Raw genomic sequence first — 286,354 nt, 5'->3', positions numbered from 1 at the left:
GGAAGCATACAGGCAACCAGTGCAGCTTGCGAAGCGGGGCATCACATGTCAAGCCATGCCCATTGCTGCTCACATTGCTGTCTTCTGGACCAGCTGAAGCTACTGGGTGGTCTTCAAGGACAGCCTCATGTACAGGATATTGCAGCAATCAAGCCATGAAGTGACAAAGGTGTGAGAGAGATCTGGAGGGCCTGTCCAGGAAGGGGTACAGCTGGTGCACCACACAGAGCTGTGCAAAGGCCCTCTTGGCCACAGCTGCCACCTGCTCTTTGAGCAGGATTGTAAGTCCAAGAGGAACCCTGGATTGCACACCAATGGGGAAGTTGTTAGCAGATTGCTAGGAAAGCCTTTGGCCCAGGAGAGATCAGAAAAGTCACACACCAGGCATTTCTATAAAAATAATTTTATTTACAGAAAGCAAACATATTTACAGGCTCTCAGTGAGAGCTGCTTAACTCTCTACATGCCTACACAGAAGGGAAACTGAAACTAAAACAAGTTCAGGCAAGTTCCTCCCTTAGGCAATGCAACCATTAACATGTGAAAAGGGGACAATTAAATCCAACCTCTTCACCCAGCCAAAATGATTAGTTACCATAGTAACCTTAATCTGTAGTAGAAAACATATTAACAGAAGTGCCCCCCAAGGTCAAAGTTGGAATACCCCCAGATCTGGGTGGTCCAAACACGCACGGCCACTCGGTCTTGGAAGGATTGAGTTGGAGGTGGCTCCTCCGCACCTGCTGCACCTGCTGCACAGCCTCCAGGCACTGGGAGAGAAGCTCGGAAGCCTCACTGGGCTGGTCCGGAGTCAAAAGATATAACTGGGTATCATCAGGGAACTGATGGTACCGAACCCCAAACCGGCTGATGACCTCATCTCGTGGTTTCTTTCTTTCCTTTTCTTTCCTTTTTATTCTAATTTTCCCTTAAATTGTAGCTTGGAGTAGATTTTTATTGTTTTCCACAGTTCTTCCCACCGGTCCACCATAATGACCTCTCTCAAATTTTGCATCCATTTTATTATACGGTTTTTAATTTGTTTTCTCTCGGTATGCTATTTCAGCCACAGTTTATAAATAGGTCCTAGTAAATGACCTTGGTTTTGTATAAGTTTTATTAGAAGTTGTAGAGAGAACATAAAAACTAACACAAACTAATACAGAATAAAGAAAACAAAAAGAGAAAAAAGAAAGAAGATAAGGGTGCAGGGAAAAAAAGATAGAATAGAAAGAAAAACGTCTGGTGGACGTTGTCACGCCCAGGGGTCTTTGGGAGGGGGAGACGTTCTTGGATGGCTCCGCTATGATTGACATTCTTCCTCTCTCTGCGGAGATGGCATATTTTAAAATTTTCTGATTTTATAACTTTGTGACAATCTTTTAATAATCACTTTATCTCTTTGTAATGATTGTTTTTATTTATTCATTCACGGTTTTTGTCTTACTGTTGTATGGCCGCCCAGACTCGCCTGGTGTGAGATGGGCGGCCCCATAAATGGGAGTGATAAATGAATAAATAAGTAATAAATGATCTTGGCTTTGTACAAGCATTTCAAATCTTGTCAGCTTTCTCAAAGAGCCTCCTTTTTTTGACTTTTGACTTCTTTGTCTTGCCGGATATTTGTAGAGGCGCCAGCCCCGTGGTGCAGGGGATTCTTTGGGGAAGTGGTACGGACGAGCGCCGTACAGACTGGCTGTATTATTATCCCTGTGCTTCGGGGGGGGGGGTTGTTATAAAACCATTAACAAACGTACTTATGACTAGGCTTACACAAGACCGTATCTCTGCCTCTGTCTCATTCCCATGCCAACTATCATGGCGTGTTGCCTGAGCCACTGTCTTTCGCCACCTTTAAGCCACCTGCAGTTGCTGCCTTTCCAAAAGGCCGCTGAAGGGCGGGCCTGGCAGTGCCTCGGTTGGGGCGATGGGAGGAAGGGAAGGTGCACCACCAGGTGCTGGCTGGCTGGGGCTCCTCTGCATTGCTGCTGGAGTGGTGAAGTTGTTGAGCTCGGCTTCTGCCTTCGGTTTATCTGCTGCTGGTGGGGTGAGGTCCAAACCTGGGCCTCCCTCACCTCCGATGCCTCTGGAGCTGATGCTGGATGGCGGGTGCTTCTTAATCGGTACCCAATTTGATTGCCCCGGGCTCCAAAGGTCACCCCAAAGCATGGGACCCCGGACCCCTGGATCTTTGATTCCCTACAAGGGTTGGGGAGACGTTTTATTTTGAAAAAATATCCAGGATACAAAGTGAAAGAAATATAGATGGGATGTTTTCTATAGCTATTTTCTTGTTCTCTATTAACGACATAGAATAAAATCCAATGCTTTGCTACTGTTACTATACTGTACTCTATCGCTCCTGTACTGTTACTTCTCTACTACTGTTATAGGTATACTATTACTGTTTTCTCCTCCTATTACTAGCACAGAGCAGTGTTTTGCCCTTGCAGACCTTGGGCTGGCTTTAAATCCCCCCTCTCTCTCTGGGCATTTCTTCTAGTGTTTTTTTTTCTTACTGGGCAGCATGTAAAGTGCTGGCACCTTCTCAACGTTGGGCTTGGCTGTGCCTCTTCTTCCTCCGGACCCTTCAGTCCCTGTGAAGGAGAAACTCCTCCTCCTTGGCGGCTTTCTGTTCCTTGCTGCTGCAAAACGCCTGTGTCTCCTCCCGCCTCGTCCTCCACCTGCCTTCAGGTTGCAGCATTTATAGGCCACCCTGCTGTGCTGGCACTGGGGAGGGGGCTCCGACAGGAGGGGAGGGAGGCAGCCCAGGGGCCTTCAATTGGTCACCAACAGGCTGCAAAAGCCCAAAGTCACTCCATCTTGCCAGGGTTGAGTCAAAGTCAGTCCCTCCCCATCCAGACCCTCACAGCCTCCAGGCACTTGGTTGATACGGTGACAGCCTCACCTGCGCAGCCAGGGGTGGAGGTGTATAACTGGGAACACTGATGATACCACACCCTGTGCTCTCAGATGACTGTGCCCAGCAGTTTCATGTTAACATTAAAGAGGAGAGGAGAGAGCCCTGAACCCTGAGGCACCCTGTGTTGCAGGGGCCTAGGGCTTGACCTCCCCCCCCCCCAACCAACACTGACTGAAACTGGCCACAGAGAAAGGAGAACCACCGCAAAATAGTGCCTCGCACTCCCAGCCCTTGACGCAAGCTCAGAAAGATACCAAGCTCAATGGCATCAAAAGCCACCAGGAGGGCCAGGGTGGACACACCAACCCATCCTGAGCCCTTTAGAGGTTATCCATGGGTGTCACCAATGCCATCTCAGTGCTGTACCCCAGCCTGAACCCAGGCCGAAAAGTGTCCGGATAGTCTGCTCCATCCAGCGTCCTCTGGAGCCAAGTGCCAACTGCCCTTTCCACAGCCTTCCCCAGAGAGGACTCAAGTTGTCTAACACGGCTGGGTCCAAGGATGGCCTCTTGAGAAGGGGGTGTACCACTGCCTCCTTTGAGGTGGGCAGTATCACCACCCCCACCCCCACCCCCACCCCTGCAAAGAGGCATTCACCACTGCTTGGACCCAACTGCATGCCACCTCCCAGGAGGCCTTGACCAACCAGGAAGGGCGCAGGTCCAGAACACAGATGGCCGAGCTCACAGCCAGGAGGATCCTGTCCACTTCTTCAGGACCAAGCAGTGCAGGCTCCTCCCAAATAACAGCACTCGGATGTTCCTCAATCACTGCCACAGGGTCCGTCCAGCCAGAGTCCAGCTCTGAGCCCAGTTGAGTGACTTTAACAGATGCCGAGAATATCCCTCACAGAAGCCCTGTAAGAGCTTCCCTAGCTGCTCCTTGTGTGGGAGGAGGTAGAACCTCCAGGAAACAGAACCTCTGCTTGGAACCTCCAGGGAAAATAACCATTCCAAATTGTCAAAAGCCTTTTTGTGTGTCTGAAAACATGACTGCTGCTTTGTTTTCTTAGTGTGGATGTATTCTACTGTATTTATAATAATTGAACTGTTGCCCATCATCTTCTACCAACTGCAAATCCATCTGGTAGTGGTAGGGTCTACCCCACATTATTCTACTTTACCAAGAAGTAGGCTGTGGTCTACTTTATCAAATGCCTTACTGAAATCTAAGTATACTATATCCACAGCATTTCCTTGATCCACTAATTTAGCCACTTTATCAAAGAAGGCAATAAGCTTTGTTTGGCATGACCTGTTCTTAACAAACCCATGCTGGCTTCCAGTAATCACCTTGTTCATTTCTAGGTGCTCACAAACCTGCTGCTTGATTTCCTTTTCCAGGATTTTCCCAGGTATTGAGGTCAATCTGATCGGTCTGTAGTTTCCCGGATCGACTTTTTTCCCCTTTTTAGAGACTGGAACCACCTCAGCTCTTTCGCAGTCCTCTGGCAGCTCCCCTGTGCTCCAGGAGCTCTCAAAGATTTCATTTGGTGGTTCCGAGATCACATCCAGCAGCTCCTTCAGTGCCCTGGGATGTAAGCTGTTTGGTCCAGGAGACCTGAACTCGTTCAAAGCAGCAAGGTGTTCTCCTACCAATTCCTAACCTAGTATAGTTTAGTATTGATTAGCCATTAGGCCATGTCAAAGTACAGGATATAAAACATAAAACATCAATAAGACTGCATGTAAAAATAGAATAAAAGAAACAAATTAGATAGGAAAAGGAATCAAAATACAAAACGTATTTCTGAATCACCCCTGCAATTTACCCCAATCAGGCTCACATATGCAGATCTCAACTGAACTGTTTTATTCAAATAAAGGGCCATGAATTCTGACCACACATGAAATATGTTGTTTTAATATAAAGATCCCAGTAGGTTGTTCATCAAAGGTGTGGTCCTAGATACCGATCTCTCTGTTTCTTATACAATTGACATTAAAAAAAATACATGTGTTCAGTCTTCTGTCTCTGGAGCTCCGCAAATGCAAGTACGTTCCTTACAGGGGACTTGGTTAAATCTTCCGTATTCAACCATTGTGTCCAGCTGCTCGGATCTTGCTCAGGTAAATACAGCCCTAAGATGTTTAGGCATTTCTGTGTTTAGATACTTTGGAGGGTATGTTTATAGTGGCTCATCCATTTCAGTGTGCTGGCCTTGCTAAGGATGGCTACATCTGTCTATGCTATGGAAACTGACAGACTCCCAAAATTGTGTCTGTTAGAACAGACAAAATCTCAACCACAGAATTCTTGGATTGTTCAACTGACAACTTATATTAAGAGCTCCCTGTCTCTTGTACAACTGGAGAACAAGCTAAAAAGATTGCTGCACAATTCCTTACCTATTTTGACCTGTATTCCTCTTCTGTCTTCCATGGTGCTGCTTTTGACTAGTTTCCTTTTGTGTAAAGACAGAGGCAGAAATAGAATTAAGCAGTTCTGCCTTTTCCCTGCTGCCCATCACCTTCTTGCCATCTTCTCCCACTGGTGGACCAACCACTTCCTTGACTTTCCTCCTCCTCCTTACGTATTAAAAGAAACTTCCTTGTTATTTTTGGCATTTTTGCTTCCTTGAGTCCAGTATCTCCTGTACTTCAAAATGCTGTTGGTTGTCTATCATGATGGGTGGAGGCGGGGTTTCCTCTGTGTGCCATTTGGATGGGCTTGTTGGTTTCAGCAGGGCACAGTGGAATACCGGATGGACCCGTCGTAAGTTGTGAGGCAGTTCCAGCTTGAATGTGACTGGGTTGATTACTTCTGTGATTTTAAAGGGTCCGATGAATTTCGGTGCCAGTTTCTTTGAGGGTTGTGAGGTCTTTATGAACTTAGTGGAGAGGTAGACCCTATCTCCCACTTTGTAGTTCGGTGCCTCCGCCCTGTGATTATCCGCAAATTTCTTGTACGTGGTTTGGGCGTCTGTGAGGGCTGTTTGGATGATTGGCCAAGTAGTTGCCAGTTGTGCCGCCCAGTCGTCTGGTGAGCAGGGTGGGGCATCTGATTGCAGTAGTTCTGGTATCGGTACAAAGTCCCTTCCATAGACCACCTTAAATGTGGTGTGGCCAGTGCTCTGGTGTACTGCATTGTTATAGGCTACCTCTGCAAAAGGTGGTAGGTCGACCCAGTTGTCTTGTTGGTAATTTATGAATGCCCTCAGGAACTGTTCAAGGGTTGAGTTTAGGATCTCTGTAGATCTGTCTGTGTGTGGGTGCCACACAGTGGACAGTGCCTGTCTGGTGCCAATGAGTTTTAAAAATTCCCTCCAAAATTTTGACGTGAACTGTGTGCCCCTATCGGTCACCAACCAACAGGGGGCGCCGTGGAGTCTGTATATGTGTGTCAGGAACAGGCGTGCCAGTTGTTGCGCGGTGGGGATGGTCGCGCAAGGGATAAAGTGTGCCTGTTTTGAAAAGTAGTCTTTTACCACCCAGATGACTGTTTTCCTTTGGCTGGGTGGGAGGTCTACAATAAAATCCATGGAAATTTCCTCCCAGGGGTGAGAGGGGCTGGCTACTGGCTGCAGCAGCCCTTGAGGTTTCCCCCCCTTCCGTTTGGAGGTGGCACATGTGGGGCAGGTGGCGACGTCTTTAATGTTTTTTCTCAGAGTTGGCCACCAAAATTGCCGTCTTGTTAGATGTAGGGTTTTTACGAACCCAAAATGCCCCGCAGTCTTGTCATTGTGTGAGCGGTTTAAAACTTCCCCCCGTAATGACTCTGGTACGTACAAGACTTTCTCTTTCCAGGCTAGGCTGTCCTTGATAGATACATGGTGTCGGTTGTTTTGTAACCATGTATCTGTTTGTAGTGCTTGTGCGAGTTTTTGTTGCCAGTTTGGTGACATTGAACGGCGGCTCCGTTCGTTTTCTGGCGTTCGTGTTGGCGTGCGCTGATTCCTTGTCTGGCTGCGCGTGACAGCTGGGCAACACAGTTGTTTGTTGGTCCATACCGTCCCCACGATGTCTGAGGCTTGCGTGTCGTCCTGTGGCCGTCGGGAGAGGGCATCCGCCAGGAAGTTCTTCCTACCCGGTATAAATTTCAGCCTGAAATTGAACCGGCTGAAGAACTGTGCCCAGCGCACCTGCTTCGGGCTGAGGCGTTTAGGCGTGCTGAGAGCCTCCAGGTTCTTGTGGTCTGTCCAGACCTCGAAGGGGCAGGCCGCCCCTTCCAGCAGGTGCCTCCATGTTTCCAGAGCTGCTTTCACTGCAAACGCCTCCTTTTCCCATATGTGCCATCTCCACTCCGTTTCGGAGAATTTGCGGGAAAGGTGTGCGCAGGGTTTCAGCTGGTTGTCAGAGTCCCTTTGTAGCAGGAGAGCTCCGATGGAGAAGTCAGAGGCGTCTACCTGCACCACGAAGGGCTTGGTGGGGTCGGGGTGTTGTAATACTGGCTCAGATGTGAACCGGTGTTTTAGTCTCTCAAACGCCGTTTGGCAGTCAGCTGTCCAGTTTAGCAGCGCCCCTGGGTTTCTCGATTTGCGAGTGTCCCCCAAGCCCTTGGTCTTTAGGAGGTTGGTCAGGGGCAATACAATCTCCGCCATGAACCCCCGGTAAAAGTTCGTGAATCCGAGGAAACTCTAAAGTTGTCTCCTCGTGCGTGGGTGCTCCCACGCCAGTATTGCTTGGACCTTGCTCGGGTCCATTTCAATTGCTTTTGCCGAAATCCTGTGCCCTAAATAGTCAATTTGTTGCTTGTGGAACTTGCACTTGGAGAGCTTGGCAAACAGCTCTGCCTTGCGAAGTTTCCTGAGCACTTCCCTTAACAACCATTCATGCTCCCTCTCTGTTTCAGTGTATATTAATACATCATCGAGGTAAACCAGCACCCCCTTAAAAAGGTGGTCGCGCAGGACCTCGTTGATTAATTGCATAAATACACCCAGTGCCCCTGCCAGTCCAAAAGGCAGCACCTTGTATTGAAACGACCCCAATGGGCAGTTGAAGGCCGTTTTCCACTCATCCCCCTCCCGTATCCTTATGCGGTAATAGGCTTCCCTTAGGTCTAGTTTAGAGAATACCTTGCCCTTTGCCAGGTGGGACAATATGTCCTTTATTAGGGGCAGTGGGCTTTTATTGGATACAGATGCAGCGTTCAGGCGTTCAGGTAATCTGTGCAGAGCTGCAGTGACCCGTCCTTTTTCTCGTGAAAGAGGACCGGCGCTCCTACTGGGGAGTTTGCAGGCTCGATAAAACCCCTCGCCAAGTTCTTATCTATAAAGTCCCTTAACGCTGCCAGCTCCCTCAGGGTCATTGCGTATATTTTGGGTTTGGGTAGGGGCACCCCCGGGACCAGTTCGATGGAGCAGTCTGTTTTTCTGTGAGGGGGGAGTCTGTCCGCTTCCTTCTCGCAGAAGATGTCTGCAAAGTCCGCGTAGTTTGGTGGCAGGCCATCTGGCAACGTCGTCTCTCTGTGCTCCGAGGTCGTCGTTGCCCTTCCCATTGCTGCCCGGGGGATCCTGTCCCCTGTGGGTGCTTGGTAGCTCCCGTCAGCAAACTTGATCTCTCTGGTTTTCCAGTTGATGACTGGGTTATGCTGCACGAGCCACGGGATCCCTAGTATCAGTAGGGGTTGCCCCACTGGTGCCACGATGAAAGCCAAATTTTCCTTGTGGCTGCCGAGCCTTAGAGCGGTTTCGCCGGCGTATTGGGTGACCGGGCCCCGTCCCGCTGCTGATCCATCAAGCTGTGTAAACACCAAATGGTGCTGAAGTGGATAGCAGCGGAGGTTCAGCGTGGCTACCAGGTCCGGGTGCATTAAGCTTTTTGAGCAGCCTGAATCAATCAGTGCCCAGACCTTTTCAGTCTTTTCCCCATGGGTGAGGGTGACACGGACATAGAGGGTGGGGCATTCTTCATTCACCGCTCTGTCGGTGCGCCTGTTGCACTTTTCCACCTGTCCTTTGGCGCCCATTAGGCCAGGTGGCTGGCGCTTCCCGTCGGCTCGTCGGGATTGCTTCCCTCCTCCTCTGAGCTGTAGGGGAACTGTCTGGCTCGATACTCCCCCCTCGCTGCCGGTCGCTTTCTTGGCGCTGGGGTTGGTGCGGCTGGTGCCCTCCGCGTGTTCTCTCTGGGTGTCTGTTTGGGGCAGGCTGCCGCCTTATGGTTGTCCTTGCCGCACGTGAAGCACTGCCCCTTTGCGAATCGCCGGTCCCGTTCCTCTTTCCATGGTTGGGATCTTGCCTTCCCTGGCCTTGCAGCTGTCCGTGATGGTCTCACTGCCTCCGCCTGCTGTGCTTCCCTCTGGGCTTGGCGGAACGTGTCGTGGGCGTCCTCTGCTTCCCATGCCAGCTGGATCCACTCGGTCAGGGAGTTGGGGTTGTTGCGACAGAGTGCCCACCGGAGCATGTTCAAGTTAAGTCCTTCTTTGAATTTCTCAATCAGGGTCGATTGAGACCAGACTTCCACTTTTCCGGCCAGGGCTTGGAATTCCATGGCATACTCTTGCTGAAGACCCTTCTCCAGTTGACTGCACGTCTTCTTCCAGGGGATGGTATGAAATTGGTTGTTCAGCTCCAGTGGCAGGGACAGTCTTCTCCAAGTGACCTGCAGCCACCCTTCCTCCTCTTGTTGTTTATTTGTTCAGTCGCTTCCGACTCTTCGTGACTTCATGGACCAGCCCACACCAGAGCTTCCTGTTGGTCGTCACCGCCTTCCTTATGGTCCAGCTCTCGCAGCCATATGTTACTACGGGGAACACCATTGCTTTAACTATGCGGGCCTTTGTTGTCAGTGTGATGTCTCTGCTCTTAACTATTTTATCGAGATTGGTCATTGCTCTTCTCCCAAGGATTAAGCGTCTTCTGATTTCCTGACTGCAGTCAGCATCTGCAGTAATCTTTGCACCTAGAAATACAAAGTCTGTCACTGCCTCTACATTTTCTCCCTCTATTTGCCAGCTACCAATCAAGCTGGTTGCCATAATCTTGGTTTTTTTGAGGTTTAGCTGCAGGCCAGATTTTGCACCTTTCACCTTCGTCATGAGGCTCCTCGGTTCCTCCTCGCTTTCAGCCATCAAAGTGGTGTCATCTGCATATCTGAGATTGTTAATGTTTCTTCCAGCAATTTTAACTCCAGCCTTGGATTCCTCAAGCCCAGCATGTCGCATGATGTGTTCTGCGTACAAGCTGAATAGGTAGGGTGAGAGTATACAGCCCTGCCATACTCCTTTCCCAATCTTAAACCAGTCCGTTGTTCCGTGGTCTGTTCTTACTGCTGCTACTTGGTCGTTATACAGATTCTTCAGGAGGCAGACAAGATGACTTGGTATCCCCATACCACCAAGAACTTGCCACAATTTGTTATGGTCCACCCCTCCTCCTCTAGGGGTCCATTTTTCCTGATTGTTGCATCTTCCTTCCTGTGTTCAGTTTGTAGACGGACCTCTGTCTTTTCCAGAAATTCCTCATTTTCAGGGATGAGTCTCAGAGTGGCAGGAATACAGACATCACACACACCTTGCAGATCACCACAGTGCAAGCTTCTTTCTCCATGACTTTATTACCCTTAAGGGTTGTGTAGATCCAGATAGATGTTCCCTTGCAGACTCCGATTTGATTCTTAACTGTAAGATTCCACTAGCTTGATCCTATGAGACCAAGTCCAACTTCTCTGTTGCTCGCAGTGAGCTCCGCTTCACTCTCCCAGATTCCTCTGGTGGTATGCAAACGCTCCCAGTGGGGCAGTGGAAGGTGTTTTCTTCCAGGGGATTTTCCAGAAGATTTTCTAATGTCAGAACAAGATATTAGAATGAGAACTAGGATCAGAACAAGATCATCTGCAAATGCCCTTAATTTATAAGTCTCCTTTTAACTTTCACTCCAGAAATTCTGTCATCCTGTCTCATATCCCTAGCGAGAACCTCCAATGCTAAAATAACCAATAATGGGGAGAGTGGGCATCCTTGTCTTGTCCTCCTTCAAAGAAGCGGAAGCACAATCTGTTTAGCTGGAGCCATTTAGCAAGCCAAAACGGGTCAGGCTGAGCATCCAAGTGCCTGTTGAACACACCCAATAGCTCAAGGAACTTGCCTGTTTTCCCAGGCCTTAGTAGTTGGAGTCCCCTCAACAGAATTTGGCATGGTGGTCCTCTGCATACATCTAATAACGTAACGGCTTATGCCTGGAATCCAGGTCATCTCATAAGCAAATGGCTTTGTCTTCAGTGTGTCTCACACGTGGGATGTGCAAGCTGTTGTGGGTGCAACTGCTTTCTATCCTGGGTCGTAACATACTAACCTGTTGTATCCTGCAGCTACTAGGAACACAGCTTAGAGCTCTAGGGAGAACATTCAACCAGGCCCTGAGACAAATAACTGGAAAGTACAATACCAAGTTAAGTAAGGGCAAGACAGAAATGTAACCCAGAGAGGTAGGCATGGGGTCAAGTAACCCAGAGTGTCCCAGCTGGTAGCAGGTAATAAGCTTGGAAGGGTCTGAAACTACCATTGTCTCTAGCAAATGCCTTATTTCCTTGCTGTCTTGAAGCTGGGCCAGCTGGTGCTTGCCAACACAACGTGGCTATCTCTTCAGACAAGCTTTTCCCCCAGCTTCATCCCCATTGCCACTCCAGCTTTTGCTCTGTGTTCCAGGGTAGGGCTTAAATTGGGTCTTCCTGGATTCTAGGGTAGCAAGTCATGTTCCCACCAAGGTCATCAGGGAACCCGTTCAAACTTCCTAGGTGTCCATAAGCATGTATTACATAGCAAGCTAAACGAATTGGGAGGTTGGGTGTGAGATGTCATAGGTTCATAAAACTGATTGTCCAGTTTAGGAATTTGCCCATGATCAAATGAGCTTATAACTACAACTGATATCCATAGTCAAAATCCCATTGGGCCAAGCCACTGGCCTTGTCATTTCCATTGCTTGAACTACCTAAGCTTAATAAGGCGTCTGTTAAGTTAGCATGTGGCTACGATGCTCCAACATCAAAGCTTCCTTTGTAATGCTGTGAATGCGCAAGAGGTCTGCCTTCCCTACCCAACTGAATTTTTTGCAAAAGGAGCTGGCGAATATTTGAGCTGTATCCCTCACATCAGAACTTCCCTTTTATTGGAAAAACAAAGGTCTGCCTTGTAAAGTGCAGGTTGCCTGCCTTGTTGTGCATCCCAGATGAGTCCTGAACAAAGACATTCAAGGGAAGGAGACACTTCCTATCTTTTCCTAGTCCTGTGGAACTCAAGGATTTCTTGCTGCAGCTTCATCCCACTGGATTTAAGGTGGGAGCAGCCCTTTAACTTTACAGAAGAGGGTTGCAAAGTTAGACTCTGCAGGCCTCTCAGAATGAATGGGGAGTACAGAAGAGAGAAGCCTTCCATCACAAAGTGCTGATTGGGCTGACAAAAGTCTAGATGGTTTGGTATCATCGGAGTTTTACCATGTGGAGCGTATGGAGAGTACATGACAAGAGAAAAGGCAAATATATACACACCGTCGACACAACCATGTACAAAACTTCTGCAGGGAGACAGCAGTAGCCCCCTAACTGGATGTCCAGCTCAGCTATCCAGGTGATCGCTTCTGGTGTTGCTTCGCGCAGATCTTCTGAGGAGCCGGGGAACGCACGTCGTGGGCAGTTGGGCACAATGTGTTCAAGCGTTTGCATATCGGCACCACAGTCGCAACAAGGAGAATCTTTCCAGCCCCATTGGAAAGTGTCACATCTGATTCTGTTCAATTTCGTCCAGCCAGAGCGAGGCAGGTTAAAGCCAGAAGCTTTGGAAGAGGGATCACTAATGAGCAAGCCGCGATGCGGCAACCTGGACCATTCCTCTCTCCAGGCATTCTTGGGGTTGAACTGGATAGATGTTAGATGCACGGTTGTTTTCCAAGCGGGCCTATTGGATTTCAGTCTTGTGGTGGTCTGTGCAATATCCTGATGGATAGGAAGGGCCTTGTCGTTCAACATCCTTGACCATGGCCGGGCGGGGGGTTGTTGTCTTCCGATGTGAGGTGGTGAAATATTGCTGAGTACTGGTAGCCAGTACACATGGGAGTATACATGTGTACATGTGAGAGTACAGTATACACATGAGTCTTAAACCTGTAATTATTATTGGTCCTGTTCTATGGTCCACTGTTTGGAAAGACCAGGAGATGAGTATCCAAGATAATAACTCCCCGGCTATGGAATTCCCTTCACCAAAAATTAACTCAGCTCTCCTCTTCCATTCCTTTAGGGCCCTTCAAGATGGCGACGGTTGTAGCCACACCTTTGCAGTTGTGGGGCAGCTCACGGGGTCTTCTTACATTTACCGCTTGACGTCCCAGCCACTGAATTCCGCTCCTCCCTGACTCTGCCTGTTGAGTTGCATTATTTATTTAAAATTGTGTGAATCCAAATCATTCTGGGTCCCAGCAGCTGACAGCAAGATAAAACACATAAAATCTCCATAATAAGAAAACGGGGAGAAAAGATTAAAAACAATCAAGCAGCGGTGAGGTTTTGGGCTAAATGGCCGTGATCCAGTTTTCTGGTGTCCTGACGTTTTGCCAGCAGCTGTGGCTGGCATCCTCAGAGGCAGAGTGAGCTACTTCTGGACTGGGTCTGGCTGGGTCTTGTTTTTGAACCTGGCCAGCTGACCTCTGATTGGTCCATGTCATGGGATCCAAGAAAGCTGGTTTCTCATTGGTTCTTTGTGTAGGCAAACTTGTGGTTGATCTATTTTTGAGAAATCCAATGGAACGGTCTTTGAGCCAGGATACGGCTCAGTGTTCTTTCTGGTGGGGCTGCTGCAGATTTGTTGCTGTTGATTAGTTAAAGCCTGTTTAATCTTAGTGTGGTGGAAAGCTGGATTCCATGCTTTGTTGACTGTCAAGCTCTTCTTCTTCCTGTTGAAGTTGTTGGAATGTTACGGATCTCAGTGGCCTCTGTGTAGCTGCATGTGATGGTTTGATGTGGTTGCCAGTACCTGTGTGTCTTCGAATAGGACCTTGTGTCCAGTATGAAGCCAAGCATGTTCCACTGCTGTCCTGGACAGCAATGACTCTCACGTTCTTCCAGCCAAGCATTAATACTGCATTTTGTGGTTCCAATGTCTACCTGTCCACAACTGCAGGAGATGCAGTAGACCTCTGACGACGAGAGTGGATTTCTGCCATGCTTGGGTAACCGAATGATGTCTTGAATCTTCTTTGTTGGCTTGAAGGCTGTGTTTCTCTGATTGTTTTCCAGTGCAGTCTGGAACTTTCTCAGCATAGGATAGAAGCATCCTTCCTGTTGGAGGTGGTTTGTTTTTGGACGGATCTTTATCGTCGTTGGATTGCATTGCCCACCAGCCGAGTACCCATTAGCTTGGAGAGCGTTATCCAGATGCCTTCACTCGTCTGCTGATCTTTCAGGCTCGCAGATGCATCAGTGATATTGAGGATGCTTCTCTTCTGGCAGGGTTGATGGTTGAAACCTTGTCTAGATAGCGATCCATGTGTGTTGGCTTTCAATGTTTGTTTATTTGTTCGTTTGTTTGTCATATTTCTTTACTGCCCATATCGTAATAATGACTCTGGGCGGTTTACAAACAGATAAAAATAGAAAAATAACATAGAGTTAAGGTAAAACAATATAAATATATATATAGGCAGTGCAAAATATAAAATATAAAATTCAAGATGGTGAATCACAGTGTTATCATTGGCCACATCAAGGTGCCAACCACCCCCAAGATCGGCTATCCCCCTTCCCGCCCCAAGCAAGGTGGCACAGCCAGGTCTTAACCCCCTTCCAGAAGGCCAAGAGAGTGGGGGCCTGCCTTGCCTCCGGGGATCACTTGTTCCAGGGGGTGGGGGCCACAGCAGAGAAGGCCCTCCTCCGGGACCCTGCCAATCAACGATCTCTCATGGGCAGGGTCCATAACATACCCTCTCTGCTTGACCAGGTGGGACCGGTCGATGTGACGGAGGTGAGTGAGGCAGTCCCTCGGGTAGCCTGGACCCCTGCCATGTAGGAGATACGTATACTGCATGCCCTTGTTGCTGATACTACGAAGCCACTTGGCGAGGGTATTGTTTCCTCCCTGATGGCTCATCTGGGGCTGTTCCTCCTTCTGGAGAGGATGTGCTCCAGACTGCTTCCTTCCTTCCTGACTTTTGGTTGTATCTTTTAAATGACACGTACACTGGATTTATCTCTGTGTGCCTGTTGATGGCTGATTTGCCAGAATGCCAGTTTTCCTTAGTGTTTTTGGCCCTGGCTTGGCCCAGAATGTCACCACTTCCCCAGCTGAAATTGTAGCTGAATTTGTCTACATCTTTGAGAGATTAAGGAATTTTCATCCTTCCTTCTGGCAGACAGTTAATGTTCGTGGATGCATTTGGCCAGCTGTCTGTGCGTCTGTCCTCTGCAGCGGCTGTTGCAGTCCTTAGACTGCACCTTGTAGATGACTCCTGATTTTTCTTCATCGGTTATTGAGTCTTTGGGTTCGCGGAAGATGTTTCGGAGGGATTTTGTTGGTTTGTGTGCGATGCCAAGTGATGCCAAGTGGCGCTAGGAGTCTGTTGGTTGTCCTGGACACGTTTTTGATGTATGGGAGCATTATCCTTTTCATACGTTGTAGTGCTTGCATTGTGGCAAGTTGTGCAGTCAGTACTTTATGATGAAATTGCATGGGTATCTGTTGTCCTGGAAGACATTGTATAGGTGATGTGTTTCCTCCTCTTGGTATTATGGGTTAGCACAGCATGGTTTGTGCTCATCTGAACCATGTTCTTAGGCAGCTTCTCTTGCAAGCAGATGGGTTGTTGCTTTGGTAGTGAAGCGCTCAGTGCAACTTGGGTCTCTAATTTGCCCTTGTTTGCTCTGCTGACGGGGATATCCAGGAACGTTAGTGTGTTGTTGTTTTCTTCTTCTTTTGTACGTTTTCTTCCTTTAAACATGTTGATTGTCTCATGTGTCTTCTCTGATTTTTCCTTCTTAATTCTAATGGTCTCATCTAAATAGCGGATCCGGACGTTTGGTTGTATATGTGGGAGTGCGTCTAGACATTGCATCGTGGTCTTGGCTATGAATCCTGAGAGGGGTGATCCCATGGACTATTGGTGCATTTGTCCATCAAACAAAATGGGTGGTGAGGCAAAGGTCAATGAGCTCCATGGGTCTGGGTATTTCAGTCTTAGTGTTTTCTGTTAAGTTGGCTCTATTGTGCAGTAATGCTGCAGTTGGGTTCTTTTGCTACTTCTGGATCTATAGACCTGAAGAGCGCTGTCACATCAGATGAAGCCATAATTTCATCCTTGATTAATCCTATTCCTCGGTCCTTGATTGTGTATATTTTTTCAAATAATTTTATTAAGAATTATAAATGAGAAGAATAAAAGCCAATACTGGCTACAAAAAGTACAAACAGAAAAATACAAGAGAAAAGGTTAAAGTGGGGAGAAAAATAGAAAAAGGAAAAGAAAAAATAAATAACTTCCCTCTTCATCCCAGCAAGTGAAGACAATCTTAATAGCTTATCACCATCTCTGAATACAACATAATCTCTCTCCACCCCAAAGCTCATCTATTGAGTAAAAAAGCAAAATCCAAATGCTTCGTCCATCATTCTTCGTCAGCAAAAGTTCAGTAACGGCAACCAGTTAGAACTATTTTTCTCTTTTAGCCCTGATCAAATAAGCCAACCTTATATTCCTTCCCTGAGTTTCTAAAAATATATTTTAACCCCTTCAAAAAGAGTCCCGGAGCTAGTTTTCTGTTCATCTGTGTTTCGAGCCAAAAATCTTTCAGAACTTTAAAGTATTTCTTTTGTAACCCAGTAATATAAAAAATACAAATCAAACTGTTATTTCAAACTAAATATGCAACGTACTTACAGGGGATAAATTCTATTACGCATTCAGTTTAAAAACCTTTGGAGTTACAATACATATCTTTTCCTAGTAGTCTGTAACATTCTTAAAAAAAACCCAAGAAATATCCCATAGGGTTTATCTTGAGCTGCTCAGTTTGCGGTTTCGTTTTTCTTTCATCTTGCCTTGATGTTGTCTTGATGGTCTAATGGCTCCTTGAAGCTATCAGTGATGTGCTGTCTTCTTTCCCACCACCTGCCTGCCGATATTTGCATGGGTCACTTTCAGAGAAACTGCTCTTTCTTTTTTTCCCTCACTGCTGGGATAGAATCCTCACATCATACCTGGAATCACATGGACCACTTGGGTGCGCTGCATTATGGCTCAGAAATGATGGCACCCTTATTGAAGGCGGTTGCAGGTGTTTTTTTCCTGGCAAGCCCAAGGAGAGCCCTTGGTGGAGATTTCCAGTTGAACTGAACTGCGGCTGCTTTGATTCCAACAGCTGTTTCTTCCGGACGGTGGGTGTATCCATCCTTGGAGAGAAATTTGGTGATAGATGGGTGGATGTTGAGGCTTGCCTTGAGAATTTAATACACGTCCACGTCAGTTATTTGCCCCTCAAGAAAGGGCTGGAAAGGGAAGATTGAAATCCCTTGAGATCAGAAGGGCCGGAATGGGAAAATGCAGGCTGGGAAGGAGGATGTATCTCCATCAATGTATTGAGTAGCATGACATCTGTGGAGGCTGGGGTGCCATGGACTGGAAAGGAAGCAGAAATGTGAGAGCTGTGGCTCGTGACTAGGAAGAGTCCGTTGATGCAGAAAAGTGCACATTAGAGCTGACTTGGAAATTTGTACAGCAGTGGGAAATTGTGGGTTGTGTGTATGTGTGTGTGCAGCTCTGCCCTGCTTGCCTAGTTTCCTAATGTCTGTCTGTCTGTTCATTCATTCATTCATTCATTCATTCAATTTATATAGCCACCCATCTCACATTTGTGACTCGGGGTGGCTTACAAGATTAAAACACAAATGATATCAGAAACTCAGAATTGGAATCCCTCGAGGACAGGACCCGCCACATGCCAGACCTGATGGGAGCGGTAGATGTGATGGGAAGAGGCAGTCGCTCAAATGGCCCATTCCAAGGCTGCGCAGGGTTTTATGGGTCATTACCAGAACCCTGAACTGAACCCGGAAGCAAAGCGGCAACCCATGTAGCTTGCGGAGCAGAGGCGTAACATGTGCAGAACTAGCTTCCAGATGCTCTCCAAGGGCATGTCCCACGTAGGGCGCATTACGGTAATCCACTCGAGAGGGGATCAGGGCACGAGTGACTGCGCAGAGCCTCCTGATCCAGGGAGGGGTGCAACTGACGCACCCCTGAAGGCCCTCTCAGCCACAGCTGCCACCTGCTCCTTGAGTGGGAGTTGTGAGTCCAGGAGGACCCTCAGATCATGCCCTGGGTCTTTCTGAGGCAGCGCCACCCACCCAGAACCAAAGGTGGAAAACCTCCGGCACCAGAGGCCCAAACACCCAAAGCCGTTCAGTCTTGCCTGGGTTGAGCCAAAGCCAATTGCGTCCTGTCCCTGCATAAATCAAATAAATAAATAACTTGCAACTAACTAATCTGCTAAAACTTATTTAGCAGGGGTGTTCGTAACTATTAATCCTAAGTATAGTGGAAAGAGTGGGGCTTGTAAACTGGCATCCAGAAGCCCTCCCCCGCTATAAAACTGGATATGGAGTTTGTCATCAGAGACGCAGAAGCCCACCCCCAGGACACGCGGAGGGGCAGCGCCTGTGAAATGACGTCTTAGATCACAATTCAGCCAGGCTAATATATCTCCCGATCGAAGAGAATCTCTGTAGCTCAGGGTTGAACTGGGGAGCCCTGGGTGCTCTCTGAGCCTGGTTGTTTCCTTGCAGACATTTCATTGCCAGACTCGGCAACAGCTTCAGTGCGAGGAGGGAGGGGGCCTTGCTCTCAGTTTATAAACCGTGGCTTGCCCTGCTTGTGTTGGTGGGGGGGTTGTTCTCTTCTTGGGAGTTCTTTAATTGGGCTGTTGTTTGCTGCTGGGTTGATTGCCTGAGTTAATAGTTCCTTGATTAGGGTGTATTGTGCTGTTTGGTGGGTCATCTGGTGTTAATCCTAGTGTTGAGAGTGTAAATGTTGTTTACCTCTATGTGTCTGTTGATGGCTGCTTTGTCTGAGTGCCAGGCTTCCAGGAATTCCCCAGCGCTCAGTTTCCCAGTTGAAACTTTGGTTGAGTCTGTCCGTGTGCTGTGAGATTAAGGAGTTCTCATCGTGTCTTCTGACTGCCAGTTGTGTTTGTGGATGCCTCTGCTAGTCTTCTGCCTGTCTGTCCTACGTAGTGGCTGTTACAGTCTTTGCACTGTATGTTGTAAATAACTCCTGTTTTTTCCTCTTGGGCTCTTGGGTCTTTTGGGTTGCTTAAGGTGTTTTGAAGAGTTTTAGTTGGTTTATGTGCTACGGTGATGCCGTGCGGTTGTAACAGTCTGTTGGTGGTTTCTGAGATGTTTCTGATGTATGGCAGCGTTATCCTTTCCGTATCTTCTGTTGGTTGGGTTGCAGTGGGTTGGGTGGTGAGGCACTTTTTGATGAAGTTGAGCAGGTATCCATTTTGTTGGAAGATGCTGTACAGATGATCTTTTCCCTTTTTCTGGTGTTCTGGGCTGCTGCAGTGTGTAAGTGCTCGTCTGAATAATGTTCTTACACAGCTTCTCTTGTGGGAGGTTGGATTGTTACTTCAGTAGTGGAGCACTTGGCTGGTGTGGGTAGCTCTCCGGTAGACTTGTGTTTCTAACTTGCCATCATTTCCTCTACTGATGAGGATATCCAGGAATGGTAGTGAGCTGTTGTTTTCTTCCTCCCTTGTGAATTTTATTCCATTAAAGATGTTATTGATGGTCTTGTGGGTTTCTTCCAGTTGTTTCTTTTGTATTATGACAAAGGTGTCATCTGCATACCAGATCCATACTTTGGGTTGTATGTGTGGGAGTGCTGTCCTTTCCAGACGCTGCATTACGATCCCTGCTGTAAGTCCTGAGATCGGTGATCCCTGGGTGTTCCTCTGATCTGTTGGCATATTTCTCCATCAAACTGAAAGTAGGTCGTAAGGCAGAGGCTGATGAGGTCCATGATCCCGGGCATTTCCATTTTGGTGTACTTGGCCAGGTCTGGCGAGTTGCAAGTTGCGCAGAACTGCAGCCATGGATTCTTTCGCTCGTGCCGGGTCCATGGAAGTGAAGAGCGCTGTAACGTCAAGTGATACCATGATCTCATCTTCTTCTATTTTTATGTTTTGGATTTTCTGGAGGCACTGCAGTGGGGAGTTTGTCGGGGTTTGAGCATACAACGCGTCGTGGCACTCCGTGAGCGATGCACGAACAAATAAACAGTCCACAGTCTATCGCAGAAAAACCACTATATACAGACTTGACTGTGCGATATATCACAATCAATCTACAGACCTTACAACCACTACTACGACACCCCAGCAACCAATACCCATGGTGCACTGTTCCTGATACATCCCTGAGTGCCGTGTCATGCCACACCTCACAGGTGTGGGCGCTGAGCTGATAAGGCAGGCAGCCCAGCTGTGCCCCATGCACACAGACAGAAAACACCATACGGAGTACACCCTGACACCCCTCCTTACTTTTGCTCTGTGTGCATACATAGTATCAGACCCAAACGTATACGCATGGCCCGATGCTTTTGCCTGGTTAGGGATTAGTCGTCATGTCCACTACGTTCTGCTCTGATGCACAATATCTTAAATTTATCGAGCCCTTTTTCACTGCTTGCCGTACGTTACAGTACCCAATGTCTACATGTCTGCACCTTGTGTGCACCCTGTCGTTTGTAGCCCTGGCTATACATGTTTGGGAATCCTCATGGACTGTGACAGGCACGTCCATGGGTATATCTAGATCCCTGAACAATTGTGTACACCATATTAAATCGTTACAAACATCAGACAACGCAGCGTATTTGGACGCTGCCACTGCTCCCTGTTTTCTCGCTTCCCAGCGTATCACTGATCCGGCATATGTTGCCACTAGTCCACATGTGGATTTCCTATCCGTGACATGGCCGGCCCAATCGCTAGCCACACAACCCTCAGCTGTTCCACATGCCTTTGGCAGTCAATCTAAACCCTGCCTCTGTGGTCCCCTTTAAGTGGCGGAACACACATTTTAGTGCCTGCCGGTTGTCTTGTGTAGGCTTAGAAACGGCTCTACTCAGAACGCTTACTGTGTTTGCCATGTCCGGCCTGGACCTCTGGGCGATGTGTAGCAAAGGACCCACAGCAGAACGGTAGGCGCCTGGCCTATCACACTCTGTGCTGTCCGTATTTGTTTGATATTTTTCTACCGTAGGTGTTTTAACGGTTTTACATTTAGTCATATTATGTTCCTCTAGTAATTTTATAATTTTCTCTGACTAAGGATAAAATCACCATCCTTTGTCCTCCAAATCTCTACACCTAAGTAGTCTTTTACTTCGCCTAGGTTTTTCCATTGGAGCTTCTTGTCTAACGTGCTTGCAAATTCCTGTACCTGCTCCCTGGATGGAGCTGTTAGACAAGTATAATCAATGATACAGAGAATACCCTGACAGAGTTGATCAAATGTTCACTCTCCTCTGTGAGGTGCCTGAGTTTCTTTGTAAGCTCTTTAGCTCTGTTATATGTGGGCGTCCCTGGTACGGATACAGTGGGCCAAAGTGGTGTGCCCGGCTGGTGTATCTTGGGGCGTCCGGGGAAGCGTGGGAGGACGGGTCCACTGCTTTTCATCCACCTCTGTTCTTCTTGTGTAATTTGGCCTTTCTTGGTGAGGCTGTTGAGAATTCTCTTGGCCTGGTTGTCTGGTTTCTGTATGGGACTGGTGTTCACCGGGGTGTAGGTTTCTTTGGCCTTTTGTACACACTGTGATCTGTCCATAATGACGGTGGTGCGACCTTTGTCTGCTGGGAGGATGACGATGGTTTGGTCCACCTTTAGGTGTTTGCGGGCTGCTCCATCCTCTGCTATGAGCAGGTCTTGATTCTGTGTCTTTCTGGTCTGTGGTATGATGGTCTGTCTTACGTCCTCTTGGGTTTCTGTAGTGAGTCCTGTAGTTTTAAATGCTGCTTCTAGAGCTGCGACGAATTCTAGTTTATTTGCATCTTCTGTGTTGTAGTTCAGGCCTCTCTGTAGGATATTGTGTTCTGCAGTGGATAGTGTGCGGCTGGACATGTTGACCACCCACTCTGGTTCTGGTGCCTCTTTGTTTCTGGGATTCAGTTTAAGTAGTTTAGTTTGGAGCTTGGTTTTCCTTTTTTTTGGCTTGTCTCAGTGATGTGGTCTTGACTGTAGTCAGCATGTTGATGTGTTCAGGAGTCATAGTTTGTTCTAGTTGTTCTTTCAGGTGGTCTGTGGTGTGTTGATATTTGTTCAATCTGAGATGGGCATCCATGATCATCAGCCGTATCATTTTTCACCCACTTTGTTGCGCTATCTTCCATCCAGCTGTGCAGTTGATTGGAGGTTTGTATCTGACACGGGAGGGCAGGGCGTTCTGTCACAGGCATTCGTGCAGAAAGAACAGCTGTTCTTTGGTAAAAGTTTGCCTACCTGCAGATTTCTGCAAAACCGTCTTCCACCAGGCACCAGCAGCACACAATGATAGACAGCTTTTTTTACATACTTTTTTAACCTGGATCACTGTGGCTCAGCTTTCTGTAAGTGAGCGCACCTGCTGCCTGACCTTAGAGCATGCAGGCGCTTAATTAACAAGGCCGATTGCTTTGTGACCTACCCCTGTCAGAAGAATGCACCAACATGGTTCTCCCTCTGGGGCTGCTCAGAGGCAGCAGGAGAGACCCCGCTCAGCCCCTGAGAGGTTTTGCAGAGGGAGACGCACAGGCAGGACGCTGTGGGGCTGGAAGAGACGGGCGAGCTGTTGGCGATGCGGGCTCTTCCTGTGGAAGCTCGGGGACTGCAAAACCTGCGCATCGCCCCATCCTCCACGCGTGGGGGTTGGGAGCCCAGCAGCGTATCCTTCCTGCCCAACGGAGGCTGGGAATTGCCTGGCCAGGCAAAGCCATTGTTGCACAACATTCAAATGGCTTCATCTGAAAAAGGTTTTCCTGGAGTAAAAGCACAAAGAATAAGAAAAAAGTATCTTGCCACCAAGTAGCTAAAATTGTTCACCAAGCATAAAGGATAGAGGAACGGGGGGGGGGGGGGGGGGGAATTTCTACTCCTCCAAAGCAACTAATCTCACAGCTGTTACCAAAATCTGTCTTTTGAAATAGCTCATTCTGAATCACTGCAGTGTTTTTTCTTGGAAAAAAGGCAATATAGACCTTCATTTTTATGCCATAAAATTGAAAGAAAAAATTATGGTATTTCTAGCCTCAGACTCTGGATAACAATATGAAGGATACTGCTTCAAATGAATGTGTTTGTTGCCCGTATTGCAATTAGGTTGATATAATTGATTAATTGCCATCCATAAAGGGTTCTGGGTAGATATGTAATAGATTTGGCCTCCTGATGACAGAAGGTATTTAACACACACAAAAACATGTTCTGAGTACCACTGAGCTTCATTAAAAGTTAGCTAAATGGCCTGGAGTACAGGCCCTTTAGTTGAAAAAGCGGATTATATTAAAAGTTCAACAAACTGTTAACAGCTAAAATGAGCCTATTTTGTCATCAGATTGCTCTCTATAAAAAAAAGTAGCAAAGTGCACACTTAAGGTGTAGAGAAAAATTTAAGAGCACTAAAATATGAGCAAAATGTCTTAAAAATCCAGTACATGATTCTCTAAATAAATTGTCAGAAACCAATAGACAATAAAGGCTACGGTTACCCAGCTCCAAAACCATTTAAATAATAATTAAAAAAAAAAAAACCTATTGGGACCACTGACTAAATTGAGTTTACAGAAATTGTCTTTGTTAAACGGTTAGCTTCACAACTCTGCAAAAATGGGTTAGTACCCTACAGAAGTCACATATTTATCACACAGCATGTTTGTTGTTGTTTATTCGTTTAGTCGCTTCCGACTCTTCGTGACTTCATGGACCAGCCCACGCCAGAGCTTCCTGTCGGTCGTCAACACCCCCAGCTCCCCCAGGGATGAGTCCGTCACCTCTAGAATATCATCCATCCACCTTGCCCTTGGTCGGCCCCTCTTCCTTTTGCCCTCCACTCTCCCCAGCATCAGCATCTTCTCCAGGGTGTCCTGTCTTCTCATGATGTGGCCAAAGTATTTCAGTTTTGCCTTTAATATCATTCCCTCAAGTGAGCAGTCTGGCTTTATTTCCTGGAGGATGGACTGGTTGGATCTTCTTGCAGTCCAAGGCACTCTCAGAATTTTCCTCCAACACCACAGTTCAAAAGCATCGATCTTCCTTCGCTCAGCCTTCCTTATGGTCCAGCTCTCGCAGCCATATGTTACTACAGGGAACACCATTGCTTTAACTATGCGGGCCTTTGTTGTCAGTGTGATGTCTCTGCTCTTAACTATTTTATCGAGATTTGTCATTGCTCTTCTTCCAAGGATTAAGCGTCTTCTGATTTCCTGACTGCAGTCAGCATCTGCAGTCATCTTCGCACCTAGGAATATAAAGTCTTTCACTGCTTCTACATTTTCTCCCTCTATTTGCCAGTTATCAATTAAGCTGGTTGCCATAATCTTGGTTTTTTTGAGGTTTAGCTGCAAGCCAGCTTTTGCACTTTCTTCTTTCACCTTCATCATAAGGCTCCTCAGTTCCTCTTCACTTTCAGCCATCAAAGTGGTATCATCTGCATATCTGAGATTGTTAATGTTTCTTCCAGAGATTTTAACTCCAGCCTTGGATTCCTCAAGGCCAGCTTGTCGCATGATGTGTTCTGCATACAAGTTGAATAGGTAGGGTGAGAGTATACAGCCCTGCCGTACTCCTTTCCCAATCTTAAACCAGTCTGTTGTTCCGTGGTCTGTTCTTACTGTTGCTACTTGGTCGTTATACAGATTCTTCAGGAGGCATACAAGGTGACTTGGTATCCCCATACCACTAAGAACTTGCCACAATTTGTTATTGTTTCAAATTCCAATGTCTCGTTTCAAGTTTTACAAAGTTCAAGAAATGTGATTACAGTATTGCTTCAGTTACCATGATCAGAAACACGGCACGCAACAGCAATCTGGAATGGCCTTGGAACGGGGAGCGGTCCCACCCACCTTGCATTTCCCCACACCATTTTAGAAAGTGCACACCCCTGCACATCAGGACGGAAGTCTTTGTCGTAATTATACCTCTCCCTATATCCTCCTGGCATTCAGCGCATGATCTGGAGTCTGTGACTGCATACGAGCTGCAACGTGCGCATCAGAATCCCAACACGTGGAAGCCACAGCAGCGTGAGGTTGAGAGCTTTGTCTCAAGTTTACCTCGAGGCAAGAACTGCCCTCGGCCAGAGGCTCTTCCTACTTGGTGATCCCAGGTTATGACCAAGACCAGGTCGTTACTGTGGTCTGCCTGGGGTTATGGGCTTTGAACAGCCACGCTAAACAGAACTGGTAGACCAACTGTCCGCCCATCCCGTTTACTCCAGCAGCGTTGCCCTCTTCCTCGAGGAGTGCCAAATAATATTTGACTTTTTTTTTTAACATCATACAGGGGTAACTTTGATTCCATCCATCACATCTGGACTTCATAGCTTATAAAGCCACTTAGGATATCTTTAGGGGAAAGGAGGTGGTTTTTCCGTGAGGCTGGTTCGTGTGTGACCGGACACTCAAGGGCGCTTTTCTGTAATTAGGCTCACCAATCTCTGCGGCATCGGCCCGTTAGGAGATTATGGCAGGCGATGTCAGCAGCGTTTCTGCAGCAAAGAACAGTAGAAAAAATACAAGAGGAACAAATGCCAGAATGCAGTGAAATTAATACTGCAATTCTGGAGATTGAGTATAAACGTAAACTGGAAATCAGTGCTTTAAACACTACAGAATGAATGTTGGTGGAGAGAGATCGGTTACTTCTTTTCTGTTGTTTGTTTTTATTTTCGTACTGTATAAATTAAAAATGAAGAAGAAAATTACAGTGTAAGTATGAGAAATAGAAGGAATAGAAGTGCAGAACAGAAGTAAAAAAAGAAATACAAACATATATAGACATTTACAGTAACAAAGCGACTTCCGACTTCCTTTATAAAGGATACATACAAAAAACCTTTCACACAACCCTTGTTTAACTTCATATTATTGCTTCTACTTTTCCTGATCATCTAGGACTATGACTAATTGAATCATATGTTACTATTTGACTATGTTCAGTTTCATAGTCAGTGAATGGCTTCCAGCCTTGCTTAAGTTTTATCCGTGTTTTTTCTTTTGTAACAGCCGTCCGTTTTGCCGTTCCCGCTAATTCCAAACGCTTAACTGACCACTCCTCAGCTGTGGGTAATGCCTGGTCCTTCCAATGTTGGGCCAAAGCAGCCTCGCAGCCGTTGACATATAAAGAAGTGAAGTGCCACGCGCTTTTTCTGGGTGAGCGTCCATCATCCCCAATAAGATGATTTCTGGTCTCAGTTGAATGCCCGTTTTTAGAATCTTTTGAAGTTTTATATCCATCCACTATTCTTTAACTTTCTTACCAAAGGTGGTCGAAGGTTCCTTCATGTCTTTCAGATTTCCAGCAGACATTTGATACTCCTTTATTCATTCATTCATTCATTCATTCATTCATTCATTCATTCAAATTTCTGCCACTGCCCATCTGCCCCCACAAGAGGGACTCTGGGCAGTTTACAATAAAAGTGATCAATTAAAACAGTAACCATAAAATATAGATACAAGTACACAAAATATAACTGCAGTTATCAAATATAAATATAAGAATAAGAATAAAACCCAAGTGGCAGATGATCTAACTCAGTTCACATGTGTGAGGAGCACTCTAAGGCGCCAGCCGTCCCCACGCGGAGCTACTCGCTGCCCCGCCCCGAGCGAGATGGCCGAGCCAGGTCTTCAGGCTCCTCCGGAAGGTCAGGAGCGAAGGGGCCAACCCCACCCCCGGGGGCAGCATGTTCTGGAGGGCGGGCGCCACTGCAGAGAGGCCCGCCTCCTGGACCCCGCCAGGCGGAATTCTCTTACTGATGGGGTCCGTAGCATGCCCTTTGTACGTTTTAGAAAGTTTGTCTGGTGTCAGATACCACCTATACATCATCTTATAGAAATTTTCTTTAAGGTTATAGCATACTGTAAATTTAAGACCCTTTAACCACATATTTTCCCATTGTTCAAGTTCAATGTAATATTGAAAAATGTTCACCCATTTTACCATACAACCTTTTACTAGTTCCTCTTCCGTTTCCAATGTTAACAATAATTTATACATTTTGGTTATAAGATCATCATTGTTTGAACATAATTCGGTTTCAAATACAGTTTTATCTCTTTCAAATTCATACAATTTCTTACCAGTTTTAAATCTTTGTTAGTTGCATATATAGAAGCCAACGGCACTTGAAACCTTGTGCGGTCAAATCTCTAGTTTTCAATCTAATGTCCCCTTGATGATAGTCCAACAAATCCTTATATCTTATAGTTACCCATCATCTCTTTTCTGTGATAGGCTTCTTGTGGGGATGCCCACAGAGGTAGCTTGGGACGTATTCTGGGTTTATATTTATTTATTTATTTTATTTATTGTATTTTTACACCACCCGTCTCAAAATGACTCTGGGCGGTTTACGAAAAATTTAAAATAGTTGAAAATCAATTAAAAAGATACATTATAAAAATATAAATATGCAAATACAATAAAAATTCTAAAATGTAAAATATATAAACCCAAGATGGCTAAATTGCAGTCTTGTTAAAATTTCCTGAGGCTGCATCAGGGTGCCAGCCGCCCCCATGACAAACTATCCGAATTAGTTATTCCGAATTCTTAAGATGGCACGCCGAATACAGTGATTTCTAAAGTAGATATTAGTTAGTCCTGAACTCCTCTATTCCAAGAACAGGATCCCAGAGTTACGATTCTGGAATGGTAGCCAGCTCCCTCCCCTGCTCCCTGCCATGCTCTTCAGTTCAGGATGGGCATTTGGGGTTGTTAGGGATACAGGTGGGGTCAATAACTGGGCATTTATCTGGGCAGCAGGCTAACCTACCTTTCCTTCCTTCCTTCCTTCCTTCCTTCCATCTTTCTGTCTGTCTGTCTTTCTTGGGGCATCAACCTGTCTGGAATCTTTGAGGGGCTGAATGACACAAGGCATGCAAAGAACTCCTCATTAACCTCTCATTTTTATTAGTTACAATAAAGGAACCCTTGACTCCATGCTAGAAAAATGAGCTTATTTCTTTATTTAAAAGATTTATATGGCTGCCCATGTTACACAATCTAACCCCGGGCAGCTTACAACAATCAAACCCACTTAATATATTTAATTATGCAAGCACCACTGCCCCCCCACCAAGTTCAAAACCATCACACTCAGACCAGGCACCCTCACAATTGCACACCCGTTGCACAGCTGGTGGGCTTAACTCTCATCCCAAGGTCCGGCTTTTTGGAGGAACCAGCTTTTTCTCCTTCCAGTCCTCCTGGGTTTCCCTCTGTTCACTCTGCAGCTGATCACCAGCCCTCTGCTGCCAACTTGATGCCACCAGGGGAAAGTGAGGACAGGGCAAAATCTGTTCACTCACATATTATGTAGAACAAGTATACTGGGACTGATTTGGACACTTTGTCTTAGTTTTGCATTTCAATGCAAACTTTCCTAATTTTGCACTTTCCAATCAGTGCATTAGCTGAAAATCAGTTACCTTTTGAGAAGTGCAGTTACATGACTTTTTGGTTGCAGTTGTCCCAGCAACAAAAATAAGGAATGGAGAACAAAGCAAGGGAAAATGACAAGAAAAGCTTCCCTCCCTTTGGGCTTTGGACCTGAGCCTGGGTGTCCGATAACCCCCAATTCAGGCTGTAAAGGGTCTCAGCCTTCTCAGCAGGGCTGCCCTGAAATCCATTCTGCTCTGTTGCTGAAATTCTGTTGCTCTGTGTTCCTCCGCCCATTTAGCAAGGTGGTTCTCGTTTCTAAATGAAAGCAGCAGAGCTCAGGAAAGCCATCCGTCCAAATGACAAGCCGGCTTTCAGGGCAGGAGTGGCCGTTGCTCCAAAGTGGTGATGTGGGTGTTTTCCCGGTTGCTGTCCTTGTCCTCTTGGTTCAGGTGTGTCCTCCAGGGCACCAGGTGCAGGTTATCGCTGCTTATCTGAAGTCCTTCTATTCATCTGTATATGAGTCCATGGGTGTGGGTGCTTTGGGTGCTTGGTTTAAGCGTTGATTTGATTATCTGCTTCCTTTCTTTCTTAATGATCATGATCCACGTTGTGAGGCTCTTTGTGCCTTGCAACGGGGTCATGACAGGAATGCAGTAATGTGTTGCCCTGAAGTCTGCAGAAGAGAATCCAATGGAGGCTCAAAAAATAACTGTGTTAACCAATATTAAGCAGTAGCTAACTTACTTGAAGGATAGCAGCACAGGTAGTCCTCAACTTACGACCATTCGCTAGTGACTGTTCAAAGTTACAACTGTGCTGAAAAAAGTGACTTGTGACCAGTCCTTGCACTTTTGACCATCACAGCGTCCCTGCAGTCACATGATCAAAAGTCAGGCCCATGGCAACCAGCATGTAATTATGAGGGTTGCAGTGTCCCAGGGTCATGTGATCACCATTTGCGACCTTCCCAGCCACCTTCAGACAAGCAAAGTCGATGGGGGAGCTGGTTTCGCTTAATGACCATGTGATTCACTTAATGACCACAGTGATTCACTTAACAGCTGTGGCAAAAAAGGTCGTAAAATTGGGCCTGACTCACTTAACGACTGCCTTGCTTAGCAACAGAAGTTCCAGTCCCAATTGTGGTCATAAGTCAAGGACTACCTGTAATAGGTAACGTCAGTAATGGATTGCTTTGAAACAATTTCAACTTACTAAGAAGTTTTGATCTCAAGAGAGCCCCTTAAAACTTCCCTGCCTTCTTTCGGGAACCCTGGCCAAACTATCCTTCGAGCCAAGCTGGTCTGCCGAAATCTTCTCGGATGTCTCCTGAGAGATTTCTTGGGGACCACATGGCCGCAGTTGGCTATTGGCTTCTGAGGTATTTTCTGGACTTCCCATTTTGACTTTCCATTTTTTGGATTTCCTTGTGGTCCCCTCCCAATATAGAGCAGGGTTGAGCGATCAAAGTCTGGTAGGCCTGGCCGCCTGCTGGGGTGGTCCCCTTACAGCTCTTAGTTTGCCTCCCAGAGCCCCAGAGCATTCACTTGCCAGCCTGAAGGTAGCTTTGAAGACTCTGCGCTGCTCTGCACGTCTGGCCTTCCTGAACTGCCATCTCAGATTAGGGTCCCTGCAGGGTGAGGTCAGAAGGGTCCAGATGCTGGCCGCTGCAGTGCGGTTGCAGGGCCGCCGGTTTCTTGGGTGCATCAGGGCCACCATCTCGACTTTTTTGACTGTACCCTGCAGACATCCCATCTCAGATTATTTTCTTTACTTCTACAGGTCTAAGGATCATATCATAAACAGCACGCAGACGCTGAATTAGGAAAACAGGTTCTGGGTTTATTTAGATAGTTACCATCCAGGAAAGAGCCTAGCGTAGCGTTGTCACAGATTCAAATATATTACCTTGTTCCCGCCAATGTTCCTCCCCCCCACCATTGCTCCGCCCTCTTTCCCGGATTTCCTTATTTGGGTATGGTCAAGCCGTGACTGCGCATGTCCCGACCTCTCCCTACTTGTTCCTGCATTGCTCGTTGTCGGGACAATGGTGTTGATGGTCGAGTGCCAGCTCAGCCCAGCTAAGGTAATTCCAGGCTATTGCTTTCTTTTGTCCTGCTAACTACTTCTCCCTTTTTTCTTCATCACTGAGGCTTCCTTTTGTCATGTGGGCGCTGCCATGCTTTGCCCCATGGCAGTGCACTCGTGACATACCACCCTCCCCCAATAGAAAGATGAGGGTGGGGGGGAGGAGAGGGGGGGTCCCAAAGGAGGGGAAAGTTCTTTAAACTGCGGGTTTGGCGGGGTATGCGTCGTGGAAAGCGTGGACTAAGTCGGGGGCTCACACATCGCGAGCTGCTACCCATTCGGGTTGGGGAAAGTGTCGCCATTTTATTAGGTATTGGAGGGTACCCCTGTACTTGCGGGAGTCCAGTACCTCTTTTACCTCGAAATGCTGCTGCTGATCAATCATGATGGGCACTGGGGTTGGTTCTTGCGGGTGCCACCACGAGTGTTGGATTGCTGGCTTGAGGAGGCTGCAGTGGAATACTGGGTGCAGCCGTTTTAGGTTGTGCGGGAGGTCTAGTTTTACAGTGACCGGGTTTACGATTCCTGTGATGGGGAACGGGCCTATGAACTTTGGTGCCAGCTTTTTGGAAGGTTGGGTGGACTTAATAAATTTCGTGGAGAGGTATACCAAGTCCCCTATTTGGAAAGTCGGCTGTTTGGGTCTGCGTTTGTCGGCGTGCAGCTTGTATGCGGCTTGCGCTTCCCTGAGTGCATCTTTGATGACTGGCCAGGACTCTGCGATCTTTGCGCCCCATTCTCCAGCGCCTACTGCTGCCTCTGGTGGCTGTGGGAGTTCGGGGATGGGGACGAAGTCTCTGCCCGAGACCACAGCGAATGGGGTTTTCCCCGTGCTTTGATGGACGGCGTTGTTATACACCGTCTCTGCGAGTGGAAGGAGCTCGACCCAGTCGGATTGCTGGTAGTTCACATATGCACATAGGAATTGTTCGAGTGTCGAGTTAAGAACCTCGGTTGTGCCATCTCCCACAGGGAGATTTGCTGTTGTAAGGGCCTGTTTGGTACCGATGAGTTTTAGAAAGGCTCTCCAAAATCGGGAGGTGAAGTTTGACCCCCTATCTGTGAGTATACGGGATGGGCAGCCGTGCAGTCGGTGCACGTGGGTCAAGAATAACTTTGCCAATTGCTGTGCCGTTGGGACGGAAGTGCAGGGCACGAAGTGCGCCTGTTTAGAGAAGAAGTCTTTGACGACCCAGATGACCGTCTTCTTTTGGCTCGGTGGCAAGTCTACGATGAAATCCATGGAGATTTCGTCCCATGGTCGGGCGGGGCTAGCTACTGGCTGCAGTAGTCCCTGGGGTTTTCCCGGCAGTCGTTTGGTCGCCGCGCAAACAGGGCAGGACTTTATGTATTCCTTGACATCTTTCCGCATCGACGGCCACCAGAATTGGCGCCGGAGTAAATGGAGGGTCTTAAGGTATCCAAAGTGTCCGGCCTGCTTGCTATCATGCGAACGGCTAAGCACTGTCGCCCGCTGTGGGTCCGGGACGTACAGCCGCTGTCCGACCCATGCGAGGCCCTGTGCCATTGCCACTTCCCGGGGTCGCCAGGAGCCATGGGTCTGATGTCAGTGCAGACGCAAATTCCGCCTGAAGCCCCCCCAGCTCCTGTGCGCGCCTGCGGCCCGGGCCAAGCGGCTCTGCCGGTGTTTGTGCGGCGTGAGAGTTGGCCCGATCTGCGGCGCGGCTTCTGGTAGTTGCTGTCAAGCCCAGTTGGGATGCGGAAAAGACCGTTCCCATGACTTCAGGGGTGGGCTCGTCATCTTGGGGGAGTCGAGAGAGTGCGTCGGCTAGGAAGTTCTTCTTCCCCGGGATGTATTTCAACGTAAAGTTGAACCGGCTAAAGAATTGTGCCCAGCGGATTTGCTTTGGGTTTAGGCGTCAGTGCACCCGAAGGGCTTCCAAGTTCCTATGGTCCGTCCATACCTCGAAGGGGTGGGTTGCCCCCTCCAGGAAATGGTGCCAATGGTCTAGAGCTGTTTTCATGGCGAAAGCCTCCTTCTGCCAAATGTGCCAGCGCCGCTCCATCTCGGAAAATTTCCTAGACAAGTATGCTCAGGGTTTGAGGGCTCCGGCGGCGTCTCTTTGGAGGAGGATGGCTCCAATGGAGAAGTCGGAGGCATCTACCTGCACTACGAATTCCTTTTCGGGGTCCGGGTGGGCCAAAATGGGTTCGGACGTGAATAGGGTTTTCAAGCAGTCAAATGCTGCCTGACACTCAGGGGTCCAGTTGAGCACCGCCCCCGGGTTTTTCACTCTGCGGGTCTCTCCCGTGGCTTGCGTGCATAACAAATCCGTGAGTGGCAGTGCAATTTCAGAAAACCCCGGTATGAAATTTCTGTAATGGTTGGCGAATCCTAAAAAGGATTGTAATTGTCTGCGCTTTCGGGGCCTTTCCCATTCGAGGATGGCCCAGACCTTGCCCGGGTCCATCTCCACCCCCTGTACAGAGATCCTGTAGCCCAAGTAATCTATGCTAGACTTGTGGAACTCGCATTTTGAGAGCTTAACGTATAGTTTAGTGTCTCTGAGTTTAGCAAGTACTCGTCGCACTAGCTCTACATGATCCCTTTCGTTCTCCGAATAGATTAGAATATCGTCAAAGCACACAAGCACGCCTTTGAACAAAAAGTCATGTAACACTTGGTTAATAAGTTGCATGAATACTCCCGGGGCTCCTGCTAGGTCGAATGGCAGGACTTTGTATTGAAAAGAGCCCAAGGGGCAGTTAAAATCCGTTTTCCATTCGTTGCCCGCTCTAATCCGCACCCGGTAGTATGCCTCCCTCACATCTAATTTGGAGAAAACCTTCCCCGTGCATAGGTGAGCCAACAATTGCTTCGCCAGAGGCGTTGCATACTTATTACAGATAGATACAGCATTCAAATTTCCATAGTCCGTGCAAAGTCGTAGAGTCCCATCCTTCTTATTGCGGAAAAGTACAGGCGCACCGACCGGGGAGTTTGCCGGTTCGATGAAGCCCCGTGCGAGATTTTTGTCAATAAATTCCCGCAAAGCCGTCATTTTGCGCAAACATTGCATACGCTTTTGGCCTTGGGAGGTGGACATCAGGGAGGAATTCAATACGACAGTCAGTTTTCCTGTGGGGGGGTAATTCGTCGGCTTCTTCCACCCCAAATACGTCTGCCAGGTCGGCATACTGTGCTGGCAATTCCTCCAGTGGGGAGTCCTCTCCTGGAGGTTGAACGATTTCCCCCCTCCCCACCAATACAGCTGAGTCCTTGATCTCAGTCGGCGCTTGGTATGTCCCGTCGGTAAACCCGATCAATCGGGCCTTCCAATCGATGTGGGGTTTTTTACGGGTTAGCCATGTGATGCCCAGTACGACCATGGGCCGGCTTACCGGGGCGACCACAAATTGTATGGCTTCTCGGTGTATGCCGAGTCGAAGGGTGACTACCCCTGTCCCCAGAGTTGCCGGTCCCCCCCCCCCCCGCTGTGGAACCGTCTAGTTGCTAGAAGTCCAGTGGTTCCGGGAGGGGAAAGTGAGGTAACTTCAATGCCGCAACTATGGAGGGGTGGATTAGATTTCTGGAACAACCAGAGTCTACAATGGCCCCTACTGTGACGGTCTGGCCCCCAAAAGTCAGTTCAACAATGATTTTGAGGATCGGAACGTATTTACTCACGTTGCTGGTCCTGCGTATCTTCTCTTCCACCTGCCCCTCCGCGCCGTTCAGAATAGGTGGAAATCGTTTCCCGCCAGCTGCATTGGCGAATCAAAGGCGTCCTCCTCAAAGTAAGAGTCCTCAGTCATGGTTGTGGCGGCGACTTTCCCAACAAGTATTCGCGGCCGGGGTTGAGGTTTGGAGACTGGTTTGGGCGACGCCTTGGGCGGTTGATTCCTCGTCCGAGGTTCGCTGCAGTCCGCCGCTCTGTGGCCCTCTCTGCCACATTTAAGGCATAGCCCTCGGGTCAGCCGCCGGTGCCGTCCGTCGTCCCAGATCGTTCTTGGTGGTGGTGTTGGTCTTCTTTCACAGGTGGCCATCTCGTCGCTCCAGGTTGCCATATGGAAGACGTCCTTGGCATTCTCAGTCTTCCCGGCTAGTCATATCCATTCGTTTAGCGAGTCCGAGTTGTCCCTATACACTGCCCGCTGCAGGATATCGCGGTTCAGGCCCCGTTTAAATAAGTCAGTCAGTGTAGCCTCTCCCCATTCCGGGACTTTTCCGGCTAGCACTTTGAATTGCAGCGCGTATTCTGCTACGGACTTCTGTCCCTGTTTGAGTCCCGTAAGAGCAACTTTGGCCTTGTCCTTAGCTAGTGGGTCTTCAAAGTATTCTCTCAGTGTCGTTAGAAAGGCCTCGCAACTAGCCAGGGCTGGGTCCCTAGAGTCCAGCATCTGTACATACCAGTCTGCGGCCCTGCCCCTCAGTTTGGTGGCCATGTCCGAGGCTATCACTCTCTCAGAGGTAAAGTGATGGCCCTGTTGTAGCACATAGTCTCTCGCGTTTGCTAGAAAGAAGGAGAGGTTTGCCGGCTCACCGTCAAACTTCACGCCAAAGTCTTTTGCGACTTCGCCTCTTGGAGCGTTTCTCGGGCGCGCTTGAGCCGGGGTAGACGCGGCCGGAAGGTGTGCGCGCTGGTCTGCTACGAAGTCTTGCACCATCCCTCGGAGCCAGCGATTGGTGAGGTGAGTCGCCGTTGGGCCCCCTTGGTCCTGCTGCCGCTACGTTCGTCGCGATGTCACAGAGTGCCTGCGCCATGGATTGCATCGTGGTTTCGATCGACCTTATTCGGGTCTCGATCCCTTGGCACCAGTCTCTCTGTGCTTCTGCTGCCTGCTGCTCCATCTGTCGTTTAGTGAGCACTTTCTCTGATGTTCCGACAGAGTGGAGATGTTCCACTTCACAGGGTGACTCTGGTTGGGGTTCGGAGACGTCCCATTCCGGGGTGTCCGGCTCGCCAAGCACCACTTCTAGGTCCTCCAGCTGTATGGAGTCTTCTTCGTTGTGGCATTGTGCCGTTGCTGTTAGGGACCACACAGGTGTAGCCATCGCTAGCTTAATCTCTCGCAAAAAAAATTTTTTCTTGGTAGAGGCTAGCGGATTTGGAAGTGACTCTCGGCTTTATGTAAGGATCGTCTTATCATAAACAGCACGCATATGCTGAATTAGGAAAACAGGTTCTGGGTTTATTTAGATAGTTACCATCCAGGAAAGAGCCGAGAGTAGCGTAGCGTTGTCACAGATTCAAATATATTACCTTGTTCCCGCCAATGTTCCTCCCCCCCACCATTGCTCTGCCCTCTTTCCCGGATTTCCTTATTTGGGTATGGTCGAGCCATGACTGCGCATGTCTCAACCTCGCCCTACTTGTTCCTGCCTTACTCGTTGTCGGGACAGTGGTGTTGATGGTCGAGTGCCAGCTCAGCCTAGCTAGGGTATTTCCAGGCTATTGCTTTCTTTTGTCCTGCTAACTACTTCTCCCTTTTTTCTTTGTCACTGAGGCTTCCTTTTGTCATGTGGGCGCTGCCATGCTTTGCCCCATGGCAGTGCACTCGTGACAGCAGGATCTCTGTAGTGACTGCAGTTTTCTCTCTGCTATTTTTAGTTTCTGCAAGTTTAAACTGGCACTTCTTATTCATTATTTTAGCGTTTTTTAACAGCTTTTTTTTAACCGAGGTGAGAGGTGACTAATGAGTGTCGCAAGCAAATGAATCAAGCGTAATTGTTGTCTGTGTTCCTCGCCTTTCGCTTAGAGAGGTGGCTGGCTGCATAGAATGCCCTTTCACCAGTGATCCATACTCTTTTAATTTAATTTTTTCATCAAGTACTCTGCTGATTCCACTGGATTCTGTATTAGTAAAATTAAATCACTGGCAAAGGCCCTTGACTTAAATGCTTCCTTTTTAATTTTTAACCCCTTTATTCTCTCATCTTCCCGAATATCCCTATTAAGAACCACCAAAGCTAAAATAAGCAACAGAGGTGATAATGGGCATCCTTGTCTAGTACCTTTTTCAATCTTGCAAGCTTCTGTCATTTCATCGTTCACTATTATGTTAGCTCTCTGTGATGTGTAAATTGACCTAATTCCCCTTATAAATGATGTTCCAAAGTCCATACTCTCCAATACTTTAAGCATAAAAATCCAATTTAAATTATCAAATGCTTTCTCCGCATCTAGAAAAATAAGAGCCATTTGACAATCATTGTGGTATTGTAAGTATTCTATGGTACATCTACTACAATTCTTAAGTTACCTTTTATTTGTCTTCCAGGTAAAAATCCCCATTGGTCCTGATAAGTAATCCTGATAAGTAATCCTGTAGGATTACTTTTAACCTTTCTGCTAATACCGATGTAAATATTTTATAGTCATTATTTAGCAATGAAATTGGTCTATAATTTGTGATCATGGAGGGGTCTTGTCCTTCTTTTAATATCAGGCTAATATTTGCTTCCTTCCATGTATCAGGCGTTGGTGATCCCAACAAAATTGAATTCATTAACTCCTTAAAAGATCCAATAATCTGCTCACTAAAACATCTATAATACTTTGCAGAAAGTCCATTGGGTCCTGGTGTTTTTCCTAACTTAAGTTTCTTTATAGCTTCTAAGATTTCCAAATCTGTTACAGGGTTATTTAATATTAATCTTTGATTTTCTGAGCGTTTTGGCAATTTTTGGTTTACTACATACTCCTCAATTTTCTCCACAGAAATTTCCTGTCTTTGATATAATTTGTGAAAAAAAGTTATGAAATGGTTTTTTGATTTTTTTATTTTCCACTAATTCTTCATTACCTTCCTTAATCTTAACAATCATTTTCTTTTCCCTTTCTTTCCTTAATTTATATGCCAGCCACCTTCCAGGTTTATTGGCCTGTTCAGAATGTTTCTGCTTAACATACTGCAACTTCTTTTCAATTTCTTTTGTCATTAGCGTTGAAGTTTGCTGATGTAATAATTTAAGCTGATGGAGAACCTTGTTATCAAATCCTTTTTCTTGGAATTCCCTTTCCTTTAATTTAATCTGCTCCATAACTAGGCTGACCATATTTCCTTGAGACAAAAATGGGAGATTGGGATGGCAAAATGTGATGGGGTTAAAAACGGGAGATTGGGATGGCAAAATGGGGCAGGGCTGAGCAATGGGCTGGATCGGCAGGCAGGACCTTCTCCGCTTTTCTCTGGGTGGGAATCTCCAGATTCGTTTGTGAGAGGCAAGCCTGGGCTAGGTATATTCTTCAAACATAACCTTAATCCAGTCCCCCTCCCCTGACCCTCAACTAGTTTGTTTTCTAGTATTCATAATTTAATATAATTTGTGTCCAATTGGACTTTAATTTAATTTAATTTCCGCTTTAAATCTCCTTCTAATACCTTGACCTTAAGCAGAGAGAAGCAAACAGTAATGGCGTTTCTACACAGTTCAAATTAAATCGCTCCCTACTCAAATCATATAAACCTTTAAGTTACTTGAAAGACTCAATATAAAAACCTTGAAATAATGCGCAACTCCCCAAGAGAAATTACTTTCTATAACAACGGATAGTCTCTTCCAGTTCCACAATTAAGTTAGTTCATAATTAATTTGAGGTGAAGTGGCTGAACGTAATGTCCTTGAACAGAGAACTACACACACGGCTTCTACCTGCTGATACTCGTGCCTCCCAGCTGGCTCTCCCGTTCTCCACTTTTCTTGGGCTGGGAATCTCCAGATTCCTTCGTTTGCGAGAGGCAAGGCTGGGCTGGAGAGTCGAGTGAACGGTTGTCCCCGACAAGCCATTCCTCCTCCGGCTGTGCTTTTACGTTCTTTTCTTGCTGCCCTTTCAAGGCAGGAGCCAATCAGCTCGCCCCGTGATCACCGCCTCTCAGCCGATCATGTTTTTTCCTTTTTAGGTTTCCCACCAGGTTGAGCTCTGCAGCTCCCCCCCCCCCCCATTTCTGCTGAGCTCCCCCTCCTTCCACTCAAAGTCAGACTGCCTTCTGACAGGTTTGCAGGAACTTTCAAATTTTTAAGTAAGGTTTTTAAGAAAACGGGACAAAATGGACATTTATATTAAAACGATGGGACTGTCTGGAAGTGTTAAATGGGACTGTCCCATTCAAAACGGGACGTATGGTCAGCCTATCCATAACCCTTTGTATATTCTGTTGAAATTTTTTCCTTATACTTCTATTATGATATATCAATTGCCCTCTCATGACTGCCTTGCTTGTATCCCAAACTGTTTTTAAATCAACTTCATTATTCAAATTTATCTAAAAAGACTCTTTTAATTTACTTTTACAGTCCTCTAGGACTTCTTCTTTTCTCAAGAGATTTTCATTTAATCTCCACTGGAGTGTTCCTAGCGGTTTCTTAATTACAACATTTACAGGATTGTGGTCTGAAAATGTTCTAGGTAGAATGGCAACTTTCAAAAACTTTCAAAATCGCCGAACCGCGTTGTCTCGGTGTTTGCCAGTTGTCCAGAAGGCACAGTGAGCAATTTGTTGCTTGCTTCTTTCCCGGAGCTTGCTTCGACTTCGGAAGTAAATTTAATTTCCTCAGACTCCAAATACCCGCCGCGTTGTGGGTCCCAGCTAATAAGCTCCACTTAGCTCTGCTAAGACCGTACGCCCGCCATTGGTCCTCAACCGGAAGTCCCTAATATCCCTCTGTGGTTATCTCCTCAAGAGGCATTTACAAGGCGAGAAAGTGTGGGTGAAGAAAAATGGTTACGGTATAAAGACTAATTTCTGAGGAGAGGAAACGGGTACTGAATTCGAGAGAAAAGTTAGAGACAGAAGGTCATGTATGTCACTCGTTTAATTACAGGCAACTGTTTGAACGTTTTAATTCAGATAAAAAGAGCTTTAGATTTGTAAATGAAGTATCAATTTTGGAGAAACAATTATGTTTGAATTGTCAGAGTAGCGCTAGCATCGCAATCCACAAGTGGTGCAGGAAGAAATTAGCCTGGAGCCTGTTACTTCAACTGTTTACAGACTTTGCTATACACTTCTATATACAAGCCAATTCTTACCAGCAATATTTATTTATTTATCTATCTATATTTCAAATTTCCATCACTGCCCATCTCCCCCAAAAAGGGAACTCTGGGCAGTTTACAATCAAAATTAAAACACATAAATTACAATATAAATAACTCTATAAAAATAAAATAAATATAGAATATAAAATATAAAATATAAAATCCAGCAGTGTGGATCTTGTTTGTTGGGGAGAGATTATAGAATAGCCACCCCCAAGATGAACTGGTGCCCCTCCCACCCCAAGCGAGGCGGCAAACCAGGTTTTTAGGTTCTTCCGGAAGGTCGGGAGCGAAGGGGCCTGCCTCACCTCCGGGGGCAGAATATTCCAGAGGGCGGGTGCCACTGCAGAGAAGGCCCGCCTCCTGGACCCCGCCAGGTGGAATTCCTATACAGCAATATCCTTCTAGAAAGACCTACAACACACAGTAACACCCAACACCACCTAACAATACCCCCGCAAGCGTATGTTCCTCTGACGCTGCTTACGTACATTGATATGTGCTGAGTCATTTACAGACACAGTACAGGTGCTAGCAATTAGCTCTCAGGGGCCTTATTCAAACAGTAAAATTATCTACACATTGGGTATACCCTGACAATCAACATATTATAACCGAAATGTATAAGTTGCTACTACAAATGAACCAGGAAGATGAACAAGTTAAGGAGCGCGTGGTAAAGTGGGCCAGAAACTTTGGGCATAACATCATGTTGAACCAATGGGAAAAAATGTGGTCGAAAGGATTAAATTTTACGTTAAGTTATAATTTAAAAGAAAACTTTTGTAAAATGATGTTCCGTTGGTATTTGACACTTGATAAATTATCAAAAATTTATAAAAATGTTTCAAATATATGTTGGAAATTGTCAGGGTCAGCCTCGCTCCGAATAAGTCACGGACTCACTTAATAGGAATTAAGGATTTCCGGTTTATTGGAACGGAATGCTTGACAGAACGAAAAACGGGAATGGAGGCGTGGTGGCATGGTGTCCTGTTTATACCCCCTTGCCGGACCCCGTGCTCCTCCACCCTCCATTGTCCCCATTCCCCTGACCGGACGGGGGATTTAGATGTTGATGGGATTTGTGATGGTTGTTTGGGCGTTTTCCCGGCTGCCGTCTTTGTCCTATTGGTGCAGGTGCGTCCTCTGGGGCACAAGGCGTGAGTCCTTCTGTGTCATCGATGCTTATCTGAATTACCTTGTGATGTCCTTCTATTAAGCTGTAGATCAGTTCATGGGTGTGGTTGCTTGGGCGATTAGTTGAGCATTGATTTGATTGTATCCTTCCTCTCTTTCCTGATGATCATGATCCACGTTGTGAGGCTCTTGTGTGCCTTGCAACGGGGTCATGACAGAAATGCTCTCAGGAATGGGAACATTTTATCATCTGTGGTGGACCTGCAGAAAAGTGAAAAAATTTTGGAAACAGATCCATACAGGAATTCAGAATATATTAAAAACTAGGATAACAAAAAAACCAGAACTGTTCTTATTAGGCATTATGGATGGAGAACTGGAGAAAAATCATGGGAATCTGCTTTTATATATGACCACGGCTGCCAGAATGTGGTGTGCTTAATGTTGGAAAGCTCCATGAATCCCATCAATGGAGGACTGGACAAGCAACCTACTGGACTTAGCTCAAGTGGCTAAACTAATGGATTCGCTAAGAGACAAAAATACTGTTAGCTTCAAGGAAACATGGGAACCATTTGTGGACTATTTGTTAGAGACTAAAAAAGATGAAGTAATAACTATGGGTTTTTCACAATAAGAACTATATTGTATAGAAATAATGGAGATTTATATATGGATTTAGTAGTAAGAGAGTAAGGTATTATAAATTTAGATAGTTCTATACCTCGGCTAGGCGGAAGTCACTTTTTTTTAAATAAAAGTAAGTTATATATCTTGTTTTTTTTTTCCTTGTGTATGTTTTCTTCTTTAATAATGGTGTATTGAAGATCGATGTGGTTTTTATATTTTTTTTGTTGAGTTATATTTAAAATACTTTGTTCCTTTTTTTCTTTTTTCTTATTATCTGTTTGGTTCATGTTTGTGTATTTTATTTCTTGAAAATAATGAAGTTTATTTTTAATTTTTTTTTTAAAAAAGAATGCCCTTTCGCCCAGACCCTTGCGTGCCATTGCTGGTGGGGAATTGTGGTCGTCTTCTCATTCTTCCATAATAATTTGCGCAACTTCAAAGCGCTGCGAAACTTGTTCCGTCTGATGCATCAACGTGCAGTGGACACGTTTTGCTCCCAGTCCTCCCTTGCTTCAGAAATCGAAGGACCCAGGAGCATTATTTAGATTAGGCAACTGCTGCTTCTGATGAAATGTTAGGATATTAGGGGAAAGCACTGATCTTAGCTAGGCTTTCTTAAAGGAGCTGGTGCTATGGCAAGACGATTAGGCTGGATAATTGAAATCAGTGTTAGCAACTCTTAAAGTTGCTAAGCTTGAGAGACACGGGTCCAGCCTCTGCTTAGACATGTCTCTTGCTTTTACGAAGCCCTTTTTGTTTTTTCCTAAGACTGCAGAAAAAGTAACTTTGCGATCCAGCCTCGCATTGATGACCTTTGCAGGTCTGTAAAGCAAAGGAAACCTGAAGTCAGGTCATAAGCACAGTTGCAGTTAGCGGCCGCTTCGCTTGACGACTGAGTTGCGGGTCCCAATTGTGGTCGCTAAATGAGGACTAACTGTAAAAACCAGTGGGATGGGTTGGGGTAAGAGAGTGATTGGGAGGGTGCATCCATAGCCAAGAGTGGACTTGAATCCGGGTCTCTCCAGTTCTACACCGGCCCTTTAACCAGTGTGCCATCCTGGACCGTCAGAAGAAGCAGTATCAAGGGCCGGTGCCAGGCTCCAACAATGCCAAGTTGGGGAGAGGGGGCCTGAGTTCCCAAGCCATCCCAGGTGAGGAAGGTTCCTCCAGAAGAACCCCCTGCCGATCCTCAGTACTACGTCTGAAACTGGGCTGTGAGCAGAGGGGGAGAGCCAAGCAGAGGGCGAGGTGTGCGATCACCCTGAGAAAGCTCAGCTGTTCTCCACGGAAGACCGTGTGGAATCCCAAGGGAGCAGGAAGCTCCAAGAGGCTGGCACCACCCTGCACTACCCTGTCCTCCTCCCCGCCATTTCCTGGTCCTCCAGCATCAGCTGGTACAGCACTAAATTCTCAGAAGGGCCCATCTAGCAATTGCCGCAACCTTTTTCCAGCCAGGTCTCACAGCTACACACCAGACTGGTCCTGCTGCAATCATAGAATAGAATCACAGAGTCACAGAATCAGAGAATCCTAGGGTTGGAAGGGACCTTGGAGGTCTTCTAGTCCAACCCCTGCCCAGGCCCAAGGCAGAAGTCTTAACACCATCTCAGACCAACGGTTGTCCCAGCTTTCCTTGAAAACCTCCAGCAACAGAGCACCCACCACTCCGGGAGGCCGGCCGTTCTGCTGCTTGAGAGTTCTCTCTGTCCGGAAATCCCTCCTTGTGCCCAGGCTGGGTCTCCCTCTGAGGAGCCCACACCCACGGCTCCTTGTCCTGCCCTCAAGTCAACGCCCTGTCACGGTGTCAGGGTAGCCTTACTTCGAATAAGACACGGACTCACTTAGAGGGTCTAAGGATTTCCGGGTTTATTGAAGCAGAATGCATACGGAGAAAAAGACGGGAATGCGGGCGTGGTAGCAGGGTACCCAATTTATACCCTGGTGGTGGACCTTGTCCTCGTCCACCCCCCATTGTTCCCCAAGCCGGGTCCGGATGGGTGATTTGAATTGGTATGGGTCTGACGATGGGCGATTCGGGTGATCTCCGATGGTTTCCTTTGTCTCTTTGCCTTCGTCCGGTGTAGGTGCGTCCCCCGGGGTAATGTGTGGGAGTTTCCCTGATCTGTTAATGGTTTCCATGTCCTGTCCAAGGTGCGCTTCTATTGTCCTGGTGATTGTTTTAGGAGTTTGGGTGCTTAAGGGATGATGTGTGTGTTTAAAGGATAATGGTTATCCCTTCCTCTTTCCTGATGGGCATGTTCCCTGTTGTGATGCACTTATGCCTTGCAACGGGAAACATGACACACGGGTTCTTTTGTACCCAGGGTTGATTATTCAGTCTCAAACGAAGGTCCCCCAATAAAGAACTGCACACACAAAGATTTTAGATCTCTCCTTATATGTTGGGGAGGGGGGTATTTTTACTTATAAACAATTATTTACAGTAGAAAAGTGTATTCTATCTATCTACGTGGCTACTAATACAATCCTAGTTTATAACTAGCCATCCTATATTCCTAAAAGACTTACACCACGTAACTATTCCTACCCTTATCTAATACATGTATGAAACTAACTATGCCTACATTACTATTTCTACCACAAACTAACACTGCTGCTACCACCCCTAGTATACAGAGCTCCCTTAAAAGGGCAGCTTTCTCACTTGGCCCTCTCCAGACATTTGCTGCAAGACTTCGCTGCTGCTTGCCTTTTCCACCGGATCTGCCACGTCTCTTTGGGAAAGCAAATGCCTTTTAATTCCTTTTAATTCCCTTGGTTGCTGCCTTTCTCCTGCTCTGGCTGCCAGCTGCAAACTCCAGATCTCCACTCAGGCTCGGCTCGGCTCGCTGCCGCCTCATTCCTTCCCCCAGCTGTTCCAGAGGAAGGCTTTTTAACAGTCTCACTGCCATCCTTACGCTAAGCTTGAAGTACAGGGGAGGATGGTGCTCCCCGGTGCCTGTAATCTTCCTACAGTTTGTCCTTTTGCACGCCCCTTCCCTGGGGCAGCCCTTCGAGTATGGGAAGGCGGCCACCACGTCTCCCCTCGGTCTTCTCTTCGTTAAGCTAAAGATACCCGGTTCCCTTAGCCGTTCTTCATGGGATTTGGCCTCCAGACCCCTTATCGTTTTTGTTGCCCTTCCCTGCCCTCTTTCTAGGGCCTCAGCATCCTTTTTGTACTGTGGTGAAATCACGGAGGAGGGAGTCTTGTTTGGAAGCCAACCAGTGTTGAAGAACATCAGCACTAGGCCTAAAATGGGAACGTCTCCTTGGAGAAGCTCAGCTCCTGGCGACAGCCGGGGTCCAACCATGCAGGTTGCTTAGCCAGGGTAGGGAAGTGATTTGCCATGCCCTCCTTCTGATTTTCTTTTCTTCTCTTGTTTTACTACTAAAGGCCTGGGCTGCTCTGAGGGTCTCCCATCCAAGAACTAACCAAGTCCAAGCCTGCTTAAGTTTGCAAGACCATCCAAGGGCTGTAGACATCACAGACTTAGAGCAACCCAGTAGGACATTAAGAGGATGAACGATCAGGAGGAGGAGGAGGAGGACAAACTGATGCAAAAGACTTCGTTTTTCTTTTTAAAGTGGTCCACCCCCACCCCCACCCCCAGGCATCTCCCCCTCTGGGGAGCTGCAGAGGTTGTTGGTTGTGGCTCTCAAGGGTCAGGCGCCTTTGCTGCCCAGTCTCTGGGGTTTTAAATGTCCCACCAGCTTCCTCCTCTTCCATAGCTTCCTACCAGTGGTCTCCACTGCATCGATTGCTGGGCGGAACAGATGAAGAACCTAAAAGGGTCCATTCACACAACACACTTCATCAGGCTAGGTAAAGACTTAACGGATGCATTCACACCACATGCATTCACACCCGGTGAGATGAGTGTTACCCTCCTTTAGGATTTTGGTGGCTTAGTGTGTTGCGCAAACCCAGGCCTCTTGGTGAGCATATGCTGGAATGTGCTGGGCAATAGAATGTGGGAAGGCAGAAATGGGGAAAATGTGCTACAGGAATGCAGCTAAACCCAGAAGGAGCCAATTTGGTTGGAGATTTTAACAAATCAGCATGGCTCCATTAGTATGCAAATGAGTTTGTCCCATTATGCAACTCTCCATGCTTGTTAGAGGAAGCTGTTTGTTGCCACTCCCACTTCCTCTCTCTCTCTCTTTCTCCTTCACCATCAGGGAAGAAGCATATTTTGCTTTTCTCTCCATCCTGGGCCTAAAGCCATGTGCTTGCCCCTCTCTACACACAGCTCTTAGCAGATATAGGGCTAAGAGTTCATTAAGTTTAGGGAAAGAACAGAAGAAACAAGGAACTTCATTTTTTCAACGAACATGGATGTAACTGAACCAAGAATAAAGTCAGTAAGATTCTTTTTACTTATCTTAAACCTACTTTGTCTGTGTAATTCGTTATGCTTGGGAGGGCTAAGTGCATAAATCTGTGGTTGTCCACAACAGAAACCTGTGGTTCTTTAATGTACTCATTAAGCTATTTAAGATAATATTCTCTTTCTGTGTGCAGCTTCTCCGCTGTGTTAAGCTCTGCACAATTCAGTGGTCCTAGCTGTCCACTAATGGCTTCAAATTCAAGGGGGGAAACCCCTGCTCCCTGTCTGGCAACTGGCTGACCCCTCCAGGGGGCAGCCAAGGCTGGGAGTTCAGGAAACAGGTTGGCAAGATTGCTGCCTTTGAATGATGCCTTTGGCTGTGACCCTTGACTCTTCCCCATTAGTCCACACCTCTGCCCAATCATGGCATGTAATACTGGGGGGAGGGGGGAATAACACCCACAATTAAGTGACCCCCCTCCCTTGAGCAGGCTTATTGTGTTGCTGTGACTGCATTCTGCCTCAGCCTGTTACACAGTCCTGTGGGGGAGCAGAGCCACCCACCCCTCTGCCTCCCCTAAGCCAGATCCCATCCTTGGCAACTCTGCCTTCACCAGGGGCTTTATCCTCCCCACCGTGACCATCTACAGTTAGGAGAGTTGAGCCGCTTCAGACCACAGATGTCTGCTGTGATCCAAGTTGATGTTTGTCAATTCCTCAGAGGGTGGGTTTAACAACTGCAAAATCTGTGGAGCTCCCTGATTCCAAGGACTTTATCCATGCCCTGCCCCACCCTGCCCCTCTCCTCCTACCCATCTAGTGTTTATGCCATCAGCTCTTTTGGTGTTTGACTTTTATTTATTTGGCTGCGGCGTGGGTGGTGGTTATTGATTTTCGGCATTGGCTGTCCTCCAGACCAGCTGTGGGCCACCATGCTGGATGTCACCGCCAGAATCTCAGATGCTGGTGGGCAGAGCTCCCTGGCCTTCTTTTCCTGCAGCCAGGGGGGGAGGCCCAGGGGCACGAGGCCATCAAGTCCACAGGGCTGCATGTGCAGAGCTCTGTTGTGGACAACCACATGAAGGATCCGGAGTTGACTTGGAGGACCAGGTGCCCTCCCTCCCTCCTTCTCTTCCCACCCTCTCTCTTCTCCTCTGGGTTGTTTTCGGCTATGCAAGAGCAGAATTGTCAAGTTCTGAGAAATGAAAAGATGCAAATGCTTTGATAGTTATAAAAAAATGAGAAACATATGTTAGCCAATGGAAGATTTGGGGTTCTTCAATCAGCATCCCCTTTGACTAGAACTGGGACTTGGCCTAAGAGGCTAAAGACTTACAAAATCCTGAGGGGCTCTGTATTTTTGGTCCTGTTCCTAAGAGTCAGCTAGGGTGTTCATTGTGAATCTTTAAGGAAGGACATAATTAGCCCCTACTAATCTAGATCACATGTTTATTTTCTGACAGTGTTGGGGTGCTTCTTTATTAGTAAATCCATGGCTGAAATGAAAGATGGGCTAATTTGATCTGCAAAGCTGCTTAATGCTGAGTTATTTGAATATCTAGTTCAGCATTTGCCAACTAGTGACCTGGGTTGAGCTTCAGTTGCCAAAATCTAGTAGTCTGTCAAAGAGGGTGTGGATTTTAGGAGTTGCAGTCAAAGAGATATGAAGGGCATCAGATTAGAAGTTGGCCAGCCCAATATTTCCTTCTTTGATTTGCACGGTGGACCGAAGTCTCTGGCAGAATCTTTTTCACAACACCTGTTACGGGGCCTCTGTAGAAACTCATAAGCAAGTGAGAATTTGCTCTGGAGGAATAAATATTATGGTAATATTAATTACAGTATCTTCCCTTAAGTGATTTGATTTTAATTAAACATCATCTTCCCAATTTTGTTCCATTAAAAATATTATTATGTATTATAACAGAAGAAAAACATGCGTGCGGTGGTTTTAACAATATAATGTGACATCAGAGTCAACCATCATGATAAGAAAAATAAAATTAGGTTACAAATAGAATAGCTCCGAAAATGTGACCATATTGCTTCTTCCGTAGCCTTTGTTGAAAAACAGCACCGAGAAACAAGAACAATTCACTGTGGAACCAGGCGCTAAGTTCTCTTTTATTTATCTATCTATCTATCTATGACATTTCTCCACCACCCATCTCAACAGTGACTCTGGGTGGTTGCAGATCTCTCGGCTGGATGGCTGAGCGGGCTGGAGGTGTCTGCCGTGGGCGCCCTTCTTGCGGCTGCTGGTGCCACTTCTGCCGCCACTCCCCTTATCTTTTGACCCTGTGTCCGGCTGAGTTGTGCCCCCACTTGTGGCGTAAGGACTGTTCCCCCTGATGGAGGGTGCAGTGTGTCCGCATGTGGGCCTTCTCAGCAGTGGCTCCACAGATTGGGCATGTGTACTTGCGCAAGATGGGGCACCACAATCTTCGAGTGGTGCTGGAAGGAATCAGCTTGAGATTGGTTCTGAAACTATTTACAGTCTTTCCTCTATACAGCAACATACAAGCTCATTCTTACACAGCAAATATACGCGGCAAGTTCCTTCACACAGTAACACAGTAACACTCAACTCCACCTAACACTACCCCCAACACAGTAGTGTTCATCCATGCTGCTTATGTATACAATGTTATGTGCTGAGGCACCCTTCAGGTGCTGGCAATCACATCTCGGGACCCTTCCACGCTGATTACTCACTGCTCTCAGCTGTGCAACAGCCTTGGCATTATCCCATTCACACAGTAGGATTCCTTATACCCGCAGTATACCCCGACACCACCCCGTTGGCTCTTTGCAATTGGTGGGAAGAATAGATGCCCTTGGCTGTTGTCGTTTATTCACTCAGTTGCTTCCGACTCTTCGTGGCTTCATGGACAAGCCCACACCAGAGCTTCCTGTCGGTCGTCGCCACCCCCGGCTCCCCCAGGGTTAGGGTTAGGGTTAGGGTTGGCATCTGAGTTGAAGCTGACAAAAGCCACTCCAGGCCAGACAGCTTCTTTCCATCAGTCCCTGTGCCTGAAAGTTTACACTTCTCGGGATCCTGACAGATTACACATCCTGGGGATATAGCCAAGAACAGCATTTGCATCTTTAAGACCAAGCGATGTCTTAGCTGTCTAAGTCCCAGTCTCATTAACAAAACAGTTCAGTTCAGCTGAAAATGTGGCAGTGATAGGGCAGTTCCAACCCCCAGCACTTCATATTGCAAGCCCTGAATCGTCTTCCCATCAGCAAGAAAATTGCAGCAAGCTCTGATTAAACTTTCTCTGATATGCCCAACACATGTCAGGAAAGAATTTAGCTGAACTGACCTTATTTTAAGATCATAGGAAATCCATTTCATCTAACTCAACGCAACCCTCCACTGGTTTTCCAGGATAGAGTATGCAGCTCTGTCAGGGCAGCCACACTCTAAATAAAACACAGACTCACTTAGAGGGTCTAAGGACTTCTGGCTTTATTAGAACGGAGTGCGTGCAAAGAAAAAGACAGGAATCCTTATGTGTTGACAGGGTGCCCTGTTTATACTTTGTTGGTGGACATTGTGCTTCTCCACCCTCGAGCCAGGACCGGATGGGTGCTTGGGACTGTGATGCGTCAGCTGATGGGCAATTCCGGCGATCTCCTTTGTCTCCCTGCCTTCGTCCGGACGAGGTGCGTGCCCTGGGGAAAGGGGATGGCGTTCCCCCGATCCTCTGATGGGTGTTGAGTCCGGTCCGAGGGGCGCTCCCATTGTGTTGGAGATTCCTCTATGGATATGGGTGCTTGAGGGATAAGTGAGTGCATCCCCTGGGGAAATGGGAAGGCGTCCCCCCTATCTCTTGATGGGTGCCCATTCTGGTCTAGGGGCTTTTCTATTATGTTTGTGATCCCCTTCTGGATATGGGTGCTTGGGGGATATGTGAGTGATTAAGGGATTACGCTTATCCCTTCCTCTTACCTAATGTGCATGTTCCCCGTTGTGATGCACAATTGCCTTGCAACGGGGAACATGACAAGCTCTCTATTATGGCAATTTCACCCACTTCCTTCAACTTCTTATGAAAAGGGGTTGCATGCTTAAGATAGTTCTTCTAAAACCGTGTTACTTCTGGGAGCGTCTTCTTCGCGGTCTGCAGCCCATGGAATCTGATGGAATTTGCCTGCAGGGAAAGGCAGCTGTGAGTGTGCACCTCCGGAGAGACCGTGGGGCTGTGACCTGGAGCAGGACATCCTCAGTAGTGGTCCCCTTGCTCTGGAACAGGGGTCAGGTTGCCCTTTCACTTTGCCTCCAGGAAACTAGGAAGGGAGTCCTCTTCTGCTGTGCATTCAGACAGGAAAGTTTTAATTAGGAGAGCAACTTACTCTATTTTATTGTTGGATTGGTTTTATGGAGGTTTTAGCTCTGGATATTGGAAGCCACCTACAGAGGCACAAGCAGATGGCATACAAATATTGTTACTCGTTCAATAAAATAAATACATAGGACCTGCACCCACTGTGGAATGCTGGATCACACAGACATCCTTCTGATCCAGCATCCTGTTTCTCACAAGCAGGAGCCAGGGTGTGATAGGCCCCCCCTTCCTTGATTCCAGAGGCCAACAGCTGTGTTAGACATTTTGGTTCTGTTTTGTTTTATTTTATTTATTTATTCACCTAATTTATTCTCGCCCATCTCCTCCCGTCAGGGGACTCTGGGCGGTTTACAGTAATCAATTAAAACAACAATCATAAAAAATCCACAATATAAAATTACAATAATAAATAATATAAATAAGAGTAAAAAAAAAGTCCAAGTGGCAAAAGAACCTAAAGCAGTCCAAGTGTGGGAGGAGTGGTCTATAGCAGCCATCCCCATGTAGATCTATGGCCCTCTCCGCCTCAAGCGGAGTTGTAAGTCACCAAGAGTCAGAATAGCATTCAGTAGCATATACATTTAAATGATGATAACAGCAACAACCACAATCCCACTCACCCCACAATATTATTTTACAAGTTTTATGTGTGTTCTTTGGGGGGAAAATCTTGTCTTTCATTCTGCCAGCTACAGTTTTCATCCCGGCTACAGGTCTGGGGATGCCAAACAACCCTGTCACCTGAGAGATTCATGTAGGCCTGGATTAGGGCTGTGCAACTTCAAAAAAGTATCCAGAAGTGGGTCAGATGCTGTGTAAGCACAGGACCGCTCTGCTATACAGCCTGACTTTTGGGAAGATGCTTTAACATACCATAGAGGTATTGCACATGAGCATGTCTGCCTTCTGAAGCCCTTTTTGCAAATCATTTTCAAACCACGCCCAGCCCTGCTGTGGACAGCCTTATTCATCCCTGATTTATCTAACCCTTCCCACACAAACTTATTTTAAAGTCACCTAATTTGGGAGCTGTCTTAGCTGTCCTTTCCTGGGGAAGCAAATGAGGTGATGTGTGAAGGTGCCCTTTGGTGTGTCCTGGATCTGCCACCAACTGGCTTCACTGGAGGGGCCCAAGTGTCCCACCACAAGACAGGTAGAAAAACCTTTCTCCCTCTCCCCTTCCCTGTCATGACCCCGTTGCAAGGCACAAAGAGCCTCACAACGTGGATCATGATAATTAAGAAAGAGAGGAAGCAGATAACCAAATCAACGCTTAAACCAAGCACCCAAAGCACCCACACCCATGGACTCATATGCAGATGAATAGACGGACTTCAGATAAGCAGCGATAACCCGCACCTGGTGCCCTGGAGGACACACCTGAACCAAGAGGACAAGGACAGCAACCGGGAAAACACCCACACAGCCATCAAGAAACCCATCAAGGGGAATGGGGACAATGGAGGGTGGAGAAGCACGGGACCCCGCAAGAGGGGTATAAACAGGGCACCTCACCACCGCACCCCCATTCCTGTTTTTCTCTCTGTCAGTACAGTTTCAATACACCGGAAATCCTTAATCCCTATTAAGTGAGTCTGTGTCTTATTCGGAGCAAGGCTGGCCCTGACATTCCCCCTGCATCTGATCTGGCACCAGTGCATTTTAAGTCTCTGTGCTTTTATTGCCCTTGAAAGCATGAAGCCTTTGGTGTTCCACTGTCCTTGAGATAGTCAGGGTGGACACAGCAGGATGGGACTAGAAGGTCCAGCAGGCAGAGAAGTAGAAATTGGAGAGGGAGATCAGCCGAAGGAAGGGGACACCAGAGAACAGCGTAAAAGAGCATCTTTGGCCAATTCCGGAGAGCCTCAATGCTTTACTACAGACTGTCCATGTGTCTTTTGATGCTAAGATTGCTGAGGCAGGAACTGTTTAATGGTGTAACAAATGTCTGTTGGAAATGTTTGCAGGGTGAAGGAAACCTTTATCATCTTTGGTGGACCTGTGAAAGGGCTAAAAAAATTTGGGATCAGATATGCATTACTATTCAAAAGATTCTTAAAGTGAACATACAAAAAAAACCAGAACTGTTCTTACTGGGTTTGATGGAGAAGTTTCTGGGGAAACAACATGGATTTTTGCTTTTGTATATGATTACTGCCGCAAGGATATCATATGCGCAACGATGGAAAGATCCACAAATACCTACAGTGGAAGAATGGATTATTAAATTAATGGGCCTGGCTCGAATGGCGAAGTAAACAGTGCTGATAAGAGATAATGCTGTTTCTGGATTTGTTCCTATCTGGCAATTTCTTTTAGATTACTTGCTTGTGTTGGAAAAAAACAAAGTTTTGATCGTGGGTTTCAGTGATTAGATGGTTTGTTTTGATAGAAATGTTAATACGTTTAATTGATGGTAAGAGATTGCATCTTTAATTGTATCTATATCTGCATTGGAGGAAGCCGGAAGTCATTTTCTGTTTCTACCTTCCATCTATTTTCACTTTTATAGTTCTTTCCTTTTTTCTTTAATTCTATCTTTACTGTCCTCTCCATTTTGTATTTTAATTATACTTTGAAATATAATACGGTTCTTTAAAAGAGAGAGAGAGAGAGAGAAAGGAACTGTCCAGGAAGCATAGGCAGGAATTGGGGTGGATGTCATTGGCAGGGGTTGAACTTTCTATTGAAACCTTTGGCTGCAGGTGTTTGCATTATTCCAAGGAATGCATTTGGAGAAAGCAGGAGTTGTGGAGTTGAAGACCTAAAGAAATGTGGGCAAAATCTGGCCTTCTGCAGGTGGCTGAAACCGCTGCATCACCTCCACCCCCTGCCCGCCCCCCCTCAACACACCGGCTCCTCTTTTCCTTCTGCATTTTAAAGGAACGGTGCTCCAGGCTGTGCAGCATTTCTCAGTTGCTTGCTAATTCATGAAACTGCTCTAATCTCCCTAAGATTAGGAGTGTAATTAATAATAATTATTGCTACATTAGTCTTCTGCTAGCTGGGATAATTCCCAGCAATTCAGACAAGAATTTGCCTCTGAAGTCGCCAGGCAGAACCAGCAAACAGAAAAAGAGCCACTCTAGCCAATAGCCTCGGTGCTCAGCACCTTCAGTTTGATAATTCGCCGATGAGAGGTTTCCATCTATTTGGTGTATCTAACGTTGGCCTGGAAAGAATTTAGCTGTCGCTGAATTAGGGCAGCCTTCTCAAGTTGATCCTCTCTCAAAATACTGAGATCACAATTCCCAGAATTCTCAGGCTGCATTCCTTATACACTTTCTTGGCAACCTCTCCTTGCAGATGTGGCAAGAGGAGGACCAAAATTTGGGAAGCGTCTGGTAGCACCTTTGAGACTACCAATTTTATTTAAGGTATGCATCTGATGAAATCAGGGGTAGCTCACAGAAGCTTATGCCTCAAATAAATCAAATGTCCCCAGGATCATGGGGCCCAAATACCCACAGCCAGCTGGCCTTGTTAGGCTTGAGACTGAGTCTGTTCCTCCCCACCCAGACCAGCACAGCTTCCAGATGCTAGGACAGGACATTGCTCGGAAGACCAGGGTTGAGACGTGTAGCTGGGAGTCACCAGCATACGTTGACAATGAACCCCAAACCAAAATATGACTTTGCCCACCAGTTCCATATAGGTAGGGGTAAAAGCCCTGAGCCCCAAGGTATCCCACATTTGAGCGGCTGGGGGCTCAACCTTTCTCCCACATCGGTACTGACTAGAACTAATCACAGCGGAAGCCGGATTCTTGGGTAGCCAGCTCAGCCTTCCCTCCTTCCGAGGTTGGCAAAACGAGCACCCGGCTTGCTTGCTGGGGAAGGCGACAACCGGGGAAGGCAACGGCAAACCACCCCGGTCTATAGTCTGCCGAGAAAGCGTCGCAAAAGCAGCGTCCCCCCAGAGGGTCAGACGTGACTCGGTGCTGGCACAGGGGACCTTCCACCTTTCACAATCACAGAGAAAGGAGGGGGACCACCATAACATGGTGCTCACCACTTCCGATCTAAAAGGATACCATGACTGAAAGTACCTAAAACTCTACGAAACACCAAGATGGGCCCTCCCCCATCTTGACACCACCGAAGGCCACCAACGCGCACGGTCAGGGCTATCTCCGTACCGTACCCTGATCTGAAACCGGTCCAGATAACGTTTCCCCAGGATCATCCTCCTCTCCTCTTCCTGCTCCTCCTCCTCCTCTTCTTGATACTAGCATATCTTTACTGCTGCGTCAAGTCTGGCAGATGAAGATTTCTCAACTGCTTTAATTAAGAGTTCTGATAAAAGTGTAGAGAGCAAGATACGTAACTGAATGTAGTTGCCAGCCCATTTAGGAAACACTTGGCAGAGCCTTTGGAACGTCTGTGCAAAGAACGTACCTCCAGAGAAAGCTGAACTGGTGCAGGGGCCTGGCTGCTGGTCCCCCGCTGCGCCGGATCGATGGCTGTGTGTAGCCTTACGAGGCAAAACGCATCTGTTTTTCCTCCCTCCCTCCTGAAGGATGTGCTACACGTGCAGCCCCTAGGATTTTCTGACAAGTGGATGAGCTCCCCAGTGCTATTTCTGGTGCAGCGTTTGACGAAAGTGAGGATAAATTGCCTTCCTGGTCAACAACTTCAGTTTCTTCCTCTGATGTCGGTCGGGGGGTTGAACAGTTGGGTAACAACGGGCCAAGTTTTAACTTCATCCATCTCCATAAAGGCAAAATGCTTTGTGCTGGTGAACCTTCTTAGGTTAGTAGTGTTTAAATCCGAAGAAGATAGCTGCAAATTTCGTTAAATTTTCAGCATGTTTTTGAATCTCAGTGTCCGTATTAAAATGAGCGTTAAGTGTCCTCCTTCCTTGAAGCAACTGGGGTGTCCTACACAGGTGTAAGATCTAACCAATAGGGACCTTACACATTAAAGATGACATAGGGTCAAGGCACAATCCAGCATTTTTAAGACCAATTTTCTCCATTTTGATAGCGATGTCATCCCTGGTTCAGGTGATAATCCGGGTCTCTGGCAGAAAATGCATCTTTTTCATCTTCCTCTTCAATAGCTGCTGGCAGAATGGGATGAACCTCAAACTGGAATTCTTTGTTCTAGATAAGAATATTCTTTAAGCCTGGTTCTAGTTCCTTCAGATCCTGAAATTCTTCCTGGGACTGTGTGGACTGCAACGCAGCACTCCTGAGTTCCAAGCCTATTGCAGCCTTAGCTCACGCTTCCTTTTGAAGAACGAAGCTCAGTCGGAGGCAGACGATGGAGGAACTGTAGCCGTCTTCTCATCAGGCCTTCCCACAATGGATGCTGAACACGATGGAGACTTGGACTCTCCCCACCTCTGCTTCTACTTCCATCTCCACCACCAGTCAGGTGGAGCCCAGGATCTTCAGGGCTCCAGGAGATGCCAGGCCTCCCAGGGGTCAGTCAGTGCCGTGCTGGCCAAAGACACACACCCAAACAGCCACCCACGTTAACGAACAGCAAATAAAAAAATAAAAGCAGTAATGCCATGCTTGCAGCCTCGAGTCCCTCATAGCCAGCAGTAGCTTCCAGATGCCATGAAGGAAACAGCAAAACAAGCCAAGCAGCACTGCCCTCCTTCCCTTTCTTCAACCTTCCACCTTTTAGGGGCCCAGCAAAAATGTCCTCCTTTCAGCCAATTTTTCTTCGAAGCAGCAGCCCCTGCTTTGACCCTGCTCCAGTGGGAGGAGGGGTTGGACTAAGACTTGGTGGGCTCCAACCATGACTTCCGACGTTGCCCAGTTGCGAATAGCTTTTCACTTCAAAGCAGTCTCTCTTCTGCACCTGCCTATGGAGCCAAGTGCATAGACTGATTTTTGCAAGCAAAGCAGCTCCAGTTTCAATAAGCACTTCTAGCGTGCAGGAGGATTACGTCCCAGGCCCATTTCAAAGATCATCCCTCCGTGCACTGGAATTCAGGGGCCCGAGTGCCAAGACGGAAGGCAATTCAAGGTGTGGTCAATAGCATGCCCGGCTTTTGAGGTCTTTCTGCTGCTGCTTCAGCAGGGAAGGGAGGAGGCAGAGAGGGTAGACCCCCTTCAAAGGCGTCCCCTGACGCTGCTTTTCAGCCAGCTTGGCAGTTATTAATGCCTCCGCTCGGGAGTGACGGTTCAGCCACACAGCTTCATCCATCATTTATGGGCCATTTCAGCTGGCTGCAAAGAGCGCAGCACATGGCCACCTCCCCAGCAGGGACGTTCTCTGCCTCAGCCAAGCATCAATGCTCCCAAAGGGCTCCAGTTCTGGGTCATGCTGGGGAAGGGCGGGAAAAACTCCAGCAGCAAAGGGTTTTGTTTATGTGTTTTATCGGGATGCTTTCAAGTCCTTCTGGCTGGCATGGAGTCCAAGGGAAGGAAGCAATCCTATTTTTCCTGCTTCAGGACCTCAGAGATGCTCAACAACAGTCTTGCAAAGTAGGCCACTAGAACTATCTCTGTTCTGCCCATCTGAGACCAAGGGAATGGCTGGTGGTTTTGCTGACTCTTAGCTAAGCACCCTGGGTGCTCAGATCCCCTGGTTTCCAGTGTAAGCGAATTTGACTTATTTAACAATCTAGGGTTAAGCAAACTATGACTTAGCATAGAATCCCAGAATCATAGAACTGGGAGAGGCTGTCAGGTCCAACCCCTGCTCAGGGCAGGAGTCCCAATTCATGCATGCTCAAAAGGTGACTGTCCGGGGCAGTGTTTCTTTCTCAGATTTGGTGACTTTAAGACATGTGGAATTCTGGGAGTTGAAGTCCACATGTCTTAAAGCTGCTGAGGTTGAGAAACACTGGCCCAGCCTCTGCTTCTCTAAAACCCACCATTGATCCGCTCTTACTTTTACGAAGCATTTTTTCCCCCTATCACTCCATTGGAATCTGCGCACCAGGAACTTAAATCATTAGCATTATTTATTAGGTTTATTAGAGCCGGATTCTACTCCAAAAGACTCGGGGCAGCTAGCAACACATCAAATGCACGGTTAAAACCATTGAACGTATAACAACAAAACAGAACAGCCCGGACAAGAAAAAACAGCCAGAACAGTCAAAAAACACAACAGGGGCTTCTCCGTCTGGCGCTCTGGAACAACAGAGGTTTTCTTAGTCGTCTTCTGTGGGACGTCGTCTGAGCATTTGAATGGTGTGACAGCGTTGAAAATAGGTGCTTTCCTTGAGACCATTTCCAGGGAGCCCTGTCCAGTGGGAGCATTGTGGGCAGGGAGAAAGTTCAGGAGGTGCAGCATTTCCAACGTTGTTGGTTTCTCAAAGCTCAGCAGAACCCTTGCCATGAAGAGGCTGCACCTGCTGCGGGCTGTCTGCACAAGGCAGCTTCATCCAGGGAGGGTGTGTGTGTGTGTGTGTGTGTGTGTGTGTGAAGGGCATTCCCTTGCTTTTCCCTGGCCCTTGCACTGACCTACTTAAATCGCATTAAGACATAATTAAGCACCATAATTTATGCTCTGGGACCACTGAGCCTCCCTTTAAATGTTGCAGCCATGTGTCCTTTTCGACTTCAGGCCAAGGACAGAAGCCGAAACGGCCTTGCTTTTATTCACCCGCAAGCGTTTCTGCTCCCAACGAAGAGCAGACCTGCTTTAAATCAACGATACCGCGCTTCCCTTCTTGTTCTGCCAGCGATGTGGTGAGTGTCTAGACTGGCTGGCATCTTCCCAGTTGGCCTATGGTTAGAGAAATTTGACAGCCTTCTCAGTACTGCGTTGGCGTCTCTTGAATTTCTTCCAGGATGCTGACCCAAGGAGGACACATCTTTATGGAGTGCCCATTTGCCTGGCAAGATCTTCTCCGAAGTGTGCATCCTTGGTAAAAGGAAAGGGATCCTGACTCCATGAGGAAGCTCCCCAAGAAGTAGGTGGTGCTTTTGTGCACTTTTGTTTGTTTGTTTGTTTGTTTATTTATTTTCCATGGCCAGGGCAGGTTGTTGTCATTTGGCAATGGTGGTTCTTGTGTTCTGATGAACTGTCACCCGAGGAGTTCCATTAGGCCACTTCAGGAATTCCGTATCTATGGGCAGACAAAGGCACGTGAGAAGGTCACTGGGGCAAGGTCCATCCTGGTGAAAATGCCACTACAGTGTAGCTGGGGAGTTACTATGAGATGTAGCTTGTGGTTCAGGAACTAGGAAGTTGCCATCATGGCTACTAGCCCCTGAGGGCCTTGACCTCGATACATTTCTCCAGTCTCTTTTGGACACCATCTAACTGTGGGCATCACCACTGGCAGCAAATTCCATGGCTGGATTCTGTTTTGTGCAGAGGAGGACTTCCTGTTGACCTGCCCCCAAGGTGCGAGCCACATGGATCCCTGGGGGGTTATCATTCCAGAGAGAAGGCACCATGACATTCTTCCTGGGTCCTGATAGATGCCATTGTTTGACTGAGGTGCATTGACCCTGCCCAATCTTCCCAAAGGGACAGAAACCATGGGAGATAGATGGTCCTTCAATTAACCAGCCCCTAGGCCAAGAAGGGCTTGTAGATGAGACCCAGCCCCTCGAATTGCACAGGAAGACCACCCGCAACATGTCCAGCTCACAAAGCAAAGGTGTCCAATGGGTGCATCTTAGCATGCCCAGCACTGCCCAAGCTGCTGCATTCTGGACCAGCTGCAGCTTCCAGCTGGTTTTCATTTCCATAAATCAAAACCTGGCCCTTCCCCTTCCCCATTAGGCCTCATGAGCGTTAAAATCCCAATTCAGAAGAAGGTTTTAAGGTGCTTCCTCAAACTCAGGACTGCCGGGGCCAGGTTTTATTGATTGGTAACTGGTTGAAAAACTGAAAATGAAGAGTAGGAATACACGGACAATTTCTTAATGGGGGGAAGTAAGAATTAGAGTCTCCCAAGGTCTGTGCCCAGCACAAATCCTCTTCTCTTGGGGCAAGCAAGGAGCTGGCCAAGATGAAACAAAACTCTCCAGAAGACTCTCTCCAAACCGGGTGAATCATCAACTGACTGGCAGATGCAACTTGATTTAAGGACATGTAAACTTGATTTAAGGACGTGTAAACTGATGTGCAGGGATGCGGTGGCTCTGCGGGTTAAACTGCTGAGCTTGCTGATCGGAAGGTTGGCGGTTTGAATCCGCGTGACGGGGTGAGCTCCCAGCTCCTGCCAACCTAGCAGTTCGAAAGCATGCAAATGTGAGTCGATTAATAGGCACCGCTTCGGCGGGCAGGTAACGGCGTTCCGTTTAGTCATGCCAGCCACATGACCACGGAAGTGTCTACGGACAAACGCTGGCTCTTCGGCTGTGAAACAGAGATGAGTACCGCCCCTAGGGTTGGACACGACTGGACTTAATGTCAAGGGAAACCTTTACTTGTCATGAGTACTGATGGCGAGCAGGAGGGGGCCCCCATCCAGGGTGGAAAATGCATGCGTAGTACTGAGGAATTAAGCAGCCATTCAAAGAGACACAGATCAGGCCCGCCTTAGCTTTTGGGGTTTATATGTCTGGGTTTTTCCCACGCTTCTTCAGTTTGTTAGGATTCTGTTTTATGTAGCAGTAATAAACACTAGAGACCTACTCCTCGTCTCAGCGTGATTTCTGACTGTTAGGACATTACTAAACTGTTGCGCACTGAGGCCAAATGCCCCACCTTCACTCAGGAGGTCCGAGTTGCCTGTAATGCCCCAGGAACAAGGTCTCGGGCTTACAGCGGAGAGCGTAGTGCAGGGGTCAACCCAGCGCATCCTCTAGATGTCTCCAGAAGAATCATCCACATCCTTTGCCCATGTGCTGTGGGAGAAGGTGAATGTCCTGCTAGGGATCCTTAGGAAAGGCCCTGAAAATAGGCCTGCCACAGCTGTAATGGCCTGATGCAAAGCGATGGTGAATCTGCACCCGAATATGGGGCGCAGTTCTGGCTGTCCCATTTGGAAAAGGATATAATGGAGTGAAAAAAGTACAGAGGGGGACAAGCAAAACCTGCCCTACAGTCTGAAGCTGGATCAATCAGGGAGGGGGGCATATCTGAGATGTATCAGATCAGGGCCAGATTAAGGGATTTGGAAGCTTAATGAAAGACCAGATTTAGAGGTGCCCTCTAAATGCAGCCCAGAATTAATGGGATAGAGCAGTGTTTCTCAGCCTTGGCCACTTGAAGATGGGTGGACTGCAGCTCCCAGAATTCCCGAGCCAGCCTTGCTGGCTGGGGAATTCTGGGAGTTGAAGTCCACCCATCTTCAAGTGGCCAAGGCTGAGAAACCTCTCCAGCACTGCTGCTTATTCCAGAAGAGGCTCTTGATGTCGCCACCGCTACTTCAGACCAGCAAGCCCCTCAGATTTTAACAATGAGCACCCAGACATCCTCCTCGTACAGCCACATGTTTGGCAGTGGCAGCCGGCCCAGCAGTAGTCACTCTGTAACTGCTACCCCCCACTACTCACTGGGTAGTTCCATCTGGCCGAGCCCCACCTTCCTGGTCTCGTCCTCTCCTGGTGGCATCTATGCCTCCAAAGCCGTGCGGGTGCGCAGCAGACTCCCACAGATGCATCTCAGCGGCAATGTCCTGGGGGCTGATGCCATTAACACGGAGTTCAAGGCGAACCGCGCCAACAAGAAGGCCGAGCTGCAGGAGCTGAATGACCGCCTTGCCAACTGCATCGACAAGGTGGCTTCCTCAAGCAGCAGAACAAGATCCTGCTGGCCGAGCTCAAGCAGCTCACGGGCAAAGGCGCCTCCCACCTGGCCAACATCTACAAGGAGGAGATGCGTGAGCGGCACCAGCAGGTGGGCCAGCTCACCAACAACAAGCCACGCATGGAAGTGGAACGTGGCAACCTGGCCGAGGACATTCTGCACCTCTGGGAGAAACTTCAGGATGAGATACTTCAGAGGAAAGAAGCTGAGAGCACCCTATGGCCTTTCAGGCAGGAAGTTGACAATGCGTCCTTGGTCCGTCTGGATCTTGAACACAAAGCTGAATCCCTGCAAGAAGAAATTGCCTTCTTGAAGAAACTTCATGATGAGGAAATCTGTGAGCTGCAAGCTCAAATCCAGGATCAGCATATCCAGATTGACACGGATGCTGCCAAGCCTGATCCCGCTGCTGCCCTGCGTGATGTACGTCAACAGTACGAAAGTGTTGCTACAGAGAACCTTCAGGAAGCTGAGGAGTGGGACAAATCCAGACCTGCAGGTCTGTCTGAAGCAGCCAACAGGAACAACAATGTCCTGCACCAGGCCAGGCAAGAAGCCAGTGAGCGCCACAGGCCGATTCAGGCTCTCACCTGCAAAGTGGATGCCCTTAAAGGAACTAATGAGTCTTTGGAACGCCAGATGGGTGAGATGGAGGATAACTCTGGGCCTGAAGCTGCCAGCTACCAAGACAGTGCTGCCCGGCCTCAGGAGGAAATTCGGAACGTGAAAGAAGAAATGGCTCGCCGTCTCCGCGGGTACCGAGATCTGCTAAATGTAAAGATGGCTCTTGATACTGAAATTGCCACTTCCAGGAAACTGCTGGAGGGAGAGGAGAGCAGAGCTGGTGTGCCAATTCCAAATTTTGCTTCCCTGATGTCATGCGCTGCCTACCACTGAGTGAAACACAGACACTGATTCAGGGAAGAGCAGGTTCAGGTTTATTTCAGCGTAGTGCTAGACGAGAAAAAAGCTGAGAGTGAAGGGAGCGCGCCGGTGCGGGGTTTAAATAGCTTTGGGTTGTGTCATCCCCCCCCAGTCCTGCATGCTTCCTTGCCGGTAGGTGAAGGGTTGCAGGGCCCCTGCTGGTGCCCCGGGCTTCGCCCATAATCGGTTTCTTTCTCCGGCCGGTGATTGCTGTCAGCTGGGCGATCTCCGTTGCGCTTCGCTGACAGCTTCAGGTGTGCCTCGTGATCCGCCCTGTCTTTGTCTTTCCTTCTTCCTCTTTTGTGTTCTGATGGCTGGGTCATCCGGCCGGGGTCATTCCCTTCTCCTCGGAGTCTGTGTCTGTTGTTGTGCGTGCTTTGCTTATCTTAAATCCCTTCCTCTGCTTCCTAGGTATTGTCATGTGTGCCATTGTGCTGATGCCTTCAGCTCAACAGTACTCATGACATACTGCCCCCCATTCGAATAGTAGCCCCCCCCCCCGGCATTCCGGTTTTCCCCGGGAGAGCTGTCAAAAAATTTTTTTGTTTTTTGTTTGTTTGTTTCTTTGTTTTTCCCGCCGGAGTGTTTTCGCCCCTCCCCCTGCTCCGCCCTCTACCTCGTGTCCATCTTTTGGGTGTGTTCCGAGTGCGCATGCCTCGCCCACACCCTGGGAGTGCGCATGCCTCGACCACACCCTGCTTGTTCGTGCTCAGTTCATCGTGGGTGGAGGCATGGCTGGTCGGGTGCTTTTCAGCTCCAGGTAGGAACCTTATCTTTTTGTCTTGTCATGTGTGCATCCTGGGCGTTTTGCCCCCTGGCGATGCACTTGTGACCAATCGTCTCTCCCTAGTGGGCCCGGGGACGGGGGGAGGGTGAGTCCTGGGGGGGAGGAGGTCTACTCAAGTCGCGGGCTTGGGGGACCCTTTCCCCTGGGGGCGCGGCGGGTGGGAGGGGTGAGGCCCGAGGGGGGAAGGATGTTCAAGGGGCCGGTTCGGCTTGGCGCCCCTTTGGCTTGTCGGGGTACGTCCTGTGGAATGCCCGGGTCAGGTCTGGTGCCTTGACGTGTTGCGCCGCCACCCATTCTGGGTGGGGGAAGTGTTTCCACTTCACTAGGTAGTGTAGTGTTCCCCGTTGACGGCGAGAGTCGAGTATTTCTCTTACTTCGAAATGTTGTTGGCCGTCGATCATCACTGGGGAGGGCAGCGGCGTGCTTGGGTGCCATCGAGAGGTGGTTGCAGGTTTCAGGAGGCTGCTGTGGAATACCGGGTGGAGTCTCCTTAGACTGTGCGGCAGGTCCAGGTGTACTGCCACCGGGTTCACTATCTGTGTCACTCGAAGCGGCCCCATATACTTAGGCCCCAGTTTCTTCGAGGGTTGAGGTGATTTCATGAATTTGGTGGATAGGTAGACCATATCCCCAGCCTGGAACGTCGGTTGCTGGCGCCGGTGCTTGTCGGCCTGTTCTTTGTAGGCCGCCTGTGCTTCCTTCAGCGCTGCCGTGATTATTGGCCACGATTCCGCTATCTTCCGTCCCCAGTCACTAGCGTCCACTTGGGGTCCCGGGGGTTGCGGTAGCTCCGGTATGGGTACGAAGTCGCGCCCAGAGACTACTTCGAACGGGGTTTTCCCTGTGCTCGTGTGGACGGCGTTATTGTATGCGACTTCTGCGAACGGAAGCAGTTCGACCCAGTCGTCTTGGTGGTAGTTGGTGTATGAGCATATGAATTGTTCCAGGGTGGCATTGAGGATCTCTGTGGCTCCGTCCATCTGGGGATGCCAGGCCGTGGATAGGGCTTGTTGGGTCCCAGTCAGTTTTAGGAAGGCCCGCCAGAATTTCGAGGTGAATTGTGTGCCTCTGTCGGTCACCACGCATGCGGGACATCCGTGTAACCTGTACACGTGTATAAGGAAGGGTTTGGCCAGTTGCTGGGCGGACGGGACCGATGAGCAGGGGATGAAGTGGGCCTGTTTCGAAAAGTAGTCTTTCACCACCCAAATGGTCGTTTTCTTCTGGCTGGGTGGGAGATCTACTATAAAATCCATGGAGATTTCCTCCCATGGGCGGGAGGGCTCCGCCACCGTTTGTAGAAGTCCCGGGGGCTTACCTGGTGCCCGTTTGGCCATGGCGCATGTCGGGCAGGACGCTACATAGGCCTTCACGTCCCGTCTCAGCGCGGGCCACCAGAATTGTCGTCGTGTTAGATGCAGGGTCTTTAGGAACCTGAAGTGTCCCGCTTGCTTGATGTCGTGTGATCTGCGCAAGATCGCCTGGCGTTGCAAGTCTGGGACATATATTCTGCCTTCCCCCCATGCTAGGTCCTGTGCCATCGTCACCTTACCGGGGTTTGCTAGTAGCCAGGGGTCAGTTTTGAGGGCGGCGGTGAGGTCCGCGCGTATACCTCCTGGCAGTCGCGGGTGGCGCCGTCTGGTCGCTGGTTGGCCTGCCGTCGGTTGCAACGTGGGTTGGGCTGCTTCTGAGCGCCGCTCCGGGTGGTCACAGCCATCCCCAGCTGGGAGGCGGATAGGACCATCCCGATCATATCTGGGACGGGCTCTTCGTCTTGGGGCAGTCGGGAGAGGGCGTCAGCCAGGAAGTTCTTTTTGCCCGGCATGAACTTCAGTTGAAAGTTAAAGCGGCTGAAGAATTGGGCCCATCTGACCTGTTTCGGGCTGAGGCGTCTGGGCGTCCGGAGGGCCTCGAGGTTCCAGTGGTCTGTCCAGACCTCGAATGGTTGGGTGGCTCCTTCCAGTAGATGCCTCCATGTTTCTAGCGCCGATTTTACTGCAAACGCTTCCTTCTCCCACACGTGCCAGCGCCTTTCCGTCTCCGAGAATTTCCTTGACAGGTAGGCGCATGGCTTCAGGATTCCTGTGGGGTCCTTTTGGAGTAGTATGGCCCCCAGGGAGAAGTCTGAGGCGTTGGCTTGGACCATGAACGGCCGTTCTGGGTCCGGATGCGCGAGGATTGGCTCCGTGGTGAACAGCGCTTTCAGCCTGTTGAATGCTGTTTGACATGCGGGAGTCCAATTTAGTACTGTCCCTGGGTTCTTGGCGCGCCGTGTGTCCCCCACTCCTTTAGGTTTGAGGAGGTCTGTTAGGGGGAGGGCTATCTCCGCGAACCCCCGTGCGAATGACCTGTAGAAATTCGCGAAGCCAAGGAAGCTTTGGAGTTGGCGCCTGTTACGTGGGCGTTCCCAATTCACCACCGCCTCAACTTTTGCGGGGTCCATTTCTATGCCTTCCCCGGAGATTCGGTACCCTAGGTAGTCTAGGCGTGCTTTATGGAATTCGCACTTTGAGGGTTTGGCATAGAGTTTCGCCCTTTTTAGCTTCTCGAGGACCTGTCTGACTAGGGTTACGTGTTCCTTGTGCGTCTGGGTGTAGATGAGGACGTCATCTATGTAGACCAGGACTTCTTTGAACAGGTGTTCATGCAGTACCTCATTGATGAGCTGCATGAACACTCCCGGGGCCCCTGCTAGTCCGAATGGCAGCACTTTGTACTGAAAGGCGCCTAGGGGGCAGTTGAATGCAGTTTGTCTTTCACGAGGGGTAGGGGGTATTTATTGGATAGGGACGCTGCGTTGAGGCCCCGGTAGTCGGTGCAGAGCCGTAGGGTGCCGTCTTTTTTCTCCTGGAATAAGACGGGCGCTCCGACCGGTGAGCATGCCAGCTCTATGAAGCCCCTATCCAGGTTTTTATCGAGGGTTGTCATCTCCTTCGGGGTCATCGAGTAAATCTTCGGCCTGGGTAAGGGGACATCGGGAAGCAGCTCAATCCTACAGTCCGTCTTGCGGTGGGGGGGGTAGTTGATCTGCCTCCTCTTCTCCGAAGCCCTCTGAGAAGTCAGCGTATTGCTCAGGTAGGTCTTCTGGGGTAGCTATGTTGTCCTGGGCTGCCGCCTCTGCCCGTCCCACTGTGGGGTTGATCCTGCCCGCCGGAACTGGCGCCCGGTACGCGCCGTTGTCGAATTGGAAGGTGCGGGTCTTCCAGTTAATGCGTGGGTTGTTAGTCGCGAGCCATGGTATTCCCAAGACTACGATGGGCCGCCCTATGTGGGTTACCACAAACGATGTTCATTCGGTGTGGGTGCCCATTTGTAGGGTGACCGGCTCGGTCTGCATCGTGGCTGGTTTCCCTCCCGCTGTTGAGCCATCCAGCTGGTGGAATGCCAGCGGCGTGGGGAGGGGGAGGCAAGGTAGGTCAAGCTTGGCGACTATGTCGGGGTGGATCAGGTTCTTGGAGCACCCCGAGTCCACTAGTGCCGCGGCTGTGGTGGCTCTGTTGCCAACGGAGAGCCTGATTGCCCCCATTATTATGGGGCTTTCGTCGCTCTGTCTATGTGTTTCGCGCCCCTGTCCCACCACCTGCCTCGCGGCGCGTTTTAAGGCAGGCGGGGAGCATTTCCCGCCGGCTGGTCTGGGCCTTCGGGGTCCTCCCCCCCCAAGTAAGCATCCCAGCCTTCGTCTGGTGTCGCTGTGGCTCCGGTCATCCGGCGGTGGGGGGGCGGCGGTGGGTTGGTTGGTTTGAGCGTCGTTTTCAGTGCGGGTTTGGGAGCGCTAGTTAGTGTTCGGTTGGAGAAGCAATCCGCCGTTTTGTGCCCCATTTTTCCGCACTTCCCGCAGGGCCCGCGAGTAAACTTCTTCTTTTGATGCGTGGGACCAGCTGGCCCCAAGTGTGGCGCGGGTACCTTTGGGCTGGTGTTTGTTTTGTCCTCTGTCGTCGCCATTAGGAAAGTGCGGTGCGCGTGTTCCGCTCTCCCCGCGAGGTGGATCCAGCCTTGCAGAGTCTCCGGGTCGTCCCGGTAGAGTGCCCATTGGAGTACCTCGCGGTTGAGGCCCCTTTTGAACATTTCTAGCAGGGTAGTCTCGGACCAGTCGTTGATCTTCCCTGCGAGGGCTTTAAATTCGAGGGCATAGTCCGGGACAGTTCGTGCGCCCTGTTTGAGGCCTTGGAGCGCACTTTTAACCCTCTCCTTGGCTAGCGGGTCCTCAAAGTAGTGCTTCATCTCAGTGATGAAGGCGTGGAAGTCAGAGAGGGCGGGGGAGTTGGACTCGTACATTTGGACGTACCAGTCCGCCACCCTGTCTTGTAGTTTGATCGCCACGGCTGCGATCTTGTCCGCTTCTGAGTTAAAGGAGTGTCCGTGCCGCCCCATGAACTCCCTGGTGTTTGTGATGAAAAATGACAGTTTCGCGGGGTTCCCGTCGAAGAAAATGGGGAAGTCCTTTGGGGCCCGGGTGTTCGGTGAGTCCCCTCTTCTCGCTTCCCGACCCATGGCTGCGTCCACCTGGGACGCTTGCTGGTTAGCATTCGGCCTATGGGGGTGCCAAGACCCGCTCGGGGTTTGGATTGGGGTGTGTACCTGCACGGGAACGTAGTTGTGAGGCATGGAGGACATCAGCGACTGCAGCATGGTCCCGAGGTCCCTTAGTTGGGCCTCCATGGCCGCGAGTCTGGCTTGCGTTTCTCGGTCCGAGATCCGCGCCGCAGCTGTGATCGGACCTGTCGGTGTTTCCGCAAGGTTGAGCCACAGGTGGGGTTCAGGCGTTCCCGTCCGCTGGTCAGCTTCCTCGATTTGGAAGTGAATCGGCTGGTTTGCCTCTCCATCCTCCACCGTGCTTGCTGCAGTTGGGCTGAAGCTCCACGCCTGTGGCTGGGGTGCGATGTGGGGCGGGGAGGTCTCCGCAGGTCTCGGGAGGTATGTTGCTCCCTCCCGTGGCCGGGACGCCTCTTCTTCCCTCCGGGGTTGGAGCTGAGGCTCAGGGTGGGCCGGGAGGGTGTCCGTGGCTCCTGGGGTCCGCGTTGCCTCTGGCCTCGGTCGGTCCTCCTCCGCTTCTCGCCGGGCGGCTCGCCTGTCCTGGCCGCGACGCATCGGCTCCATCGCCCTCCGCTCGTGTTCTTCTCACTGTCTGTTCCTCCCGCGGCTTGTTGTTGTCCGGTGGGGCTTGGCGAGGCTGAGTTTATGACTCTCAGCTTTATGTCATGCGCTGCCTACCGCTGAGTGAAACACAGACACTGATTCAGGGAAGAGCAGGTTCAGGTTTATTTCAGTGTAGTGCTTGACGAGAAAAAAGCTGAGAGTGAAGGGAACGCGCCGGTGCGGGGTTTAAATAGCCCGCGCCGGTCAGCGCCCCCCCACTTTGGGTTGTGTCATCCCCCCCCAGTCCTGCATGCTTCCTTGCCGGTAGGTGAAGGGTTGCAGGGCCCCTGCTGGTGCCCCGGGCTTCGCCCATAATCGGTTTCTTTCTCCGGCCGGTGATTGCTGTCAGCTGGGCGATCTCCGTTGCGCTTCGCTGACAGCTTCAGGTGTGCCTCGTGATCCGCCCTGTCTTTGTCTTTCCTTCTTCCTCTTTTGTGTTCTGATGGCTGGGTCATCCGGCTGGGGTCATTCCCTTCTCCTCGGGGTCTGCGTCTGTTGTTGTGCGTGCTTTGCTTATCTTAAATCCCTTCCTCTGCTTCCTAGGTATTGTCATGTGTGCCGTTGTGCTGATGCCTTCAGCTCAACGGTACTCATGACACCTGAACCTGAGAAACAAATCTTGAGTCTATCCCGGGGGACACTCCCTCAAAGAGGACACTAGAGATGGCCAAGAAACTCGAGATGGCCACCTAATCAATGGCCCTTCTCATCACAATGACCTGGAACGAGGAGTGAGAGGAATGCATCTGGTGCAGAAGCAAAAGGAGCTTTTACCAGCAACGCTAAACAAACACAGCTTTCAAGGGGTGGTGTGCAAAATGTTTCAAGCTTGAAACACCCCCCTTAGGAAAGGGCCACTTTGATTTGGGGACACTTCCAGGGTGCTCAAAACAGCATCAGGACACTTCCAGTAAGGTCAGAAGCATCTGCTTTGAGGTTGAGACAGATGTTTCGAACTTGAGGCAGGGCTTTTCAGGTTTGAAACAGTTTGCACACTTGCAGTTTCAAGTGCCTTTCTCCGTGGTTTTTCCAAGAATGCCAGGTGGCTATGATAGAAATGGGTCTTTGATCTTGAGAATTGATTCTTTCTTGATGGATTAGGAGGACTACGGGAAAGAGGGTTTAGTTGAGATAACTGTCTTATACTTCAGTACTGTTTTTTAAGTTTCTGTATTCAATTAAATTACTTTTTTCAGCAAAAAGGCTGAGAAACACTGGATAGGTGGATTCCTGCAAAACGAGATGTTAAAATGGTTTATCTAAACTGGAATACCTAGAGAAGCTGAAGTAAACATGAAAGATGTCTCTAGAAGAAACATCCACATCGTTAAGCTTTTATTTTTCAAAAACCATATTCTGCTTCTTCACAGAGAGACGAAATTCTCTCAGCAGAGAAAGAAACTGCTTTTATTTTTGAAATGCTCTTTTCCTTCTTTTCTGTTCTGCAGCTTGCAGTCCATTCATGAGGGCTCAAAGTGCCAGCAATGGGACTGACAGCCCAGGATATTTCTGGGCAGGGGAGGGTCAAAAAAGTCAAGAGGGGAGCTGCGACTAAGTGATCGAACTCCTTCCCCTTTTTACATGTGTTCCATATGTAAGACTGCATGTTACGTGGGTGATACATGTAAAAAAACTGTAAAACATGTAAAAAAAATCAAGAGGAAACCTGTGATCACATAGCCACAACCTTCCTCTTGATTTTTTTGACACCCCCACTGCACCCCGTACGCAGATTCCCCTTGCTGCGGCAGGAGGGCTACTTGTTCCTCACCCCTTGTTAGAACTCCAGTAGGGTTTGAGGAGTTTCAGCATTGCAAGAGTCACTCTGTGGGAGCTGCTGAAACAGGCATGGACGGAAAAGTCCCAAGTTTCAATATGGGAGCTTTTTTATTCAAAACATGCCTCAGCACCAACCAACTGCTACCGAACTGCTCTGGACTTTGCCTCCTAACACAAAGAAAACCGAAAAGCAAATAATCCATCACGGCTTTGAGAAATATTTGTCTTGGGGCCCTCAGTTATTAACCTGCGTGGATTTGCATAATTGTGTTGGTGTAATTATTACACAGGCCTTGATTTGGCTGCTAAGAGGGAGGGGCAGATCATGTATGGGGGGGTTGAAGAACGTCAAGGAGCTTCTGGAGGACAATCCAGAGAAAGGTCTGAGGGTGGTGCGTACCAGGTGTGGTTTCTGAAGATTGAGGGAAACGGGGAAGAAAATGCAGCAACAGCACCATATTCTGAGGTCTACCAGATCCTAAAGGGAAAAAAAAGCAGTTTATGGAGGAACAATCAATTTGTAACTGTCTTTATTGTCAGTCCCAAATACTCTACAACAAGGCAGGTTCAAATGGGTGCAAGTGACAATCTGATCTCACTCTGCCCCAAAGCCACACACTGTGGCATGTTACAGACCTCTGTCACTGGTTCTTTTTAAACTATACCCAGTCAGATTGACTCAGATTCAAAGGGTCCCCCAAAAGCACTGGACTCCAGACGCCTGGATTTTTATAGCTCCCTGTAAGGGTTGGGGAGATGTTTTACGTATTTTGAAAAAAGAAAACTATCCAAGATAGAAAAGTGAAATATACATTTTTGTGTGAGTTCTTTCTATGGCTGTTTTCTTATCCTACACTCTGTTTCTATTACTAACGATACTGTACAATTTTCTCTATTCATTATTTATTTTGTCAAATTTTATCACCGCCCATCTCCCCCCTAAGGAGGGACTCTGGGCGGTTTACAATAGAAACAAAGTTTAAAATTCAATGCAAACTATAAATTATACAATAAAGATAAATATGAATAAAAGATAAAAAGATAAAATGCAATAAAATCCAGATGGCAGAAGATTCTACACCAGTCCATGAATATGAAGGGGCCATTCTAGGGCGCCAGCCATCCCCAGGAATGACTATTCCCCTTCCCGCTCCAGACGTGCTGGCAAAACCAGGTCTTCAATTTTTTTACGGAAGTCCAGGAGAGAAGGGGCCTGTCTCACCTCTGGAAGTAAGATGTTCCACAGGGCAGGAGCTACTGCAGAGAAGGCCTGCTGTAATGATTGCCTATCCCAATAGACTCAGACTCACAAGCAGGTACTTAATGATATCTGATTTATTAGAAGAATAGTATGCAAATACAGAGAAAGCTGAGAATGAGTAAAAGCGCGCCAAATACAAACTAAAAACCCTCGGCTCAAAACGTAATCCCTCCCCTCCCCCTGCCGTTGCAAACTCCCCCCCCCCCCCCCCCAGGTGCTGGTAACCGTTTCTGCTGATGTCCTGGGAAAGAAACCTTGAACACACGAGATAACCCAAACACATTCCAAACCAGCAGCCAACAGATAACAACCCCACAAGATGGAATCCTACTCCCTTCCCAGATGAAACACGTGTCAGTGAAATGATATGCGAAACGTTACGATGTACCAGCAACGTTGGAACAGCGAACATGACACCTGCTTCCTGGACCCCACCAGATGGAATTCTCTTACTGACAGGTCCGTAGCATGCCCTCTCTGCATGACCGGGAAGGATGGGTCGATATTATGGGGATGAGACGTCCCGCAGATAGCCTGGCCCCATGCCATGTAGGGCTTTAAAGGTGATAACTAACACCTTGAATTGGACCTGGAAGCAGACTGGAACCCGGTGCAGCTCATGCAGCAAGGGTGTTATATGTGCCGACCTAGGGACACCTAAAATTGCCCAAGCGGCTGTGTTCTGGACCAGCTGAAGCTTCTGGATACTCTTCGAGGGTAGCCCCATGTAAAGCACACTACAGTAGTCTATATGGGAGATGACCAGGGCATGAGTGACCATTTGAAGGGCCTCTTGATCCAGGGAAGGGCGTAACTGGCACACAACATGAAGATGGGCAAAGGCCCTCCTGGCCACAGCTGCCACCTGCTCTTTGAGCAGGAGTTGTGAGTCCAGGAGGGCCCCCAGGTTCTGCACCAGGTCTGAATGGGGCAGTCTGACCCCATCCAGAACCAGAGATGGTGAGTTCACAGATGCCAAGGAGCCCCCACCCCACAGCCACTCCGTCTTAGCAGGGCTCAGCTGAAGCCTGCTGTTCCCTATCCAGACCCTCACAGCCCCCAGGCACTGAGAGAGAATAGTCACAGCATCACTTACCTCACCTGGGATGGAGATGTATAACTGGTGACGGATGATCTCACCCAGCGGTTTCATGGAGATGTTGAAGAGGAGCGGAGAGAGAACCGAGCCCTGCGGCACCCCGCAATGGAGGGGTTGAGGGGTGGATCTCTCCTCTCCTATCACCACTGACTGGGACAGGCCCTGGAGTGGTGCAAAACCACATCACCCACCCCCAACTCCCTGAGCCGCCCCAAAAGGAGACCATGGTCGATGGTATCGAAGGCCGCTGAGAGGTCAAGGAGAGCAAGGATGGGCGCACTCCCTCCATCCCACTCCCGCCAGAGGTCATCCATAAGTGTGGCCAATGCTGTTTCCATCCCATAACCGGGCCTGAAACCTGACTGAGAGGGGTGCAGATAATCCGTTCCATCCAGGACCCTCTGGAGCTGCAGCACCACCACTTTCTCAACCACCTTCCCCAAAAAGGGGAGGTGGGAGACAGGGCGGAAACTGCCCAGAACAGGAGGGTCCAGGGATGGCTTTTTGAGGAGGGGGCGTGCTGGTGTGGGTTGTATTGCACGTGCAGAGTATCAGAAAGCATGCTGGCGTTAGAGACCAGCAACGACGCCAGGCGTTGCACCAAATCAGTTGTAGTTGTATTAGTTGGATACAGATGATATTCACAGTTCTCTTCCAGATCCCTGGAAGAGCTAGGCATACAAAAATTAAAAAATAGGTACAAACAGATAGTTTCTTACAGTTCTAAAAAATTCTCAGATCCTTTGCCATCTATCTTAAAGAACCCCACACAGAGCATTTTTCTTAGCATGTACAGGAACTTGAAAAAGCGCTGCAAAACCGTCTTCCACCAGGCACCAGCAGCACACAATGATAGCTTTTTTTACATACTTTTTTAACCTGGATCACTGTGGCTCAGCTTTCTGTAAGTGAGCACACCTGCTGCCTGACCTTAGAGCGTGCAGGCGCTTAATTAACAAGGCCGATTGCTTTGTGACCTACCCCTGTCAGAAGAATGCACCAACACCCCTCTTACTATGCTAAAGGGGAAGTCCCAAACCTATTTTTTCAGTTAATTCCTTGTATTTTATTGCAACAAGTGGTTTAGTAAGAATATCAGCAATCACGTCTTTTGAATCACAATACTTCAAAATGATTTCACCTTTTGTTATTAAATCTTTGACATGATGATATCGTGCTGAATCCTGTTTCTACAACCCTCGGACTGTGCCATATGGATACAGCCCAGATTACCTTCGAAAACAGTTATAGGCTGGTGCAATTCATGCAAGTTTCAAAATCAGGTCATTGCTTATCTGACGTAAGTAATAATCATCAACATACAAACACAAATATACAAAACTTTGCTTATCTTTCTTGACATAAACACATGGATCTGCTTTCCCTTTTCCAAAACCAAAACACTGCAGTGTTTCATCTAATTTCAGGATCCAGCAGTGAGCTGCCTGTTTTAGACCATAAGTTGATTTTTGTAGTTCACATACTAAATTTTTACCTTGTTCAAAACCAGGTGGTTGTTGCATGTATAATTTTTTGTCTAATTGACCATATAAAAACACAGTTTGAATATCATAATGATGAACTGACATCTTTTTAAGTGCAGCAACTTTCAACAACAACCTGATTGATTCACCCTTTGTAACAGGTGCAAATGTTTTGTCAAAATCTAAATGCTTTCTTTGAGAAAACCCTTTAGCAACTAACCTTGCTTGGTATTTTTGAATGTTCCCACTAGCATCTTTTTTTAGTTCAAAAACCCATCTACAACCCAGACAATGTTTGTTGGTAGGTAGATTAACTAATTTCCAAGTTTTATATTCTTTCATGGAATTTAATTCCTGCTGCTCTAGCTTGTCTTTGGTTGGATTCGGTCCTTGTCTTCCTCCAGAGGTGCTCCAGGCATCTCTTAATCCTCTTCAGAACCCGCAGCTCCTCTGTAAACCACGGGGAGTGCCGGGTTTGATGGGACAAGAGAGGTCACATGGGCGCAATCCTGTCCAAGGCTCCGGCCGCCTCCCTATTCCAGGCAGCAGCCAGGGCCTCCGCTGGACCGTGCAGCAGATCCTCGGGTATGACCCCAGCTCCCCCTGGAACCCTGCCGGGTCCATCAGTCACCATCAGGTGGCTGGAGATTGAGGCCGGGGTGCTTTTGCATCGGGACCCCTGCGGTGGAAAATCTACTCTTAGGAGGGCTCCGTTGTTGCCGAGGAGTGGCAAAACCCATGTCTGCTTCTGATTTTCTCGACAGCCAAAGTCTCTTTGGAAGACCAAAAGCAAAAGGTGCTGCACAGGGTACTGGCGGGAACAAGCTGGAAGAGAAAGGGGGGTTCCTGTCCGGGCTGGCTGCATCACCCAAAAAGAAGGAGGCAGTACGACAAGACATGCTGGGGGCATCCAAAATGTCGCTTCTAGAGCCCTGCCTTGACCGTTGCAATGGCTGGCCGGCCCACATCACCCCAGAGGACTCTCCATTCGTTCCATTTCTCTGAAATGCCAAAGACGGACTTGCGGGTGGGGGCTCCTGAGTCCTGATGAAAGGGGAGGAGCGAGGTTCAGATCTAGGCACTGACCTGGCTAAGGCCCAAGCAAGAAGCAGGCCTCGTGAGTGAGTCAGTGGGCTTTTGGATTTGGACCTGGATTGACTCATGGAGTTAAAAGGAAAAATGGAAAACAATTTTTAAGGAAACTCATTAAAAGGGAAAAGGACATAGATGCCTGGACAAAATCGCCCATTACCTTACCCCAAACTGCCAGGGGCTCCAAAAAGCCCCCTCCGCCCCAGCCTGGGAGCAAAGCCAGGCCTTCAAACTCTCGCCAGGAGGGAGCCGTACGAACCTCCTGGGGAAGGGGTTCCAGAGGGCAGGGGCCTCGAGGGAGGGAAGGTGTCCTTCTGGGCCCCCACTGATGAAAGAAAGGCCCCCTGTGCAGCACCGAGTCAGGTCTGAGCCTCTGAGGGGACGCCGCTTTCACGACATGTTCTTGGCAGACTATAGCGGGGTGGTCTGCTGTTGCCTTCCCCGGTCGTCTCCTTCCCCAGCAAGCTGGGTGCTCATTTTACCGACCTCGGAAGGATGGGAGGCTGAGTCGACCTGAGCCGGCTCCCCGAGAATCCAGCTTCCGCTGGGATCAAACTCAGGTCGTGGGAAGAGTTTCGGTTGAAATACTGCCGCCTGCCACTCTGCGCCACACGAAGCTCTAAATCTGTTCAATTGTGTCTGATTCTTGGAGACTGCCTGGACAAGTCCCCACAGTTTTCTTGGCCAGTGTAATGGTTGCCTATCCCAAACACTCAGACTCACAAGAGGTTACTTAAATGAAATCTGATTTATTAGGGAAATTATGGCAGATACAGAGAAAGCTGAGAATGACTAAAAGCGCACCAAATACAAACTAAAAACCCTCAGCTCCAAACGTAATCCCTCCCCCCTACCGCCATGGCAACCACCCCCCTCCCAGGTGCTGGTAACCGTTTTCCACACATCCTGGGAAAGCAACCTTGAACACATGAGATAACCCAAACACATTCCAACCCAGCGGCCAACAGATAACAACTCCCTGACGAGGAATCCTCCTCTCTGCCGAGATCAAACATGTATCAGGCAAATGACATGCAAAACGTTACGATGTATCAAGCACATTGAAACGGTGAACATGACAGCCAGGTTTTTCAGAAGTGGTTTGCCGTTGCCTTCCCCAGTCATCACCTTCCCCAGCAAGCTGGGTGCTCATTTTACCGACCTCGGAAGGCTGGAAGGCTGAGTCGACCTGAGCCGGCTCCCCGAGAGAGAATCCGGCTTCCGCTGGATTGAACATGGGTCGCGGGGAGAGTTTCGGTTGCAGTGCTGCCGCCTGCCACTCTTCACCACACGAGGCATAGGGCCCCCACTGATGACATTATTTAGTGGAGGGGACCCAAGGTGTCTCACGGAGTTGACGGGCGTAGGCTTTGCCCTCCAAAACATTTGGGCACAGTTTCAAATCTTGGCTAAAGAGTAGAAAAGGAAGGAGAGGGTGCCAAAAGTCCTCACAAGTTGGCCAGGGACCAGAGTCCTGAGAATAGATAGATCAATACAGCCAAAGCCAACTGTCATCTTCCCTCTAGCAGGATTTTTGCACCCTGAAGAGCTGCGGAGCGAGCAGAAATCCAACAGAGGTGGGGTGTCCCCAGCTGTGCACACCAAGGGAAGACGCACCTGCTGGTTCAGGTCTTGAAACAGTCAGGAAAAGAGTTTGGATCAGACCTGGTAAACAAGTGCCGTGGAAGCCCACATTTGGTTTCACTCCGTTCTTTGTCTCACTGGAGCAGGAAAACAGGAAGCCGAATGAAAGCAACAAGGCTTGTCTCTTTTTTAATCATAGCAGAATGGAATATGTTTATTTACACAATATTTGAGCACAAACACTGACACAAATGAGCATCTGTTAGCACTAGACATGTTTACAGAATAATAACAATGCTATACAGTTTATTTTTCCTTTAAAATAATTTCATGTTAACTAATACGAAGAGAGGAAATGGATGTTGTCTAATAAAAGCTATGGTGCTCCCTCCCTCCCTCTTTCTTTCTCTTCCCATCCCCTTCCTTCCTTCCGGAATTTCAGACAATATAAACAAAGTCTAAACAAACGAAGACAAATTAAAAGAATCCATATAGTAAAATAGAAATAAGTAAACAAGGGGTCTAAAATGTCATGGAGATTAAAGTTTTCCATTATGTCATTCATTACTCATGTGTTACAGAATATATTATATTGCTTTAAAAGGCTGAGAATCTCTTTTTAGCCTGAAACTAAGAACCATGATAGGAACCATGGTTAACACAGTCAAAATCACTGTTGTAATAGAGTGAATCAATACTGAAGATCTATTCTAATTAGAATATCCCATGAAATTAAAATATAGAATCTATGCATAGAAAAAGTCAAACGTCGGTTGAGATACCAACCCACAAATTAAGTTATAGCCCAGGAATGGCTTCCAGTTAGAACCACGTTCTTTGTCAGGTTTACTTTTAAGACACGGACCGCTCAGCCCACCTTCCCTTAAGTTCCAGGAGAAGACAGATACAGAGGTTACATTACGTCATGCCCCCACGTACGGGGTTTTACAAGACTTCATCCCACTCTTGGAGGGGGGGATTTCCCCGTTTTTACACAGTGTGTATCCTGTGTGGTATCTTTCAGTTACATTGACCACCAGGAGGCCCCACATGGCCAGTTTCATCCTTTAATGGGACTCTTCAGACGTGGGTAGCCAGACGTGCTTTGTTGTTGTTTATTCGTTTAGTCGCTTCCGACTCTTCGTGACTTCATGGACCAGCCCACGCCAGAGCTTCCTGTCGGTCGTCAACACCCCCAGCTCCCCCAGGGACGAGTCCGTCACCTCTAGAATATCATCCATCCATCTTGCCCTTGGTCGGCCCCTCTTCCTTTTGCCTTCCACTCTCCCTAGCATCAGCATCTTCTCCAGGGTGTCCTGTCTTCTCATTATGTGGCCAAAGTATTTCAGTTTTGCCTTTAATATCATTCCCTCAAGTGAGCAGTCTGGCTTGATTTCCTGGAGGATGGACTGGTTGGATCTTCTTGCAGTCCAAGGCACACTCAGAATTTTCCTCCAACACCACAGTTCAAAAGCATCGATCTTCCTTCGCTCAGCCTTCCTTATGGTCCAGCTCTCGCAGCCATATGTTACTACAGGGAACACCATTGCTTTGACTATGCGGGCCTTTGTTGTCAGTGTGATGTCTCTGCTCTTAACTATTTTATCGAGATTTGTCATTGCTCTTCTTCCAAGGATTAAGCGTCTTCTGATTTCCTGACTGCAGTCAGCATCTGCAGTAATCTTCGCACCTAGGAATACAAAGTCTTTCACTGCTTCTACATTTTCTCCCTCTATTTGCCAGTTATCAATCAAGCTGGTTGCCATAATCTTGGTTTTTTTGAGGTTTAGCTGCAAACCAGCTTTTGCACTTTCTTCTTTCACCTTCATCATAAGGCTCCTCAGTTCCTCTTCACTTTCAGCCATCAAAGTGGTATCATCTGCATATCTGAGATTGTTAATGTTTCTTCCAGAGATTTTAACTCCAGCCTTGGATTCCTCAAGGCCAGCTTGTCGCATGATGTGTTCTGCATACAAGTTGAATAGGTAGGGTGAGAGTATACAGCCCTGCCGTACTCCTTTCCCAATCTTAAACCAGTCTGTTGTTCCGTGGTCTGTTCTTACTGTTGCTACTTGGTCGTTATACAGATTCTTCAGGAGGCATACAAGATGACTTGGTATCCCCATACCACTAAGAACTTGCCACAATTTGTTATGGTCCACACAGTCAAAGGCTTTAGAATAGTCAATAAAACAGAAATAGATGTTTTTCTGAAACTCCCTGGCTTTTTCCATTATCCAGCGGATGTTGGCAATTTGGTCTCTAGTTCCTCTGCCTTTTCTAAACCCAGCTTGTACGTCTGGCAATTCTCGCTCCATGAACTGCTGAAGTCTACCTTGCAGGATCTTGAGCATTACCTTACTGGCATGTGAAATGAGTGCCACTGTTCGATAGTTTGAACATTCTTTAGTGTTTCCCTTTTTTGGTATGGGGATATAAGTTGATTTTTTCCAGTCTGATGGCCATTCTTGTGTTTTCCAAATTTGCTGGCATATAGCATGCATTACCTTGACAGCATCATCTTGCAAGATTTTGAACAGTTCAGCTGGGATGCTGTCGTCTCCTGTTGCCTTGTTATTAGCAATGCTTCTTAAGGCCCATTCAACCTCACTCTTCAGGATGTCTGGCTCTAGCTCACCGACCACACTGTCAAAGCTATCCCCGATATTGTTATCCTTCCTATACAGGTTTTCTGTATATTCTTGCCACCTTTTCTTGATCTCTTCTTCTTCTGTTAGGTCCTTGCCATCTTTGTTTTGATCATACCCATTTTTGCCTGGAATTTACCTCCAATGTTTCTAATTTTCTGGAAGAGGTCTCTTGTCCTTCCTATTCTATTGTCTTCTTCCACTTCCGCGCATTGCTTGTTTAAAAATAATTCCTTATCTCTTCTGGCTAACCTCTGGAATTTTGCATGTAATTGGGCATATCTCCCCCTATCACTGTTGCCTTTTGCTTTCCTTCTTTCTTGGGCTACTTCTAGTGTCTCAGCAGACAGCCATTTTGCCTTCTTGGTTTTCTCTTTCTTTGGGATGTATTTTGTTGCCGCCTCCTGAACAATGCTGCCAACTTCTGTCCAGAGTTCTTCCGGGACCCTATCTACTAAGTCCAGTCCCTTAAATCTATTCTTCACCTCCACTGCATATTCCTTAGGAATATTAGTGAGCTCATATCTAGCTGATCTGTGGGTCTTCCCTAATCTCTTTAGTCTGATCCTAAATTGTGCAAGAAGAAGTTCGTGATCTGAACTACAGTCAGCTCCAGGCCTTGTTTTTACCGACTGTACAGATGTCCGTCACCTTTGGCTGCAAAGGATGTAATCAATCTGATTTCGGTGTTGTCCATCTGGTGAAGTCCATGTATAAAGCCGTCTCTTAGGTTGTTGGAAGAGAGTGTTTGTTATGCAGAGTGAATTGTCTTGGCAAAATTCTATCAGCCTGTGTCCTGCTTCGTTTTGTTCTCCCAGGCCATACTTACCTGTAATTCGAGGTGTCATTTGACTGCCCACCTTAGCATTCCAGTCTCCTGTGATGAAAATAACATCTCTTTTAGGCATGTTGTCCAGTAGGTGCTGCAGATCCTCATAGAACTGCTCTACTTCAGCTTCTTCAGCATTTGTGGTTGGGGCGTATATTTGGATCACTGTGATGTTAGATGGCTTGCCCTGAATTCGAATTGAGATCATTCTATCATTTTTTGGGTTGTATCCAAGCACTGCTTTAGCCACTTTACTATTAATTATGAAGGCTACTCCATTTCTTCTGTGGTCCTCTTGTCCACAGTAGTAAATCTGGTGGTCATTTGATGTGAAGTGGCCCATTCCAGTCCATTTCAGTTCACTGACGCCCAGAATGTCTATCTTTAATCTTGACATCTCACCAATAACCACATCCAATTTGCCCTGGCTCATGGATCTTACATTCCAGGTTCCAATGGTGTGTTGATCCTTAGAACATCGGATTCGCCGTTCACCACCAGCACCGTCGGCCGCTAGCCGTCCTTTCGGCTTTGAGCTAGCTGCGTCATCACGTCTGGGGCTAGTTGAGCTCATCCTCTGTTCCTCCCCAGTAGCATTTTGACCATCTTCCGACCTGGGGGTCTCATCTTCCGATGGTATACCGACATATCTCTGGTTGTACTGATCCATTTAGTTTTCACGGCAAGAATACTGAGGTGGGTTGCCATTACCTTCCCCAGGGATCGCATTTAGTCTGACCTCTCTGTCACGACCTTCCCGTCTTGGGTGGCCCTTCACGGTTTAGCTCATGGCATCATTGAGGTGCTCAAGCTCCAGCACCACCACAAGGTAACGATCCTTTGCTGAAGAGACGTGCTACGAGGATGCAATTATGCTGGCCATCGAAGCAGACTCCCATCTCGGGGTTAGCCCTTCTTCCAAGGAAGGCATCAAACCGCCTGTCCAGTAAGAAGCCCATAAATGTTCTTAGGTATAATGTTCCTATACAAAGTAGGTGCTGTGGGCTTTGACCGTACGTTCCTCGGGGATGTCCCACTTTGGCAGTCAGACGCGTTACAGGGGGAGGCCTCTTCTTGCTAGCCCAGCCCCAAGGAGAGGTACCCCATCCCATTCCAGGGTGGAGCCACTCAAGAATAGGAGGCCTCCCCTCTCCTTATTTCCCAGGAAGTGTGGAGCAAATATGTCACTCCCCAGGTCTTCCTTTAAACCTCCAGTTTCATAAGCAGCACCTTCACACATGTGTTAAATTATAGCAATGAATTCATCTTCACTTCCAGTGGTGGCTTCACCAAAAATGATCACAGTAATCTTAGAAATAAATACATAGGAAGCTACTTTAGACTGGGGGGGTGGGGTAGTGCTTTTCCCCTAGCTCCCTCTCTAAGGAGGCTTGCAGGAATCCTAAGGAGGATTGCAGGAGGGAGGCTGTTCCCCTGCCTAATGGCTCTCACAATCAGGAAATCCCCCCCCCCCCCGATGCTGAGTTTGGGTCTCCCTCTGCGCAGGCAGCTTCCACCCGTCAGTGGTGTCATCCTACCTTCGGGCACCGAATCCCCCCCCCCGCTTCCCCGGGACTGCCCCTCCAGCACAGAAAGCCTGCTCTCCGGTCCCCCTCCGCCTTCTCTCCTTCAGGCTGGACAGACCCCGTCCCTTTCCGCCTTCTCGCCGTTCTCCTCTGTGCCCTTCTCGGACCGTTCAGCACCCTTTTGCCTGCTCGCGACCAGAACTGGACCCAGCGTCCCAGGTGTGGTCTGACCGGTGCACCATAATGCAGACTGTCACTTCCTGTGATCTTGACATTATTCTCCTGTGGATGCAGCCCAAGATTGCACTGGCTTCTTTGGCTGCTGCAGCACACTGTCGGCTCATGCTTAATCTGTGCTCTTCCAAGACACCCAGATCCTTCTCACAAGCACCACTGCCGAGCCAGGTGTCACCAATCTTGTACCTGTGTGTCTGGTGTTTCCTAGCTAAGTGCAGAACCTTACAGTTCTCACCATTGAACAAGGTTGTGATGAATAGGGTCTAATATTCAAGTCTATCAAGATGCTTTTGAATGCTGATTGTCTTCTGAGATGTTAGCAATCCCTCCCACAATCATTTTGTGTCATCTGAAGACTTGCTGGACACCCCTTCTGTCCCCTTGTGTCATTTAATAGAAGAGAATCTCTGTAGCTCAGGGTTGAAGCGTGAAATCCTTGGTGCTCTCTGAACTTGGTTGTTTGCCACCACCACCCCAAAACTGGCAGGGCAAGCGACTGTATATAAACAGGGAGCAAACCCCACACTCACCGGCACTGATGATGTTCCAACAGAAGAGAACCTCTGTGGCTCTGGGTTGGACTGTGGCACCCTGGGTGCTCTCTGAGCTGGGTGGCTGGCCTGCAGACGTTTCGTTGCCCGACTAGGCAGCACCCTCAGTGCGGGTGAGGGTGGGGTGTGCTCCCTGTTCATATAAGGTAGCTTGCCCTGCCAGTGTTGGGGGGGGTGGATTTTCTACTTGGTAGTTCCTTGATTAGGGTATTGTTTTCTGCTTGTTTGGTGTTAATCCCAGCTTATCTGGGTGTTGATAGCTGTCATGCGCTGCCTGCCGCCAAGTAAAACACAGACACTGATTTCAGGGAAGAGCAGGTTCCGGTTTATTACAGCGTAGTGCTAGACGCGAAAAAAGCTGAGAGTGAAGGGAGCGCGCCGGTGCGGGGTTTAAATAGCCCGCACCGGTCAGCGCCCCTCCTACGTCGGTTTGCGTCATCCCCCCTTTGTCCTGCATGCTTCCGTGCCGGTAGGTGAAGGATTGCGGGGCCCCTGCTGGTGCCCCGGGCTTGCCCATGATCGGTTCCTTTCTCCGGCCGGTGATTGCTGTCAGCTGGGCGATCTCCGTTGTGCTATGCTGACAGCTTCAGGTGTGCCTTGTGACCCGCCCTGTCTTTTGTCTTTCCTTCCTCTTCTTTTGTGACTCGATGGCTGGGTCGTCCGGCCGGGGACCTTCCCTTCTCCTCGGGGTCTGTGTCTTTTGTTGTGCGTGCTTTGCTTATCCTAAATCCCTTCCCCTGCTTGATAGGTATTGTCATGTGTGCCGTTGTGCTGATGCCTTCAGCTCAACGGCACTCATGACATACTGCCCCCCGTTCGAATAGTGCCCCCCCCCCAGGCATTCCGGCTTTTGCCGGGAGAGCTGTCAAAAATTATTTTTTTTTTTAATCTCCCGCCGGAGTGTTTGCGCCCCTCCCCTTGCTCCGCCCTCTGCCTCGTGTCCATCTTTGCGGTGTGTGTCGAGTGCGCATGCCCCACCCACACCCTGGGAGTGCGCATGCCTCGACCACACCCTGCTGGTTTGGGCTCAGTCCATCGTAGGTAGAGGCGTGGCTGGTTGGGTGCTTCTCAGCTCCAGGTAGGACCCTTATCTTTTTGTGTTTGAGTCCGGATTTGTCATGTGTGCATCCTGGGCGTTTGCCCCCTGGCGATGCACTTGTGACTAATCGCCTCTCCCTAGTGGGCCCGGGGTGGGGGGAGGGTGAGTCCCGGGGGGGAGGAGGTCTACTCAAGTCGCGGGCTTGGGAGGCCCTTTCCCCTGGGGGCGTGGCGGGGGGGGAGGCCCGAGAGGAGAGGGTGTTCAAGGGCCCGGTTCGGCTTGGCGCCCCTGTGGCTTGTCGGGGTATGACCTGTGGAATGCCCGGGTCAGGTCTGGCGCCTTGACGTGTTGTGCCGCCACCCATTCTGGGTGGGGGAAGTGTTTCCACCTCACCAGGTAGTGTAGCGTTCCCTATTGACGGCGCGAGTCGAGTATTTCTCTTACTTCGAAGTGTTGGCCGTCAATCATCACCGGGGAGGGCCGCGGCGTGCTTGGGTGCCATCGAGAGGTGGTTGCAGGTTTCAGGAGGCTCGTGTGAAATACCGGGTGGAGTCTCCTTAGGTTGTGCGGCAGGTCCAGGCGTACCGCCACTGGGTTCACCATCTGTGTTACTCGAAGCGGCCCGATATACTTAGGCCCCAGTTTCTTCGAGGGTTGAGGTGATTTCAGGAATTTGGTGGATAGGTAGACCATGTCCCCTGCCTGGAACGTTGGTTGCTGGCGCCGGTGCTTGTCGGCCTGTTCTTTGTAGGCCGCCTGTGCTTCCTTCAGCGCTGCCGTGATTATTGGCCACGATTCCGCTATCTTCCGTCCCCAGTCGCTAGCGTCCACTTGGGGTTCCGGGGGTTGCGGTAGCTCCAGTATAGGTACGAAGTCGCGGCCGGAGACTACTTCGAACGGGGTTTTCCCCGTGCTCGTGTGGACGGCATTATTGTATGCGACTTCTGTGAACGGGAGCAGGTCGACCCAGTCGTCTTGATGGTAGTTGGTGTATGAGCGTATGAATTGTTCCAGGGTGGCATTGAGGATCTCTGTGGCTCTGTCCGTCTGGGGATGCCAGGCCGTGGATAGGGCTTGTTGGGTCCCAGTCAGTTTTAGGAAGGCCCGCCAGAATTTTGAGGTGAATTGTGTGCCCGTCGGTCACCACGCGTGCAGGACATCCGTGTAACCTGTACACGTGTATAAGGAAGAGTTTGGCCAGTTGCGGGGCGGACGGGACCGATGAGCAGGGGATGATGTGGGCCTGTTTCGAAAAGTAGTCTTTCACCACCCAAATGGTCGTTTTCTTCTGGCTGGGTGGGAGATCTACTATAAAATCCATGGAGATCTCCTCCCATGGGCGGGAGGGCTCCGCCACCGTTTGTAGGAGTCCCTGAGGCTTGCCTGGTGCCTGTTTGGCCGTGGCGCATGTCGGGCAGGACGCTACGTAGGCCTTCACGTCCCGTCTCAGCGCGGGCCACCAGAATTGTCGCCGAGTTAAATGCAGGGTCTTTAGGAACCCGAAGTGTCCCGCTTGCTTGCTGTCATGCGATCTACGCAAGATCGCCTGGCGTTGCGAGTCCAGGACATATATTCTGCCTTCCCCCCATGCTAGGTCCTGTGCCATCGTCACCTTGTCGGGGTTTGCTCGTAGCCAGGGGTCGGTTTTGAGGGCGGCGGTGAGGTCCGCGCGTATATCTCCTGGCAGTTGTGGGTGGCGCCGTCTGGTCACTGGTTGCCCCGCCGTCGGTTGCGACGTGGGGTTGGGCTGCTTCTGTGCGCTGCTCCGGGTGGTCACAGCCATCCCCAGCTGGGAGGTGGATAGGACCGTCCCGATCATGTCTGGGACGGGCTCTTCATCTTGGGGCAGTCGGGAGAGGGCGTCAGCCAGGAAGTTCTTTTTGCCCGGCAGGAACTTCAGCTGAAAGTTAAAGCGGCTGAAGAATTGGGCCCATCTGACCTGTTTCGGGCTGAGGCGTCTGGGCGTCCGGAGGGCCTCGAGGTTCTGGTGGTCTGTCCAGACCTCGAATGGTTGGGTGGCTCCTTCTAGTAGATGCCTCCATGTTTATAGCGCCGATTTTATGGCGAAGGCTTCCTTCTCCCACACGTGCCAGTGCCTTTCCGTCTCAGAGAATTTCCTCGACAGGTAGGCACATGGCTTCAGGAGTCCTGTGGGGTCCTTTTGGAGTAGTATGGCCCCCAGGGAGAAGTCTGAGGCGTCGGCTTGGACCACGAACGGCCGTTCTGGGTCCGGGTGCGCGAGGATTGGCTCTGTGGTGAACAGCGCTTTCAGCTTGTTGAATGCGGTTTGACACGCGGGAGTCCAATTTAGTACCGTCCCTGGGTTCTTGGCGCGCCGTGTGTCCCCCACTCCTTTCGTTTTGAGGAGGTCTGTTAGGGGGAGGGCTATCTCCGCGAACCCCTGTGCGAATGACCTGTAAAAATTTGTGAAGCCGAGGAAACTTTGGAGTTGGCGTCTGTTACGTGGGCATTCCCAGTTCACCACCGCCTCGACTTTTGCGGGGTCCATTTCCACGCCTTCCCCGGAGATTCGGTACCCCAGGTAGTCTAGGCGTGCTTTGTGGAATTCGCACTTTGAGGGTTTGGCGTATAGTTTTGCCCTTTTTAGCTTCTCGAGGACTTGTCTGACTAGGGTGACGTGTTCCTCGTGCGTCTGGGTGTAGATGAGGATGTCATCTATGTAGACCAGGACCCCTTTGAACAGGTGTTCATGCAGTACCTCATTGATGAGCTGCATGAACACTCCCGGGGCCCCTGCTAGTCCAAATGGCAGCACTTTGTACTGAAAGGCGCCTAGGGGGCAGTTGAACGCAGTTTTCCATTCGTCCCCCTCTCTGATCCGGATTCTGTAGTACGCCTCGCGAAGGTCCAGCTTGGAAAATACTCTACCCGTGGCCAGGTGAGCGAGCATGTCCTTCACGAGGGGCAAGGGGTATTTGTTGGATAGGGATGCTGCGTTGAGACCCCGGTAGTCTGTGCAGAGCCGCAGGGTGCCGTCTTTTTTCTCCCGGAATAAGACGGGCGCTCCGACCGGTGAGCATGCCAGCTCTATGAAGCCCCTTTCCAGGTTTTTATCAATGAACTCCCAGAGGGTTGTCATCTACTTCGGGGTCATCGAGTAAATCTTCGGCCTGGGTAAGGGGACATCGGGAAGCAGCTCAATCCTACAGTCCGTCTTGCGGTGGGGGGGTAGTTGATCCGCCTCCGCTTCCCCGAAGACCTCTGAGAAGTCAGCGTATTGCTCGGGTAGGTCTTCTCGGGTAGTTGAGTTGTCCTGGGCTGCCGCCTCTGCCCGTCCCACTGTGGGGTTGATCCTGCCCGCCGTAACTGGCGCCCGGTACGAGCCGTCGTCGAATTGGAAGGTGCGGGTCTTCCAGTTGATGCGGGGGTTGTTCGTTGCGAGCCATGGTATTCCCAAGACTACGATGGGCCGCCCTATGTGGGTCACCACGAACAATGTTCGTTCGGTGTGGGTGCCCATTTGGAGGGTGACCGGCTCGGTCTGCATCGTGGCTGGTTTCCCTCCTGCTGTTGAGCCGTCCAGCTGGTGGAATGCCAGCGGCGTGGGGAGGGGGCGGCAAGGTAGGTTGAGCTTGGCGACTATGTCTGGGTGGATCAGGTTCTTGGAGCACCCTGAGTCCACTAGTGCCGCGGCCGTGGTGGCTCTGTTGCCCACGTAGAGCCTGATTGCCCCCATTATTGTGGGGCTTTCATCGCTCTGTCTGTGTGTTTCGCGCCCCGGTCCCACCACCTGCCTTTCGGCGCGTTTTAACGCAGGTGGGGGGCGTTTCCCGCCGGCTGGTCTGGGCCTTCGGCGTTCTCTCCCCCCAGGTAGGCGTCCCAACCTTCGTCCGGTGTCGCTGTGGCTCCGGTCATCCGGCGGTGAGGGGGCGGTGGTGGGTTGGTTGGTTTGAGGGTTGGTCTCAGTGCGGGTTTGGGAGCGCTAGCTAGTGTTCGGTTGGCGAAGCAATCCGCCGTTTTGTGCCCCATTTTTCCGCACTTCCCACAGGGCCCTCGATTAAACCTCCGCTTTTGATACGTGGGACCGGCCGGCCCCAAGTGAGGTGCGGGTACCTTTGGGCTAGTGTGTGTTTCGTCCGCTGTCGTCGCCATTAGAAAAGTGTGGTGCGCGTGTTCCGCTCTCCCCGCGAGGCAGATCCAGCCTTGCAGAGTCTCCGGGTCGTCCCGGTAGAGTGCCCATTGGAGTACCTCGCGGTTGAGGCCCCTTTTGAACATTTCTAGCAGGGTGGTCTCAGACCAATCGTTGATCTTCCCTGTGAGGGCTTTAAATTCGAGGGCGTAGTCCGGGACAGTTCGTGCGCCCTGTTTGAGGCCTTGGAGCGCGCTTTTAACCCTTTCTTTGGCTAGCGGATCCTCGAAGTAGTGCTTCATCTCCGTGATGAAGGCGTGGAAGTCGGAGAGGGCGGGGGAGTTGGACTCGTACATTTGGACGTACCAGTCCGCCGCCCTGTCTTGTAGCTTGATCGCCACGGCTGTGATCTTGTCCGCTTCACAGTTAAAGAAGTGTCCGTGCCGCCCCATGAACTCCCTGGCGTTCGTGATGAAGAACGACAGTTTTGCGGGGTCTCCATTAAAGAAAATGGGGAAGTCCTTTGGGGCCTGGGCGTTCGGTGAGTCCCCTCTTCTCGCTTCCCGGCCCGTGGCTTCGTCCGCCTGGGGCGCTTGCTGGGTAGCATTTCACCTATGGGGGTGCGACGACCCGCTCGGGGTGTGGATCGGGGTGTGTACCTGCACGGGAACGTCGTTGTGAAGCGTGGGGGACATTAGTGACTGCAGCATGGTCCTGAGGTCCCTTAGCTGGGCCTCCATGGCCGCGAGCCTGGCTTGCGTTTCCCCGTCCGGGATTCGCGCCGCGGCTGGGGTCAGATCTGTCGGTGTTTCCGCAGGGTTGAGCCGCCGGTGGGGTTCGGGCGTTCCCGTCCGCTGGTCCGCTTCCTTGATTTGGGGGTGCATTGGCTGGGTTGCCTCTTCGTCCTCCACCGTGCTTGCTGCGGTTGGGCTGACACTCCATGCCTGTGGCTGGGGTGCGATGTGGGGCGGGGAGGTCTCCGCGGGTCTCGGGAGGTATGTTGCTCTCTCCCGTGGCCGGGCCGCCTCCGCCTCCGCCTTCCTCTTGGGTTGGAGCTGAGGCTCGGGGTGGGCCGGGAGGGTGTCCGTGGCTCCTGGGGTCCGTGGTGCCTCTGGCCTCGATCGGTCCTCCTCCGCTCCTCGCCGTGCGGTTCGCCTGTCCTGGCCGCGACGCGTCGGCCCCATCGCTCGTGGTCCTCTCGCCGTCTATTCCTCCCGCGGACTTGTTGTTGTCCGGTGGGGCTTGGCGAGGCTGAGTTTGTGACTCTCAGCTTTATGTCATGCGCTGCCTGCCGCCAAGTAAAACACAGACACTGATTTCAGGGAAGAGCAGGTTCCGGTTTATTACAGCATAGTGCTAGACGCGAAAAAAGCTGAGAGTGAAGGGAGCGCGCCGGTGCGGGGTTTAAATAGCCCGCGCCGGTCAGCGCCCCTCCTACGTCGGTTTGCGTCATCCCCCCTTTGTCCTGCATGCTTCCGTGCCGGTAGGTGAAGGGTTGCGGGGCCCCTGCTGGTGCCCCAGGCTTGCCCATGATCGGTTCCTTTCTCCGGCCGGTGATTGCTGTCAGCTGGGCGATCTCCGTTGCGCTATGCTGACAGCTTCAGGTGTGCCTTGTGACCCGCCCTGTCTTTTGTATTTCCTTCCTCTTCTTTTGTGACTCGATGGCTGGGTCGTCCGGCCGGGGACCTTCCCTTCTCCTTGGGGTCTGTGTCTTTTGTTGTGCGTGCTTTGCTTATCCTAAATCCCTTCCACTGCTTGATAGGTATTGTCATGTGTGCCATTGTGCTGATGCCTTCAGCTCAACGGCACTCATGACAATAGCTGGCAAGGATGTGTTCTGTCTTTTTGTTTCCTTCTTAGCTTTTTTATTGTCTCTTTTGAATGGGGTGTAAATGTTGTTTATCTCTAGGTGTGTATTGATGGCTTTTAAGAAAATGTTGAAGAGCACTGGGCCCAGGACAGATCCCTGAGTTACCCCATTCATGGTTCCCTCCCTGTAAGCATAGATCCATTAAGGACCATGCATTGGGGATGGTTATTCACATGCATCCATCTGGTAGTGGGACCATCCATCCCACATTGCTTCATTTTATCAAGAAGCAGGAGAAAAGTCTTGGAATGGAGAACTGAGCAGTGGGGGTGTGCACAAAACATGATTTGTTTGGAGCCACCATTACAACAAGGCAAGTTCTCCATATTCCCTGGGAACAAGGCTCAAAATAGCTTGAATATTTTCCTCTACCCTTCCAACAAAATGCTCAGCACCTACACTTCATGTCATGCCTGGAACATCTGAAACAGATTTTTCTGAAACTGAAGTGGCCCCCTTTGAGGTTGCTTCTGATACTTCAACAGGCAGAACCCCACTACAAAATGGACCAGCTGTCCCCCACCCCCAGGAAGACAGCTCCCCAAATGCCCACCTTTTGTTTTGAACTCAACATTCAATATGCCCATTTTGAGGTCAACACATTTCAGAACTGAAATGTTTTCTCCACCTTTAATAAGCAGAGCTGCAGAAATAAAAATCTTTCTTCTAAATCAGAGTCCTTGAACTGGAGCAATACATTCCTCTGGAGGGGATCCTGCTGCATTTCAAACTGTCTTCTAAATCAAAGCTCCCTGCTCCCGGTGGGAAGCAGACGCCTTTGGCATCAGAAGCAGCTCTGCCAGTCCGCCACCTGACATCAAGCTGAGACACCCTTGGCCAAGGGAGGTGGCGAGGGCATGGCTTTCCAGCCGCTGGTTTCTTTGCCCCACTGCCAGACAGACAGCCTGGATCAAGAATCAAAATCTGAAGACTGGAAGAACCCAGGACATACTGTAATTAGATATTTAAAAATTCAGCCAGGTTGATATTTAAGGACTGAAGAAAGGGACAGGACCAGGGGGAAAATGGTGGATGGTAACCCTAATAAATCTGAATCATGGCACTGAGAAAAGAAACCAAGTAAGTTCTTGGTCAACCCTGAAAACTGACAAAATGTGGTACCCACTGAAACTGCCCCAACATTATGAGGCCAAGATCCCTGCAAGCTCAGTCTCGCTCCCTTTGCTGACCAAAGCCACACACGGCCAGCTGCGGGGATGTTTGAAGGGGCCAGCTTTGAGCTGCCCCCCTCAGGGAACTCTCCTTTGTTCAGACCCAGGCAAATTTCACCTGGGCTGCGGAGTCTTGCCATTGCTAGGTGACAAGCAAGAATTAGTCCGCACATTATTTCAAACTGCAAGTCAGAGAGCTTGGAACCATCATTCCTTTGGCCAATTAAATTATCGGCCATGAATTATTCAGAGGGCCATATGGATGATAAATAGACGTGGAAGAAACTTGCTGCACCTGTGGCCATGTTAGCAAATGTTGGAAATAAAGCCAAGTCCCTCCCCTCTCCCCCCCTTACACCCACACACACATTCAGATGTCTTTAACACCCCTTTGACATTAATGCAGAGTTGAGTCTTGGCAATAGGGAGACAGAAGCTCCAGGGGAGATGCAGCAGCCCCCCCTTGATTTGACGAAGGTCCTGGGGACATCAACATGCACACCTCAGTCGGTGTATAAGAAGACCTTGGCAGACCAGGCTGAAGGCCTCCCCAGCCTTTCCCACCACCAGCAGCCAGTTGCTTGAAGAGATTAGCAAATGGGGCACAAAGGGAATCCCACCTGCCTTTCTGATGCGCTTGTTCAGGGACCAGCTGCCTCTGGAAGAGATGGGGTGGCATAAAGAGAGATTGGCAGAGGGCAGGGCAGGCTGGAATGTCATGATCCATACATGGATACAGGGGTGGGGGGTGGGCTACAAGGAGGACTAACATCATCAGGACAAGGAACTTGGTACTTGTGGAAATTCTCTGATGTCCAAACATTTTGAGATTTGCTGGAGCCAATAGATCTGGAAACAGCAAAACAATCCCAACCAGAAGAGAGCAAAATCGACAAGTAGGAAAGGCAGGAAACTGTTTGAGGTGCTGATACAAAACCTCCGGTTAGGTCTTCACGCAACTTCAGAAGAGGAGAAATAAAAACTTCAACCCATCTCCTGAGACTGCCAGATGAGTCTTGGGCTTGGGTCTCAGGCCCCATAGAAGGAGAATGAGCAAGCCAGAGCCCAACGCAGGATTCGTACTCAACTTTCGGGGACGCTTTCCACTGGCCGTCCTTGGCCACGACGAGGTGGAAGCCGGTTTCTGCTTCTCTTCTTCCCTCCATGAGCATGCGGTGGGGGGTAGGGGGGATTGCAGGGTGCTGAGCCATCATGCCCCACTTCTGACTAGATTTGCAGAAGAAAACTTTTATTGGTTGAAGAAGGTGGCCCTCCAGATACTCCAATGAGGAGTCATGAAAGCCTTACTGTAATGATTGCCTATTCTAGAACACCATCAGACTCATGAGCAGGATCACAAAGATATCTGATTTATTAAAGAATAGTATGCAGGATCACAGAGAAAGCTGAGAATGGAAAAAGCACGCCAAATGCAAACTAAAAACCCTCGGTACAAATGAGATCCCTCCCCCCGTAGAATCTTCCCAAGCTCACAATCCCAGGTGCTCCTAACGGCTTCTGATGGTCCGCAGGAAAAGTCCTTGAGCCGAGCACATAACCCAAACACACTCCATTGAAACAAACACAGATACAGAGCTTGGCACAAGGTTTCACAGCAGCTCCCTCCCAAACAGAAACGCACGTCAGCACCATGGCATGTGAAACGTTACGATGTACAGTGCACATTGAAACAGTGAACATGACACTTACAAGATCAAAACCAGCACTTCGAATTGCAGTCAGAAGTTAACAAGAAGTCAGTGCAGGGCCCAACACATAATTGTAACACGCTCACATTTCCAAGTACTCCTACATTTTGGACGAAGTGAAGCTTCTGGCTGGTCTTCAAAGGCTGCCCCATGTGAACTGCTGTAGTCCAGACAAATAGTGATGAAGCCATAAGTTGCTGTTGGAAGGCCCTCATCATTCATATAGGGCTGCAACTGTTACGCCAGTCGAAGCTGAGCAAGGCCCCCTCCTGACTATAACCTCCCACCTGGCCATCCAGCAGGACCTGTGACTCCAGGATGCCTCCCAACCTGCTTCTTTAGGGGCAATGGCACCCCATCAAGAGACAACATCGGAGACGTCAAGAACCTCAATAAACCACCAACAACTCCATCTTGCTTGGGATCAACTTCAGCCTATTTTGTCCCATCCAGACCCCCACAGCCTCCAACCCCTGGGTCAAAACAATGACCGCATCTCCTGTGTGGCCTGAGGGTGCCATCAGCATTTTGATGAGTCTGTAGCTGAACTGATGGCTGCCAGTTTCATGTGAACCTTGAAAGGCAGGGGAGAAAAGACCAAACCTGGCAGGGCCCTACAAGGGAATGACCATTGGTGGATCCCACCTCTCCCCACCCACCCGAGGAAGGGGCAGAACCCTTGCAAAACAGTTCCTCCCATCTCTAACTCCTGCAGATGGTCTGGGAGGGTATGATGGGAAATGGTATCGAAAGCCCCCGGGAGCTCTCAAAGGGCCAGAAGAGAGGCACTTCCTCCATCCAGGTCACCACTAAGGTCATCCAGCAGAGTGGCCAAGATGGTCCTGGTCTCACATCCAGGTCTGAATCCTGACTGAAAGGGGTCCAGAAAAATCTGCTTCTCCTCAGATACTTGGCAGATGTACACCGACCACGGTCTTAACCACCTTCTCTGACAAGGGAAGGTCAGGGATACGGCAACAGTTGCAAAATACAGATGGATCCAGGGAGGAATTCTGCTTCAAGCACCAGGCAGCTTGGGGAAATCCCACTTCTGGGGTGCCCTCCTTTCTGGCCCTGGCCTGATTGGCTCTCCGGGATGCTGGCAGCTCTAAGTCAACATTTAGGGAGAAGATGACATTTGTCTTTTGAAAAACATCTGCAGCAATCGAACACCCACCTCCTGTACAGCTTGAGGCATTTCTTTGCAACCAGCTGGTTTAAAGCAAAAGGCGATTCCCTGGCCACCGAAAGAACCACCACCCAGACTGCTCTGGACCGAGCCCTGTCGTGGGTGGTGCCTCAGTTTCTGCACAGAGAGGGACGAATTGTAGGACCTGCACGCAGAAGGCTGCAGAGGCAGCCCTGGTTGGTTGACTGACTGACTGACTGAGTCATTCATCCATTTATATAGCCGCCTCTCTCACTACAGTGACTCTGGGCAAGGAACAATGTTTAAACTGAAGCCACAATATAACACCTTAAGACATACCAGGCTAAACCTATAATGCCAAACGAAAATGACGCTGAGAGTCAAAAGCAATGGAAGGCTTGTGGTTTAACAGATGTAGAAGCTACGGAGCAAGCTTCTGAACTCAACAGAGTTCTTTGGGCTGAAAATTTCCACAGGGCCCGGGAGCTCTTCCTACAGGAGGCCCTTTCTTGGCTGTGAGGCCTCTTGCCTTGGAGAGGGCAAGGGCAGCGGCCACTGACTGTCTGTCTGGATCGCTGCCAGGAAACACAGGGCTGAAACAGCTGCCCTCTTCCTCCCTAAAGCTGCCCTGGGCTTTCCTGGCAACCCACCCAAGGTGAGGCTGGCCACCCCAGGAAAGGGACTCTGCTCAGCCCTGGATGCAGGCGCCCCACATCACCTCGCCCCCTCCTCACTCGCCAAAGTAGGCAGCATCTGGACATTGGGGGTGCTGCCCGGCACCCACCAGCAGCTGCCAAGGCCTCTGGACCCCCTTCCCCAGCTGCACTCAGTGGCAGGGCATGTCCAAAGGCACCCCACGTCCCGGGGTGACTTTGGGCCAATCCCTCTGTCTCTCCCTCAGCCTAGCCTACCCCACAGGACTGGTTTGGGGAGACAAATAGGAGGACGGAGCATTATGTATGCTACTTGTCTACAAAAGGTGGGGTATAAATCAAATAAATACATCTATAAATCAGTCCTTCAAAATGATCCTTAAATGCTACATTTTAATGGAAACCCTTTGGGAATAAACCTTGAAAGGCTGGGTTCACCCAACCTGGTTTCTGAACGGCCCCCCTTTGCTGGATGCAGGCAACACATCAGCTAGCTGGGGCTGGGAGGGTGGCTTTTTCTCAGCCCTGCAAAGCCAGAAATACGCTGCTGCCCCCCCCACCCCCCGCAAGCAACTGAGAGTGTGCAGGGAGGAAGGAAGGGGGGAAGACGAGCCAGGGAGGTAAGAGACTGCAGGCTCACAAAGATAATCTGACAAGACAGGGAGATCTGAAAGCTCGGAGGGAAAAAAATGTTAAAAGCGGCAGATTAAAGTCTCCTTTGGAGAGGAACTTCAGCAAAGGATCGTTACCTTGTCGTGGTGCTGGAGCTTGAGCACCTCAATGATGCCATGAGCTAAACCGTGAAGGGCCACCCAAGACGGGAAGGTCGTGACAGAGAGGTCAGACTAAATGCGATCCCTGGGGAAGGTAATGGCAACCCACCCCAGTATTCTTGCCCTGAAAACTAAATGGATCAGTACAACCAGAGATACGTTGGTATACCATCGGAAGATGAGACCCCCAGGTCGGAAGATGGTCAAAATGCTACTGGGGAGGAACAGAGGATGAGTTCAACTAGCCCCAGACGTGATGACGCAGCTAGCTCAAAGCCGAAAGGACGGCTAGCGGCCGACGGTGCTGGTGGTGAACGGCGAATCCGATGTTCTAAGGATCGACACACCACTGGAACCTGGAATGTAAGATCTATGAGCCAGGGCGAATTGGATGTGGTTCTTGGTGAGATGTCAAGGTTAAAGTTAGACATTCTGGGCGTCAGTGAACTGAAATGGACTGGAATGGGCCACTTCACATCAAACGACCACCAGATCTACTACTGTGGACAAGAGGACCACAGAAGAAATGGAGTAGCCTTCATAATTAATAGTAAAGTGGCTAAAGCAGTGCTTGGATACAATCCAAAAAACGATAGAATGATCTCAATTCGAATTCAGGGCAAGCCATCTAACATCACAGTGATCCAAATATACGCCCCAACCACAGATGCTGAAGAAGCTGAAGTAGAGCAGTTCTATGAGGATCTGCAGCACCTGCTGGACAACACGCCTAAAAGAGATGTTATTTTCATCACGGGAGACTGGAATGCTAAGGTGGGCAGTCAAATGACACCTGGAATTACAGGTAAGCATGGCCTGGGAGAACAAAACGAAGCAGGACATAGGCTGATAGAATTTTGCCAAGACAACTCACTCTGCATAACAAACACTCTCTTCCAGCAACCTAAGAGACGGCTTTGTACATGGACTTCCCCAGATGGACAACACTGAAATCAGATTGACTACATCCTTTGCAGCCAAAGGTGGCGGACATCTGTACAGTCGGTAAAAACAAGACCTGGAGCTGACTGTAGTTCAGATCACGAACTTCTTCTTGCACAATTTAGGATCAGACTAAAGAGATTAGGGAAGACCCACAGATCAGCTAGATATGAGCTCACTAATATTCCTAAGGAATATGCAGTGGAGGTGAAGAATCGATTTAAGGGACTGGACTTAGTAGATAGGGTCCCGGAAGAACTATGGACAGAAGTCCGCAACATTGTTCAGGAGGCGGCAACAAAATACATCCCAAAGAAAGAGAAAACCAAGAAGGCAAAATGGCTGTCTGCTGAGACACTAGAAGTAGCCCAAGAAAGAAGGAAAGCAAAAGGCAACAGTGATAGGGGGAGATATGCCCAATTAAATGCAAAATTCCAGAGGTTAGCCAGAAGAGATAAGGAATTATTTTTAAACAAGCAATGCGCGGAAGTGGAAGAAGACAATAGAATAGGAAGGACAAGAGACCTCTTTCAGAAAATTAGAAACATTGGAGGTAAATTCCAGGCAAAAATGGGTATGATCAAAAACAAAGATGGCAAGGACCTAACAGAAGAAGAAGAGATCAAGAAAAGGTGGCAAGAATATACAGAAAACCTGTATAGGAAGGATAACAATATCGGGGATAGCTTTGACAGTGTGGTCGGTGAGCTAGAGCCAGACATCCTGAAGAGTGAGGTTGAGTGGGCCTTAAGAAGCATTGCTAATAACAAGGCAACAGGAGACGACGGCATCCCAGCTGAACTGTTCAAAATCTTGCAAGATGATGCTGTCAAGGTAATGCATGCTATATGCCAGCAAATTTGGAAAACACAAGAATGGCCATCAGACTGGAAAAAATCAACTTATATCCCCATACCAAAAAAGGGAAACACTAAAGAATGTTCAAACTATCGAACAGTGGCACTCATTTCACATGCCAGTAAGGTAATGCTCAAGATCCTGCAAGGTAGACTTCAGCAGTTCATGGAGCGAGAATTGCCAGATGCACAAGCTGGGTTTAGAAAAGGCAGAGGAACTAGAGACCAAATTGCCAATATCCGCTGGATAATGGAAAAAGCCAGGGAGTTTCAGAAAAACATCTATTTCTGTTTTCTTGACTATTCTAAAGCCTTTGACTGTGTGGACCATAACAAATTGTGGCAAGTTCTTAGTGGTATGGGGATACCAAGTCATCTTGTATGCCTCCTGAAGAATCTGTATAACGACCAAGTAGCAACAGTAAGAACAGACCACGGAACAACAGACTGGTTTAAGATTGGGAAAGGAGTACGGCAGGGCTGTATACTCTCACCCTACCTATTCAACTTGTATGCAGAACACATCATGCGACAAGCTGGCCTTGAGGAATCCAAGGCTGGAGTTAAAATCGCTGGAAGAAACATTAACAATCTCAGATATGCAGATGATACCACTTTGATGGCTGAAAGTGAAGAGGAACTGAGGAGCCTTATGATGAAGGTGAAAGAAGAAAGTGCAAAAGCTGGCTTGCAGCTAAACCTCAAAAAAACCAAGATTATGGCAACCAGCTTGATTGATAACTGGCACATAGAGGGAGAAAATGTAGAAGCAGTGAAAGACTTTGTATTCCTAGGTGCGAAGATTACTGCAGATGCTGACTGCAGTCAGGAAATCAGAAGACGCTTAATCCTTGGAAGAAGAGCAATGACAAATCTCGATAAAATAGTTAAGAGCAGAGACATCACACTGACAACAAAGGCCCGCATAGTTAAAGCAATGGTGTTCCCTGTAGTAACATATGGCTGCGAGAGCTGGACCATAAGGAAGGCTGAGAGAAGGAAGATCGATGCTTTTGAACTGTGGTGCTGGAGGAAAATCCTGAGAGTGCCTTGGACTGCAAGAAGATCCAACCAGTCCATCCTCCAGGAAATAAAGCCAGACTGCTCACTTGAGGGAATGATATTAAAGGCAAAACTGAAATACTTTGGCCACATAATGAGAAGACAGGACACCCTGGAGAAGATGCTGATGCTGGGGAGAGTGGAGGGCAAAAGGGAGAGGGGCCGACCAAGGGCAGGGTGGATGGGTGACGTTCTAGAGGTGACGGACTCGTCCCTGGGGGAGCTGGGGGTGTTGACGATCGACAGGGAGCTCTGGCGTGGGCTGGTCCGTGAAGCCACGAAGAGTCGGAAGCGACCGAACGAATAAACAACAACAATTGGAGAGGAAAGGTAACAAGCGTGCCAGAGAGAAGAGACGCTGCCGGGGAAGGGAAGCCGGTTTCCGAAGGCCCTTTGGTCCGTAACTGCCGTCGAAGCAGAAGTGGGCGGAGGGGGGGGGCGGGAGGGGGCGGGGGGCGAGGAGGAGGAAGGCGGCGCCGCCTTGACTGCCCGGGGCAAGGTCCCTCCCGCCCCCGCGCTTCCCTCCCGCGGAGCCCCAGCGCCCAGCGCCCAGCCCGGGGGTGGGGAAGGAAACGCGCTGGGCTGGGGAAGCGGGAGCCCCGCGGGCAGGGAAGACCCCCACCCAGCCCTTGCCCCAGGGCAGAGCTGGCATCCAGGCCGACCCAGAGGCTCCGGACCGCCGAAGGGCGGAGGCTGCGGGAAAGCAGCAGCCTGGCCTCCGGGAGGCGGTCCCGGGCGACCCTCTGCCCTGCTGGGGGCGCGGGGAGAGTAGGGGACGGGGCAGGCTTCTTCGGAGTCGGTCCCGGATGCCCCCTTCGCCTTCCGCGGCGCCCGGCGCGCTTCTGGCCTCGGGGATCTGTAGCGCCGCGGCGCGGCGGCGGAAGGGCGAGGTGGGGACACCTGCCGCTCCCGGAGTGGGCTCCAACTGCTGGACCCCGGCGGAGACCCCCGGAGGGCGGCAAGGAGCGGGGTTCTCGCCCGCTCTTTCCCTCTCCCGCCATCTGGTGGAGGCTCTGGGTGGTGTAGCCCAGGCCCAGCAGCTGCAGCGGGAGGATCTCCTGGAGATGAGATGAAGAGGAGGGGAGGAGAGAAGAGAAGAGAACTTTTACTGTCATCCCAAAGTGTACACTGGCTCCAGGAAATTCCTTCTAATGCTGCCTTTCTCAACCTTGGCAACTTGAAAGTGTGTGGACTTCAACTCCCAGAATTCCCTAGCCAGGTGGCTGAGGAATTCTGGGAATTGAAGTCCACGTATCTTCACGTTGCCAAGATTGATAACGCTGCTCTAATGGAAAGATTCCCTCTCTGTCAGTGGAAGAGGGGGGATGATGGCTAAATAAATTATCAGTGCACGCAAAAGGCCCGACAGATGCCTCAGGATTGTGCGGTGGCAGCAGCATTCACATCTGGACTTGTGTGTTTTCCAGTACACACACAGTGATGGAATAATTCCCTGGTGGGAGAATTTGGGAAGTACAGAATGCTGAGTCTGCTCCAGTGCTTCCTTGTGGAATGTAGAAGGGTAGGTCTTCAGGGAGAGAGAAATCATAGGCTTAAAAGAAAGTGACAGAAAGTCCCGTTAGCCTGTGGTAGCCAAGCATCAGGAGTCTGCTTTTTTGGCTGTTTTCTATTAAAAGGCCTCAGCTTTCGCAAATTGCAGCTTACGTCTTTTAATATAGTCGGAAAAGGTGTTACAGACTCCTTTTACATCAGGTGTGGTTTCTCTCCTTTAAAGGTAAAAAGGGTACTAACTGTGCTTGAAATGGGATGGATCCACACACATACAGGGGGTGGGATATGCAGGCAAATTCCAGGAAGGTTTCTCAGTGCAGGGATTGGAAACATGAACCAACTGGGTGGCAAGACAATTCTCCAACACGCCTGGGCTGAATCGGTTGGGCTTTATTTTTATGTCACGCGTCTTCCACAGGGAATCATAATTGACACCTCCTCACAAGCTCTGCTGGTGGTACAAGGCTCCAGACTCCACCCGAGCAGAAATGCAGAGCGTCCGTGCAGAAATAGGATTGGGGGAAGCTGCGGGATGGGCTCTGAATGCGGACTGAAATGCTGTGAGCCAGATTGGCGGCTGCAAGCCAGACACCCCCACACACACCAGCCTTCTGCTTCTGTGAGCTTCATTCTGCTCTGGCCTTTTGCGGGTGGCAGAACTGCATCCCCTCCTATGGTTGGGAGGGGGCCCTTAGCCCATCCCCTGCTCCAAGCAGGAAGACAAATGCAACATCCCAGGCAGAGATGGGACATGTGATTCACCTCCAATGGAGGAACACCCCCCCCCCTTCAAACAGGCCATTACTCTCAGAGGAAGCCAGCTGGAAAGGAGGTTTAAAATGGAAAAGGATCATTTGCGTATGGAGATGCTAAGGGACGGACAAGTATATTTCGTAAAGGGGCTGGAAAAAGAGGGAGAAATGTGCAAACATTTTCCTTTTCGCCCTTGCTGGGTTGCAGCTGGACTTGACCCCCCCATCCCAGGGTTGCTCTGCCGGTAGTTCGCAGCACATATAAACATGGGAGGCAGATAAATCGTTCATTTGCAACACTGGGATTTTGCATCTCTTAACGGCCCATTAATATTTACAGAGTCTGTGTTTTATTAAGGGGGACGTGGGCAGTCCCCAATGCACGTGGCACAAAATGTATGAAAGAGCAGCCACGGGGCAGGAGTGGGGTGCAACTGCAGCCCCACTGGCAATAGGAGAACCCTGCCCTGGCAGCCGGACCGGCATTCAGATTGTGAGTCTTTGTGGGACACAGCAGACAGCCGGCTGCCTGCAGCAGGTGCCGGAGAAGCCAGCTGAGGAAGGGCCCCATCCTGGGCAAGCAGCTGGCCCCAGGACACCCCAGCGGTTGCCACAGCCAAGCAGAGGTGGCTCAGTTTGGGTCCTGTGTTTGGCCCATTTAAGAGTGGCTGCCGGCAGCTGACCCCTCCTGGAGAACACCTCAGCAGCCTCAGACCTCTGTGGCAGTGTCCTTCTCCCTCCTGACTCACATCTCTTTGACTCAGCCTGGTGCACAAAGTCTCCTTGGGGTTCGATTCTTGGATGGTGGGGTTCACGTTGGCACCTTGGGCCCGGGCTCCGACTGGCTCGCGACTAAACCCTCAAGGCCAGTCCCTCCACTGCATCTCTTCCAGGGCAAGCCTGTGCTTCCGTGGGCGATTCCCTGCCGCCTTCGTGTGGGGCTCCCTGCTACCCACCAGTAAACCCCTTGTAAATCAAGCCAGCGTGCACTTGCTGAGTCTGAGAGAGGATGTGCGCCCTTCTAAGCCTCTCCAGCTGATTTCCTGTCTCAGGACAGAGTCACCTTCCTTGCTGCACAAGCTTTGCTACCCACAGCAAGGGGTGCTGGTGTGGTGTGTCTGAAGGAGTGCTGTGAAGCACCCCTGTTCCTGAGCTTCGCAAGAAAGGCACTCGTTCAGCTAGGTGTTAATGGCACATTTTTATGGGGAGTGAGTGCTTGCAAAGAACCGCCCGAGACGATAATAAACGGCAGAGCTCATGAAATGGATGCCTCATACATATCTAATCAGATCCTGATTGGAAATGCTGGAGTTCACCTGGGCACACACCCTCCAGGCAGGAAGAAATGCGGGGACAGAGGGGTGCTGCTACATCCTCTGGAACCCCAGACCGAACAGCCCTGCGCAGTTAGGCTTTCCTGCCCTGAGGGAAGACTGCCTTCTGCTCTGCTGCAAAATGGAGTGAGAGAAAAGAACAGCCCATCTGCCAACTTGGATGGGAATGGAAATGCTCCAGGCAGGTCCAGTTTCCCACTTTAAACCGCAGAAAGGAAGGTGTGGGGCGCCCTTTCCACAGCCCCGCACACTTACTCGGGAATCAGGACTGTGGTGGTGTGGGGAAAAAAGTCATGTGTTTTTTTTAAAAAAACAGGAATCCGTAAAGGCGCTCCTGTCATCCTTGACTTGGTGGACCCTCAAAGGTTTTAAAGCCGTAAAGCAAAAATACTGTGCGGACCCCAGCCAGGATGGCTGTGTTCATGCAGCACACCAAGCCCTGATTACTGGTAAAGGCCTAGCATGTTTCTCAAGCTCGGCAGCTTGAGGATGTGTGGACTTCAACTCCCAGAATTCCCCAGCCAGCAAGGCTGGCTGGGGAATTCTGGGAGTTGAAGTCCACACATCTTCAAGCTGCTGAGGTTGAGAAACAGTGGCCTAGCAGATGCTGCACCTCGACAGGGCTAATCTCAGTTCGTTTGGGGAGCAGCATCTTCGCACCACCCAGAGTTCACCCAGCCATCTGCTTTGTCTCTCCCTAGAAATGGCATCGTCCTGTAGGACAGCCATCCTTGGGGTGTGGGGGGGAAGGAGTGGTCCCTCTGAAGCCTCTCTGGTGCAGCTGCAAACTGGCCAGGAGGCTCCTGCCCAGCACTGCTGGCATCCCCCACCCCCAGCCACCTCCCCTCCCACTGCCTGCTGTTTGCCAGCCGCAGGCTGCGAGCTGCATAGATCTGGACAGGAGCATTTATGAGGCTGACTCGCTGCCAAGTCTCAAGTCTGGAACAGGAGGCAATTTAAAAGCTGTCCTTTTTTGCAGGGATTATGGCTTTGTTATCAAGGCAGAAGCGGCTCTGCTGGGTGGGGGGGGTGGAGGGAGAGGGGAGCCAAGTCAGCTGAGCAAATTCCAGCAGAGTGAATGGTCCCATTTGTCCCGAACAGGTATCAGGGTGAGGGACTCTGCCCTTCCCCAGGATTTCCTGAGTGCCCCTTCAGGCAACAGGGGTTGCCTGCACTGATTGGTCTTGCCATCTGAGGTCAAGTTGGGCTGCTGTGAAGCTGGGCTGTTTGGGATGGATTGCTCTTTCTCAACCTTGGCACCTTTAAGATGTGTAGACTTCAACTCCCAGAATTCCCCAGCCAGCAAAGCTGGCTGGGGAATTCTGGGAGTTGAAGTCCACACATCTTGAAGGTGCCAAGGTTGAGAAACACTGGGTTGGATCATGGTGCAGGATGGATTGTGCCATTTTTTTTGTCTAGAAACGCTCAGAATTCTGGTGTCTGGATACATCTCAACCGAGCCTGCTCTCTGTGTTGCCTTTTCTTGCATTTTTGTCAACAGAGTGGAGTCTCTTTTTTTAAAACAAACAACAAACAAACCCAGGACCTCGTTAAATGCATTGATATTTGCTTTGCTTTCTTCAGTTCCCCCCTCCCTTGTGTATCAGCTGCATTTTGCCTTTGAGTGTTGGTGAGCAGATTTGCAGACATGATATTTAACAGTTGCATTGTGTGTGTGTGTGTGCCCGTGCGTGTGTGATTAATAGTCTCCAGTGTGTACCAGTCTGGAGCATTTCTCTGTCCTTTCACTGGGACCTTGATCTAGCAGATGGAGCGCGTGCATTCGTCTAAGATGACACTTTCTCCTACGTGCCATTCTAGCTTATAAATATTCAAGTCACTGCAAAGGAGTTATTTGATCTGGGATGTCAAATCCTCCAACTCATCAAGCTGGTAAGATTCTGATCTCTTCTCTCTGGGGCTCCTGGGTCTTCTCTTGCCTGTCCTACAGGACATCTGCAAGCCATGGGCCATAGAGGAAGGATCCAGCATCACAGCAGTTCCCAGCACCAGATGTGTCCCTATAACAACTGCCCAAATTCCCATCTAGTAGCTCCAACACATCTGGATGATGCTGGTTTGGAGGCAGCACAACCTCTCAGCACAATTAGATGGCAAGAGAGAGTGTTCTCAAGGTTGGTTTGATCACCTGGGAAAGACCAAGGAAAAAAATGACTGTTCTGTGGGTCATGGTGGCCTTTGGCAGCTGCTGCCTTGTAATGTATGGAGGTGGTGTTTGTTCTGCCTCTGGAGCTGGGATCACATCTCATGAGGCTAGGCTAACAAGAGTTTGTGGTTCAGTGAGTTGCAGGAACCCAGCTGCAGTCTTAGCATGTGTTGTCAACTAGGCCATCGTAGGCTTTGTTTCTTGGCAGTGAGTGTTATGTAAACACAAGCCACAGTGTTTGGAGAACCAAGTAGAAGATTTAGCGTGTTTCAGTATCCTAGCCTTCAGCTGACCAGGGCCTCATTCTCCAAAGCTTAAATGACCCAGTCGGGAGGCCTCTGGAGAGCCTGCTCACATTGGCTGACTCCTTTTCCTTTTCCCAAAGCCTCAGAAAGAGTTTGACAGGGACCTGTGTTTGTCCTCACAACTTCTGACTTGAAGTGCTGACAACAAGGAGCAAAAATGACTGCTGCACAATCTCCTCCCTGCCCATCTCCATGCCAAAGGGAGAAAGGAAAATAAAGCCCAGACAGCTAAGCTCTTGGCCTACCTCTTCACCCAGTGCAGAGAAAGACACATCTCTGGTCAATGTCATTCCTGCTTGCTCTGCCTGGGCTGCTGGGAGGGAGCTGCAAAGCCATAAAGCCACCATTCCCATTGCAAGTCCTGAAACCCAGGAACCAGGAGAAGGAGGGAAACAAGAGCTTCCTCCAATGAGAAGAATATGGAATCATAAAGTTGAAAGAGACCAAATGGTCAATATATAGGAGCCATAAAAGGTAGTTTTGCAAGGTTTTGACTACACTGAAGCTCAGCAAGAAACAGATTGGTTCAGCTCTCTAACCCTCATGGAATAAAGAGGTCCTGAGCTGCTTTCTATCAGGCACATAAACCATTTGTGACAGTGCCCTAGATTAATGGTTAAGCTGTATCTACTAGGTCATGGGAGCAGTGAGACAGGACATTCACAGATGAGACCCTCACGCAGGGACATCTGCAGGGTATGGACCAAAAGAGTCAGAAGGGTGACCACAGTGCTCTGCCCATTCTTTACCTGAGTCACACACCACACCCTGCTGCAGGCACCTTGCTAGAAGGGTCTACAGAGGGGGTCAAAACTGTCAAGATGGCAGCTGTCTCCAAAGCCCCGACCCTTTTTTGCACATGTTGGTCGCCAACTTGACTTTTTCACCCTCTCCCCCCCGCCCATGGATACCGCTGCCAAGATCTTCCCTGGAGACTTTTCCTTTGGTGCCCCCAAGAAAGAGGGAAAGGAGTGTCATGAGTAAGGATGGCGAGCAGGGGGCTCCCATCCAGGCTGTAAAGCGCATACGTAGCACTGAGGAATTGGGCAGCCATTCAAAGAGACACAGATTGGGACCGCCTTAACCTTTGGGGTTTATAGGTCGGGGTTTTTCCCACGCTTCTTCAGTTTGTTAGGATTTTCTGTCTAATGTAGAGTAATAAACACCAGAGACCTACTCCTCGTCTCGGCGTGGATCCTGGCTGTTAGGACAAGGAGGGCGGTCAGGGGCGAGAGTCCCTTTCCGTGGTGATTCGCAACACCCTTGCCAGATTCACCTGATATCTTCATCATCTGAGGTCATTTTTTAAAAATGTGGGCTTTTAAAAAACCATTTCAGTGTTTTTAGAACATTATTGTTTTATTGCTACTTTATTGCTTCGATTTTGGGGGTTGTTTATTGCCCTTTTTAATGCGCTACCTGCTTTTAATCTTGCCTGTTCTGCAGTTCTTACGTCTGTTTTTATATTGCTTTACCTTTTTATAATGTGTTTTCACAGACTGGAGAACTGCTGCTCCTGGGAGGTGTGAATGTACAATCACAGACTGATCCATCAAAATTAACCAGAAGATATCAACCTTGCTGTGGCTTCCCTGCCCCCCTTTCCTCTTTCTGCCACTTCCTTGCCATTAGCAGATCTAAAATTTAATGAGGCCAAGTCCAGACTCTGTTGTCATTGCATGGCTCAGTGCCAACCCAGCAGACCGCCTTCAGTCAACGAGGGCCACCACCCCCAGAACGCTGCCAGTCCCGGTCACCGATCCCTCTCCAGCCTCAGTGGGGTCCCCGTGCTGGAAGGATGGTCCTGTGGCAGAAGCTGCCCCTTGTCATAGGCAGGGGGTGGGCAGGCTGCCCTCCCCTCGTAGGCCCCCAGGCAGCGGGTGGGGAGCTAAGGATTCCTGCTGATGGCATTTCAGATTTGGGCTAGTGAGGAATTGTGCAAATGCAGCCCTTCTCCTCCTCTAAATAAAACAGGGGCTCGCTGTGGGACCTGGAGTGAGGCGGCTTCAGAAATGGGCCAGAGGCGTGATGGGTCTGAGGGAGGCTCAGAACCCCAGGGCAACTGGGGAGGGAGGGCGAATGCCGCATCACTCCCCCAATACCCCCAGGCCTGGTCAGCTGCCATACACTTTACTCGCCTTCTTGGATGGAGTCAGAAATTTGGGGAGAGTATTCCTTTTATACCAGCAGGGATAAAGATGGCTTGAGCCTGTTTCACTCATGGACTCACGAGTTGTGCTTCTGGGCAAGGGGACAAGGCCTCACTCAGTTGCTGCTGGGCGTCCAGGTGAGGACATCCTCTGGGGGGGCGGTCAAGATGGCATCTGTTTGATCAAAGCCCTGCCCCTTTTTAATGTGCTTCGATGTGTGCATAATGTAAAAAAGGAAGGCTTTGATCACATGACCATAAGCCACCATCTTGACTTTTTTGACCCCCACCCCATGGGCACCCCTGGGCCCAGGTTGCCATTTGTTTCAACTGCTTTGAACCACCAACTTTGGCTCTTTTTACTGCTTAGAGCAGTGTTTCTCAACCTTGGCAGCTTTATGATGGGTGGACTTCATCTCCCAGATTTCCCCAGCCAGGGGAATTCTGGGAGTTGAAGTCCATCCATTGTAAAGTTGCCAAGGTTGAGAAACACTGGCTTAGACAGAGGCAAGATTAGATGATAGATAGATGATAGATAGATAGAGATCGATAGATTGATATAGATAGATGATAGATGATGATTGAGATGAGAGGGAGAGAGAGAGATGGTGATTGATAAGATCTATCTATCTATCTATCTATCTATCTATCTATCTATCATCATTAATCTGTGCAAAACTGAATTTGACAAAACCATTGGGCTCCCTGCAAATTAAATCCATGTTTCTTTATTTGGACGTTGGATTTCCAAGGTGATTTTCAAACAGCTTCAGATATAAATGGCAGAACATAAGCTTCTGGCCTCTCTAAAGCAAAACATTTTATCCTCCAGAATCCGTCTGGGGGCAGATATAATCGTCTGGGTCAAGCAACCAGAGGAGAACACCCGTTTCTGGCCCTGGAGGGACATTTCAGGGAAACGGCTTCCCTGTTTTACTGCAAACTATCTGGTTGGAGACGTGAAAGGCAAGCGGGTGCCTGAAAGGGCTCTTCCCCTTCAGCCGGATTCCAGCTGGCCCAGGCTGGGCAGGAGGGTCAAAGCCACTGAGATGGCAGCCACAACCGTGTGGTCAAGGCTCTGCTCAAAAGGCAACGTGCAGCGTTAATGTAGAACAGGAATGCTTAAAAACCATGTGAATTAAAATGTTAGGAATACGAAAAGGTCTTAGTCAGGGTTAGGCACCGCATTGGTAGCCATGAAGATGCCAAGCAGGCTCCCCTGGGGTGGGTCTTCCACAAAGGAGGCAGCACATGCTGGCTGAGGATTATGGGCACTGAAGTCCTGGCCATCTGGCAAGCAGTAGGAAGGGAGAAGGGGTTATAAACCATGGGAATACATCCAACGGTCCCAGGATCTCAGCCAATAAATACTCTGGTATCAATAAAAAGCACTGTGCTCAGCAGAAGACCTTGAGTCCCAGGAAGGACCAAGAGATTTGGGTATGTCTAAGTCCCAGCCCAGGGATGTTATCCAGAAGAGGGCTGTGGGGTCTTTAATATGAAAACCAATTCCATATCTGAAGCATTTTGTACTCTAAAGTGGGATTATTGCTATAATTACAACACCTTTGTTCTAAAATGACTCTTTTAAATACATGGAAATTGCAGGTATCTACCTCTACATCCTTGGCCCAGCCCAACAAGGAGGTCCCGATATACTTAAAGGAAAAAGGTATGCTCAGACTGACCCATTGATGGGTCAGTGCTGCTGGGAGCAGAGCAGAGCAGTGTCTGTCCCCTGGCAAGAAAGGGCACCAGTTGCAGCAGGAGGGCACACTCAGGCAGGTTGTACAGAGAAGGCAAACTGCATTTATGGGAATTTTCCCTAGGTCAAAGCAAACACCTCACTGCAGAAGCCAGGCTGACAACAGGGAATAAATATTTTTCCGGCATTGCTACTCAGAGGCCATGTGTCACCCTTGTGGAGCTGGAAATCACCTGCATCCTTTCAGTCTAGCTGCAAGGATGTCCACAGGGTGTGGTCAAAAGAGTTCAGATGGTGGCCAGTTAGAATGAAGTTGTTAAACGGGCGACACACATAAAAAGTGGGTGGAGCTTTGATTGCTCTGTTGCGGCCCTGTGGACACCCCTGATGGTGTCTGAAGGTGCTCCTTTTCCTGCTGTTCATGTTCAGAGCCACACGTGCCGGGGTGGGAACAAAACCCCAGGTAGACGTTGGCAAGCTTTTTTGTGCAGCTTTGTTCCTCGAAAGATGCCTCCTGAATACTGAAAAGGAAAGGTCTGCAGAAGTACGTACAGTATCCCCATGAAACGCCATCTGATCTGGTCCAGGCAGAGACCTCTGGGTGCCGCGGCAGTTGGGCAAGCAGATGCCCCCTGCTGAGGGCTGGAGGGCAGCCCGCCTGGATTCTTCTAGCTCCTCCATGTGACCCTCTCCTCGGCTTGGCATGCCAGCCAGGTTCCCCAAAGGAAGGGGAAGCACCTGCAACGAGATGACTTTGAGAATTTGCAAGGGGCGGCTTGTAGCCCGCCAGGGAAGCTTTAATGCGCTTAATTAGCTGGCTGGTGGCCAGGCGGTGTCTGGTAGGGAAAGCATCATTCAGCTGATAAAGAGCTGTCACCCGCAGTTCCTCCGCTGGACTCGCCACCTGGGGAGGGAGCTGTAACTTTCCCCGTAACCCCAGAGGGGCGGGGAAGGGGGTCCAGGAGGAGAGGCTCAGCAAGCAGGGCCCAGGTGCCTGGACCCGTTCGGGAAGCCCTAGGATTTGCCTTTGCATTGGATTGCCCCGGGGGGATCGTGCTCAGACTGCAAAGGGCTAGGGTGGCATGGAGGGCATGGCCCAGGGGTGGAAGGAGTCTTCTCAAGGAAGATAAAGTTGAGCCCTTTCAAGTGGAGAATGGGGGGGGGGGGCAGCAGCCTTTTTAGCCCCGCCCCCCTGCCCCGTTGGGCATCATTCAGACCTATGATCATTTAATCCACCCTGGTGTGTCACTGGGAAAAGGGTCAGGCTGGATCTTGGCAAGGCAAGGGGCACCTTGTCCCTCAACTCAGTAGAGATCAGCAAAGGCTCTGGGCCCAGCTGATCTCACGTCCATTGCTCCACCGCACAAGTTGATTGTGAACACAACATAGATTGCTCTGAATTCCTTGGAGGAAGGGCGGAGTCGAAAAAGACATAAAACCACCCATCCATGCAACTTCTTTAATATTTTTCCTTCGCTTTCTTTTCTTCAAGTGGCCTGCTGGTGGATTTGGCCCAGACTTCAAGCCATGATCAGCCAATTCACATTGACTGAAAAATGCTTGCAGCTCTTTCTTTTAAAACTTGAATGAACCTGATGCTTGGTTGGTTTTCAGCTCTGGAAAGATTGGATCATTTTGATAACCTTGCCTTGACCTCAGTATAAAGCAGTTCCTTATGTTCCCACAATACTCCAGATCCTCAGCTCAGGTTAACAAAGCACAGGGATGCGATGTGCAGGCAAAGATGGCATCCTAAGGCTTCTTTCTCATCACGGCCAGGCTCAAGCCACGCACCAAGAGCATTACAAGCTTCCCAGAGACTGTGTTCACACAACTCATTTAACCAGACAGTTGAAGATCTGGCAACTGTATTTTTCCAGCATATTAAACCTGGTTAGGGTTAACCTTGCTTACGGGTTTCCTGGCACTGGGTGTCATGCAAACCCATTTCACCACTTTACGGTATACTGAATTGGCATATCCGGAAAATGGCTTAACTCCGTCAACAGGTTAAATGTGCTCATGCTGGATGAACCTACTGGTGGTTTGATGTGTTGTGTGAATCCAGAACTGAGCTGGTTAATTTGGTAACTAAATTAAGCATGTTGTGTGAGCAGAATGACGGAAAATATTCATCACGATGCTTCACTATGCCGTTAATTGTCAGTGGAGGAAAAGGTGTTCTGCCTTTTCAGATTGAGGGTCTGTTCCTTGGTGTTGCCTCTGAGAGGCCACAGAGGGCCCAAAGGAGGCTTGTCCTTTCCAAAGCTGCTAAATTTGCCCTCTACGAAGGATCATTTGCTTCTCCATGCTCTGCTTTAGCCTGAAAATTGTCCTGTCGCCACTGATTGTGTCAGGTTCTCATTCATTCTATTCCAAAAGCAGATTTCTGCAGCTTGCTGCAACTTCTTGGTGCCCTCCTTCCCCAAAGCTTGTTCTCAGTCCTCCCAGTTCAAGGGAGTGGGATTCTTGGACTTCTGCTCCTTTCAGCTGGGATCCATCCATCAGTTTGAACAGACCTGGAAAATGAGCATGTGGAGTCCCTCCAAAGGGGGCTGTGCCCAACCGAGGCATCTTAAAAGAGATACAAAATGCTTGAGGAGAACAAGTTCTCTTGCCTCTTCCCTGCCTTGCACAAAGAGTAATGGACGCTTGATACTTCCTTCCAAATATATTTTCCAAGAGGAAAATTCTGAAGGTTTGTGCTCCAGCATTTTGGGGATCATTGATTTTGAACTTTGGTGTTGGAGAAGACTCCTGAGAATACCATGGACAGCCAGGAAAACAAACCAATGGATCCTCAAACAAATCAGCCCAGAGGTTTCACGTGAGGCACCAATGACCAGGCCCAAACAATCCACTTCGGACACACTGTGCGAAGACCCAGCTCTCTGGAGAAGGCTCGGATGCTGGGAAGGGTGGAAGGAAAGAGAAGAAGAGGATGGTCAGCAGCAAAGGGGATGGAATGCATTACAGTAATGATGGGGGCGCCATTGAAGACCTGAAAGACCAGGCTGGAGGCTGATCTTCCTGGAGAAAGTCTGTGTGGTCACTAAGAGTTGACAATGACTTGATGGCACATAATCAATCAATCAAGTTATTACTGTTGAATAATAATATTTGTGATATTGTTGTTGTTGCTGTTGTTATTACTATTACTACCTAAAAATCTTGGCAATAGCATCTACTTCTATATCATTTAATTACACTGCACTGTCAGATGACACCTGGAATACTGTGTCCCGTTCTGGTCACCAGAATACAAGGAGGACGTTGAGGAAGTAGAAAGAGGGCAGAGAAGAGCAGCAAAGATGGGGAGGGGCCGGGATGCTCAACCCTGTGAAGATCAGTTAAGAGCTGGGGGTGTTTAGGCTAAAGAAGGGAAGACTGAGGGGAGACATGAGAGCACACAGGTCTTCCAATACCCGAAGGGCTGTTAGAGGGGAAAGGGCAAGGATTTATTCTCCACACATCCAAGGGTAAGGCAGGAACAAACAGCTGGAAGCTCTACAGGGGGAGATCCAAACTCAAAATCAGGAGGAATTTCCTGGTCATGAAAGCTATTAAGCAGTGGGCCTGCCTGTCTCCTGGAGTCAGGGGGCTCCATGACCGGAGGTTTTCAAGCCAAGGTTGGATAGCCCTGTGCCCAGGAAGAAATGAGGATTCCTGCCCTGGGCAGGGGGTTGGACTAGATGACTTCCGAGATCCCATCCAACCCTAGGATTCTGTACCCACCTCTAGAGAATAGCACCAACTGGTCCTTTCAGATCTTCTGACATCTTTCTGTTGGTGCTTCCTTAAGAATGATGACATTTTGGGGGGAAGGAGGAGGAGCAGCAGCAGCAGCAGCAAAATGTCCAGCTGCCGTGAGTGTGGTTTTGTTTTTGCAATCCTCCAGCATAATCGAGAAGAAAGCAGATAAACATTTTACTGGTTTTTGTTACCTGCTTTTCACCGTAATAGTGCTAATCCCAGTATCACCCCTTGCCTCCACCCCAGTCTCTCTAGTTTGCAACAACCCTATGAAATAGGCTTGGCTGGGAGAGCGGTTTGGCTGCCAAGCTGACCCTGGATCTTCCAGCAAAGGTTTCACTCCAGCGTGCCAGCCTCAGCCCCGAGAAGAACACACACCCCTCCCCAGGAAAGCCAGAGCCCACTGGCACTCCCAGAAGGAAACGCCTCCCAGCCACATGCTGGGGTTCTTTGGCTGAGGATCTGGGAAGCCGTTGGCATTTCCCAGTCTCAGGGTGGGGGCGAACTGGGGAGGGCTTAGACCAGCTGTGGGGACACCACCCCAGCATCTGCCATTGCCCTGGGCTCTGGGCTGGGAGGTACCCGCCGCCCAGGTACTTCCTTTGGACCCATGCCCCACTGCCTTCTGGGCAACTGAGCGCTTCAGGAAAAAATCCAGTTCATCCCTATGGCTGTCCAAAGCATGCCCCAAAGGAGGCCCCCTGACATTCCCATGTGAAAGGTGAAAGGTGCCAGCACTGAGTCACGTCTGACCCTCTGGGGGGATGCTGCTTTTGCGACGCTTTCTTGGCAGACTATAGACCGGGGTGGTTTGCCGTTGCCTTCCCCAGCCGTCTCCTTCCCCAGCAAGCTGGGTGCTCATTTTGCCAACCTCGGAAGGAGGGAAGGCTGAGTTGACCTGAGCCAGCTACCTGAGAGAGAATCCAGCTCCCGCTGGGATCGAACCTGGGTCATGGGGAGAGTTTCGGTTGCAGTACTGCCGCCTACCCCTCTGCGCCACACGAGGCTGTCGACATTCCCGTAGTTCCTGTTAATTAACGTCCCTGTGGACAGAGAGCATCCTCCTAATCTAAGTACCTTTTCAATAAGCATTTGCCTTAAATGCAATAAACTCAACAGTGAGTCAAAACCGATGGTCCAGGACGTGGCCAACTGGACCAAAATAAATAAAAGTTCGGCATCGCTGAGCCGTGTGGCAGGACAGCCTGCGCTGGCCACTGGGGCTCTTTAAAAAAAATGTTGCAGTGCCATAATTTATATTTAAAATGACAGGCAGCCTTTCCTTCTCTTCGTACACCTTGTCCAAAGCCTCTGAATCCTCGGCTGGCTGGAAGCCGCTGCCAAGGAAGACTTACACCACAGCAGAGGGACCTTTTTAACCGCATGAATGATGGCTGTGTGCAAAGCTGCCCCGACTGAAGCGCTGTGAACAGATTTTGAACACTGTAATTTCAGCAGGCTCGTTTTTCAGTCTGCGTGGTTTCAAGAACTGCAAGATCAGAGTGGGTGGAAGCCCTTGCAAAAAAAAAAGGCAAAGTAAAATGAAAGCCAGGATTTAAAGTATCTTGTAGGTTATGCTGGGGATGTGGAGGTTTATTCATGTATTTCACTTATTTAGTCATTGCTTCAATTTACACCCACTTTTCCATTCAACTAGACAGTCCAGGCAGCAAGTAACATTTCTAAAATGCCAAAAAAAGCACAAAAAAGCAAAATAAAATTGAAAAATAAGAGACGTTCTTAACTCCTAAAATAGTTAACTTTTAAAGATCTGGCCAGAGAGGAAGGTTTTCCTGCTTTCCTAAAGGCAGAGGCCGTGTCTCAGTGGGTTACAGCATCTGTCTGATCTGGTCTGAGCAGAGAAGCTGGGCAGAATCAGGCTTGTTTTGGACCCGGATGGGACACCACAGATCTCCAGACCAGGAAGTTAGGAAGCGAAACCTCTGAATGGCAGACAGACTGTATCTGTAGACCGCCGTCCAAAGCTAGCTTGGGGTTGCAACGCAGGAGAAGGCTACCTGGGGCACCGAGATGTGAGCATCTTTGCGCCTGGTCTCCCAAAGGGGAGTGAGCGGCTGCAGCCCTCTCAAGGAGCAGAAGCCGGCCTGCCCCGCAGCTCCTTCCGTCTGGGGCCACCAGCATGTGGGATTTCAGCCCCTGAGATCTGCCCCACAGCAACCTTCGGCCTGGCCTCAACCATCCAAGAAGTGCCCGGTTTTGATGAGCGAACTGCCCTGAATGGTGAGGCAAAAAAGGGAAGTTGTGCCCTGCCAGCTTCTGAAATGGAAGCTGCTTGGACCCCTGGGCCTTTGGTTTGGGGAGGACAAGAAAGGGGGGCAAGAGGGACAGTCATCTGCTTCATTGGCTGGAGCATTTATTCCGTTTTCCTTCAGGGAACTCAAGATGGCCAATAATGAGCTGAAATACAAATTCCTGGAAAAACCTTTTAGAATAATAAATTCAGGCGTAATAAGGCAGGGGGGAGCATAGTTGAGATAGAACGTAAAGTATCTATTTAAAAAGAATTCAAGCAGGTCCCTATGACAAAGGAGTCCTGGGGGGGCAAAAGAGTCAAGATGGCTTTGGTCGGTGGCAACGGCCATCTTGGATTCCCTCCCTCCAGACACCCTGATCCAATCTTCAGAGATCCCCTCTGCCTAAGCAACTCACCAGCCCCCTCCCCACATCTTCTCTGGCCATGGGCACGCAACAAGCTTCACTGGCTGGGCGAAAGAGCTAAGGGCTGCAAGTGCGTAGCCTCAGTCAGGCTGTGCTTCGCCAGCAACTGTGTGGAGCAAACACCCCGACGGTCCAGTGGAAATGCCTGTCCCCTTTTGCTGATAAGAGCCTACTTACACACTTGTCTGCTGTGTGAAATTGTGTGTGAACTACTTGTAAGCATAGATGTCTGGTACCAGTCCCAGCGACATGCTGTGCATCATGGTGTTAGCACAAAATGATGCAAATTACACAATTTGCAGTGATGTCATGATACATGCAACATCACACAGGCACCCAAATGCCCAGGCTCTCCTTTCAAAAGGCACCTGAGAAATTTAAGTGGGCCAGGGGAAAGGCTCGGCAGCGTATCTCCCTCCACCCAGGTATTGTGGCTTGATCTCAGCCTAGTGGAGTGTTGTGTGAATGCAGCCACACGGGGAAAAGCCTTAGGAAGATTTTCAGCCTTTTGTACAAACCCATTCTGTCAGAGCAGCTCAATCTTTTCTGAGCCAGCTTTTTCACATGTGCAAACAGCCGTTTATTGCAGGAAATGATTCTAATGCGAGGTTAATTGGAGTGAGGTGCTCTTAGTGACAAAAGAGTCTGAGTTTTTCCTCCCCACCCCTTTTTTTTAGCCAGGGCTGGTTCCCAGTAGTGCCCCCGCCCGCAGCAAAAAGGACCGCAACGTCCTGCTGTTCCGATTCAGGCCAACTTTCACACTCTGCTTCCATATTACAAAGGAAGTTCAATCCTCCAAAAGCAAATCTGTTTTATTTTTAAAGATAACACCTTTATTATGTATTTATTATAGTCAGATAATAATTTAATATTTTATAATAATAATTGTTATGCAGAGATGACCAGTTCCCCCGTCCAGGTAACAGAGCGAAGAGTTTTGCTGTTTTAAAATGTTAATGGAGTCCTGGCGGAATATATATTCAATGAATCTTGACGGCATCCATACTCAGTTGAATATACATTCCCTTTCACATGGGTGTGCGTACGTGTGTGTGTGTGTGTGTGTGTGTACACTGGACTCTGCCCCATAGCAGGAGGCACAGCCCCTCATCCTGCACGGAGGGAGGGTCGCCTGTGGAATCTTGGCCGTTCCAGGGGGCTCCGGCCTCGCTCGGGTGGCTGGCGGGCAGGTGGCGGTGGGCAGGTGGCAGAGAGACGTTGTCGGCCGGGAGGGCAGTGGGCGCGCCACTCGGCTATGTGGAGTCCTGGTTGACGACTTTGCCTCCGTTCATGGTGGGCGTCCCCGAACTCTTCCGGGAGCGTCCTTGCTTCTCTCCGATTTCATGCAGGGAGGGCTCTCTGTACATGCACACTGCAGGGTGGGGGGAGAGAGAGGGAGCTGTCACCGCAGGGCACCCCCCAGCCCCACGGTGTGCCCACAGAGCAACCTGGCGCCCCAGCACTGGCGGATGGGACGGCCAATGCTCAGCGGCCCCCACCCCGTCCCCCCAAGCGGACTGGAATGGGACTAGGCCCCCTTCCTTCTTTAAAGCTCTCCCAAATGGCTTGGGATTGTACTGATAAAAGTTCAGCCACGCTGGCCTTGAAATTCAGCAACACCATTCCGGGCCTTTGGTTCATGGGAGAACTGGGTGGGCTGGTTGGTTCAGCTCCCCCCCGCCCATAAACCAGCTGAGTCTTTCTATCCCTGTCCTTGTCTCAAAGAACAGGTTGCCCTGCTTTGGTGCCCCCCGGGGCCTTTTCTTTTGGCACCCTACCCACTGACTGCTTCCCTCCCAAGGGTTCCCCCTTCATCCCATTTCTCGGCCTCTCGCCTTCCACCCAAAGCCCCCAGGTCACTCCAGCCTGCAGCCCCCCCGGAAGCAGGGATACCCGTCTCTCTCAGCCACTGCCCCCCAGCCCTGCCCTGCTTTGGGGTGCCTTGGGGAATGCTGCCCAGTCTGGGGGCTCTGCAGACCCGACGGAGGCTCCTGAGCCAGAGTCTGCACTGGCCTTGATGCCACCTTCCAGGGCTCACCAAGACCTTCCCCGACTGGGAAGCCGCAGGAAGGGTGAGGGCAATGGGACGTTCTGGAGCCCCCCCCCAGCCAGTGTGTGTGTGTGTGTGTGTGTGTGTGTGTGTGTGTGTGTGTGTGTGTGTGTCAAAGCTCAGACCAGAACTGCTGCCACTGCTTCCAAGCCCTGGGGCAGGCGAGGGGCAGCATTCACGATCACCCGCCTTTTCTGCTCCCCAAATGGAGCTGCCAATTTCCTGTGCCCAGGCAGACGGTTGCTGCGGGAGAATCAACGCTGTTGCCCAACAAACGTGAAACGCCCGCGCCGCTGGGCAGCTCCTTTGCTCGACCAGCGCCCCTTCCCCGCGTGGCTTGGGCGGACCAAGACGCAGCCCCCCCCCCCCCGAGCCCTACTTCAGGATGAGCAGGCCCAACGCCCCTTCCAATCTCTCGATGGGATCTTCCTTGGGGAGGGGCCGGGTTGTTCCTCCTGCTTTCAGTCTCTGGAGCTGCTTCCTTCATTCGCACAACCCACCAAGCTGGTTAGCTTCCGTGGCCTAGCAGGATGGAAGAACCCGGTCCCTCCGGTTAGTTTATGACTCAGCACCCTGGGCAAGCGGAGCAGACAGAGCAGCTCAAAATGGGTGAGCGAGGGAGGACTGAGTGGCTAAACCTTCAACCTTCTGACTGGCTTCACAGATCAAACGTGCCTCAATGGGGTTGCTTGGTTTTGCTTTACTGCAGTGTAATTCCAAACATTATGGTGTATTCAGCAAGCCATGATTAAGACAAACCTGGCTTGGCACAATCCTAGGATGTCTCCAGAAGAGCATCATTTCTGCCCTGCTTGATTCCTTTTGGCAGACGATGGGGCATATTTTCAGGCTTGGTAAATGCAACAAATAAGTTCTAGCAGAAGAGAATCTCTGTAGCTCAGGGTTGGACTGTGGCGTCCTTGGGGCTCTCTGAGCTGGGTGGTTTTCTTGCAGATGTTTAACTACCCAATAAGGTAACATTGTCAGGGCGAGGGTGGGGTTCCTACAGAAAAGAAGGGCCTCTTTGCACAACATGCTGACAACCCAATTTTTTGAGTTCCCCATATGTGTTGAGCCATAAGCTAATAACAGGGGTTGAGGCCACGTTAACACACCAGGCTGAAATGTGGCTGGCTAGTTTGTGGTATTGTGTGAACATAGGCTGTGCAGTCAGTTTATGTGGTGGTGCCTCCTAGGCACATCTAGAAAGCTCTCTGGTGTTCTGGGTTCAAGGTTCAAGATGCCTTTGGGCATTGTTCAACTGGCAATCCCATTACTAGCCAGTTACCAAGAAGTGCATTTAGTTAGAGTCTGCAAGTCTTAGAAAGAAACTGGCATTTTGACGTTCTGAGGTTGTGGGTCTGGCGACAGTGATATTCTGGTTTACTTTTGGTCCTATTTCTACACAATAACTGTAATAGCTGATGCTGTTGGACAGGGAGTTTAATTCCTCCTTATCACCAATAATAAATGTTGTGTTCAGTTGCCAATGACAAAGTGCATTTGATGGCTGTGTTCGCACACCACACTTCGCCTTGTTGGTTAAAAATACAACAGTTCCAGCCATGCAACTTGCTAGTTTTAATTAATCTTGCTTTGTTTTCTTGTCTCTCACATTTTGTGGGAACCCAGCCCATTCTTTAGGCTACCGTTCAATACACTGTGCAAAGGCAGAAAACAGGTTCTTTCAGTCACCGGATTGGGTGCTGTGTGAATGCAATCCATATTGATTGAGGAAGGATAGAGGCTTCTTTGCGATGGAAAGTGTGAGGCCCTTTTTCCCTGACTGGATCAGCCCTGAGATCAATTCAGGATCCCTTGTAGGAGGAATGCGATCGGTGTGGCCTCTGTTATTGCATCAGTTTACAGCTTGTTCAACTAAGTAAACATCAGCCATGCCCTGCTGGATGGGACCCCTGGCCCACCTCGCCCAGCAGCCTGTTCTCCCAGTGGCCCACCAACTGCCCGAGGAAGCCCACCGGTCTCCCAGCAGATGGCCTTCAGGGGCAGCCCCGTGCCACCAAGGCTACGAGCCACGGATCCCCAGGGCTTCCAGAAAGTGCTCCAGCCCTTTTTGGAGGCCAGTCAAGCTCGTAGCCAGCATCACACCTCATGGCAGCCATTTCCAAAGTTTGCTCGCTTGTAAAGAATGTATTTCCTTTTGTCTGGCCTGATCCTCGCAGGATTCCTCGTCACTGGGTGACCTCTGGTTCTAGTACTCGAGGAAGAGGAAACGGCTTCTCCTTGATCCACACCGTGCATGATTTTGTGCGCCTCCATCCCGCCCCCCCTCGCTCGCCTCCTTTCCAGACGAAAAGGCCCCCGGCGCCACACCCTCTCCTCAGAAGGAAGCCGCTGCAGCCTCTCAGTCACCTGAGTTGGACAATCAATAAATACCCAATTTAGCTGTTCATCTCTCAGATCTGAAAGCACTGAATTTTATAATTGGGACTTATTTCCTGACAGTTTATTGACCTTCAACAATCCCTAAAATTTTATTTTCAATTTAAGACATAAACTACCATGTTTCTCTACATGCTCTTTCCAACCACCCTGCCTTGAGCCTAATTTGGGGTGGGAGGGGTTCGGAGCTTGTATCTATAAAAACGAGGGGGGGGGTCAGCCGCTCCTCCTCCGGCTGGGCGACTACAGCGCCGTTAATCTGGTTACTGGATTAACCTGTTCTCTGGATATGCACTGAACCACAAATTGCCAAGAGCCTCTGGATTATAAATACACGAATTTGTCCTTGGTTCAACCTCAGAGGCCAATTTGACGGTCTGCGGATTCTCCCACTGAGCTCGAGGAGACGGACATGCGGGCTTCACGACTGCAAGAGCAAGCCAGCCCCGCTCTCTCTTCTGCATCTGCCACGGAACCACGCTTTAAAAAAAAACCTGGCCTGACCCACACCTCAAAAGCTTCCACACGTTCGTGATTTCCAGACTGGTGCCCTGAAAGCAATCATATGCAGGGCTTTTTTTTAATGTACGGGTGCATTATTTCCCCACCGTCCTGGGTCAGCAGCACCCGCTATTCCGGAGGAGGGTGCAATTCCTTGGGGGAGGGTGCCTGCAGGTCCAGGGTTGTGCCACCCAGAGTTAAATCAGAGAGGTGCCCACAAAGAAGCTGGCTCTGGAAGGGCTCATCAATTTCCCTACTGAGTAGGAGAGGGGCACCGAGTGGGAGCCCCTGGATCAGCCCAGGGTCCCCAAGAGCTGGGCAGCCCAGCCTTGAGAGAAGGTGGCCGAGGGCCCTTGCCAAGGACCCGAAGGGGCGTGGTAGAGGAAAAGGGTCAGGACCTCTCTTTCCTTCTGCAGAGAGGGACGCGGCACAAGGGGAGGCTGAGTGCCACGGAGGAAGGGCAGGGCGCTGTGGGACCGGAGGGGCGAGAGGCTCCCGTTTGCTGGATGTGTTCAAGCAGCAGGGTTGCACTTAAGTGAATTCCTGCACTGAGCAGGGGCAGACTTGATAGCCTCAAGGACGCCTCTCAGTCTCATTATTCTGCCAGTCCCCCCCAATCTTTGGGCGCGCAGCCAGGGATGCCCCCTTTGACCAGCCACTTCCAACCAGCTGTGCCTGTTTTGATATCCTTTCCTTTAACTCCTGGTGCTCAGCGGAAAACCTTGCAAATTGCATTAGTCATCCTTTGCGAGCGTACCCCAGCCATGAATTAGGTGAAGGTCCAAGGCTAGGCGCTGGGGACGCCTTAAGGGCAGTTTAAAAGCTCCTGATGTGGCAGGTGGGGAGGAATGGGAAACCAGTGGTTTTCCTCCTTTTCTGCAGCCAAGCCCAGGGCTGCTTTTTTGCACAGCACAAGGCAGCTCATCTCATCTCAGCTGGAAGGAGGAAGGAGGGAGGGAGGAAGGAAGGATCATTCTTCAGAAGCAGCTGACAGGCTGGCAGCTTCCCAGAGTTGAGTTTGATGCTCTTTGGGAAGACAATGGGCATCCAATGTTTGGCAATCAGCTCTCAGGGTTTCCAGCAAAAACAGCTGCAGTAAAGCCAATGGTCATTTGGGACCTTACATACTAACAAGGGTTCATCACATATGCCTTTTGTGGATTGCAGTCAACAGGACTTTCCATTAGCGTTTTGTCCTGAGAAAGGAGTATTAGTATGCAAAAAGGTAAGATTCCCTCCGGTCAAGCTCAATTTCTGCTGACTTCGTAGAAACTGCAGGTAGTTGTCTTGGTACTATCTCCTTTTGAGGTTTTTTTTAACCTCTTAATCTACTCTACACTCTAGGATTTCCTGGTGGTCTCCCATCCACAGACTTGGCACTCCAAAGTGCTTTAATCACTAGAAGTTTTAACACCACCCATCGTGGGTTCAGCAAAGATTAAGGTTCCTTAACTCACTCCCACTCGAATGCTCGCATCCGGTGGCACCGAGTTTATGGTTCTGATTCCTTTTCTTGGTTCTTTGCCTTTCCCCCTGAGCAACAGCAGTTGGTACCCGTCTGCCAGTTCCCCTGGCAGGATTAGACCTTGTGCAACCTCAGCCTGGGTCCCAAGAAATTCAGCAACAACACACACGATACTCAAGGTGTTGCAAGATGCCAAGAACTGTCTCCTCTTCCTTTGTTGTTCTCTATTGTGTTTTCTCACTCGCTGCTGAATCTGAGTTTCCATGGATGCAACAGCACCCGCCCCACCCACAGAGCCCCCTCCTGGTTGCCTGCACCCCCCTCCAGGCTCGCCCCCCATCAGGTGGGAAAGAAGAATCTCGGCTGAGGAGAGGGAGGGGGCAGGGAGGGGGGCGGCGATCTTGTAGGGCAAAGCCAAGGAACTTCAGCTCCCTTGGGCCAGTGAGTCCAGCGGCATCAGCAAGGAAAGCAAAAGACACCTGTTCACCCGACTTCCCCGACTCTCCCCCCAGACCAGTGCTCTCCGAAGGGAGCCCCCCGTACCTTCTATGGGTTTGGGTACAAAATGCGAGGACGGTTTGGTCTTTTTCACTCGGTTGCCCTTCATAATCTGCCCTTCTTTATTGAGTCCCAGGAACCAGGCTCTCCCCGATTCCTGCTGCCGGTACAGTGTGGAGGAATAGATCACGTAGTAGTTTTCGAAGACGGACTCCTTGAACTTGCACTCGGGGGTGAAGATGTCCTAGGGCAAAGCGAAGAGAAGAAAAGGGATGGGTGAAAAGACTCCCCAGCCACCAAATCGTCCCTGCGCCTGGAGCAAGCGCTGCACGGGTGAAGCACGGCGTTACAGGAGAGAGGCCCCGTGGAAGGGGCTTCAAGGCGGAGCTGCCTGAGGGCAACCAGGACAGCAGGGCTGGGGGAGACCCGTCGGCAGCACTCGCCACGTCTTGCCCAGAATGCCGCAACGGACCGAGGGGAGCGGGCTCCCCCGCCATGCGGCTCCTGCCTCCAGGGGAGAAGGTTCCGTTAATAAGGTGGCTAAAGGTTAGCTGGCAGAATGCTCCTGCCAAGTCGATTAACTTCCCTTCTGGAGGGCAGAGCGTGCCCACCTCCCACAAGCAAGCAAGCAAGCAAGCAGCAGCCTTTCCAGAGCATGAAAGGGCCACAGCAGGGCCCAAGAGTTGCCTTTGCCTCAGCGAACCAGCCAGCTTGTCCTGCAATTCAAGACAGGTTAGATACTTGCTCTAATAGACTGCAGAAGGGCAGAGGTCGGGCACTGCCCTGCCAAGGCTGAAACTGCCCATCCGGTGGGACCATCCAGAGAAGGCCTGCTTGGGGTCCACCCTCTACCGGAGGGGGGACGTGGCCTGCTCGGTGGTGGCTCCGTTCTTGGGAAGACCTCCCTTCCTGCCCTTTTGAAAAGCCGTAAAGGCAGCACCCTTTCACCGTGCTTTTGACCGGGACTGAATCTCCCTCGTGGCTGCCCGGGGGAGTTCTATTAACTGTACGTCTTCCTTTGTGTTCTTAATAAGAATCTGCAGATTGGGGCGGGCTACAAAATCAGTGAAATAAATAAGCAAGAATCCATCACGCCATTCCCGTTCAGGATACAGAACGCTAACCGAAGTGCTGTAAAAAAGAGAGACGAACTGGGCAAAGGAAATTAAAGACAGGAGATGGAAGGAAAGGGAATCTGGCCGACCGTAGCTTACAGCAATATTATTGGCCGTTGCTCTCCACGCGTTTCGATCCTTGCCAACCGCCCTGGTTTCCACCGCCTGAGCGCCCACCCCACCTTCTGTTCTTTCTGAAACCCATGACTTGAAATACTGAATTAGGAGCAAGCCAAAGGCACTGTCAGAAAGAAGACGCTCTTTATTATTTCCTTTCCCCTTTCTAGGAGCTCAGTGCACTGGACTAATGTCAGTTAATCAATTGCAAATTTTATAGCAGGCTTACAATTTGCAATATAATGAAAAAAATCAACCTGTTGGTTTTCCCTGAGGGTTTTTAAAACTTCAGTGCAATGCAGCGAGCAGCGCTTTCAAGCATAAGAGGTGAGGCTGCATCTCACCATGCCTTGCTAACTCTTTGCTCCAAAGAGTGCCATAAATTCCTCTGAAAGCTCCTTGGGTGAGTTGCAGGAGACAAGGCTGAGCTTCTGCATGGAACAACCGTCCAGCTTGGTAGAGTTTCCTCTGCGAGGCTAAAGAAAGATTTGACAGCATTTCTGAGGCAGGAAAATTTCCCACCTGAGAACTGCTGATGCCTTTTCCTTCCTCTGGCATGGGGGCTTGGGGCTTTTGCTGCTTGGCAATCTGCAAAGGGAACTTCCCAAGATCAGAGGGCCCTGGAAATGCTGCCAAAGCGACATCATGCAGGGACAGCCTCCGGCTCTTTGGGCTGGGAACTGCTGCAGCCCCAAGGCTGTGCGGTCACTGTGCCATGAAAGAGGACTCACTGCGGGGAGAGGAACAGGGCACAGGCAGTGCCTGGACCCGGCAGGGCCAAAGAGGTACCCGCAGCAGCAAAGCAGAGGGCAGCCTTGGCCCTGCCAGGCATCAGAAGCACCCTAAGGCCAGACCAGGCTCTGGGCCTCTCTGCCCCATCACCGCTCTCCAGGGGATGATGGGGTGCCTTTGGGAAGCCTGGAGGAACAGGACTGCCTTCCCCAATGCTGCTCGCAGCCCAGGACGGCCGAAGGAGTTAACAGCCATCAGTAACAGCAGCCATGGACAACCTGATCCTCCGTGAACCCACCTACCCCCCTTTTCCAACCATCTAATTCAGCTGCCAGCAGCACATGCCATCCTTCAAAGCCAAAAAGTCCTTCCCTCGGTGGGCCCTAAATCTCTCTGCACAGGGAAGAGGAGGAAAGCTCTCACTCTGAGTCCTCTATGTCAGTGTCTCTCAACCTCGGCCACTTGAAGGTGGGTGGACTTCAATTCCCAGAATTCCCCAGCCAACCACGCTGGCTAGGGAATTCTGGGAGTTGAAGTCACCCATCTTCAAGCAGCCAAGGTTGAGAAACACTGCTCTATGCCATGCTTAATTTCGTAGCCTCCTTTCACGTCCCAACACACATCCTTCGCCGCAAACTAAGAGTCTTTCTGTTCCCAGGCCGTGGCCGAGACAATGGGTGGTCCAGGAGCCAAGCTTGACCCAAAGATGGTGCTGGCTTTACTTCTTCAGCTTTTCCCAGGGCAGGTCTTCAGCACTCCTAACAGTTCCATGTGGATCTCCGTGAACTCTGCATATGCTCAGATGGTTATCCTCCCCAGCACCCCCCCTTGCTTCGGTCTGCAAAGGGGGGGAAAGAGAAGGGGAAGGGAGGGGCCTGCTTGGCTGGACTTGGAAGGGAAAGCTCTGACACGGCAGGGGCATACCTGGCGCCAGAAATGGGCATCTCTGTGCAGTGCAGAACAAGCCACCAATGTTTGGCTCCGCTGGAAATCCGCTGAAAAGGCCTCTGACTGCACGGGGCTTCCTCCCCACAGGGCGCCTTTGCCACCACCCCAGTTGCACAATGGAGCAGCCCTTTCTCTCCCTCCTCCTTTGCCCTCTCAGCCACCCCGGACCAGAGGGGTGGCGGAACTTCTGGGGGGAAACACAGACCCGCTTTGGGGGCAAATCTGAGGTCCAAATCAGCAGGAACTCTTGCACCGTTCACACGTCAGAAGTTCAGCACGGACCCACCAGTGCTTCCAAAAGCTGCTTCTGGACACGCATCAATCTGTCGTGTGACTCCATGTGGATGGGGGGTTGGACTAGGAAACCAACCCTACAAATCTCTGTCCCCTCTCTGTCCCCACAGGAGCAGCACCAGCTGGCTTCGTCTATCTCGAAAAGCTCTGGTTGGTACTGGGACGGAAGTCCAGGGCTAGACTGGCATCCCTCTGAGAAGGTGAAGGGGAAATGCTCAATGGAGGCATAAAGACTCCGCCTGCCTTGGGGGCCTTCCCTTTGTGATCACATGCATGCATGGTACAGGCCTCCCAAATTAGGTGCTGTCCTCCTCAATCTACCCTTTTCCCAAAGAAACCCAGAACAGTGTCTGTAATTTTCCCTCACAACAGCCCTGTGAGGTAGGGGAGACCGAAAGACAGTGTGATGCAGCCCAAGGTGACTGCGTGACCTTTGCAAAGACTGGCTGTTCCCAGTCTGCACCCAACTTTACACACACCCCCGACTGTGCACAGACTCACACAACCTGCCCAGCCCAGGGGAAGAGGCAGGCAAACCACAGGACCTGCCGGGCTTTGCAATTACCGCCAAAGGAGACCACGGGGAGCCCTTGATGTAGAGGGATGCACCTTAAGTTAATTGGTGGGGCGGCTTGCAAACGGTCCCTCTTTAAGCTTCCTATTAGGACTGAGGAATGCCTCATTTAAGACAATCCGATTCTCCCCCACCCACCCCCACCCCCCACCCCTGGTCCCAGCAGACTGACTGAGCGGAGAAGAGGCTGTTTTGCAGCCTGCCCACCCTGGGGGCACCAGAGTGCCAGGTGCACATTAGGACCCTCCCCCCCGCCATCCCTCGCAAAGGACTGTGGCAAATCCCAGGATGACCAAGTAACTGGGCAGCTCCTGAGACAGACAGACACACACACACACACACACACACACCCATGGCAAGTTCCATCCAGCCCAGCCAAACAGCACCGGGCTGCTTGGGTTGCAGAGAGAGGTTGGATTTGGCCAGAGAAAACCTCTCAGGGACAGGAGAAGCCCCAGGGGCCAGGGGAAGAAGGCCTGCAGCTGCTGCGTTCACGCGGCATCCAAAGCCTGGCCAGGCAGGTGCTGGGTTTGGGGTTTTCTGGCACAGGATGTTGTGCAAACTCAGCCCATTTAGTCAGTTTAGGGTTCAGGATGCAGACCTGGAAAATGGGCAAGCACAGCCCTGGAGCGGGGGAAATGCTCCTCCAAGCTTTGGTCTGCAGTGAGGCTGGCGTTTGTAGCCTCCTACCCCAGACTTAACTTGGGCAGCACCTCTGAGGTGCCCCTCCTCATGGGCAGAGTGCTGCTGGGGCTCCCGGGAGGTAACACTCGCCCTCCCCAAGGGGCAGACTGTGATTCCCATCTTTGCCCCCAGCACAGGTTGCAGCAAATTCAGACAGCCATTGCCAAAATAAACGCCACCAGCAATTTAAGGTGGAAAATGAGGACCACTGCTTTTGGTTCCCTGCATCTTGGAGACCAACAGCCAGTGCCCACCTCCCAGCCTCCACCCACCTCCAGGAGCAGGTCAGCAGGCTGCCAGGCCAGGCTAGGTCGACCCATGCCGGCCGGCTGTGGTCTCCAAGGCTGCGCTCCTCTGGCATGGGTGGTGGCTCGGCCGGGGCAGGCAAAAGCAGCGGCTTCCCAGGATCTGCCCCAGGGAGCCCGTGGTGCCCCTTGGCCCGTGGCCTTCCCGACGAGCACCTACTTGAACCCGAGCCCGGTGGAGGGGGGAGAGGGAAGAGAAGCAGCCCGGCTGATCCCCTCGATCCCTCTCCTGCATCACAGCCCCGACACCCAATTTCCAAGCTGGCAGAGCTGGAGCTGCAAGTCAATTTTCCCTGTCACTAAAACGTCCCCACGCTTGTCCTGCCGAGGCCCCTGCCCTGCTTGGCTCATTCGGCTGCTGACAACTCTCTGACAGGCCGACCCCGGTGGCCCAGTTAGCCGCTGGTCTCTGGGCAGAGCCAGGGAGGGGGAAGGAAGGGGCCGCAGCGGCTGCCTAGCTCTGGACCACACGCGATGCTCAGGGTCCGAGCGGCCTCTCTGTGCATCTCACATGCTGAGGAGCTTTGGCACCCCTCAAGGTGGCCACTGCACCCCCCTCCTGCACTGAGAGGCAGAGAGGTCTGGGTATTTGAAGCAGCAAATCAGGATCTCCAAAAAGAATGAAGACAATCTCTGCAAGGCCCCCTCTTCAGATTTCAACTATTTCCCACGCATTATCTACTTGGGGCCGGAACAGATCTAAGAGGGCTTTGCCCGTGCCTTCCCCAGTCTGGAGCCCCCAAATTGGCCTTCCCCAGTCTGGAGCCCCCTCCCCCAATGTAAGGACTACAAAAACCTTTCCACCAGCCAGCACAATTGCTGGCATCGGGTTGGTGGAGGATGTCCTAAAGGAGGCGGCGGTGGCAGTGGGGGGGGGGGGAAGGGGGCGGCCAGAAGCTTCTTTCTCTCGTCCATCAGCCCCAGCTGAGACGGTTTTGAAAGGGGACTGAATGGATCGGCTGCAGTCCTGATGCTTTATCCCAACCTTGAGAATCAGAAGCAACATTCCTTTCACATCAGCCGCTGAGCCCCGGCAAAAGAGGAGGGAGAAGCTTCCCACCCGTGTTTCTGAGTTTCCTGGAGGCCTGCAGGAGAAAGGGCCCTTGGCTGATCGGGCCCCAAAGCATGTCTAGCAGGGCCTGTGGCTGGGGCCGTCTCAGGTACCACCAACCCCACTTCTCTTTCCCGTGCCCGTTTCATGTCTGAATGCCTCAATTTCAAACACAGGCTGCTAATTTTAGCCAAGCTCTTTGCTTTCATGAATTGCATAATATTCAAGCTGATGTTCATGAAGCTTCCAGGTCTGCATATTGGTATGCAAATAATGGAGAGAGACTAGCAGAGAGATCTGGATCCAGCAATGTTCTGCTCCATTAATTTTCTGGAACTCTGGACTGAGGTCTGTTCTGCTGCAGCTCCATTCCAGGTGGAAATCTGAATCTCCAAATGCCAGAACAGCACAACAGATTCATGTGGTTCTCTTTTTTCAAAAGGAAGAGGAAGAGGGGAAACACTCTGGCTTGCACTGTGGGACCATTACAGTAAGGTCCCCCCCCCTGCAAATTCAAGTGGGGGGAGGGAGGGAGGGAGGGTCCTGCAATGTCCCCCATTGGAGGAAAGCAAGCTACACCCCAAAAGAACTAGAGCAAGTGAGTGTCTGTATTTGGGGGTTGCAGCTTTGAAGCCCAAATGAATCAGCAAAGTTCATGGCATAATTGGAAAAATTTGCAGTGGAATACCTCAGCCCAGATATTCATTATTTGTCATTACAGTTCAGTTCCTTAGAAAGAATGCTTCCGGTATCCAACCCAGAACAACTAAGGCCAGGCAAATCCAGATCTCGACAGCGCCAGAAATTATGACAGTTGTAAGCAGCTTTGATGTCTAGCCTCCTTCCACGCAGGCAACAAGGATGGCAGCCAGCATGGCCCTCTCTGACCAAGTCGCGGGACTAGACGCTTCCGGGGTCACAGCAAAGAACCACTGAACTGCAGCGTCTGAAGGGCTCTCAAGATCATCCAGTCCAACCCTCTGCAACGTGCAGGAAAACCAATTAAACCAGTCCTGAGAGGGGGCAGTCCAGCCTCTTCTTAAAAAGCTCCAGAGATGGCGAACCCACAGCCTGGCACACCAACTCAGGAGTAGGCCCACTGCTTTCAGCAGGACTTCTCTGGGTCCAGGTGGTGGCACTTTGCTGTCCAAGCCTCTGAGGCTGATTTCCCTGAGACTAAGCCCCCCGTTCCCAGTCCCCCCCCCAGGGGTGATGCCCCAGAAGGGTCTTCTGCCCCAAATCCAATAATCGGCTTTTTGACAGAGAGCAAGCTGCAGAACCCAGAGGATCCTCCGTTTCCCTCCCAGTAATTGCTGATGGAAATAATACTTTTCTTTTGATATTCCTGAACGTCCTTCCCACCGGTTTTCTAAGGAACTGGGGCTCAAGTACAATCTTCTCTTCCCTCAGCTATCCTTTGGGATAGGAGGGTGTCTGTGGGGGTGACTGGTCTAAATTCACCCAACAAGCAGAGAGCTGAACTTGTCTGTCTCTGGTTTTAATCCACACCATTACTCAGCCCAGTGAAGGGGTATGACAAGCTCCAGGATGCCACCTGGCTTGCCCTTTTGGTTCATTGGCTGTGTGATTCAGGAGGAGTAAAAGCTAGGTAACATTCCAGCATTGCTGATCAATGAATCACAGAAGCCCAGGGTTGGAAGGTCCCTTAGAGGTCTTCTAGTCCAGCCCCTGCCCGGGGGCAGGAGTCCTCAGACCATCCCAAATGGCTGTCCCACCCGGGCTTGACGCCCTCCAGAGATGGAGCCCCCATGACTCCAGGAGGGAGGCTGTTCCCCTGCTAAACAGCTCTCGCGACTGATCCACATCTGATCCCGAAGCTGTCAAATTCTGGAGCTGCCTTCTGTAGACTAGGTGTGGCAGGAGACAAAGGGAGCTCTTTCCTGGGCTTCTCAGTTGCCAGCCTCTTAAGGGGCACAAGATTTGTTGGATGTGCCACCCACTCCATGGGGTTCGTGCAGGAGGGTCCCCTAATGCCTTCACTGCACCTATAATAGGTCAGCCGAAGGGCCTTGCTAACCAATATTAAACAGGAGTAATGAAGAAGGACCATGTCATTCAGAAATGGCACCGGATCCCCTGCAGTACAAATAATTAACATCCCATGGAGATGCTTCAGGTTTCTTTTAATTCAGAAGCAGATGGAGATCAAGGGTTCAGATTCCACCACTCGTCCCATTCTTCCGCGTGTGCCAATCACCTTTTTGCAGTATCAGCGCACAATGAAAAACACCGCCCCGAGGGCAAAGCCGCCTGTGTGTTTAAAGATGGAATGAAATGGTTGCCGCAGGAAACCTTCAATTTTCTAAAGCAGTGTTTATCAAATGGATGAATTGCTCAGAGCTGCTGAAAAGGGAGCAATCAAATCAAGCAGGACGTGCAGGAACGGCAGCACAGATTCCTTGCTGCGCCTTGCGACAGGGCTGTGCTGCGCTGCTCTGCTCCAAGGCACAAATGCCACCTTCTGCCCTCCCTGCCTGGCGTTCCTGAAGCAGGCCACACCTTTTCCGGGGGGACAAAGATGCTCCCCTCCCTCTCCATGAGGCTGGACCAATTTTTCCTGGCAGCTGCCCTTGACCAAAGTAAGAATCATCCTTGGGCTTTTCACACCTTGTGAATGCCAGCCGCAGCCCTGCGATTAGCTAACGGAACAGGGGCTTGCAGGAGGGTAAGACGTGTCGCTGCAGAATAGGCTGCCAAGTCCTCTCTGGGGGCCCTGAAGATGGGAGTCAGTGGCCCCAAGGCTTTCTGGGCCTTCTCACAGCTGTTTGTTAGAAAACCCTGCGCTGAGCATGTTGCCTGCCCAGCGGCCAAGGACCATGCCTGCCTCCCGAGGATGCTTTGCTGTTCCTCTTGTTTAGCTTTCTAAGTACAGGTACTCCTCATTTAACAATCACAATTGAGACCAGAATTTTGGCTGTTAAGTGAAGAGGTCATTAAGTGATTCTGACCAATTTTATGACCTTTTTTGCAGCAGTCATTAAGCAAGTCACTGCAATCATTAAGCAAACTATGTAGTCAGTAAGCAAATCATGGGGTTCACCATTGATTCTGCTTGCCAGAAGCCAGCCGGGAAGGTCGAAAATGGCAATCACCTGACCACGGGATGCTCCAATGGTCATAAATGTGAACTAATTGCCAAGTGCCCAAATCACGATCACATGACTGCGGGAATGCTGCGACCGTCACAAGTGTGGACACTGATTGTAAGTCGGTTTTTTCGGCACCATTGTAAGACTGAACTGTCACTAAACGAATGGTCATTAAGTGAGGACTACCTGTAGGCTTGATGGCCTTGATCTTGAACTCGGAATCCAGGAAAGGAACGAGAAAAGGGGCCTGGATCCTTCAGCTCAATCTCACTACTGCTTCAGCCACATCATCCACACACTCGTGCGGAACCTGCCTGGCCATTTCCAACACGTATAATGGGGAGGGGAAGGAGCCTTAATGGCTTCTCCCACTCCTGTCTGGACAGTTTCCTCCAGTTATCTCCAGATTTTATTACACCAGATGGTGAGACTCAAATCTGACCGTCAGGCAATTTCCACAGGCATAACTGTGTGCGTGGGGAGGAGATGGGAGTGATGCTCCCAGAGGGCGAGCTGACCTGTCAGTAGGGGATGTCCACAGCTCCCCTCAAGCCAGGTCCCCCTTTCCACGTGGCTTCTGTTGAGCCTCTGAACCCCATTCCCCAAATCTCTGACACGGCAAAAGCCTGCATTTCTCCCCCTCTCCCTTCAAGGCCCGTTCCTCCCTCTGCGTCCTCCCACCTCCACTGATGGTTCAAGCTCCTCGCAGGCAGGTATCCACCTTGTCTCTCCAAATAGGCAGGCAGCATGTAAACCTTCGTCAGCCAGAAGAGGTGTGGGAGGAAGATCGGAGTCCTTCTTCTTGCTCCTGAGGCTCCCTTCCCACCACGCTGGCACTGACCCACCAAGAAGTCCCCCTGCCTGGGGTCTGGTGGAAACGCTCCAGCAAGCTCCAGACCCTGCGGGGGCTTGGTCCCTGAGCGTCCCCACTTTTCTTGGCCGGATCTCCTTTTGCTAAATGAATTCTGGCCTCCCAGCCAAGAGACCCACGGAGGAGCTACGGGGTTACATTTGGATCAGGCTTCCAAGGAATTGTTTCTGATTCAGCCCCATTTGGCTCAATGCCGCTTCTCTATTATCCTGGGGCATCCCCACCAACCCACCTTCCCTGTCCAAGGAAGGTTGGTGCCACTGAGAAGTTGGCTTACCTCTGAGCATCATTTAGCACTCTAATTGCCCACCCAGACTCTGGTACGGAACTTCGGCTGTGGCATGGTTCATACTGCAGTGGTGCTTAATCACTGCGGTGCCATGCCCTCTAAAATCATAAATTAATTTGTGTCACCGCCCCAGCCCCCTTTAAAAACTGATTGTGGCAAAAGGGAGACTGTCTTGGTCGGTTGCTGTTTATAAAGTGACCTGCCTTTGATAACCCCGCAAAGCTCCAGCCCACTGAAGGTGCTATTAATAAACCAAGGTCAAGGCAGGAAACGGCAGCCCGACTGGGGGAGGGCGGGGGGCGGGGCGGTCACTCCCAGGCAGGGCTGCTTTTCCTCTTCCCAGATCTCAGTGGGCCCCTCCTCCTCCTTCCATCCAGTAATTGCTGTGCTGTGAAGAACAAAGAGCTACAGGGGAGTGGCCACTGCAGCCTAGGGCTCCAGCTGCTAGGTATTGTTCTGCCCTGGAAAAGGAGCATCGGCAAAAAATCAGATAAAGCAGTTGGCCCCATCCGTATCTAAACCAAAATTTCCCAAAGGAATGCTGGCACAACAAGCTGCCAGATACAAACAACCAACAAACTTCATTCTCTTCTGCACTGGTGAGGATACCTCGCCTGGTCTCAAAATGTCTGCAGAAAAACAACCAAGATCAGAGAACACCAAGAACTCAACGGGTCAACCCTGAGCTACAGATCCTCTCTACTGCTGGAGCACGTTCTGGCACTTGGTCCCACTTCCTTGCCACTCGGGTGGATAGATTGTGCTGGGCATGATGGAGGTGCAGGTCTGCCCTCTTCCTCATGCCGCAGCCACAGGAGTCAGCCCTGTGCGTCACCCCCTTGGCTGCCAGCCCAGCCCAGCCCCTCCCCACCACTTTGCCCCACTACTGCCCACCCTCTCTCTGGAAGGCAAATGAAGGCCCCGGCGGGGCGGGGGGGCTGGCCAAAGCCCCCATCTTGGCCAAATACCTTCTGCCCATGGGGTCCATCTCCAGAGCTCTTTGGTCTTTAATACTGTGCAAAGGTAGAAGGGGCTATTAATAAATATAAATTAAAGCCCTCTGGGCCTCTTCTTCATTTTGCATGGACTAATTTGGGACCTGCCTCCTCCCCATCCCAGATTTGCTCATGACACCTGGGAGCAGTGTTTCTCGACTGTGGCAACTTGAAGAAGTGTGGACCAACTCCCAGAAGTCCCCAGCCAGCAAGGCTGGCTGGGGAATTCTGGGAGTTGAAGTCCACACGTCTTCAAGCCAAGTTGAGAAACACTGCCCTGGAAGGTCGTACCTATAGTGGGAGGACCCCTACTGTACTGTATTTATATCCTTGCCACAGTCTCACTCCTGCAACTTTTTGTTGTTCTAACTTTAATTTTATTTGCTTGTTTTATTGCACCTCATTTTGGGATTTCTCTTCATGAAAAATAGGCAAAAGTGGTATAAATAAGTAACATTTTGTAGCATTGGTTATACTTTCACTTGTAGCTTTTTATATTTTTCAATGAACTTTTCATTTTACTGGTGTTTTTTTAGAATTATGCTGCACTTGGGTTGCTTTTAATGAAAAGCAGGCTAAAATGGTTTAAATAAATTTTGGACTGTTCATGTACTTGGGTCTCATCATCCTTACAAGGGTTTGTGCTGCGAAGTCCGCTGTGTAGGGTACGGACCTGGATTGGCACTGTGGTGTGGGAAAAAGGGTGAGAATTGAAAGAATGGGCAGCATACAAAATAAACGCAAATTCCTCCCCCACCGCACCCACCTATTCTTTGCTTAGAAGACAAAAACCCGTCAGAAGCATCCTTTCAAAAGTTCCTGCATCAGACAAAGGTGCAATTTGTCCAGGCGGTGGGCCCCCCGAGAGGACCCAGGGGCCACCAAATGGGGCCAGAAGAGAACTCCAGAGATGACCGGGCCCAAATCGTGAAGCTTGCCGGATGCCAGGGGGGCAGTCAGCCTGACCCCCTGCAAGGTTCCTGGGAGGGCAGGGCTCCTCAAAGAGCCTGAAGGGAGATCCTCGGAGCAGGCGGGTGGGCTGGTCTCGGCATGTATCTGGGCCGTCCTCTGCCCAGGACCAAGCTGCCACCCTTTGAGAGAGGGCCTCCTTCCAGCCGGAGAGTTGGGGGCTGTGCCTGCCCTGGAGCGTGGCAAATTAATCCCACTGCAAGCAAAGCTGGGTGACCGGGGGTCATGCTGGCTGGGAGCTCTGGGAGACGCATCTGGAGGCCATCTGGAGGCCGCTCGGCTTCCCTCTTTCTCCTGCCTAGCAGGGCAGGGGGCTCACCCAGCCCCCCAAGCGGCCTGAACGGGGAGACGGGAAGCGAGGGCCGGGCAGTCCGGCCTCAGCCGAGCAGACTTCTGCCCTTCCGCCTCCAGTTTGTCATCCCAGAAGGCGCTCGGCTCCAGCCAGGGTGGCTCAGGGACCAAGGGAAGGAAGTCCTTCCTTAGCCGCCTCCACACAGGCCTCAGCGCTTGGGTCCTGGGGTGAATGAACCAAAAGGGAGTGTGGGGCTTTTTCGACCTCTGAAGGAATGCTGCGGGTATGCATTTGTGCATGCTGGCCCTGTGGTGAGAGGGAGGGAAAGGACTCCCCCAGGTGCAAAAGAGAACGAAAGGCCTTGACGGGGATTCTCCCGCCATCGACCCTGCCCAGAGATACACAGGTTTTACCCTCCCTATTCCACAGAGCAGAAGATTCTCCCATGATGCACGTCCCTTCATCCTGGAAACCCGAATCTGGCTGATTTTCTGGAACACTTTCTCCTCAAGATTTATGCAGGAGACCTTCCAAGGGTCTCCCCGAAGAGGCGCCCTCTGGGGATGCTAGAATGCAATTCCCATCATCCCCAGCCAGCACCGGTCAAGGCACCATGTCTGTGCAGAGACCACAAGTCCGGTCGGGGCGGGGATCCCAGGAGTGCTGCAGCGCTCCTGCTTCTTCCAGGGGTCCTGACTTTGACCCCGAAGGTGCCGCTGGATCTTTTGTGGGGGAGTAAGAAGCCCCCCAGTTTGGGTCATGGCACAACTGTGGACATTTCATAAAACCCCAGTCATTAACCAGAGTGTGCAAGGACAGCACGTGTGCAAGGGAGCTTTGTTTGCCTCCCTCCAAGAATGGAAACGAATCTCCACCAAAAGGGACAGGGAGCTCAGTTTCAGAGACGAAGGTGAAGTTCCCTGAGTGAGTGAGTGACTTTATTTATTAGATTCAGAAGCTCTGAAATTACTACAGGCAGCTTGCATTTAAAATAGGAAAAAGCAATAGAACAATAGAAAGAACCCAGCATCCACCAACCACAGTTCAGCTCAACTCCTCCTGACTTATTCATGGCTAGTTTGCTATCACCATTTCTGGAAAGCCGATTTTCAGGCTAGCCGACAGCCATGGGATAAACTTTGTCAGCCCTGCAAGGTAGGCCAGGACAAAAAACAGGAGGCAGGGCAGGCGTTCCAGGAATGCTGCCATTCCACACCCCCATCCAGGCATGGGACGGAGCCTGCTGCTTGGCTGGGCTGGATGTTGCAGTGGGCTTTGCGATCTTTTTTCCAGCTGCTATGATTTTTATATTTTTGTGTATGTTTTTTGTTATTTTTAATATCATGAACTGCCCAGAGTCACATACGTGAGATGGGTGGCCAAAAAAACCCAGTAAATAAATAAATAAACACTACTTTATTGTTGTAGGGTCTTTTAACAGAATCTCAAATGCCTGTCCCAAACCTTTTCTCCCCGCTTTTCAGGACAGTGAGGTCTCGGTGGGGCTGTTCTGACCCTCTTTCTCAAGCTTTCCACTTTCCCAGGACTGAGAGACCATTTTCCCTCTCCTCCCTCCCTCCCTCCCTCCCTCCTCCTCCTCCTCCTCCAGGCCAGAGCTGCATTCCTCCCTCTACAGCCCGATCCAACCACTAGCCTGGTCCAAACAGGTTTAGCCTTGTGAGACCAGCCAAGACCAGCCATAAACTGCCCACTTGACACGATCCTTCATGCCTTGTCTAATCGATCGTGCGGTTCATGGATACAGGATGCTCTGGGGACAACTGTTAATTTCATTTGTTAGCAAATGGACTGTGTGACTGAGAGAAGGCTTGCTTTGCTGGCCACACATACAACTCCATTTCTGGAGTCAGAAGAGGACCTGCAGGGCAGGGCAGGGCAGGGGTGGCTGCTATCATCAGGCAAATTTATCTCCAGCTCAGCTGTGCCAGGAAACAGGACTTCCACAAAGCGGTGGCATATCAGCCCAGCAGTTCCGGGGTTCCCAAATAAGACAGTTAATACAGGCACAGGCTAAACGGGTTTTCACAGCATATATCCAATCCCCTTAAGCCAGCACAATTTTCAAGCACGGAAAGGCCTTCTCTCGATTTCCTGGTTCTGTTTTAAATACTGAGATCAGCTCTAAGGTCTGAATTACTTGGATGCTCTAAAGGTGCGGATTGGTGGGGAGAGTAAAAGGACCGAGGGCTGCAAAGCAGGGGGCCCAAAGGCCTCCGGGTGGGTCTCCTCTGGCCGCGCAGAAGTGGCTCAAAAGCCCCCATGCAACCCTAATCTTGTTCTGGGAATTAGAGAGGATCCAGCATCTGCCACATCTGGAGCAGCTGAAGTCCCAAACGCTCGGGGCCAATCAGGCCTCCCTGGGCTGCAGAAGCAGCAGGACCAGGGCCTAGGGACAGGATGACTGATGTTCCTGGTTGGGTTCTGGGGAGGACGGACCTCCCTCCCAGGAGCTTGGCTGGCGCATCCCTTTGGAAAACACCCTAAGTGCAGGATCACCACAGAAGGATCGTGGTGCATGCTGTCCTGATGCGGAAGGAGGAGGTACCATGCATGCCACCCCTGCCCGTCTGCCCGAGAGGCCTACGGATCTCTGACCAGAGAAGGCACCTCATGGCGGGAGGGGATTGACGGAATCACCTCCCTCCTGACTGTGACACACCTCTGTGCACCCACGTGCGCATCGTTCCACATCTCGCTGCATGCACACCTCCAGGGCTGCTGAGGGAGGGCAGGCAGCCCCCAGCAGGAGGGCTCAGAAGTGGGCAAACAAAATGGTGCCCCTGGCTGCTGGGTGACAGGAGGCAGGCCGGCCTCACGGAAGGCCCGTCTCGGGGGGGGGCCTAAGGCAGAGCCTGTCAGGAGGCAGCAGGGAGCCTGCATCGCGCTGGAGATGCTGCCGAGTCAACCACCAGCTCCGCCCAAATGGGTTCTGCCCGGGCTCTATGCTGGTCATGCACCCAGAAGGGGGAATCACGAGGGGGCAGACAGGAGTAGTGACAGACATCGGCTGGGAGTGGGCAACTGAGCCCCACAGGTGCCCCTGGAAGGCCTTGGGGTCCCTCGCTGGGAGGGCCGGCCCACAAGTCTCTCATGGGGTTCGGAGACTCAACATCAGGGTCCCCACGGTCCCCCCCCCCCGAGAGAAGCAGAGCTCGTGCTTTGGGGAGCCCCCACTGGAGGATGGCAGCAACTCCAGGACCTGCCTCCCCCCAAGGGCAGGGTGGCCAGGTGGGAATGGGCCCCCGACCCCTCAGTCAATCCACAGCTGGAAAGGCACTCAGGGACACAGGTGCCAGTGGCTAACCCCTGCCAAGCTTAAGGCCCCCGTTTGGCCTCCTCAACCCCCGAGCCCCCAAAGGCCAAAATGCTATTGGACCGCTCCAATTTGGGGGTCCCCAAAAGGAGGTCCTGGAACCCAAGGAGGTCCTGGAACTCCAGGCAATGCTTTACACCCGGGACCTCCAGCCCTCATCCTTGAGGGGGGCAGGGAGTCTCCCCGTGGCCTGAGGCAGGGGACCCACAGCAGGGACAGGTCTCCCTCCCACTCCCCATGGCTGGGCTTCCCAGGGGCATCTCAGGAGCCCCGTTTGGAAGCACCAGTCCAGATGAGGTGGGGACCCAAGTGGCTGAAACGAAGCAAGAAAGGCTACATTACCTTTATGCCATTAATATAGCAGCTCGCCTCACCATACAATCACTCAAGCCAGCCAGCCAAATATAAAAACCAAAACAAAACACAGCACACATAACTGCCAGAAACAACAAAATAAACTTAAGCGGACATGCAAGGTCCAAAAGCGTTCTACTTCTAGCCATAAGATAGCACCAACGGATCGGCCGACAGGGGAGGGCTGACCCAAAAGCCCGGGGAGACGGCCAGGTCTTCGCTGCCTTGCAATGGCTAACAGGGCTGGGACCATCCAGATCCCGGGGGATGCTATTTGTCGGGGCAGGTGCTGTGTGTGACTCCTGGGTCCTGCCAGACGATGCCGCCTAGTAGATGGGACTTGGAGCATGCCCACCCTGCCGGTCCTGGTGGGGCGTGCACAGACCATCAGATGTAAGCAGCCCCCATCATGCTTGGCCCCTGCACTTTACCCTCAGGTTGCTGCAACTGGCTTTGAATCTGTAACAGTCCGAATGCTGCCCCAGTTAAGAGCAGCCTGGTCCTGAAAAGAAAGACAAAAGCAGAGGGCTGCTGGACGAGAGACTCTGGCGCTCCAAACTAGGCTGCCCTTTGAAAATGCTCAGTGGATTTGGGGGCTGGGAGTTGGGGGCCTTTGCAATACTTTCTGGCTGAAGAACGCCGGACTCAACAGCTTTTGGTGATTAACGGATTGGGAACGAACCGCCCTGCCGAATCAGCGCCACCCCTGCCTGCAGCAACGATGAGATATTTCCTCACCAAACGGCTGAGCTGCTGTTGTGAGAAATGAAGGATGGAAAGGCCAGCAGTTTCGATGTGAGTCGCTCTCCACCAAGTACATCAGCAGCTGCTCTGGCTGCAAGCGAGGCCTGTCCTTCCCATGCACACGTGGACCCAGGTCAGCAAAGGCCTAGCAGGTGCTCTGGCACAGAGAGTGAAGCTGGGAGATGGTGAACCTCCATCTGGCTCTGCGTGGTGTAGGGCGTGGGCGAATCCAGCCCACCGGGTAATTTGAGTCTCATTGCACTGTACCAACTTCAAGCGTTAATTAATTTAGCCCCTGGGCTAAACATGTTGTATTAAATTTATTACAGGAATACAGCTGTCCTGGCCCTCCCCTTAACCCAGGGACAGAGATCCGTTGACCTGAGGGTGAAATACAAACCCTCTATTTCAGTGGTACTCAATCTTGGCAAGTTTAAGATGGGTGGGCTTCAACTCCCAGAATTCCCCAGCCACTGCTCTATCTCAACTGCTGAGACCCAGCCCTCCTTGCAATCCCTGCTGCACCGCACAGAACCAGATGTTTCTCTGTCTCTCTGCAAACGGAGCAACCAGGGATGAAGAAAGAGACCAGTCCGTCCTTCCATCATCATCATGCCCCTGACCCAAGAGCTAGGCTGAGATGAGGGTCTTCCCTTCCCAGGACACTATCCAATCTTTGGGATGACAAGATTCCCCCCTCCCCCAATGATTTGGCTGTCTCCCCAACCAGAGGAATGAGGAGGCACAGAGGGAAGCAGCCGTACGGTGAGGTGATACCACTGAACGCTCTGGGCGTGGTCTTCTCAGGGGATCATCTGGTGGGATGAAACTTTGCATGAGCCCACTGGACACCAAGCAAAAAAGAATCAGCACTCCAAGAGATGGGGACGAAAGCGATGGATACGCCTCTCCTTGTTTATTCATTTAGTCGCTTCCGACTCTTCGTGGCTCCACGGACCAGCCCACGCCAGAGCTTCCTGTCGGTCGTCAACACGGTATTAAGCGAGGTGATTTGAGCTACCTTTAGCTTGTTTTCCATATCGACTGTGTCTGAGAGACCGGCTCCCCATCACGATACATTTCCAATTCCTTCGCCCTCTTCCCACATTTGCTGGGAATATTGGAAATCAGTTATGTGGTTGTGTCAGGTAAGAGAAGGTAACTGCCTTCCTTTGCTCATGGGTAAGGTGCCTGTTGATCAAAGCCAATGAATGCCTCTTTGGCCAAGTAAGTGTGGAATCAGAAATGTAAACAAACAAACAGACAAAAGAAGATTTAACCTGGCCTTTGCCTGGCGATAAATACACGAAAAAGATAAAATGCTGGATATTTTCAGCTCTGTTTGGCTACTGTCTTCCCTCAGGGGAACTGTGAGCAGTCCTGCAGCACAACATAGGTCAGGAAGTTGAAGTGTGTGGTTCAAGGATGGGGGGAAAGACAAGGTTGCTTAATCAAAGCTCAAGTCAGATTTATTATATTGCAACAGTTGTAGAGCTTATGTGCCACCCTAATCTCTCCTGAAGGATCTACCACATTGAGAATTTGAGTTACATATTTCACTTCTGCCAGACCTCCGGACCAATGTTACCCACTCAGTAGTCAATTTTTTTTCCATAATTATGAAAGTCTGCTCTTGAGTGACATTATTGGGCACCTACAAAATCTGTAACATCCTCTAGACCTTCAACTGCCCTGTTTGAAATTCCTGCTCTATGGAGAGAGGAAAAGAAACTTCTGGAAACTTAATACCAGAGTCCGTCACCTCTAGAATGTCATCCATCCACCTTGCCCTTGGTCGGCCCCTCTTCCTTTTGCCCTCCACTCTCCCTAGCATCAGCATCTTCTCCAGGGTGTCCTGTCTTCTCATTGTGTGGCCAAAGTATTTCAGTTTTGCCTTTAATATCATTCCCTCAAGTGAGCAGTCTGGCTTTATTTCCTGGAGGATGGACTGGTTGGATCTTCTTGCAGTCCAAGGCACTCTCAGAATTTTCCTCCAACACCACAGTTCAAAAGCATCGATCTTCCTTCTCTCAGCCTTCCTTATGAACAAAGCTCTCGCAGCCATATGTTACTACGGGGAACACCATTGCTTTAACTATGCGGGCCTTTGTCGTCAGTGTGATGTCTCTGCTCTTGACTATTTTATCGAGATTTGTCATTGCTCTTCTCCCAAGGATTAAGCGTCTTCTGATTTCCTGACTGCAGTCAGCATCTGCAGGAATCTTTGCACCTAGAAATACAAAGTCTTTCGCTGCTTCTACGTTTTCTCCCTCTATTTGCCAGTTATCAATCAAGCTGGTTGCCATAATCTTGGTTTTTTTGAGGTTTAGCTGCAAACCAGCTTTTGCACTTTCTTCTTTCACCTTCATCATAAGGCTCCTCAGTTCCTCTTCACTTTCAGCCATCAAGGTGGTATCATCTGCATATCTGAGATTGTTAATGTTTCTTCCAGCCATTTTAACTCCAGCCTTGGATCCCTCAAGCCCAGCTTGTCGCATGATGTGTTCTGCGTACAAGCTGAATAGGTAGGGTGAGAGTAGACAGCCCTGCCGTACTCCTTTCCCAATCTTAAACCAGTCCGTTGTTCTGTGGTCTGTTCTTGCTGTTGCTACTTGGTCATTATACCTCTCCTAGAGGACTAAAATTCCCAAAGGCCAAATTCCTCCAATAAATTTAACTACAACACTGAGATTTGAGCCAAACCTTTTGGAACCTAATTTCAAAACCCAATTTCCCTGCCAATCTTGAGGTCTCCCCATGGAGAGCTTTCAATATTGGGCCCAAATATTGGCCGTGGGCAGAGGGCATGAACTCCTTTTTCTCAAAGATCAGGTGCCTGGGGATTGATGGCATCTTGCTCTATAATCAGTTTCTGAAAGAGGGAGAGGCCAGAACAGTCATCACCTATCAGAATTGGAAGGGACTGTTCACACTCTTGAACTCAGAACAGGAATCCCGGTCACAGCATCCCTGACAGGGGTCTGTCCCACTTCTGGTCCTGTCCAGCTAGCCCCCGCCCCCGCCGCCGGCCACTAGTCCCACTGTTCTGCCTCTTAGGAAGCGTTTTCTGACATTAAACCTGAATCCACGGTTCTGTATGCTGCACCTTGGAACGAGAGAGAAGAGGCCAGACCGTCTGCCATATGACACCCTTTCAGGTATCTGAAGAGTGCTCTTAGCTTTTCTGTCTTTTCCCCTCAAGGCTGAGCATGCCACGCTCCTTCACTCTCTCTCCGCAGGATCTTGTTTCTCCTCTGCCTCTACCTGGACCATTCTCAAGGCCCTCTAAACATGTTCCAGCTTCTTTGAAACTACCCCACAGTACCTGAGGTGGGGTCTGACTAATACAGAATAAATTGGAATTCTTCCTTCCCATGAACTACCAGCGAGGCTTGTGTTGATGCAGCCGACAACTGCCTCTGACTTCTTTACAGCCACAACATACTGCTGAGTCATATTCAACTGATAATCAATGACCATTCCTAGGTATTTTTCACAAGGGTGACTGAGAGTTCAGGTATCCCCATTCTACGCCTGGGCATTAATTTAATTTCTCACTTACAAAAGAGGAAAATTATTCATTAACCTACGAACTGGTTGGGTTTTGCTTCCCAACCAGTTATTCATCCAAAGCACTAATAAAAACATTGAAGAATACCTCACCCATGTCTGAACTCTTGTGTCTCCCCCTACTCAAAAGCAGGTCCCTTCATGAAGAATCCTGAAGAGAACTACAGGTAGTCCTTGCTTAACAATCATTTGTTTAGAGATGGTTCGGACTTACAACAGTGCTGAAAAAAAAACGGTCCTCAGATTTATGACCACCACAGTGTTCCCACAGTTATGTGATCACAGTTTGGACGCCTGGCAACCAGTTCGCATATATGACCATTGCAGCGTCCTGTGGTCACGTGATCATCATTTCCGACCTTCCCAGCTGGCTTCTGGCAAGCAAAATCAATGGGGAACCGTGTGATTTACTTAACGACCACATGGTTTGCTTAATGCCCTCAGTGATTTGCTTAACCACCGCAAAAACAGTAGTAAAGTTGGGTCAGATTTGCTTAATGGCCACTTCACTTAGCAACCAAAATTCTGGTCCCCGTTGTGGTCGTTAAGTGAGGACTACCTGTACAGTTCGTGAGCTCGCTCTGGATCTACTTAGCTTTATGCCATCCAGATTGCACTTCCCTAGCCTGCTGATCAGCATGTTTTGGGGTACTCTGTTATATCAAGATATATGCCTGGAGCATTCCCACAGTCTCCTAAGGAAATTGCTTGATCAAAAGTGAGATACGGCCGGCCAGGCAAGAGCGGTTCTCAACAAATCCAGGCTGACTTCTGAAACTGCTGCATTGTTTTTAAGATGCTGACAGATAATTCGGGTGATGAACTACTCTGTGGAATTCTAGGCACAATGTCAGACTGATCAGTGCGCAGCTTCCAGGTTTCACTTTCTACCTTTCTGCAGACAGGCACAATATATGCCCTCTTTTGGACATCTAGTACTTCATCATTTTACAGGATTTTAAAAAAAAAGATAATGGGATATCAAGCAGGCCAAATCACCAGCAGGTTTCTTTTAATACCCTAGCATATAATCTATTTATTTGCCGAGATTCAAGGCCAGTAGATAGCATAGAGCCATAGGCTGGAAGGGACCTTGGAGATCTTCTAGATCAACCCCCCACCCAAGGAGGAATCCTCACACCATTGCAAATGAGCTATCCAACCTTGGCTTGAAACTCTCAATTCCAGGAGGCAAGCTACCCCACTGCTTCACGGCTCTCACAGCCAGCAAATTCCTCCTGTTCCTGAGTTCGTATCGCCCTCTGTGAAGCTTCCACCTGTTGGTTTTATCCTACCGTGGGGCACTGAATCCACCCTCTCTTCCTGGGATAGCCCTTCGAGTACGGGAAGGCTGCTCTCCTGTCTCCCCTCCGCCTTCTCTTCGTCAGGCTGAACAGACCCAGCTCCTTCACCCATTCTTGGTGGGATTTAGCCCCCCAGCCCCTCACCGTCACGGCTGCCCTTTTCGCCGCTCTTTCTGGTTTTTTGGCATCCTCTCTGTATTGTGACCGCAACGGGACCCAGCATTCAAGATGCGGTCTGTCTGGTGCACGGTAGAGCAGACTGTCACTTCCTGTGATCTCGACATTATCCCCCTGTGGATGCACCCCAGATTGCATTGGCTCCTTTGGCTGCTGCAGCACACTGTCGGCTCATGCTTAATCTGGGCTCTTCCAGGACACCCAGATCCTTCTCATGAGCACCACTGCTGAGCCAGGGACCACCTATCTTTTACCTGCACATCTGGTTTTTCCTAAGTGCAGCACCTGACATTTTTGACCACTGAATAGCATTTTGATGGGCAGGGCTCAATGTTCATGTCTGTCAAGACCCTTTTGAACCTTGAGCCTCTCTCCCAAGGTGTTAGCACTCTCCCCGCCCACCCCGCCCACTGCAGTTTCAGTGAAGCATGAGCCGGAATTACGGCTCCTTCATCTAGATCTGCCTGGTGGACTGCACTGTCCCTCCTCAAAGATAGCTGAGCCAAAAGTTGAGTAGTTCAGTTTTTTTCTTTGCTACCTATTATCATTTTACCATTTTCACTGAACAGCCGGTATACCTTTTTTTTGTTTTTATTTTGAACACATTTATTATAGGTCAGTTTTCCTCTTTTATGAATTCACTGATAGGATTTAGCCTACCCTAATCAGTGTGGGCAAAAACAGGAGATGCATTTGCAAAGCATGCTAAACCAAGCACGTTTTAATCGTGGTTAGGGGCAGGCATGCATCTGGGGGCTCAGCATGTTGTACAAGTCAAAGCTTTTGGGTTTGTTTATCATTCAGTGAATTGTACAAATCCAGAATGGGGTTAATTCAGAATCCAGGTTAAGTGCTTTATGTGAACATAGCCTGTGAGAGTTCTTTCTGTGAACCTAGTTAGAGTGATGAACTTTGAGATCTTACGTAGTAAGGAAGGGCTTGAGGGAATTCACAGTGCACAGAGCATCTCTGTTAGGCTATAAAAGCTTTCTTAATTATAGTTGCTTAAGCACCACACATGCATAAGCATGCACACACCCACAGGCACTCACTTCGCTGTACCCCCGGCCATGTAACGGGTGGGGACTGGGGAGGACAGGAACACTCCAAGGATGAGGGTTGTGTCCATGAATGGGCGTCTCCTGGCCAGACCCCCTTTTTATCTTTCTCCAGCCTCGTTCCCCCAGCAGTCCCTCGTGCGTCACCTCAACCCTCCTTCGGTTGACCTCTTAGGTTGCGGGGCCAAAACATGACTTGCTGCATGACCATTAGCATTCTTAGACGCAATTGGTGTTTCATCAGAGCTGACCTCCTGATCTCTTCAGCCTGCTTGCGCCTGTACACGGACACATCCTTCTCTAGGGCCAGTTCTGGTCCTTCTGCTCCATCTACTTCTCCCTGCATTTTAACGCCTGGAACAACAGTAAATAAACCCGTCCATGGCACGGCATGCATTCTAGTTGGCACTGTTTATCAGTCCTTAGGAAAAGTCCAGTTAGAAGAGGCTGAGCTTCATGGGATTTCAGCTGATGCCTCCTGTCATGAAGAGATCTCTTCCGACAGACCAAAAATGCTTGGTTGGCAATTCCACTTTTTTTATCATTAATTGAAACCGGGGTGGTGGTGGTGGTGGTGGTGAACACTTGCTAGAAACTGGTGCTTGAGAGGGGAACCAAGTAACAGGCAATTAAGTGTTTGCTCCAAATCCCCCTCTTACGTTCTCCTGCTGTTCTGAGTTCCTGTCCTCCCCCCCACCATTCCACATCTGCCAAAATACAGTGAGGGAGGGAAAGGATTAAACAACTCCTTCCCACGCCCCTTATCTTCTCCTCTGGGTTTCACCTGCAGTTTAATATTTTTAAGAATCTTGTAAAAAGATGGAACTGCCCACTATCTATAATCAGACAATGTACACACTGCATTTTATGACAGTTGTTGATGATTTGCTGTTCCCACGTGCATTAAGAATAAGCCCTTGGGGAGAACCACAGATCAAGAAAACACCTGACCACAGTTAGAGGGTTATACATATTGAAGGCGGGGGGCGGGGGGGTGCTTGGTTTGTTTTTCCAGCTGCCTAAGCACAGGATTCATTTGGGGGCAATGCGTTGGTGTGCATGTGTGCGATGTATTTTTTGATATACAGCTTTTATAGCGTATGAGGTTTTATGGTAATTTCATGAGGGAAGCCTTGACCAGGATCCTTGCAAAGGGATATAGGTATACACTGTGGATTGATAGCAATAAATCTGTGCAAAAAGTATTAGGGCAAATATATAATGGGATGGAGAAGAGAGGAATGGTAAAGGGGGGGGAGGGCAGAATTCCATGACACGTGAGGGGTATAGTCTGTATGGAAGGAATTTCACAGACAGCACCCCTCTCATTTCATGCTCTGTGCATTGGCTGTAATGTTGTATTTACTGGCTGTACTCGTTTATGGCATGCTAAATCCACTTTTATGAGAGAACCAGCTGGGCTAGTGGTTAAGGCACCAGGCTAGAAACCAGGAGGCTGTGAGTTTGAGTCCCACCTTGGGCACAAAGCCAGCTGGGTGACCTTGGGCCAGTCGCTTTCTCCCAGCTGTAGGAAGGAGGCAATGGCAAACCATTTCTGAAACACTTTGCCAAAAAACCCTGCATGAACTTGTCCAGGCGGTCTCCGAGAATCGGACACGACTGAACAGATTAAAAAAAAAATCCTATCCATCAACATGATGCTGGGTGGCCCCTGGTGGTCTTTGCTGCAGTGGGTGCACCAGATCTCCCGAACTCCTTCCTGGCTGGGCTCTTAGCCTTCCCTGCACGTCCCTACCATCAAGTGGGTTGTCACATCACGCAAGCACAGAATCAGCGTTGAATGCAGAATTGTGCCTACTGAGACTCGGAGGGTGCTTGATTTAACCAGGCAGCGCTGATCCCTGAGGCTGAGATGACAGGCTAGAAAGCATTTCAGAAACTCTGGGGCTGCATCCACACAGCACCTTCAACCTGGCTAGTGAATGAATCTACGTTTTGGGGATGCACAATGCTCCCGATCATAAATGAACCCAGCAGGCTGGTTTTGCTCAATATGCAAGCCAAACACAAACAGCCCCACCACTGCCTCCACCAGCTAAAATGTTGTGCAAATGCAGCTCTTAGAACTTTACCTGACTTAGTTAAGAGTGTTGTGTAATCACAGCCAATTGTACCACGAAGGTCATACCGAGCATGAGTGGGCTCTCCGATTTATCATCCCTCTGGGATATCCACACCATCCCTGCAAGAACCAACCCAACAAACCAGGGGGGGGGGTCAATTACAGCGCATAGAAATTCAAGTGCATGGAGCAAAGATGGGCTGCATTAATGCCAAGCTGCCTTAATGATGCCCTGCGGGGGGGGGGGGGCTCAGAAGGAGACGACTCATGTTTCATTATTGCTGCAACAGCTGCAGTAAGTGTGGCTTGGGGAGAAAAGCCAACTCTCTTTTGGCCTTGACCATGTTGAGGACCAGATCCACAACCCCTTTACAAACTTCCTGTACATTCAGGGAAAGCTGGGAAGCCGATCAGGGGGAAAAAACCCATAGTTCACCTCTGTTCTAAGGCAGAGCAGAGCACAGACCTCGGGCATGTCCAGGGAAGGATCCATGGAACAACCCGCTTACCCAGCCTTCGAAGTGGGCAGAAGTCAGCCTCCAAAGGCCCCAAAGCTGATTTGGAGAGCTTGATGGGTGTTCAGTGAGACACCTTGGTCTATGCTTATATCATTATGCCCAGACTGGTATTCGGGAGGCATTCGGAGTATTTTATCATTTACTTTTGTTAACTGAACACAAAGAACAAGCAGAAAGAAAAATAAACAATATACAAAGGTAGAGAGATAGAAGAAATCAAATGACAGCTAAAGTCTGTTGAAGGCAGCGAAGGGCACCCAGCCCCCTTTCTGGGGTCGCCTCCATTGTCTACCTGAGATGACACCCCTGATATTCTGTGATGAACAGCTAAATAACAGTGCTATAATTTGTACAGGGTCTGGGCAGATTAGAAAGAAATGTACCTCCTTTACTTTTCAAACTCATTTTACTTCTTAAAAATCTCATTGCCATCCACCCAACTGGGGAAAGGGCAGAACCACCTCCTCTATTCAGATTTGGTCAGACCTTCCCTTGCAGGGTGTCCAGTTCTGGTCCCCACTTTTTAAGAAAGATTCGAGGAACCAGGAAGAGTTTAGAGAAGGACCATCAATGGGTTTCTTCAGAGTGCCCTTCGCTGGGGTGTTCAAGCAGAAGCTGGCACCTGTCCGGGTGCTTGAATCTGGATTCCTGCCCTGAGCGGGAGGGGCGGACTGGATGGCCCCCAGGAACCCTCCTAGCTCCGCTTTGGGGTACAAGCTCGGGTCAGGAACCGTTCCGAACGTGGTTAGGAAAGGCCTGCATGGTTATGGGACGTCTGTAGTCTATTGCAATGTTTCTCAACCTTGTCAACTTGTAGATATGTGGACTTCAACTCCCAGAATTCCCCAGCCAGCCATGGCCTATTGGGAGGGAAAGGGACAAAGAAAGACCCCAGAGGAATGGGGGTGGGCCAGAGAAGGACCAAAGGGCCAAAGGAGGGAAAGTGGATTGCTTTGAAATAACCAGGCCAATTTTTGAAATCAGACTGAGGATGGAACCCTTCCAAGCCTTTCCGCTGCCCAGCCTCACAGGAGCTGTCTACATTCTTCTCTTGCAGAGAGAAGCCTCTGTGGATGACAAGTTGCCAGAAGACAATAATATGGATTTCCTGTCTGTTCTACATATTTGAAAATAAAATGGGCTTTCAAGCAGGCACTCTGCAGCTCAGCCTGGGGCACCATTTCCTCTGAAAGGAACTCACTGGGACGAACATACCAGTTTACATCCTCTACTGCCCGGCTCAGTTTTAAACCTTTTTTCACTTCTCAGCCACGGAAAAGATACAGATATTGGTGCCCGTTAATAAATTGTCCTTCACAGCAAATGCTTGTAACAATAATAGCCCAAAGTCTCTTGTTCCACCCGTCACCCCCCCTCCCCTTTTACTCCCCTTTTCATCATCTGCCCGATACTGGACTGCAACTGACTATGACCAGCAAGGGCTGGAGATGGAGGGCTGCATGCTTTGGAGACCCTGGCTTCCCCGTGGTCCCTCTGAAGCTGTTCCAGATACTTTCCCTCAGCAGCCAAAAACGTCCAGCCCTTTGCAGCCACCTCACCTGGCTCTCAGGCAGCTGCACAAGATCTTCTTCCATCCCTGTGTGGCTGTTTTTGTTTTTTCTAGAAACAAGAACACTCTGGAGCACATCAGTCCCCCAACTGATTCCTCCTAATCCAATGCTTCTCAACCTTCTCAACTTGAAGATGGGTGGAATTCAACTCCCAGAATTCTGGGAGTTGACATCCACCCATCTTCAAGTTGACATGGTTGAGAAACACTGTCCTAATCCTCCAGTTCTCTTCTCTTTCTGCAAAGCTCGATCCTCACAGCCTACCTCCTGCTAGATGGGTCTTCTTGGAAGCCACTTAATCACTTGCTCAATCCAGACATCCAGTCTAGAGCTCCCCTAATAGATGCCCGTCCCATCTGCTTAAAGGCCTTCAGGCATTTAGAAGCCACCAGTCCTCAAGGTCACTGCTTCATTACTGTTAAGAGGCACTTCAAGAATCCAGCAGGATTCATTCTTCTTGTAGTTTACAAGAAGGTGGGATCTCATCCTGTTTTGCAAAGGACAAAGTTTTGTCCATTCCTATGTGACATCTCTTCAGGTACTTAAAGACTGATTCTAGCTGACCTTGGCAATACTGAGAAAAAGAAAGAAAGAAAGAAAAATAGAGAAAACACCTTAAATACCGTTGGATCTGGTTAATTCTTGAAGGAGCGCCCACAAGGAAATCTCAGGGCTATAGGCTAGACGGAGAAGTCAAAACTGGATTCCAGAAGAAGGCAGTGGTGAACCACTTCTGCACTGAAGCAAAGAAAAAAACTTATGGGTGTGTCCATGAAGTCACCAGGAACTGAGGTCACCTTGAGGGGGTCTTTCCCTTAAGATGTCTGTCCCCAGTTTCTTTTCTCTTCCATTCCTTCAATCTTTCTTCATAGAATTACCTTCCTCATATCTTTCTTGCTTTCCTATGAATATCTTACACTTTGTATCAGTGTTTCTCAACCCTGGCGGCTTGAAGATGTGTGGACTTCAATATGCTGGCTGGGGAATTCTGGGAGTTGAAGTCCACACATCTTCAAGCCGCCAGGGTTGAGAAACACTGATCTATATCCTTGCTAAAGGGACATACTGAGAATTAAACCGAATACCAAAGAGCCTCAACCAGCATAATAAAATGAAGAGGAACTATTTTTCTTGTGACTTACAATCTGGGCCACCATCTTTCTTAGAAATGAATTCAGACTGACTGGTATTAAGTTTCCAGAAGTTTCTTTTCCTCTCTCCATAGAGCAGGAATTTCAAACAGGGCAGTTGAAGGTCTGGAGGATGTTACAGATTTGGTAGGTGCCCAATAATGTCACTCAAGAGCAGACTTTCATAATTATGGAAAAAAAATTGACTACTGAGTGGGTAACATTGGTCCGGAGGTCTGGCAGAAGTGAAATATGTAACTCAAATTCTCAATGTGGTAGATCCTTCAGGAGAGATTAGGGTGGCACATAAGCTCTACAACTGTTGCAATATAATAAATCTGACTTGAGCTTTGATTAAGCAACCTTGTCTTTCCCCCCATCCTTGAACCACACACTTCAACTTCCTGACCTATGTTGTGCTGCAGGACTGCTCACAGTTCCCCTGAGGGAAGACAGTAGCCAAACAGAGCTGAAAATATCCAGCATTTTATCTTTTTCGTGTATTTATCGCCAGGCAAAGGCCAGGTTAAATCTTCTTTTGTCTGTTTGTTTGTTTACATTTCTGATTCCACACTTACTTGGCCAAAGAGGCATTCATTGGCTTTGATCAACAGGCACCTTACCCATGAGCAAAGGAAGGCAGTTACCTTCTCTTACCTGACACAACCACATAACTGATTTCCAATATTCCCAGCAAATGTGGGAAGAGGGCGAAGGAATTGGAAATGTATCTTGATGGGGAGCCGGTCTCTCAGACACAGTCGATATGGAAAACAAGCTAAAGATAGCTCAAATCACCTTCCGTAGCCGATCTGGAGATGATTTAACTTATCAAAATGCAGCAGCCAGTCTGAAGGTTAAAAATGGAAGAGATGGAGACCTGTTCCCAGATACCCTGTGTGAAGGGCATCCATTTATATGGTCAAGCCCCAGAGGCAAAGGAACAACAGCCACGTGAAAAACAGGAATGACACAGTATCTGGAAAGGGAGCCATGCTCTCGGTCATTTTCTGCAGGCCTTTGCCAAAGGATGGAGAAACCCATGAAGTGTTCCTTGTTGTGTAGGAGCCTCTGTGTCATTCGGAAAAGAAGCATTTTTTATTCATTTTTGGATCCCATCTCAAAGCTAAATCTACCTGGATATGAAGTGCTGAGATACTATCCTGTCCACAAAGGCATCCCTGATTGCCTGGGATCGTTTAAAGAAAATTCAAAACATTGGCCAAGGTGGCCAACACTACTGAAAGAGCCCAAGGATCAACAGCTATGGAAAAGACGTTCCCTCCACATGACCCAACACACACTTGAAATCGTTATTCTCAACGTACAAATGAAACACTGGTCTTTGCCCCAGCATCAGCAGAGTTTCCACCTGAGAATCTGACTATCTGGTTACATATTGCATTTGTCTGGCAAAGACTCCTTGGCCAATGAACAAATAAAAAGGAGAAAGACTGAAAACCACTGATCCAAAAGAAGAGGGACATGAAATGCCAACGTCCCTGAAGAATCTCTTGGACTGTGCATCCAAACTGAGCCCAGTTTAATTAAAAACACATTCTCCTGAAATCAACAAGACCCATTTTCAGTGCTGCAGGCTGCAGCCTTATCAAAACCTGAAGTGGGGGAGGAGACGTTATAATGCTGGCAAGATTTCGGCAGGTTCTTGATTCATTTTCTTAACTGAGCACCGGAAAACTAGTCATGCTCTTACCCTGGTGAGTGGAGAAACAACTGTGGCAACTTGCAGAAAAGAACAGGATGCGTGTCTGACAGAAGCTGGTCTTAACCTTCCTGCCCTCATATTGCCACCTTTTTGTGTAAAGTGGCCCTGGAATCCCAGGGTGGCCTGGAGCATCGTGGCCTCTCATTTCTTTAGAAGCGCCTGCTGTGCTGTGCTGAGTTGGGCAGGTCCTAAATCACACAGTCCTCATTTTGGGGTATCTCCCTTCCACCAATTTCCGCCAGAAGCTTTAAAAGATGCATTATTCTGTTGGCTTTGAGGCTTTGCAACAGGTTTAAGTGGAAAGCTGTTACCGATTCTTTCAGAAGTTAATACCACTTTGCTCTCAGAGATAAAACAAAATAGTCAACAGGATGCTGCGAAGGTTTACAGTCCAGACAGACATAAAATGCACACACTACGCAGTGATACATAAAAGCCTCAGTTCTTTCTAGAACAGAAGGTACAAATCCACCAAAACAAATCATCAACACATCAGAAACAGGCTGCAAACTAGAATCAATGTTTGCTAATTCTAGATGGCAGTTTCAAACCAGGGAAATGTTGTTGTTGTTTATTCGTTTAGTCGCTTCCGACTCTTCGTGACTTCATGGACCAGCCCACACCAGAGCTTCCTGTCGGTCGCCACCACCCCCAGCTCCCCCAGGGACGGGTCCGTCACCTCTAGAATATCATCCATCCACCTTGCCCTTGGTTGGCCCCTCTTCCTTTTGCCCTCCACTCTCCCCAGCATCAGCATCTTCTCCAGGCTGTCCTGTCTTCTCATGATGTGGCCAAAGTATTTCAGTTTGGCCTTTAATATCGTTCCCTCCAGTGAGCAACAGTCAGGCATATATGGGTGGAGTTAATGGCAGGCAAGAGCAAGCCCCCCCCCCCATGTTGAATAGTTCAGAACTTGGTGTCAGCTCTGACGGTGCCTAAATTTCTGCAAAGAACCGTAACCTGCAATTGCTTGTGTCGTCTTCCCTGTCAAACAGCTTGGACTGTGACACATTAATTTTTAGAACCACAGTCCTTGCTGAAACATACAATCACATCCTTTTTCTAAATCAACAAAAATACAGTAAGCTTTCTTTCTCACATTCACATATTTCTCAATGACCCATTAAAAAGTCACTTCCCACATTTTTCTCACTGTCACCTTTAAAAGCCTTTCAATCACAATTTGACTGCACACACTCCAAGGCACACTTTGCAAGCTAATCCCCCTCTGGGTTTGGCACTCCCTCTTCTTCTCCTTCCTCTGGGGTAGCAGAACAATGGCAGCGTTCTTGCAATTGTCACGCACAGATGCAGCCTTTACACACACACACACACACACAACCAATTGCACAGCTACAACAGAAGCAAACCACCCCATATTTTAACATTTACCCAGCTACACCATCCACACTGCAGCCTTATTGTTTTTCAACATTCTCACAGGATTTTTAATTTTCTTTATACCAATTTCTTCTTGGAAATGCATTTATAATAAATATATTTGTAGCGACTGTTTCAGCTCCACTCTTTCATATGTCATTATCATTCCCATACAAATCTCTCAAGAGGCTGCAGTGCCAACTCTTTGCTGCCACTTGGTGGTTGCTCAGAGTGTTGCAGCCCAGATCTTGTTGCCCCAGGATCATCAGCTGTGACCTCACACCTATGGTGAAGCCCTGTCTTTCCTTCCTGAAGGCGGTATGGCAGATGCTGTGCCTACAAAAGGCAGGTGATTATAAATGCAGCATAGAATGCTTTACAATTAGAAAAACCTTCATTGAAGTTCGACGAGAACTCATCATCCCAACATCTGGTTGGTGGCAGCTGCCAGAAGGAGCAGCAGGGGACCATATGAAAGAGAGCCGACAGCCTCAGAGTGGGTAACTTCATTCCACAGGGACTCTCCCAGCCAAGGTGAAGAAGTGCAGAAGGCCAGCCAGCCGGCCATCCCTCTGAAGCCTCAGCTAAGACCCACTGTTTGGATTCAGGGAAGACAAAAGCAGCAACCCCGACATGCTAAGACAGGCTGGGGTGTAGCTCAGAAGCTTGTGGTCCAGGGCACACAGAAATCAATCATTGCCTTAATATGTTGTGCAACCCAGACCATCATACGGAGCCAGAGTATGGTTTGTTTCTTTCACTCAATATTGCAGAAGCTTGCTGTTTAATTGGGCTTTACCGGTGAGCGTCTTGTGGGAACCCACCAAAGAGAGAATTCAGTAACCTGGACCAAAAGCCAAACAGGCAAGCAGGGCGTACACAAATAACAGACCACTAAGCTTACTGTGTTGTGTGAATGCCCCTGCACCGTCTTTTCCTGACCCAGCGAAGTGCGTGGCTGGACACAACCTTCCTGCTCTTTCACCCCAATCTTCCTTGCAGAAACCAGGAGCCCCACCCAGCAAGGGAGAGATTCTGAACAGTCCCACCAGAAATTCCCAAACCAGCTGTCCTCCTACAACATAAGAATCTCTAGATTTCATCTAAGTTTGTGCTAGGACTGGAACAGCAGCCGAGTTGCATCCCACTGTATTTTTTTCCCTTGTCTTGGAGAAAATGACTGCCTTTTTGTTATGATTCTTCTACCACGGTAATCTGAAGGTATATAAATTATTCTTTTCTGCTTTGACAATTTATGGAAACAGATTACAACTTCTGAAAATAATGTTAATATGTGTAGTATCACAGTTTTTCTCCCAGAATAGGTCCTTCTTATAGCCGAGCCCAGTGTTTCTCAACCGTGGCAGCTTTAAGGTGCCTGGACTTCAACTCCCAGAATTCCCCAGCCGGCTGGCTGGGGAATTCTGGGAATTGAAGTCCACGCATCTTCGAGCAGCCACGGTTGAGAAACACCGGTAGCCGTTCTCTTATGGCAACAACCATGCCAGGTGTGCTAAGCCCAGGATCATTTGGTGAACTTAGCAGCTCAGCAGGGATTCATCACCAGCCGACTCTTCCTCAGTCTGAATTTCATCCAAAATACCACGCTGGGTAGTGCCCTGGTTCCATACGTCACCCACGCCATGTTCCTCCTGCCCCGGCCACTTTCCAGCCCCCAGTGCCCTTGGCTCATCAGCTCACTTGCTCCAACGCAACAAAATTCTCCGTGGAAGAGACACGTGTTCTTCCAGACAGAAGCTGCCTCTCTGTTTGGTGCCTGATGCAGCAGTTCCCTGGTTGGGCACAGGCCTGACCCCTTTTGCAGCAATCTGTCCAGCGAAGGGCCCTCGGCTCCTTAAAAGGGGAACGCCTTGTTTCCTTGGGAGGGAAGTGCAAAAGGCAGAGCAACTTTCCTGCTGAACCCACCTCGTTCCCATCAAGGGAGGGATGTCCCCGCTCCCTTGAGAGCTTTGAGCACGGCTGCCAGGCATCTCAGGCAGAGCCAGAGGATGCCCAGGCCGGGAAGCCCAGATTCGTGGAAGGGTGCACCGGGACCACCCTCACTGCAGCCCCTCAAAGCAAGCAGCCGGTCTCCAGAAGGAAGCCGAAAGAAGAGGGCCCCAAGAGGTTTGAAAATGGTGGAGTGGCCTCCTCCAGGTCACAGATGTGCAGCCCAGATGTGCGGCAGCTTCGCTTTCATTGTTTCCTGGAAGACACCGGCGGGGCTCCCAGGGAGCACATGTGGTCTCCCTACACGGGTGGTGCCCTCCTCCTCCAACAGCCGTCGATCAATACCCAGCGCTGAAGGAAAGAGCCAAGTGCCTGGTGGCATCTTCAAACCAAGGAGATTTACTGTGGCGTGGGCTCTCCTGGACATTTCTTCTGATAAAGTGGGCTGCGATCTGCAGGCACTTGTACAGTAATCAGCTGATTCATCTTTAAGGTGCCACTAGACTCTTGTTTTTGCAGCAAGAGGGGTTACGAGGACCAGCCCCCTGCACGAGCCGCCAGGCACTTTGCTGTCACCTTTATTATCTCGGAGGAGAAGGGGGGAAATGGGTTCTCTGGCCTTCGAAGCATCAGCTGTGCTTTTCCGTCATTTTTAAGTTCAGCTGCAAAGTCGGCATTCGAAAATGTGGCACAATTACAGCAGAAAATTCTATCTCCTGATCACCAATCACCAAAATACACAGCCCTTCTCAAACTGAATGGGGAAAAAAAAAATAATGCCAGAGTTGGCACACTGCAGAGTTTTTACCCTCCACACACACCTTCACTGCAGCAATTAACATCCCGGGAAATATTTATTTCCTGCTAGATAAAAGGGAGAAAAGGAAAGGAAGCCTGTGCCATTTTCATCTGAGTCTCCCCCCCACCCCACCCACTCAGAATCTGCTTAGATTGGAAACAGAATAAAATTTTGCCCTTTCAAAAGCTGCAGATCGACCATAAGAAAACGTGGCCAATACCTTTCAGTAAAGAGGGGGAATAGGCACAGCTGATTTAGAATTCCCCCCCCCACTCCTTTTAATCAATGACTCCTAACTCCAGGGGCCGCATGTCCTGACGGTGCCCGTGGGAATGCGCAGAGGGCCAAGAGTTCTCTCTACAATCGGAGCAAGCCCCTCCCAGACAGACTGGGACGCTGCATTTTATTTCAAGTGGGATGGGTGGGGCAAAGGTGACTTTAATTTTATTTATTGATCCAAATTCATAGGCTGCCCAGCTCCTTAGCAACTCCGGGCAGCTTGCAGCTAAAGAAGAATGATGTATAGAAATACTTGCATCTTTTCCAGTATTTAGATCTCTAGGTGTTACCTGAAAAATAGAGTTTGGGGGGATCTGGCCCCTAGCTGCATATTCTCAAAACCAGTATGAACTGTGGAATATTAAGGAAAATTAACAGGAAAACATAAAACCGATGACTAAAGGGAGTGGCCGGCTCCCTTGTTGGAAATGCTTGGGTTTGGATTCCTACATTGGCCAGGGAGTTAGACAGAAGGGCCTAAACTTGCTGGCTGTGTTCAGACAACATGCTTAACCTGGTCTTCTGGTTTTACACAGTACACTGAACCATAAACTAATCAATCAGGGCTACCAAAAACCCAAACTCAAGCTTAGCCTCTTCTACGCATGCCTCAGTTACTGGTTGTAATAGTTTGCATTCATCAAGCAACCTGCTTCATCCTTTGACTTTAATGGGTTTTTAGGTATGAAAGAAAAGTCACAGAGAGGCCAGGCATGTCCCCCACCTTGGTCTCTACGGCTGGCAATTAATATTCAGGTGAAAGAGAAGAAAATCGTGCAAAACTGCACAATAGCAGGATGGGGTCGGAACTGTGCCAACAAACTAAGGAGGATAGGCTCTATTTTTGAAAGTGCCCCCTCCTGCCCAGAAAATTTTGAGAAAAATGGTTTCAGCAAGGGAAGGTGTTCTCACATCAAGAATTCTCCATCTGGAATCTGAGGAACAGTGTCAAAATTGGGACTGTGAAATTTACAAAACTCATATATGAAACTGTATCAAGAGGCAATATGGTTGGAAATTCTAAACTGATCCATCAGAATTCTGAACAGGCTTACCAGCATCTCTTCCCAGGGCTGGAAATCCACTCTCCAGCTGCTGAGCTGGAGTGCAGATGCAAAAGGCCAGCATTGAGTTCAACATACGAACCAGCTAGGGCAGAAGTGGAATCCCGCCCCCCGCCATCCACCCAGCGGTGCCAGGGAAGGACTGCTGAGCGCTTCGGCCATCTCCCTGGAATGCTCTCCAGTTCAGGGCCCCCCACCAGAGAAGGACACCTACAAACCTGAATGGGTGCAGAGGAGGGTTGAAACACACGGTCCCTTTGGAGAAAGGAGAAGAAGACAAGCCTTTTTAACTCAAGAGAAGAGATGATAAAGAGGAGAAAGCAAGTTGCCTTTGCAATCTGGGAAAGGATATGGCATGGGTCTGGGGATTTATTTCCTGTTGCTCCTAAAGAAAAAGAATTCTGATCAACATTTGGTAGAACTTCCTGGGACAACAAGGCACCTGAAGCTGTCTTGGAGGGCGGCTGGCCCTCCTGCATCCAGCTCAGGTGACCTGGGCCAGAGAAGCTGCAGGAAGAGCAGATGTCCAGCTTGAATTCACTCCTCTGAAGACAGGTTTGGGGTTGAGAGGAGGAAGCGACAGTTTGGCTGAACACCCACCACCACCACTCTTCAATCCTGGAAAATTCTTGGAGAAAGCTGTCCTACCCAATTTATTTTATCAGATTCCTTATCCTAGAATCATAGGATCAGAAGGGACCTTGGAGGTCTTCTAGTCCAACCCCTACCCAGGGCAGGAATCCTCAGATGATCCCAGACCAATGGCTGCCCAACCTTGGCTTGAAGCCCTCCAGTGTGGATCCCCGCCCCGGCCCCCAGTCCAAGAGACCAGCTGCTCCACTGCTCTCACAGTCAGGAAATAACTCCTCATTCTGAGCTGGGATCTCCCTTTGTCAAAATAGCACTTTACTGCTATCCACTTTAGGCAAAGATGGGGAAGTGATTTTCTGGTCCGACTAAATGGCACCACCTGTTCCCTAGCAACATTTTCCCACAGCCCAAAGGGGCCACCATTAAACAGGAGAGGGAGAAAGACAGAAGCATGTAGTTAACTGAACTGTAATTCTCTGTTCAAAAAATACAAGAAATGGGCAGGAGGTAAGACTTGGAAGAGGCTGCCATCTGACAGTCATTGGCCAGGAATCAGGGCATCCTATATGCTTTGGGAATTCCCTTTGCAACCTAGCAGAGACCCGCAAGGAAGGAGCCAAGCACCTAAGTGTCTCCCAACACGCAGAGGCTCTTCTGCATGCCACACCAGAGCAGGTCAAAAGTGCACATTCTGGGCTGACAAAAAGGGCTTAGAATGTTGGTTTGGCTCCCACAGGTGTTAAAGAAACTGCTTTTGCTTTACCAGTGGGAAGAGAGGCTGTGAATTTGCCAACTCCCACCGTCTCTTTGCTTGCTCCTTCTCTGCTTCAAGAGTTGCTTTCCAAGGGGACCCGGGGAGACCCTCCTGCCAAAATCTTGGGGAAGCCACCCAAGGCTTTGCTCCGGTTCCTCCCATCCACAGTCTTCCCTCACCAGCCAGCCTCTCCTCCTGCCAGCTGGGCAGAAGGGAGCAGCCCTCCAACAGCCACAGAGAGACCTCCTTTGGCCGTGCCAGAGCCTGGGACCCTCGTGCGGCCCTGGGGGGCAGGGCAGGCCAATCCCCAGCACAGCAGCCTCATGGAAGACCCAAGCACCCTTCCAAGTGAGCAGGCAGCATTGCCCGGGTGCCAAGCCACGTCTGCCCACCTCCAAACGCACCAGAGCCAGGGCCAGCAGCTACCAAAAGGACACAAACGGTAGGAAGGCTCAGGAACAAACCTGGACATTCCAGCAGAATCAAAACCCAAAACGTGCAAAATGGAAACCGTTTGCATTGATGCACACCCCATCCCTGCACACCCTAAACTGTAGGGGCTGAATCCCCCCCCAGGGGGGGATCCCAAAGCCATGGGGCCAAGACCGAGAAGATACCCCAAGAGGCACCACGCAGGGCCGTGCTCAATAAGGAGGGTTCCTCAACCTTGGCAACTCTAAGCAGTGCAGACTTCAACTCCCAGAATTCCCCAGCCTGGGGAATTCTGGGAGTTGACGTCCGCACACCTTAGAGTTGCCAAGATTGAGGAACCCTGCAATAAGGGAGAGGGTCCTGTAGAGGGGGAAGACGGCTTCTGTAAAGACAAAGACGCTGGGCCAGGACCTCATCAGGCGGTCGCTTTCCATTCAGCACCAAATGCAAGAGATGGCCGCGGAGTTCTTCTCGGTCTTTGCCTCGGTCTCCCTCTCAACCCCCCCCCCCCCCGTGCAAAATGCTCCAGCAGCTTGTCAGCTAACTAAAAGGGCAGCCCGGCCCGTCCACTTCCAGCTAAGGACCAGCCTTGGCAGAAATGAAGCTGTGCCGGTCCTTGGCAAGGCGGTTCTGAAATCGCCCCGACACAAGCGGGAGATGAGAAAATCTTTTGCTGAGCCATGGCTGCGCCCGCCCCCCCGCCAGCTGCTGTTTATTTTCATGCAAAGAGATGCAGCAGAATAAAAGGACTAAGCTGAGAAGGGAAAGGAAAACTACCCTCAGGGACCAGGAGCTGTTTAAAATAGATGAATGCACGCACACCCGCACACTCACCCTTAGAGCTTCTGAAAAAACGCCCTCATAAAAAGCAACTTCTGCATAATCGTGCCAGGCCTTTATTAGCTTTGAAGTACAACTCAGAGCTATAATTTCTGCTTTTCAGCCTCTCAGCCTGAATCCCCTCTGTCCCAATGGGGACTTTTTGGGGGAAAAAAAAAAAAGACTGCCGACTGCACTCTCCACGTCCAAAACTGTTTCCACTAAATAGTTTCATTATCCGCTGCCTACTCCAAGGGAAGCCCAAGCCAAAATTAAGTGGCAAGGGACTATCTGTTAGCAGCAAAGCAGACCCACTTTTAAGGAATTAAAATGCAAGGCCGAGGTCCAGCGTTCTGGAAATGTCCACGGCGGTTCCAAAATTATACAACTGCCCAGAAGACATTTGGTTTCTCCTGCCAACCAAAGGCACTTAAGGCTGGGCAAAGAAAAAGGGCTCCAGTGATCATCTAGACCTGGTCTGCAACCAGTTTTCCAGGAGAGAGAGAGAAAGAGAGACGGAGAAAGGGGGGATGGGGGCCACACCAGTCCTCCTTCCTTTGGGGACAGGCAGGAACCCAGGAGCTAAGGTACGCAGAGAGACTGCTACGTATGAAGAGGGAAGACTTGTTTACTTCCAGAGGGGTCTCTGGGGTAAGATACTGAATTTCAAACACATCTGTGGAGCGCTGGGCGCTCTCTGAGCGGGGCGGTTTTCTTGCAGATGTTTCATTGCCCGACCACCCTGGCGGTGCTGCCTAGTCGGGCAACAAAACATCTGCAAGAAAACCGCCCCGCTCAGAGAGCACCAGCACTCCACAGAAAAACCCCGAGCTAGAGAGACTCTCCTCTACTGAAAACGCACCTGCGCTCAGCTGAACGAGTTTCAGGCTCTAAAGAATGAGGGATCTTCATCTGCAAAAAGGGAGGTTCCACAATCTGCTTCTTTCTGAAACTGCCTCAAAATGCAAAATTGGAGGCTGGCAGAAGGGATGCTTGACAAACAGCCAAAGGGCCAGTCTTATCCTCAGGCAACCCGCAAGCTCGTGGGCCCTCGCCAGCCATGTTTTCCCTCTCCCCTGACTGGGTTTGCCACAAAAAATTCTTTGCCATGTGAACCCCATGTGCACGTGGCACAAGAGGGAGCGGAGAGTGGGGCCTGAGCCCCAAGCAACAGGACTTTCCCACCATCAACCCTCTCTTTCCAGGAACTGGGACGCTTTTGAAACAAAAACTCTCCCTCCTCTTGGGAATGCCACAGGGACAGGGTTTTCCAGGAAGGGAAAACAAAGGCTACTCGATGGAAGAATCAGGATTCCCTGGGAATTTCCCTGTGCAGTGGAAAGAAGGTCTGCTCTTTCTGATCCAGACAGCAACAGTCCACAAACCCAGAGATTCCGAAGAAATGCAGCGATAAGATGAACTCAGTTTTAAAACGTTGCCCTTCCCCTTTATTCTTGGGGTGTGTGTGGCTGCATTGTCATCTTCCTGCTTGTATTTCAGACCGTTGTGGCCACCAAGCCCACAGCAGTGGCGGTGCCACACTTCCCAGCGGAGCCAAAGATACTGCGCTGTAGGATGTCCTGAATGCACTAGACCAGGGCTTCTCGACCGCGACCACTTTAAGACGGGTGGACTTCAACTCCCAGAATTCCCCAGCCAGCCACCCATCTTAAAGTGGCCGAGGTTGAGAGGCCCTGGTCTAGACCCTACAACTGGCTTCACACATTGTGGTTAACCACGGCTGGCTTAATCTATTTTGTGGAAAAAGTCAACACCACATGCTAAGCTGCAAATTGTCATCTACCAACCTCACTGTCTATTTCCGTACAGCACATCAAACAAAAACCAGCCAAGGGAGATGATGCTTTAGGCAAGATGTGAAACAAGCTCGTGAGACCTTATTTGAAGAAGGCCAGCATAAAAATGGCTTAAATTAAACATTTTTCATAAAATAAAAATAGTATTCCATTAAGAACTCCTCGGGGACGGGGCCCGTTGCAATGCAACCTCATCGTTTCACAACACACTCGACCGGGGTCCTCCGGATTCACACGCTACACTGACTCACACGTTCACCAAAGGGCCTGGGTTCACACAACACTGTAAGCCACCCAAAAAGGAAAACAAGCTAACCCTCGCCAAGCTTGCGACACCGTGCGAACTGTGGTGTTTGCAGGAGCAAGGGGCAAACGATTGGAGCACAACTTACATATTGGCATCACATGTCGTGACATAAATGGGTCAATTGCACAACGGTGTCCTGTTGTGTGTGCCATTATTTCAACATCATTGTGGTTTGTTACAGAAGCTGCTGGTCTGATCACAGAGTTATTCTCAAAAACACACCTCCCTGGAGTTCACATGACATTTCCAGGCCATTGTCTAGAGCCCCTTCCCCAACATGGCACCCCTCAAATGTATGAGGACCTACAGTAGGTGGCTGGGGATTCTGCTAGCTGTAGTCCTAACATACCTGGTGGCCCCAGTGGGGCTGCCAACTGGTTGCAGCCACTGGCTCTGCAGGATCCAGAACAGCCAGTCAAGTAAACGAGGATGCCTCCGTTGGTCCCATGAGTCCTCCTCTGAGCCTAAATATGGGCTGGGCTGAGAACCCCCTCCACAAAGTCTTCAGTCCATCAGCCATCGAGTAGAATGTGACTATTTCAGGGAATCAAATTGCCCTATTTAACAAATCTGCCAAAATCAGTCATGTATTTTAAATGACTCTCTGATGAGTAATTCCTTTGCTCTTTCGTGACCCTTTTAAGGAACAGAAGTGGGCTTTTTCTGTAATTTTTCTCCTCCCTCCTCCATTCCCACGCATAAGTTTTGCACAACACTTTGCCCCTGACAACTCCAAGCACGGAATTGGCAAGATTAATTCTGACCCACCAGTATCCATCAATCATCCAGGTGCAAGACCACCGACAACCCTGTAAGTGCCTCTAAGGCATTTCTAAGGCAAGGTGGGACACAAACATCATGTTCGTTCGTATGGAACCATATTCACCGGCATGTATGCTACAAACACACATTGTGCTCAGAGCTTCCAAGCTGTCTCCCAATCTGCCATTCCTAAGGCATCTGCATAACACCATATATCCCAGGCCACATCCTGCCCCTGCTTCTAAGATGGAAGCAAACATGGGGCAGGCTGAATGCTAAGCTCCAGAAAGCACAGCTGGAAGGGAACTCACGCTTGGACCCCAACTCCATCCTTCATTGTTTATGCTAAAGCAAGCCTACAATGCAGACAGATGTAACAATATTTTAAAACCAGCTGAGCAAATGCAAACTTTCCCCATCCTGTTGCATCTCCTTCTGCACCAGAACAGCTGTGGTGTAAATGCTTTTGTAGTTTCTAAGAAGCAGCCAACATTGGCTAGAGCCCAGAATATTGTCAACCTACTTCCCATCTTGAAAGCAAGTTTGCAGTCGACACACATACCCGCGTGCACATAAGCTTCCTTCAATTCATTTAAGGCAGAGAGCCCAACCCACCATCACAGAAGCCTAGAAGTGACTGTACGTTGGAAAGCAAGTTGCAAAACTGAGTTCTCAGCACTGGCAGAACCCCCCTGGTAGGAACTGGCATACCTGCCTTCCCCAGATCCAACCCCCTCTTCTGCAATTCCACTAGACCACCCCCCAGCTCAAAAAGAGAACCCCCCCCCCGCGCACTTACGGAGCTGTAGAGGTACCCCTCGCCGTTCATGGCCACATAGAGGCCTGCCTTCACACCTTGGATAGCTACCACACGAAGCCCCACGGGAATTAGGTTGAAGAGGGCTAGAAGAGAGAAAATAAACAAAAATACCAGTGAGGCTGTGGCTAAACTCCAGGGAGGCCATTCCCACTCCAGGCACCACATCCCAAGACAGGAAGCCTTGCTTCGCATGCTGCAGCCCCCAACACCTTCTTGGGCTTCTTGCATTATGATCCACCCCACAGATTACTTGGAGCAGAACCCATGAGGAAGTCTTTAGGCAAACAAGAAAACTCATGTGGCTTCTTGCCTCTTCATTCATTAACAATCAAAAGCACATGGTGAACACACCTAGGATGCTCTGCGCTTCTCACTGGGTATTACATTCAACCCTTTCACTAGCAGACTGGCAGGTTAAGCTTTGGCAATATACTGTACATCCATGTCAAAAATGACTTCCTATCTAAAAAATAAGTCTGCTCCTAACTCAAGTGTTTTTCAAACCTGGCAACTTCAAGATGCGTGGACTTCAACTCCCAGAATTCCCCAGCCAGCATGAATCCTCCCAATTCTGAGAGCTGAAGCCCACACATCTTGAAGTTGCCATATTTGAAAAACACTTTATTAACTTTACCTGAATTTGGAAATCGTTTTTGGACTATAATTATGCACATAGCTGTCTGCCACATCCAAAGGTTCCTTTCCAGAAAAGGTTTTAAAACATTAGATTTTGTCTGTCTGGCTACAGCGTGAAGGATGAACAGCTTTGGGTGAGGTAGAAATTCTTGTAAATTCTTTTTATTCGGGCTGTTTTTGTCAACCTCTGCATGGATTCTAATATTAGTTCTTGAAGTGCTAAACTGTTGTACGATTATCTTGATATCTTTTCCACTCTCATGTGACTTGTTAGAATAACAGTTGCTATTTTCTTTTAATATTTTGTAAATTCTTTATGCATTTTTGCAAATCTTTAAAGTATTCTCTTTTAACTCCCTTCCCTTCCTTCTCTTTCTGCTTTTCCGTGTTCAAGTATCTTTAAAATAAATGTTTCTAAAACAAAGTAAAATTGGCGAAATTCTCCCAATTCACTTGCACGCTACCATCTGTTCATTTTTTTTTTTACTTCTTTGACACCATAGCTTGCTCCAATCCCACTGGATAAGAAAAAATAAAGCAATGGCAATAAATATAAGAACACATTGCAGATGATTAAAAACCATATAATTAAAGATGCCCAATGAATTAAAGACCAAAACCACGTCAGAATAAAATTGGGAACACTGCAGTCACCAAATGAAGTCCACCCATCTTCAAGGGGCCAAGGTTGAGAAACACTGGGTTACTGTATTAATCAATAAGGAAACGTGTTCCCTGGATTCTCCTCAAGCCCTTGGGGATGAGGTTCCTCAGGGCTCTCCCACACATCAACATCTCCATGAAATCTCTGGGGAGGTAATCTATTGCTCTGGGGTGAAGCATCATCAGCGTGGTAATGATGCCCAGCTGTACTTGGTCACCCTGGGGAGGTGCTACAGAAGTGGTTAGTCTTATTATTAGGTGGGTGGGGTGAAAGGAGCTCAGATTAAATCCTCCCAGGATGGAGCTGCTGGTCAATGAGTGTCTGGGCAATCCCATAAAATTGGCCCCGGGAATATACTGGACTAGTGGGACTCCCCCTAAAGGGGTTGGTTCAGGACTGGAGGCCCACCTGGATGCTCAGCTTCTGCTTAAGCAACAGGTGAAAGCTGTGGCTGGAGGGGGGTGGAGGAGGTCCTCAGGGCCATCATCCCACAGGTGCTGATCTGACTTCTTAGAGCTGAACAGCACCTCCACTCTCTTTTTACCTGTGGATCCATGGCTGGCTGGGGAATTCTGGGAGTTGAAGTCCACCCACCTTCAAGTGGCCAAGGCTGAGAAACACTGCAGGAATCTAATATGCAAAAGGGAGCTAGTTTGGTGACGTGTTAAAGGCAGCAGACTAGAAATCTGGCCCTGCCTTAGACACAAATGGATGACTCTGGATGACTCTGGACCAGACACTCCCTCACAGCTACAGAAGAAGAAAATCTGGGAAATGTTGCTAAGAAAACCGCAGGGATCTGTCCAGGCAGTTGCCAGGAGTTGAGGCTGACTTGAAGGCCCCAAAAAACTTTAGCAAAGCAAAAACATGACACCCCACTTTTCTTTCCCCTCCAACACAACCACCGCAGTCCCAAGAATAAATAATTAACAACAAGGCTGTCAGACTCAATGCACGGCAAAAAGCAATAAAACATCAAAAACAAAAAGCCCCCAAGAGCTGAACCTCACAATAAATCAGTTCAATTAAGCAGGCAGCAGAATTAAACACTGGCTTAAAACATGATCTCGGCCCGCGGAGAGAGAGGGCAACGACCAAGGGCTGGGAGAAAAGTCTCCCTTGCATGGCTGGAATGGTGTCCACGGCAGATGCAAACAGCTGGCCATGAGGACGCTGAAGGGACAGGTGAATTCACGAGACCATCCCAAGGAGCTCCAACGGGACACCCCATACCAGTGTTTCTCAACCTTGGCAGCTTGAAGATGTGTGGACTGGGGCTGGCTGGGGAATTCTGGGAGTTGAAGTCCACACATCTTCAAGCTGCCAAGGTTGAGAAACACTGGTCTGTACAATCCAAGGATCCCCTGAGCAGGTGACTCCTAGGGTCAGCCACAAATAAAGCACACTTTAAAGCAAATAAATGTGAGGAGGAGAAGCGGGAGGAAGATCCACAGGGAAAAAGAGACTGGAGGCATCATTCAACTCCAGGAAGTCAGAACAGTGCCTGTGGGAAGACGGCCCTGAGGATCTCCACTTCTCCAGGGCTTCCCCCCAGGGTGGCCTACGTAGGGCTGCTCCCTCCTCTACTCAGAGCCCCAACCCACAACACAGTCCTGCTCTGGCCCAACTGCCTTTCAAGCTCTTTCCTGGTGTTAATCAAGGCTTTGCTTCAGTTAGGTGACTCTCCTCGTGACAGGTAGCACTTCCCCGTGCAGCATTGCGTGGATGCTAGAAGCAGAGGAACTTCCGCCCATTCCCCTCCACGTTCCCTCCGCAGCGTGCTGGGGGTTCTTTTCATCCAAGGAACGCAAGGTGAACCATTCAAGCATCTTATGTATGTGTGCCTGCCCTCAGCATCCGGTTTAGTCATGTCTCAGTTACACACACCTCAACCTAGTTGAATTCCTGAACTTGAGGTCAGGTTTACACAACGTATTAAAAATTAAGACAACCTAGCTTCTGCTAAGAAGTGCATTGCTTAGTTCACTGTCTCTTTGATTTTAAACATTAAATCTGCAAGTCTGACTAGAAAGGCAATTTTGAACCCTGTAGAAAGTGGTCAGCCTTCAAAAATAGCATTGCCACTCAAAGCTATTTCTGTGCTACGAGGCTTGTGTGAGCAACCTAGATTCGCTTCAATGAAGAGATTCACCCAATGCTGGCAAAGCAAAAAGGCAACAAGGAAGCCCTGGGTGTTGCCCAAGGCTTCTCTCTGGCTCCTATTTGTCACTTGCCAAAGCTGGAAGGGGCTTTTGCCCAGGAGCTACACTGGCAGAAGCTTCTTCAGGCTCAGCAAGAGCACACTGGAGAAGGTGGAGCTGCCTTTTCAGTGGTGTGGTTTGCCAAAGACACGATGGAGGGGCCAAGCGCTGGAGAAACTGGGAGAAGCTGCAAATCAGAGCATGGGCCCTTTGCTCTGCTCTTCATACACAGCCATGGGCCAGTGAGACAGAGCCCCATCACATTGCACGTGGCAACAGGCCAACCGTGGGAGAGAGCATCTCTGATCTCGGATGGCACAGCTATCCAGCTAGCTTCCCTTGGCTATGGGATCTGAAGGCAAATCACGGAAAGATGGGCAGCCACAGCACACACTCGTCTGGAGCATCAAGGAAGAGGGACTCAGATCTAGGAAGGTGTCTCTGTCCTAAAGTCATTCGCTGCATGGAGATGAGGTGGCCAGCATCTCCTTAGGACAGGCTGTACACCAGATTGTTGTACGTTGCCCAGAATCACTTTCACGAGACGGGAGGCTATATAAATTGGATGGACGGATGGACGGATTTCATGATCTGGTCCACATCATACCAACAGCAAAGATTATCCCTATTTGCTTCCTGCTCATTTTTAACCCTAAAATGATTCTCATGACCCCCCCAAGGGCATAGGTAGGCAACAGCAGGTAACAAGCCTGCTTTTCAACAACAGTTTCATTCAAAGCATTGGACGTATCAGAGGAGAGCTGCTGCGTACCGCCAATATTTGCCTTGCTCAGCCCAATCAGCTCTAATCCGTTCTCCTGCACGAGAGCCTCAGAAAGGCTTCTGCAACTATTCCACGCTCCAGGGATGGCGTGTCCTCCTTGATTTATTTGAATTAACCCTAGCACAGAGAGGAGGGGAGGGCTGCCTCTCTGGGGTCACTTACTTTGCTGGGGCAGCTCTTTGAAGACAGCCTTCCCCAACGTAAACGGCTATGTTCCCGTAACACTTAACCAGGCCAGCAAAAAGCTTCATGTCTCAAAGACATGAGCTGCACATCATACTAAGTGTGGCGACTCAGCATTTTTGTGGCTTAATATGTGTGAACCCAACTCATTTCATTTGTTTCCAGTTCAATGATTGTGCAAATGCACAGAAAGGCTTCATTCAGTAACCAAGTTAAACACGCTGAATAAATGCAGCCACCAAGTGCGATTACAGTGCCCAGATTTCCCATCCGCACACTAAGAATCCTGAAGTCAGCATTTTGGCTTTCCTGCCCATTGCAAAGGGTTTGGCTCAGCAGCACTGGCAGCACAGAAGTCAAGATGGCAGCCGCGCTAACACGGGGAGAGGACCCAGTCACACAGCCATGGCACCATCTAGGCTTTTTTCGATCCTTCCTGCAGCGTCACAGGGGTTGTTAACCTGGTCTCCAGAGACCTCTTGCAGGTCCATGGATGGATTTTTGGAAGTCTGTGGACTTGGATGAGAAGGAAATTACAACTTTATTTTCACCAACCTGCAACTGAAATTTAGCTCTTTGTTCAGCAAAGAATAAAGCAATATCTAGCCTTTGGACTGCAAAAATATTTGTTGATTTCAATTGTTCTCCTCATCTAAAATGATCTGAATTATTTAATAATGTGATAACTGTATTGCCCATAACTGGTTTCCTTTTATAATGCAGTCTATAACTATCTATTTTATTTACTGCATTTAAATACATTTTTCTGAGAAGCGGTCAGTAGGTTTCATCAGACTTTCAAAGGAATCCATGGCATCAAATGGTTAAAAACCCCTGGATTGGATGATCCTTGTGGCCCCCTGCGCCTTAGAAGAATGTTTCTCAACCTGGGCAACTCTAAGCTGTGCGGACTTCAACTCCCAGAATTCCCCAGCCAGCCATGAAGTCTCCACATCTTAAAGTTGCCAGGTTGAAGAACCCTGCCCTAGGGCAACTCCCAACTTGCTGGCTGGGGAATTCTGGGAGTTGAAGTCCGCACAGCTTAGAGTTGCCCAGGTTGAGGAACCCTGCCCTAGATTATCCACAGAGCCTCATCCTTCAGGGGTCCAACTAGAACCTTTTGGTTTAATTGATTCCTCCCTCACTTGAGCATTCCTGTACAAAATGCCCCAAAAGGGGGGTCTGTGCACCCCATGTTCATGTTTGCCAGTTGTATTGCTGAAGAAGCCTGAATTATGTGCTCCCTGGCATGTATAAGAGGTTTTCCTCATGCAGACAAAAACTTCACCCAGAGGTTACTTCTAACTCGGTTTTGGTAAAGAAAAACAATTTGGCTCAGCCCCGTTTCTTGTCCCCAAGGCATGTGACACACATTCTCAGAGCCTGGGGGGGGGGGGGGTTGCTAAAGCACCCACTGACCAAGCGCAGAGCTACCAGCCAAGGAAAAACAGCTCTGCTTCTCCCTGGGACCCCTGCCGGCTCTCGCCTTTGACCAGCTATGGAAACAGCCCAATTGGCGGACCAGCTCAGTGAAAATCTCAGTGAAAAGCCAGCTGCAGAAGTGGGTCCATGATGCCAGTACCCAGAGAAGGGGGCGATCTACTGCCATCCTCTGAAAGGGGGAGTGGGGCGCATGAGCAGCATCAGGCTGCTGGGGGCGCAGGAATTTTCTCCCCGCCTCTACCCCATCCCCATGCAGGCCCCCCTTCCATGAGGATCGCCCCCGGCCCCTTTCCCTTGGCCAGAGCTCAGCACCGCTGCTTGGGAAGAGAAAGTTTCATTCTTTGCTCCACTTGCAGACGGCAGCTCCAACATCAGGGGCAAAGCATTTTTTAAGAGTGTGACTAACGAAGCAGGAGAGATTTATTTAAAGGGGAAGCTGCATGCAGGAAACAGCTGCCCGGGCTGCAATTTAACACCTTTCCTGTTAAAAGAAAAAAGCCCAAAGAACTTGTGCATTAGGGAAGTGATTTATCGTGCGGCAGAAAAAGGCCAGGGGGACTCACTGTAGTCGCTGTTTTCGTCCTTGGTCCCGTCGATCGTTCCGTCTGGGTGCATCTGCAAGAAGAATTCCTGCTGGCTGAATAACCTGGTCACGATCCCTTTCAGCTGGGGTTCTACAGAGGAGGAGGAACAGAAAGGAGCCTTGGATCACTCGCAGGCCTCCCGGAGTCAGATACACACAAACGCACACACGCACACACACCACCAAAGGACAGATGGCCACAATAAACAGACCCTGCCCATGGGTTTTCCCACAGAAGAAAATACAGGTAGTTCTCACTTAATGACCATTTGTTTAGTGATGGTTTGGACTTACAATAGTGCTGTAAAAACTGACTTACAACCGGTCCTCACGCTTATGGCCATCACAGCATCCCTGTGGTCACATGATCACAATTTGGGCATTTGGCAACCGGTTTGCATTTATAACCATTGCAGCATGCCCTGGTCACATAATCGCCATTTTTGACCTTCCCAGCCAGCTTCTGGCAAGCAAAATTAATGGGAAACCACGTGACTCCTTAACAACCTTGTGGTTCACTTAACACCTGCGGTGATTTGCTTAATGCCACTGCAAAAAAGGTCATAAAATTGGGCCGGATTCCCTTAATGACCACTTCGCTTAGCAACTGAAATTCCAGTCCCAATTGTGGTCATCAAGCGAGGACTACCTGTACTCCCATGGAGTCCCATGGGGGAAAGGACAGGCTGGCCAGGAGGGAAATATCTCTGTGGACCAGCTGGCACCACCCCTGGAATCGGCTCCTCCCAGAAGCCAGTTTGCTCCATGCATCGCAGGTGCACCTCAGAGGGGGTTCCAATCCCACTCTAGGAAATGCTGCACCAAGCATGGAGGATGGTCCAAATGTGGGAGGTGAGAGGTTGCACGGGAAGAAGGGCTAGAGGCGCTATACATGCTATGACATCATCACACAGACGGTGCAGGTGATGTGACTGGGGCGAATCACGTGCTTGACCTCATGTGCACAAAGACATCACGACACATGCGATGTCACTGTGGCCTATCCACAACGCGTGCAAGCCACAGAAAGATGCGGGCCGGGGGCTTTCTGGCCTATAGCTCAGTTTCTTAACCATGACACCCTTCCAATCGCTGGGTTGACGCAGCACACTTAACCTGGTTGCTGCATCCACCCATTTTCCGATTCCCACGGGAGACTGAACCCTGAAGGTCTGAGTGCACACGATACAGTGAGCCATAAAACAGTCTACAGCTGATGCCAACCACGCTGTCCAAACACAGCTGCCGCCTCTTTCGCTGCTCTGCTTTGACCCGCTGAGCACAGCTGTGATGTCTGAGCTGAGGCCGGACCTCAGGAGATGGTCTCCAACCATGGGACGGTCACGCACCTGCCCAGCCCTTCCTCTGGAAACGCCGAACCTCTGGGCTCCTGGAAGGACTGTGGGCTCAAAGTAGGCTCCCCTGTCATCCTCCCCAGAGGGAATCCTTAAGACCCCCCAGTACGAACCTGTGCCTCCCTGCTTTCTCTCGGGTCACGTTGTTCGTACCTCTTTAATACACGTACAGACCTCCTGTTCGCCTTGCAAAGGACTCTCAGGACAACGCACAGGAAAGATCTATATAATCTAAAGTTGAGACAGGACGAGCAGGATGCCTACCCCAGCTAAAAAATGCACGTCACCCGTAAACTTCCAGGCTGAGGTGGATTTTAATGTGGGTGTCCCTGGTTCTACAGGTAGTCCTCGCTTAACAACCGTTCATTTAGTGACAGTTCGGACTTACAACAGTGCTGGGAAAAACAACTTACAACCGGTCCTCACACTCAAGAACGTTGCAGTGCCCCCTGCGGTCACGTGAGCACAATATGCGCTCTTGGCAACTAGTTTGCATTTATGACTGTCGCGGCATCCTGTGGTCACGTGATCGCTATTTTCGATCTTCCTGGCCAGCTTCTGGCAAGCAAAATTAATGGGGAACTGCATGATTCACTTAATGACTACGTGGTTCACTTAACTCCCGCTGCAAAAAAAAGATTGTACAATCGAGTCGGATTCGCTTAGCAACCAAAATTCCAGCCCCGACTGTGGTCATTAAGTGAGGACTACCTGGAGTTCAAAACCTTCACTGCTATACCATGTCAGGAAACAGACACTGCAAGAAATCCTAGAGCTCTTCTTGGCTGATAAAGGCTTTCATAATAGACTCTTGAAGGCCTGACAGCTCTTCCCCTTCCCTCCCTCTTATATGAAAGAGGGTCAAGCTGGAACACTCTTGAGCTTCTTTCTCATGCTTTCCTGTTTTCCTGGGCAAACTGACAGTAACAGTTAGTAAAACTAACGTTTTAGTAACAGTAGCTGCATGTTTTCTTCAAGGCCATCTCTGTTCTGCTCAAGAGTTGACCTTCTTGGGGAGTTTGCACAATAGGGTGACCTATTGTGCAAACTCCCAAAACTTTGTGCAACGTGACGTGCAGGGACACACACACACACAAACACAAAAATAAGCAAGCGTTGTCCATTGTACAAATGCAACTGCAAAATCTTACCCTGTCTGGTTTCAGTGAGTCATGTGAATGCAGCCAGCAAGATTGTATCTGAAGACTACTTTATACCTCCCTCCCCCCAAAAGTGTGAGAAAAATGAAATTAGTAACAGCACAAGGAACAATAATCATGCAACTGCTGGTGGCGTCATGATTTATTTTTCTGGAGGCTTTTACATTGCATTTTGTGTCCTGACTGTTGTGCCACGCCTACAGCAGCCTTCCCTCAATACCACTGGACTATTGTGCACATCATCCACAGCCAGCATCCACAGAGGGGAGGATGAGGGTGTTCTAGCAAAGAAGGAAAGCTTAGAAGACTACAGAGAGGAAAAGGATCCATCACTTCCTTGCAAGTCAAGAAAAGAAGATGAAGCATTAATGAATATTTGCATTTTAAAAGGAGAAAGGCTTGACTGTGATGCGGGGGAGGCTGGAAAAGGCCACTACCCAAAGGAGGCTCCAACACACGCACACCAATGCCCTGCCCTTATGAATCCAAACAAACCAGCCCGCGAACCCACAAGTCCTGGCAAAGGCGCCTTTCAGGCAAAGAGCTAATTTCACCAGTCAACGTCCGGAACCGTCCAGTCCCTGAGCCAGCTGCTGAATGGATCCTTCCTCCTCAGGGGGTGGCATTGATGTGCAGGCCCCGATTCTCTGAGGCAGTGACTGGGAGGTCAGTTTCCCCCTTACAGCCAGAGCCAGGAGAGACCCATGGGCTCCCCCTTCCTTGGCCTGGCAGGCCTGCCACCTTTCTGCCCCCACTCTGGGCTTACGGCTCCCACCTCAGCTGAGGCATGACGGCTCTGCCTGCATCCTGACCAGGCCTCTGCCCAGCAGCAGCATTCCCAAAGAGCATCTACCCATTTTTGCTGAAGCTCAGAGATGACACCCCTCAGGGTGACAGCAAGGCAAGACAGATGTTGTGCCCAAACAGCAGCGAGACCTGTGGAGAAGCCCTGCTTCCTCCCACAGATGAACCTCAGGCCGGCTCTGCTCGCTGTGATGCCTCAACCGCTTTCGGTGCATGGCCGACTTGTGGCTGCTACCCCTTGGGTGATGGTTCTAGCTGAGGTGGCTGGCACAGGCCCCAGAGAGGCAGCGGGCCCCCGAGACATGGCCATCTGGACGGCTCGCGACTAACACGCCCAGGTGGCACACCAGCAGGCTCTGCCTCTGGAGGGCGAGACACTCAAGGCAGATCACTTCTCTGCAGCCCTCGGGGGCCAGCAGGCGCCCTGAGAACCCGTCTTGCATGTCTTTCAGGGACAGAGTCTGGAACCACAGAGCCGGGCAGCAGGTGTGAACGGTCAGGCTAACGGTGGAACCGCAGAGATTTGGAGCTTGCTGATCCATGGTACTTCCACTCTTCTTTGTTTCAGTGAAAGAAGCTGCCCCAACCTGGTGCCCTCTGCCTTGCTGAGTTTCACCCCCCCGAGTCCCAGACAGAGATGTGGGGAATTGGAAGGGCCCCAGGTTGTGAAAGAACCCAAACTAAGTTCTTCCACACACCAACCTCCTTGTGGTTGTCCTCCTTTGCATCCAGGTTAATTTCCCCGATATCATTTGCAGGAGAGGGCGAGTAACAGATGCTGACCTTGGGTGACAGCTGTGCTAGCCAGACTGCAACCCTCAGCTGAGATCTGCCATCCCAATAAAGCAGAATCGCCCTAAGCCACCAGGTCCACAAGTGATTCCACCTAAGAACTGCCTTCATTTTATTCCCAAACAAAGTTCTCCGCCTGGGCTCTGACTGTAGTCAAGGATCTAGTGAGCCTCTTCTTTTCCTTGGCTCAGCAGAGGCTTCATTCCATATTAATTATATTACCAATTTATGCAAATTGCCAAGGACATATTCTGCTGCACATCGCAGGTCTTAAGAACTGATAAGGCCAATAATGCTGTGCAAAGCCGATTCCCACTGGGCCAAGGAGGAGCCGTGTTTGCAGAAGCATCCCTAAAAAGGGATCAGAGAGTGCTGACAAGGACAACATCTGATGCCCTGCGTCCCATTGACCACCATTCAGCTCAGCTTTGCAGCTGTTGCTTCCTTACCATTACCAGCAGAAAGCAAGTACCACTGAAAAGAGTCTCCCACGGATGCCCCATGGAAGCGCGATCCCCAAAGATGTCTTTGGTCATGAGCCCACTGAAGGGAAGGGCTCTGCTGCAGCTGCCTCTGTGACACCCACAGAGAACTTCTGGGTAGATGGTGTTGAGGTTTTCCTACTAACAGATTAAGACTGCTATATGTGCCTAATCATTTTGGCCAGGTGAAGGGGTTGTATTAGATTGTCTCCTCTCACGTGCTTCATGCAAATAGCCTGGGGGGAGGGGAGGAGCTGCCCGGACTTGTCTTCTCACTTCTTCTTTTTCTCTCTGCTGGAAATGTAGCTCAGCAAGGCTTGCTCCAAAGGGAGCTACGTACTTTAAATGTTTTGCTTTTGTTTTTGCTTTCTGTAAATAAAGTATTTTTATAGAAATGCTTGGTGTGTGACTTTTTTGACCTCTCCTGGGCTAAAGGCTTTCCCAGCATCTGCCAACAGATTATGTGCCCAGTAAACAACGCAGTAAAACCCAGAGAGAAAAGAGAGATCAACTCCACACCTCATGCACAATTTAAAGGCAGGTAGCAAAGACCTGTGAAGATTTTCTTTGGAGCCACCTGGAGATTTTCCAGCAACTGCCGGTCTGCAGGACAAAGAAGCCAGCTGAGGTGACTTGCAAAAGAAGGAAGAAGCCATGGCTACCTCCCAGCCCTCAGCGATGCCTCTGGAGCACCTATCAGAGACCAACTATTTGAATTGGGCCCTGAAGATGGAAATGTATCTTCGCAGAGAGGATCTTTGGCTGCCAATTGGTGAGCAAACCCCCCAAAATCCCAGTGCTGAATGGCTGAGACAGGATGAGCGGGCTAGAGCCACCATTATCTTGGGAGTTGAGGACAATCAGCTAGTCCACGTGCGAGGCATGCAGTCTGCAAAGCAACTTTGGGACGCTTTGAGAGACTTATATGTAAAGGCAACAGCAGGGAGTAAAGTTACTCTGACGAAAAAGCTGTACAGAGCCTACCTTGCAGAAGGAGATAGCCTTCCTGAGCACCTGCATTATATTCAGCAGCTGTTTGTTGAGTTGCAGGAGAGAGGAATGGAATTTACACCTCTCACAAAATCCTATATCCTCCTGTCCTCACTAAATGCAACGTGGGACACGCTGATTTGTACCCTGGAGGCTATACCTGAAGCAGACCTCACCCCATCGTATGTTACACAGCGCTTACTCGCTGAATGGGAGAAGAGAGAGGAAAGATCCCCCCCCATCTCTTCTGGAAAGCTGCAAGACCAGAAAATGAGGGAAAAGAAGGGAAAGGAACCTGAGGCCACAGCACTAGCAAGCCAGCGATGCTTCACTTGTGGTTCAGCTGGACATTTGCAAAGAGACTGTGCCATGAGACCCAAGAGTAGAAAGACAGAGCAGAAGAACACAAGGGCAACACAGAAGAAGGCTCTTCAGACAACCCAAATTACACAGGTTGCTGGGAAGGGTAATTCTGATGTATGGGTGTTAGATTCTGGGGCCAGTTGTCATTTATGTAATTGTAAAAGCTCTTTTATGTCACTGTCTAAAACTGAAAGACAAAGTGTATCTTTGGCTGATGGGTCTGTGACCAAAATTATGGGACAAGGTGACTTGTATTTATCCTGCTTAGGAGAAACTGTAAAAGGTGTGTTGTATGTGCCAAATTTACAATCAAACCTTTTATCTGTGGCACAATTGGCTGCAACAGGGTATATCATAACATTTAAGAAAAATGGTTGTGAGATACGTAAACATGGGAAATTGTGTGCTACTGGTATGTTAAAAGACTCCTTGTACATTGTGCAAAATGCAAGGAAGCCAAGCTGCAAGGCTGCAGTTGGCAACACACCATATCATGACCAATGTGTACACCTGATGCACAGGAGATTTGGTCATGCTAATTTCAAGTATATTAGCACAAATGCCACAGCTGTGTGCTGACCTAAAGATAAAACCCTGTGATAAATACCTAGACTGTGTAGTTTGCAAAGAATGCAAAACACTAAAAGCTCCTGTGAGTAAGCACAGTGACAGAGTTACAACTAGACCTTTGGAAATTGTACACTCTGATATTATTGGTCCTTTTGCTCCAAGTCTTGGACAAGCAAGGTATGCAATGACCATCATTGATGATTTCTCAAGATACACATTTATCTACATCTTAAAACATAAAGATGAGGCATTTGAGAAATTTAAAAGTTTTGTGACATGGGCAAATGGAAAATTCCCTAGGCCTGTATCTGCACTCCAATGTGATAGAGGAGGAGAATACCTTTCTCACAAATTCAGAAGGTTCCTAGTGGAAAAAGGGATAGAACAAATTCTTTCTAACCCGTACACCCCTCAGCAAAATGGTGTTGCTGAAAGAAAGGGCAGAACCTTGCAAAATGCGATGGAATGCATGTTAAAAGATTCACGATTATGTTTTAAGTACTGGGGAGAAGCTTTATCACTGCTTGTTATGTTCAGAACAGGTTGTATAACTCTATGATTCAGGACACTCCATTCCATTTGTTTTATGGTGTGAAACCAAAGGTAAGCCATCTTAGAGTGTTTGGTAGCACTGCATGGGTTCACATTCCAAAACAACAGAGAAGGAAAGGAGGCCCCACAACAAAGAAAGCCATCTTTGTTGGCTATGAACAAAGCCAGAGGAGCTACAGGTTCATAATGGGAGAGAAATTAATAATTAGCAAAAGCGCTTCTTTTGCTGAACAAAACTGGGGGAGATTAAATTCTAGCTCTCCAGTTGAACTGACCACCACAAGAGAACAGCAAGGACTTGCTGATGGTGATCTTTTGCCTGATGAGGACATTAAACCAGAAAAGCAAACTGAAGATCTGTCTGATGAGATAGATGCTTCTCAGGAAAGTGATAGGAGTCAAAATTTAAGCCCTGTATTACCTCGCAGATCTCAGAGGAGTAATAAAGGCGTTCCTCCATCACGTTTTCAGGCTGAAACAATAAAGGCTTTTCACATATTCACAGAACCTGAGTCTTTAGAACAAGTGAATGCTTTACCACCAGAGATTGCACAAAATTGGCATTCTGCCATGCAACAGGAATTAGCATCCTTGAAAGAAAATAAAACATGGAAACTGGTAAATCTACCTCCCAATGAACGCTGTCTGGGTTGTAGGTGGGTTTTCAAACTGAAAAGGGATGCTGATGGCAAAATCCAAAAATATAAAGCAAGGTTGGTTGCAAAAGGGTTCACTCAAAGGAAAGATTTAGACTTTGACAAGACTTTTGCACCAGTTACTAAAGGTGAATCAATTAGATTACTGTTAAAAGTTGCTGCACTCAAGGGAATGTCAGTTAACCACTATGACATTCAAACTGCATTTCTCTATGGTGATTTAGACCACAGATTATACATGCAGCAACCCCCTGGCTATGAAAAAGGGGAGAATCTAGTCTGTGAACTGCAGAAGTCAATCTATGGGTTAAAACAAGCTGCTAGATCCTGGAACCAAAAAGTAGATGAAAAACTGCAGAATTTTGGTTTTGAAAAAGGAAAAGCAGATCCCTGTGTATATATGAAGAAGGACAAACAAGGCTGTATGTATCTGTGCATTTATGTTGATGATTTGCTGCTGTTCACATCAACAGAAAAACAAAGGCTTGATTTTGAAGCCTGCATGAAAAGCCATTTCATATTAAAAAGCCTTGGAGTTGTGACCAATTACCTAGGTTTGGAAGTACACAGAGACAAGGATGGTAGCTTTCTGTTAAACCAAAGGGGAGATAATGGTAAAGTAATGTGAATGGAAAGACATATAAAGTCAGAAGATTGGTTTGCAACTTAATCTATAGTGTAAAAAAGGGAGTGTTGAGGTTTTCCTACTAACAGATTAAGACTGCTATATGTGCCTAGTCATTTTGGCCAGGTGAAGGGGTTGTATTAGATTGTCTCCTCGCACGTGCTTCATGCAAATAGCCTGGGGGAGGGGAGGACCTGCCCGGACTTGTTCTCACTTCCTTTTTTTTCTCACTGCCGATATGTAGCGAGTAAGGCTTGCTCCAAAGGGGGCTAAGTCCTTTAAATGTTTTGCTTTTGTTTTTGCTTTCTGTAAATAAATTATTTTTATAGAAATGCTTGGTGTGTGACTTTTTTGACCTCTCCTGGGCTAAAGGCTTTCCCAGCATCTGCCAACAGATGGTGCCCTGCGGACACATCTGTGAGATCCTTCCGTGTGCCCAGATCGGTTCAGACAGAAGCCATTCCTTCCACCACAAAACCAAGAGGTAGGAGGCTTATGCTGAGCAAAGGGACACAGGAAGCTGGGAGAAGACTGTGGGATTATTCTTCCAGATGTGCTCCCAGCTGCTCGGTCTCATCTGTGCCACCCGAGCAACACTAAGCTGGAAAGGAAGCCCGCAGGGGGCCGGAGGCAGCTCTCGGGCAGAAAACGCCCTTCGGTCACATGCCACTGGACCCAATCCCATGCGCCAGACTGCAAAGGCAAATGTCTCTGAGCACCCCGTCACGATCCAGCAGCACCCTCCGTTGTTAACTTTTTCTGTGACGTCTGCCTAGCGATCACGGGCTCCTGCGCCCACCGCACACTTCACTCAGCCTGCCACAACCCAGTCAAAAGCAATTTATGGGAACCCACAAGCCGACTGACACCCCTCTGGAGAACACCCAACCCCTACCCACCTCCCCAGGAGGTGCCTGGTATCCCCTGAGCCCCTGCCTCGGGAAAGTCCTGGCAAACCTTCGTGGCGCCGCAGGGCCCTTCCCCCTGGCCAGTCAGGCGGCAGCCCATCCATGTTCGGAAGCCGGCACCGGCGGAGAGGCTGCAGTCGGAGGGACTTACTCTTAACTTGCACGGATGGGCTTTTGGCCAACTGGGCGAAGAATGGACAAACCATGGTGTGTATATAAGCAGAGAGTAGGGCCCGCTCCCTCCTCGCACTGAAGCTGTTGCCTAGTCTGGCCATGAAACATCCGCAAGGAAACAGCCAGGCTCAGAGAGCACCCAGGATGCCACGTGGGCAAAGAACCTTGGGCTTAGGGTTAGTCCCATGACTAACTTGGTTGGGTCGCTTTAATCCTGTGCTGCATTCAATTTAACCCCCGGGGCAACTGCCCTGGTCCAGTAACGCCTTTCTGATGTTTCAACAATACGTCAATCCCCACCGCCTCTGACCCAGTGAAGGGTGTTGTGGGAACAAGGCCATCAGTGATGCTGTTCAGGAAGCTGCTGAGGACCTGGCTGTTCTGCCAGGCCTCGGGGTAGGTTGATGGCTGAGCCCCAGCTGGGTAAGTCTGAGGCGTCTGTGTCTGCCTTTGGGCCTGTTAGGAATTTTTTTTCCCTGTGACTTCGTTCTTACTTTTTTAATTGTCAGCCACCAGGGTCATTAGGACCTGGGCAGCCTCTAAACTGATTAAATAAGCAAATAAATAAAATCAGTGGCGGCAACCCATTCCTAATGAAGCTCCTCCACAAACCAGGGCTTCGTTACTTTATAACCCTCTCTCCAGGCTTCCTCACGTTTTCTGTTTCTTGCCTCTCGTGCCAACAATTTACTAAAAAGGCTTTCCTAGTATATGAAGGAGGTGGAAGCCAAGGATGTGATTCCAGCAGAGGAGGTCTCAAGAGTCAATGCCCCACATCCCCAGAAGAAAGGCAGGGAGGGTTACCCTCCTGACTAAGACCTCAGAGGAGTCACCAATGGGCTGATCGATCCAAAGTGCTCGTAAAATCAATGGTAGAGGCGGGCTTCAACAAGCTCACATTTTCTGAAGGAAGACCCGGGTGCTTAGAAATACCAAGAAACGTGTCAAGATTAGTCGTGGGAGAGCAAACTAAAGCCAGACACCCCGTGTACAAGGATCCAGGCACACTTTCAGGAGCCCTGGCAGCCTGTCCTGTCGGATCCCAAGGAGGGGATTCCCTCTTAAGAACCCCAGCTCAGCAGGCAACCTAAGGCCCTCCAGATATCTGGATTAGTTTCCATAATCCCTGACCACAGCCCTTCTAGACAGAACTGTGAGCTGTTATCCAAGACTCTGAGGGCATCGGCTGACTTGAGCTGGTTTGGGGAGAGACCAGCAGTATCAGGAGACTGAGGTCCGGGTATGCAGAACCTCCTCCCCAGCTAGCACTTCTCCTAAGTGGGGTGGCGGGGGAGGTCTTGCCTGCTTGACCCTTGTTTCCTGGGGAAGGGAATCTTTTTGGAAGATCCTGCACTCCTCAAAAGCTCTTGGGAATGTTCCTCTTTCATGAAGCAAATCACTAGCGTTTTATTCCTCCTCTTTGAAGTGCAGATGCATAAGGAGAGGGAAGAGAGATGCGACTGACTCATCAATCCATCTCCCAATCTGGGGCGCCAGCTTAAGCAGAGCAGACGTAAAAGGGGAGGAAGTGGAATGCCAGGCAGGAAATATCGCATTGGCATAAAGGATGATTTAACCCCGTTACGGCAAAGCAGCAGCCAAACCCTTGGAAGCGCAGAGAGGCCCTAGCGGCAGAAAAGATGCCACAGACTGGCTGTGTGGACTAGTGATTATGGGAGTTGAGGTTCAACATATTTGGAAGGCACCAGGGGTGGGAGGGTGAAGTTATCACCACCTCCTTGCAGACCTCCTTCCTTACTCTCAAAGGGACAGAGAAAAATGCCAAGGAGAAAGCCAAGACCTACCTGCGTGCTTCAGACAAGTTTTCTAACTCAGTGGTTCTTGGTGGGGCCTGCAGTTAATGTGCAATTTTTTTTTTCAATCCGTTCAATCGTGTCCAATTCTCAGAGACTGCCCAGAGAAGTCCCTACAGTTTCCTTGGCAAGGTTTTTCAGAAGTGGTTAGCCATTGCCTCCTTCCCAGGGCTGAGAGAGAGTGACTGGCCCAAGGTCACCCAGCTGGCTTTGCGCCTAAGGCAGGACTAGAACTCACGGCCTCTGGGTTTCTAGCCTGGGGCCTTAACCACCAACCATACTGGCTCTCAGTGTGCAATTAGGACTCTGAAAAATGTGAGAGAGGAAAGAACACCAGCCCTGCAGAGGGGACTCAGCTGCCTGGTCTGACATTGTCACCTGTGTTTACCCATGAGCCTTGACAAAGAGCCCTCTGAACATAAGACATCCTGGGAGATTTTCAGATTTTCATGGTGTACGATCACAGCAAGAAATATCTTAACTAATTATTGTCACCTCCCAAGGCCTCCACCACTGAAATTAGAAAATACTTACTAAAAACTACTGCAGCCTCTATGGGGCAGCAGACTGAAAACTGACCCAATATCCATGTCACAGCACTGCGAAAGTGGCAGGTGAAGAAGTGGGATCATGACTCTGGAAACTTATAACACAGTGTTTCTCAACCTTGGCGCCGTTAAGACATGAGGACTTCAACTCCCAGAATTCCCCAGCCAGCCATGGAATTCTGGGAGTTGAAGTCCTCATGTCTTAACGTCGCCAAGGTTGAGAAACACCGCTATAACACCACACTCCAAATGGCACAGTTGTAGAAGATGGACAGCAACATGAATATTTTCATGCCCTCCAATCAGTGGCTGGAAAATTGCAGGCATCTAAAGTTCTCAACCATTTCACCTCATCTTTTCAGTTTCCTCTACAGATGTGAATTTGGCTTTGAAAAAGCAGAAGGCAGAGGTCCCAGCCCTCAAACTTCATTCAGATGGACCGTTCTCTACACAGCATCCCCCTGGTGTTAAAGCTGGTCTCCCACCCTCTCCATCTTACAAGCTGATCCCTAAAGGCTGTCATCGGTCTGACTTGCTCCCCTTCAGTATCTCAAGTGGTTTCCAAGAGCCAAGCTTGCTAAGTCCTTTAAAGGAGGTCTTATTGCACACTCTAGTTTTCACTTTGCCAGAAGAACCATCCCCAGGGATGTGCAAAGACCGCTGGAGATTTACTTGGCCACCACCTGAAAAGCAGTCTCACCAGAGCCATCAGATTACCAAAGGTGGCACACCGCCCTTTCCCTCTGGGTGGCATATTCCCCAAGCCGTGGGATCTATTCCTACACTTCCACCTTAAAGAGCTGTTTCTACCACCCACCTGCATCACCAGGGGAGAAGGAAAAGCAATTTGGGTAAGTGACAGCTTCCAAGGAGGCAAAGAATGATGTGTTAGTTCAGGGCTCGAGACTGCATTGGTAAAGATTAGATGTTTCTTAATCATAAAGCAAATTCCAAAGCTGGCATCAAGGAGAAGAAGAAATGTATGAGACAGAGACAAAACTGTTGCAAAAGGTATATCCCACAAAGAATTTCTGGCTACTCTTTGGTGGAGTTAGATCACCAGAAATCACAAGGTAGCACTTCAGATACCGTGTAGTGCGACTTCCCTCCACGGAGGGCCTTCCAGTTGTGCTGGGATACCAAGTCTCGGGATTCACAACCTGGCATTCCTGAACTCAGAGTCTCAGTGTTTCAGGAGAGGCATGGAAGGCTGATACCCTGCTTGCAACTACATGGAACAATGGTCTGCCGCTGCTTCCAGGTCACGGGGCTAAGTCCAGTTTTCATCCTCTCGTTGCCCATAAGGAACCCAGTGGAGTGACGATGGAGGACCGCAGGACTAAACAACGCCGCTGGAGCCAGTGTCCACAGCTGGGGGTCCACTCACAGCCAGACTAGATGCAGCATGCAGGTTATTAAAAGACAAAGAGGACCTGGATAATTATCAGGGAAGTGTCCTTCAGATGAAAATTATACCTCCGAAGATAGTATCTGTAATGGGAGGGAAGTTCTAACGGGCATCAGCAGGGTATTTTTCCCTATACAAACAGGAACTCATCAGAGTGATTACTTTCAATGAGAAGCGAGCAATGGAAGAAAGGGATAAATTTCCACTTTCCCACCTGCTGTGCTCCCAATAATTATGGGCCTCCCCAGTGGTTGCTATCTCTATTTTTTAAAAAGGAACACCAAATGCAACTAATTTCAAACACTCTTTTAATGTGAAGCTTGAGTGGTCCTCATTTTAAAAAGTTCCTTTCCAATTCCTGGTCCCCTGAATGGGTCTACAAGGCCCCAGGAGGCATGGGAAGAGGTCACTGTGCCAACATCCTGTTAATTTGGGGCCCAGTTACACAATGCCTGGTTTCAGACCAGGCCAGTCCCCACCAGAGACAACGGCCAATACAACAAAACAGGGCATTTTCACCATCTGCATGGTGTACCTTTGCTGCTTTTACTCACTCAAGAGAAGCAGCCACACATTCCTGGGCCAGGAGCATCAGCCCTATGTAGCCCGGGAACTTGATATGTGGCACCATTTCAGACAAACCTGAGCTCAGTGTTGCCCACCAGTCACGAACAGTGTGCCCTGCCCGATGCCTGGACAGCTCCCAGCTTCTTAAAAACCTGGGCAAGCAGCAAAAGCAGGGGACCACCCATCTCCTACTGGGTCACCTCCATGGGCAGCAGGTCAGCTGCTGAGCCCACATCAGAGAGCCAGCTCTGCAATCCACAGGACAAGGACCCATGGAGGGGGAGTAAAACACAACCAGTTTGAACAAAACTTAAGTATTCTAGGATTCTGTTCCGAGGCTGAAACTAGATGCTCCAGCCATCTTGGGGTATGTTCTGAGGGAATACGGCCAGCTCACCCATACCAATGGAACACTTTGAGGGGACTGTTTTTTTAATTTCCAAAATGAAAACAAAACACACTCTCCTTCCCCAAACTCCAAGTTTCTGTCACTTGGAACAGAACTGGCTCAGGAGATCTCTCACCCCCTGCAAGCAACCTCTTTAAGAATAAAGTCCACAACTGCTCCTCCTGAATACCACAGGATTCATTTGGGATCTTCAGATTGTGTCCATCGAGACCAGTGTTTCTCAACCTTGGCAACTTTAAGACATGTGGACTTCAGCTCCCAGAATTCCCCAGCCAGCTGTGATGTAGACAGTGTAAGAGAGCCATATTAGTCTACAGTAGCCAAAAATCAGGTCTCTGGTGGTCAGAAAAGCTCTGGGCTCCTCCTGATGAAAGAAACAGCACATAAAGGAATCCAATTCTCTAAGTCTCCCTGCTATTAAAGCAACGTTTTGCCAGCAGTTCACACCGCTTAGCCCCAAGAATCAGCCAGAGAGATTTCTAAACTCTCCGAATGCCACAAGGCATTGTGAGCCTTTCACCCCTCACACAGAGATAGGCAAACATGGGTCTTTGACTTTAAAAGGAGTGAACACACAAGCCAAAAGGGTTCCCAAGACCAACAGTCACCACTCAGGGCAAGGAAATGCTGAACTTAATGTGCACACTAAGACCAGAGACCCTCCCTAAGGGGGATGTTAGGCTCCCAGTCCAACCTGGTTACTGTCACGGTGGTGTGAGCAATTCTCACCAGCCTGTGACCCCTGGTGCCCGAAGAGGCTGTTGGGGAAACTGTCAGAATCCTTCCGCCTTGCCATCCCGAGAAGGTGGCGCAGATGCCTTGCAATGGTGATAATTCAATGAATAAGTAAAAGACATCCGCAGAACCGGCTGTTGGGCAACGGCTGTCCATCCCTCCAAGTGCTCTTTGTGGAGAAGCACGGAACAGACCAACATTCCCAGAAGATGCTTACGGAAGAGAGGCTACTGTGATCCTTTGGGGGCCTCTCAAGAGCCTGTGGACAGGCCCACAACTAAGGTCTGCGTCACCCAGGGCAAACATGGATTCCATGCCCATTTTGGCACCCTCCCCAGCGTGGCACCTGGGGCACATGCCCTGCTTCCCCCACCCACCACCCCATTTGCAGTCCTGCCTGTGGAAGCCAAGAAGGAAAAATCCCCAAATGTCAACTGGCAGGTTTTATGCCCCTATAATCTGATTAGTTCCATCTGGGAAATTAAATGATTCTTTGGCTTCAATGCCTGCTTGGCAAACGATTCACACCCTTCCAACTTCCAAAGTGCCTTTACGCGGGAGAAGCTTGCGGGCAGCTCTTCCCAAATCTCTTTTGAGACCCCCCCCCTCACCCACCCAACCTTCCTCCTCAGCACAGTGACTTTCCATTCCCATCGCAATTTCTTGTTCTCTCCCACCCCGCCTGCAGCCCAAATGTTGGAATGGGCTGAACGGATCTGTGGCATCACCGCAGCAAAGACCCAGGACAGGCAGCGAACCGCCAATGTCCCATCACAGGCAGGGCAACCCAGGCAGAGACCTCCCTCCCTCTGGGGCCAGGGGGTGTGCCTCCAACATGCTGCAGGCAACCTCACAACATGGTAGCCATGGGCGTGCTCATCCAGGCACAGAACGGTTACTAGAGCAAACTGGTCTGTTAAAAGAAAAATGGGCAAGGCTAAAAGATGACACTGCCTTAGAATTGGAATACATGGCAGAAATAGGTCCAAGCCCCAAGGATTTGCCTGAACAAAGCTCTAAAAAATTCAGAAAAATACATAGTTATCTACACACACACACACACACACACACACACGTCAGGCAAACCCTCTATACCACACACACACACCTCTTACACAGGCAAAACCCCGTTAGCTCACACATAAACCACATACATTTTTAAAAAAGCCAAAGAACAAAATATGCAGCAGCTGATATAGCACAAGCAAACCACACCCTCCCCCCCCAGCCTCCCCAGAATGGCCCCCACCACTGCAGCTTACCTTTGCCTTTTTTCTGGGCAGGGGGGCACGTTTCCAAGCAAAGCCCTGAGTTGTAGCCACCTGCCATTTTTATTAAGGATGCCTGCGGGGCCCGGGGGCATTTTTGCAAAGCAAGAGGACACTAAGACGGTGGACGTGGTTTTGCAGCAAGCCAGCTTCCCCTTTGATTCAATGTTGACTAAAAGAAACTATTACTTTTAAAAGCCAGGGAGGCCAAGGAATTGGCCCACAAACACAAGGACCCCCATGTCTACACCTCTCCTGGAGGCCCGACGCACAAATGGGCTCGCTGTGGCAGAGGACACAAACGCAGGGTTACACCAACGGAGACCTCTTTTTTAAACAGACACCCAGCACCAACACTCCTTCTCTGTCTTCTGCTCACGGGCTGCTCAAAGGGTATTTCTTGAATGCTTTGCTTGGTCTACATCCAAGAAGAAATGGCATGAATGTTCCAACCAGAACTTGGATCGGCCAGGCACCTTTTAGAAAGAGCTGAGTTATCAACTGCATCAAGTGGAAGATTCAGAACTGGGCCAGACTGCAGGAAGCACCCTCTCATCCCTTCTTGCCTCCAACATTTAGACACCAGACTTAATCTTCTGGTGTGGCCTCTTTTGAAAAAACGATTGTTCTCCCTAAACGTTAAGAGGACCACCTCCTGCACAGGACTGGACTGCATAGCTCATGTTTGATTAACAGGAGACCTTCCCGAATTAGCAGAATGGTCTTCCGTTGGCCAGGATTCTTACGAACATTCTGAAAAGGAAATTTGCTTGGATCCCAAAGAATGCAAGAACAACCCTGCAGGATCAGGCCAAGCCCACCTTAGTTTAGCAATTTGTTCTCCACCATGGCCAACCAGATGCCTCCTTTGGAGTGCTGCAGGCAAGAGATGGAGGCCTTCCGCCCTCTGGCCACTGTTCCTCTGCAACTGGAGATCCTTGGGCAGTTGGCTGGCCCCTGCCAGACTAGCTGGGCCAGGGGTCCAGTCCAGGAGGGTGCTGCTTCTGCTCTTAGGCAGACCTGGAGGCAGGCTGCCCCAACCCCACGCTGAAGTTGACAGTGAGTCTCCAAGACCAGCAGGCCTTAACAGACCTGTAGACATGAATCGACCCAGGCCTGTCTGAAGTACTGGCCATGGCTCATGGTAAAAAAATCCCACAGGATAATTACACGCTGGGTGAAGAAGTCTGTGGGGTTGGGGTCTGCTCTAAACCTCCTTCCTGTCTATTTCTCTAGATGCCCCCAACCCCGGTGTTTCAAGAGTGGGATAAACATTTCTCCCCTCCAGGCTGATTTGATGCACCCCAACCACGACTTTCCCAGCTGCTTTTTCCCAAGCCGAAAGCCCCAGGCATTCAGAGGGAAGATGCACAAGCCCTCCTCTCTTCTGCATTTTTTCCAGCTCTTATATTCCTTTTTCAAACACAGCAATCACAACCCAGTTAGTGCACAATCCAGAATCAGCGCTTTTAAAAGCAAGTGAGGCATAGTCTCAAATATTCTATTCACCTCAAGACCATTTCCACTCTGTTAACTTTCCAATCCTGTGTCTGTCATGCTGGGCAGGGGACAATGAGATTTGTAGTGTGACCAACCTGGGGGCATTTGGTTGGGGAAGGCTCATTCGCCTTGCCCAGAGAAGCAGAAAAATACACACCCACGCCAGATGGTTTGGTGGCGGTCCCAGCCATGCTTCTGAGGCTCTTGGCTCAGATTTCAGAAGCTTCCTCTTTCACAGCCATGCACCAGTCAAGAGCAGAGCCATGCCATGTGTGAATGTGAATACTCAGGAATGCACTGTCCAGCAGAGCAGAGAATCACGAGTGAGTTGAGCAGCAGAGACACCGTGGGCCGTTTCCCCAGACTGCAACAGCTCCTTCTGAGGCTCACAATTGCAAGCAAACGATTTGCAATGTGAATAAGCCGTGTGGGTGTGCGTATGCGCATGAAGATCCCCATCTGATCCTTTGCATGGCTCATGCTTCCAAGACATAGACATGTGCAAACACATACACTGGCTGTCTGCACAGTGTATTTACCTCGACCACGGAATTAGTTCCTGTCTTCCTACAACATGTTTAAACAGGGCAGGAAAAGACTAGTAGTACATTTGCACAACAGGCTCATCTTGGTGAATTTTGATCTGGGGGATGGGGGTGGTTTATTGGCTTGTTTTATGGTTTAGGGCGCTATGTGAGCTCTGCCCATTAATCTGTTTATTATTCAATGTATTGCGCTAAGCCAGAAAATGTGTTAATTCTGTAGTTACACCAAGCCTGTTGTACAGAGGCAGCCTCTAGATTTGCATCAAGTCACCAAATTAGTGGGGTTGGGTTGAGTTCAGCTGGGGGAAACCCAGTCATTATCTTAGGGTGTTGTGTGAACCCTGTCAAACTCATGCAAGGTCTCCAGATTTCTCATTTAACTGATACCCTGAGTTGGTAGCCACGGAAAGAAGGCTGTTTGCTTATTCCCTCTTAAGTCCCAAGGCATGCTCAAGGCAGCAAAACAGAAGCCAGGAGAGCATCTGGGAGAAATCCCCTGCAGCCCGCCCCCCATGGAGACCTGCGGAAGACAAGCAGGATGGAAAACCCTGAATATGCCCTCCAACTTCCTGCAGGAGCAAGAAAACCAATTCAGGGAGAACTCGAGAGGACGCTGCACGCTCTCTGAGTGAATGTGTGTGTAGACGGGCGAAACGCAGATACGGAAGAAGCAGGTTCCGAAGAGATCTGGTCCTGGGGCCTTCCGGGGACATGCCAAGCCACAAGGCAGGCAAGGTGGCTGCCACTGCGGGGCGTGGAGGTGAAGAGGCTGGCAAAGCCAATCCTATCCCTCTACAGAGCCTGCAAGCAGAAGCCTTTTCAGCCCCTCGGAAGAATCTGGGCTGAGCCGGGCTGGGTCAGGAGGGGCTCACCACTGTGGGACGCCAGGCCCACCATCTGATATCACAGCACCCTTTTCCCCAGCAGCTGCACAGGGCAGTGTCCACGGAAAAGGAGTCTGTGCTCGGCAACTCAGGAAATGCATCTTCCATGCCGCCCCAGGGCCCTCAGCCATGGAGGACTGGGCCAGCTCTGGGGAAACCTGGTTGGGTAGCCTGGACAGGGCAATATTCTTAGCCTGTCCGTGCAATGCTCCGCTCCCTCACCCTTCCAGGCCTCCAGAGTGCCTCCCCAAAACACAGGATGGGCTGGGACCGCAGCGTAACGAGCTGGGCGAACTGGGAGCTGTTGGGTGTCTGCAGGGAACCAGACTGGACAATCCTTTTTCTCACCCTCAGATGCTTCATGACTTGCTAACCATTAAATCTGCTGTCCCGATGCTTTGGCCAAGGAATCCCAGATGCCAGGGATGGTGTGTGTGTGTGTGTGTGTGTGTGTGTTGATCTCCACTGGAATCTAATTCAGCGTTTCATGGATTCAGTAGCATAAGTAGGTTTTCTCACTTGATTTAAATCTACGCATGATTTTGGATTTACAGTTTGCCTCCAGGGTCAGGCAACATGCATCCGTTTCTCTGGCAGGGTATGGGGAGGCCTCTGTTGCTGCCCCCCTCAGCACTGCTGGTCACCGTTTGGCTTCACCAGGGGAAGCAGAGCTGAGGCTGCCAACTGCAACGGGCGCCATGCCTCATGGGGCCTGGCAAGAACTGGGGACAATCTGGGCAGGACAGATCATTCTGAATCTGTTCTGCAGAATTCTCCTCCCCCCCCCCACTTTTAAAATAAGGCCAATTGTCACTTTGTTCTGGAAAAAACTTTGGAGGGGCCCAGCAGCAGCGTTCAGGGGGGTGTATGAAAAAGGTCAGGATGAAGCCTGCATGATCAAACCCACACCCTTTTTATGGGCATGTGGCACTCTCTGTGGGCACCCCTGCCTTCCTGCTCAAAATGGGATGCCAGCCTGCTTCCAGAGAAGTGGGGGGGGATGCTGTTTCAAAAAAAAAAAACCCACCGCTGCCCTACAAAATCAGGCACAGGGGGTGGTGAGAATTTGCCCAGAACAGTTCCCCACGCAGCACTAGTATCCCGTTCCCTTCACACAGCCCTAGACCGTCCTTGGGTATGCTTGGGGGAGGGGGCTGCTTTTTGGAGAGCTTAAGAGTGGGTGAATTTCAACAGGATAACCTTGAGAAGCAGGAAACATTATTAATGGGATGCTGCAAGATGCCCACCCCTGATTTAAGGAGGCGTCCAATGCATGACCATGGCTTACCTTACAAGCCAGCTGTAAGAGTTATGCCCTAAACCACAGAAGTGTAGAACTGTGAAGTTGGAAGGGGCCACAAAGATCGCCTACTCCAGCCCTCCTAATGCAGCATGACTTAAATCGCATTATGTCCAGTGAACTCTCAGGAGCTGCTGGATCGAGGCGAATGCTATTGTTAATGGGGGTAAGAGGGCTGAGGGTCATTCAAGTCCCCTTCCAGCACAGGAAGGCTGGCCAGGACCAAGCACAGGACGGAGGCGTTCCATGCTGGCGTCTAAAGACTTGGCGGCTCCAGAATAATCTCCCGCATCTGAAATGTTTCAGCATGCAAAGGCTTTTAAGTCTCCAGGAACACATGGCACCCACCCCCAAGTCTTCACACATACACCCTTCCAAGAAGGGCCAGCTCCTCACCCCCATTCCCCCCCCCCCCCGGCTTCCCTGGCAACAAGGCCTCTGTCTGTGGGCCAAGAGCTCATCAGCAGTACAAAATTCTCACAAAATTTACAGCCATCCTTGGGCCCTGGTTGGTGTGCACTTCCTGTCCCCTCCAAAAGTGGCCTGCACTGCAGAACTAGCGTGATCCCCAGCGGAACCAAATGCCACGGAAGGCCTCACCCTTGGCTGCCACTTCCTGCCCATGGATGCTGCACCTCAGCCCCCGACACGCAAGGCGGGAGGCCCACAGAGCCGCCCAGGAAAAATTCTAGCAGTTGGGAAGCTGTCGGTCCTGAGGAAGTCTCCTGGCTTCCAGCCGCTCTGAAGTCCAGTTTGGCCACTCCCCCTCCAGACCTGCAGATGAAGCAAAGGGAGGGGGCCGAGGAGGCCGTTCTCCCGCCTGAGCTGGAAGGAGCATGCCACAAGAGGAGGGTGGGACCAAAAGCACCCCTGCCTGGGACCTCAGCTCCATCACAAACCCAGAGAGGTCCCTCCCTGGCCGAGAATGGGCTGATGTCCCCTTCCCAGAACAGCCCAGGCAACAAGCCCGAAATGTCCTTCCACTGCTTTTGCCCACCAGGACCACTGAGCCTGCAGCTCAGCCTTAGCTATTCCCAAGACACCAATTCTCCAGCTGACGGGCACTACAATCCCAACATGCCACCCGCTGTGTCTGCTAAATGCAGGCCCTGGGCCAAGTGCAAGTGCCCTGACCACCCCGCCCAGTCCCTGCTCGCCACAATGACCAGACTAACCCAGGACCCTCCATACACCAGGTGTCACCACTCAGCCAAGCCATCTCTTCTCTCAACAGGATGGGTCTGCCCCACAGAAAAAGCCAGAAAGGCCATAAATAAGAAACATTTTTTGCAGCAGGGAACAGAAATGCTCTTCTCTTGCTGCCCAATAATATTTGGTTCTACCGGTTTATGCAGTGAAATTGGTTTTCTACCAAAGCCAGACAGCAGAAAATGGGAAGATGGGACTGGGCAAAATAAAAAGGTTTAGTAAATGCAGAAACCAGAGCAATACGACCTATTTCCAACAACCACACCGGCTGCTTTTGGGCAACTTGATTAACTTGGTCAATCTGAAACTAATCAAACAGTCTGGGTTAGTTCAATATACTGTGCCAAACCAAAAATAAGCATCTTTTTTTTAATTAACCTGGATGTGTGCGTGTAAGAACTGAGGCCCAACCTGGTCCAGGAGTCAAGACCCATCTCTGTTGCCCTGCAGCTGAGATCTGGTGCCACGGGGCCTCCAACGCACAGGTAATACGGAGTCTTCAAGGGCAGTAACCCTCCAGAGACCCGTCCTCCATGTTGCGCGAAGACAGCCAAGGGCGGCCCCTGTGCCATACATCGGATGCAGCATGCAATACCTCTGTGCCCCAACCTGCAGTGAGTCACCATTTGGCGGCGGCGGCTGCATCTCCTGATCCCTTTGCTGGTTGCCTCTGCGTTCCCTGCCTCTCATCTCCCCCAGCCCTCTCTGTTCCTTGCTGCACGATTCTGCCATCCCTTATACCTGTGGCACAAGACCAGTCTTGGATGGGGAGCCGGAAGCAAGGGACACCTGTCTCTTCTGTGACCTTCCAGGGGATATCACCAAAATGACAAAAGCTCCTATTGGGGCAGTTCAGTTCATAGCCAGACTGCTCTTCTCCTCCTTCATCAGAGGGCATGTTGGTATGGACGTTCCTGGTCCTGGATACCACCTGGCAGACACAGGCATGACATTCGCTCCATAGCACTGACTAGGCCTCTGGGGAACTTCCAGGTAATTAAAGTCTGGTCCGGGTTTTCTTTCCCTCCCCCCATGCATGCACAGAACTCCTTAGAACTAAACTGGCAGCCCCCCCCCCCCCACAAAGCCCTCTTCCAGGGCTGGAATAATGTCTGTTGGCAGCGGGGCCCAGCCCCACTTCCAGTTCGGACTGCTTGCTAGGGTTGCCTGCCATTTACCTCTTAGGACACTGCCCCATTCAGAAATGCATCTCTGGAGCTGACTGTAACCTGGACACAAGGCGGGGAGGTGTGGGAGGGGGCAGGCAGGGATCTTACAGCCAACAGATTTTGAATTGAGCCTGGATGTTGATTCCATGCAACACTGACAAAGAATCAGGAGTCTTTATCTCCGACTGGGGAAGAGAAATCCCACTGTGCCACCTTCTGTACCACACTTACAGTGGTAGCTCACCTTGAGGGAAGCCAGATGCTTTCCCCAGAGGGGGGGTGCAAAGCACCTGAGAATTGCACAGCACTTTCCTTTCTGAAATGGTGGGAGCGCCACCCCTCCCTGCTCAGGGCGGGCGTCCAAATTCCAGCATCCCAGACAGATGGCCGTCCAGCCCCCGCCTGAACACGGCAGAGGAGAAAGACTGTAGAACGTGTCTGCCCCATACTGTGGGAACACACGGTGCCCAGTCTCTCTCCTGGGGTGAGGGAGGGGGTACTTGGAACTACGCACAGACTGAGGCAGAAGGTCCATGCAGGGGACCCTTCCTAAGGGCTCAAGGACGGGCGCCAAGCAACATGCCACAGGGCTGAGCAAAACATCCATGTACAGCCCAGGGCCACCAGCCAACCGGCAGCAGCACTGTTGGGGGTGAGAAGATTTTTCCCAAATTCAAACAAGAGGACACCGCCTCCCCCCACCCCACTCGCCTTCGGGTGAATCACGGATCGTCTTCCTCCTGGCCTAACATCCGGCAAAGCTGCATACCCTCTCTACGCCGCACACACAAAAGGAGGCACCTTTTTAGAATCTGAAATTATGCCCAGGCCAGGCTACAGGCGGGAGGCAAATCCACACACCTCTCTCTGGCTCTGCTGGCTATGGTTGTGGGTGAAGCTGAGGAAACCCTGGCTTCTCCAGACAGCATGCTGACAAGCAGGGGGCGGGGGGACTGGCAGAGCCCGCCTGGTCTTGAAGCACCTGCACCCCATGGAGACGCCAGGCAGCCTTCGGTCTCCCTCCGGCAGGGCGTGGATTGGTGTGAAACGCAAAGGAGAAGAAATGGGTGTTTATACAGTCCTGCCTCTTCCATCTAGGTTCACACCACACACTTAACAATACACTGGGCCCGCTGGTAGCCGTGCCGGCTGGGCTCATACAACACAGCCACAAAAAGCAGAACTGAACCAAGTTTAGAAGTAGCTTACCAAGCCACAGAAACTCATCTCACCTGGCCTGGATAATCCTACTATGTGAAGGCAGCACACCTCCCTTGCTGTTGCATCATCATAATGGCAACCAGTGCTGCCCAAGTACAGTGCAAAGGAAAGTTCAGATAGGTCACATTCACACAACATCCTTAAGCTGGGTGCTGAATTAACCCACTTTCTTGGTTCTTGCAATACAGTGCACCCTAACAAACAGGCTGGGCTCGTGCAACACACAAGGCATGCATACTGAACCAAGGTGAACCCTAATAAACCGCAACATGTTTAATATGAATGCAGCCACTGGCATGTTGTAACCAAGCTAGGCGAAGGCCAAGGGCCACATTATATGTAACCATATAAACACATTCCTTCCCCTAAGCAAGACGTGACGTCGGACCCAAGGTCCCCTTGGCCTGTCCATCTTTGAGCCTGCAGGGAAAAACCCTACAGCAAAACCATTTCCGCCACAAAGCGGCTTATCTTCAGACCCCGAGCAGAGCAGAGGCCTCAGCTGTGCAGTGACACAACCCAGGGAGGGATCGCAACATGGATAAGGGACCTAGCAGGTTGGGGTTTGGCACAAGCACTGCCCACTGGAATAACAAAGCAGAATAAAGCAAAGCAAAGCAAAAGTGGAAGAATAAAGTCAGCCATTTTTGGTAGTGTAGAGAAACACGGGACCTCAAGTTAACTCAAGCTCCTTCAACCAACGCTGAGCTACTGCACACGGCTGCACTCCAGAAATTCCAGCTGTTTTGCTCAGAGCAGGGAAGCCTGCCCTTAACTACCAGTGGAGATGCTCAGTCCCTAGATGAGAAAACACCTCGGATGTATGCGGAGTAATCCGTTCTTGCACACACACTCTACACACCTGAGGTCCGCGCAAAGAGGCCACGTCCCTTTCTTTTTCAACGGAGGGAGAGGATCCGTGTGGATGGATAGATGGATGGATGGATGGTGAACTCGCCACAAATGGAACAGGATCTAGTCAGAAACAGAGCCTGGACTGGGAAGGGGCACCTGGCACAGACCAATAATTGACCAAAGATCTCCAGCAAGAGCCAGGCATGAGAAACTCCCAAGCTCCCTTTTTAGCCTCAACAGGAAATGTATTTCCACTGTACTGACAGAGGCATGGACATCTGGTGGAAACCACAATGATGGCAGGCATGCCATCATGCAAATGACATCATCTGTATCCTTTGTGTCATGATGTCATAGCTGGCAGGACATCACCCACCCCTCCCCCCAAACCCAGCATGGAGAGCAAGCGCCACTGAATTGCCCAAAATCAGTCTAGTAGATTGACCCAACGTGCTAAACCACAAAAATACAGATCAGGGCTAAAACTGGTCAAGGTTAGCACGGAAAGTTAACTCTGCTGATCCAACGGCGGCTCAAGAGGACACTTGGGTGTCCCCGTCCCAGCTGGGTCACCTCTATCCATTCACATGGTCAGCTGCTGTGGGGGGCCTGGCCAGGTTAAAATGGCAACTGGATGCACCATTTTATTTACTTCTGTGTAAAAGTGCAGCAAACTGCAAACTGCGCAAACCCTCAACTGGAAAAACTGGCCTTGGTGAGGCCCCAGTGAAGGCAGAGGGGCAGGGGCTCCACTCGGAAAGAAGCTGGGCTTGAAAACCGGGAGGGGGACACTTTCTCCTGGCTTAGAAGCAAGCCATCATTGTGTAGCTTTGGAATACAGTTGGATGGAACCCTGACTCAGCAATCCAGGGAGTATGTTGCAAAGGGCAGTAGCATAACGGCCCACCTCCTCATGAAGTCACCGGATTCCTAGAACACCCCAAACCCTTGACCAACCGAGCAGACTCGGTTTGCATGACAGACCAAACCCATAAAACACTAAAAAACTAAAACTCCTTGTGTGAATGCAGCCAGTTCCTTCCCCAGGACGGCTCGCGTTGTGTGCCAGAACCAAAGAGGAGGTAAAGGCTGAATAAATCAAGGGCACCAGTAAAGCCTCCGTGGTCAGTGGCAGCTGCTGCGGGGGAGGAGCAAGCAGGGTGGCCGGACCGGGGGCGTTCGCCGGAGGACCCCGGGGCGACCCGCGCGACCCTCCTTGGGCTCTGCGCACGCAGCGCCTTCCGCCTGGTGCCTCGCTCACCCAGGCTCGGCTTCGCACATTACTGGGACCCTAAACTAACCGACCAAGGGGACATCGCGCAATCCGCGACACCACGAAAACCAGGCAAAACAACAAGCAAGAAACAGCGCGGGGACTAACCAAGGTCTGCAGCCGACCCTGTTCTGATGACGGCATGCCATCAGCTCGGCGGCTTTGCCTGCCCGTCATCGGCCAAAGGGGCGAACAGAGGAGAGGAGAAGAAGCCTCCAGCTTAGCTGCAGTCTATCTCCGGCCCCGGCCGCTGGAGTGCTGGGCCGGGGCGCGCAGGGTCGCTGGCCGGGCGCCCCAAGCAGGGAGCCGGCCGGGGGAGGCGCTCGCCTCGCCTGGCCTGGCCCGGCCCGGGAAGGGACGGGACGGGACGGGACGGGACGGAGGAGGTCGGGACGGCCACTCGCTGCCCATCGCGGACCCGCCGCCCTCCCCGCGGGCTGCGACTGACCTGGCCTCCGCCGGACGTGCCTCTTCCGGCCGCTGCAGAAGCGCACCTTGCTGAAGACGCCCAGGACGTGCCTCTCGCAGAGGGAGCGCCCGTCCTTGCTGGGGCTGGAGCGCCGCTTGGAGGCGGACACGCGGTCGCTGTTGGACTCCCGGGCCTGGCGCTTCTGCCGGATCAGCGAGCTGGCGATGGCCGCGGCCATGGCCGACGGGGCGGGCAGCGGTCACAGGCCGCCGGCCATCACCGCCCGCCTCGACGGCCCCCCATCCGCGCGGGCGCAGCCAGCCCCGCGGCCGGCCGGCCGGCCGAGCAGGCGGTGCTCCGGAAGCGCCTCCGCCCTCCTGCCCCCCAGCCCGGGGGCCGGGGGGAGAGGCGCCCCGGCCCGTCCGCTCGGGCGGCTCCAACGGGAGGGGCTGCTCCGCGGCCAGGCGGCGGCTCCCGCCCGGTCAGAGCCCAAGAGCCCGGGAGCCCGCGCTCCGCCGCCGGCGGGTCCAGGCGCGCGCCCAGCCGAAGCCCCGCGCCGCAGGCGGCCGGGCGGGCAGGGTAGGCGCGAGGGGGCCGCGGACCCGCCTCCCGCTTCCCGCTGGCCGCAAACGCCGCGGCCGGCCACGCCTCAACAGCCGGCGCCCGGCTCCGACGGGGCGGCGGCTCTCCCGCGCTCGCCGCCGAGCTCCCCGGGGCAGCGCCGGGCTCGCCTGGCCACACCGCGGGGCCGGGGGGGGGGGGAGGAGGCGGCGGCGGCGGCGCCCCCCGCCTCGCCCAGGCCCGGCCGCCAGCAGCTCCGGAGGCGAAGCCGGCGCCGCCCGTCCTCACGCTCGTGGCGGGCGAAGGCGGGCTCTCGCGCGCGCCCGCCCCCCGCCCCCCGGGGGCCCGCGCCGCCGCCCCCGCCCGCATCGTCCCGCGCCGGAGCAGCGCGCGCCCAGCCCGCCGCCGCCGCCCCGCTGCCGGCGCGGGGGAGAGCGGCTGCGGCTGCGGAGACCCCGCCGGCGGAGAGGCGCGGAGCCGCGGCGGCCGGGCGGGCGCTGCGGGGACAGCGGCGTCTCCGCCGCCCCGGCCGACCGGCCAGCGCCCCCCCCGCGCCCCGCTTCTACGCAATCCTACGTGACCGCGGTGTGGATGAGGGGCTCGCGGCGGCGGCGAGAGGCTCCCGGGAGGCGGCGGCGTCTCCTCCGCGGCGGCGTCCCCTTTGCGCCCGGCAGCCCGCCCGCCCCGGCCCGGTGCCGACCCAGCGCCGGCCACCGGAGCCCGCGAGCCGAGCCGAGCCGAGCCGGGCCGGGCTTCCTCGGCGGTCTTTGGCGGGCGAGGGCGAGGGCGAGGGCGAGCGGCTGGCCGCCGGGAGCCCTGCCAGGCGGAGCGCTCGAGCAGAGGCCGCGCGACCCCTGTCGCCGCCGCAGCGGCGGGGAAAGGCGGCCGGCTGCCCCCCCCCCCGGCCACTCTGCGGCCCCGCGCCTCCTCCTCCGCCCGCCCGCCGGGCCCCGCTGCCCTTGCCCTTGCCCGGCAGCTGCTTTCGCTGAGCTCGAGACCCTGCGCGGGGCGGGGTTGCTCCGGCCGTACTTTGGAGGCCCCTTTCCCACCTCTTATCGGGCCCTGCAAGGTCCCTTTTGAGGCACAGGGATGAGGACGGGAGCTGCCCCCACCTGCCCACAAGAGGATCAACTGCTTTAGCCGGACTCCGAGGGTGGCTGCGCCTCAGCTTTGCCCGTTTTATTTTTCTTTATCAAATGTGTTTCAATCTGGATTTCTGATTGATTGATTGATTATTGCTCCACTGTGCATTGCTTTCCACCTGCTCACAGACCCTGTTTCCCCCTCTCAGTCCATTTGGAGCTCTTCACAATTCTTTGATTTTACGACTCTGACAAATTCAGCGTTTACTTATTTATGCTCCTGTTGGTGCTTGGCCTTGTTATCGGCTGCCCAGAGCTCTGTGCTGAGATGAGCAACCGTGTAAGTCTCCTAAACCAATCTGATTTAATTCAGTCTCTCACTCCTGGCCATCTTCAAACCAGTTAGCAAGATAACTTTGGGGGGGGGGAGCCGTGGAAAAATTGGTTGCACACTATAAACCTTCTCAGTGGATCAGGCCCTGCAAGCCGGTTGCAGCCAGAAGACCTGAAAGTTGATCTACATCAGAGGTGAAGAATTTTCCCGTAGGAGAAGTCATTCATATCCTTTCCAATCCAATGCTGGAAAGAAATGACAGAAAGGGACTTGGGGTTTTGTCTCTCCATCTGACCATCAGCAGGACAGTGCTCCAGCAACAGAACTTAGTGGAACCAGAAGCAGGAAATGAAAGATCAAGTTCAAAAATGGGCCCATTACATCTAGAGACTGCGAAAGAAAGAAAATCCAGCATCTCCCTCTCCCTCTCCCTCTCTCTCACACACACACACACAGCATCCTGTTGGGAAGGGCAGTCAGGCATGGGCTCGCAATAATGGCGGCTGTCCCTTCCCAAGCCTGCCTCCGCCTTCTCTCCAGTCCTGCGACCCCGAGTGGAGCTGCACTCAGTTCCTTAAGGCCAGACTTAGCCTCACCCTAATTAAACCCCTTTCAGGGATTTCAAATTATGATGGGGGGGCCTTCCAAGGGAAGCTGCGTTCCAGAAGCAAAGCCATCTAGCTTCCTTTTGATGGGTCAGAACTAGTGTTTTACTCACAAATGTACAGCCAGATTATAATGCAAGCAAAGAGCTGCTGAGAAAAAGACTTTTAATGTACATCGAAAGAGAAATCCACGTTCCCCCAATCTGTCCTGCTTTTGCGTTTATAAAGAAAATAAATCACATAGTCCCAAACTCCAGAAACGCTTCCTGTGGGGTTCCCTAAGTGTTGATATTGATCAGCTAGAAAGAGGTTCCCAGTTACTTGGAAATGACTCCCACCATTCGTTCCCACTGACGAAGCTCAGCCATTACTCTGGAGAAAAAATTTCCTCCAGCAACTCAAACCACACATTATTCCTCTACTCAACCACAGTGTGCATCGGAGCCTCACTGGAGGTGCGCCAACAAGCTGCCATGAGATGCCAAATGAGTGTCAGGGCTGCCTGCCTACATCCCTGAGAAACCCCCCCGCCCAACCCTGAGTACTGGAAATACGTTACTTATTCACAGGACTTGCATGCTGCTCCAAACACTGCAGTTTTGCTGAGGCCAGTTTTCAACAGCTGCAATCCAACAATATTCTATTTTCAGGCAGAAATACACAATAGTCTGTAGTGAGCAGAACAAAATTGGAGGAAAGCAAGATAAAGCAGGTTCAGACATACTGCAGGGAGGAAACGTCCTGGGGCAATGCCTGGGCCTGGAGGAGGAGGGCCCCGGCCCTCAGGACGTTTGGCTTAGTGTGGCTGTTTCCCCCGGCCCCAGCCACTTCCTGTACCTGAGCTGCGCCAAGAGTGAATCCAGTTTCACCAATCTAACCGATAACAGCAGCTTTTGCCTTCTTAACGTCTCTCCCCTGGGTTACGTTGCCCGACCACCAGAAATGGCTTGTGGCAGAGAGAGAAAAGGAAATGCCAAGAATTAAAGGGGTGGGGCGTCCCCAGCCAGGATTCGGGGGGAGCAGAGAAGCCTGTGTGCAAAGAGGGGAGCAGCTGGGAATCTCAGCATCCTGCCTGCCCCAAAGAAAGATCACGACTCCCAGGTCTGAAACGGGGCAGATCTACATGAGATGAATGAAGCTTAACCTGCAGGGCCCCTAATCCCGGAGGGGCCCCAGAAATGACTTAAGCCCACATTGCTTAAAAATGTTCAGTCTACTGTATGAGAACGTTTTTTTAAAAAAAAATAATATAGTGTAATAAAGTTCAAGCTTCAGGGCCCCCAAAACGTAGGTCTGCCACTGGTTTAGAAATAATGCCAAGCAAACTTTCCTGGTGTGTCAAGCTACAGACTGGGGAGGAAGAGCTGTGGAAAGGAACATGGCACCTCATAAGTTTTGCCTATCCCAGAATCAGGAGATGAAACCCATTCTGGAAATAAGCAGAATCCTAAGAACGCAGGGAGGGCCCTGAGGCCGGGTCAGCCGAGCCCACCACTGCCACCTCCCACAGCAGCTGATCAGGGTCATTTGGAAGCTCACAAGCGTGGAAAGCAGGTGGCCCCTTCCTTCTGCTGCCGATCCCTAACAGCTGGCAGTAAACTGCCATCCGGAGAGACGCCCCGATAGCTCCAACCCGCAGAAGGATCCTCTGGGCCGAAGAGATACGAGAATGGCAACCGGGGAGGGTCTACACAGGGAAAGATCTGCTCGGCTGGAATTTGTAGCTTAAGACTTTTCATACAGGATCTGCGGTGGGCAGAGGAGGGAAGGCATGAATTTAAAAGATGATTGAGCAGACAGTTTCTGATGAAAGGCTGAGAGAATCAGTGAAGATACAAAGGAATGGGGGGCTCTGAACGCAGGACAGGCCATTTCTGGGCAGGATGGAGAGCAAAAAGTGGCCAAAAAAGGACACGGAAGAGACAGAAAGAGAAAAGCGAAAGAAAGGGCAGCCCACGTCCTGTACGAAAAAGCATCAGATTCCCCTCCCAACAGAATGGATGGAAAGGGGATCTAAGGAAAGAGGCAGTGGAAGCAAGGAAAATGAGCTCTGCTCCCAAGTGTCCCAAAAGGGGTGGGATTACGTCAACTGGAATTGCAGAAAGGACGCCGGGTGCAAGTGGCTGCTGACGAGAAAAGCAAAGCTGGTGGGAAAATGATGGCTGCTGACAGGACGAGAGAAGAATGTCCAAGCAGAGAAAGGGCAATTGCAAATGAAGCAGTCAAAGGGAGCGAGGGGTAGCTAAGATTAGAAGGAGAGGAACTGCAGAGGGATTTTGGTGGAAATAAACGTCGTTTGGGAGGTGGCTAAACAGAGCGCTTCCAGCAGCAGGGACGAAATCAAAGTAAAAATGAAGAAACATTTGGGAAGAAGCCGAAGTGAGCAGGACCCACCAAGAGTGGAGTGAATCACGGAGCAGGTGCCTCGGTGGCTGACGGGCGGGAAAAGGAGGGCTCCTCTCTACAAAGGAACAGAAGCCGGCGTGGATGCCGGAGCCACGCGGGGGGCTCATCTCAGAGAGCCTGGGAAGGTGTTCGGCAGAATTCGGCTTGGAAGGACCGAGAGGCAACAGTGAGCAGGGCTTTTGGGAGCGCGCCCGGCTTGATGCCACGCACGGGCTGGGCGGGCCAGATTTCTGCTCTTCAGCAGGTCATGGAGAAGAGTAGGAAAGCGCGGAAGCTTATTTATACATTCGCTGATTGAGAGAAAGCGGGACAAAGCAAACAGACTTGAATTATGGGATGCCTTGAAAGAATACGGAGTATGCTGAGTGCAGTAAGAGGAGGAGGACGGAAGTAAAGCATGGGTGAGCATAAACAGAGCGCTTCGAGAACGGTTGAACACTGGACAGAGTAAGAAAAGGATGCGCAAGTTCCTGGCTATTTAATGTGCTTCTTCCTGGTTATTTAATGTGTGTATGGATAGATGTTCGAGCTGACTGTAGTTCAGATCACGAACTTCTTCTTGCACAATTTAGGATCAGACTAAAGAGATTAGGGAAGACCCACAGATCAGCTAGATATGAGCTCACGAATATTCCTCAGGAATATGCAGTGGAGGTGAAGAATAGATTTAAGGGACTGGACTTAGTAGATAGGGTCCCGGAAGAACTCTGGACAGAAGTTGGCAGCATTGTTCAGGAGGCGGCAACAAAATACATCCCAAAGAAAGAGAAAACCAAGAAGGCAAAATGGCTGTCTGCTGAGACACTAGAAGTAGCCCAAGAAAGAAGGAAAGCAAAAGGCAACAGCGATAGGGGGAGATATGCCCAATTAAATGCAAAATTCCAGAGGTTAGCCAGAAGAGATAAGGAATTATTTTTAAACAAGCAATGCGCGGAAGTGGAAGAAGACAATAGAATAGGAAGGACAAGAGACCTCTTCCAGAAAATTAGAAACATTGGAGGTAAATTCCAGGCCAAAATGGGTATGATCAAAAACAAAGATGGCAAGGACCTAACAGAAGAAGGAGAGATCAAGAAAAGGTGGCAAGAATATACAGAAGACCTGTATAGGAAGGATAACAATATCGGGGATAGCTTTGACGGTGTGGTCAGTGAGCTAGAGCCAGACATCCTGAAGAGTGAGGTTGAATGGGCCTTAAGAAGCATTGCTAATAACAAGGCAGCAGGAGACGACGGCATCCCAGCTGAACTGTTCAAAATCTTGCAAGATGATGCTGTCAAGGTAATGCATGCTATATGCCAGCAAATTTGGAAAACACAAGAATGGCCATCAGACTGGAAAAAATCAACTTATATCCCCATACCAAAAAAGGGAAACACTAAAGAATGTTCAAACTATCGAACAGTGGCACTCATTTCACATGCCAGTACGGTAATGCTCAAGATCCTGCAAGGTAGACTTCAGCAGTTCATGGAGCGAGAATTGCCAGATGTACAAGCTGGGTTTAGAAAAGGCAGAGGAACTAGAGACCAAATTGTCAATATCCGCTGGATAATGGAAAAAGCCAGGGAGTTTCAGAAAAACATCTATTTCTGTTTTATTGACTATTCTAAAGCCTTTGACTGTGTGGACCATAACAAATTGTGGCAAGTTCTTAGTGGTATGGGGATACCAAGTCATCTTGTATGCCTCCTGAAGAATCTGTATAACGACCAAGTAGCAACAGTAAGAACAGACCACGGAACAACAGACTGGTTTAAGATTGGGAAAGGAGTACGGCAGGGCTGTATCCTCTCACCCTACCTATTCAACTTGTACGCAGAACACATCATGCGACAAGCTGGCCTTGAGGAATCCAAGGCTGGAGTTAAAATCTCTGGAAGAAACATTAACAATCTCAGATATGCAGATGATACCACTTTGATGGCTGAAAGCGAAGAGGAACTGAGGAGCCTTATGATGAAGGTGGAAGAAGAAAGTGCAAAAGCTGGTTTGCAGCTAAACCTCAAAAAAACCAAGATTATGGCAACCAGCTTGATTGATAACTGGCAAATAGAGGGAGAAAATGTAGAAGCAGTGAAAGACTTTGTATTCCTAGGTGCGAAGATTACTGCAGATGCTGACTGCAGTCAGGAAATCAGAAGACGCTTAATCCTTGGAAGAAGAGCAATGACAAATCTCGATAAAATAGTTAAGAGCAGAGACATCACACTGACAACCAAGGTCCGCATAGTTAAAGCAATGGTGTTCCCCGTAGTAACATATGGCTGCGAGAGCTGGACCATAAGGAAGGCTGAGCGAAGGAAGATAGATGCTTTTGAACTGTGGTGTTGGAGGAAAATTCTGAGAGTGCCTTGGACTGCAAGAAGATCAAACCAGTCCATCCTCCAGGAAATAAAGCCAGACTGCTCACTTGAGGGAATGATATTAAAGGCCAAACTGAAATACTTTGGCCACATAATGAGAAGACAGGACAGCCTGGAGAAGATGCTGATGCTGGGGAGAGTGGAGGGCAAAAGGAAGAGGGGCCGACCAAGGGCAAGGTGGATGGATGATATTCTAGAGGTGCCGGACTCGTCCCTGGGGGAGCTGGGGGTGTTGACGACCGACAGGAAGCTCTGGCGTGGGCTGGTCCATGAAGTCACGAAGAGTCGGAAGCGACTAAACGAATAAACAACAACAACAACAATGGATAGATGTTCAGTGGTTTAGCGACTGCCTCGTTTAGCAAGAGTTCACAGTTACAACGGTGATGAAAAAGTAACTTTACGCCCCATCCCCACATTTACAGCCTTCACAGGTCTGTAAAGCAAAGCTGAAGGAAGATTGTAAGCACAGTCGTGGTTTCACTAGTGACCATTTCACTTAACGACCGAGTTACCAGTCCCAATTGTGGTCGCTAAATGAGGACTACCTGTATAAGGAAGGTTTGTGACATAAGAGGTATGACATGAATATACGACTACTTTGGTATGTAGATGATGCTATCTTGTTGGCTGACAACTTAAATGATTTTCAGCAGATGTTACATTTTATAATGCAACAAGAAGTATGAACCTGAAACTTAATGTATTGAAGACCAAAGTGGTTGTATCGGACAGAGAAAGCGGAGTGAACAATTGCAAGTTATACGTAAATGTCAAAAAACTAGAGCGTGTAGATGAATCTGTGTATCTTGGTAGAATGTTTACTACAGAACAGAAATAGGATGAGCAGATAGTAGCTTCCATCAGTGAAACAACATGGCACATGTACGCGCAGCTGATCATGGACTCAAAGGCAGCCCCGGCCTCGTACCCGTTTTTATCTTTACAAACTCTGCATAGGAATGTGCCAGCTGTGACAGGGAAAAGCAGAGGACTAGGATTGATCTCTGCAACCAAGGAGAATGGGTAGCGAAGATGACCAGATTAGCAGAGATGGCAACATCGACTTGTTTGATTGAGAAAGGACAATAACTACCTTTATTAGCAACAGGAAGCCCCCTATGGACTTTTTGCCGGAAAAAGGAAAAAATGAACTTGTGACTTAATGGGTTTGATGATTAGAAGGGGTAGTCTAGAAAGGAAAGAAGGAAATTACATTGTAGCCTTAGACAGAGAGGGCAAAATATAAATGTGCTTGTAACTGCCGTTAAGACCAGAAGCCACTTCTTCGTAAGTTTTCTTTTCTTTCTCTATTACTTTCTTTGTACTTTGTTTCACTTACTTATTACTTTCCTTTCCTGATTTTTCTCTCTCAAAATCTGTAGTTTCTATTCTTTTAAAAATTTCTTTAAAAATTGTGTGTGTGTATATATAGTATATAGTATATAGTAATAAATACACACACACACAGACACTCAGACACACAGAGTATATGAATGATTTGTCTTTGCAAATGCTTTTTCCTCAAAGGACCCCAGGTGCTTTGGAAGGTGGAACGGTTCCTATTTATTTTCCCAAACAATTCATGCAATTTGCAGCTAATAAAACTGCTGTGTCTCTGACATCTGCTGTTCAAATACAAAAATTGCACTGGCTTGAAACCGTATTCCCATTTCAAAATGGTTCTCAAAAGCACACTGGGTAAGTTGGATCTAGGAAATCCCCCCAGACTCTCCCTATGGTCTGACATCATTCTCCCCCCCCCCTTTCATTCCCAACCCTGATCTCCAGGTGAATATGTTTGTCAGTGAGGATTCAGTTCTACCTTACAGGGGGGTTGGGACGGTTACTGCACTAACAGCATGTGAAGTGTCTGAATACTCCAAAACACAAAGGACCTATTGCCTTACAATATGCATTGATAACATTCATATCGACCAGTGTTTCGCGACCTTGGCAACTTTAAGAGGGGTGGACTTCAACCCCCAGAATTTCCCAGCCAGCATGGGTGGCTGGGGAATTCTGGGAGTTGGTCCACTCGTCTTAAAGTTGCCAAGGTTGAGAAACACTGATACCGACATTTCCCCTTTCAGAGTAAAAGTCAGCCTTAAGAATCCAAGGGTTGGCCCAGTCCCTGGCCGGGGCACAAGACCCTTTTGGGATCCTACCTTTCTGCCCTTAAAACAGCCCTTTTGCTGAAGGTCTCCCAAGAAACACCCCTGGACGGACAGCTTCTCCACACAACCCCCCGACCAGCTCCGCCTTCCGAATTCCCACCTGGTGCAACCGAGCAGGACCCAAAGGCACCCCCCCCCACTTCACGATGGCCCCTCCCCAGGCTCTCCTCCACCCCCCTCACTGCTCCTGGTTCCAGGGAAAAGCCCCCTTGGAGGGGGAACCCCATGCTCCAGCAGCCCTTGTGAGGACTGCCTCAACGCCCAGCCATCCAGCATCGCCAGGACTGCTTGTTAAGCAGAAGCAAGGGGGATGTTTTAGGCTTTATTAATATTTCATCCTCTCCCAGGCAGGCTTCTTGCAAGGAGTGCATAATTAAAACGCATCTTGCCGGGGTTTGGCGTGGGTGGGAAGCCTTTCGAAGGGGCCTCGAGGGGGTTGAACTCGAGTGCCCATCGGCCAGGAGACTGTTCCCGGCCCTGGGGGAGAGCAAGTGGATCAGGAGACCCCCACCCTGGGCAGCGGCTGTGGGGGTCCCAGGCTTCAGAAAGTCAAGTGATGCTGGAGGCCCCCAGAACTCTGCCTGCCTCCCCAGAGCCTGTTCTCATGGCTTCCTCAAGGAGATTGAACGCCTCCTCTCTTCTCTGGATGGAACAAAATGCCAAACTCTTTCTCCCAAGGGTCACTGAGATTGGGGGTGGTCTAATGTCCAGAAGACCATTTGCCTGACCGCTTCTCAAAAGTCCAGACCTTCCTTTGCTGCACCCGCCTGATTCCAAGGAGATGCTGTTTCGAGTTCCCTTGTCCTGCCCCAGCCTGTAGCTCAGACCCCCCCCTCCCCCCCTCCCGGATTTGCAGCTGTTGCTCAATGAACAGGGGGGGGGGGGCAGCGGTGGCCAGGAAGGCCTTCTCACAGCTGTATCTCATGGGCCAGCTGCACATCCTCCTGGAACGGGAACTCCACCCTATGGCAGTGTTTCTCAACCTGGGCAACTTTAAGACGTGTGGACTTCAACTCCCAGAATTCCCCAGCCAGCATGGCTGGCTGGGGAGTTCTGGGAGTTGAAGTCCACACAGCTGAAAGTTGCCCAGGTTGAGAAGCACTGCCCTGAGGTGATCACCTCTACCCTGTTCTGCTGCCATGAACTCTGCATGGGGCTGCCCTTGAACACCACCCGGAAGCTAGAGTTGGTCTGGGGGGCACTGTGGGTGCAGCGAGGGGCCCCACTACCTGAGCCACCTTCTGGGAGCAATTCAAGGTGTCCTGAAAGCCCTTTACATCCTAGGAGGTGGGTGTATGCAGGACCACCTGCTCCCCTGGTCTCGGTCTGCCCAGGAGGTCTGGCACAGCAAGCTTCTTCTCATGCCCCTGGCCTGGCAAAGCACCACCGGGTTGTGCAGCTGAGCCGTCCCCCACTTCGGTGGAACAGCTCCCCTCCTTTCCCTTGCTGGGGTTTGGACACGGCCTTCTTCATCCTTTAGGAGAAAGGGAGAAGGAGGGAGGGCACCGGGCTGTTCCTTGTGGGGACCATTTGGAACAGCTTTTCAGTTTGGTGAGAACCCTTGGAGGACCTCCTGATCCACTTAACTGTCACGCTATCTAAGCCCTGTTTAATTAGCATGCTAATCAGGATGTCATGGGTGCTTTGTCAAATGCTTTGCTGAAACCATTTTCACAACCTTTTAAGGAAGTTAACCTATCAAAACATTCAATAAAATTACTCTGGCAGGACTTGTTCTTGAGAAAGCCACTGATTCCCAAAATGATCGGTAAGTTTTAGTTTGTTCAAAAGTATGAAGCTTGCTGAGTTTACCCTCCAGCACAAGACACCCAACTTTTTCTGATGCAGCTGGAAGACTGAGAGGAAGACAAATTGCAGAGGGGGAAGAATCCTGCCTCTTCCTCCCCCCAATGCCCCTTTTGCACACGTTCTGGCTGTTGGGCTTGGCTCAGACTGTAAGGACCATTGTGGGTTTTACCTCAGCCAGCGGTTACGCAGTCCTAGCACCCTTACTTGAGCAAAGGGAGAAGTGCAAAGAGAGCCAGTTCGGTGTAGTGGTTAAGGCACTGGGCTAGAGGCCATGAGTTCCAGTCCCACCTTGGGCACAAAGCCAGCTGGGTGACCTTGGGCCAGTCACCCTCTCTCAGCCCTGGGAAGGAGACAATGGCAAACCACTTCTGAAGAACCTTGCCAAGAAAACTGTAGAGACTTGTCCAGGCTGTCTCTGAGAATCATCCACAATGGATAAAATAAAAAAGAAGTGCAAAAGTGGAGAATATATTGCAGATGTTTTGCTACCCCGTGACACGAGGAAGTGAGGCCGGCTGGCCACTGATCACAGCCAACCCCCTCCTTTGCTGTGTCAGGGCACCGGTGAGGTTACCCACCCTGCTCACGAGAGACCGAAAGCCCAGCTCGGAGAATGCCAGCAGCCCAGAAAGGGCTGGAAATCCCCTGCAAGGGGGGATTGAAAAGGGCTGAAAGCAACCCGGGCTCAGGGGACTGATGCTGGCAGGTCCCAGGTGAGCAGCAGGGAGGCCGGCTGGTTGGAGCAGAAGCCTGGCAAACCCAAGGCCGGGAGGGGTGGGGGGAGGCGGCGGTTTCTGCCTGACAACAGAAGCTCCGCTCGCTCACTCTTGAAGGACTTCGAAACCCCTGAATGAAAGCAAGGGCTGGGGAGGACAGCCCAGCCGCCGAAAGGCAGCCTCAGCAGCAGCTTGCAACCGGGTTTCCACCCACATCTGCTTCCACGGGAATCCCATGGGGGCATAAACTCCCCAAATTCTGCCACCCAGAAAGCTCTGGCAAAATGCCGTGGCGGGGGGGAGCAGAGAGTGAGAAAGCACACAGAGGAGGATCTGCATCAGGCAAACCGGAGGGGGCCCAGCTCACGCACTGGCTGGTCTGCCACCCCTGCTGTGCCCAGAGAAACACAAGTGGGACATCCCCGGAGAAGGGCTTCCTGGCCTTTAAGAAAGAAGTCACTGAATTCCGGGAGGATTTTGGAAGGATTTTGGAAGGAAGGAAGGAAGGAAGGAAGGAAGGAAGGAAGGAAGGAAGGAAGGAAGGAAGGAAGGAAGGAAGGAAGGAAGGAAGGAAGGAAGGAAGGAAGGAAGATGCCCCCATCAGACAGGCAGCATTCCCAGGAATGCTAATCCAGGGAGAGGCAAAACTAAACTGGGTCCAATCTGGTTAGTCCAGGGATCCCAGGCTGCTGGCTGGCTGGGGACGTCAAAAGGAAGGCAGCAGCCGACGGCTTCTGAATGCCCGCCAGCAGAACGCCGGCCCTCGCCAGGAGTTAAGTTCAACTCAAGGGAGTCTCTTCTTTAAGCCCTGAATAAAGTGTAGAAAAAATACCCCCTTCACCCCAGCATCACAGCATTATCTTTGCTCTTCCCACATCATATTGCTATCCTCCCCTTCCCCAAATACTGCACGAAGGGCATCCCATGGGCACAAACAGGGGCCCACCTGATCTCTGGCACAGCACAATGTCGGGACCCAGCATGGGTGGCTTATTTGGCAAGCCACGGCAAGGCTTGGGGCAACGGCAGGGGGAGCCTGGGTGTAAAATGCCACTTTTTCTCCCTTGAGCCAGATCACCCTTCCCCCCAAATGCCACCCCCTTTGACTGTGGGGCCACAGAGGGGGCAACTCAGCCCTTCTGCTCCAGGTTACCCATACCAGACCAGCAAGGGGGAGCCCGCCTGATTGGGAGGAATGGCACATGGGGGGAGACAGGGGGCATGCTGTGGCATTTCAACGCAGTGGCAACCTTGGGGCGGCTGGCTGGGAGCTTGGTCTCCAACTTCATCACAAACCACTCAAGAAATACAGCCGGTCCCCAGTTTAAGAACGCCCCAGTTTACGGACGACTCCTAGTTAAGAATGGACTGCCGTAAAGGCTATTACATTAAAAATTCAAGTTAAGTGCAATGTTTCGGGTTAAATACACAAAACAACTTTGTGTATTATTATGCTTAAGATGCTTTAGTGTATCTGGAAGTGCTTCTTAAGTGTTCTATATGCATAGAAAGGTAAAATATATACTCTATACTAAGACAAACATTTGACAAATGGATGCTAAATAACTGTTCCAACTTACAGACAAATTCGACTTAAGGGCAGACTGAGGAACTGAACACGTTCTTAAACCGGGGACCTGCTGTAATTTTCCCACAGGGACATACTTTGCTGAGACTTCCAACCATTGTTCATGTCACTTAAGGAATATGGAAGGGGGACTGAACCCCCATTGAGGGAAAACAGACAAGCCATGTTTTGATGGCATGGATGACAGACCAACATCATCATGCATGTCCTGATGCCATTAAAAAAAAAATTAATCCCGCCTTTATTATTTTTATAACAGCCTCATATGGTGCAGAGTGATAGGCGGCAGTATTGCAACAGAAACTCTCCCGCCAACCCAAGTTCGATCCTAGCGGAAGCTGGATTCAGCCTTGCAGCCTTCCGAGGTCCTTGGTAAAATGAGCGCCCAGCTTGCTGGGGAAGGTGACGACTGGGAAAGGCAGTGGCAAACCACAGTCTGCCAAGAAAATGTCATGAAAGCGGCATCCCCCCAGAGGGTCAGACATGACTCGGTGCTTTTATTATTTTTATAAATAACTCAAGGCAGAGAACATACCTAGTACTCCTTCCTCCTCCTATTTTCCCCACAACAACAACCCTGTGAGGTGGGTTGGGCCGAGAGAGAGGGACTGGCCCAAGGCCACCCAGCCGGCTTTCATGCCTAAGGCGTGACTCGAACTCACCGCCTCCCGCTTTCTAGCCCATTGCCTTAACCACGAGACCAGACTGGCTCTTTGTACACATGGCATCAGTGAGCCTTGTGCCCGATGCTGATGGTTGGGGGGGCCCTTCGTCAGAACGGCCCTGAGGATGCCGCTGGGGAAAAGTCTCCTCGAGGTCTGTCTGGGACGCCAAGTGGCTCAGCACCTCTGTTGTAGCTCCCCTGAACTGGGAAGGGCCGAATCTAATGGGCAGCAGCCCCAGGGAACAAGGGATCCCCCCGACGTGCCCCTTTTCTGAATGCAGGGCAGTTTTCCTGCAAAGACACAACGCAGCTCCAGTTGTGACGCAACAGAGCAGGAAATTGTTTCAGTCTGCAGAAGGCCCTGCCAGGAAGACATCTGGGAATGGTTTGAACAAGAGACCCAGAGGGAGCTGATCCCGATTTGCACCACCTGCATTCATACAAGCCCCTCAGCCCAGTTACTGAATTCACCCATAGGCTGGGTTTGCACACGGAAGCTGCATTCACAGATCACGCTAAGCCACCAAAAAGCTAACTAGGATTAACCCTAAGCAAACGCAGCCGCCAGACTTTCACCTGGCCAGGGGAAGCATGACCTGTGAACCAGCCGCCGGAAAACCAGACTCCGCACCGTCTCCACCCTTCTCTTGGGCAGAGGTTCTGGCACCCACTGAGTTGGCCAAACAGGCCAAGGGCTGGGGTCTGCCTGGGAGATGCCCGGGGTCCCTTTCTGGAGACTGGCCAAAGAAGGGGACAGGAGGCCAAGCAGCCAGAGGCAGAGCCGGGCTCAGGCCAGACAGCAGTGGCCTTCTTGCTGGGGGGCAGAATCAGGGGTCCTTTCCTTAAGGACTGCTGGCTCTTGTCAGATGACGCCCTGTGGGTGGAGTTGGCCTGGGAGGAAATCCAGAGTAGACAAAGCGGCTTAGGAGAGGACCGCCCGCCCACAGGCATGCCAACCCCGCCACTGCCCCCCCACCCCCGTGCCTCCCCATGGCTTGCTTTGCCAGCTGCCCTGCCCTGCTTGGTGTGGGGGCTTTCTCTCTCAGCCCCTCCCTCTCCCAGGGCCAGAACACCCTCCCCAAAGGGTTTCTTTTTACACCATAGAACGAACCTAAGAACGATTTGGGGGCTGAGTTCAGGCCTCATGCGTAACTGGATGACTGAGCGGTCCCCTTTTCCACCTTTGTGTGCAGTATCCTGACCCAGGCGAAGCTCTGAACTAAACACGGATAATCCTAACCAAGCTCAACATGGTGGGCAAATGAATGGGGCTGTGTGAGGAGAACTGGGGAGTAATCGTGTGTTCATTTAAGATAATTGTATTTTATATGGAATTAAGTCCAGGTGAGGGTTCGCCCCACTACTTTTCATGCCTTCCAGCCGAACAGCATTGGAAATAAATGATATCAAGGGGCTCAGACTTCTGTTAGCAAGGTAACTCTCCCAAACAGAACAGGACCACATTTGATGTGGGGAAGGAGGCTAGCCAAAAAAAAAAATCAGTTTAAAAAGGGAATAATTCTGGATGCTGGGCTGTGCAGCCCTATCCTGCTTGTGGGAGTGTCATGCATGTATTCCTGTACCCATGACTCCTCTGCAAGTTTTAAAAGGTGCATGGATTTGCCCCAGCGGCCCATTGGCACTGGGCCCCAGCTGTGGTGCTTCCCTGGCCCTGAGCCTCCGTCACGGCCTCGCCAGGTGCGGGAGATGGGTGGTGATCAAGTTAGATAGATAGATAGATAGATGATAGATGATAGATAGATAGATAGATGATAGATAGATAGATAGATAGATAGATAGATAGATAGATAGATGATAGATAGATCTTCCCTGGGATGCTCTACACAGCTGCAGTCCAACACATCTGGGGGGCACCAGTTTGGGAGAGGCAGCCCCAGGCCTGAGCCAAGGACAGGGCTGTCCTTAGAAAAATGCAGTCTTTGCTAATTCCGCTGCTGTCTCTGCTTCCTCAAGCCCATCACCTCACCGGCCTTGGCTGGCAAAACAGCATTTCTTCCTGGGGGCAGCAGAGCAGAGACATGGCAGGGCTGCGTCTCCCACATCTCACAGGCCAGGCAATGGAGCCCGGGGACAAGATGCCTTTTGGATCAAAAAGGGCATTTCAAACTGTGGGCACAAATGCAAGAAGAGAGTCCTGATGCCTGGAGCAGGGGATCCCGCCTGGCATCAGTGGCAAAGCTGGCAACCTGCCTGTGTAAATGGGTCCAAGTGATTGTGATCTTTGTTCTCCCTTCAGCTCGGTTTCTCAGTTGCGGAAAGGGGCATCTCTCCTTTCCATCCTCTGCCCACGTCAGGGCCAGCCACTTTTGCCTGACAAAGAGTCGGGCAGGTTAGGCCGTGCCCCAGAGCATGGGCAGAGTTACCGCTGCACCCCGGGAAAAAGGCTTCTTGCAGAACCCCAAGATGGAAGCAGCCCTAAGCCCAGGCTGCAAAAACCCCAGAATCTGAAAGCAGGCGGGGCGGGGGGAGGTGGAAATGGCTTGATCTAGAAACAGAAAACAGAAAGACCAGTTCACATCCACCATCTGCCTCTCTTGTGGCCACAGTCCCACCCCCCAGAACAGCCCTTGGGTATGCTGTGGCTAACAGGGGGCCAGCTGTTGCAGAGACCCACGGGGGGGGGGGGGTGGCTGACCAATCACAGCCTCCCCCACAATGGGTGGCAGTGGACTAGACTGCAGAGGGCAGCATGCACAAAGCTTTCAGTCCTCCAGGATGGCTCCATTTCCACCCCAGCATCGCCCACTTCAGACTGCCGCCCCTCTGCCCGGGACTCCTGCACTGGCACCCCCTACCTTCAGCCACCCTCAGCATCGAAAAGCTGGCAGCTCCAAGCTGGTTGATAGCAAGCGGGCCCCCATGGAGGGCATGGCTGTCTCCGGGCCACCATACGAGGCCCAGGTGCCCTTTCTGCCTTGCAGCTGTCCCTGAAATGAAGCCCCCAGTGCCTTGTTCCCAGGACTTTCAGGACCAAAATCAGCTTGCTTCCTATTTAAGAGCAATGGAGTCTCGTCTGGCCCCTCCTCTCACCCCCCCCCAGTCTTCCTTAGGGCCCTCCCCTGCCCGCCAGCATGGCTGCCACCTGTGGCTTCCCCAAGGGCATCAGGGCTACCTCGGAGAGGCACTCCAGCAGGGAGACCGCAGACCCTTTTGCCAAGGGGGGGGGGGCATCCAGCACGGGGCATCCAGATCTTCTGGGCACCCATTACCTACAGATGCTTAAAACGCCCAGGCGAGGGGCTGAAAACTGCTTGGGAGCTAAATGCCCCCTGCCAGGGAGCCTGGCATTTGCCAGCTCTCCTGTTCTGTTTCAGAGGGGCAGGCAATTAACAGCTACCTTCATCCACGATCAGGGGGGAAAATTGGTGAAGGGAAATACTGAGAATGACCAGAAAACTTTCTCTTTGGCAACAGCCTCCCCGCCGCCCACATAAAACTCTGGGACCGCAACCGGGCATCTGCCCAGTCCCAGGGCTCGCTGAAGCGCAGAGAGGGCCGGGGAAGGCGGGAACGACTGCAGGATCCCTCTCCTCCCCGCCTCTTGCACCCACGAGTCTCCTGCACGTCTGCACGCCGCCCAGGCTGGAGAGCAGCTTCTCTCCAAAAGGCCGGCCAAGCCGGACACCGCCTCTCTGCCCGAAGCAGAGCAGCGGGAGACCGTTCAGGCCCTGCCATCTGAGGCGCAACGGTGCCCCCCTGTGGCCAACTGGAGCGCCCGCCGCTCAAGGAGAGAGGCTTCTGGGACCCAGGTCCACGACGCTGCGTCAGCATGCTCACGACCGTCTCTGTGGCCATCCACGAATGGGGCACGTGAGAAGGCAGGGCCAAGAGGCTGATAGACAGGCCGGAGCCCCCGTTTCAGCCATGCCTTTGTCCTCCCACTCATCTGTCTTCCTGAAGGACTTGTGTGGCATCTTGGAGGTGAACAAATTCCTCCCTGGGAAGTGGAAAAACAGCCTCGAAAAGATGAGATGTATTTGCTATATAGTTTCCTTATATTTTACACCTACAGTATCCATTCATTATTCTGTTTGCTATGCACCTCCTTCTGTTATCCTCTCTCTGAAGCCTGCTGCGCTTTTTACGTCTCCTCCCGGCCGGAAAAGAGGAACGAAGAGAACGGCAAGCCAGGCCCCAGCCGGCCCCGCTCGGAGCTGATCGGCGCAAGCCAACCAAAGGAAACCTCTCTCAGCCTAGACGGCCCAGCCGGCGCCAGTAAAGAAGGCTTCGTTTCTGCGGGGAAGGGACCGACAGCATCGAGCAAAGGGACACCACCAGGCTGGCATCACGGGAGACCGAACGGATGCTGAGAACTGGCCCGGGATCCACCGAGCACCAAAGGTGGAGGCCGGCTTGGTGAAGCTCCTGGGCGTCTCCTGGGTCCCTTGACTCTTCCTTGAGAAAGGGGGCCTTCCTTCCTTCCTTCCTTCTTCCGGCAGGGCTGTTCTGGGCGTGGGAACGGGCCTGTTTGCAGGGTCTGCTCCCAAAAAGGAGTTAGAAAATGGTCGGTCCCGCTCTGGCCTCTTTGGCGCCACCGTGGCTGTCTCTGCCCTGACCCTGCCGAGAAGCCCCCCTCTCGTTTGTGATGTAACCCGCCTGTGAGGGCTGAACCTCGATCTTGCCCAAACTCACACCTCCCCTCCCCTGTTCTCAGGACCCCCGGGGCAGGGGAACAAGAGGAGAAGCAGGTGTCTGGCTGCCGTGTTGCTGTTGGGCCTCAGGGGGGCGCCAAGCCCACGCGCAGCTGCTTCTTGCATCCAGAACGGGGCTCGGAGCAGAGGCTGAGAGCGGCTGCAGAGCCCCTACCCCTCACCCCCGGTGGCAAGAGAAAGGAGTTCTTCGGATGTCGTCAGGTCCTTTGCAGCAGCCATGTCCTGACTCGGCTTAAGACGGTGGGGACCTTTGCGCACCGCCCCCCCCCGCAAAGAAGCCAGGCTAGCCTTCTAGTGACCAGCCGCACCCCAAGCCTGCAGGGACCGGCGGGAGACCAGCGGCAGGCTGCGAGCCCTCCGGTCTGGCGTCCCGCAAGCCATTTTCTGCAAGCGGGAGGGGGCGTGGCCTCGTTGTGGAGAGAGGCGACCGGACTGCATCATCCAGAAAAAGTGAAACTAAAACGAAATTAGCAGGGTGCGAAGGGACGAGCTGGCCAAATGCATTTGGATCTAGGCTGGAGCTAGTCTGCAAGGGCCGTTGGTAAAGTCTGTCCTGCAAAGGAGAAGGGGAAGGAAAGGGCCCCACCGAGGGTGACCAGGGGCTAGGGCTATTCCGGTCTCAGAGTCCCACCCCAACTGGCAGCGGGAGTGCGATTCTGGGGAAGGTGGTGCACACCGGGGGCCACGGGGATGTTCCACAGGAGCAGAAACTTCAGGGAATCTGCCCCTGCTTTCTAACACCGCAAACAGGAGCAAACTTCAGGCCACAGGCTTACCCAGCCTCAAAATTAGTTTGCTCCAAACTAAGGTTAAAAGTAACCCAGGATGGAGCATCATGTGATGTGGCCATAAGCTCTCTCCTCCCCCAACCTGCTGAAGGGCGTTGTGAGGGCCCACCCAGTGACCCTCCAAGGCAACTGCGGGGTGGGGCCAGCTTCCCACCACGGGCAGCAGTCTTGTGGAGCAACAGCAGGATGGTGTCTTGACCCCCTGGGATGAATGGGGGGCGGCAGCACCAATGGCAAGGCCAGGCCCCACCTCCCAGGTGAGAGTGCTGGGCAGGTGGGCTGGGAGAGGGATGTGGGTGGAAGGACAGGGCTGAGGCAGGCGAAATCTCCTCCACCAGGGAGGCAGAATATATGTAGTGGCAGGTTAAGCTGGCTGGGGAATTCTGGGAGTTGAAGTCCACACAGCTGAAAGTTGCCCAGGTTGAGAAGCACTGCCATAGGGTGGAGTTCCCGTTCCAGGAGGATCTGCAGCTGGCCCACGAGATACAGCTGTGAGAAGGCCTTCCTGGCCACCACTGCCCCCCCTGTGTTCATTGAGCAACAGCTGCAAATCTGGGGGGGGCAGGGGGGGTCTGAGCTACGGGCTGGGGCAGGACAAGGGGACTCGAAACGGCATCTCCTTGGAATCAGGCGGGTGCAGCAAAGGAAGGTCTGGACTTCCTTCACACAGCTTAAAGTGGCCAAGATTGAGAAACACTGCGCTACAGAATCAGGTGAATCTGTTTCAAAGCTGGACTAAGTTATTTAATAAAGTTGAATCATTTGTCTGAATATTGGCCAAGTGTCTCTGCCATCCTAGGCTTTCACCAATTTCCCCTCTTTCTCTCCATCCATCCATTAGAATTTATTATCTGCCAGACACCAACAGAGTTATGCTACCTTACAGCATTTATAGGCCTTTAAAGGGTTAACAGAGGCAGCAGGACAAAGGATAGTCAAAGGACGCAGAGGGTCTGCAACGCCCCTCCTGCTGGGTGGGCTGGACCCTCCTCGTGGGCACCGTGGGGGCAGGAGTGCCGGCGGGGCAGACTTTGGCTCTGCCTGGGCAAAACGCTGCTTTGCTTTGCCATCAGTCGCAAGGGCCCTGTTCTGTTCGCAAAGAGCTAAAATCCAGCTCTTGTCAAATAGTTATTCTGAGACTTGTATGGTTTTGTTTTGTCTTTTTGCAACCTGTAATTGAATTTATCTTCTTAAGTCAAGTCCTGAGTCTGTTTCTCTTCGCTCAAGCCGTTTTGGCTGAAGATGAGCTCTCCCCGACCCATAACATCACTTTCAGCATCTGGAGCATCAAAGAGATTAATAAAGGCTCTTGCCTGAATTGCTCTGCACTTGTGTGTGCGTGTGTGTGTGTGTTTTGTTGTGTGGAAGAAAGAGATCTGAGGGTGCCGCCAACCCAGCATCCCTTAGAGAAGCCAAAAGGCACAATCACTCCAACAGAGACACAGCTCAGGATGGGAGGGGCCGTGGGGGGGCCACATCCCCCCCCATCATAAGCTCCCAGTCCAACTTCCTCGGCTGGCATCATGCCCGCTTGCTTGGCTGGCTGTGGCAGACATGATCTCAGCAGCATCGGCCCGGCAAAGCTGGAGACAGGACGGCCAGGGGGGCTGCCCAGAGGGAGATGCCCCTTCCCCTCTGTCCCCCCCCCCGCCCCTTTTGTGCCCAAGCGCTCCGGCTGCCATTGCAGCTGCTCTGCTCACGATCCAGAGCAAAGCCAAGCTGGAGAGCCAGAATCACGTAGGCAGGGCTGAGCCCACAATTTTAATCAGCCGTTTTTATCTCTGCTTATCAGCTGCTGAGAGGGAGGGGGGCCTTCTCTTCCCGTCCCTTCCCTTCCCTGGGAAATCACAGGCCTTGGAGATGGCGCGGTTAAAAGCCAAACATCTCCAGAAATCAGATTTGCAGCAAGAAAAAGGCCCAGCAGCTTTTCCCAAGCCGGGACTCTCCGGATGCCTGGGACGACAAATCCTAGAATCCGCAGCCAGGAGAACTCCCCTCCTTTCAAGCAGCAAGTGCTACAGAGGGACTTCCTGGCTCATGGGTCATGCCATGCACTCCTGCCTCCTGCCCACCATGCTGGGCTGACCTTTCCTTGCTTGGGGCCTTGACCTGGCAATGCTGAGCTACAGCATCTGATCCAGTGGGTGTGTTCACACAACACACCAAGCCCCCAAGTCTAGCCAAGACAGAGTAGCCAAGCTCAGCACATTGTGCAAATAGGCCACCCAGGACGTCAAATGACTCAGTCACTTGGGTTTGTTAAACGCAGCCCAGACAGGGCAGGTTGGGGGCTTCCTGTGGGGAAACCCCCCTCGCAAAGCATCCTAATTGCACTCGGAGACTGAGCATTGCTGTAACCCTTTTCCTGGCACACCAGGTTATTTCAAAAATGCACTGTCCTAACAGCCAGGAACCACGCTGAGACAAGGAATAGGTCTCTAGTGTTTATTTACTGCTACATAACAGAGAATCCTAACAAACTGAAGAAGCGTGGGAAAACTCAGACATACAAACCCCAAAGACTATGTCTGTGTCTCTTTGAATGGCCACCTAATTCCTCAGTACTACGCATGCGCTTTACAGCCTGGATGGGAGCCCCCTGCTCGCCATCCTCACTCATGACATGCACAGCCGTTCCCCGGTGCAAGGGAGGGGGAGTGGCCCCATTGGCATGACACGCCTAACCGGGTCCATGGAGGGAGGAGTCTTGAGACCACCAGGAAGGTGCTCATTGACCTGGTCAGCCAACTGGGGATCCACCAACGCCCAAGCGGTCAAGGGGCCCAGGGAGAGCCACATTGCACCTGACCCATTTTCTCTATCCAGAGAAATGAGGGAGGAGGGAAGATTAAACCAAGTCCTTCTTCTACAAGAGTAAAGGTAAAGGTTTCCCTTGACGTGAAGTCCAGTTGTGTCCGACTCTAGGGGCCGGTGCTCGTCTCCATTTCACAGCCGAAGAGCCGGCGTTTGTCCGTAGACACTTACTCCGTGGTCGTGTGGCCGGCATGACTACACGGAACGCCGTTACCTGCCCGCCGAAGTGGTACCTATTAATTGACTCACATTGGCATGTTTTCGAACTGCTAGGTTGGCAGGAGCTGGGACTAGCAACGGGAGCTCACCCCGTCACGCGGATTCGAACCACCGACCTTCCAATCAGCAAGCTCAGCAGCTCAGCGGTTTAACCTGCAGCGCCACTGCATCCCTTTTACAATATCATTGTGCAAATAGGCCACCCACCTGTTCCCTGCACAACAAAGCCTATGTTCCCACAACTCTTAACCATACGTTACATACTATGCAGCTGGACCTGCACATACGAAGACTGGTTAGAGTTCTTTTGTTTTCCTTTAGTGTGTTGTATGAAGCCACTTGGTTTGGTTAGTTTGTGTTTCCTTGTACACATGCAGAAACTGGATTATCTAATCCAGGATTTCTCAACCAGGGTTCTGTGGCACCCTCGGGTTCCACGAGAGGTCACCAGGGGTTCCCTGGGAGATCAGGATTTATTTAAAAAACTATTTCAAATTTGGGCAACTTCACATTAAAGAGGTAAGCTTCTTTCTGTATTTTTAGTTTAAGAACACCATTCAAGCATATAGACAGGCCTGCCCGTGAAACGTATATAATAATTTTGTAACTTCTAGCCTACATTTGAGCCTGAACATGCAGGGGTTCCCCGGGGCCTGAAAAATATTTCAAGGGTTCCTCTGGGGTCAAAAGGTTGAGAAAGGCTGATCTAATAAGTATTAAACATGTTGCTATCGGGCAGACCAGTTCCCTCTGTTTACTCCATGACACGTTTAATAGAGAGAAGACTTTTGTGATCTCTCTGACAGTTTTCCATAATAGCTGCATTCACACACCAAGCTTCACCAGACCACAGCTACATTCACACAACATGCCAAGTTTGGTTAGGGTTAACCTGACTTAAGTTTTTTGTAGCTTGGTATGTTGCATTAATACAGTCTACTTGCTTACTTCACACTGGAAAGAACTGTGTGAATCCAGAAAATGGATTAATTCAGTGACCAGATTAATCATGCTATGGGAATGAAGCCAGAAGAGATTTTGCCTTCGCTGATCAGTGGAGTGTGAAGACGCAGCTCCCTCAAAAAGTCCATAATGCTGGGAAAGGTGGAAGGAAAGAGAAGAGGAGGGCCACCAGGAGCGAGGGGGATGGACGCAGTGACAGTGGCGAGGGGGGCTCCATTGGGAAACCTGAAGGACCAGGTTAGGGACAGATAATCCTGGAGAAAACCTATCTAGGTGGTTGCTAGGAGTTGGCACCGACTTGATAATCAATCAACCAATCAGTGGAGAGTGACTGGGAGAAATCCTTATGTTCATTCAAGTGATTGGATTGATATCTGACCACAGGATAGCGTTACTGTAGAGCAGGGTTTCTCAACCTTGGCCACTTTAAGACGGGTGGACTTCAACTCCCAGAATTCCCCAGCCAGCGTTCTGGGAGTTGAAGTCCACCCGTCTTAAAGTGGCCGAGGTTGAGAAACCCTGCTATAGAGCCAAGAAAGAGAAAGCAGATCAGTTCAGAAACCAAGCAGCAAATACCTTGCGTGAACACCACCATGAGTGGCTGCAGAAAGCTTATCAAAACAGCCCACAGCTGGCAGGCCTTTCCTGGCTCCTGTGCCAGCCAAATTCCAACCGAGGAAGGTGAGGAAGCCCTCAGAAGCCCCTTTAACCCTGACGGAAAACGGAAGAGTCAGCCGCCCCCAACTGAATGCTGCTTCCTTTTGCCTCGCCCCTCTGACCTGGCCCTCTGCTGTTCCCGCCCTGCTGAAGGCCCTTCCAGGCACACACGCTCTGACTCAGACCTTGGCTTACAAAAGTCTGCGCCAAAGCCTCCGCAGAGCTTTATGGGGCCGATTCCTTCTCAAGCTGGGTACCGCCCCCTCTGTGGAATCAGGACCCCGTCCCTATTCCTTATTTCTACGCCATTTCTTTAACTTCAGATACGTCTCCCTATAGAAGCCCTTTGATCTTTATGGTGCGGGCAGTGACGGAGGCACCGCGTTATGCCCATGTGATCCCGCTGCTCTGTGACTTGCGCTGTTGACCTCTGGGTGCAGCTCAAGGATCTGGTTCTCACCTGTGGATGGGGTCAGTTTATCTGTGGGACCACCTCTCCCCCACGGCTTCTGCCTGCCCCATTCAGTCCAGAAAGGTGGGCACCCTCCGGGTCCCGTCAAGGAAAGACTGCCATCTTTTGAGACCCTGGTGGTGTGCCTACCCTGTTGCGATTCCTGCCCTCTGGAGTGACACACAGCGATTTGGGTGACAGCATTCAAGGTAGACTACAGGTAGTCCTTGCTTAACAACCACAATTGGGACCAGGATTTTGGTTGCTAAGTAAAGTAGTCATTAAGCGAATCCAACCCAATTTTATGACCTTTTTTGCAGTGGTCATTAAGTGAATTGCCGTGGGTATTAAGCGAACCACGTGGTCGTCAAGTGAATCATGTGGTTCCTCATTGATTTTGCTTGCCAGAAGGCAGCCAAGAAGGTTGAAAATGGCGATCATGTGACCATGGGATGCTACAACCGGTTGCCAAGCACCCAGACCATGATCACGTGCCCTTGGGGATGCTGTGACAGTCGTAAGTGTGAGGACCACTTGTAAGTCGGGTTTTTAGCACCGTCGTAAGTCCAAACCATCATTAAACAAATAGTTGTTAAGTGAGGACTACTTGTAATGTACGCCTAGTTGTTTTCCCAGGTGTCTTTGTTTTGCCTTATTTTGGTTTGATCTCTGTTGGTGTGGTTTGGGTATGTGGCTCATCTGCTTAGTTGCATTTTTATATGTTGGTTTTTGGTTATAAGCCACCCAGAATTGTTTGGGAGTTCAACGGCCTAACTATAAATTAATTAACTAAATAATAAATGCCTGCAACTACAAAGCCCTGGGAAGCTTGTTAAGCCCGTCTCTGGGAACTGTAGTTGCTGAAACAGAACTGAACGTGCTGCGGCGCATTCCCAAAACTGCCACCGGCCTCCCCGCTCCGGGGCATTGCAGAACCTCATGGAAAAGGGGCAAAGGAATCACCTGCAGCCCTCCATCCCAGGGAGCCTGAAAAAGTTGCTTCTAATTTTTGACAGAATGAAAACATTATTAAAACTACAGGGAGTTTATAATTTATTCTATTTCTTTTCAGTTAAACCAGATCAAATTTATTATTTCTGCTTTATTCAGCCCCTGCCTGATTTTCTATTCTGGTTTCACCCATTTCTTGTTCTGCGTCTTGGCTCTCAAAGACAAGAGCATCCTTTGCCCTGGAAATAGCTTTATACGTGGCTGAGTCCACCCCACAAACCCTGACGTCTCTGGGCAGTTTACCATACAGGTAGTCCTTGCTTAATGACCATTCGTTTAGTGACAGCTTGGACTTACGATGGTGCTGAAAAACTGACTTACAGCCGGTCCTCACACTTATGACCATCGCGGTGTCCCCATGGTCACATGATCACGATTTGGGCACTTGGCAAACGGTTCACATTTATGACTGTTGCAGCGTCCCGTGGTCATGTGATCACCATTTTTGATCTTCCTGGCCAGTTTCTGGGAAGCAAAATCAATGGGGAACTGCATGGTTCGCTTAACACCCAAGGTGATTTGCTTAACAACCACTGCAAAAAAGGACGTAAATCCTGTCAGATTCACTTAATGACTGCTTTGCTTAGCAACTGAAATTCCAGTCCCAATTCTGGTCATTAAGTGAGGACTATCGGTAAAGGCAAATTTAAAGTCAAGACATTAGAAACCATTAAAATAATAACGAAGCCAAATAAAACCAAGGAAAACAAAGGAAGTCAATAACCAACAACTTTCAACAGTTGAAAGCCTGTTCAGAAGGATAGGTTTTAAGATGAATGAAAAGACAATGTCAGCCACTCAACTCTGCAGGGAGTCTTTGCTAAAGAGCTGAAGGGGCCCTTGACCAGGAGCCACCATCAGAGAAGTTCATGGCCACCACAGTGGAACCTTGCCAGATGGCGTCAGTAGACGTGGGAATCCTACCCCCCCCCCAACCTTGGCCCCTAAATCTTTTTCCAGGATCTGGATTCTGAGTCCCCCAAACCTGTGGAAAAGCAGCCCCCCCCAGGCCAGCCCTGCTGAGAGGATCCAGCAGTGCTGCAGAGACAGGCCCAAAACCTCACCTTGGCCAGAGGAACACCTTCCAAGGAAAATGCTCCCTGCCAGAGTCAAAGGCAAATGCCGGAGCCACGAAGACTGCTAACATCCCAAGAGTTCAAAAATAGAACCTGGGAGCTTTCCAAAAGTGTGCCTTCTCAGCTGCCCAACTGCTTGGCAATCACTGCAATTGCACTCGCAAATGAGTCCACAATCTTGAATGCTCCCCCACCCCCGAATCAAGAGTCTTTTGTGCTATTCTTGTGGCAGTTTCCAATCAACCGTTTTTCAGTTTCAAACACAAACTCATGCAGTCATCAGAAAGCAGAAGATGCTTGAGGACACTTGGGGCGGGAGAGAGAGAGAGAGAGAACGCGAACATAAAGTGTCACTTGCTGAAGAACTTTAAGGGTTCTTCCCCCTCTGAACAAGTCGGTGCCAGAAGAACCAAAAGACAGAAGAATACCAGGCCAGTGAGAGGCACTAGCCTCAAGAGGTGCCAGGCAGGACTTGCTAATCTGCCCTCCTTATTCGGAAGGGCTCCTTCAACACCCTTAACTGAACCCATTTGACCAATTTGAACCATAAATCAGCCCAGTTTTTCCACACAAAAAAGGAGCAAGCTTAACGCTAATTAAAGCCACCATGCTGGACAAGCACATCTTCTGAGCCTCCCCTGGCTAAGCCAGTTGTGAGAACATTCCCTCTGAACCATAACGACAGAGCCCGGGTGCACGCAACAGGGTAAGCCACAAAGCGACTCCACCCAGCTAAATGTGCTGGGCAAACAGAGTCATTGACCTGGTTAAGCACATGAACTCAGCCTGCCTGCTTTTGCTGCTCAGAGAGGTGAGGAACAAATGAACCGTTAATCCAGACAGAATCAGCCCATGGTGGGTAAAATGAAGCGGGAGTCATTCGGGACCCACAGCCAAAGATGTATTTGACATAAACGCTGGCTAGGGGAATTCTGGGAGTTGAAGTCCACACATCTTAACGTTGCTGAGGTTGAGAAACCCTGATCTAAAAGCAGAACTCTGCAGGGCTTCCAAAATCCTAGGAAGAGATTCAGCCCAAGCAGCTGGGATAACAGCAGCACTCAAATCTGGGGCCTGTATTTATTTAAGCCCCTGCCCGAAAGAGGGCTCAGACACTTCGCTTCACAAAGCAACCCTGGAATTCATTGCTGGGAAAGGAGAGGCAGAGCTCGACAAAGACCACTTAGGACGCAGGCAGGTTCCCAGCCGTTCACGCTTGCAAGGCGCTGCCATCTCCGGCTTAAATCCCAGGAAGGAGGCAGCACCCTGGTGGATTTAAAGTACACCTGCATGCTTCTTTTGCACATGCCCAGACTGTGGTACAGATACTCATAGGAAGCTCCCATTAAGCCATCCTCAAGAAGAGTTCTTAAAACCAGATAACAGGCATTCAGGCATTCATAAAACACCCAAAGTGTGTTGTGTTTTTTGCATATGAAAGCCCCTTGCAGGGGTGTCCAGAATATCTTCACATCCCTCTTGATTCTATTTGCCCCCTACCCCCAGTCTTACAACCCAGAATCACAGGATTGGAGGGGAAATATGATGGCCCCAAAACTCACCGTAAGGGGTCTAATGAATCTTTGACTCCACACCTCCCAAACTCCCTGTCAATCAGCCATGCCGGCTGGGGACCATGGAAGAGGAGTCCAAGCTGTTTGAGCATGGACACCAGATGGTCCAAATGTCAAAGGAAGTACTGCACAGCATTCTATACTTTCTGCATTTCTTTTCCCTCCCACTTCAAAGTTCACCATTCACACAACCCAATGTACTTGCATGTATAATTCAAGCAGCACTGGACAAAGCGGCCTACGCTCCTTGAGCAGCTGTGCCCTAACAAACGTGCCACAAGGTTTTGCTGGCTTGGTTCATGCCAAGCTTCAGCAGGAAGAACACCTCCCGTTCTCCCTCCTTTTATGACTTCTGACAAGCCCAGAAGTGGTTGAAGAGATCTGCACTTTGCTTGAGCAGCCTTCCCCGCCTGGCACCATCCAGATGTGTTAGAACTGCAGGTGCTGGGAATTCTGGGAGCTGTAGTCCAAGCATGTTTGGGAGGCATCACAAAGGAGGTGACCACTTCATCAAAACAGCAAGAGAGGAGGAAGACATGTGAGGAGTCCTTATTTCATACTCTGGTGGTTGTGCCTCAGGATGAGATCCTCTCTGGATCTTGGCTAGGTGAAGCAGGGTTCATCCTCACGTTAACAGACAACCCGAACTCCAGCATGTCCTCCAACGCTCTTTCGAGATGCCTAGCTTCACTCATGAAGACACAAGCGGGCCCAAGAGGATCGCTGGGTTGTTCTGTTCTTCCTCTCCACCTCCATCAGGACCTGACAAGGCCGAAAGGGCCTTCTATATGGCATGGCTCCTCCCCCAAAGCATCTTCCAGCTCCTGCCCGTTTGGGGGGATGCTCGTTTGACTGTGGCTGCCTTGGTCCACTCTCAGAGGCCAGGGGGCCTCTTGTGCCAGGAAGGCGCCTTGCTCAGTGGAAGATCTTCCTGACCCTTCTGTTTGCCGCTGTTGCAATGGCACCGATCCCTGCCCTTGGCCCACGCTGCGCCACAGGTGGCCAATCTTCCTAGTGACCATGCCTGGCAGAAACCAGTTTATTTTCTTACCCGTTTTCCAGGGGCAGCCAATCCCAGGGAGGGAGGAGGCCAGCCATTAAGGGAAACACAAACTGCCTCCTCCGTGAGGTTTTCAGGATAGACAACAAGATCTTGCTTTTATTGCTGAACAATGCAGCACTTCTTCAGTCTGCTTCTAAGCCTCTGTCTGCGGCTGACCTCAGCTGCCTGCCTGCCAGCCAGCCAGCAAAATCCCAGCTCTGAATCCGTTCTGGGGACCAGCAGAATCTCGTGGCCCTTGAGGAGCTGGACTTTGCCCTCGGAGGTAAAAGCCACCCCTGGGCCATAGACCTACTCTTCAGGTGGCATCGCATCCCTTCTTCTGCTCTTCGGCCTTTAACAGAAGCCTCTGAGGGAGTGGGCTGTGACCCTGAATGGTTACGAAACAATGGATGGGTCTGTCTTCAAGGTGCCAACACAGACAGTGGAGTAGAGAAGGGAGTGTCTACTTTAAATATTTTTTTTAACCACTTAATTGTTAGTGGCATCTGGGCAACTTTCTGTAACAACTGCTTCCCATGTGCTGGGACTTGCTTTCTAAAATTCATCTGCTGAGGCCTCAGTTGAGGAAGGGTCTGTCAGTATCCACCCCACACAGTGCTTAACACAAGATTCGCCCCCCCCCCCCAAAAAAAAATTCCAGGAAGTAAGCGAACAAAGGGTGGCAGGAAAGTCTGGAAGGAGTCAATCACCACTGCAGCCAAGTCAGGCCAAATACTGAGACTCAATCATCAAACTAATCTGAGGCTGTAAAGTTTTTCCAGGGGAAACTGCCAGAGTTTGTACACTGCCAGATAATTTATACCACCACTCAAAAGCAGTGACTGGGATCTTCTGAAAAGCCCCTTTTCTCCACTTCTATTTCTGCTGTGCCACCCAAGCTGCTTGGGTGAAAGCGAACCAGTGTTAAAAGTAGCACGGGGTCCTCCTTTGGATCCTGCAAGACTGCCCATATTGGCAACCACTGGCTAACACGGATTGGCAAGAGGAGGCCAAGGAAGAACCAGCGGCTGGAAGAGGAGATGGAATGGACAGCTGGTGACTGACTGAGAGGATGCTGTGGTCCACCCGAGAGAGGAATACTCTGCAAGGCAGAAATCGAGGGAGGCCCTGCTAAGTCCAGCTGCAGGCTGTGGGCACAGTCTGCAGGCAGTCTGGGTCTGGGTGCACAGCCCTTTCCTCCTGATCCTGCCACAGGGCAGGAAGAACAAAGAGAAACTCCACAAGGCTGAGAACCAGAGTTCATGATCAGCTTTTGATATCCACTTCTTTATTTTGAAAGCTTTCCCCTGATCCTTCAAGATTGCCTTTCTCAAGTCAGCTAACAAAGAAAGAAGGTCACATAATCGTGTTTACACAACACTCAGTTAAAATTCAGCATCAGCATCTCAACCACATCCCAAGTTTGATTACTTTTAACCGGGTTTGTTCCTTTATTCTTTGGCTTAGTGTGTGGTACAACCCTAACCCATCAAGAAGTTTATGATTCAGAGAATTGGGCCAACCCAGAAGATGGATTAATTTGCTCATGAAGTTAACTCTATTTTGTGAACCCAGACAGCAAGTAGCCAAATGAAACGTAACAGCTCAGCAGTACAAAACCAAATTTTAAAAAGACTCGAAGGCAAACATAAACGGGGGGAAGAAGAGAACTATATTTGAAAGGACTGGAAGATCCTTTCCTTGGTTGCCAACTGCCAGACCTCTGAGGGAAGCATTTACAAGCACGTTCAGTGGCAAATCAACTTCCCTTTCTCCTTTTCCAGCCCCAAAGGTTTCTAGGAGCTCTAGGATCACAAAAGGGAGGAAGACAAGAACTTTTCTCATGACTGGTCAATTGTTCCGGTTAATGTGGAAATACCAGAGGTGTTCTGCCTGAAGGCTGGCCTGTCTCCTGCCCTGGCCCAAAACTCAGCAAGAAATCAGCAATGCAGGCGGAAGCCCCGTACTGGAGCCGTCCCCAGGAAGGTTCTTGCGTGTGCTGCAAGTCAACGCTTAGGGAGAACCGCCACTGCTACGCCACAACCCCAGGAGCACAGGAGGGAGAGGAGGTGCTGCAGGTGCACTGGCGTGCCTGTTTGTCCCACTTGCACCACGTCTGCACCAGCCCCAACTCCTACTGACGCGGCTGAAACCTCAAGCGCCGGCATGTGTTCTTCGCGAGGATCCGGCTTCAGGGTCAGAAGGGACCCCCAGAGCACCACCCCAGCCTTCGTTCTTTCATTGGAAAACCAGGAGAAGCCTACTTGCCAGGCAGGAGAGGTTTCCTCTCCAGGGAGGAGACCTTTGCACAAGAAAACAACGCAACAGTTGCCAAGGCAACAGCAGCCAGTCACGCCCTGGATCGCTGCTCTTTAGAACAAGCCTGTCCAAGTGGGGATTAGCCAATCCCGCAAATCCACCTTTCATCAGACTGGCTGAAATGTCCCAAAACCTTGTGCAGCTTCCAAGTTCCCTGAAACTCTCTCAGTTTGGACTGTAAGCAAAGCACAGCAGAGAGCCTGAAGGGAGGGGGCCACGAGGCATCATCCTGAGACAGAAAGAGCTGCAAATGTTATTTGAAAGCTTCCTGGTTATGGCTGTGCCAGCCTAGCCCAGTTCAACAACCCCAGTTCCACCGTGTCCTAAATTGGTTTAGTCTTGGCTCAGCTGATTTGTATGACATTATGACAGCTTTTGCATTATACAGAATGGTTGGATTAGCTGAGAAAGAAGAACCCTTTGCAACTGATAAATTTACCCATGCCTGGAACAATACAATTTCAATGAAAATTCAGTCCAATGCACATTTACTCAGAAGAATGTTCCAACTGGTCAAAGATGAATTATTCCCAGGTTAGGATTTGCCCAAGTACACAACTTCAGCTACGTTGTCCCTTTAATGCCATGGGTTCAGCATCACAACAAGTGGTTGACTAATATAACAAAAGCCTTCCTCCATCTCATTGGAGGGCAGCTTTTCAGGGCAGGGGTCTATGATTTGCTCCCTGGCCAGTTGGGGGGGCTGCAGTCACAGCACCACAATCACCAGCTATTAAGGACAACACTAGATGGGCATAATGTGATGCCACAGGAAGTGGTGGTGGGTTTTTCAGTCAAGTTTTAAAGCCGCTGTTCCATGGCTAAATTTCAGCAGTTAGGATCTTGGGAGAAGGTGAAAGATGGACATTGGGACAATGTATTCCAGAGATCCCCCAGTTCCACCCTTACCGTTTGAAAAAAAAGAAGGTGCCACCAAAAACGGCACAATCTTGGGACACTGGGGGGCTACAAAGGAGGGTTGGGGGGCAGCGATAAAATACGATAATTTTATGTTTGAAAGCTGCGGTATAAAGAACTGACAAAGAAAACTGTAATATCCATGAATAGCCATTTTTTGTGCATCCCATAAGATTACCAACGCAGTTCTAGAAAGCAAACGTATTTGTTAGAAGGTCAACCTGTTAGGTTCATAGAAGTCTCCCCTGTCCTTCCATACTGAGAAAACACAAATATATTTTAAAGTATTCCTAGGTTAAAATAAATTCAATGCACAACATTGGAAAATGATCAGAATTAGAAAGTCAAGAACCAGAAGGGCTGCAGTAAGTCATTCCAAAGTTTGAAGCTTCCAGCAAGAGGCTCCCTCTGCTCCTGTCTGGCCTGCCTGGCTGCCTGTGGAGGGGAAACCAATTTACCACTCTTCTCATCACCTGCTCAGGGGACCAGGCAATCCTGATGCTCTGCCAGAGACCCTGCTTGCAATCACTCCACCTCCCACCCACCCCCTTTTCATGGACCCCTTCATTGCCATGCCCAGGGAACAGGCTGTATCTGAGTCATCTGGAGCCAAGTGGAAGGCCGGAGGGTGGGGCTCTTTAAGGAAGAGTGGGTTGGATTAGGCCCCCTCAGAAGTCACCCCCTGGTGACCAAGCGCAGCAAAATCCGTTCTGCCTTTAAGACTTACAGTGATGAGGCTTGTTTAATCTACCAATTAGCCAGGTGGCCACAGCCTCTTAAAGCTCCTGATTCATGAGTGGGGGCACCGTTTGCCTCCCAACCTGCTGGGAGATGCAGCGGCCATGTCAAGAGGGCCCAGGCTGGATGTTTCCAGCCCATCGTTCACTTGATCTGCAGAGACACCAAGGCATCCCTCACTGAAGCCTCAAGCTCCTATTCCCACTCTAAATCCCAAAACAGGTTCCACACAGACCCCGTCACAACAGATTCCCATCTTCTGAGGTCTGCTCCTAAAAAAAGGAAAGCTAGCTTTCAAAACAGTGACATGTAGAAGCCACTCTGATCTTATTCAGACACTGGCTGTGTTCACACAATATATTTAACCAAGACAGGTGAAGCCATAATTGTTCCATTCACATAATACATTAAGCCTGGTTAGTGTCAACATTTGGTTAATTTATGACTTAATGTGTTGTGCAAACCAGGAAAATGGGTTAATTCAGAAATCAGATTAGCATCTTGTGTGAACACAGTCCTGATATTTGGATAAAGGTCTGGCCCCTGCCCTTCACTTTGCTAGCTTAAGACATGTTTGCACACACTACAGGAATGTGTCTCAGTCACTTGCAGAGAGACATGGATGCCACAGGTCTAAAATGAACTCAAGAAAAGAACTTCTAAGTCAAAAAACAGCTTCAAAATTCTAGGTTCACATAATATGCAAGATAAGGCAAAAACGGGATGTTGTGGGGCAAGGAAAACCCAGCTATTTTCTTCCAGTGGGGTTTAAAGTAAGGTGGTCACCCTAAGCCACAATGACCTTTATTCTTAGAGCAACACATTACATGAACAGAGCAAGTCTATTTTGTTTGGCACATTGCATGAAGCTGGACCAAAACCCTGCACATGTAGCAGAATTCCTAAAAGGACAGGGTGCCTCTGAGAACAATCAGAGTGATTCTCCTCCATTCCAGGCCAAGGACCCAGATTCAAGGGATTAGATCCCAGACGTTGCCAATCAACCGCTCCTTCCAAGCCATCCCCAGCATCCCTTTTCAGCGCCATGGACAGCGACACTGCTGTCCAGGGTGCTGAATCCCGACTCTCGCCCTGCGGGAAGAGGCTCCGGGGATCCACCCGTCCAATGGTGGGGCCGACCGCGCTTGGGAGACCAGGGGCCACCTCGAGCCAGAGGGGAGAGGGACCACGCCGGGGACCGACCCACCCACCCGTCGGCCGGCCGTGCCACCTACCTGGAGAGGTGCTGAAACTCAGGCGCCCTCCACAGAGACACTGCAGCATATGCTTGCTTTTGATCCAGAGCAGCCCCGTGATCCTCATGGAGTCCCGCCGCGGGCCCGCAAAGGCACCCAGGCCCCCCGCCGGCAGCTAGTGGCCGCCCCAGGCTCGGCAGCGTGCGCCACAGCCGGGGCTCCGGCCGCCCAGAGGCCCGGCGGAGGGGCGCATGGAGGCGGCTGCGAAGTTGCGGATCAGCTGCGTTCCGGAGCTACTTGCCGGGACTTGGGGACGGACGTCACGGCCCGGAGGAGGAGGCGCTGCCGGGCGCTGGCCGCACCCCCTGCCGCCGGAGCGTGGAACAGCTGCCGGGGCTCCGGAGGGGGCAATTCCGGCAGGAAGCCCCTCTGCCCCTGTCGCCCATTTCCCCCCGGGCGCCGGGTCACCTGAGCGCAGCGGCACCGCCGAAAGCTGGCCGGGACTCCGCCTCTGCAGCGGTTCTTCCTGTACTGGTCTACAGTCTCTTTCCAGCCATCCTCCGATCCTTGAGCGACCCTCCTGTCCTCCCCACCGCACTTCCCACAATTCTTACTGTGCCTCTGCAAAGCAAAGAACCGGGGTCTCCACAGTCCGGGTTCAACCCTGTAACGGCTACTATTTACAGTGTCTATACAGTGGGTGGGGGTGCAGCGGGTTTTGTATTTGGGTTATTTTTGTAAGCCACCTGGAGTCACCACGAGTTGGGAAGCCATATAAATCTCTTTAATAAATAAATAAATGACACCCTTTTGAAACTGCAGAACTACAATACAACAGACCAAGATGTTTTAAAGAATGAAAATCAAAAGGCAGCAGTTTCAGACTTGGGAAGAGAGTGCCTTTGAGCATGTACAAAGTACCAGTCTGTCACACAGCCAATACCTATAGGAATTTAGACCCGTCTCTCCACCCTAAAAGATGTAGCTACGAGATCTTTATGTGACCCAGCTCAGCTGGTTGTGTGAACCCACCACCATCAGCTGAGCCAGAAAAATTTAAAGCATTTGATTAATCTGCGTTATTGTTGCTGCTTTCCTCACTCAATATACTGATTAAACCCTCCAAGTCCTATCCTGTATTTAGCTAAAGGAGAATTCACACCGTCCTTAATGGGGCCTGAGATCTGAAGAAACTTCAAAGTGGGCAGATGCAGAGCAACAAAAACTGGCACATGGGGGAGGGACTGAGAAGCAATGGATCACCAGCAAGCAAGCAAGCTTAGTGAGGGGGGGGGGGGTGTCTAAAAACCCAAACAGTGGTGGAATGGCCTTGCCTGGAAGGGGCCCTGGGCAGACCCTGGCTGGCGGTCTAGGCAGAAGCCCGCCTGTGTCCTACTGGGCCCTAATCGCACAGGTGTTGTTCTTACTTTGATTATCCTTGAAAGAAAGTGCCAACTCTGGGCCAAAGGGAGTGTGCTGCTGAGCAACTTGCCCAGGGAAGAGTGAACCTTGATCGGAGGCCATGCCAATCCTGCCAATTGCTGGAAATAAGCAGATGGGCCCTTCCCAGGGGTCTTCTCAATTCCCTCCAGTGCAAGGAGCAGCTCAGCAATTAGGAGGGGGCGAAAGGAAAGGCTGGAGATGTGCCCAAGAGAAGACTATCCAGGGGGAAACCAACTTGCAGGTGACCTCTGTGGCATCTCAGCCTCACATGCCAGACCTCCGCCACAGACACACCCACCAGCCTTCAAGTGGATCACTCCAGAATCCAGATTCCTTATTCGCGATTTGGGCACTAAAGACAAAATGAAATCAGCATGGAATAAAATTAGCCTCCCTGGTTCCCCTTCCATGTCCTGAAAGCCAATTTTTTTTTAAAAGGGGGGGGGGCAGGGGGATAAGCCACATCAACCTTGGCCAGAAAATTCCTCTTCCAAGAGCATGGGGGCCTGGGGATCTAAGGTAGTGAGGGGGGGCATGAAGGTTGGCTGAAGAAACCCCCAAAGTGGCTTCTTGTTTGGAAAGGAATTGCGTCTAGCTGGTAACAGACAGATCCGGTGAACGAATGCAAGACGTTCCCTGCAACCAATGTGGGGAGAACAAGCGAGCGCATCAGCTGCCCCAGAACCTGCAGGCTGGCGAACAGGGCTGTGATGAAACTGAATGGGTGACAGACAAGCTGCCAGACAAGGCTTCAGCTGCAGAGGCAGAGCCAGCCTTCCCTCCCAGATGACACTTAGAAAGCAGGGAGGGTGGTGGGAACACCCTCTTTGCCTGATGGTCTTTGGGACCAGAGATTCTGGGCAGTGGGGGCGGGGGAGGAATTGTGACTCCCAGAAAAATCCTCAGCATAAACGAAAAGGATCCAGGCTGAGATCTGTAAGAACGAGCCCCAGGAGGATCCAGATGGAAAACCGGCTGAGCCGACTCTTCTTAAGAGAGCTGCTTCCAGTCAGCCCCCAGCTCTCCAGTGGAAGTGCTGCCAGCTCCCATCAGCTCCTGTCGCCCCTTGGGCACAGTTGCCAGGCAGTGGGTGCAGCTGCTGCACCTCCCCCAGGAGACCTGTGGCCTCCCTGCTGCTGGGGACTGTGCAGGAAACAGCCACAGGGAGGTAGACTTCTCTGCGCTAGCATTTCCCAGCCCTGAGGAGATGGGGTGGGCATCAGGTGCAACCAAACAGCATGCTTAACCTGGTTATTGAATTAAGCCACTTCCTGGCTCACACATTACACTGAACCATGGACTAACCAAACAAACTACGTTTGCAGGACACATTTCACCAGCAAAAAACACAAGATGAAGCCACCTTTCAAGTAGGGGCTGGACAGCCACATGCACTCGATATATTTAATGGCCCCTTCCAGGGATGCTGATTAAGCTTAGCATGTTGTGTGAAAGATCTGCTAGACCAGTGTTTTTCAACCTTGGCAACTTTAAGATGTGTGGACTTCAACTCCCAGAATTCCCCAGCCAGCAAAGCTGGCTGAGGAATTCTGGGAGTTGAAGTCCACACATCTTAAAGTTGCCAAGGTTGAGAAACACTGCATTAGTTACTTGAACTGATGAAGCACACTGTGTGAACACAGCCAGTGTCTAGTTGTGGTGTTTCCAGGGGCAACTTGCATTGGCTACCTTCTTTCTACAGACAGCCTGGTCACTGGAAAAAAACACACCCTCCAGATCTAAGATTTACATCAAAATGCTTCCTCCACACCTCCACAGATCTCCCCAGCTGCCTCTGCTAGATTATGGGAGCTGAAATCCAAAATATCCAGTAGGCACCATGTTGGGGAAGCAAAATCAATCTTGTGTTTAATTGTGCCAATGTGTTTATATATGCACAAATGCATGTGCCAATGTGTTTATATATGCACAAATCCATACATGCGTGATGACGATGATGTTGATGATGATTACAAATTATAGCAAACACTTAGCTTCCTACTTCACTTTTAGCCATACTGGCAACTGCAGAAAATTTGCAGCTCAAGAATTATCAGCTTGCCTTCACCAGGTGGCTGGATGATCAAACATTTTCTCTTCCTCTCCCGACCTTGGTACAAAACTGAAATGAGATGCAAATGTGAAACATCTTATCTCACCAATTCTGTTCTTATTGCTATGTGCTACTAAAACTCTTGCATTTGTCTGTTTGTAACCTTTAACTGGGGGAAACGGTGCATCATAGGCCAACAATTTTTGAACCAAGGAACCTCAAATGGGCTAACTTACAGAATGCAACCAAAATCCAGGGCCCATGACTCCTGTGGAATTGAAATTTGGCAAATGTTCTAAAACATTTTATGACACAAAAATGATCATAAAACATTTTATGACATAATACAAATGGCCATAAAACATTTCCTGTGGTCAACTCCTGATGTTTGACTGTGCTATACAGCTCATTAAGAATGACATGGGCTATTTTCAAGCCAGATACATCTCTGAATATCTCCCTAAATTTTAAAGTACTTTTCCAGCGAAGGCAGCACATGAGAAGCTCTGCCGCTGCTGAAGGCATTGAGGAATCCAGTTAAGCAATGTCTCTGAAATGATGACCCAACAGGTCACAGGTTGTCTAGTCATCTACAAAATGGTTCCTGCCTCCATAAAAACTGGGCACTTTGGCCGAGTTGCTGTGATGTCATGGGATGCTTGTCCCTGTCCTAGGATCAACTGGCACATCCAGCTTCAGCTGGCGTGCCGCTTGCAACCCTAGCTGGACCAGGATGCCTCAGCAATGCAGACTTGCATCACTTGGCCGGACCACTGCAACGCACTCTATGTGGGTCTGCCTTTGGAGATCACTTGAATGGCTGCTAGGGGGACAAAACCGCCATCACCGAAGAACCCCTGTCACTTTCACTGATTCAATGTAGTTTATACATCGTAATGTTTCACATGCCATGGTGCTGACGCGCGTTTCTGTTTGGCAGGGAGCTGCTGTGAGACCTTGTGCCAAGCTCTGCATGTGAAATCAGTACAATGGAATGTGTTTGGGTTATTTTCTCTGTTCAAGGCCTTTTCCCGCAGACCATCAGAAACCGTTAGGAGCACCTGGGATTGTGAGCCTGGGAAGATTCTACGGGGGGAGGGATTTCATTTGCACCGAGGGTTTTTAGTTTGAATTTGGCGTGCTTTCATCATTCTCAGCTTTCTCTGTGATCCTGCATACTATTCCTTAATAAATCAGATATCTTTGAATTCATACTCATGAGTCTGATGGTGTTTTAGAATAGGCAACCATTACATAAAGCTGAGAATCCCCAAAGTTGTACCGTTAGCTCCTACCAAGATCAGTCTCTTGTGAGGGAAAATAGTTAACGATGGCTGAGTCAAAATCCACGACCGGGGGACTCGAGGAGACGGCTAGCTTGATTCCTGAGTCGATGGTCAAGAGCAGAGAACTGAATCTCACCACAGAACCTTCCGAATCCCAAGACCTGTCAAGGGATGAATCGAATTCCAATTCTGATGCAGAGGAATCTGACAATGGGGAAGAGCCAAAGCAACCAGCACCCAGTGAACTGCTCACAGAGTTGATCACCTTGGATGAAGTGGAGGAACCCCAACCAGGGATGTCGGGGACGTCCTGGAAGTATCGGTTCCCACTAACCCCAGACAAAGAATCTACTACAGTGTCAACTGAGAGGAAACCAGGCATGCGAAGGAGAGGGGACTCTTGAACACTTGAGAGACTAAGAGTGGTGGAAGCCAAAATAGAATCGATGGAGTACATGTTGGAAAACCTGTCTTTGTCACTGGAGGGGCAGGGGAGGCGCGGAGATCCCAGCTTCCCGCAACCATCCCCCATCCTCCCATCCAGACCGCTGGCGGAGCAGGGCCGGAGACAGCTCTGGGATGAATCTCCACCCTGCAGAGCCCAGCCATCAGTATCCCCACCCCAAAAAGGGAAAGCTACTGTAACCTGGAGCCCAACCACTCAAGCACTGGCTGGTTCCACTCCAACCGGAGGCGGAGTGAGAGACTTTTCTGTCAAATTCGATGGGGATCCGACAAAGTTATCTTTCTTTTTAACTAATGCTAAAAGTTATAGGAGGCAGTTTGGGGCATGCTTCCCTTCTGAAGAGGCTAAAATAACTGCCATTGCCACCAAGTTGAAGGGTTGAGTGGCTGACTGGTATGTTCAGTTAAGTGATGCTGACTCCCCTGCACTTGATTATTTCGATGGATTTCATTGTGGACCTACCTCACAGTCAGAAGAAAACTGTCATTTGGTTTGTAAAGGATTTTTTCTCTAAACAAGCTCATTTCATTCCATGTGCATCCATCCCGTCAGCCCCACAATTAGTGCGCCTATTTCTCCACCACATCTACCGCCTCCACAGTAGCCCCTCCTGTTTAATTTCTGACCACGGCACACAGTTTACTTCCCAATTTTGGAAATCATTTTTAAAATTGATTGGCACTAAACAAGCAGTCCACATCGTCCCATCCACACACTGACGGTTCTACTGAGATTTTAAATGCCACTCTTGAACAGTTTCTTAGAGTATACATTAACTACCATCAGGATGATTGGGTGGAGTTATTATCTTTTGCTGAAGTAGCTTACAACAATGCTGTGCATCAAAGTACCAGACAAGCCCCTTTTCATGTGATTTCTGGTCACGACTTTGTTCCCATCCCTGAACTGCCACAACCCCCTTCCCAAACATGTTCTGCGTCTGACTGGGCTGTTAAACTGTCTGATTCCTGGCCAGTAATTCAACAAGCTTTGGCTGATGCCCAGGCTGCTTACAAGTCTCAAGCTGATAAGCATCGTTCTTTACAACACAACTTCAAAGTTGGGGATCAGGTGTATCTATCTAAGTTTATCAAATCACCTCAACCCTCAAAAAAACTTGCTCCCAAATTCATTGGTCCTTTTCCTGTTGTTCATCGTGTCAATCCAGTTACTGTTAAATTGGGACTGCCTCACAATTTGAAACGCTTGCACCCTGTTTTCCATTGCAGCTTGCTTAAGCCTGTGCACCACTCACCGCGTTGGCACCCTCAACAACCTCCTCCTGCTCCAATCATGATTGACGGCCAACACTTTGAAGTCAAGGACATGGTTGATTCTTGCAAGCTTTGAAGCACCCTGCAGTATCTGGTCTGATGGAAACACTTCCCTCATCCTGAATGGGTGTCTGCCCACCATGTTAACGCTCCTTATTTAGTTAACCGTTTCCACCTTGCTTATCCTTTGAAGCCTGCTGCTTAATGCATTCTTCATTTGGGGGGGGCAGTATGTCATGTTCACTGATTCAATGTAGTTTATACATCGTAATGTTTCACATGCCATGGTGCTGATGCGCGTTTCTGTTTGGAAAGGAGCTGCTGTGAGACCTTGTACCAAGCTCTGTATGTGAAATCAGTACAATGGAATGTGTTTGGGTTATGTTCTCTGTTCAAGGCCTTTTCCCGCAGACCATCAGAAACCGTTAGGAGCACCTGGGATTGTGAACTTGGGGAAGATTCCATGGGGGGAGGGATCTCATTTGCACTGAGGGTTTTCTGTTTGAATTTGGTGCGCTTTCATCATTCTCAGCTTTCTCTGTGATCCTGCATACTATTCTTTAATAAATCAGATATCTTTGAATTCATACTCATGAGTCTGATGGTGTTTTAGAATAGGCAACCATTACAACCCCATTCTTAGGTCTCTGCACTGGCTCTTGCAGTGCCTGCTTTTTCTCTTTTCCCAGCATTTCTTGGAACACCTTTTTCTGAAGCTTAAACCCATGATTCTGCCTCTTGTCTTCTTGTAAGAGAGACCCCCAGCCCCAGCCCCACCCCAGCCCCAGCCCCACCCCACCCCCAGCTGCCTCTTCTCAAGGCTCAGCATTTCCAGTTTCTCCCCTCTCTCTTCATGGACTCCATCTCCGGCTTCACAGGTTGAGCAAAACATGCCCATCAAGCCATTAACGGACTCACATGAGACTGCTAGGGCAACCCAGCCATGGACTACTTTTCTGTGATTTTGTTTGCATAACACACTTAACCAGGATTGCTAAAGGTCCAGTTGCTTTATCCTAAACTTGATTAGTTGTCACTTTGGTCTTTGTGGCTTAGAGTGTTGTACAAATTGAGCTTACCTGATTTATGTTGGGTGTCTTGGCAAACGAAGAAAATGGGTTCATTCAGTAACAAGAATAAGGAAGGCTGAGCGAAGGAAGATCAATGCTTTTGAACTGTGGTGTTGGAGGAAAATTCTGAGAGTGCCTTGGACTGCAAGAAGATCAAACCAGTCTCTACTCCAGGAAATCAAGCCAGACTGCTCACTTGAGGGAATGATATTAAAGGCAAAACTGAAATACTTTGGCCACATAATGAGAAGACAGGACAGCCTGGAGAAGATGCTGATGCTGGGGACAGTGGAGGGCAAAAGGAAGAGGGGCCGACCAAGGGCAAGGTGGACGGATGATATTCTGGAGGTGACGGACTCGTCCCTGGGGGAGCTGGGAGTGTTGACGACTGACAGGAAGGTCTGGCGTGGGCTGGTCCATGAAGTCACGAAGAGTCGGAAGCGACTAAACGAATAAACAACAAACAGTAACAAGACTGAGTGTTGTGTGAATCCAGCTACTGTATGGGGTGGTGGAGCGTCAAGTGGATCTTTAGAAAAATAAGGCTGTTTTGTCCTTTTTGAAAGATTTACTGAAAAATCACCTCTCCTTGTGTGCATTTCTCTCTCAGGTGTTTTGTGTTTGCCCCACCTGATTTCCTGGCACAGATCCCCTTCCGCTGAGATTATTTTCTCCAGCAATCCTGCTCTGCTTTACATGTATATGTGCTTTAATGCTGGCCACTGGCTGGCATTTACTTGTTTTAAATGCTGGAAGGGCATCTGGTCACTTAGTCCTGATTTGAATCATGCTCCCTGTGGATGGAGGCATCTATTTCTGTCTAGAACCAGAGGTAAGTGTCTTTTCCTTTTCAAATGTAGTTGCACCTTCCATTTCCCCAGGCAACCCAAAAACATGTGGATCCTTGGTGCTCTCCCAGCTTGGTTGATTGCTTGTAAATGTTTCGTTACCCAACTAGGTAACATTATCAGTGCTAGTGAGGGTGGGGTTTGCTTCCTGTTTCTATACAGTATCTTGCCCTGCCAGTGTTGGTGGGGGTGTGGTTTCCTCCTTGGCAGTTCCTTGATTACACTCACTTGCACTGATGATGTAACCTAGTTGGATAATGAAACGTCTGCAAGCCAATCACCCAGCTCAGAGAGCATCAAGGGCGCCACAGTTCAACACTGAGCTACAGAGGTTCTCTTCTACTGGAATCCAAAAACATGCTGGTAGGAATTCTGAAGTAGGTAGGTAGCACCAGGCATCTGAAGGCTGGCCAATTGGTGAAAGCTGGTCTAGCCTGTTGGCCGTTCCAGAGGGCAGTTGCAAAGTTTGAACACGGGGAGCAGATGATCCAGAGGAGTTGTGCTCCCTTTTCCTGGATGTGTTCAAGCAGAAGCTGGTTGCCTATTGGGAATGTTTCATTTTAGGGGGTGGACGAGCGGGTCTTAATGGCCTCTTTCACTGCAAGATCTGGGGATTCATACAGGAACGGTGGACCTTTTCTCAGTCATCAGCAAGATGACCAAATGTACGTGGTCTTCTGAGGACACAACAGTCCCCCTTCCTGCTCACTCAGTCAGTTTTACATCCCAGCCGTTGACTCCCAAAAACCCTAACTCCACCTCCCTCTTTTTGTTTCAAAATCCAGAGACCCCAAAAGCTGGGGCCAGACATTCCTCAAGGCACAAAGTCCATCACTGGTCCAATAAGGAATCTCTGGTGCAGATCAGCTGGGCCCACACATCATGTGAAACTGTGACGTGGCCTGTTTGATTTTCACTTGGTGTGTTGTGTGAACTCAGATACTGCGCTTTATTCAACACAATGCAGTACAAACGAGTCACAGCTTAGTGTGGGGTGCAAACCCGGCTGCGTTGGTGTGGATGCCATTGTCAAGGACATACCCAGCAACCGTAGCAGGGTGGCCCCTGGCAGGAAACCGCTGGCAGAAATTCCTCTCACCCCCCGCACCCGCCGCTGAAGCCCCACTGTCTGGCTCCCCTGCTCTATTTCCTCCTCTGAAGGACCCTCTTGAGGTAGGAACCAGCCTTGCATGCTTCCAAGTGCCACCTCCTCCCCTGAAGCACCTTCTCAGGTGACGGCCCTCCTGGGCAGAAGGTGCCTGTCTGCAACAAACCTCCAATGCAGGCGACACGATCTTCCACTCCCTGGTTCTCTACTGCTGGTTGGATTAGGGCCTGTCTCTGTCTCAAAGACATGGATCACCTTCTCAGAAACGGAAACTTCTCTTCTAGACAGGAACTCTGATGCCACAAGTACGTGGGGCTCCAGAAAATGGGCTTCGACCCTAATCCCTGTTCTCCCAGGAGGCCTCACTCAGTGCCCTATAACAGGCCACCATATCTCAGAAATGGCCTGCTGGGGATAGGGAGCCCTCCTTCTTGTGAGGCAAGAACATCATGGACTAGTTGAGCCGTGTCATGATATAGAAAATGGACCATCCTAACAGGATGAGCCAACGCAAACATTTTTGGGAGGGGAGTTTCACATGAAAGTTGGTCTTCTTAAAAATGTCAGCGTTATCGTGACAGCAGTGCTGGGACAGAGAGTGCTAGCCTGTCCGATGGTTATTTCTTAGGGATCGATTGATTGATCGATGATTGATTATGTGCCATCAAGTTGTTGTCAACTCTTAGCAACCACCTTAGGGATTAAAGGTAAATTTCTAATGCAACCTTGAAGGAGTCCATCTGCTCAACAGCCGTTTGGTCATTTAGCATCCAAGGTAAGTGCTCCAGAAATGCTTGCTGTCAGAAATTATTTTCAACTCTAATCCCTAAGAGGAATCAAACAAGGTGCTGCTTGTTGGCTGCACCTCTCTTTTGTTCTGTGGCCTCACAAACAGTGAGAACGAGAAGACACTTTAGGCGAACATAAATGCAAAGCAGCTCCCTTGCACCTTCACAAATAGTAATTACCTGTATCTGTTGTAAAAGAAGTCGGGAGTTACTCCTTTTTCTTTTTCTGTTCTTTTCTTTTCTTTTTCTTCCTGCATTTCTGTTCTCTTTCTCTTTATTAGTTTGTTAGATTTTTATCTCTTTGTTCCAAAACTTAATAATTTTTCTTTTAAAAAGGTGATTCTGACGCTCTATTCCTCACACAACCACCAGGGGGCACCAAAGCCTTTCTACAAACAAAGCTGTGCTGATTTACTGACCCCTCCTAAGTCCTGCTGCAGCTGAGCTTCTCCAGCCCAGGGCCAGGTGGACTCTCAGCTGAACTCTGATCTTCACTCAAAGCCCAACAGATTAATTAACTAAATACATAAACTAATTAAGTAATCAGTTGCAGTTCTGGCACCAAAAGTCTGAAGAAGAACATGACAGACTACTGTGCCTTATGCTTCATCATTTCCCTAGGAAAGTCATTCCAGAAACGTCACAGAGTCCATAGCACCCCCAAATCATTCCCCGGACAGGTAGGCCAGCAATTGCCCATTGAAGAGAACCCCTGGGGGGGGAGAGGTGCAGTTTTTCTCCAAGTTGCTTTCTCAACTTGTTCCTTGGTAGACTGAAAACGTGCTGTTCTTAAAGAGTCATGAGACGGAGTAAAAATTAAGGAATGACTAGATATACTGCATTTCCTGAATTTCTGATGGTTCCAGAATTCACAGGCCAAAATGTAAAATCAATGTCCCACTTAGAATAAGTTAAAGCCCCGGAACAGGTTCAGATGCTCAAATGCCAGAAAGTGGGGAGTGGGAACTCCCAGGGGGGGGGGGGGTGATTCCGTCTAGGCACTGCATTCCTGCTTACCTTGGAGCACCCATCAGCTGCTCCAGACACAGAATAGAAATGAAATTCGACTGGCTCTGATGGACTTGCTCAACTCATTTCAAACGGAGTACATTCTGGGCATTTAGAACCATTTTCACAGTTTTGACCGTGTGTGGTGAGAACGTCCCGGCAGTGTGCAGCGGGGTTCAGCCTCCAGAACCCCCGTGCCCATGCGCCGGGCCCAGATCCAGGCTGCGGACACTGGACTGACCAGTGGGGCAAGCCCCAACAGACTCGGCCAATGGGGGGCTCTCTTCAGCAGAAAGAGCAAGAGGGTGATGTCAAAAGAGGAGCGAGCCTTGCCCATCGTGGTTTCCTTGATAGCTCTGAAACAAAAATGTGGCCAGCATCACTGGACCTCACCTGGCTTCCAGTGAGCTCTTGCTGCAAACACCCAAGGAGCTGCGGTGGAAAGACAGGAGGGAGTGTGTTCCTTTAGCGAATGAAAGGGGAGAGTTTAGGAGAAGGGCTGGGATGCCTCTGTATGTCACCTCACCTCCTCTCCTTTTCCCCCGGCCAGTATGCGAGGGAAAGGAAAATGGGAAAGACCGTACCCTTTTTTGATGGCTAGGGCCAGGGACAAAAACCCTCCTCTGTTTCAGCAGATGCTCGATTCGGTTCTGCCCCAAAGGTGCCCCCTGCTTGCCTGCCACCATGTCATTCGCTCCATCTGAGGCAGCCCTTGGAAGGAGAGACCCTGTTTAGTCAGAAAGCCCCATAGCAGCTCAACCACCAGCCGGGCCCCCTTCGAGTTTGTTGCAATGGTGGACTGGGAATTGTTTGGTGCCCCTGTCTTGATTCCCTTGGAGGAAGCCAGCCGGGCAAAGCTCAGCCACTTTCCCTGAAGGTTGGATGTTCAGTGTGCCAGAGCAAGGCATAGGGTGGGCATCGGGTCACGCCAGGTCCCCCAGCCCCTGGCTGATCAAACAAGTCTTTTCTTTTGGCGGCTAAACGGAAAGAGGTCTGGGCCAGCAAACAGCTGGCTAAGATGCAAGAGGTGGCTCCAGAAAAGCCCCCATTAATGGACTTCCCCTGCTTCCATCCAAAACCAACAATGTCACGAAACGAGCCAGAAGAAGCAGCAGAGTATAATAAAGGATTTAGAGAGCCACTGCCACCTTCTTGATCTGTGATACTGGAGTTGGAAGCAGGCAAGAGACGAGGGACCTCTTGGCCGCAATGCCGTTTTGTTGGGCTCAGATGATGCCTGTAAATAAAGGCTGGAAGAGTCATGTCAGATCTTTTGCTCTGACAAATACTTATTAACACAGCTTTCTGAGCATATGTTTTGAGTTTGGGGTGGGGAATTATTAGGTAAAGGTAAAGGTTTCCCTTGACACTAAGTCCAGTCGTGTCCGACTCTAGCGGGTGGTACTCATCTCGGTTTCACAGCCAAAGAGCTGGCGTTTCTGCGGTCACGTGGCCGGCATGACTACACAGAACGCTGTCACCTGCCCGCCGAAGCAGTGCCTATTAATCTACTCACATTTGCATGTTTTCGAACTGCTAGGTTGGCAGGAGCTGGGACTAGCAACGGGAGCTCACCCCGTCACGCGGATTCGAACCGCCGACCTTCCGATCGGCAAGCTCAGCAGCTCAGCGGTTTAACCCGCAGCGCCACCGCATCCCGGGGACTTATTACTTATTAAGTAATAAGAAATATATTAATAGGGAGTCCCAGCTCCTGCCAACCTAGCAGTTTGAAAACATGCCAATGTGAGTAGATTAATAGGTACCGCTTTGGTGGGCAGGTAACGGCGTTCCGTGTAGTCATGCCGGCCACATGACCACAGAGGAAGTGTCTTTGGACAAACGCCGGCTCTTCGGCTTTGAAACGGAGATGAGCACCGCCCCCTGGAGTCGGACACGACTGGACTTAGTGTCAAGGGAAGCCTTTACCTTTACCTAATATATTAATTATACTTATAAATAATTACTTATTACTTACTGGAAAGCAGAGTTGGACTAAATGTCCAGAAAGAATTCCAATCGCCGAAGAACTTTTCACCAGTGGAAGAATCCACGCAGCTCCTTTGGGCTTGCGGGAGAGAGAGCAGGCCATCTGTCCTCAATGGACTAGATTACCTCCTTCCATCCTGGGTTTCCTCTGATTCCTTTTAGACTCTAGCTCAGTTTTTGGCATCGGTCGGGCTACAGTTTTCTCTCTGCATTCACGCAACGTGCTAATTTGGTTACTGCGTTAAGTCATGTTGGGCGTTCACACATTACACTGAGTTACCAAAGGAGCTGAGTGTGCACTACACCTTTCTGGCAAACAGGGTTAGCTAGTTGGACCCTCATGGAATGGCCTTTGCCCTGCAGTGCAGTGTTTTCACTCTGCTTTGCTGTAAGTTTTCTGTATTGTCAGTGGAGTCACTAGACTGAGGTGGGTGGCCTTAAAATGTCAAACAGACAGAGGAAACCAGAAATACTAAAATTAACCAAGCTTTTCTCCTTCCCTCCCTAAATTGTACCCTTGATCGGCTGGTGCTTGTGCAGTCCCAATGCTCTGGTCAACGCCCTGAGGCTGGAAAGGCTGTTTGCAGACAGCGGCTGTCTCCTAGGATGAAAGTTGGCACCCTGCTGCACAAGAAAGGTACTGGCTGGTACCTTTGTGGCTGGTACCGGCCTTTTTCGAAAAAACATAAAAGTGACCCGTTCTTAGAAAAGATACAAATAATTACTCTTTTTCCCCGGGGCCAAAGTTGCCAGCCATCATCTCTCCAGCATGCTGGTCAGAGGGGAAAAGAGCAGAGATTTTGCCTGAAGTCCTTGCCCAGGGACTGGCAATCAGGTGATGTGACCCTTAAAACAGTTTCCCTGTGCATGAGCAAAAGCCTGCGCATCGCTTTGTGCTTGCAGAAAGTAACCAATATGTAATAGCCCAGTGTTTTTCAACCTTGGCAACTTTAAGATGTGTGGACTTCAACTCCCAGAATTCCCCAGCCAGCAACACTGGCTGGGGAATTCTGGGAGTTGAAGTCCACACATCTTAAAGTTGCCAAGGTTGGAAAATTATTGTAGCAGACTATGAAAAAGGCATTGGGGGGGGGGGAAGGGTCCCAGCTATGGAGTTTAGGACACCCACCCTAAAAGGAAACTGGCAGGGATGTGTCCTCTTCTGGCAGCTGTCATGATCCTGAAAGGGATCTTGAAAGGGATCCCAGGCGAAGTTTTCAGACAAGAAATTACTTGAAGATTGTGCAGGCCTGCCTTTCCACATGGACGCTACAAATTATTCATAAGATGATGACAGCAGCTGTCTTGTGGGAAGCCAGTGACCCTGCTAGCATCTTCCTTTAGCAAGCAAGGAAAAAATCCAGAAAACCCTATCCACCTCTATCAAATCTGTTTCGGCAGGAAAGGCTTTCAGCCAAACTAGGCGCTGTGTTCTGCTGTGCATTTCCTCAATAACAGAACCTTTCAACTTAAGCTTCTCTTCATTAACCACATTTCCCCCTAGCTGGTTTAGTTCCATATTTATCTCAATACCCCATCTTTCCTGATCTTCCCCTCCCTTGCCTATTCTGGCTGCTGCATGATACGGCATCCTTTCCTAATGCCAATTAGACAGTGTGATTTGGGTTTCTTTGGTGGATCTTGCAGGTTCAATCTGTCTCTGCCCTTAAGTTGACCAGGCTGAACCAGTCAGGAATCAATCACCATCTAGCTGCGTAGAAGCGGTTCCTAGATCCCTTCTGGTGGAAAATACATTGGCTGGAACCTCATGGTGATCATCTCGGCTGCACAAGGGATCACAGCAGGAGGAGGAGGGAAGGGGCCTGGCAACCACCCTGGAGTTAGTATTGCAGAGGCTGATGCTCCAACAACAGGGGGGTTGTGACAAAGCTCAGGCACATTTTGGTAAAGATAGCCTGTAGCTTAACGGAGAGGCTCCAGGCTAGCCCAGCCAAGCTCCTGAGTATTGAAACTCAGCTGAGATGCATCCTAAACCAGGTTACTCAACCAGGGTTCTGTGGCACCCCAGGGTTCCACAAGAGGTCACTAGGGGTTCCCTGGGAGATCACGATTTATTTTAAAAACTATTTCAAATTTGGGTAACTTCACATTAAAGAGGTAAGCTTCGTTCTGTATTTTTAGTTTAAGAACACCATTCAAGCATATAGACAGGCCTGCCCGTGAAATGGATATAATAATTTTGTGACTTCTAGCCTACATTTGAGCCTGAATGTGCAGGGGTTCCCTGGGGCCTGAAAAATATTTCAAGGGTTCCTCCAGGGTGAAAAGGTTGCGAAAGGCTGTCCTAAACCACATCCTGGCCTTCAGTTAGCAGGCCTGATGAACGCGGTTGATGCTTCCCCTTGACTGCTAACTCTTGTAAAATTGCAGGCATCAGAAGAGAACCAAAGATTTCACAAGTAAGAATTATACTGACGTGCATTTTCCTATTTAAGCCAAAAGGGAAAAATGTACAGATAGAGGCAGCCTTGACTTCTGGGCTTTTCTCCCTTTTCTGAGCTGAATGTGAAAGAAACAGACTAAATCCTGAGATGCTGAACCATCTTAGTTTAACCTGCTGTGGCTGCTACATTCAAGCCTTCAGTACAACCATTTTTTAAGATAATCCCTGAAGAGGTCCTATCACTAATCATGACCCTAAAGAGTCCCTGGAGCCCGGTAAGAGAAGAAAGAAGCAAATCTAACCTTTTTTCTTCTGCTGGGCAACATTTTGTTTATGTTTGTTTGTCTGTTTACACAATTATAGATAGACTGTCCATTTCCGAAAGTACTCAAAATGCTTTACAATGCCATACCATAAAAAATGCAATGCTTAAAAACCAACAGCAACCTGATTAAGGCAGCCCATATTATCAGGATACGCTGTGAGGAGTAAACCTGTTTTTAAGGTCTTCTGAAAAACCCAGAAGTTGTGGGCATTCTGTATCTCAGGAGGCAAGATGCTCCAAAGGCCAAGGGCAGCCACTGAGAAGCTGTGTTGTTGAGTACCCCACTCTGCACCTTCTGTGGGGCTGAAACCTTTAGCGTCCCTTCCCTCAAAGACGTCCAACAGCATGGGGGAAAGGACCAAGCCCTATGACACCCCCCTGGAGCACCCATAGATGTCATCACTCTTCCCCCAGGCACAAACAGACTGGAACTGTCTGTTTGAGAACAGCAGAACCACCCCAAGATGGTGCCTCTGGGCCCCAACCCTTGCAGGCGACCCAGAAGGACTCCATGGTTGATGGTCCTGAAGGCTGCTGAGTGGCCTACAAGGACCAAGAGAGATGCATGCCTCCAGCCATGTCCCCACAGATGTCATCCACCAGGGTTATCACTGATTTCCTGAAGTCTTTTATTTGCTCAGTCCCCCGAAGAAAGAATGCAACTGATTCTCAACCATCCAGTCAGTCAGAGGAGAATGCAGCAGCCCACCACCCTCCTCCCTTTTCTCTCTGTTCCTGTTCCTCCCCTTTACTTTAACCAACAGAAGCTGAGCTAGCTCCCACCAGGTATCACAAGGACAGGCAACTCCATTCCTCTTTTCTCAGCTGATCTAGAAAGTACACCCTTTTCCAAGAATTCCCACAAAGTGACCTTCTGCACATTCCCCTCCCCTTCCTCCTCCTGAGCTTCTTTATCCACTTGACTTCCCACTCTTCCTGCCGTCAGCCTAGGACAGTCCCGGTTGTAGGTTAAGACCTCTGTATTAATCATTAGGCTGCCAACTGCTCAAGATCTCTGTTATCCTTGAGACTGCCAACTGCTTAAAACATCCATGTTAGTCTGCAAATTGTGATCTGTAACTACTGAATATCAAGGGATTACTGGATTGTCTAACGTGCTCTTAGCCTCAAATATTCTTTAATAAATGTTATTGGTTATGGATTCAAAGCCTTTTCAATAACTTACTGTGTTCATGTCCCAATGGAATTGGCTCTGTGGGAGGCCCCAGTCCATAATGAAGCTTAGTACCCTGCACCAACAGAGCACCTAAGTTTTTAGCTGCCGAAACTCACTGGTTAAGGGTGTCCTGCAAACACAGCCTTAAGCTGCAGTCAGCCACTCCAGAAAGGCTGCAGATGGGCAAAGGCTGAACTGCACGATAAATTCATTATGTAAAAGAGTATTATGCAAAGGCAGAGGGCGACAATTGCTTGATTTTACTTCCACAGGCAGGACCAAAACAACTGCTCTCCGTTTCCAGAAGGCGAACCGCAATGAACGGCAACTTGTGTTTTCTGAGAAGGCAACAACTGGGCAAAAGTAGCATCTCCTCAGACTGACTGTTCACCCATGTTCAGCTGCAACACACTCGAGTTCATGCAAGCCCCCCTCCTCACATGGCCAAGCACTAAGGACACGGGATTGGGAAGACCCTTCTTCATCCCAGAAGATTTGGGGCCTCGGTGGGGTTCCACGGGCCCAGGAATTCACTGGCCAGAACAGCGTTTCTCAACTTTGGCCACTTTCAGATGTGTGGACTTCAACTCCCAGAATTCCCCAGCCAGCCATGCTGGCTGCTAGCTGGGGAATTCTGGGAGTTGAAGTCCGCACATCTTAAAGTGGCCAAGGTTGAGAAACGCTGGGCTAGAGTATTGTTTCCCTGCTGACATGGAAGCACCCAGGGAGGTGGCCTAATTTTATTTCTACATTTATACACCATTGCAGTCCAATAGGACTCTCAGTGGTTTACAATATAAAATAAAATGCAACAATAATAATGCAGTAATGTGAAAATAAAACAAATAGAAATACGTACAGTAAAACCATGCCACTGGTGGTCCCGGAATTGATCCCAAAGAGCGCCGTGCAAACTGGGTCTTGACAGAGTTCCGAAGAGCCCCAAGCGTGGGGGCCCTCCTGGTCTCAGAGGGAAGCCCTAGAGGGAACGCTTGCCTTGGGGCCCTCCTGCCCTGCCTCTTGCTGGGTGAGGAACTGAGGCAGACGTTCCCAGGCAGTCGGGCTGGCAGGTCTGGTCGGGGAGCAGCCGCCTCTCAGATGCCCAAGGCCGAGCCTCCGAGGTCCTTGGAGGAGCAAACGGCACCTTGAACTGCACCTGGAAACACACTGCTGGCAGCGCACCGACCATGCAGCGTGACAGCACCAAGACTGCTTGGGCAGCAGGCGAGGCACCGCCCTTGGGACCAGCTGGAGTCTCCATGCAGTCTGCAAGGGCACCGCGGGACTTCTACAGCGGTAGAGCGAACTGCAGGAATCTACATTCCTTGGAGAGCTTGCCAAGGAGGATCGTGGTAAGGGAGACATTCCGTGGAGAGCACTGGGGAGTCTCCCCAAGAAGGAGCCCCATCAGTTTAGCCTTCCTGTTTCTCAGGCGGCCGGAAGAGGAGCAGAAAGCAGCTGCTGCCCAGCTGCTCTTCCAAAACCAGCCACGTGAAACGTTAACGGTGCTGTGACAGGCCACACCGGGCTCACCAAACTGCAGTCTAAGATGACCAGCATCGGGATACAGAAAACCATCCCAGCCCGGGGGAGGAGAAAAGGCCTGTCCGAGTGTTAAGCAACCCTTGTCTCCTTTCATCAAGCTGAAGCAGGTGCACAGGGCAGACCTTAGATGGTGCAGGCAGACCGGTGGGGATCCCAGAAGGCTTCAGCTAAGCAGGTCCTTAAGCTGCCAGAGCAGCCCTGTTCCCAGCAAAAAACGTCCATTGGGGAAGCTGGATTTGCTCAATGACCCGTGATTTGCTTAACAACTGTCATAAAAATGGTGGTAAGATCGGGTCCGGCCACACGGTGACTCGGCTTACAACTGCAATGACTTACGATGGGAATTCCGGTCCCAATTGTGGTTGTAAGTCAAGGACTATCTGTAAGCAGCTGGTTAGGAACTACAGGATGAGCACTGCAGTCCAGGGCACTTTGGAAGGCATCCAGTTGGGGAAGATGGTTCAGCCCTTCCTTTTCTGAGACTTCCAGCTTTTGGGAGGAGGAAATACCCCCGTAGCTGTCCTGAGGAGAGGGGCTTTTCTGTCGCTACAAGGGACAGTTGATCCCTGGGGAAGCCTTTCTTCCTGCCCACAACCTCAGTGAGTGTTCGGACCCTGAATGGGAGGCCACTGAAAGGCAACAGGATTTAACAGAGCTGTCATTGGGCCCTCTGCAAATCGCCAGAGCTCTGGAGCAGAGACCTTTCCTCGGCCTCTATCTGCACATCACTCAGCTCGTTTGTTCCAGATACCAGATTTCTAAGTGCCTGAACATCCCTTCCTGGCATTGCTGTTGTTCTGCTTCCTCCCTCCTTCCGATTCATTCTCTGATCGCAGCAAAGCGTGGCTCTCATCATGTGCTGGTCAGGGCAGCAGTACAATTACGGGGATGCACGGTTGGCCCAGGAAAGTGCCCGCAGACGCTCCCTCCTCAAACCAACAATCACAACGGGTTCAAAAGATCGATGAAAGCCACAGAATGAAAATTAATAAATATTGCTCCCCACTTCGGAAGCCAATCAAAGGGTGCGCAGGACATGGGGTAACAGTTCAAGGCCAGGAAGGTGGAGTTCAGCTGGATGGTGGAAAACTCTGCCTGCAGCGGGGACTGCCAGAGGCCCCACAGCCAGAGAGGGGGCACGCTGCCCCTCCCTGGGGATGCGTCCAATCGAGGCTGGACAGCTCTCAGTTGAGGGTGCTTCAACCGGGATTCCTGGCCTGAGCAGGGGGCTGGACTGGATGGCCTCAAGGACCCCTTCTGACTTCAGAGTTCTTCTTGCTCTCCTCCAGAGGAGGAAAAATATTATGCAGATGAGCTTAGGCAAATAAAGCAAAGCCTCTTCTCCTCCCGCTTAATGGGACACCTCTGTGTTTTCTCATTAGCTGCCGGTGGCGTTTCCCTTTCTGCTGATTCTTAACTTCTTCGGCTGTCGGTTGGCAATGTGCTGACTGGCCAAATACAATCTGTTCAGATAAATTACCCCAGGAAGGAACATGGCTTGATGAGCCTAAATAGGGCAGCCTGGCGCCGGCCAGGGAGGGACTGAGCCGAGCCACAGCTCTCGGTCACAGGACCGTGTTCTCACAAGCCCCTCCTTAACCAAGTCGACCAAAGGCTCAGGGCTCCATTGGCACAAGCTGCCACAGTGGGCGAGTGTTGGCCTTGTCTGGCTTCGGTGAGGGTTAGGGGACGGAGCAAGTCCAGCTTCTTGGGCAGCCTTCTAGCTCCGTGCCCTGTGAGCACTCAGAAAGGACTCAAGTTAAGGACGTTGTCAGGAACCAGTCAACTGGAACCCATGGCATTTCCGCAAGCAGGCCAGTCCCCAAAGATCTCAAGGCAAAGATTCCAGGAAAAAAGGCTGAAGGGTTTAGTGAATATAAACAATATATCCCGTCTGGACTGATCTGAAGCTGGCATGCCTGCTCCTGCATCCTTAGGGTGGCCACACACAGGGTTCGAAAGCAACTTCTCTCCCCGCTGCCCCCAGAGCACTCAGGAACATCTGGATTCAGGCCCAGAGCTTCCAGACCACCATTCCTCTTTGCGGGTGGTCAGCCCCCCTCAGAAGGCAAAGGGCCGGCCCACCAGGGCAGGGAATGCCACGGATTAACTGCATGGCCGGGCTCCCTTGCCTCCCCAAATCCACCGCCCTTCAATTTAATTGGCTGACCAGGAGCTCCAACATTCAGGGAGATTTCCTCTAAAGGCAAAGGATGGCACCGAGATTTAACAACGAACCCAAGCAGTTCGTTCAACCCTCCCAGCAACTTTTCCAGCGCTACAAATCCCTTTCGGCAATCAGGTGGCAGAAGCGAAGATAATTGTCATGAGTAAGGATGGGAGCCCCCTGCTCGCCATCCTTACTCATGACATCAATATCCCATAAGCAGAGGAGCACAGCCTTCGGCCCCAGAGCCCCATGCGGCCAACTGGGGGGGGGGGGGTCCAACGCAGCCCCCCTTCTGTTTCCCCCAGCAACAAAGCATCTCACCACCAGCACCTCTCTCTGCCTTGCCCTGCCACCGCCTCTGCAGATGAGACACAAGTCAAAATCCAATGAATAAATGCATTGGAAGGTTTATGTAGACATGTGGATATAGTGTGGATGTACAGGGGCAGAAAATTACATTAAGTATTAATATCTCAGGCTGGTGAAGACTGAGGTGGGAGAAACGCAGACCGACTAACGTGGTCAACAGAGAGAGCCGCTTCCCGGCCGGTTCACAGAAGAGCCACGGGGGATGCATCACGAAGGTCCCGCCCTTCTGACCTGGAAGATGAATCAGTTCCAGTAGGAAACTGCTGAGAGCCTTGTGGCCTCCACAGATCCAGTGCGGAGACCCACGTGAGCCACACCTGGGAAATGGGTTCCTTCTGGATGGTCAACTGCCCAAGCCCAGGGTGGCCTTCAGCCCCTGAGGGGGGCACTCCTCCCTACCACAGACTTACAGGAAGGTGCCAGGATACTGGCAGTCTGACTTTGGACCCTCCAATTCATGTGGAATTCAACTTTCTCGCAGCTGCCACCCCATCATCCAGGACCCCAAGATTTCGGGCTGTCAGGAACCTTTGAGGTTGATTTCCAGGATGTGAGGTGCCACCTTGCACATTTTCCTTACAGATGCACTTCATTTCTTCTCTTGGAGAACAATACCAGCTTGTTCTGTTCTTTTTTTCCTTGATAAATGCTGTATTACAAAAATGCTCCCAGCTTCCTTGCAATTGAGCAGCATGATACCCCCGAAAGATTTCCATCTCCCTGCAAGTGGCAGGACGCCAAGCTCTCCACCTCCCCTTTGGATGGCCACCAGTTCAGCCAGACTGGCAAACTTGCAGCAGGGCCCAGCCAGGCAGGACCAAAGCAAATCCCACGGAGGTGGAGGACACAAGTTGTCATGTTCACCGTTTCAATGTGCTTGGTACATCGTAACGTTTCGCATGTCATTAGCCTGATATGTGTTTGATCTTAGAAGGGAGGAGGATTCCTCTTCAGGGAGTTCTTATCTGTTGGCTTGGAATGTGTTTGGGTTATCTCATGTATTCAAGGGTGCTTTCCCAGGATGTGTAGAAAACGGTTACCGGCACCTGGGAGGGGGGTGGTTGCTATGGCTGGTAGGGGGGAGGGATTACGTTTGGAGCCGAGGGTTTTTAGTTTGTATTTGGCGCGCTTTTAGTCATTCTCAGCTTTCTCTGTAACTGTCATACTTTCCCTAATAAATCAGATTTCATTTAAGTAACCTCTTGTGAGTCTGAGTGTTTGGGATAGGCAACCATTACACAAGTCTAAGCAAAATATACCTGCCCCCCGGTGGCCCTCCTTGCTTGTCAGACCCCACAGCAACCCCACCACCAAGCTTCTCAGTCCAGGCACATGAAACATTTCCTGAGCACAGTGAATGACCTGTTGACCAACATTACGCGGTCCTTGAAGCTAAAATCTCCAGCAAATCAAGCTGGGCTTTTGGAGATGACATGGACGCGTTCTTGGCAGCAGGACAAAAAGCCAGCCAGACCCCACTTGGCTTTTGGAAATCAGCCAAGATCAGCAAAGAGTTGCCAGCTGCTACGGACCAGGAACCAAATGACCTTTCCAACTCTGCAATTCTACGACAACCGAGCTGACCATACTGTAGGAGTGGGGCCACTGGGGTTTTAACCAGCCTGGCGTGAACATGGCTAAGCTGGGCTGCTCTTCTCCTGTGCAGACCCCCCAACAGCTCTGCTCTGCGGGGACCCTGGCAGGGTCTCCAGGACAAAGGCCGCGCTCCCGAGGGTGCAGGAACCTTGCTTGGGGGCATCCTGGAGGGATCTACTCCACTCAGAAATAAATCCCCCCCAATCCAACAGATCATACCTCCATTACCTCTTGTTCACATTTGCATTTTAAAATTTTGAATTAAATCATATATGGGCTTTGACACATCCTAAAAATGCACAACATCCACTTGCCTTGAACCAGAAATCCAAAGGCTGGGGGTGTGCCACACCAGAAGCTGAATTCACCCCCCAGAAAAACCTGTTCTGATTGCTCCCTGTGTGGACATCAGCCAGGCCAGGCAGCCGGGCGATCAGCTAACTGGCGGACTGAACCGCCAGACCTTCCTACAAAGCGCTGCCCTCTTTGGTGACTTTGCTGCCCAGCAGCCTGCCCTGCCCCTATGCCATTCATCATGACGAGCCCCCTCAAAGTGCACTAAGTCCAGAACAGAATGACTGGACTCAGCTTTTATTATAATTTACTGCTACGAGAAAGGGGGGAAAGTTAATTAGCTTCTCCCTCCCTCCCCTTTTCTTCAGAAGCTACCAAATTCTCCATGAACCTTCACAGGCAAGCACCCACTCAGCCGCTTCCCTCGTAACCCCCCCCGGAAGCCAGAGCACCAACCGAATCTCCCCTCAGGCCCCTTCTGCAGGAAACCCTGTGGCCCCCAAGACTGACTTAGGCCACCCCCTCCCCTTTTGGTAGAGGGCAGCAACAGTGCTAAGCAGGAGCTGTTGGGGGATCCTCCACAGAATATGCGTAGAATGCGCAGACGCCCCTTTGAAAGAATCCCCAGCCAGCTTCATCTTCCCCTAGAACTGCAGTTGGGCTTTGCTCGGAGAGCCCCCTTTCGTCTCAGTGGTTGGAGATGCCCACTCATGGGCAACTGGATGGCATTGCTCGTGCCATGGGATTGTACTGCCTGGCCGGGTCCACGCAACACACCAAGCCCTAAGCCTGGGCTAGCCAAGGGCTGTGCATTCCTATCACTGACACCGCCCCACCAAGCACGCTCCATGCCGGCTTTCAGTCTGCCTCCGGGTTCATAAAGCTGTCAAGGCAACGGAGGGGAGCTTCGTTCAAGAGGCCAGCTGGTGTCTGAGCCCCGTCCGCCTTGCTCAGCTGGTGGCACGACACGAGCCCTGGCGTCCTTTGACTCCTTCGGCTCTGGGGCCACCATGCAACGGTCACAGAAGGCCTGCTTAGGGTGGGCCCTCTGCTGCAGCTGTTGTCCAGAACCAGCCCTCCGCTGCCCACCAGTTGAAGGCAAGGGCCTGACCGGGTCAGCCCAGAAGGTTGTGCCACCTCAAGGGGAGAGACAGGCAGAGCAAAGCCCAGGAAGATTATATGGAACAGATGCTTTTAAAGACTGATGGCCCAAGGCCAAGGAAAGGTGGAGGGAGGGGTGGAGACAAAGAAGGGGGGAGATACAGTATGTTTAGCTTAACAAAGAGAAGACGCAGGGGAGGCGTGATGGCAGCGCTCCCATACTCGAAGGGCTGCCCCAGGGAAGAGGGTGTCAACTTTTTCTCTGTGGCACCTGAGGGAGGGACAAGGAGCCGTGGGTGGGGGCTCCTCAGAGGGAGACCCAGCCTGGGCACAAGGAGGGATTTCCTGACAGTGAGAACTATCGAGCAGCGGAACGGCCGGCCTCCCGGAGTGGTGGGTGCTCCATCGCTGGAGGTTTTCAAGGAAAGGTTGGACAACCGTTGGTCCAAGATGGTGTGAGGACTCCTGCCTTGGGCTTGGGCAGGGGTTGGACTAGAAGACCTCCAAGGTCCCTTCCAGCCCAAGGATTCTGTGAGATGCTGCTTCCAGGAAAAGCAACTCAGAGCCCTCAGCCCTGCCTGCAGGGGCCAAGCTGTAGTGGCTGCTGCTTCCTGCCTGCCTGCCTGTCCTTCTCAGCATTTCACATGGAAATGCGAAATGCCAGCGAGGCAGCCCTGCCCCCACCCCCCGCATTCCAAGGAAGGGAACAGCGATCAGATTGGCGTCCTTGGGAAGGTGGGAAGGCACCAGTCTGAGCCGTCCGTCGGCTCTCTTCAGCCCACTGTTCCTCCGAGGCGGCTCTCTGGCTGAGGGTGGTGGGACCAGAGACCTGCACCACCACCACTTTTGGCTCACATGTGAACTTGGTGGGTGCAGCTCTTATCCTCCTTTTAACCAACCTCACAAGCAGCAGCTCTGGGGTGGAAGCGGGACACGTGAAGGGAGATGGGTGTGCATGGACAGAGAATGGAAAATGGCTGAAAGGAAGAGATGCGCCCCCCACCCTGACCCCTTTCTCAGGACTGGTGCCTTGTGACATTTACTGGACCACCCCAGCAGCCTTCCTGCCCACCAAATGGCCTTCATACGGACCCACAGAGGACAGGAAGAGGGAGACACAGCCAAAAGTCCAACTCCCCAACACAGAAGGGGGAAAATGCACCAAAAAATTAAAACTTTTTAAAAAGCAACTCAGGGAATAAAATAAAAGCGCAAATTGATTTTTTATTTGCTCATGAAAGGAGAAGTAGGATGATCCATGAAACTGCAGATTTCTTGGTTTGATGTCTATTCTGGGCAGGGATTCAAATGGATTACGAAGCAGCATGTTTGTGAGCATGCTACAGTTAACAGGAGCCAGCATGGCTCCTTCACTAACAAATGATGCCAAACTGACCTTATCTCCTGTGATAGTGTTGCTAGCTTAGTAGATCTGGGGAATGCTGTAGACACAGTATACCTTGATCTCAGCAAAGCCTTCACAATATTCTCCTTCATAAAATGATATAATATGATCAGATTAATACTGTTATATGGACTCCCCACGGCTGAATGACAGCACCCAAAGAATGCTCATTAATGGCTCCAGATTGGAGGGAGTTCCACAGGGCTCCTTCCTGGGCACTGTGCTGTTCAACATTTTTATGCATTACCTGATGGGGGAGTTGAGAGGATTCTCATCAAATCTGCAGATGACAAAAAGCTGGGAGGAGTGGGTTTAGGGAAAAGAGCAAAGATTCATTTCTCTCTTTTAATCTGATCATTTGGAGATCTGGGCATCAAAATTCAGAAAAAACGTGACACATTGGAACAAGTTCAGAGGAAAGCTGCCAGGATGGTGAGGGATCTGGAAACCAGGCTCTGCAAGAAACCAAGTCAAGAAACCAGGGATAGATGACCTCTGTGATCTCTTCCCTCTCCATGTGACTCTATGTTTCTGTGATCTTTGGGGATGACTGAAGTGGCCAAGATGGCTAATGGCATCTAATTATTTCAACTGGTAAAATCAAACAGAATTCTGGAAGTTGACTGTATACTCCTATCAAGGCTGCGTGTAGTAAGGATCCTGTGGAAGCCAGGGCAGGATTCATTTCTTTTTGGAAAAAAAATTAAACCAAGTTTCCCATCTCACGGCTGAGACATATGGCTAGTAGGACCAGTGACCAGAGAGGCTGTGCACCCCCACTTCCCTAAACTCAGGGGACATGGTGCAAAATTGCAGAAATAATGGCAGGGTGTTGGGGGCGGGTTAGTTCAGTTTGCATAATTCATGTGCCGCTTGCAGAATCCAGCTCTCTTGGCAAAGAATCTTGCTTGTGGCTGCAGAAGGCTGATGCGCTCCTTCTGCTGAAGCCTGGTGTTGGAGGACGGAGGGAGGCAGGGAGGGAAGCCCAAGCAGGCCTCTTAGCAGCGAAGGGGGGCTCCCACGAAGACCCTTCCCTGGCAGTTCTGTTGCCCCTTCATCCGCCAGAAGGGGCAGCGGCCGAGGAAGTCAGTTCTGAGCCCTGGAGCCATTATTCTCCGCACCCAGCATCTTCTCTTGCAGCAGAACAGCCCTATGCCCTGGGCATGCCCCTCATGCCACCCCAACCCCCAGCTAAGCCTGTGGGAGAAGGAAGGGAGGAGGGGGAGGAGGCGGCGGTGGTGGCGGCGGCGGCTCAGTCTAAACCTCCCAAGGCTGTTTCTGGGCAGGGAAGGGAGGCCTGGCCCAGGCAGAGCAGAGCCCCCCCACTGGAGAGCAGGCTTTTCTTCTGTGCCAAGTAACTACTTCCTTATCCTTTGAGGCTGAGAACAGCAAGAGGCTGTGTGTGTATCCCCTGACCAGCCCAAACACTTGCCCATTCCAGGGACCAAAGTTATTCCATGGATGCCTTCGCACAACACACTTAGCCAGATAAGCAAAGACCTAGAACGTGCGTTCACACAACATGCTCAACCTGGGTACTGCTAACTTTGGTGGTGGTGTTTGCTCATGTGGACCCCATTTGCTTCATTTGTAGCTCCATGTAACTACACAAACACAGAAAATGGGTGGATTCAGTAACCAAGTTGCATTCACACCACATGCTTAACCTGGTTACTGAGGTCACCCGGTTTCTGGCTTTGTACAACAAGCTGAACCAAAAAGAAGCTAATATTGGGCCACACCAAACTCAGCACTGGCCAACTTCTGCCAATTGTGCGAAAACACCGACCAGAGCCTCCATCAGTCTGGTTAGACATGCCACGCGAAAGAGGCCTGGGTCATCTGGGACTTCTGTGATGCACAGAGAAGGCAACAGGGCCAGAGACGGGCAACCCAGAACTTCTTCCAACGTCCGTATCAAAAGCGGGGCGACACTGCACCCCGGAACAGGACACCGTTACCTGCTGGAAAGTCTCTCCAGCCCAACTCTGGCTTACGCAGAAAGAGCCAGAAGGAGGGCGAAGGGGGGCTGGATGCTGCCCAGACACAGTCAGTGGCACTTCTGGACAGGGAGCAAAGCACCTGACTGGCATCCAAATGGGCATCTACGCTAGAAATCAGCCTCTGCAGCTGTTGAGCCACTCGCTCGCCTCTTTTCGGCACCGCCTTCCCTCTTCCCAGGGTGGTGCGTGAATGGGCAACCCCTTGAGAGGGTTTTCCACACAGAGAAGATGGCAATTGCTCAGCCAAGAGAGACGAGAGCCAGGCCAGGGTGGCCAAGCACCCTTTTGCAGAGCTTCCCTGCAAGGACCCAGAGCCTCCACAACTCACCCGGTGGGACCAACCCTGCCCTCCACAGCCCGGGCACCCAAGGAAGGCCCATGTCTGAGTGAACATGATGAAGGCAGGCCTGCCAAAAGAAGCCAGGATCAGGGCCTTCCTCTCATTTGCTCCTCTAACTGTGCAGGTTAGCGGGACTACTCCAGGGAAGAGCGTTCCTGCCAGAAACCTTGCTGGGGATGTTTCCATTTCTTCCTGCCTCTCTTGGAGAGAGAAACTCTTTGAGTTTGCCTCTCAAATGTTCAGGACAGCAGAGCCAGGAGTGAAGATGCGCCTTTGGCCTTGCAGCCCGGCTTCAGGGCTTTGCGGGCGGCCTGGGCACACCTGGTACGCTGCTTCCCATCACAGCAAGTGCCACCTTCTGACCCATCAGGACCACAGCACCACCTTTCTTCCACAAGGCCTGGCCCCCCAGTTCCCCTGGCTTCATCTCCTGCCCGGGCTGGCCGTCAGGAGACGTGGCAACCTGGCTGATGGCAAGAGTGTGTCCCTAATTCCAGTTCTGGGGGAAAGGTCATCTCGGGCCAGCCACGCCACTGCCCAATGACCCAGCTACTTCTGGGTGGGCCGTGGGCTCGGCGCCTGCAGAATTTACTGACAAAAGCGGGGGGGGGGGGGGAGTGGTGGGCTGAAGATGCAAATCTGAGTGGGGTGGATCTGAGCTTCCCAAAGCTGCTGCCTTTGCTCAGCAGACTTAACCTGGCTACTGAATCAACTCATCTTCTGGAGCCTCATGCGACACTCACAAGCTAAGGATACAGGCTGGGTTCGCACAATGCTCTGAGACACAAAACCCAACCACGAAGTCCACGCTAACCAAGCACAGCAGACTGTGCAAAGGAGCACCAAAGTCTTTCCCTGACGTGGCTGAGCTTGCGTTATGAACATGGGTCACCGGCCTGGCAGTTCCCTGGCAGAAGCCCTGGGCCACAAAGAGAAGCGCAGCCCCCAGCCCAAAGAGACCTCCCTGGGGTGACGTCGGTGGGGGGAGCTGTCCTGCTCCTGCAACCACCTTCTTCCTCTCCTCTCTCTCTACCATCTCAGCTGCCCACTCTTGACTTTCCCTGGGACTGAAAAGCCCCCAGCAGCTCATCCATGTGCCCTCCAGATGTGCCAAAAGACGAGGGTGATGGGTGCTGCAGAACAAAACATCTGGAGGATTCCAAGGGGAGAAGCATGGCTCCAAATGATGCCTTTTACCAATCAACTTTTGTCCCTCTTCAAACGGAATTTAAGATGCCATCCTCTGCCGCCCTTTTGCTTATAGCGTTCCAGCTCTGCAACCTTAAAATTCCAGAGGCAGAAGGGACCCTGGAGGTCAGCTAGCTGTAGTTTGGAAAAATGAAACTGGCCTGATGTTATGAACAGAAAGGCACCCTTGGCCGTTCTGAGCTGCTGGCTCTCCTTTGGCAGACTCCTGGCCCCATCCTCGGCTGACACCCAGCCTTCCACAGAACTTCAGAAGCCATTAAAGAAGCACATCTGAGTGCTAACGTCAGAATAACATCTTACACGAAAATCAGATCTTGCAAGGCTTAGTGAGAGAAAGCACCCACCACTGCAGCAGTAACACACAAACCCAGAGTTTGCTTCCCCCCTCCCCCCCTCTGGATTGGCTGCCAGCCTCTTGTTCCATGCAGCTCCCTGTCAGCCATTTTTCATTGGGACCCTAGGCTGGGCAGAACCCTGCCAACCTACTCCTGGCAGACTCACAAGCTGAGACTTGGCCACCCTAGACAGGGTGAGGCTCTCTTACACATTTCCTTTGCCAAGTTCACACCACAAACTTCAAGTCCAATGAAGACCTCACAGGTCCGTTTATTTGCACAACCTGTAAAAACTGGTGAGTGATCATCCCGGGCAATTTTCTGTGGCTCAGCACAGCGTGTCGTGTGAGCCTAACCTGGCTGACCGTGGGTCAACGTATTGCACAAGCCCAGGAAACAGGCTACTTCTTGGTTGAGTGCAACTGTTGCCACAGATGCAGAGCAGCAGGAACGCTTGCTTCAATTGCACCAGCTCCCAAATGAGGCTCCCAGTGTGTCAGGATCGCACAGGGAGGCCAGGTTGGCATAAAACGCTGAGCTTTGTGGATAGAAGAGGCCAACTGGGACTGCGGTTGACCATGCACCATTTGGTGGGAGTAAACATAAAGCGCAGAATGCAAGGTGCCCATCAGGGATGGTGCTGCCCGTTCCTGATTTCTCAATTCTAGGGGCGCAGACACACCTCCAAATCGACTAGCTAACACCCTGCGCCAAAATCAAGATACAGATTGCAAGCTAAATATAGGATGCTGTGTTATGATATAGTAAGGAAATACGATGGGCACCCTCCCCAAACAAATTTCATCCTGTCCATTAAAAAAAACCCAAACGACGTAAGATATTCCCAGACTGTCAAAACACCGAGACTGTCCCGGTTCCACTCTCATCGCCTCACCTTCTCTAGCCACAGCTGGCCAGTGAAAGCTAAGCCACCCAAGAAGTTGGGCCCTCGCATCACCCTGGCTGAAAAGCCAACACGCCTCATTATAAGCTGGGGACCGCAGGGGATGAGCGAATTAGCGAGGCGGCTCCATTATTCACATCCCATTATTAATATCCCTTCCCCTATTCTTTTCTTTTCTGCTTTAGTTTTGCTTTTATACTTTTTACATGGTTTTAGGTAATGATTGTTTATATATTTATTGCTTTAGCAGATTGCTGTATGCCACCCAGGGTCTCTTTTGTGAGATGGGCAGCTATATTCTGTAAATTAGATGGAGAGAGAGAAAGGGAGGGATGGGCGGGCTAGGGAAAAAGAAGCATATATTTTAGCTAAAATAAATGGGCCCTGGGTCAGCCACCCACTCCCTCCCCATCGCGGGCTGCGAGACGAGACGGGGGTGTCTCTCCCAGCCTTCCCCGGCTCAGGAGCAGGTCCCTTCCTTAGGCTGGAGGGCTTCTGCTGCCAGGGCTTGAGAGGCAACATGTGCAGTTCTCACATTCATCCCACAGCAGAGTGGAATGGCTGAAGCTGAAGCAAGCACAGCGTCCACCAGCAGCAGCCACACCATGGGCAGCGGAGGGGAGCTGGGCCTGCAGACAGCAGCACCAGCCGAGGCTTCAAGCGCAGGAGGAATCTGCAGTGGGAATGCCAGGCAGGCCGAGCCCCATCCTGGTTGGCTTCTAACCAAGAGAAAGAATTAGCCCAGCCCTTCTCGCAAAGGGTATCTCCCTTCACCCCCAGTGTGACTCTTTGGGCAAAGGGAGACACCTTTTTCCACTTCCGTACCAGAACCAATAATCTGGCTAGCAAAAACTGAGCCACGAGGCCCGTGACAATGCCACCATTTGGAAATGGCCATGGTAAGATGCGCTTTTGAAAAAAGGCTACCTGCTCTGCATGACTAGCCGTCCTCCTGAAGAATCCGCCCTCACGCCTTGTAAACCGTGGCAAGCGAGGACTGCTTTCTCTCCGTTCCATTGACTGGCCTAGATCTCCTTTTGCATCGCTGCAACTTACACCTTTGGGTTTGAAAATCAGGGACAGAGATTAAGGATGAATCAAAATGATTCTCCTGGATGTAAACTCAAGGAAGAGTTGCTTCACCTGAAATTCCTTATGTGCTCAGTCAGTAAGGGTTTCCTTATTCACAGCAGAAACCTAACCAAATTCAGGCAGGGATGATTGCCTTATATGCAGCACATCACACAGCAGGGTAAGCTAAAATACTTAGAATGTGGTTTCTGAAGGGAAGATCATCCTCATCCAAAGAGAAAGAAGTAATCATGTTCAAAGTATAAAAATATTCAAGCAGCAACTAGTGACTGGGGGGAAAAGGTGGGGGGTGGGAGAGAAAGAGCTACAAAAATACCTTTTTTAAAAAACCTTTTTTTCAAAAATCTTTTACAACCATTTATGTCCTTTCTTCCTTTCTAATTCTGTAAAGTTCTTTTTCTTTTTTTGTATTCAGTCATTAAAAGATTTCTTGGGGGGGGGGGGAGTTTCCTGATGCTCGAGAGCAATGCAGGATCATTCAAGTGCCTTCCAGAAACTCCTGGGCAGGAGAAGAAGGTGAGGCTGGCCATCTGCAACTGGCAGGGAGGAGGCAGACATCAAACTGGCAGCCGCTGAGGGGTGCAGCCTTTTCTAAAACTGTCCAAACTGGGGGGCCCCCTCAGACCAAGCACTTTCCTACCTTGGCTGACCTGGGGCTGGACCGCAGCAAAGCCACGACTCCTTTCACAACCGGAAGATGCTCATGGGCCATCTAGGTCCTCTCTGGTGCAGAACATTTCCTGGCCTTGCATCCACTAGAAGCCTCCCTCCAGCTTCTGCTTAAGAGGTATGATGGAAGAGGCCAACTGCTTTCCAGCAGAGAACCCAGGGGCATCCAGTGCCAGGCTTCCTTTAAACCAACTGAGACTGGCTTATGTTAAGCTTGGTCCCTGGAATGCTGGTCCCCTAAGCCCAGGAACAGAGGAGTTGGGCAATTCCAGCACCGCTGTCCATTGTTTTACTTCTCCATAAATCTTTCCAAACACGCTCATCTGAACTCCTGCCCTCAGGCCTGTTTCCAGCCATGGAAATGGCAGCAGCAAAAGCAGTAATCCACGTTGCCTGCCCAAGCCTCATCTTTGCAGTCCAGTGCAATCTGCTGAGCCGTCTCATCTCCCTGCAAGATGGCACTGCAAGGTGTCATTCCCCAGGATGATAAATGTAGGCTCAAGGGCACTGTTTGAAAGTCCTGGGTTTGTGGCACCAGGCTGAAAAGCTTGCTCCTTTAGCTGACCAAGGAAATCGCTTTTGAGTACTCTCTCCTAGCGCAAAGACAAAAGTAAGAGGTTACCCTATGAAATATTAATTGGGGCTTCAGCCTGTAACAGAGCAGCCTTGGGGGTGGAACGGTGAAGCCCATTCTCCCAGTAGACCTTGCTTTCAAGGGCAAGTGCATCAAAGGCCAGTCAAAACACTGCTCCCAGCAAAGGAGAGTGCTTGGCCTCTGCAGTCCAAACTAGGTACCCCAAAGCACTCTGAAGCTCTGTGAGTGAAGAGCACCCCTGCCGAATCAGAGCAGAACTCCACATCCACTCCTGACAATGGCCAACCAGCTGCCTCCAGAAGATGACGGCAACAGTGCATCCCCAGTCTTTGTGGTTCGGGGTGTACTAGCTCTGATCCTAGAGCCCTACTGAAAGAGCAGAACAAGGACCCATGAAGGGGTTACAGGCCCACAGAGCCTAGGATTCTGCTTTCGCAAAGGCCCACAGGTGCCTCAATGGGATTATGCCCGCCAGCGGAATATTTATTTATTTATCAGATTTTTATCACTGCCCATCTCCCCTCACAATAAAAACAATTTAAAATTTGATAAAATCATAAATACTACCAATAATCAATAAATATAAAATGCAATGAAATCCAAGCCACGGCAGATCTAATTCAACCCACAAGGGGATAAATCCAGTCCCGGCAGAACCAGGGAACCAACCAGCCCCAAGAATGGGAGTATGGTCACCAAAGAGCCCTCTGGCTCCTACGGAAGGTTCTCAATTATGCTCACAGTCAGTAGCTGTTCATTGCCCAAGAACAAGGCTATCAAATTGGTGTAATTCCTTTTAAAGCCAAGTTGGAAGCCATCTCACCATCTGGTGGCAGTGAACTCCAGAGGTCAGCAATGGGCTGTGAGAAGAAGTCTTTCCTTTGATCTGTCTTGCATCTTTCAACAGTCATCTTAACTGGCTCCAGGATTATGAGGTTGGATAGGGGATCTGTCCTACTGGTATTCTTTATTGCATACACAATTTTGAGTAGGTATATCCTAAATTCTTTTTTTCCATTCAGTGTAACCTATCTCCAACCGTTTGATCTCTCTGCACCTTCTCCAGCCTCTGCAATCTCCAGAAAGGTCCACCTACATCCCCAGTATGACACCACCCACCAACATGCATAAATGTGTTATGTTAGGAAGAGTTCTGGTTTCCAGTCCTAATCAACCTTGCTTTTTTCACAGCCCTGCACCCATTTGCTTTGACCTATCTCCAAGAAATCATTTGTACCAATCAAAATGAATATTTGTAGCTCAGGGTTGAACGGCGGAGTCCTGGGTGCTCTCTGAGCCTTGTTGTTTTCTTGCAGATGTTTCATTGCCAGACTAGGCACTGAACATCTTCGCACCAAAGATGTTGTCTAGTCTGGCAATGAAATGTCTGCAAGAAAACAACAAGGCTCAGAGAGCACCCAGGACTCCACAAAACATTTGTGTGCCATCATTTCTAGCCCAGACGCCATCAACATCTCCAGGCAATTGGGATCTTTTGGTCAATGGAGCTTGCTAACATTGAGCCACCCAGGAGCTTTTTTTTCTTTTAACCACCTTAAGGAGTTTGGTGTCCTCAGCAAACTTGGCTACCTCACACCTGACCCTTAAATCCAGTTTATTTATGAACAAGTTGAAAACCACCAGTCCAATACTGACATTAGAGGGAACCTTGCATTGGGAAAACTGTCTCACATTTCCTCTTCTTCTTCTCCTTCACCATCATCTTTGTTGTCATCATCATGATCATCATGATCATCCCTTCTTCTGTTCCTGCTACACTGATCTTCCATTAATTTGCCTCCCCTTTTTTAAAAACTTACCTTCCTCACCACATCTCTAGGTAATAAATTCCATTAATTAACTACATGAGTCAAACCCTTTTCCCATCTCAGTCCACTTCCTTTCCCCTGCCCTCATCTCTGCTGGTATGTGGGGGGTCTCTCCTTCTGGGCATGGAAAACCAACCCTTGGCTGTTATTAAACATTGAGAAACCTACCCTCCGTAAAGTAGGAAACCAATGGCCATTCCAGATATTGCTGGCCTACAGTCCCCATCCTCCTGGACAGCTCTCATACAGGCTGGCCAAAGATTCCTTGATCACTGCATCTAAGAGTAAAACCCTCAACAGAGAATTGGCAGCAATCTCCACTGGTCAGCAAAGGGGAAGAGCAGTGGAAAAGTTGAGGATTGGCCAAGGAGTCTCAAGAGGAAAGAAGCCTGGAGAAGATGCATGGGAGCATGGCTGGGGTGGTCCAGAGAATGAAACTTTCTGAGCACAGAATTGCACCACACACCACACTCAAGAGAGGAAAAAGGGACTAATGCCAGACAACCTTACTGGGAAGGGAAGGGAAGGGAAGGGAAAGGAAAGGAAAGGAAAGGAAAGGAAAGGAAAGGAAAGGAAAGGAAAGGAAAGGAAAGGAAAGGAAAGGAAAGGAAAGGAAAGGAAAGGGGAAAGGAGAAAGTTCATTCCTCCTTGTTTCTTCAACATGCGTCTCAAAAGGCAGCCATAAAGTTCAATGGAATCAAAGAGCTAATTCTGGCCTTTTCCTTTCTAGCCACCGCCTACTCCAAATGCTCTGCTCCTGGAGACTCCAGAACCCCAAGTCATCACCAGCAGAGGCCCCTGTAGGCAAAACCAATCTGCGTGTGAAGAACTTCTACACCCAAAGCGAGCACAAGGTGTTGATGCCTTTGAAGAATGCCCCAAGCTTTCCTGATGAAGAAACTTGGAAAATGTGGCCCTAATCCATCTTACAGGCACCCCACCTTCTCACGGGGCAGGCAAACATTCATTCAACTTCTGGAGAAAAGCTTTGGTCAACCTGCTTGGAAAGCGAGAAGAACTATTCTGGCCAGCAGCCTTGATCTGGAGTAAACAGTCCAATTCAGGACAGAAGGAGGGGGGACTCCCTGATATTGCACACAGTTAGGACCGTCCACCCCCCAAAGCAATACTCATTATTATCAATAATAGATTTACAGCCCACTTTTCAAGATAAACCTGACAAAACCACAAAACCGCAGACTAAGAAACAGCTGGTGGAGGAGGAGGCCTTTGTGTGATGACTGCCTACTCAGCATACCACTGAAGTCGATTCATACATGATAAAGCAGAAATCTCATTAATGGAGTGTCGTGTGCAGTACAGAGGAAGAGTTGCGAATAGAAGTTCCCGCGCTTTCCCCAAGTTAAACAGCCCAATGAACTCAAACCCTGCCCCCTTCTTCGGTATGCAGCCCCCCTTTTCATGCCAGTCCGTTCAGTTCTGTGCAGATGTCTGTGACGGCTCTGCCGACTGGCCTTGGATGCCAGAGATAGTCCAAACAAGAGGCTTTCACACTCCTGGCTGGTCCCCCCTCCCACTTCCACTGACTCGCAGGTCTCAACCCGTGTTGATTCCATTCATGCATGCGAGTCGGATCAGATGTTCTGGGAGCATTTGATCTGGGAGCATGACACTTTGAAGAAGCACAATGGGGTGTGGGAGAATGTGGTTCTCACAATGATAGTTCCCAGACAAACGGGATGAGGCCCCAGCCCTCCAGTGGAAAAGTGGCAAGGAGAGAGCCCAGCTGGCACTGGCAAGCCTTGTTGGAAGTTATACAAGTGGGTGGGAACTGTAGTTCTTTGCACCCACTGCACAGAACACAGTTGGGATGATGGTGTTCTCTGAGCTTGGTCATTTTCCTGGCTCCTTGGTTATCAGGCTAGGGAACATCTTCAAAGAACCCAACAGTTCAACCCTGGGCTGCATATAAACTCTGCTATTGCAACAGAACAAGGCTCTGTGCGTGGCACGTACCCAACCTCAGTCCTTCTGGAAGTGAAACCTAGTTGGCCAACTGGCCAGACAAGCAAGGTAGTAAGAATGTCTCCTCACTTAGAGTGGCAACGAGTGCAACTTGGAAGAATAGGTTAGGGATAGATCATCATGGAGAGAATCTATCTATGTGCCGCTAGGAGTCAAAAACGACTTGACGGCACATAATCCATCATTCAAGAATGTGTCTGTGAGGGAGCATTTTGTTGAGGAGGGAGCACTAAAAGCTGCATTTGTTTCTACATATCCAGTCTTGGATAAAGACTAAGCAGCAGTAGTTGCATCATGAAGACCCTCTTTGATGCCCCTCCCAGTGCCAAGGAAAAGGGAAGGAAGATGGAGACGGGTGACACTGGCACAACCTAGTTAACCAGGAGAGCCAATATTCCTGCCTTTGGGGGCAGAACGTGGCTTGCTGCTCTCTATCTTCTCTTCCGCAACACCAGCCGGAGATACAAATTGCTCAGTCTGCCTCTATTTAGATATAAAACGCTCAGTTTCCTTCTATTTAATTATTTGTTCATTTTGTGTATTTACTGTCCTTCAACCAGAAGGAAGACAGGACAATATACTACCAAATATTGCTTGAACTAAATTAAGAGAACTAAACAACTCTTCGTAAACATCTCCCCCTCCCAAAAAAACCCCTTTCCTCCATTCGAGGAGAAGAGGAATCTTCTCTAACAAGCAAGTAATTGCTGCCTGCAGACTGAGAAGAAGACCTTGATTTATCATTCTCATTAAAAGGAGTCTAAAAAGCACAGCCTTGTGGGGGGAAAAAAAAGCCTGCTGAACCCAAATGAGCATAGGCACACTGGCAACCAAAGCATCCAATGTGATGGAGCACCCTTTCCATGTGGCATTTTCCTCTCCTAGTTCCCATTCTCTGTCTGCCTTCCGTGAGGCATTTCTGGAATCAGAAGGCCTCACAAGGGACTAGCAGCCAAAATCTAATTAAAAAGGGGACCATTACGGGCAAAGGGTGTGCATGATGAAGTGCTGAAACCACAGGGCAGAGGAATGAATAGCCCTGGAGGATAGGGATGGCAAAGCCGTTGCTCCAAGGAATTTATACCTTGACTTCTCCAAGCATTTGACGCAGCATAACGCTCTTTTGCAATGGAACAAAACTGGCCAGCCTTTCCAAGGGAACACACTGGGGCTCTCCCATAATTCCCTAGCAGAACCACCAAGCAGGCTGGGAATTCTGGGAGCAGAGGTTGATGCACCTCTAGGGCATTGGGTGGGGAAGGATGCTGAAGATTGGACAGCCTTTCCAATCTCAGAGGCCAGATCGGTGAGTTCTGCTGCTGTCGACCCAGAAGAGAGAGAAAGAGGCAAGGGCACCAGAGGGGAGGCATGGGCACACCCGGCCTATCTCCCAGCTATGGACCCCTCGCTTCTCACACTGCCCGGGGGAGGAGAGCCAGAAGGACTCCCAGCCTTTGATTCCACTGTCCTCCAAGGCACTGAAGAAAGAGACCTCACCCTGCAGCGAATTTCCATCGGTCTGCTTTGCACCGTCAGTTTCCAAAAAGAGCTTCCCATAGTCTGTTGGGACTACAATTCCCATAGATTAAGACTATACTGGCTGGGGATTCTAGGAGCTGAAGTCCCAAAACACGTAGACCAGATTAGAGAAGGCTGTTCTGTATGATGCCAAAGTATGGAAACTAAAGCTCTATGTCAGTGTTTCTTGATCTCAGCAACTTTAAGATGTGTGGACTTCAACTCCCAGAATTCCCCAGCCAGCAAGGCTGGCTGGGGAATTCTGGGAGTTGAAGTCCACACATCTTAAAGTTGCTGAGCGAGAAACACTGTCCTATCTACTTTTCTAACCACTTAAGCAGGCAGGACTATCCGATCATGGTTATTCATTCTGACCCACACTTTCTCCAGGAAAGGAAATGCCCCCGCCCTCTGTGGAGGCCTAAGCATGAACGTTCCCTGTGGTCCTCTTGCAAAGCCAAGACAAGGAAGCCAGAAGCAGCCTCATGGGAACTCTCTCTGAACTGGGCTTTTCAGTGCCACTTTGCCCAGCAGAAGTACGTATGTGCCATGCCCAAAGCAGTTTCTTTCCCCCAAGCAGTGGCCCCCATTAAAATATCCCAGAGGGAGACCCATGTGTGGGCCCTGCATTATTTAACGTATCTAAGAGACCCACATGGCCGCCCCATCTTGCAAAACACAACTGGGAGGCTCACAACGATGATTAAAGCAAAGGCAAGAGAATCGGCCACTTGACCCACCAACTCCAGGCTGTCAGTCCGTACCGTCCTCAGGCTCGGCTCCCGGGGGAAAAGCCAGCCTGTGGCGGCTGCCTGGGAGGCTCAAAGGGTGGGGGTCTGCTGGATCCTGGGGGGACAGCTGTTCCACAGGGCAGGGGAAGTGGGGTTATGGGACACAGTCACCCCACCCTTGCATCCTCTCTTGCAGGTTTTAAAGGGCCAATGGGAAGTTCTGCTTTGAGGGTTCCTAATAATTGATCTGTAGCTCGTTCTTCTGTGAATGGGCCCAGAGCATCACAGCAGTAACTCCATTAAGCCTGGCAGTACCCTAAAACAGCCCCCAAACCGCAGCCAATCCAGCACCAGAACACTGACAGGAAGCCACACCTTACTCTTCCCCTCTGAACAAAAGGGATGCCCCTTCTGGGTGGGAAAGAGATCACGGGGGGACTAGACCTATTTCCGATCAGAAGCTCGTCCTGCCCTTTTGTGCCCGCAACAGGGTGAAATGCCCAAACTGGGGCCGAGAGGCCAACAGGCCTCTGGGCTAAAGGGGTCTGCTGCTTGTTTTTTTCCTACAGACACGGAGAAGCTTCTTCTCTAATTAAGTCACCTGGGAGAGAGCGGGCAGAGCTGCCTTCCGGTAAAAACCTTCATCTGTTAGGCAGTGGAGGCAGCTGCCAGACACGGCCGGTATGGCACTTGTGCTGGGGGGCCTGGAGGACCCTAACCCTGGAGGGCCGGGTGAACCAAGCGCCCTCGGAGGAGGGATCTGCAGCCGGATCTGAACGAGAATCTGGGGAGCAGGCGGGCTGGCGGGGAAGACTGAACAGGCAGGGAGTCTGCAAGGACAGCTTGTCCAGAATGCTGGAATCCCAAAAAGCTCAGGAATGAGTTATTTTTCCCTCCTTTCCTCCACCTCTCTAAGTTGAAGGACGTGCGGCAGGGAAAGGCCTGAAGCTCCCCAGGGGGACGAGTGCATCAAAGTGGGGATCAGGAACCCCGGCATGAGTCCGGGAGGAACGGAGATGGTGAAGAAACTGTAAAAAGCTCCGCAGAGACGTACGCATGGCTTGTAACACTGAGGCCGCTGCATACATTAGAATAAACACGTACTTATTTACTTAAAAAAGGCCGTAACAATCAACATCGCTGGAACTTAAAACACACGCGCACACACACACAGTGTGTGGCTGTCTGGAAACTCTTGTCCTTTTTCCGTCCCCCAACAGTGCTAAGAGGACCGGGTGCTTCCAACCTGTTGTAGTTCCCAGACTGGGGGTGCCGGCTCCTTTCGCCAACCCGCAGCTTTCTAGGCATGTCTGACTACAACAGGCCCATCTCCAGCCAGCATGGCTAAGGGGGTGGGTAGGAGTCACGCTCCCCCAGGCTGGAGGAGAGCTGCCACCAGCTAGCCCACCCTTAAGCCACTCATCTGTCTCACTGAATGGTCCAGAACCACCCACTTGGGCTGACCCCAGAGCAGGGGACCAAGGAGAAGACCCCAATGCTACGGCAGCCCCCTGTGGGACCATCCGAGCTTGCAGCTTCAAAGCCAGCTCTTGGTGATGGGAGCAGCCTCAGTTAAAGCTCTGTGCTCAGCCACAGTTTGGCTGAACAAAAGATTACTGAGTTCACACAGCAGGCTGAAACAAAACCAACTTAGCCCTGTGAAGGCTTCGTATGATGGGTGGGGCCAACCAGCGGAGAATCCCACAATTCTCAGTGTTTGGGGCCTGCTCTTTGGCAGTTCAGCCAACAGAGCAATTTTGTGTGAACCATGGATGCTTGCATTTGTATACTTTTTAACGTAATGCCCCTGTTCGTGAAAATGCTTCTAACCAGATTAGTAAAGACTTAAGAAATACATTTGCATAACACACTGAACTTAATGTACCTTATCCTCGGTTACTTATTTATCTGGCTGAGTATGCTGGGCAAACCCATCCCAATTCTCAGCTTACGGTAGAGCATGTTGTGTGAACCCAAAAAACTGGGCTCATGCAGGAACCAGGTTAAGCATGTTGGTGAAGTGCTTTGGTGGAATATAAGCAGGAAAGCCAAAGATCTCAGAGAGCAGGCACGGACTGAGTCAAGAGATGACTCAGATTTAGGAAGGCAAGAACGCCTGTTCCTTGGCCAGTGTTCGTTAGGGGAGGATTTCCTATGATATGCCTTTGCCTCCTTGACAGAAAGACAGTGTTTCCTGCTCAGTGTCAGAACCAAGAAAAGGGAGGGAGAATATCATTTGTACATGAGGTGGAGTTGGTAGGATTTTGTCATTGCTCCAGAGAAGTGAAGCTATTTCTTCTCACCCCGGGCCCTCTTGTCGGGAGGAATGTTCCAGTTATGTCTGTCTCCAGATCAAGACCAACGGGATGGAATGGCTGTTCCTTCTGATGCCTTCCTGACCAGAAATGGCCGGGACAGCACAGCCAACACATGCATCTATTGCAACAAAGGTCAGGTTGGCTGAAGGCAGAAACACCATACTGCACATGATGAAAATGCAGCCCAGGAGGGTAAGGAATTGGCTTGAGACCTCACCACCTGTCATGGTCTGTGGGAATGACCTTGAGAGACAGGAAGGAGGGCCACAGCCTAGACAACCGTCATGCAAAATGGGCCTCAGTCCACAGAAGGAGAGAAGAGGTGGGAAGCATCTCAGAAGGGACCCTCCCTAGTCTTCTGGAAAGTAGAAGTAAAGGAGAAGAAGAATGCTTTCAAGATTCTGTTACTATAACCTTACAACAAAGATAGTGTTAGTGCTCATGGTTGGACTACCTCAAAAGGCTGACACCACCTCACCTCACCTTGACCCCACTTATGAAGCCAAAGGCAAACCAGCAGCCTTTGGGGTGATAGGATCAGGGAGCTGGAAGGCACCTGAGACGTCATCTAGCCCAGCCTCTGCCCAGTGTAGGATTCCCTGGAGCATCTCTGCCAGGGGCTTGGCCCACATGGTGGACTTTCAGGCACATTTGGAAAAGAAAGTCTTGCTGGAGCCCTAAAGATTTCCCTGCGCGGCTACTGCACCTTTGGCCGGGAGATGCCAGCAGATGGAGTAGCGTCTACCGGCAGAATCTCACCGGGTCTGGCAGGAGACCAGGCAGGCTTTTAATGGCAGCGGCAGCAGCAGCATGACTCCACCACCACAACTCCTCTCCCCATAGGACCCCCCCTCACAGAGAGACACCTCCTTGCTCTGGTTCAGTTGAGAAAGCCTTGGCGGGGTCATTGATGCGCAGCACGAGAAAGGACTCTGCGCTCCATTCCGCTGCAGAAATCGGTTCCAAAGATGTTCCCAGGCCTAGGATGCGTCAACTCACAAGGTGAGCCTTTTGCACCACGTGCGGGCTTGGGACGTTTGCTCAGCCCCGAGCGATGCCAGTGTGCTTGGGGGTGACGGCGCAACTGGATCCTCCACCTTTTTAGCTGGGGGAGGGAAAACTTTCCTGCTCCTCTCCTCCCGCTGCACGCACCCAGCCCTTTAGGAGAGCTCAGCAGGAAGGCAACCTGATGCAAAGGCGAGCCTGCTTCGTGTGGCATTTCTCAAACAGGTCAGCCCAGTTTGTAACCAACATCCACCAGCGCCGAAAGGAAAGAGACCGGCGATCTGTGCCATTTGCTGGGAAGCACAAAGCCACCGAGGGAGGCTGAGTAGTGATGAGAAGAACCTGGCATTTTGCTACCCTGGGGCCATCCTGTGGGGGGCAGCTGCCCAGAAACCCTGGGGATTGCCTCACGCTGCAGGAGCAAAATGCCAACCTCAACCTGGACGGAAGGGCTCCAGAAGAGCCACCTGCTTAGCGTGCTTCCTGGAAGCCTTCCTCGGCTCCCCCCAATACCTCCCGTTTCCCCCTTCCCCAGTTCCGCCCCTGCTGTGTCAGCCCTGTCAACATTTTGCAGGCCCTCCCAAATTCCTTTCCAAAGAAATCTTCCTCTTTGCCAGCCAAACCAGGCAAGGCTGTCCTCTCGCTCTTGCTATCCTGCTCCTCTCAACCCCCATCCTCTGTTCAACACCCGCAGCTCCCCCGGACTGGGACTGCCACAACCCCCCCCCCCCCCAATCCCTGTCCTCAAAGGAGCCGAGTCCTCCACCTTCTGCGTCCCTGAATGGGGTTAACGAAGGAGGGCTTGCGGGCATTTCTAGGGACTTCGTTAGACCGCCCAAACGAAGAGTGTTTCTTTGGAAAGAGGGCCCTTGGCTTCTGTTTGGACAGCGCCTAGCACTCTGGGGATGCTGCAGCAAGAAATGGGGGCTGCCTTCAGCATCTCCTTGCAGCCACCCCAATTTGGCATTTGAAATCCATTTCAGAGAACATTCCAGGCCCCTTCTGTATACCGGTCTTTCTTCTGAACAGGTTCTCTGCACCCCAGGGACGCTTGTAACTTGTGATCCGGGCAGGCAAAGAGGATCCACTCTGTCTAAGTGGGAGCCAGACATCTCAGGCCGTATCTCTGCAGGGACCACGTACTGCAAAGATGGAGCAGGCAATGGTGTAAATAGCTACCCAATCATTACCTAAACTCGTTAAAGGCTCTATGATTATGGGAAGGGGGGAACAAGACCCAAAGAGGGACAGTAAAAGATGCCAGGCTGATTTCACCTTCTGCCAGGGATATAAGCCCATCTTCAGGCACACACCTGGCTACAAATGTACTCACTAGTTGATGACACCGATCACCTACATGTTCATTGTTGATTTAAGGTCTTCACCAATTCACCCTTAGACTTTATCAGTCCAAACCCAGCAGAAATCTGCTCCCTCCCAGGGGTCTTCCAGCAAAGCATTTGCTCGTTCCAGTAAGACATGCAGATATTCCAACTCAGCAGAAGCACAGATTAAACCAACCACAATTTGAATGCCTTCACAGGCCCAACTCCTGGCTTCTTCTCGCTCATCCACAATCTGGCAGATAAACAAGGCATTTGAGAATAGGAAGCCTTAAAAGGGTACGCTTGATGCTCTCCAGAATGAGGTCTCTGAAAAGCATCTCTCTGCCCCTGGCCCAGCCCCAGGTTGTCCTTCTCAAAACATCACAGTCCCCTTCCTGGTGCCAGCATAGCTCTGCTGGGATCTTGAGTGTCCATTCAGAGATGACCTAGGAAGGAAATGGATCACCTGCGATCATGGCTTTGTGGGAATTTTCACCCTCCCTTCTTTCAGCAGTTCCTTTTTAACCCTTTCTGATGCCTGTAAACCAGCCACTCTGCCTAAATAAATCTTTTCTAAAAAATCTAAATTTTTTCTACCTGCTTTTGGGAAAAACACAAAACAAACTTGTGATGTTGTAGCCTATCAACTACCGCAAACCAGCCTTTAAATAAAAACTGATACTGCCTTTTCTCTCTTTCTCTAAATACAACTATAACAGATCTGCAAAAACATTTTCCACTAAAAAATGGCCATAGTCTATTTTTGAATTCAGGGTCATCTTTGGAAAGAAGTGAGCCCATCTCTTATATCCGAACTACATGCAGAAACCTTCCTGCTTAAAATGCCATACAAACTGAAAATGCTTAAATGCAATAATGAAATAAGGACACGAAAGGTGTCAAGTATCCAGATGCAGCTTTGGACCATGTGAGCTGAGTTCAACTGCTGACGGTGTCAGAGAGCTTGCTTGTCCAAAAGGCAGAAATGATTTCCAGGCAGCCTCCCATACAAAGATGAACCAGGTCGGACCCTGCTTGGTTTTTTTCAAGAGCAGCCAAGGTCAACCTGGGTAGAGTCGCCTTCACTGAGCCCAACTTTAGGGACAGGTCCGTGTGATTTTCTTGACAGCAAGAATGGTGTCTCACTACCTTCTTCCAGATTTATGTTTGTTTGTTTGACTATTTAATCTAACCCCCGAGATTTCCTGGTAGTCTCTCATCCGAGTACTGACCAGGTCAGACCCTGCTTCATTGAAATCAGCCAAGAAAGTGCATCAGTACAAAACCAAGGGCTGTGTCTAAAAGCCAGCCGAGCGTCCTGTCGCAGGGGCAGGGACCGGGACCGGGACCCTGGTCTGTGGCCAGAGCTCAGCCAGCACCCGCAAGTCTCTCCCCAGGAGGCACGGCCAGGATGCCATTTGGTCTCTTGCTCCACGGGGAACTGCTCACAAAGTGGGGAAGACCCCCTCGGGGCCCCAGATTAATCCCAAAGTCTCCAAGTGGGAATTCAGGCCTCCCAAGCCACCAAAGAACCCTTCTGCCTACCTGAGAGCAGCCTCCATCCATGACTTCAGCCCCAGCACTGCAAGCCGGTCTGGTTGGCTGCCCGTCGGCATCCCTGTAGCATGGTCCTTCCGATCGCCTGGGGAACTCAAAACTGAGCAAAGGCCATGGGATCCCAATTCTGCAAGGACCAGCTCTCGGCACAGAGTGTTACAGGCTCTCCTTGGCCTCCGGCTCTTCCTATCGAACAGCGTCAGCCCCCTTTTCCTAACCTGTTTGGGGAATGCCTTGTTGCCTCTTCATCTTGCTCAGCCTGAGCAGCTTCTCTTCAAGGCTCAGCCCACCCCACCCCCCCGAGTCTCCTAGACTCAGAACAGGGGCCAGAGGCCTCACCACCTTCTGGGTCAGTGTCTGGGCACAGGTGCAAGAGGGCATCCAGGGCACGACTTGCCGTTTTGTGAGCTGCAGAACATCGTCACCAATGCTCAGTCCCTAAGCCCAAGGGTTCTTCAGCTGGGTTTCCTTATACAGCCTCTTGGCTGTTAAATCCTCAGAAGGTGAGGAGTTGCCATAAAGGACCCCCGAATGCAGAGGGCAGAGGGCCGGTTGGCAAGCGGGGGGGGGGGGGAGCCTGTGAGCTTGTCTCACACTTGCCAGACAGGAAAGGAGGGGCCCTCTTGAGTCCTTCTCAGGTCAGGCAGACTTTGGAGTGACCCAGAGGCAAGTCAACCATCACAGACGCTCTGGTGTCCAGGGCAGGGACGCTGAGGAAAAGGCCTTCGACAGGGAGCCTTCCTCTTTCCTGGGACTGCCCCCAGGCCGCGTCCTGCCTTCCGAGCCACCAGCCCACTGGGCTCTCATCACCGGCTGGCTCTGTGCAGCCATAGCAACTGCTGCCAGGGAAGACAGCCTAGCGTCCTCTGCGGGAACAGTTCTCGAGGCAGCCCACGTGGCCCCATTGCGTCCCCGTAACAGGAACCCATTAAGCCGCTCTTCCAGAAGATGCCTGGCCTGGCCCAAAGTCCCCCAGGGAGCTTCCAGGCCTGCGATGGACTCGAACCCGCATCTCCCCACTCCTAATCCAAAACTTGAAATAATATGCAACCCTGGTGCCATCATAAGGACTACCCACCACACCAAATGGCACAGGAGTGTGGAAAGGTCTGGGCAGCGCCAAATTACCTGCCCCAATCCACAATGGTTCTGGCTGTTTCTCCCCTGAGTCATTAAGTCCAGGGAACAATGTTTTCTCATTAATAATGCATTGTTAATGATTTAGCAGCAGAAAGAAACCCCCTCCTGCCTACACACGGCATGGCACGCACACCTGCGTGACCCTGTTGTATAAACACACCATTTAATGCCAGGGACGGCTCTTCATCAAACATGGGCCAGGGAAGAAGAAACAAGAACAGGGACGGGGGAGAGAAAGCTGCCTCCCAGCCTTCCAAGCCCCAAGGCAGAAAGCTGGTGGACCAGAGGAGAAGTTGGGGAGGTGCTCCCCAAACTCCTCCACCCCACATGAGGCTCCTCTCTCTGGCCCTGGGATCAGCATCAGAGCGCCCGGCCTTTGGCCCTCTTGACTCACGACTGTGCCAAGCGCCCAGAAACCACAGCCGGCGACAAGCAGGCAGCCTCCCTCACGGTGAGCTCTTGCCAGCAAGTTTACCCAGGGAAGGAGGAGAAGGCACGTCCTGGAAGACCTGGAGGGTGGGGCTGGGGAAGCAGGAAGCGATGGGTGAAAACCCCGGTGCCAGAGCAGAGGAGGCAGGAACCCACAGGGTGGCAACTGGCAGCGAACCCCCCGAGGCAGGCAGATCCCCACAGGCCAGGGCTCCAGCGGTCCACGAACCAACAAGGGAGAAGAGATGGAAATGCCAGCTGGCCGGCAGGAGCTGGTGGGTTCAACTCTGCTCTGCCCTTCCCGACTCAGATGTATCCAGGAGGAGCCGGCAGGGAAAGGCTGGTGAGGGCAGGATGAGCTCAGCACCCTGGTGTCACCCTGTGAGCACAGCTCTTTGGGGGTGAGGACCTAGGGCAGGGCCCCAAGAGGCCCTGGGCAGCCAGTCTGAAGAGTGGGGCAGAAGAGAGCTGTGGGTACCCAGTGAAGGGTCACAACGGGGAGGCAGGGTCTCCCCTCCTCCCCAAAAAGGAGAGAGGGCAGGCAGGGGGTGGCCAGGCAGAAGCAGCAGGGAAATGTTTGGGAGGCCGAGCCCCAGCCAGGGGAGGCGGATCACACCGGGGGAGGGGACAGCGCTGACGGATTCCTCCCAGGCAACCGGGATGGGGGCTGCAGGTTCCTTCTTCCACCCACCTCATCCCCATTTTACCTTTGTGACACCTGTGCAAGCAGAAGGGCAGCCGCACAAGCCCCACAGAGAACCCAGCGCAGAGTTGGACCCAGGCCTCCTGGACCCCACCGGGACATCTTCAGGCTCCCCAGCATGGATCGGAACGGCAGCACAGCTGGTTGTACCACCCATGGCTTCTTAGTAGAGAGGCAGCCCTGTCTGTGGGCATTGTGAATGCCGAAACAAGAAGAGGGGTGTGAAGGAGGCAACTTGCAAATAACCTCTGGCTGGTAAAACGCTCCATTCTGCCCAAACTCCCAGGGATGGCTAGCAAGAAGGTGCGGGTCTCTCTCTGCCCCATCCCTAATTTCTCCTGTGAATTTCATGCTTTTTCCCCAAAACAATTATTTATTTATTTATTTATTTATTTATTATTAATTTTTCAAGCTATAATTAAGACTCATAATGCAGAATATAAGACCAAGAGAATACAGGTCTAAAAGAGAAACAGAGAAGGCTAAAACGGTGCAGGAATAAACAGAAAAGCATATCAGCCCAGAATTTCATGCTTCTTGACAAACTTGTACATATCCTCCCCGCTTCTACTCCCCCCTCCCGTTCCCCCCCCCCCAGCAGCTCCAAGAGAAAGACCAGCTTCTACAGCCCTGCGGAAAAGGGCCAGATCTCCCCCCACCCTCTCCAGCTCCACAGTGCCAGCTTTAGCCCCTGAACCACACAACATTACCTAACCAGGTCAGGGAGGATGCAATGGCTGCAGACACACAACATATGAAGGCTTGGCTGTATGATGGTGGCTTAGCACGTTGGGTAAACCTAGTTCTCAGATTAGGCCATGGCCCAACATTGCGTGAATGCAGGAAATGAGTTAACGTGAAACAGGTTAAGCACACTGTGCCAACTCAGCCTGATTGTGGGGCAGGTGGTTCCCCACCCTGTGGAGCCAGCCCATTGCTTCAGAGCCATCAGATCCGGAGGGTGGGGGAAGGCAGCTACTGTGTCTGGGGAGGCCTTGGATACGTTCCCCTTCCTGGCTCTTTCCGAGGATAAAGAAAAGCCGCCCTCTGAAATCCATGAATGGGCAGGAGAAGCCCCTCGCCTCCAGTCCTGCCTCACGGGGGTCCTCCAAGGCTTCAGCAGAGGAGGACCTTGGGCACAGACATCACTAGCTCCGGTCAACTGAGGCCTCAGGAAGGGCGGGCGGAAGTGGCATTTTCTGACACACCAGCAAAGGCGGCTGCAAGATTCCGAATAAGCTGCGCTGCGCGAGGGGATCTGATCTTTTATGCACACGCAGAGGGCTTCTGGGCCCGGGACGACAGCCACTGCCCAGTCTGATCCGGCACGTGCCAGGAAGGCAGGTGGCCTCACACGTCACCTGCCTCCCATCTTGCCTCCTGGGCCACCCTCCTCCTAGGGTGACCTGCCTGCTGTACTCTCTGCGGCCCACCCTCCCCGAAGAAAGAGCTCCACTTCCATTTAATGCTCCTGCCTCCCCCTCAAGCACCCCGGGAAGTTTGTGGAGTGCCTCTGCCTGGGCCTCCCGGGAAGGGGCCAGTCTATGGAGCCACCAGCTTCTGGGTACAACTCGCCCCTACAACTCGCCACTGAGTGGAGCTCCTACCACTGAACCTTCTAGAACTCCTCAGGGTGGGGAACAGCAGCCCCCCCCCTGCTCTGAGATTCTTCCCGGAGGCCCGGGCCAGTCAGAGGAGTCCAGACCCAGCTCCAGCTCTGCAGCTGAGATGGTACAAGTCCAAGGGGATGGAGATGCAGAGGCACAATACGGACCGGAACATTCCTGCTTTTTAAGGCTCTGAAAGCCTGCCCAGGATGTTCCCTCAGAGGAGGAAAACGTTTCCTAAAAGCTGCCTCTGTGCCCGCGAGAAACCAGGCCAGGCACAGGGTCCAACCCCGGTCTCTGGCGGGTGCAGCTGGCACGCAACTCCCCTGGGATGACCTGAGCAGCCAGTCTGCATCTGGAAGTCCTGTGGGGGGATGGAACCGCCCCACGGGAGAAGGTCTCACTGTGGAAGAGCAGCAGGGGGAGGGGAGGGGGGAGGCTTGGCCTGGGACTGACACAGGACCCGCAGCTGAGCAGGAAGGGGGCACTGGCTGCCATCACTCGTGCCGCAGAAGGAACTCTGCGGCCCAGACAAGCTTTGAAACGTTACGAATGGATGTGACAAGGACGAAAGTTCTTGTGGATAGGCGACCTGAGCCGGGAGAGGCTTCCAGACTGCAGAGAGAAGGACAGCCAGGGAACTGGAGGCTGCAACTGAGCTGGCAGGATCAAATCCCTCTAAACCTATCATCACAGTCACCATCATCACCATCATCATCGTCATCACAGAAAATCTTTTTAAAGGCTTGGATCTCTGTGCATGACAAGTTGCTCGGACGTCCAAAAGAGACCGCCCTGCTAGGTCCTGGGCAGGCACGGCCCCTGCTCTATGCCATGCAGGGTTTCACTAAATTCCTGCTCTGTCTAGTGCTAGTCCACAAGGCTGCAGAGAGACACCGGAGGGTATGTACAGAGGAGGGTGACCAAAATGATCAGCGGGTTCAAATGCTTTCCTAATGAGAAAAGGCTGTACCATTTGGGATGTTTTGTGGGGCGGGGGGGGGGGCAGTCAAGGTGTATAAAATCATGGGCACAAGGAGGAAGCTTTCTCAAACACTGGGGTGGGGGGATCCAGGGAAGCAGGCTGGAAGGAGGCTTAGAGAGGTATCCAGGCAGTCACCTTCGATGGTGCTGGGTTACCTTCAAGCCGGGGGCACCAGGACACCCAGTCCCAGCGGCAGGGGAGGAACAGCAGGAGTGGGGGAGGTCTGCGTCTCCCACTTGCCAGCAGCCCAGAGGTGCCAGGAGGCAAGCCGGCCTCGGAGGGCTGTTGTTGTGCGAAGAAGGCGGGACAACGAACGGCCTAACCGGGTGGCGCGTAGACAGCAGGACGACCGATCTCCCACCACTACCCAAACCAGCATCGCTCTCCCCTTCCTCCCCAAAGCCAGGAGGGCTTGCAGCCACGGACCCAGAGGAGGGCGGCTCCTTTGGGGCTCAGCGCTGTCCGCGGCGGGCCTGCTTGCCCCAGCCTGGCCCTGGAGGCTCCGGCCAGGGGCGCCCAAGCTTCCTCCCACGGAAACAATCTCTTGCCCCCCGCCCTTTTCCCCAGCGAAGCCCACAGCCCGCCCGAAAGAGCTCTGCGCGGCTCCCGAGCCCAGCGCTGGCAGCCGAGCCGGCATCGGGGCCAAAGCTCTCGGCTCAGGCGGCCTGCGACGGCCGAGCTGCCGGGTCCGCGAGGCTGGAGTCCTGCCCGGGCGGCCTCGCCTTCCCCCCTCCCCCGCTTCCTCCCCCAGTCCAGGGACCTCCCAGCCGGAATCGTGACGGTGCAGATCGCGGGCTATTATTATGCCGGAACAACTCCCACCTCCCCGCTCAACGGTGCAGCCGGCAGCACCGCTCCGCCGCGGGACACGCCGGGCGGCCTCTCCGGGAAGACGGCCGAGCCTCCGTGTCCCCGGAAAACCTCCGCGCCGCGGCGGCGGGGAAAACACGCACCTCCCCGGGCCCGCGCTCGGCCTCGGGCACCTTTCGCCGCCCCGGGCCCCCCGGGGGGAGGAGCGGCCTTCCCCCCAGGAAATCGCGCCACGTCCACATGGCACGAAGCCGAAGCCGCTGAGCCGAACCCCGCGGGAAAGGTGCGCCGGCTCCGCAGGCAGGGCCGCCCCGGGCCAGAAAGGGGGGGGCGGGGGTTGAAGCGGAGTCACGTCCACCCAGAGCCCCTCCGGATTGGCTGATTGAAGATGCCACTCACGTCCGGCAGGAATTCCCGCTCGGAGTTCAGGCACGGCGAGCCCGGCGGAATCGCCCATCGCGCCCGGGGGCGCCGGCTGGCCGCCCTCCCGACCCGCGCTGCGAGGGGGCAGGGGACGGGGCCGCGTAGTCCCCGAGCAACGGTTCCAGGGCTCCGCGGCTCCACCAGCGCGGGCTCGGCCGCACGAGACGCTCCGCGCTCCCTTCCGCCGCCCGGCGCCGCATGCAGCGGCGGCGGCGCGGGCTACCGGGGACGCGGATGCCCTGCGCCTGCCGAGCCGCCGCGCAGCTCCAGGCAGCGGGCAGGGGCCTAACGCGGCTGGGCCTCTTCCTCCTCCGGCGCAGCTGCGGGGGCGAGGCGAGGGCGAGCCGGGCGCCGCCGCTGCAACGGCGAGGGACCGGGCCTCGACGGGCTGGGCTGGGCTCGCTGCTGCGGCAGTCCTCCCGCGCCTACCTTTGCTTTCCATGGCGGGGCGCCGGGAAGTTGCCGCGAACTTTCAGGGTCGGTCCTGCTGGGCGGTCCCGGGTCGAGCGCCCTGCTCCGGGGCTGGCGGCGGCGGCGGCGGCGGCGCCTCGCTCCTGGGCGCGACGGACGCGGGCTCTGCTCCCGGCTCCCGGCGGCTGCAAGCGAAGCACCAAGACCGGGCATGAGAAGCGGCGCCCGCAAGGCTAGGGAGGGGGAAGGGGCGGGGGCGGCGCGCCACGAGCTGCGCCACGGGGGCGGGGCCAGAGCGGGGGGCGGGATTACCTGCGGAAGGCGGGGCCGAGCGCGGAGGAGCTGTCCGCTGCCGCCGGTTCTGCAGGTAGGACTGGACGCGCAGCCCCCCCGCCCGCCTCTCAACGGCGCGCGGCAGCTTCGCTGGGGAGGCTCCAGAGCGCATGCGCCGCCGTCGCCGCCCTGCCCTCGCCCCCGCCAGCAGCCTCTCGTGGGAGCCCCGCCGCCAGGCGGCCCCGAAGCGCGGGGACCGTCCGCCTTCCCCGCCCGCTGCGGCCCGGGGACCACGCCGGCCGGGGGCTGCGCCAAAGCGCGCTCCGCCGCGGAAGGAGTGGGGCAGCCGGGCGCCTGGGCGCACGCCCAACTTAGGCCGCCGCAGGGCCCGGAGGATCGCGGCAGCGCGTGCGCGGCTCGCGCGCTCCCGCAGGGCAGCAGCCGGCCTGGGGGAGCGCGTGGCCCGGTTGGCCGCCGCTGCTTGCTCCGCCGGGCTTGCGGGAGGGCGAGGGGGAGCCCCGCAGGCCTTCCCGGGGGGCTGCCGGGGCGGCGATCCTTCGTTCGCGCGGGCCTCTTGCGCAGAGGGACCGACGCGGGGGCGGACAGGGAGGGAGGAAGCGCCGGCGAGGCGGCTGTGGCCGTCCGCCGTTTTCTGCCCAGCCGCTCTCCCACCTGGCCCGGCACGGCAGAATATTGCTAAAGCGGGGCCTGCGAGCCCCCTTCCTCTCTCTCCACATGCCCCAACACCTCTAGCTGCCCTGGGAAGGCCAAGGCCGCGTTCACACGACCGCTTTCAGTCTGGATGGTTTTCTTGAGGCACCAACTGCGGTTGATGCCTTGAGGCAACCCCCTTCGTCCGTTGCGCCTCTGAAGCGTGCGCAAGGCGCCTTAGATCTGCCAGACGAGGGTTGTGCTGCGAGGCGGCTTGAATCCCTTGACTCAGACCCTGCGTGGCCCTGAGGCTGGCCTTGCCAAACCCCTCCCACTCTGGTGAAGCCCTGGAGAGGTGTGGGGGGAGGCTGCCCCCCCCAAACGGAGCTTCCTCGGAGCCTGCTTTCGGGGAGGGGGGGGCGGCGCCTGGAGGTCACCCATCCTTCTGTTGAGATCTAGTCCCTGCCTGCGTGTGTATCGGGTTAGGCCTCTGTCAGAGGTTTTGTGTTCACTTCCTTGCCTTGCACAAGCGGTGAGGTGATGTCAGCAATACTTGGCCATCTTGATGGACCTTTCCAGACAGTGAGCCTGTGCTGTGCGATGGTAGTTGGGAGGATTGACAGGCCCAGGAGGCTAGGAAGGGGGTGCAGGAGAGGGAGAGACCCACCTCTGGGGCCCCAGGCATCCCAGGCTGAAGGACCTCTCCCTTTGCCTCAGTGGGTGCATAACACACCCTCCCCCTGAAACCTCATGCAGCCCATTGCAGGCAAGTCATTAATGCACTTCGTCCTGGTTTTAAGCACTGCATAGGCCGTGTTTTTGCACAGACGCATTTTGGAGACTTGCCTCCAAGTGTATGTTGAGTGAGAGCCATTTTTCTCACTTTCCCCCCTAAAGTTGCCACTAAAATGTTAAGAAGTGACTGTGACAAGGTGCACACCCCACAGAGATATTTGTCACCCTGCTGAAATTGGATGCAAGGGTCTGTTGAAGTAATACGGACCGTGATTCCTGAGTCTGCACCTGGGTGCTCTTTCTTGGGTCCAAAACTGTTCTGCAAGGGAAAAAAGATATGCCTCAATTTGTTCCTTTATGGACCCCAAAATACAGTATTGTCTAAGGATTGTCTAATATCCCTGAGTTTCTGACAGAACTTTATTTAGTAAGAGAAAGAATGGGTTAGTTCAAAGGAAGAAAAAAAAATCATGGAAAAGGTTAAAATTTGTGTAACTTAGCCATTGTACTGGATCTTTCTGAAATTTGCCCAGGCTTGTTTGGAGTTTATACGGAAGAGAATAGCGACAGACACCCCCCTAGCCTTCTGCAGGTACTTTCAGCCATATTTAATTATGAACTGCAATGAACGTGAATGGCAAAAGATGAGAAAATCAGCCAGAGTCAGCCGTAATGACATTTGCTTGGCTGGAGAATTCTGGGATTTGAAGTCCGCACATCATAAAGTTGCCTAAACACTTGATTTAGCTTGTCTGAATCTCGCTGATGCAGTTCATTCAGTAAATCATGGTTAAGCGAACCATAACGGAGAGTAGTGAGTAAGTCCGGTTGTTCAGCCAGCCTGATCAAGGCGGATGAGTTCTGGGAGATCACCTTCCTGCTTCTGAAGTTTCTTGCAGGGAACCAGCACCCAGCACAAATCATCCACATTGGGCAATTCTCGAGAAATTGGCTGCAGAGTAAAAATATACATTTTATGGCCCCACGGAGGACGATCAGTCCTAATCAATTTAAGGTCAAGTTTCTGCAAAAAAGGAGATTAGTTGAGTCTCCTCCTCCTAAGCACTTTTGGGCTGTCAGGAAGGCCCAGAGTGAATCCGACCGGGCACGAGTGAGAGCCCCCGTTTGCTCCTACATCGTGGCGATAAAGGCAATGGTCTCAGCCTCTTTGAGGGAGGCGGTGGTCCTGCTGGCCTTAAAGGGGCTGGGGGTATGCCCCCCCCCAAGACATCATCACTGGATCCCTCATTTTGGACAGTTACGGCCCAGGCTCCAATCTTCTCCTTTGGGGGAAGGTGGTTGAGAAGGCGGTTGGGTGGCAGTTGCAGAGGGAACGGATGATCTGGGCCCGTCTTTTCTGTACAGACTGGGGGACAGTTTGGGGATAGTGCTGGCCATGCTGGTTGATGCCTTTGGCAGAGCCAGGACAGGGGTGGCGCATCCATCCTTGTGCTCCTTGATCCCTCGGTGGCTGTTGATGCCACTGACCACACTCTCCTTCTGGGCAGCTACAGGGGTTGGCGTGGGAGGGGCGCGCCTCCTTCCTCCGTGGTCAGGTCCAGTCAGTGATGACAAGGGAGGAGAGACTGTGCCCACCACCCTTCCCTTGCGGGGTCTCTCAGGACTCAACTCTCTCCCCCCTCCTGTTTAACATGCCACATTAATATGTGAAACTGCTGGGTGGGGTCATCCCTTGCTTCGGGGTTTGGCATCCTGAGCGTGCTGATGACACCCAGCGGCACATCTCAATCCTGGGCTGTGTGGGTGAAGCTGGCAGTGACTGGCCTGGGGTCCGGAGGCTCGTCGGGTCTGGATGGGGTGGAACCGGCTCAGCCCAGTCCTGCCAAGGCCGAGTGGCTGCGGCTGTTTGGGCCCGCAGGGTCTGGGACATTGTCGGCTTTGCTCTTGGAGGGGTGTCGCTTCCCCGCTCGAGGCTGACGCGCAGTTTGGGCGGCCTCCCGGACGTGCAGCTCCTGCTTGAAGAGCAGGCGGCCGCTGTGGCCAGAGGGCCCTTACGCGGGTCTGTCTTGTGCACCCGCTGTGCCCTTTCCTCCGCTGAGAGCCCTTTAGATGGTCACTTGCCCCCTCGTTACCTCCCAGTTGGCATACTGCAAGGCACTCGACATGGGGACCTTCCTGAAGATCACCCAGAAGCTCAGCGGGTTCACAATGAAGTAATGGCCACTTCTCATTATGCCCGCTTCCTTTGTGGGCTGGACTGGCTGCCAGTTGGCTTCCAGGCGCAATTCAGGGTGCTGGTTGCCACCTATAAAGCTGTTCATGGCACAGGGCCCAGTTACAGTATGTGAGGGATCACCTGTCTCCAGCTGTTCCTGCCCATCTGGTGCATTCAGGCAAAACAGGCACGATCCAGGTCCCCATAGCTGAGTGTTGCGGCCTTGTGAGACCGAGGAAGCATGTCTTCTCTAGCGTGGCCCCTGCCCTCCGGCACAGCTTCCCCCAGAGATGCGCACGCTCCCCACTCTCCCTGGAATCCGCAAGTCTCTTATGACCCGGCTCTGGCCCCGAGCCAGGGGTCTGGGTGGCCGTGGAGCCCCTGTTGAGTTTGTACAGGTTGCCAAGTGTTATTTTGGTCAGGGCAACCATGTGGTTTTTAATGTGTTCTTAATCTATGTATTGGACTTGTTGTATGCCTCTTCTTGGGGCTGGGTGGCCTTAACAAATCCAAAAAGCCAGTAAATCAGGACTGCATTCCTGTGCAGGACTGACAGATGAGCTGTTCAGAGCAGAGAACGAGAGTTAAGGACTTCCATTAGTGACCATATTAGTATAGCAATAATAGTAATAACAATAACCATGGAATGGCTTAAACAATAGGGGGAAACTATTCTCGGTTACCTAGAGAGAGCATTGCTGTCTGGAAGCCAAGGGCACCTTTGGGGGCACTTGCCAGGGTCAAGTGACATCAAGCTGGGAGTTGACACATCCTCTTTCCTCCCAATTTAGACTTGGCATTGACTGTGTTGCTGGATGTCAAGCTGCCGCAGGGTCGCACTGCTGCATCCGCTCCCTCCTGCCCCAGCCGCCCAGCCTCCCTGGGCTGAAGAAGCCATCCCTGGGGGTAATTTCCAGCCTGGCCTGCACCCAGCACTCCCCAGGTCCATATCAAAGCAAGCATGCCTGTGACTTGGCTCGGCCAGCCAAAAATATGCCTCCAGGTTCACTTATTGATCAGCAGCAAAGATCAAAACAACTGACTGGCAAAACAGGAGAAGAGGAGGCAGGGGAAAGCGGGGAGATGAACGACTGGCAACAATTCGCATTATCTACATCTACCTGCACCCGTCTCCGTCAGAAGGTGCAGGGCTTTCCAGAG

At 50.7% G+C, this 286,354-nt stretch overlaps 1 protein-coding gene and 2 pseudogenes across 4 annotated transcripts; 1 reads left to right on the top strand and 2 right to left on the bottom strand.

Annotated features, from left to right (window-relative positions):
- Nucleotides 1–54,612: 54,612 nt before the first annotated feature.
- On the bottom strand, nucleotides 54,613–59,763 carry LOC134499803 (axin interactor, dorsalization-associated protein-like; annotated as a pseudogene).
- A 561-nt stretch (nucleotides 59,764–60,324) lies between these two features.
- Nucleotides 60,325–61,610, top strand: LOC134499802 (vimentin-like; annotated as a pseudogene).
- Nucleotides 61,611–114,485: 52,875 nt separating this feature from the next.
- FGF12 (fibroblast growth factor 12) lies at nucleotides 114,486–281,573 on the bottom strand. 4 transcript variants are annotated; one of them, XM_063307853.1, is made up of 5 exons: nucleotides 195,008–195,247; nucleotides 168,404–168,514; nucleotides 161,909–162,012; nucleotides 120,286–120,484; nucleotides 114,486–114,695 (listed from the first exon to the last, which is right to left on the bottom strand). In XM_063307853.1, the coding sequence occupies exons 1-5, from the start codon at nucleotides 195,204–195,206 to the stop codon at nucleotides 114,577–114,579; spliced, it is 732 nt and encodes a 243-aa protein (XP_063163923.1). In that variant the 5' UTR covers nucleotides 195,207–195,247; the 3' UTR covers nucleotides 114,486–114,576. The 4 variants fall into 4 exon arrangements, with proteins under 4 accessions (XP_063163923.1, XP_063163925.1, XP_063163924.1 ...); XM_063307855.1 differs by lacking the exon at nucleotides 195,008–195,247 and adding an exon at nucleotides 281,377–281,573 and having other exon boundaries at nucleotides 114,487–114,695; XM_063307854.1 differs by lacking the exon at nucleotides 195,008–195,247 and adding an exon at nucleotides 229,755–229,812 and having other exon boundaries at nucleotides 114,487–114,695.
- Between the last annotated feature and the right edge of the window lie 4,781 nt (nucleotides 281,574–286,354).

This window comes from Candoia aspera, chromosome 6 (assembly GCF_035149785.1).
Source record: "Candoia aspera isolate rCanAsp1 chromosome 6, rCanAsp1.hap2, whole genome shotgun sequence".
NCBI lineage: Eukaryota > Metazoa > Chordata > Lepidosauria > Squamata > Boidae > Candoia > Candoia aspera.
Note: the sequence above shows the minus strand (reverse complement) of the source record. Positions and strands in the feature narration are given on the sequence as shown.

Bases quoted from the DNA above. Each gene is read 5' to 3' on its own strand.
- FGF12 (XM_063307853.1), bottom strand. From the start codon at position 195,206: ATGGCCGCGGCCATCGCCAGCTCGCTGATCCGGCAGAAGCGCCAGGCC. The intron at 168,515-195,007 runs GTCAGTCGCAGC...CCTCCTCTGTAG, and splicing joins GCACGTCCGGCGGAGGCCAG to AACCCCAGCTGAAAGGGATC. The intron at 114,696-120,285 runs GTACGGGGGGCT...CCCACCCTGCAG, and splicing joins TGTACCCAAACCCATAGAAG to TGTGCATGTACAGAGAGCCC.